Here is a 251,921-nt window from a genome sequence, read left to right on the forward strand (position 1 = left end):
ATATAAGGGGCTTACTACAGGGGGCACTGCATAGGGGGGATAACTGGGGGCTGCATAAGGGGGGCAACTACTAGGGGCACTGTATAAGGGGCACTACTGGGGGCCTGCATAAGGGGGGATCACTCCTGGGGGCACTGTATAAAGGGCACTGCATATGGGGGATCACTACTGGGGGCCTGCATATGGGGGATCATTACTGGGGGCACTGTATAAGGGGAACTAATGGCGGGCTGCATAAGGGGGACTACTACAGGGGGAACTGTAAGGGGCACTGCATATGGGGGATCACTACTGGGGGCACTGTAAAAGGGGCACTACTGGGGGCCTGCATAAGGGGGATCACTCCTGGGGGCACTGTATAAGGGGCACTGCATATGGGGGATCACTACTGGGGGCCTGCATATGGGGGATCACTACTGGGGGCACTGTATAAGGGGAAGTAATGGGGGGCTGCATAAGGGGGACCACTACAGGGGGCACTGTGTAAGGGGCACTGCATATGGGGGACCACTACTGGGGGCCTATATAAGGGGAACTAATCAGGGGCTGCATAAGGGGGACCACTACTGGGGGTACTGTCTAAGGGGCACTACTGGGGCCTGCATAAGAGGGACCACTACTGGGGGCATTGTATACTGGGGTACTATATAAGGGGTACTACTGGGGGCCTGCATAAGGGGGACCACTACTAGGGGCACTGCATAGGGACCACTACTAGGGGAACTGAATAAGGTGCACTGCATTAAGGTGCAAATAGAAAGAAATGTTCCCAGTGACAAGAAAGGGGTGTGTGTCATGTTGACACACCCCATTTTTCAGTGGCCATGCCCCTTGTGACCAAGCCCCTTGTGACCACGCGTGCCCTGGGTTCGAAATACCCTAGTTACGCCACTGACATAACCCCCTATGTTCCTCTAGCATAAAGTTTAGTGCCATCATTCATTCCATACCAGTATCACCCACATAGATCATGTGGAAGAGTTCACTCTACTTTCTCTATACAATAAATATGCCAGCAATATAGCCAGCACTATATAAGTACTGCCACAATATAAGGGTTTACATACAGTTTCAGGATCCACCTGTATACACCAGATCCACCATTGGTCGCTCTAAGCATGTTTCTTGTTAATTGGGGATTTAGGAGGCCCCAAGAACTGATTAATGTGATCAAGCTAAAGCAGAAGCAGCACAATAAATACAGACAAAAGGATATATTTAAAGATTAATTTGCTCCAAGACCATGGGAGAGTTGCCATGCAAAGAGTTTCTGCATAATTAATCAGCCAGGCTAATATGGGTTCAAATCGTTAAATGGTATACAACTATGGTATAGTAGTGATATGCGCAGTTTTCTAAGTAGGAGTTTTCACTTTTTTCTAGAAAAATGCTAAACATTGTTTCCATTTTTGTCCTCTATCGGTTTTAAATTAGTTTCAATAATAACACTCTGGAATAATCCTGGAAGGGGCAATCATGTGGGAGGTATGAAGGTTACTGAGTTCCACCATTGTGGTCCCATCCGCTGCAGTACACAGCTGCAAATTGCGGAATTCTATAGTTGGGAGCTGGGTCATGCTGATGTGAATACACAAATTTTGTAATCAGTGATGGACCGTCCACTTCACCAGGGAAGCGGAAATATCTGGGAAGATGGACTATTCTCGGGAGGCCAAGAGAGATCCCAGAAATCCATGAGTCTCCAAGATATTCAGGGAGACCAGACAGTTATACAAGTATGTTATTACCTGTGGCAGATATTGAACATAACCTGAAGGTGAGTACACAATCGTGCAGATTTCAAGGGATACCCTGGACATAGCATGATTGCCAGTACACATTGCGGCGATTAATGAAGGATGGAATGTTCACTCATTCAGTCCTTTATTAACATGCATGGTGCCGCATGCAATATTGGTGTGATAAATGGGGAAAGGGGAAAGAAAATCACTGCACTGATCTGAAATAGAAGTAAGTCTATAAACAGGTAAGGTAAAGTGACAATAATCAAGTACAACAATTCATGTTACAGTAATCATGTGTCAATACTGGTAGTAATGTATCGGAAGTTGTGGTGCTACCTAGAGTCAAGTACATCTAGAAAACAAAATGTTTGGATGTAGAGCAACCAAACGAAAGTACTCTAGAGTACTTTTGTTTGGTTGCTCTACAACCAAACATTTTGTTTGCCACATGCAATATCGTCAGGTGTGGTGTGCAGCACATCAAACCTGACGATGTTGCAGGTGACCGTGAAAGCGTGCTTATTGCGCATACAGACTGCTCGATACGCATGATTTGTCATTCCAATTTGGCCAAATTGATTTACATTACTCCAGTGTGTACCCAGCATAAATCTATATAAAGTGGACAGATATTGGCCAAGTGACACAAGTTTGGTCTCATGTCAGAGTGTTGTCTCCTCCATTTTTCAGTTGGTTTAGGACTTACTACAATATGAATAATCAATTCTAAAAGACCGTTCCTCATGAGCATAACCATGACTAATCATTGTCCATTTACACAGTGGATATAATAGTCCTTACAAGCAAAATATCAATATCACATATACGGTTCAGTAAATTGTACATAAAATTTAAATGTACTCTACCTTTATTTCACATGAGACTTGCTCTGCAATTTATATATTTATCCAGTGGAAATTCGACTCAAAACAGGACTACTTTATTTACGAAGATTGCTCTTAAATCTATTGATGACAGCACCTCCAACTGTGATGTGTTCTGGGCAGATCTAAAGGGTTCTGATTTTTACATTTCAAATGTATGGATGTATACTTAATGGATTCTGACCGGCGTCAGTATCCTGGCACTGGTAAGGTAAGCGTCGGCATACTCTTAATAGCAACACTAATCCAAAAATGTGAGTTTCCTTATACAAAACATGTTTTAATAACGCAAAAAAATCCCAATACCTGGGATGAACTTGCAATATTTCATGGTTTTATTTTAGCATTAGCTGTAGAGCTGAGTGCAAGCTATTGTATTATGTTATCAGCCAATTTCTGAAAAATGCCACTCAAATCAGCTGTTAGTGTTGACCATGTGTAGGAAAATATGTCCTATACAATCCCATTTATGGGCTCATACAGTGTTGGACATAATAAAAGGATGTTTCTGTACAGTACATGCAAGATACTCAATAATAATGATGACCATCAGCAGCACAGATAGCCGCTTATGATTTTCATATTCACTCCTGCAGCTGATGATCCTTAAATCAATAGCATTGAGGCTGTATCATATGAAGTTGTGCCCATCTATTCACATTACTTCATTAACAATCCATTTGCCTATAGACGGAAATAAGTGTCTTATTTTGTTTTTAAAAGGGTAAATAATATGTGGAGGTGTTTGTATTTAATTAACATAGAAACATAGAATTTGACGGCAGATAAGAACCACTTGGCCCATCTAGTCTGCCCATTTTTAAACATATTGTTACCTCAACCCTTATTGATTCTTACTTCTTCTACATTTATATGGAAAATGGGCCTTTTATATTTGTTAATAGCAGTCAATACACTATTCTGTCATGTATAGTATATGACATGTCATTACAATATTATAGTGCATACAAATAGGGTAATGAAAATATAGCATATAGTATACTACTAGCACAGTCAAGTTATAGCAATGGCGCTATCTTAGCAGGTAAGTTAATGATCGGCAACCTGATACACTGTGAAGGCCACATTAGGTGGCCCACTAACCTTCACTAATATCATTGGTCAATTAAATGAATACATTTAATCAATGAAAGAAGCACCTATCTGTAATAACATATCAGCAGGCCTTTTACACAAGGATTACAAGCTACAGTACAACAACCAAACATGAGAACAAGCAGGAAGGAAGGGAGGAAGTGAGTCACTACCTAAAAACCTGGTGGACCAAATGAAAATTTACTATGGGGTTCCCAAAATTCTAGTAATGTTCCTGAGTACTACTAAACCCTGCTTTCATTAAAATAATGTAAATTATACTTTTTCTCATTTTTTATTGTGAACCGACAAATTATATTTGCACATCATATTCACACACAGAATTCTGCAGAATCTGCGGCCGCTTTTCTGTATGGCCACAGTAGCCTGCTTAATAACTTCAGACAATGAAAAGGTCCACCCATCTATACCGAATATCTGTCCGTCTTCATGTGGAAGGCCACACCCCCCCAGCTCAGCCGTCATTGTTATTATCAGTACTTTCACCCACCTCATGCTGGATGCAAAAGATCCATCTGACACAGATGTTCCATCACCATCCACATGCCAGAAATGAGTATGAACATTTGCCTACACGCCCATGACACTCCCACGAGATAGGTCAGCTCCATGATCGAATGGTAGCTTTTATATATTGGAACAGAAAGACAGGAACAGTATTTTGTGGCAATGTTGCTGAGGAGAAACAAGTACCAGTCCTATTAAGTGCTATGGGGGGAAAAACCTATGGTCTGCTCCGCAGTTCAATAACCCCTGAGAAACCTGCTGCAAAGCCTTTTACAGATATTAAGATTTTACAAGAGCATCTGTCCCTTAAGCCTCTCCTGATAGCAGAACAGTTCAGATTCCATAAACAAAACCAGGAAGAGGGAGAGTCAGTGGCTGCGTATGTGGCAGAACTAAAAAGACTGTTGGAGCACTGTCCGCTTGGAGACGGCCTGAACGATGCTCTGAGAGATCGCCTGGTGTGTGGGATTTCTAGCGAGAGTGTGCAAAAACATTTATTAACAGAGACAGATCTTATGTTTAAACGTGCTATACAGGTGGCACTGTCTATAGAAGCTCCAGCTAAAGATGTTATAGAATTGCAGATAAGAGGCAAGTCAGCATCTCAAGTTCACAAAATGGTGGTGACAACACCACCTTTGCACGCACATGGCGCCCCGTTAGATGTATGCTACCGCTGTGGTGCAGGTACACACAGGGGCAGAACTATGGGAGACAATGGAGGTGCCTGCCGCCGGGCTTCAGCACTGAAGGGGTACCTCCTCCATTGCCCACAATATATTCACCCCACTTAGGGCTGTAGTGTACCATTATGGCCGCTCTTCCCGGCACCTGAGAAGCCACCATACACTAGTGGAGAGCTCCGTGTCAGACCACCAACTGCTGCTTCCGTCTAGCTATAGACTGTCCCTACTCATTGGTTATGCTGCTCCTCAGCAGCTTCTTTGTCAGTATAACATGTCCGGCACCCACCTCACCCACAACTCTCTGTATCACTCCTCCATACAGTGTCAGTGGCTGTGACGGAGGGGCACCAAATAAAAACATGCCTCCGGCCATCTGGGAAGAACTTATATCACTGGGTACACATTCACCCAGAGACTGTAGGTTTAAACACGAACTGTGTAGGAAATGCAACAAAAAAGGGCATATTAAATGGGTTTGCCAGTCACAGGCATATCACCCTGAGGCCACTGTTGGGAGACCAAATCGTACTAAAGTATGAAATACATATGCTTTGGAAGACTACAAGGTGGACAATGTTCTGGACAGTTTAGAAGTGTTGCGGTAAAAGGTGGTGACAAACAAGCAATTTGGGTCACTCCTCGAGTAAATGGCCAACCTATTAAAGTGGAACTGGACACAGGATCAGCTGTCTCTGTAATGTCACAGCAAGAGTACCAATGTCATTTTAAAAATGTCAGATTAAACAAATCTTCAATGCTGCTTAAATCATATACTGGGGAGAAGGTCATTCTATGCGGGGTGTTGCCTGTACTCGTACAATATAATGGCCAGCAGGAGACTTTGGAGTTATACATCATACAAAAGGACGGCCCAGCATTGGCTGCGAAAAATTCAGTTAGACTGGTCGGCCATCAAAAGCCTAAGCGTCACATATGCTCCACCTTTGTCCCTTAAGACAGTCCTTAACCAAGCTACAGTTGTTTTCCAACCTGGCATTGGGACTCTGCAACACATAAAAGGGAAGCTAGTACTAACAGTTGGAGCTGTTCCTCGGTTTCATAAGGCTCACCCGGTACCTTACGCTATTCGGCAGAAAGTGGAGCTGGAGTTGGACAGGCTGGAAAGTGAGAAAATCTTATCCAAGGTGGACTGAAGTCCTTGGGCAACTCCTGTTGTCCCAATAGTAAAGAAAAATGGCACGGTACGGGTATGCAGGGATTTTAAGGTCACCATAAATCCAGTACTGCAGACAGATCACTACCTGTTACCAAGAATAGAAGATATCTTTGCGAATCTGGCAGGACGGCAAAAGTTTAGTAAGATTGATCTAGCTGATGCGTACCTACCAATGGAGATAGAGGACGATTCGAAGGTGTTCCTTACCATTAACACACATAAAGGACTTGACAGGTACAATTGTTTGATGTTCGGCATTGCTTCTGAATCTGCCGTTTGGCAATGAGCCATGGACAAAGTGTTACAAGGTGTTCCTGGTACCCAATGCTATCTAGATTACATTATCATGACAGGATCATCTGATGCAGAACACCTTCAAAACCTGAAGCTGGTGTTGCAGCAGCTTGAACAATATGGGCTCAGAGCCAGAAGAGACAATTGTGAGTTGTTCATGGCCTTTGTTACATACTGTGGGCACACTATTGATGGCCTCTGTTACATACTGTGGGCACACTATTGATGGCCTCTGTTACATACTGTGGGCACACTATTCATGGCCTCTGTTACATACTGTGGGCACACTATTCATGGCCTCTGTTACATACTGTGGGCACACTATTGATGGCCTCTGTTACATACTGTGGGCACACTATTGATGGCCTCTGTTACATACTGTGGGCACACTATTCATGACCTCTGTTACATACTGTGGGCACACTATTCATGGCCTCTGTTACATACTGTGGGCACACTATTCATGGCTTCTGTTACATACTGTGGGCACACTATTCATGGCCTCTGTTACATACTGTGGGCACACTATTGATGCCAATGGACTGTAAAATGTCAGGAAAAAGTGGAAGCTGTGTTAAAGGCTCCCCCACCAAAAGACGTGTCTCAGCTTCGCTCTTCCTGGTGTTCATTAACTATTACCACAGATTCTTGCCTAACTTAGCAACAGTTCTGCATCCATTACATCAGTTGCTCCAGCAGGGTCAAAAATGGCGATGGTCAAAATACTGTGAAAGTGCTTTTACACAGGCAAAAGACTTGATTATGTCAGACACAGTATTAACCCACTACGACCTATCGCTTCCTGTTAGAGTGGCCTGTGATACCTCAGCTTATGGCATTGGAGCTGTTATGTCACATACTATGCCGGATGGCAAGGAGCGCCCAATCACCTTCGCCTCTTGGACATTATCCAAGGGTGAACAGAACTATGCACAGATTGACAAGGAAGCCTTAAGCCTGGTTTGGGGTATAAAACAGCTCAATCAGTATTTGTATGGAAAGAAATTCATGCTAATAACTGACCACCAACCGCTTTTGTCTATCTTTAACCCTCGGAAGGGTATTCCTGTCACTGCGGCTGCAAGGATGCAGCGCTAGGCCCTGTTCTTAGGTGGACATTGCTATACTATAGAATTTAAGCGGACTGCACAACATGCTAATGCAGATGGTTTGTGACAATTGCCTTTACAGACTGCCCCATTGACACAGTCGGTTAAACTGCAAACAAGAGTCTAGGAGGAAATACATGTGGGCCACATAGGTGTAGTCAAAATGAAGGCACTGGCCAGGAGTTTTGTATGGTGGCCAAGGTTGGATCAGCAAATGGAGAATCTGGTCAGAGAGTGTTCCGGGTGTCAATATGTCCAAAATATGCACCACCAGCACCGTTGCACCCTTGGGAGTGGCCATCCATCCGAGACAGCGGATTCATGTGGACTTTGCGGGGCCTAAAGTTTTACAGTCACTTCTACTACAGCTGCACACACGGTGAAAGTGTTAAGAAGTCTTTTTGCCAGAACAGGGGTATCGGAGCAGTTGGTCAGTGATAACGGGCCTCAGCTTACCGCTGAAGAGTTTTAGATCTTCATGAAGAAAAATGGAATTCGGCACATTACCTCCGTCCCGTGTCACCCGGCTACGAATGGATTTGCTGAACGTTTCATACAAACTTTAAAGCAAGCATGCCGGGCCGTGCACACAGACAAGGAAACATTGGAAAGCACAAGCTTTCCAATTTCTTGTTGCATACAGGAATGCTGCTCATGCCACAACCAACCAAACCCCAGCTATGTTGTTCCTGGGTAGGAACCTCAGGTCCAGACTGGATTTGATCAAACCAGATTTTCGCAGACTGATTCGTGACTGACAACTGAAGCAGTCTCAAGTTACTTGTGGCAACACAATTCGGGCTTTGTCGGTAGGACAAACTGTTTGGGCACGTAACTACCGTGGAGAGTAGAAGTGGGTAATCGCAAATGTTATGCAATGTAGGGGGCCATTGTCATACATAGTGGAAATTGAGCACAGTGTACCCAGCTACGGGATCATAATGGATTACCTGCGCTTGATGGAGTAAAATCTACTACAGAAACTTTGGTGTCAGCGCCTGCACCAGTAGATACAGAGGATTGTGCGGATAACTTGTATGGGTAGTGCAATTGTTTCAACTCCATGATACTGTCGGAGTGAACACCGATCCGGAGGAGTCCGCAGACAACATAAGTTCTCATGCTCCAAGTTCACAGGTCCTCCATGAGGACCAATATTACCCTCCTAGGGTAAGACATGCACCACAAAGACTGGACTTGTAAATAGGAGGGAGAGTACATGGGGAGGGAATTGTAATATATTGGAATCTGGCTCTGCCAGATTAATTGTTGTTTAAAGCCTGCAGTACCATGTCTTACCACTGTGTTATATTCAGTGCATTGTTTGACAGCACTGCTGCAAAACGTTGTAGGTGCATACACACGTAAAGATTTTCTGTCTAACCATCCACCTAGTTGATTGGTTGGAATGAAAATCTGGTAAGGTATGAAAGCAAATGACAATCAGCAATTTGCTCCCAAACGCCAGAAAATGGACAAAAACTGTTGTTTGAACAAATTGTTTAGATCAAACATTTAACAAACTTGTCTGAACGACCATTTTCATCTGTTTTCTGGCATTTAGGAGCAAATTGTTGATCATCAGTTACTCCCATACGTTACCAGATTTTCATTCCAACCAATCAACAAGTTGGATGGTTGGACAGAAAATCTTTACGTGTGTACCCAGCCTTAAAGTATGTTTTGTCCCCAGTTCAGTAAAGGTGTTGAAAGCATGCTGACTACAGCTCCTGATCTCCTTGTATGTCTGTATGACTGAGCACATACACAGACACTACAGTAGCCTTCCAGAAATGCCCATTTCTTTCAATCTCTGTCCATGTGCATATATATGGTACGGAGTATGCGCAGTCTGCAATTGCTTTTTACGGCGCATGTTTTTACATACAGATATGTCCACACCACATACATCTAGCCTCCTTGCGCGTTTAACAGCCCTTCAAGTCGCGCCATGCCATTTGCTGAGCGTATTTTCGAGTATTTTTTCCATTAATTCATCTTATTCACACAGTGATGCAAATAGGATGCTCAAGCAGTTTCTGCTGATTAAAATGATATGCAGCATGCCTATGTTCTGTGTGCGACTACGGTTGTATCGGCATGCGAAATGCTACGTTACAGTCGCACAACGCTGACATTGTAACGTAGCATTTCACGTGCAGATGCATTCACACACAGAAAAAGTAGCACGAAAAGACGCTCTGCGCTACCGAGTCACACGGCACTCACTTGATATGTGTAATGTGACTTGTAGTGCACGGAGAATAGATGTATGTGGACACATCTGTATTAACAAGAAAACAAAAACATAACAGATGTCGTGATCTTCACCCTGTATAGGAGAAAAGAACAGTACAATATAACCAAATACTAAATACACTAAACTCTGGTTTATCAACTAGAAAAACATCCAATATGTGGATTGCACAATGTAAATGTCTAAACAATGCCTCATTGGTGCCTAGTGACTCATGAAGGCTGCTATTAGTTTCATGCTGCTTTTCTATTTATCAGTTGACTTAAAAAGGTGCATTAATAGCCTGACATACTGTGTCCTTCTTAAACATGGAGCAGGTGGTAGCAAGAAAATGAAGGAAAAAATAGTAAAGTAATTAGTTTAGTCTAAATATATATTCCAAAAGCAAAGCTGTCTTAAGGCTGTTATAAAAATGTTCAATGTTTGAAAGCTTAATGTTTCCAGTGAAACTGGCAGTCAATGTACATAGAAAATGATGAGGTAGTAAACATAAAGCATAATAAATTATTATATTACACAAGTGGTGCTAACATATATATTCTCCGTTAAATAATACTTGTATAAACAGAGAGTAATGATGTTTTTGCTTATTATAGATACTATGTCATTATATATTAGGAAAATGTTTGTACTGTATTATAAGGTCAACTATTATGAATATTAGAAATCATCCGAACCTTTTGTGACTTCTATAACAGCTTTGTGCTTTTATATAGTCGCATACCGTATATACTCGAGTATAAGTCGACCCGAATATAAGCCGAGGTACCTACTTTTACCCCAAAAAACTGGGAAAACTTACTGACTCGAGTATAAGCCTAGTGTGGGAAATGGCAGCAGCTGGTAGTGCCCCTAGTAGTAATTCCCCCTGGTTGTGCCCCCAGTAGTAATCCCTCCTGGTAGTGCACCCAGTGGTAATCCCCCCTTTCAGTGCCTCCAGTAGTAATCCACCCCTGGTAGTACCCCCAGTAGTAATCCCCCCTTTTAGTGCCCCCTGTAGTAATCCCCCACTGGTAGTGCCCCCTGTAGTAATCCTCCCCTGGTAGTTCCCCCAGTGGTAATCCCCCCTTTTAGTGCCCCCTGTAGTAATCCCCCCCTGTAGTAATCCCCCCCTGGTAGTGCCCCCTGTAGTAATCCCCCCCTTGTAGTTCCCCCAGTGGTAATCCCCCCTTTTAGTGCCCCCTGTAGTAATCGCCCCCTGATAATGCCCCTTGGTAGTGCCCAATGTAGTAATCGCCCCCTGGTAGTGCCCCCTGATAATGCCCCCTGGTAGTGCCCCCTGTAGTCATCGCCCCCTGGTAGTGCCCCCTGTAGTCCCCCCCCTAGTAGAGAGAGACGTGAAAAGAAAAAAAAAAGAATCACTTACCTGAAACTCCCACTCCTGGTCCCGCCGCTGTCCGCTCCTCCGGCCGCTTTGCATGGGAGAGACGTCGTCATGACGACGTGTCTCCCATCACCCACTGCGGGAGCCAGAAGATGGCTCCCGCAGTGGGAGCAGCAGCAGCCGCTGAGAGTCTGACAGACTCTCAGCGGCTGCTGATTACACCAAACACGCAGCTGCCGGCTCCGGCGGCTGTCTGTTTGGCAGTGTGTAGCGCTGACCGAACTCCGTCCGGTCAGCGCTACACTTGACTTGAGTATAAGCCGAGGGGGTACTTTTTCAGCACATTTTTTGTGCTGAAAAACTCGGCTTATACTCGAGTATATACGGTATCTCCATTGTGGCTTCTCATATTAATGCAATATACAGAATTATGGTATAACATACCTTTGATAATTATTTTTCTTCGAGGTCCATAGGGTCCACAGGAATTACCTTGGGTATGTAGTTGAATAGCATCCAATGCACCAAACAGCAAAGCTTTGGAGCTCCCAGCATGCACTGGTCCGTCCTCCCTATATACCCCACCCCCAGCCACAGGCATTCAGTTCATAAACAAGCCTTGCAGCAAGAGATGGAGAGTGGAGAAGGAAGTGTCATGTACAAAGGAAACACTCAACAAGCGAAGGGGAAATCTGTGACAAAAACGCTTAGGAAAAGTTCCCATCTGAGGCCAGGTGCATCAGGGTGGGCGCCCTGTGGACCCTATGGACCTCGAAGAAAAATAATTATCAAAGGTATGTTATACCATAAGTCTGTATTTCTTCTTTGGGTTCCATAGAGTCCACAGGATTTACCTTGGGACGTCCTAAAGCAGTTCCCAAGGTGGGAGAATGCGCACCCGCTCAAAGTTGAGAATCCGTGCCCAAAGGAAGCATCCTGGGAGGCATACATATCAAAAGCATAAATTTGATAACATAGTAACGGAAGACCAAGTGGCTGCCTTGCGGAGCCGTTCAGCAGAGGCGCCCCGTCTTATCGCCCACAATGGTCCCATGGGCAGAGTGGAATGTGCTGTCCCCTTGTTAAGAGCAAGGGGATCAGCCTGTGTATAGGCCTGAGAAATGGCCCTACAGAGCCAGTGTGCCAAGTCTGTTTGTTCGCTGGCCAACCTCTTTTGTGAAAACCATATAACACAAATAGAGAATCCGATTCCCTGATGGAGCTGGTCTGCTCCCAGTAGATGCAAAGAGCTCGAACCACATCCAGGGAAGCTTTACCTGTAGACAGGTCTGAAGACTTAAAGGCCGGGAGTACAATTTCCTCATTTATATGAAAACAGGAAACAACCTTTGGGAGGTAGCCCGCCTTAGTATGGAGGACAACTCTATTTTGATGAAACACCAAATATGGAGAACGACATGACAGTGCTGCCAAGTCAGACACTCTGCGAGCTGAAGAGATGGCCAGGATAAAAAAACATCTTCGTTGTCAGCCATCTCAAGTCCACCTTCTCCAAGGGTTCAAAGGGATGCGACTGCAGTGCCCTGAGAACCAAAGATAAATCCCACAGTGTCACCGATGGGAGAAATGGAGGTTGCAGTTGCAGAACCCCCTGTAATGTTCTAACATCTGGCAGAGGAGCATCTTGCACTGAAACCAAAACAGTCAAAGCCAAAATTTTTACTCTGAAGGTCTCAAGGTAGCCAGGCGAAGACCTAAGTCTAATTCAGCCTGGAAAAAAGTGCCCTTGATACCTTGAATATCTTAGTGTCATATTTCCGATGGGAACACCAAAGAAAAAATGACTGCCAAACCCTGTGATAGATGCGATCAGGAGCAGGCTTCCATGCTCTCAGCATCTGTACCACTGAAGGAGAAAACCCCTTGGCCTTTAAGTTGGAAGACTCAAGAGCCATGCCATCAAAGCCAGCCGAGGTAAACTCTAGTATAGGCAGGGACCCTGTATTAACAGATCCTGCCATAGAGGCAGTGGAGATGGATTGTCTATGGATAGACAAGTCAGATCTGAGAACAAATGCCTCCAACCCAGGCAGCGGCTATTGGTATGATCCTGCCGCACTCCTGCTTGAATTTTCTGATGACTCTTGAGAGGAGGGAGATTGAAGGAAACAGGTATGCCAACCTGAAGTTCCATCTCACCGCCAGAGCATCCATGAAGGCGGCTGAGAGGTCCCTTGTCCTGGACCCATACCTGGGGACCTTGTGGTTGTGACGTGATGCCAAGAGGTCTACATCTGTTATCCCCCACCTGTCCACCAGGAATTGAAACACCTCTGGATGAAGAGCCAATTCTCTGGTGTGTATGTCCTGGCGACCTAGGAAGTCCGCTTCCCAGTTGAGAACCCCTGGGAAGAATATTGCATAGACCGCTGGAAGATGGTATTCTGCCCACAGCAGAATCCTTGCCACTTCATCCATCACTGCCGGACTTCGTGTGCCTTTTTGATAATTTATGTAGGCCACTGCTGTCACACTGTTGGACTGAATCTGGACAGGCCTGCCCTGTAGAAGGTCCTGTGCCAGTATGAGTGCCTTGAGCACTGCCCGAAGCTCCAATATATTTATTGGCAGGTGACTTTCCCGTATCGTCCCCCTTCCTTGAAAGGTGCGATGACTTGTCACTGCTCCCCATACTCGCAGCCTTGCATCCGTGGTGAAGAGTATCCACTCCGGGATCCATAGTGGACGACCCTTGTTCAATTGAGTCATCTCCAGGCTAGGGAAAGGCGAACCTCTGGTGAGATGCAACCCATCTGGGATTTGCAGGGGCCTGGAGTGGAACTGGGCATAAGCCACCATGTCGAATGTGGCTACCATAGAGCCCAGCAACTGCATAGCCAAGTGAACTGACACTGTTTGCCTGCAAAGTAGATTGTGCACACAAGTCTGTAGTGCTACAATCTTGTCCTCTGGTAGATGTTCCTCTGTCCCAGAGAGTCCAGAAGTGCCCCCAAGTGCACCCTCTGTTGAGTTGGAAAAAGTGACAACTTCTTTCCCAATTGGTTACCCAGCTGTGCTCCTGTAAGCAGACAATAGCCATCCGTAGATGACATAGTAACAACTCCTGAGATTGTGCCAATATCAAGAGGTCGTCTAGATATGGCAGTATCCCATCTCCTCTGAGATGAGCCGTCACTCCATTATCTAGGTAAACACCTGAAGGACTGTGCTAGGCCACAGGGTAGAGCCTGAAATTGGTAATGTACAGTAGCTGATCTGCTGCCAACCTGAGAAAGGCTTGGTGGGATCTTGCAATCAGGAGATGCCGATATGCATCCTATATGTCCAATGAGACAATGAAGTCCCCAGGCTCCACTGCCAGCATAACTGACCGCCGTGTTTCCTTACGGAACTTGGGCATCTTGATGAATCTGTTGACTTTAGAGTCAGCATAGGGCGGTGTGACCCATTAGGTTTTTTTATTCAAAACCAAAAACTAATAATAACCCCTTCCCTGTTGCGTCACAGGAACTATAACCCCTGATCCCAGGAGGGCCCCATACCAGGCCTGAGTGAACTGCAAAAGTCGGCCTCCATTCCGTCCAGGAGGAGGTCCGCCACTACTGATTTAACTGCCTGCGGAGAGGCTGTAGACAGCGGAATACTCGGACTAGAGTGAGCAGTAGAATAAACCCAACAGGAATTCATGGGGGGCATCTACATAGAAGGGCACCAATGCTGTGAACACCTAATAGTGCGCAGCACTGCAGCCGGAGCCTGTGCTTCTGCGGTTTTTGTCCACTAAGTGTGACAAAATCTGAGACCAAGCGGCCACACAGGTGGCTCTAGTGCTTATGCAGGTGTACCGGAGACATAAAGTAGCTGTACTACACAATCCATCCTAGTTAACAACCTGCTCAGACAAGCCTGCAACACAAGACTTACACCCTATCAGACAGTAGCTTATCATCTGGCTTGAAAGCAGGGTGCTTAGATGACCAAGATTTCTAGGGCTGCGTCAGAGCCCTTTCTAAACCTCGCATCCACCTGCCAGATCCTTTAGCCATAGTGGTCTATGGTCTGCCCTGAGCTTGCCAGGACCCTAGAAGCCAGAAAACCAGCATTAATAACCACTTCCCTCATATACACAGTTACTCTCTCATCCACTGAGAGAAAACTGCTACTCTCTGGTTACTCCTAGAGACTTTGTCCAATCACCCATAGCTCTGGCCACCGAGGCTGCAGCCACAGCTGGTTTAGTAGTAGCTCTAGCTAATGAAAACCCTTAAGTCTTCTACCTGTAACCTCTTATAAAGAGGATACTGCAGGAATGGATAGTATAGTCCTCCTGAACAATCTCGTTACATGAGCATCTTTGGGGAACTCTCATTTATTACACTTTTCTGGTGAAACAACCATTATTTAAAAAATGCTTCAGACCTGAGATTTGTCAGCACCCAAACTGAGAACAATAATTCTTAATCACCTTCCGACATCTAAAGATTGCCTCCCTAGATGTTAAAGAAACCTCCTGTTCCTCTATACTGAGGACAGTCTCCTCTCTCTCAGAAAGGGGACATCCACTAGGAACTAATGGTCTTCTTTCACCGAGACAGACCCATTACTCCCCATACCAGAGTCTGACGAGGAAGCCAAGTCAGACGCTAAAGGCCATGGGTGATGAACCCTATGCCCCTGCTCCCCCGCTACTGATCTAATTGCCTGCGGAGAGGCTGTAGATAGGAGAATACTCTGACTAGAGTGAGCAGTAGAATAAACCCAACGAGAATTCATGTGGGGCATATACATAGAAGCAGTGGCAGAACTCCCGAAGACAATGGAGTCATTTGCCACTGGGCGCCAGCCCTGGAGGGGGCACCTGGCTCCATTGTCACCTGGCGGATTTTCCGGGCACTGCTGAGGAGCTGCTTGGAGAAGGAGCGCCTCCGTCGCCAGCTGGAGGACGGAGCTCACTCCTGAGCTCCGGCTACCAGGTCCTGCAGTGCACTATGGGAGTGATGTCATGACATTTCTCCCATAGTTCCGAGGTGCAGGCACCAGGGACGAACGGTAGCAAGCACTGGAGTGGGATTTAAGGTAAGTGTTGTATTGTGTGTGTGCGTGAGGGGGCACTACAGGGGGCATTACAGGGGCCTTACTACCCGGGGGCATCCTATGGGGGCACTACAGCAGCCTTACTACTGGGGGCATCATATGGGAGCACTACAGGGGCCTTACTACTGGGGGCACTTCAAGGGGCATTACTATTGGGACACTGCAGGGAGCATTACTACTAGGGGCACTACAAGGGCATTACAACTGGGGGCACTACAGGGGGCATTACTTTTAGGGGCATTATTACCAGGGGCCTTACTACAAGGGGCATTAGTACTACTGGGGCCACTGTATAGGGGGACTACTACTGGTAGCACTGCATAGGGGGACCACTATTGGGGGCACTGTATAAGGGGCACTACTGAAGGCACTGCATAGGGGGACCTCTACTGGGGGCACTGCATAGTGGGACCACTACTGGGGGCACTGCATTTGGGGACCACTACTGGAGGTACTGCATAGGGGGACCACTACTGCAGGCACTGCATAGGGGGACCATTACTGGGGGGCACTACATAGGCAGGCACTGCATAGGGGGACCTCTACTGAGGGCACTGCATAGGGTGGCCACCACTGGGGGCACTGTATAAAAGGAACTGCATAGGGGGGCGGCGAGAGTTGGGGTTGGCACAGGTGCTGGGGGGGTGGACAATTTTAATTTGGGGGGTGGGGGGGGCACCAACATTTATCTTGCCTCTGGGCACCTGAAGTTATGCCACTGCATAGAAGGCCACCAATGCTGTGAACACCTCGTAGCATGAGGAACTGCATCTGCAGCCCATGCTTCTGCGGCTTTTGTCCACTAAGTGCGACAAAATCTGAGACCAAGCGGCCACACAGGTGGCTCTAGTGCTGGTGCAGGTGTACCGGAGACATAAAGTAGCTGTTACAACAGTATTACACAATCCATCCTAGTTAATAACCTGCTCAGACAAGCCTGCAGCAAAGGACTTACATGCTCCTTCTTACTTGTACCTTTAGACATGACAAATGTATAAATGGTATAAAGTATACAGTATAAATGCAATGCGACTTTCATGAAACACCCCACACACCTTCAAAGTGATGAGGAGAAACACAGTGATACTATACCTGACAGTTTTGGCAAACAGGCAGTGTACACACAGCAGCTAGCATTTATAGTCACATACAATGCATAAATACGCACATTTGCTAAAGCAATATGGACTCTGAATAAACTTACCATGCCAAACTTGAGGGAGAGGTATACAGGGAGACAGACCAAACCTCTGAGACCACTGTCGTAGTGCACGGACAAATGCTGAACTGCGAGCGTCTCACACACGAGGTGGTCAATAGTAAACCAGATGCAGGGACTCCACTCGGAAGTTTGTGACTGGCGGGGAGGGGCCGGTGAGGGAGCATCTTATCTCCTCTAAGCTGCGATTTTGACGGCCGGGTACGCTGAACTACAAGGTAGCAAGACATTGACTAGTGCAGTCCTGGGCCTGGAGAGAGCAGGGGCCCGGGAGACAACAGTGCAGAATATATGAATCGACAGCCGGGGAGACACAGTGCCGCCAGTGGTATTTGAAATATGGTGCCGGCCACAAGACATTACAGCTCGCGGACTGGCAGCCAATCAGGAGCAGCCATTGCGGCCGCTGCTGATTGACTGCCCGTCCGCGAGCTGTGATTGGCTCGCGAGTAGCGTCATATTTTAAATACTGCCAGTGGTGCTGCATCTCCCTGGCTGTCGATTCATATATTCTGCACTGCTGTTTCCCGGACCTGCTGAAGAAACAAGGTAGGAGTCCCTGCCCTGTGCCCCTCCACCTAGAGCAACAAGCCTTCCCTGCCATGTCTCCCTCCGCAGTCCAGCCTTCCCTGCCCTGTGCCTCCCCCCCTCTAGTCCAGCCAGCTTTCCCTGCCCTGTGCCCACCAATTTAGGTCCAGCCTTCACTGCCTTGTGCACCCCTAGTCCAGCCTTCTCAGCCCTGTGTCCCCCATGCCCATCCTGCCTTCCCCACCCCAAACTTTGAGAATTTTTAAACTGGGTTATGCACAATTGACGTCCAACCCCCCCTGTGTAGCTCCTCCCATATTATACATAGCTCCACCCATCTCTGCACCATCCCTTGGGGGGCCCGGCTTTCTTTGTCAGTACTGGGCCCCACGATTTCTGATGGCAGCCCTGCCTGTTGGTAGCCAACATTACAACCGACCACAAGTCCTGGGATAAGCAAATAATCTCCTTGATTGGCCGTATTAATGAATGAATTACTGAGGCTTCTTTATTTGACCCAAACTCTTCACATCAGGATGCAGCAACCTGCTTGATAAAGTGTCCTGGAGATTCCAGACATTAGGTAATACAAGTCAGCAGCGCAAATTGCACAATGTGTACAATTTCGCTAAGGTGTGACCCTGTACTGGAATAGAGAATACCACACCACCAGACCTTCCTTCTCTTCTCTGAACCCCAAAGAGGAGAGGTCTCATTCTATTAACTCTCTATCCTTTATTGGGACCATCTTTTGAAGTGCTAAATTCTAACCCTCGACCCACATTGTCAGCCTCACTCTGTAAAAAAAAAAACTTTCCATTCGTTCGAGTGGTGTAGTTGTTTCGTCCGTGGCTAGCAGGTGGTGTGAGATTTTAAAAAATTTGGGACATACACATAGTTCACCCCTTTCCTGAGATACAAAATAAATGTAACATTCCATCTAAATGTCTACCAATACTTTCAGATCAGAAGTTCTCATCAGTCAGCAGAGGATAATCTGGGTAACAGGCCCACTTAATATTTGAATTCCGTAATTTATGTTGCGCTAACTGGATACCAAATCTCAACATAGGTTCCTCAGGAGCTGAAGTAGAAGGCCGACTTAGCTAAATCTCTAAATGAAAAGGTGTCAGTGGATATTATGGATAACACAGCCAGCAATTTGAGAAGTGTTAAAATAAAAGAGAATGCATACAAGCTGTTGTGAAAATTACATTCTATTAGGGTACCACCAGGTTCCATAAACTGACGTTTTGGATGATGTACTATCATCCAAATTGATGTCCTTCATTCTTTCAGAAATTTTCTCATCTCAATTCCTGACACATAGGAGCTCATGTAGCGATGCATCACATGTTCAGCTCAAATTGTGCCCAGCAGTACAGGATGCCAGCATCCTGACTGCTGGTCAATCGAACATCAATATACCGACGCCGTAATCCCGATGCCCGTCAGAATGACGCCACCACTATCACGAAGAGATCAAGATACCGACGCCGGCATCCCGATGGTAAGTATGCAGGTTATGGTTAGCCAAGGGATGGGGGGTTAGAAGTAGAGACCTCCCAGGGTGGGTTAGGTTTAGGCAACAACCGGGGAGTGTTAGGGTTCATAAGCAAATGCAGGGGGGGTTTCCGTCTGCCTGGAAACCCCCCTCCCCAGCACACACCATGACCACAACAGAAATAGTAATATAATAGAATGTTACTAGTGCTGCATGTTCTTCTCAGTATCACAAATGAAATGATTAGCAACACCTGTGGATCTTTTAAAATGTGTCTGCCAGTAATAGGAGATGCACCAACTAGGATATGTGAAATACATGCACTGTTAGGGGTGCACTGCTATAGACCATCAATAAGGTTAATTATTAATACTATAATAATACACTATCCAGTACATAAGGAGACCAATATGTACATATATGTCCAGGGCAGTACTAGGTTCTTCTGCTGCTCCTCCAGACTCCCGGACCTGCTCCAATGCTCTGGAATGGTGCCCACATCTGAAAAAAAAAACATTCTGCTCAGGCAGAATGAACCTACTGCCGCATCTAATGGCATACTGTGATTGCTGGTCCTGTATATGCTGGAATTAAGACACACAATATACTTTGTATGACGCATATTAAAGCTGGATAAGTGGTAATTCTACCCTCTTCATGGACTGGCCCCAATTACTCTAAAATCAAGTATTTGGAACCCCCCCTCTAGAAATTCTGCATTTGCCACTGGGGTTAGGCTGCGGGGAGGGGGGGTTAGGCACCTCCGGGGGAGGTTAGGGTTAGGCACCACCGGGGGGTAGGGTTAGGCACCACCAGGGGTGAGGGTAAGGTTAGGCACTACTGGGGGAGGGTTAGGGGGAGAGAGGGAGAGGGTTAGGCTACTTACTGGCCCCTGTCGGGATCCTGACAGGGGCCAGTAAGTACATGTGTACATTTCATGTAGTCATATGTTAGTATCATGTTATTCTGTCATTTGTTTACTTCATATTACTCGTTTTTAGTATATAGTGGTCCCGTTATAAAGTCTCCACAGCTTAGTACATCTCCCCCATATTGTAATTTATCTCTCAACAATACAAAAAGTTTTTTATGTTTCAAAAGTGTCATTTCCCTCTGTGGTCTGATTAGATAGACCAGACTTGTAATTCATTTGTGGAAATCTGCCCCCAAAGAAGAGTAAAACTGTTGCTGTTGCAAGCGCTAACATCTCTTTATTAATACAAAGAAAAGTGTTTATTACGGTCCCACTCCCTGTATTATTTTTAATTGGAATTTCAATATTTTATAAAACACAATAAGCATAACCTTAGTTAATAAATGATTGTAAAGTACAAAGCACTGCTATTATTGCTGTTTTGTCTTGGCTACATTAGATAAATGTAGTTATTTTGCACATGGCTTCATTATAAAAGATTAAAAACACCTTAGTTCTCTTTGAAGTATTTAATTTTAAATATAAGACATGGGTTCCAAATTCTATGGAAATTGTGAGTAATTATTCATTAGCACATGCAGTGGGTCTCTACATCCCTGGTAAAGCAGTCACTGCTCTTTGAAGAGAAGCACACTTTACTTGCAAACGAAAAGCTGTCATTAAAATGCAATGAATTATCTTAAAGTTGCAATGTATCAAGCCCCTACTGCAATTTATTACATTATTTTAAGCATTAACAGAAACACATTTGATTGAACATACCCATAGGCACTCTGGAGATAAAATAGTATTTTACAATGAGTTATCTCTAGTGGGTTTCAGCAAAACTAGCTTTGAGAAAGAGATAATTTATTCAGCCCTCTGGGCACATTGCTCTATTGAGATGATGCCTCTGCTTGAAACAGTATTTAATAAACAATTAAAACTTTTATTTTAAATGTGATTGCAAACAGGATGGCAGTACTATGTATAATGTAGTGGGTTCCTGGTATTATATTGTTCATGTAAGCACTAAGCAAGGAACAGTCACAATCGCAACAAACCTCTGCGAGTAGATATGACTGGTTTGGTTCTGATTTCAGATTGTGTGCCAGTTGACTTTATTGAAAGTATCTATAAGCTTATTTAAGTTTAGTAATATGCTGAACAAGAATTTTTTGACTGGCTGATTTTGAATTTTGGTCCATACTAGGGGTGAGCGGGTTCGGATTTCTGAAATCCGAACCCCCCCCGAGCCCCCCCGATCCGAGGCAGATCCGAGTCAGGCTCGACTTTTCCCGCCTGACTCGGATCTGAAATCGAGGCAAAACGTCATCATCCCGCCTTCCGGGTCTCGCGGGTTTTGGATCCTATATAAGGTACCCGCGTCGGCGCCATTTTCTCACTCGGCTGTGGACAGTGAAGAGGGAGGGTGGGAGTTAGGGCTGGCTGGGCTGTGTAGTGTAGTGTAGTGCAGAGTAGTGTTGTGCTGTGCTGTGCTGCGCTGTGCTGCTGTTGTCCATAGGGGCTGTGTCCACTACTTCAAAGTCCATAGGGGCTGGCTGTGTTGTGCTGTGCTGCTGTTGTTAATAGGGGCAGTGTCCACTACTTCAAAGTCCATAGGGGCTGGCTGGACTGTGTTGTGCAGTCAGTTCTCCATAGGGGCTGTGTCCACTCCAAAGTCCTGTGCAGTGTCCCAGTCCTAAAGGGGTGCTGTAGTGTTGTCCAGGGGGTGCTCTGTCCATCAGGGGTGCTCCCCCCAAGTGCTAAAAAAATAATATTTTTTGTGTGTTTGTGAATTGTGTGCGCAGTAGCCGCACGTGCATCAACAAAGTAGTGCCAAGCGTGCGCCTGTGTCATAAGTAAAGGGCCGGCTGGCTTGACCGTTAAAGGGTGCTGTAACCCCCAAAGTACACTACAGTCCAAACCAAAAAAATATATATTTTCTGTGTTTGTGAATTGTGTGCGCAGTAGCCGCACGTGCATCAACAAAGTAGTGCCAAGCGTGCGCCTGTGTCATAAGTAAAGGGCCGGCTGGCTTGACCGTTAAAGGGTGCTGTAACCCCCAAAGTACACTCCAGTCCAAACCAAAAAAAAAATTATTTTCTGTGTTTGTGAATTGTGTGCGCAGTAGCCGCAGGTGCATCAACAAAGTAGTGCCAAGCGTGCGCCTGTGTCATAAGTAAAGGGCCGGCTGGCTTGACCGTTAAAGGGTGCTGTAACCCCCAAAGTACACTCCAAACCAAATAACAAAATATTTTCTGTGTTTGTGAATTGTGTGCGCAGTAGCCGCACGTGCATCAACAAAGTAGTGCCAAGCGTGCGCCTGTGTCATAAGTAAAGGGCCGGCTGGCTTGACCGTTAAAGGGTGCTGTAACCCCCAAAGTACACTCCAAACCAAATAACAAAATATTTTTTCTGTGTTTGTGAATTGTGTGCGCAGTAGCCGCACGTGCATCAACAAAGTAGTGCCAAGCGTGCACCTGTGTCATAAGTAAAGGGCCGGCTGGCTTGACCGTTAAAGGGTGCTGTAACCCCCAAAGTACACTCCAAACCAAATAACAAAATATTTTCTGTGTTTGTGAATTGTGTGCGCAGTAGCCGCACGTGCATCAACAAAGGAGCAGCGCCAAGCGTGCGCCTGTGTCCCATAAGTAAAGAGCAGGCTGGCTCATTTCTTAAAGGGTAGTGTAACCCACAAAGTGCACTCCTCTCCAGCAAAAATAAAAAAATATTTTCTGTGTTTAGCCGCACGTATATATCAAATCGATATAACATAAATGGAGGACCAAACTTTCTCCGATAAAAATAAAATAGAGAAAGATCAAGAACCACTTCCTCCTAGTGCTGTAGCTGCTGCCACTAGTCATGACATAGACGATAACATGCCATCAACGTCGTCTGCCAAGGCCGATGCCCAATGTCATAGTAGAGGGCACATACAATCCCAAATGACAAAGTTCAGGAAAATGACCTTGAAAAAAACATTTAAATCATCTGAAGAGAAACGTAAACTTGCCAATATGCCATTTACGACACGGAGTGGCAAGGAACGGCTAAGGTCGATCCCTATGTTCATGACTAGTGGTTCAGCTTCACATGACGATGGAAGCCCTCCTCCCACTAAAAAAAACAAAAGAGTTAAGTTGGCAAAAGCACAGCGAAGAACTGTGCTTTCTAAGAAGATATCACAAATCCCCAAGGAGAGTCCAAGTGTGGTGGTGGTTGCGATGCCTGACCTTCCCAGCACTGGACGGGAAGAGGTGGCTCTTTACACCATTTGCACGCCCCCTGCAAGTGCTGAAAGGAGCACCCACAGTCCACTTGCTGATATGCAAATTGAAGATGTCACTGTTGAAGTACAACAGGATGAGGATACTGGTGTAGCTGGCGCTGAGGAGGAAGTTGGCGAGGAGGATTCTGATGGTGATGTGGTTTGTTTAAATGAGGCTCCGGGGGAGACAGTTGTTGTCCGTGGGATGAAAAAGCCCATCACGGTCATGCCTGGGCAGAAGACCAAACATTCCACCTCTTTGGTCTGGCAATATTTCTATCCAAATCCGGACAACAACTGTCTTGCCATATGTACCATATGTAAAGGTGGAATAAGTAGGGGTAGGGACGTTAACCACCTAGGAACATCCTCCCTTATACGGCACCTGCAGCATGTTCATAATAAGTTACTGTCAAGTTCAGAAACTTTGGCTAAGACCGTAAGCAGTCCAGGGACACCTAAATCCCGTTGTCCTGTTGTATCCAAGCGCCTGCAAACCACACCGTCAACTCCCTCCTCGTCAATTTCCTCCTTAGTCAGGATCGGAAGTAGTCCTGCAGGCCATGTCACTGGCATGACTGACTCTCCTATCCAGGATTCCTCCGGGGGATCCTGCATTGCTATGCCTCCTGCTGTTGCTGCTTCTGGGAGTCGTTCATCATCCCAGAGAGGAAGTAGGAACACCACTACTTTTACTAAAAAATTGACCCTCCAACAGTCCTTAGCGAGGAGGATGAAGTACGACAGCAGTCATCCTGAAGCAAAACGTATAACTGAGGCCTTGACTGCTATGTTGGTGTTAGACGTGCATCCGGTATCCGCCATTAGTGCAGTGGGATTTAGACAATTGCTGGAGGTAGTGTGTCCCCGGTTCCAAATCCTGTCTAGATTCCACTTCACTAGGCAGGCGATACCGAGACTGTACAGAAACGTCAGAAAAAGTGTCCTCAGTGTCCTGAAAAATGCCGTTGTACCCAATGTCCACTTAACCACGGACATGTGGACAAGTGGAACAGGGCAGACTAAGGACTATATGACTGTGACAGCCCACTGGGTAGATGTATCACCTTACGCAGCAACAGCAGCAGCGTCACCAGCAGCAGCATCTCAGAAACGCAAGCTCGTTCCAAGGCAGGCTACGCTGTGTATCACCGGTTTCAGTAAGAGGCACACCGCCGACAACCTCTTAGAGAAACTGAGGGAAATCATCACCCAGTGGCTTACCCCACTTAGACTCTCCTGGGGATTTGTGATATCTGACAACGCCACCAATATTGTGCGGGTATTACATCTGGGCAAATTCCAGCACGTCCCATGTTTTGCTCACACAATAAACTTGGTGGTGCAGAATTTTCTGAAAAGCGACAGGGGTGTGCAGGAGACGCTTTGGGTGTCCCGAAAAATTTCTGGCCACTTTCGCCATTCAGCAACTGCGTGCCGAAGACTGGAGCACCAGCAAACACTCTTGAACCTGCCCCGCCATCACCTGAAGCAAGAGGTTGTGACGCGGTGGAACTCAACCCTCTATATGCTTCAGAGGATGGAGGAGCAGCAAAAGGCCATACAAGCCTATACATCCACCTATGACATAGGCAAAGGAGGGGGTATGCACCTGACTCAAGCGCAGTGGAGAATGATTTCCGTGTTGTGCAAGGTTCTCCAAGCCCCTTCGAACTTGCCACACGTGAAGTCAGTTCAGACACTGCCAGCTTGAGTCAGGTCATTCCCCTCATCAGGCTTTTGCAGAAGCAGCTGGAGAAAGTGAAGGAGGAGCTAAGACGGAGCGATTCCGCTCGGCATGTGGGACTTGTGGATGAAGCCCTTCATTCGCTTTGCCAGGATTCCAGGGTGGTCAATCTGTTGAAATCAGACCACTACATTTTGGCCACCGCGCTCGATCCTAGGTTTAAAGCCTATGTGGTGTCTCTCTTTCTGGCTGACACAAGCCTGCAGAGGTGCAAAGACCTGCTGGTGAACACACTGTCAGCTGAAGCGGAACGTGACACGTCAACAGCTCCTTCTTCATTTTCTCCCGCAACTGGGGCTGCCAGGAAAAAACTTAGCTTTCCTAAGCAACCCGCTGGCGGTGATGCAGGGCAGGCAGGACCAAGTTTGGACATCTGGTCCGGACTGAAGGACCTGGCAACAATTTCTGACATGTCTACTGTCACTGCATATGATACTGTCACCATTGACAGAATGGTGGAGGATTACATCGGTGACAGCATCCAAGTAGGCATGTCAGACAGTCCATACCTGTACTGGCAGGAAAAAGAGGCAATTTGGAGGCCCCTGTACAAACTGCCTCTATTTTACCTGAGTTGCCCCCCTTCCAGTGTGTACTCCGAAAGAGTGTTTAGTGCAGCCGGGAACCTTGTCAGCGAAAGGCGTAGGAGGTTGCTTCCACAGAATGTGGAGAAGATGATGTTCATCAAAATGAATTATCAGCTCTTCCAGGGAGACCAGCCTCCAGAACGTACAGAGGGACCTGTGGTGGTGGATTCCAGTGGGGACGAGTTAATACTCTGTGAGGATGAGGATGTACACAACACTGAAGAGGGTGAGGAATCGGTGGATGAGGAGGATGAGGATGACATCTTGCCTCCGTAGAGCCAGTTTGTGCAGGGACAGATTAATTGCCAGCTTGTTTTGCGGGGGCCCAAACGAACCAATCATTTCAGCCACAGTCGTGTGGCAGACCCTGGCGCTGAAATGATTGGTTTGTTAAAGTGTGCATGTCCTGTTTATACAACATAAGGGTGGGTGGGAGGGCCCAAGGACAATTCCATCTTGCGCCTCGTTTTTTTCTTTGCATTATGTACAGTTTGGGGCCTAGTTTTTCAAACTGCCATCCTGTCTGCCACTGCAGTATCACGCCTAGATGGGTCACGTGTTTGTGCCGCCCACTCGTGTCGCTTAGCATAGTCATCCAGCTACCTCAGTGCAACCTTTTGGACATAAAAACACTGTTGTGAGGTGTGAGGTGTTCAGAATAGACTGGAAATGAGTGGAAATTAAGGTTATTGAGGTTAATAATAGCATAGGAGCAGAAAAACCTACAAATTCTGTGATTTTAGCTGTTTTTATGCTTTTTTTCAAAAAAATACAGATCCAAAACACAAAACCCAGAACCCAAAACACGGAAGGGTGGTTTTGGCAAAACCAATCCAGATCCAAAACACGAAGAAAGATCCAGATCCAAAACACAAAAAGTGGCCGATGCACACCCCTAGTCCATACCAAATAAAATCTTGTTTTCGAGGAGATTCTTAACCATCTCTTAGTTGTTTGATTTTGATGCTTTTTTATTTTGGTACAGGAACAGTGTTCATACTCATTTTATGTACCAACAAAATTAACCTTGTCGGTCTTCTACTGGTGCTTACCGCTAATTTTTCTTTTTATCACCTTTATGTATCTATAACTTTAGTGACATCATTTCCAGTCATTTTCAGTAAATTTGGACCACCTCACAGTGTGTTTCCCCCACAAAGCTCAACAAGCAGCGGGCTTTTTTGAGCGGGTCCTGGTTGTGAAAATATGAGGAATAAAAGTAGCAGTCCCACATATTTTCACCTTTCTCTGGTCTACTCACAGCCTATTACACACAACATATGTAAATGTCATATTATATTGCACTTGACCCTTCCTAAAGTACTCATGTCATTTATTTTTACTACTGTTTTCTGGCTACTGATTTGGAACGTCCCCTCTCCATAGGATGGGGATCCTCAAATAATTCAGATGGGACAATGTTTTACTCCCAAACCAGTTAATGTTAAAAAATTTTTACTTGTATTACATGTTTGTTTGTTCATGATTGCAGTCTCAAATGTATCATGGGATGGGAGATCGGAGGAGTCGCAGATTTTTTCTTCTACTGTAAAGTACTTTTCAACCTGTGGTGGCCCTCTGGTTGTCGTTCTTCCTAGCTCGATCGGGGTACCTCTCTTGCTACTTATTTAAAATGGAAGCAAATCATAACGATATAGCTTATCCTGCAGTTCAGGCCCATATATCTTTGTTCTCATAGAACGTGGGGCGTTTAAACTCCCCAATTAAAAAAAAAATTAACATATATTTGCAGAAAACAGCCAGCGATAACTTTTCTGCAAGAAACACACTGGAGATTAGAGCATAATTTTACCCTCCGCACACCTTGGATAGCAGAATGCCTGTCAGCCTTGTATACTTGGAAGTCTGGGGGTGGCAATCCTTTTTCATAGAAACTTGATATATGTCATTTTACATTTCGTTATAGACCCTAAAGGCTGGTATATTATTGTGGATGCAGATATTGAGGGTACCAAATATACATTGGTGAACCTCTACGTCCCAATTTTGCTACAGGGAAGGTTCTTCATTCTCTTTTGCAGATATTGTCTGGCAGATCTTCATATCCTCTCTGGTGGTGGGTGGGGATTAAAATATGGCGGGTGACCCCATGCTTGACAAGACACCCTCTGCCTCTAGATTATCTTCTCTTATGCTGAAATCACATGTAGGAATTTAGGGAGGTTCTACAACTAAGTGATTCATGGTGCCTCCTGAATCGGACTGATTGCTTTTTCACTCATTTATCTAGAGCTCATGGTTCCATGTCCAGAATCGATCTCTTATTGACTAACTCTCTGCTTACTCAAATTGAAATGGTGAGTCTAGAGGATACAATTATTTTGAATCATGCTCTGGTGATGATGTAATTATACTGTTATTCTCTACACAAAACTGACCACTTTTGGTGATTCCCAGACTTTCTTTCAAAGTCTGAAGATTTTTTAATTTTATTTGTCATATTCCTGGTCCAGTTTTCTGGACGACAATATTGAACATTGGGATAACCCAGCTCTGTTCTGGGAGACATCAAAAGCAGTAATGAGAGGACATATCCTTAGTTATACTGCTAAGTTGCGGCAAGAGAACATTGCTAAATATAAATCTTTCCATCCAAAAGTTTTGATCACTATAAAGAGTCGCCATCTAAATCCACCCTAGACGCATATCTCAGATACGAAAAATTGTTAGACTAATTTCTCACGACTCAGGCACAGCAACGCTTGGACCAAGCATTTCTTTTACAAATGGGTAATTGGACAGGTAAGTGCCTGACTGTGACGTCTAGGCCTTGGAAGAGTGCTCATTTGTGGCAGCATTGAGAAACGCATCCTTGGGCAAAACCTACACTCAAACCAATCTTAGCTCATTTTCATAAGTTTTATTCTACTCTCTATAGTCCTATCCCTTCACAGGAGGCTTTACACACACATCTCCTGAATGAGGCTGCATTACATAAATAAACTCCAGCTCAAAGGGATATTTTGGAGAGGGAAATCATTAAATAGTAGTTGCATGGCGGTATTGGCAATTTATTACCACACAAGGCTCCAGAACTAGACAGCTTCACTGGAGTTTATTTTAGGTTGCTCAAATGTGAGATTGTGTCCACTCTTTTAGATTTATTTAATACGATTTACCGGTCTAAAACTGAGTATCCATCTTTTACAAAAGCGTTTATTACAATTATTTTGAAACCAGGGAGAGACCCCTTATCACCAGACTCCTATAGACTGATCACACGGGATGGGTATGAAATACTGGCGGCTCAGTAGCCGCCGGTTCAAATCCCGACAGTGGCAGCCCGAACAATCAGAATTTCCGAAGGTGGCTGTAAGTATTCTATCCTTCCCCCTCCCCCCCCTAACCCCCCCCTCCCCATAGCCTGACCCTAACCCTCCCCGTGGGGTGCCTAAGCCTAAGTCCCTCCGGTGATGGCTAAACCTAACCCTCTCCCCCCCCCCTCATGCGTGGGAATTCTGACTCTGGTATCCTGATCCCTAAGGGGGTCGGCATTTTGCAGGGCGATGGGATTCCGGCATCGGTATATCGACGGCCGACATCCTGTCCGCCGGCAATATAACTACATCCCGATCACACTATTAAAAGCTGGGATTTGTTCAGGGAAGTCATTCGTACTTCTGTTGCTGCTAAAATAGCCTCTGCTCAAAATAAGGGAACTAGACATATCCTTCTCAGTCTTGATACCCAAAAGGCCTTTGACGCCGTGGCCTGGCCCCATTTATTAGTGTTGGAGTGTAGAGAGTTTGAGGAGAATTTTATTAAACTTATCCATTATTTCTATTCGACGCTAACCAAATCTCTTCTAGTTAATGGCTTGAGAGTAAGCTGATAGTAATGCAATGTGGCACAAGACAAGGATGCCCGCTCTCCTCGCTCTTTTTTAATTTTTAAATCGATTGTTTATTTCAAATTCTAATGTGTTTAATGGTATACGGATTGGAAACGTAGAGAACAGGCTCTCTGTATTTGCAGATGACTACTTGTTATACAGTATATTAGTAACCCCAGATTCTCTCTCCCCAAGATCCTAGACCTACAGTACTACGTGTGTTTGGGAGTGTGTCAGGATTTTAATTGAACCTAACCAGATCGGTGGGTATGTACCTAGTCCTGGGGGTAACTAAACTGGCGTGGAGTTGATGCTGACATGGGCAAAATCCCACATTGTTTATTTAGGCATTAAACGTACAAAATATCCCTTGGCATTATACAGATTAAACATAGGGGAAGCAATCACAGCCATCTTGTCTGAACTGGAGGGTTGGAATCATTTGTTGCTCTCCTACCTTGGTAGAGCCAATTTAGTTAAAATGTCCACCTTCCCCCAGCTTCTATATTTAATGCAGTCCCTACCTTTGTTGATTAGACAAGCTGGCGGGGCCAAAATTAACACTATATTTTGTTGCTTCATATGGAAAGGAAAAAGGCAGCGTATAGCAGCAACTCAAGTTAAACAGGGGCATTCATTTCCCCGCAGATCCAATTCTATAATTATGCAGCCTTATTGAGATATTTGTGTGATTGGCTCTCCAACAGTGAAATATATGCAAATACTACATTGAAATAACAGTTTTTTTTCAAGGGCAATTTGATTATTCTCCTCCATAAATTTGAAACTGAGATAAGCCAGGAGATTAAGGATAACCCTTTGCTACAGTATGTTCGGTGTATAAACTGACATATATTGAGATGCACAGCAATCTAAATGCCCATAATTCCTTATTTTTTACATTTCTAGGCAATAGTGTGTTCCAGCTTGGGGAATTGGCCTTCACATTCGCTCAATTTGGCAGGAGGGGCTTAGAGATTTTAGCTGTGTGGTAGATCTTTCAGCTAGGAAATTGAAGACATTCAATCAGGCCAAGCTAATTTTTCCAATATTTCAGAGATACTCTTTGGCATATTTCCAAATGCAACATTATGCTAGCTCTGTAATTGTGAGGGTCTGAGAGCTGGATTGGTCAAATACTCTGGACAGTTTGTTGTGGTCTCCCCCTGCCACCAAAAAAGCAGTATCTGCACATTATTTCCTGTTAAGGTCACCAATGGACCATTCCATTTCTCAGTCAGGAGTGCAGCAGTGGCTAGCTGATTTTCCATCACTCAGTTGCCATATATTACTTAAAAACTTGATATCTTCATGCCATCTGCTACCCTCTGTACAAAATCAACAAATGTTATTGAACATATTTCAACGAGCATACTATGATTCATCTTATAGGTAATGTCTGACAGGTATGTCTGCTTCTCATGAGTGTCGATGCTGTTGTACACTTGAAGCTGATCTGTTTCACTGCTAGGCATGCCCTTTGATAAGACATTTCTGGTTACAAGTTTGGAATTATTCAATGGAACATCTAGTGAATTAATTACCATCCACTGTAGAATGAGCAATTCTTGGTATTGTCCCTGATAACCAGAGGGTCAGCAGAGGATTTAGGAAGTTATTGCTGGCAATCAGTGCGGCAGTCCGGAAATCTATTTTGCAGGCATGGATTCTTCAAAGGGAAATTACAACACTTTTTCAAATAGATTGGCTGGAGATGATTTTAGACAAAGCAAAGCTAGTCTCAACATTTTTTGAGTCCTGGAAGCGCTACATTGCTATTCTCCCAGTGGGTTTTCAGGGGCGGATTTTTGTTGTACATATTCTATGATGGAAATTAATACAAATTTTATATTGAAATACAGAATGGTATGAAACCAGATTGCTACTGGGAGATCCCCCCCATAGTGCTGGATAGTTAGAATTGATAAACCATGGCCTATTTTGAACTGAAGACTCCTCCTGTCTCCTATAATGGGGATACTGATATGTGGACCTGAACCCAATACTGTATTTGTGCAAACTGCAGTTTGCATGACTGTATTGGGCGAATGAGAACTGTTCATAATTACATTTTTGTATATTATTCGCAATTGTGGACATGGATGTTTCTTTTGTTCTTCTTGTAACCATTTGAAACACTGTAACTAATGTATGTCAATTGATGTGATTATTTAATAAAAAGTTATTTAAAAAAAAAGTATCTAAAAGCATTTTCAAAGAGAATTAACACATTTAGTTTGTATATTCTCCCTGTTCTTGCGTGGGGTTCCTCCGGTTAATTGGCTCCTAACAAAATTAACCCTAGTGGGTGTGTGTGTGTACATGTGATAGGGAATATAGAGAGTAAGCTCCACTGGGGCAGTGACTGATGTGAATGGGCAAATATTCTCTGTAAAGCGCTGCGGAATGTGTGTGCGCTATATAAATAACTGGTAATAAATAAATTTACAGTATATGGCACTAATGGCAGTTATAAGTCAGATACAGTAACGAAGCCGCAAGATGCACAAAGAAACCAATTGTTGGTATGTACTGTACTTTGTATCATCTAGAGCTGTAAAACATGTACAGTAGTAATGTGCCTATCAGCATAACATTGAACACATGAAGAAGGCATCACAATTGCATATGCATGAACAGGGCTGTAACTAGGATGGTGCAACCAGTGCCATGGCACAGGGCACCGCAGGGCAGGGGGCACTGTTTGGGCCTGTCAGTTTACTGTTTATTATCATTCTCACTTGTAGCTTCCTCTTATTTTATCCCCAGCATCTTCTGGCCTCCCCTATCTCTTCCCTTGCCCTTCCCCATGAGACCATGGCCATTTTTCGGGTCCTTTATGTACCTATTTGAAAAATAAGGGGGGGATCAATGCTCTTTCTGGCACAGGGCAAAAAAAGTCTAGTTACGTCTCTGTGCATGAATCATGGCAGACATAAACTAAACAGAGTCATTGTCAAGGCAAGAAAAAGGAAACCCTTGTGCATGTACATTCCTCAATGTAGGACTACAAAAGGCAATAATGGAACCCAAGTGTAAAGTGTAATTCATCCTGCAGGAAACACTTTTCTAACCTTCAGAACCCTTTTCACAATATTAAGTTTACACTAGAATACAGTTGGTAAACAGGTAAAGATAACGTTTATAGTGAACAATGATTCAGGGTCATAATGTATTAGCTGGTAAACAAATTAGTCTTGGGACCGTGAGTACAACCACAAAAACAAATAAAAACATGTTATTATATTTAAGACTTTTATATGATTTCACTTCCAGGTATACTGGAAGTGATTACCATACAGAAGGCCGACAAGTATAAAATATATGTTTATTGCCTTTGACAAATGTTTCATGTAGAGATATGTTTCTGAGTCGGTGTGTGTGTGTCTGTTGCCAGTATCGCTTTCTGCAAATATTACTACAAGCCCTTCCCTGGTGTACAGCCATGCATGTCCATGTGCAAGGACTGAGACCCCCATTTTGAGAGTCTTTAGACAGTCAAATAGTGCTTGGTGCATCTCTAGACACCATAATCAGTCGCACCTTTGAAACGTGCACCAGCCCCATGCTGGGTGCAAATTGTCCATCAGAGTATAGCCATCAATGTAAGCCATTACGCATCTGAGTTTACAACCACCTCAGGACCCTCCCATAACATGCCCATACAATGGTCCATCCACGTGTCTGCATAACCAGGTCCCCGCACCTCCCAGGAACTGCCCAATTCATTTTCAAGACATTCCGGACATCGTGCATCTCAATCGCAACTGCGACTTTGTGTGCGCGGACTCTAGACACATTTGCAGTGCGATTTACATGCATGTCCAGAAGAGAATAAATCACTCAACACCGTCCGGCATCGACATTATGTCCGACTCAGAATCAGACCCTTAATTGTGTCTCTATTGCAGATGGTTTGTCCACTATTGGGATCCTCTTCTCAGTAATACATGCCCTTCCCATAGAGCAAATAGTCAGTATCTCCCAGAAGCTGGGCGCCATATTACGCTGTTGTGGGGAAAACAAAAGTAGAATGACCATCTATAGCTCTTCAATAGAGAACTACAGAAGAGCTGTTATATACAGTAGCTCTAGGGAAGTGCTATGGAAAAACTAAGTCCTCCAGTATGATGACTGTAGTGTGATCCAGGTTATGGGAGTGGCCACCCTATTTACTACTGTATGCAGGGCGTCATCTTTTACTAACAGCACTTTTGGGCAGCTTTTTTTGTGTTGCTGACATTCTAATGCTTTGATCAGTTAAAGGCTGGTCTAGGTCTATACTATGACACCATGTTCTAACCCTGGCTATATCACAACTGTTCCTCATGTACTTTGCTAAGAAAATAATAAAACCGTCCCAGTGAAAGAGGCCTAAAAGCATGTAGTATTGTAGTCAATGTTGTTTAATTATATATTCGCAACATTTACTGTACTAAAGCTTTTCAGGTACATTTTCGAAGGGTGTAATGTATGCTCTCTTTTTTCAGAGCAATGTTTTTCCTTCTACAGCAGGAGGGGCTAGAACATACAGTCAATCAGAATATTAGATTAGTCACAATGATAGACCAATCATGTTGCAGATGCAGACATTAGACCTGATGCAGTGATGAACGCAAATGCTGCCACTGCTGAGTCTATGTACACAGCTGCTGTGCCAAAATATGCAAATGTCGCAGCTGCGGAATCCATATTGAGACGCCCACCGGCAGCTTTGCAAATCCAAACACCTGCATACAAAGCCGCAGCATCAGTTGCAGATCATTCAATTATCGCAGTTCTGAGTAAACCTATGGCTACTCAGTATGGTTGCAGGAACTAAGATGCTGGAGACATTTTAATTGCATATGGGATCACAGACGCAGGCTGACGCCCTGAAAACGTTCGCAACACACCTGCATTTTTTGCTGCCACTTCCCGGTACCCCCCCTAAATGTTCGCTGACTGTCAATTCGGGATGAGCGGGTTCGGATTTACGAAATTCGAACCCCCCCGATCCAAGCTGGGAACAGAGTCAGGCTCGGGATTTCCCGCCTGGCTCGGAACTGAAATCGAGGCAAAACGTCATCATCCTGCTGTCAGATTCTCGCGGGTTTTGGATTCTATAAAGGTCCCGCGATCGCCGCCAGTTTTCATTCTGGCTGTGGAGCGTGCGTGCAGAGGGAGGGAGCTGGGAGCTGTTGGCTAGTGTTGTGTGATACATAATATCATGGGCTGGCTGGCTACTGTGAAGGAGGGAGCTGTTGCAGACACTTGCTGGCTGGCTACTGTTGTCCATATACATAGGGGCTGGCTAGCTGTTGTCCTGTCCATAGGGGCTGGCTGGCTGGCTGTAGTGCTGTGTTCAGGGGGTGCTCGTCCTTCAGGGATGCTCTCTTCACCTACCACCAGTGTTAATAAAAAACAATATATATTTTCTGTGTGCGTGCCGTGTTAGCCAGCCACACCTGCCATCGGCGTAGGTAGGTGCGCAGGGGTGCTGTGCTCCTATCAAGGGGCTGCTGCCCAAGTATAACATTTTTTACAGGTACTGTCCTGTGTGGTGCAGGGCTATGCTGCTCAAAATACAAATAATTTTTACAATGGGCCGTCGTGTGTGGTGCAGGGCTACGCTGCCCAAAATACAAATCATTTTTACAGGGGCTGGCCTGTGTGGTGCAGGGCTACGCTGCCCAAAATACAAATAATCTTTACAGGGGCTGTACTGTGTGGTGTAGGGCTACGCTGCCCTTCAAAAAAAAAAACTTTTACAGGGGCTGCCCTTCTTCAATTTTGTACAGGTGTTGTCCTGTGTGGTGTAGGGGTACGCTGCCCTTCAAAAAAAAAAAAAACCTTACAGGGGCTGTTCTGTGTGGTGCAGGGGAAGATCAAGAACCACTTCCTCCTAGTGCTGAAGCTGCTGCCACTAGTAATGACATAGACTATGAAATGCCATCAACGTCGTCTGCCAAGGCCGATGCCCAATGTCATAGTAGAGGGCATGTAAAATCCAAAAAGCCAAAGTTCAGTAAAAATGACCCAAAAAAAGAAATGTTAATAGTCGGAGGAGAAACGTAAACTTGCCAATATGCCATCTACGACACAGAGTTGCAAGGAACGGCTAAGGTCCTTCCCTATGTTCATGACTAGTGGCTCGGCTTCACATGACGATGGAAGCTTTCTTCCTCCCGCTAGAGTTAAGCTGGCAAAAGCACAGCAAAGAACTGAGCATTCTAATTCTAAGAAGATATCACAAATTCTTAAGGAGAGTCCAAGTGTGGCGGTGGTTGCAATGCCTGACCTTTTCAACACTGGATGGGAAGTGGTGGCTCCTTCCACCATTTGCACGCCCTCTGCAAGTGCTGGAAGGAGCACCCACAGTCCAGTTGCTGATATTCAAATTGAAGATGTCACTGTTGAAGTACAACAGGATGAGGATATTGGTGTAGCTGGCGCTGAGGAGGAAGTTGACTAGGAGGATTCTGATGGTGATGTGGTTTGTTTAAATCAGGCACCAAGGGAAAGTTTTTGTATATGGGATGAAAAAGCCCATCACGGTCATGCCTGGGCAGAAGACCACACATTCCACCTCTTTGGTCTGGCAATATTTCTATCCAAATCTGGACAACAACTGTCTTGCCATATGTTGCGTATGTAAAGGTGTAATAAGTAGGGGTAAGGACGTTAACCACCTAGGGACATCCTCCCTTATACGTAAACTGCAGCGCGTTCATAAAAAGTCACTGTCAAGTTCAGAATCTGTGGCTAAGACCGTAAGCAGTCCAGGGACACCTAAATCCCTCTGTCCTGTTGTATCCAAGTGCCTGCAAACCACACCGCCAAATCCCTCCTCGTCAATTTTCCTCCTCAGTCAAGATCGGAAGTAGTCCTGCAGGCCATATCACTGGCATGACTGACTACTCTCCTATCCAGGATTCCTCCAGAGGATCCTGCATTGCTACGCCTACTGCTGCCGCTGCTGCTGTTGGGAGTCGTTCATCATCCCAGAGAGGAACACCACAACTTCTTTTACTAAGTAATTTACCCTCCAACAGTCCTTAGCGAGGAGGATGAAGGTCGACAGCAGTCATCCTGTTGCAAAGCGGATAACTGAAGCCTTGACAGCTATATTGGTGTTAGACGTGCATCCTGTATGCGCCATTAGTGCAGTGGGATTAAGACAATTGATGAAGGTACTGTGCCCCCGGTACCAAATCCTGTCTAGATTCCACTTCACTAGGCAGGCGATACAGAGAATTTACAGACGTCAGAAAAAGTGTCCTCAGTGTCCTAAAAAATGTGGTTGTACCCAATGTACACTTAACCATGGACATGTGGACAAGTGGAACAGGGCAGACTAAGGACAATATGACTGGGACAGCCCACTGGGTAGATGTATCGCCTTACGCAGTAACAACAGCAGCGTCACCAGTAGCAGCATCTCAGAAACGCCAGCTCATTCCAAGGCAGGCTACGCTGTGTATCACCGGTTACAGTAAGAGGCACATTGCCGACAACCTCTTAGAGAAACTGAGGTAAATCATCGCCCAATGGCTTACCCCACTTAGACTCTCCTAGGGATTTGTGATATCTGACAATGCCACTAATATTGTGTGGGCATTACATCTGGACAAATTCCAGCACGTCCCATGTTTTGCTCACACAATAAATTTGGTGGTGCAGAATTTTTTGAAAAATGACAGGGGCGTGCAGGAGATGCTTTGGGTGGCCCGAAAAATTTCTGGCCACTTTCGCCATTCAGCGACTGCGTAGGAAGAGTGGAGTGCCAGCAAACACTCTTGAACCTGCCCTGCCGTCAGTTGAAGTAAGAGGTTTTAACGCGGTGGAATTCAACCCTCTATATGCTTCAGAGGATGGAGGAGCAGCAAAAGGCCATTCAAGCCTATACATCCACCTATGACATAGGCAAAGGAGGGGGTATGTAGCTGGTGGAGAATGATTTCCGTGTTGTGCAAGGTTCTCCAGCCCTTCGAACTTGCCACACGTGAAGTCAGTTCAGACACTGCCAGCTTGAGTCAGGCCATTCCCCTCGTAAGACTTTTGCAGAAGCAGCTGGAGAAAGTCAAGGAGGAGCTAAGACGGAGCGATACCGCTCGGTATGTGGGACTTGTGGATGAAGCCCTTCATTCGCTTTCCCAGGATTCGAGGGTGTTCAATCTGTTGCAATCAGACCACTACATTTTGGCCAAAATCCTCGATCCTAGGTTTAAAGCCTATGTGGTGTCTCTCTTTCCGGTGGACCCAAGCCTGCAGATGTGCAAAGACCTGCTGCTGAAAACACTGTCAGCTGACGCAGAACTTGACACGGCAACAGCTCCTTCTTCATTTTCTCCCGCAACTGGGGCTGCCAGGAAACAACTTAGATATCCTAACCAACCCACTGGCGGTGATGCAGGGCAGGCAGGACCAAGTTTGGACTTCTGGTTCGGACTGAAGGACCTGCCAATAATTTCTGACATGTCTACTGTCACTGCATATGATACTGTCACCATTGACAGAATGGTGGAGGATAACATCGATGACAGCATCCAAGTGGGTATGTCAGACAGTCCGTAGCTGTACTGGCAGGTAAAAGAGGCTAATTCGGAGGCACCTGTACAAACTGGCTCTATTTTACCTAAGTTGCCCCCCCTCCAGTGTGTACTCCGAAAGAGTGTATACTGCAGCCGGGAACCTTGTCAGCGAAAGGCGTAGGAGGTTGCTTCCACAAAACGTGGAGAAGATGATGTTCATCAAAATGAATTATCAATTCTTTCGGGAAGACCAGCTTCCAGAAAGTACAGAGGGATCTGTGGTGGTGGATTCCAGCGGGGACAAATTAATACTCTGTGAGGATGAGGATGTACACAACACTGACGAGGGTGAGGAATTGGTGGATGAGGACTACATCTTGCCTCTGTAGAGCTAAGTTTGTGCAGGGACAGATTAATTGCCAGCTTGTTTTGTGGGGGCCCAAACGAACCAATAATTTCAGCCACAGTCGTGTGGCAGACCCTGTCACTGAAATTATTGGTTTGTTAAAGTGTGCTGTTTATTCAACATAAGGGTGAGTGGGAGGGCCCAAGGACAATTCCATCTTGCACCTCTTTTTGTTCTTTGCATTATGTACTCTTTGGGGCCTAGTTTTTCAAACTGCCATCCTGTCTGCCACTGCAGTGCCACTCCTAGATGGGCCACGTGTTTGTGCTGCCCACTTGTGTCGCTTAGCATGGTCATCCAGCTACCTCGGTGCTACCTTTTGGCCTAAAAACAATATTGTGAGGTGTGAGGTGTTCAGAATAGACTGGAAATGAATGGAAATTAATGTTATTGAGGTTGATAGCATAGGAACAAAAGAAAACAAATTCTGTGATTTTAGCTGTTTTTATGCTTTTTTCCAAAAAAACACAGATCCAAAACACAAAAGGGTGCACACCCCTACTGTCAATCACACTGCAAGTAAAAGTTTGCCACGAGCGACTACGGTAATGTACCCTGCCGCATGCGCAGAGCGACTTAGACACAGTTTACCAATAATCGCTCAGCTGCGTAAATATTGTGTACATCTCTGAATCAGGCCCTCTATGCAGTGGAAGGAGCTTAAAAAATTATATCTTCATAGCATTGTTCAATTTATAACCAAAACGCTAAGTTATATAGCTACAGAGTTGTACTAGAACACGATATTTTAGCATTTCCACGATAGGCACACAATTTCTTGCAATCCTTTTTTTTATTTGTTATGTTATTCAACAAAAGTTCTAGATGACCCAGACTGGAATTAGGACACAACAGACAGTTAACACCCATTACCAGGATAATGTTGTTCCAAGTGGCATGTATCATGTTGTATGCCAGTGTCAATTCCTATGCAACTAAGGGCCAGATTCAATTAGCCACAATAAAACGAAAACTTAGCGCCAGAGAAGTTTTCGCACTATTCGCCAGTTTTGGTGCAATATTTTCGCATCTATTGGCAATGCGCACTCCCATATTTCGCCCTATCCTATTACAAAAGACGTGTAAATGCATAAGAGCTAAAACTGTGCATGGCGAAACCAGTGAAAAGTACAGCACATTTTGGGGAAATCAGTCTGAACCCCATAAAAAACCTAACTGACATAGGAAGTCAATATAGAAGTGTATTAATAAAACGAATAAAAGTATTTTGGGTTCTTAAATTGTGTAACTGTGCAGGTAATTTTATACAATAATTTTGAGCCTTAAACAAAGTTTGTGTACATTGAACTATCAAAAAGCAAAGGTGTCACTATTTCATTCGCGCAAAAAAAATTCTGTAAATTGGAAACTTTGGATATTGGTATTGGAGACTCAACCTGTATATATTTGCATAAATGCTGAAAAATGATAAAAAGCAGTATGTTTTGGAGAAAATAATTGCTGCAGTTAATTTGGGAATACATTAAAATGGGTGCTAGTATATTTTGTGTCTAGAAAGTGCAGTTTTAATTTTTTTTTTTAAAATACACCTGCTGCAGCCACCTCCAATCTTGAAAACACCTGTCCCATCCATACAGCACCCCCCCCCCCCACCCCAAAATACCTGACCCACTAATTTAAACCAATTTTCCAACACTTTACATTTTTACCCCAAAAATGACATGTCATTATTAGGAGGAATTAAGCTAGCTATTTAAAAAATTATTTTAGCCTAATGTCCAAAGTCCTCAAATTTTTGGCCAAAAATAGGAATTTTGCACATTTTTCATCTGCTCTGAGATGGTGAAAACTTTTCGCCTGTTTTTGTCTATGGAATAACACTGGGAATAGGATAACACTGGGAATAGGATTGCACGATACGCATTTAGGTAAATAAAAACTTATTGCGAAATCGCAGCTTTTCGGATCTAATTGAATTCCCCCATAAGTACTCCGAGGGCTTTTTCCATCTCATAACTACCAGCTCCCAGTGCTCTGTTGCTGTTGGCATTTTATTAATTCTCTATGCCAGTGTTTCCCAAACATTTTTGAATCATGGCACCCTAAAGTATCAGAATTGTTTTCATGGCACCCCTAAGCCAAAAGTTTGTTATTGAGAAATTCAGAAAAAAAATGAAGTATATTGTGCTGGTCTGTCATCCTTCGGCTCAGTTATGTGGCGGTGGACAGATTTGCTCTTCTATTTGTCCACATATTTACATTACATTGACCATAAATAATTTGATTTGATGCTGGACCACCAACCTGAGGCACCCCTGCAAGTGTCCTGAGGCACCCCAGGGTGCCACGGCCACAGTTTGGGAACCACTGCTCTATGCAACGTTTGGATTCCTTGGTCCAAAATGCACATATTTACATATTATTCAACTGAGATAATCCAAAGAAGTGGTTAATACTGGTGTCTTGCAGCACAGAGGCCATGGGTTTGAAATACACCAGGGTCTAGTCTGCAGGGGATTTGTATGTTCTCCTACTGTCTGTGTGGGTTCCCTCCAGGTGCTCACACGGACCAGAAATATACAGTAGAGGTATCTTAAATGGCCTTTAGGTGAATTTGCCTTGTTTGCATTTGTAAGCCTGTGGAGGGGAAATTAGATTAGTGTAATATTCTGGTGCTACATAAATAGTAATAATATTAGTAAGTAAATGACAAGGAATATAGTAAATAACTTTAAATATTTATTTGAATTAATAACAAGTAAATATACAATCATTTTAAACATTTTAAAATATTATTTACTTTACACTATATTGATCTTTATCAGAAATAGTTTTCGAGTAACAGCACAATAGTAACATTTCATGTTATTTTAATCCCATCACAACACCAATTGTTATACAATAGCTTCATTAAGATGACCCCACGAAGGGCTAAGGTCCAGAGTGGAAAATGCTGTGCTAGTGCATGTATATTTGTTAAATACATAGGAGTCATTGACTAGCATGCAATAAATCCGAACCGGGTCCCGTTGCATGACAGGTCGGCTGGGTACACATCTTTAAGTGTGTACCCAGCCTTAGGTTTAGGCTGCGCTTACGGTAGGGTTATTACTTAAAGACTGTAAAACTGCTATACTGACATGCACAACATTGACATAATGTCCATGCCAACATTCAGACCATGTTGACATTCTGGTGCTTATATTTGTGGTGTAACCTCAGAAAAAGGACTTTTTCCAGGGGCTTGCAGAATTTTTTAAGTATTGGGGCCATTTGTTATCAGAGTATCATAGAGAATATCTGCTTGTATATCTCTGCAAAGATATTTGCTGTGGTCTGTCTGCTCTCTGTTGCAATAGCAGTCACTATAGCCGTCTATGGGGACTGAAATATGCAATTTACCAAGCTCAGTCCGGGGTGGGTAAATATCCCTGCTTCAGCCAAGGTGGATAAATCAAGTCGACTGAGGTAATAAATTAAGCCACCTGTGCTCATGCATGGATATCCTTAGTATAGAGGTTCCCAAACTCCGCCATTACAGTCGATGTTTTAAGTATATGCATGCTTGAGCACAGGTACTGACAATCAGCGCTCCCACGCGACATTCTCCGTCGGCCCTGAATGCAGGTCCGACGGGCGATATCTTTACCGGGGCCATGCTGCCGAATGCAGCATGGCCCCTGCCGTCATTGCTGGCATCGGCAAGTGTGTATGTTTTTGCCAATGCCGGCACCCCCGCCGGGTCCCGTCGCTGACTAGGTCGGGCGCACTAGACATTGTCTAGTGTGTACCAGCCTTTACTCTTCGCCAGGATGGGCTTTGCCCCAGTGAGAGACACTTGATTACTGGCAGGCTAAAATCATTTCTTATTACCTCGATATGTGGCAATAAGAAAGAAGTATCTATTACCCAATCTGGAAAAAATCTAATGCCAGACAGTCCCACAGGATGTTTCATTGTCATTGTGTGCAGACATTGTGCAACAGGAAACACTGAGCTTTGGTGATCTGTTTGTTGACCTGAACATTTAATGACCAAATGTGTCCAAATTCAAAACATATCTGGTGTTCAGAGGTTGTGCAGTAAGTATAGATCTCAGAGCCTGGGAGAAATATTACTGTATGATTCAGGATCACATCTGTAAAGTTATTTATTTATTTTTTTAAATAATTAGCAGCTTAATTTAGTTGTGATAGGTATTCTATTCTTTTATTAAATATTTTGTTTACACCTGCCAGGAAGGACGCATTTTAACACTTTTGCTTCTCTGGAGGCTTTTACTTCTTTGACGAGCTGAGGCTGAACGTTGATCTTGGTGCAAAGATGGTCTCTCGGAAATCTCTTTTTCCTGATTAGGAGATGTTAGGGAGTTTTTTCTTCCAAAGGCAAAAAGTTGAGAAGTAATATTAGATATCTCCTGTGCATGATCAACAGAAGGCTGTACTCGTCCATCTATGCTTTCTCCCTCCGATTTTGAAGACGGGTCATTGGAAGAATTTCTTTTTTGTTTTCTCTCCATCTTTAAACTTTTGATGATGTCTAAAGCCTGATTCAATTCTTGTTTTGATTTTTCGATTTCAAAAACAGATTGATCTCGTATTTCTCCACATTTTTTTAGTGAGTTGTCCAGAGAAATAAAAAATTCTTTGCCCAGTTTTGAAAAGGCCTCTTCGCCTGAATGAAATAAAAGAAAAATTACCTAACGGTTAGGAATCAGTAGAGGTAAAGTATCAGCTTCCATAATATTTAATGGTTCAGTATAAAGCAGATAAACCTTTAATGATGTTCCATCGCAAGTGGTGTAGTTTCAATGGCTAATGACAAAGATCCCAAACATATTATAAATGACATGAAAGTTCTGGAGTCAAGAATTTGATAAAAAAAAAAAATATAAGATCAATTTTTAATTTTCATATTAAAAACCATCTACCTCTAAAACCAAAACATTTATGCTGGGTACACACTAGACCATATGTCGTCCGTTCCAGCCGGATCGGACAACATATCAGGCACATAGTCTAGTGCAGTGGTCTCCAACCTTAATTTGGGTGGGAGCTACTAGAGAAAAATGAGACGTCTTGAAGAGCCACATTTTATTTTTGAAAACTAAAATCTGGCTATTAACCAAATTTTTCATTGAAAAACAATGCATTTATTAATACGGTGATAAATATCATTCAGTGCTCCCAACAAAAGCTGAGGATGTACTGAACAAAACAAGCTCCTCTCTGTATGCTGGGAAGAGGCATGGCTGTGGTCTAAGGATGTCCCAGCAGGCTCAGCAGTGCACTGCCACGCCTCCTCTCAGCGTTAGTGAGGATATTTGAATGTGTTATGTATCTCAAACGTGACGACCAGCTAAGTTATCACAAATAAAACAAATTCTTGTTATTGTTGTAAGAGGGTAGTTGTTAAAAAAGCAAAACTAAGTCGATTCTGTTAAGTAAAGCAGGCCTAGACTAGTTAGGTACTTCAAATGGAGAAAATAATTGAATTTTATAATTTTTCATTAATTTGAAAACTGGACCTGCGAGTACTCTCAAACCGATCTTAAATCCATGGCAAAAAAAAAGTTTTTGTTCCCCAGTGAATAGCAATACCATTCTGATATGAAATGGTTGAAGTCACTTTTGATAAAAGGACAACGATTCTTTACGATTTTCAAAAAGACTAGGCAAAAATTAAGGTAAGATGTTGTCACAATAGGTAACAAAGAAGAGTCAGAAATTATCTACCGAAGGCCATAAAAGATGTACCGAAGACGTTAAAAATATAAAAAAAACAGCCAAACACTAGAAAAATGCTACATTTAGGGAAAAAAGGAAAAGAAAACCTAATAAAAGGTTTGATATGTACAATGCTATTGGTTATTCAGAAACAATAAAAAAAAAAAAAAAAGAATTGTTACCTTCATGTTGCTGTGTAGTTGATGGAGTCAACGTGTCAACTGCATCCTGAATCTGTTCCACATTGTTCTTAAAAATTGTTAAGAAGCTCCTCAGAGATGTTTCCGAAGCTTCTGTTTTAAGGTCAGCATAGGAGGAAAGGACGTCTGTAAAAAAAAAATAATAAATAAAAATAAAAAATAGTCAAAACAAGTACATAAAAAAACAATACAATGAAATAGCCTTTTATTGTTCACCTGCCACTACCATAGAATTATTTTACAAAGCAGAAAGTCAATTATACTCATGTGAGATTAGTAATGCCAATAAATAAAACAGAACTTTTATTGACTTTAATTAGCTTCTGCATTTAAATCAATAATATATCAAGGCATAGCGGTTAGCAAATTATTAGACAAACATAAATCTGTGATACGTGAAAAAAAATTGTAAAGATAAAGTAAAGTGGTTTAAAAGACAGATCATCCTTTACTCATTACCACAGTGTTAATATTGTGTTAAATGCAATTTATAATATTACTGCCATCACTCTCCGTGTAATTAAAGGGCAGATGCATCAAACCTTCTAAAGAGTGGAGAAGTTGCCTATAGCACCCAATCAACTTCTAACTACCATTTTATAGAGTGTACTTGATACACAGGGCCGGATTAAGGGGGGGGGTCATCCCTGGGCCCCCACAGACAGAGGGGCCTCCACACAGGGTCTGTGTAACCCTGCCGAGAACAGGTTTCCAATGACACCTGTTCCAGGATTGAGGCTTACTGCTAAGCTCCGGTGTTACTATATGTAACAGCACAGTCGGTGCTGCTGCATACAGCGTAGAGCGGCCCCGTGTCCTCTCACCGTTGTCACGTGACACATTACGTCCGTGACGCTGATAAGAGGACTAGGAAGCAGCTCTGCCGGGAGGTCCCGCCCGCATGCTGTCACTGACTGAGGTAAGTCAGCGGCGCCGGCGGAGCAGTAGGCTTTGTGTGGTTTGGAGGCAGGGGGCTCAGGGTGGCTAGGGGTAGGGAGAAGGGGGGGGGCTCCGTGTGGCTTGAAGGGGGCCCCCATAATTTAGTTGTCCTGGGGCCCCCACAAGCCTTAATCCGGCCCTGTTGATACATGCTAGCTACAAGCTGATGGGCAACTTCTCCACTCTTTTAAATGTTTGATACTTTTACCCTAAGTATGTAATGTGATAATTAGTCCACAGGGCAAATTCCATTAGCTGTGAGCTGCTGTCGGCCTCTTGTGTTGCAGATTTCTCTGCGCATTACGGTAGGCAGATTGTTTGCAGCTCCTTAGGTTGCAAGGAGCATCTGTCTTCTGTAGTTAATGCGCACTAGCCACAGGGATCCATTCTGACAGCTTCTCTGCCTAATTGAATCTGCTCCCATATGTTTTGTTTTAAAATATGTACATTTTAATGTAATTATATTTGTCTCTAATTTTTATATGGATACACAGAATATCTTATAAATCAAGTAGCTTCCACTGAATATATGACAGATCTTTTTGATGACATTATATAATCATATATGTGTTTTGAGGTCTTCTTTCCCTAAGATAATAACTTAACTGATATTTCATTTTGTTGTAGCAACATTCTTAAATTAAATGTGCTGCACTGACCCTATATGCAGTTACTGTACTTCGTCCTGTTATATTGATGGTTGTATTGTGATTCAATAATTAGCTTCTTAGCATAATATACTCAATAAGAACTGCTTTACCCATTAATATAGGATACATAGCTAGTTCAGGTATTCCATTGGGGATGTGGGAACTATAGATAATACAACTAATCTAAGTTAGATTACGAACTGGTGCGACTCCTATTTGGCTTCTCTATCTTTAATGCCATAATCCGCTTTAGGATATCTTTTCCCATTTTTACCCACAATGATGAAGGCATTCCGCCCTCACTGTTGTGTGGTGTGTTCAGGCGGGGTACAAAGGGGACACTTGACCCGGCCCCCGAGATTCCTGAATGGCCCTGTTCATGTGTCCCCCCGCCCCTTGTTTTTGACGCTGGCCCGTTGATGTAAGCAGGGCACAGGCAGAAAGAGGAGAGGGAGGCCAGCAGCCCGGTGCAGCATGCGGGACGTCACGCCAAATCAGAGAGGAGCCAGGACCGTGCCAACCTCTAGGGAATAGGATCAGCACAGAAGGCAGCAGGTAAGTGTTGGCTGGGCTAGAAAGACATGGTCGGGCGGTGGGGGGCTGCAAATGAAGTGGGGGGGGTATGGAGCTGAAGACACAGAGGCTGGCGAATGAGACTGGGGAGTCGCACGGGCTTGGGAGACACAGAGAGGCTGGGGGATAATTAAGATGAGAGACAGAGGGGTTTGGGGATGATTAAGCAGAGGGGAGATTAGTGGATACCTGGAATAAATTCTATAACCTATTTTTGACAGTCCTCATTAACAACACCGCATAATGATGTGACTTACAGGAACAGATTATTAATGTGTTACAGTTATTCATATTTTATTAGAAGTCAAAATGAACAAAGTAAAACACAAAAAGGTGAAAAAGTGCAGCCTAAATATAAAGTTGACAAATTTTTTACTGAAACGCAAATATCTACATTATATCTAACCATACATAAGGTTACTTACACTCTATATGTGTAATAAAACGTGAAATTGTTAGCAACATTTCTAAATATTTATATTACTACAACATTTGCACGGCTCAAATTGCTGTTTTCCTACAGCTTTCAGACAGGACACTGTGCTGTTGTCACTGAATTATTACAAGATCACAATGTGCTTTCTAAAGGGTAAAACTATTAACAGCACAGACCATGTTATCTTGACGAAGTAAATGATTTTTCTGTCTCACTAACCTTTAAGTGGAGAACAAACAACTGCAACAACATTTTCTTGAAAATTATGATAGGCCTGCTTTATCCCTTGGAAAAGAGCTTGTGTGTACTGGACTTGTAAGTTGTAAAGACCCCTGTGGAAATCAAGTTCAGCTTCCAGGGCATGGATCTAAAAAAAAAAAAAAAAACCAGAAAGTTACAAAATCTTACTTTCATAGCACAAAAATACACCCATCACCCCCACATAGTTAGGGCAGAAGTGTTTGTAAACAGATTAGTAAGAAAGCCTGGCCACATTATGAAGTGGGGTGGCCACATTCCATCCCAGGGGCATGTATAACGCTGACAAGCAGTAGGCTGCTCCTCACTTGACTTCAGTCCCAAAACTATCACCCCTAACTTCCATGCAAAGCAGTAATAAACGATCTTACCTCCCAACGTCGTGTCATTTGGAACAATGCAGTCTCAATCAGGGGCGTAACTAGAACTAGGGGGCATAGCAAAATTTTCACAGGCCCCCCCCAAGGTCCCCGCCCTCCCCTCTGCACTTTCCCCTCCCCATCCTCGACTGAACAAGCTTCTAATGTAAGTTACTGTGTATGGATACAAGAGCTAACATCCATCCCCAGTACAGATACCCTTCCTTGTAAGCGTCCTGTGACCCCTAGTCTACTGTATATAGACCCAAGAGCTAACACTCCATCTCATTACACAAGATACCTTCCCCAGTAAGATACCTGTGGCTACTAGAGCTGCTGTGTATGGGCCCAAGAGCTGACACGCTTCCCCTAGTACACATATCTTCCACAGTAATCTATGGCCCCTAAGCTGCTGAAGAACCACAACTGCCAGCAGGACCATCACGGAGTGGCAGGCACACTGGGACTTTTAGTCCAATGGCTCCAACGGCTCAGGCTCCCCAGCTTATGGACCCACCTCGCCTACATACCCTACGCAGGCATAGCTCCAGCACCACGTACACGAAGTCGGCACGATCTTCCCGGTGAACAATACCCTGCTGCTCAGGTGCGTGATCTCATAGCACTTGGTGAAGCATCCCTTGCAGAGGAAGCAGGTGGTTAGGTAGCGGCGCCGGGTGAGTGTGTCTACCAGGATCTCCCTCGCCGTGGTGGAGCCGGAGACCCCAGGCAGCTTGGCGGGGAAGGCTCCTGTCTACCTGGGCCATGGCTGCGGCGGCGGAGGGGTGATGGGCCGAAAGGCTGCGGATACAGCGCGGGAGGAGCAGGACGCATCAGGAACCCTGGCGGCGGTGGTTTGGTGCAACCATGGCTGGCATGGCAGCGTAGGTGCAAGGGGAGGGCCGGGCCCTGGAGGTGGGCCGGGCCCCATAGCAGCCGCACCCCCTGCACCTACGTAGTTACGCCAGTGGTCTCAATCGTGACAGCAGAACAGTGCCCTCAAACCAGAACAGGATGGTTGGGAGGTATGCCATGCGGGTCTGGATTGATAGATAGATAGTATCAAGATCAGGGGTGGGGAACATTTTTGCGGCTGAGGGCCATTTTGATATATATAACATTATTCAAAACCTGGTGGAGGTCAGGTCTCTTCCCTGATCTAGATAGACACTACATAGTAGATAGGTTGAGAATGTTAACAGGTCGACATGGATTTAGGTTGATTGGGTCAAAAGATCGTCCTAGTCAAAAGGTCGACTTGTAAATAGTCTACACAGAAAAGGCCAGCACATTTTTTTTTGTTTTAGCCCTAATCCTACCCCCCTCCAGTGCTTATCCCCCCCAGGTGCCTATCCATAATCCTCCCCTTAGTGCCTAGGCCTAACCGTCCCCTTCTTCACCCTAACCCTAATCCTCCCCCAAGTGCTTAACCCTAAAAATCATGAAAAACCACATGTCTAACTTTTTTGTGTAGACCATTTGCATGTCAACTTTTGACAATGTCAACCTTCTAACCCTGTCGACTTTACGCACTGACGACAATGTACCTTTTAACCATGTTGACATACTCACGGTCTACCTACTGATGTCTATCTATTGACTGTCTATGTACCATCTGGATACCATGTCATGCAGCCTATGAATTCACAAGTAACAAAGTAACCTGAATATTGTTCAAAATACTCCTTAGTGATGCCACTGGTTCTATGTAAAATAACAGACTAATGGTCCAACCCATACTTACCTACTCTCCCGAAATGGTCAGGAGCCTCCCGAAGATCGGGTGGTGCTCCCGACCACCCGGAAGACTAGGTAAGTTTCTGAAACCGGTCGCCACAGGCCCGTACCCCCCCCTTTCCCGCAATCCCGTGACCGCCCACTTACTGTGCAAAAGTGGGCAGTCCGGGGGGCAGATGACACTATTTGCGCTGAATCACACCATGGTAGCCTCCTCCCACTTTACAGTGCCTGTATTATCGGCTCTGTACAGCAATGGGCAGGGCTACAATAATGCGATTGAGCCACCACGCCCCCGCACCGTCCACCTGCTGTGAATAGAGAGTCGACCTGGAGGGGGTAGTCTAAAAGACGGCAAGTATGGTCCAACCCCCAGAATAGCGGCCTGAACTATGAATATGTATCAAGTGTTCCTTGATGAGAAAGGAGGAACCTGGATCCCTGCCTTGCCATAAACACTTCCTTATACTGCTGCTCTTACACCTCACTTACTGTAAGAATTTGTTGTATTCATTATACAATTGACTGTGTTATCACTAATAAGTTTATACTGTGAATTGACCAAGGTCGTCTTTGACTGAGTAATATACTTTAGCGAGAGAGAAGCAAGAAAAAGGCTGTTATGTGGCAGCAAAAACGATCTCTACAGCCAGGAATAAAATATCAATAAAACCTTTTAGAAGCAATAAAACGGACACTTTCATAGACACGTTAAGAAATGTCGTGATTGATGGTGTTGAAAGCTTTTACCTGAATTGAATATTGTTGCTAATATTGCAAATGCTATATACACATAAACATATTTGTATTCTTTTAAGCACCAAGTATAAAATACGTAAAAAGGATCAACAATGTAAAAATCCACATAATTTTTTTATAGTGTCTTAAAAGAAGACGAGATACGCACACACAGAATTTCACCAGCAAGTTTTTACATTTTGCAAAACAAAGGTGTTTTCAACCATGGCAGTGTGACAGTATTTATTTTCAAAAAGATTCATAAGCACAGCTGGGTTCTGCTTTCCTGTTGTCAGTAAAAATAGATGTGGAATGATTCCAACATGCTGTATGCAGTCTTTCTCCTGCAACACCTGCAGAGTGGAGGGGAAAATTAAAATTTTTTCCACATACTCTGTAAACATTTGTCACTTTTTCATTTTATTGACAGATAACACAGTAAGGTGCACGTCTGAAATATTTACTAGGATACATCACTGGACAAAGTCATTATACAAATGTTTGTTGTGGGGAAAATTACATAAACTAAATTACATAAACTTGTAATAATATAGAGAAAAATGTTAAAGGGGCGGGATTTATAGATAATAAAAGTATAATAATAAGTAGTTTAGGAGTAATATATATACACACATATACAAACATACATATATTTTTTTATATATTATATAGGAAATTTTGATATACATTTTTACACATTGGCAGTGGTGCAGAGAGAGGGGGTGAGGATAAAAATTACCACTCAATGTATGGTTTTAAGAGCAGGCATAGCTACGCGCACTCTATTACCAGGACCCAGAATGTGTCTCTATGGGTCGGCACATTGGCAGGCATTTATAACATGTGCTGGTGTTGGTCTTTAAAGTGCAATAATAACCATAAATAATTCTCTAGTATAATTTATAAAATTAAACATTGCTATAGGTTGCAGCCCTACAGTATGTATTTTAGGGCACTTTCCTGTATACCAGATATCATAAGTGCCCAGTGTCTCAAAGCCTTTTTTTTTCCCTTAAAAGGATCCCGTAAAAGTTGTTGTACTGTACATGAAAACAAAATGTAACATATATTTTTATCAGATAACTCTCTAAAACATTTACATACTGTATGAATATACATGTATTGCTGTGTTAAGTAGGTATTAGGTAGGAAACTTGTATTTTAGGTTTAAATATGACTGAATGCATAAACACAGTACTTGACATAAAATTATCTCTTGCTCTCTCTCTATATAAAATATAAAGTCCCCGGTTTAGGGGTCTGCCTGTTCGTTTGGGCTAATCTCTTGAACCACTGGACGGATTTTGATGGGGTTTTCACTATTCTGTAGAGCATTGGTCAAGGAAGGTATAGGTGTATGAACCATTCAAAAGAAAGCCGAGCAGTGACGATTTTAGTGAAGCAAAGTCACAGAAAGAATTTTGCACCAATCTGCTGTGTAGGAGCTGGCCAGTGTGCTGAAACAGCAATAGACAGTGAAAGCAATATGCCCTGTTGCTTAACAGCAGCCTAGAGAGGGAAGGGAGTCAGGGACTGAGCAGGGTCACTTCTTAAGCAGATAGAGTGAGAGACAGCCCTGATACAGACACAGTAGCCAGGAAGAAGCCAGGGGAGCAATAAAAAAAAAAAACATCTGTACACCATCAAATGATTTCCATTTGATGGTGGCAAACATCGGACCGCCACCATCAAATAGTAAAAACACTACTGTCGGAATAATATGAGATATGGTAAGAACTTACCTTTGTTATCTCTAATTCTACGAAGTCCATAGGGTTCCACAGGATACCTTGGGGTATAGGTGATGACGTCAGGCATCGGGCACCATAGAGTTAAGTATTCAGCCTCCCAGGATGCACCAGGGTCTCTCTCCTATACCCCGCCCCCGAGCCAAGGTATCTCAGTTACGTAACAAGCCATAGGCCGGAGGAGGAGAAGAAAGAGAGAGAAAGAAGATCTGGGAACACACAAGTATCACATTCTCACCAGAAGGAGATGGAAACACCGGTGACCAGAAGAAAGCCCATTTGCAGTACAGATGCGTCAGGGCAGGAGTCCAGTGGAACCCTATGGACTTCATAGAAATAGAGATAACAAAGGTAAGTTCTTACCATATCTCATATTTTCTACATCAGGGTCCATAGGGTATCCACAGGATACCTTGGGGATGTCCCAAAGCAGTATCCTTTAAGGGTGGGGACGCTCTAGTGCTGAAAGGAGAATCTGCCGCCGAAGGAAGCATCCTGAGAGGCAAAGGTGTCAAAAGCGTAATACCTTACAAAGGTATGGACAGACGACCACGTGGCAGCCTTGCAAATTTGGACAGCAGAGGCACCACGTCGAGCTGCCCAAGAAGCACCTACAGACCTAGTGGAATGAGCCCTCACAGAGGATGGAGCCGGAAGGCCTTCATGAAGATAAGCTTCCGAAATTGCCATACGAAACCATCCTGCTAAAGTTTGCTTTGAAGCAGGCCAACCCTTTTTCCGGAAGCCATAGAGGACAAACAAGGCGTCCGATTTCCGAAATGAGGAGGTGCTGTCAACATAAATTCTTAAAGCCCGCACAACATCCAGGGTGGCCTCACCCGCTGAAAGATCAGGGGAATTAAATGCCGCCACAACGATTTCTTCGTTGATGTGGAAACTTGATACCACTTTAGGATAGATTGCAGGACGAGTGCGAAGCACCGCCCTGTTCCTATGAAAAATTAGAAAAAGGGGGTCGACATGAGAGCCCCTAAATCCGAGACACGTCTGGCCGAGGCAATGGCCAGAAGGAAAATAGTTTTAGCTGTAATCCATTTGAGGTCCACTTAGCCCAGTGGTTCAAACGACGGTCCTTGAAGAGCTTTCATGACCACAGCCAAATCCCAAGGAGCCACTGGTGGAATAAAAGGTGGCTGAATGCGAAGAACTCCCTGCATAAAGGTGCGGACATCAGGGAGCGCAGCAATCCTACGATGAAACCAAACTAACAGGACAGACACCTGCACCTTCAGTGAAGCAAGGTGAACACCGTAATATAAGCCAGCCTGTAGGAAAGCCAACACCCCATCCCCGGAGACTGGCGTCCGTTGTCAAAAGGACCCAGTTCACCACCCAAAATGGGCGACCCTTGTTGAGATGGGTCGTCTGCAACCACCAGGTTAGAGACAGGCGAACCTCCGGAGTGAGTACCATTGTCTGAGACCTTAAGCTCTGAGGCAAGCCATTCCATTTGGACAGGATCAATTGTTGCAGAGGTCTGGAGTGAAACTGGGCATATTCCACCATGTCGAATACTGACACCATGGAGCCCAGTAGCCTCACTGCCGAGTGCACAGACACTCGCCGACTCTGCAGACAACTGCGCACCCTCAACTGTAAGATCTTTTACTCCGTCACAAAAGATCCGCTGCTGCTGAGAGTCCAACAAGGCCCCGAGGTGTAGAATCCTCTGAGATGGGATAAGGATGGACTTTGTCCAGTTTATCAACCAGCCGTGATTCTGCAGGACCGAAATAGTCAGTTCCAGATGGCGTAGGAGGATCTCCGGGGACTAGGCCAACAACAGTAGGTCGTCCAGATACGGCAACAAAACGGACTCACTGCGTTCGCAGGTGAGCCGCCATGACCTTGGTGAAAACACATGGTGCTGTCGCTAGGCCAAAAGGCAGCGCCCGGAACTGAAAATGGTTGTTGCGGATTGCACCGGAGGAATTGCTGATGACACAAAAGAATAGGTAAGCGTCCTGGATGTCCAACGACACCATGTAATCCCCAGGTTCCAGAGCCAGAATAATGGACTGTAGGGTCCCCATCCGAAACCGAGGTACCCTGAAAGACTTATTGACGGTCTTGAAGTTGAGAATTGGACGATAAGACCCATTGGGTTTCTGCACTAAAAATAGATTGGAATAGAAACCCTGGCCCCTCTGGGATAACAGAGCAGGTACTATAACTCCAGCCTGGAGCATAGTGTGCAATACCTTACGCAGCGCCAACGCCCTGTGCTGGTCTAATGGAAGGCCGGTGGTGAAAAACCGGGAGGGAGGCCTGAGCCGGAAGGAGAGGGCATACCCCTGAGAAACCACCTCGTGAACCCAAGTGTCCCGCGTTGTTGTCAACCAACACTGGGCGAACTGAAGCAGGCGGCCTCCCACACTGGGATCCCCCAAAGAGAGGCCCGGACCGTCAGGCCGCAGGCTTGTCATCCGACTTGGGAGCCGGACGTCTGGTACTCCAGGCCTGTTTCCTGGGATTGGCAGATTTTTTTGGGGGGGCCAGCCTGTCATGGAAAAGACTGTGCTTTGGGCCTACCCTGGGCCCTGTAAGGCCGACGTACCAGAACCTACCGTTGCAGACGGGAGACATGCAGACTTGGCTGCTGACAGCGTAGCTACTATATTGTCCAGATCAGGACCAAAGAGGACTTCTCCATTAAAAGGCAAACATTCTAAGCCTTATTTGGAATCTGCGTCCGCTTTCCAGGAACACAACCATAAGGTATGACGAGCGGCAACAGCTGCAAAGGAAATCCTGGAGGTGAGGAGACTGATATCCAGGGCCACCTCATTAATATAAGTGGCTGAGTCCCTAAGATTGCCCACTAACTCAGCCTGTTCCGCCGAACAGTCCGAGTCTAAGGACGCCTCCAGGCTATCAGCCCAGCGCTCCATAGCTCTGGCTACCCAACACACAGCCATAGCCGGTCTGGACGCCCCTCCAGCAAGGGAAGATATGGACTTAAAGCATATCTCAACCTTGCGGTCCGTAGCATCCTTCAGGGAGGACATGGAGGGTATGGGCAAAGTAGCACTTCTGACAAGACGTGTCACATGAGAATCCACCTGCGGAGGGGATTCCCACTTAGAAAAATAATTATCTGCAAATGGATAAGCCACCACCAATCGGCTCTGAGGCTGAAACCGTTTACCAGGATTTTTCCACGCCTCCTCTAAATGATCTACCAGCTGACCAGAAAGAGGAAACACTGTGGCATCCCCCTTAATATCCTTGAAGAAGGCATATTTGGATTTGGCCACCGGAGGATCGTCATCCTCAATGACTAAAGCAGCACGGACTGCCCGTATAAGGCCAGGAATATATACCTTGGACCTAGCGTCCGACTCTTTAGTACGGAGAGGAGAGGCTCCTGATCAGATAGGTCCAGAATCTCCCCATCATCGGTCGTCACGTCGTCATCATAATGAGCAGGCCACTTATGTGGCCGCAACACAGACTCTCCCTGTAAAACATCCGACAAATGCTCTACCATATTTGTCAATGAATTAACCCAAGCAGGCTCTTGTGCAACCTGAGATGGGGAAACAGGGAGACTGTGGGGTACCATCAGCTGTCTCGGGAACCCTTGCATGGATGACTACACCATTGCTGGGATAATCCCATTTGAGTGAACGCAGGAGGCGGAGCTAACTGGCCCACCAGGGTTGTAAGCGCCTTAGCGAAACAAGCAAACAAGCCCAGGGAGGTTCCTGCACTGGAGCAGTGACAGTAATTGGGCGTGCCAATAAGACTGTCGACATAACCCCTCCGCGTTACCATCTCCCTCCGCTATTAGTACACTACATGTAGTACACAGAAGCTGGCGAGGAAAGTCACTCTCAGACATGATGGTAAAGTATGTGACCCTCTCACTGATACTTATTAGTATAGTGGGAGAACACCCTGCAACACCGCACTGCAAGGGCTTTAGCAGAGTAAGAGCAGGGACAGTAAAATGGCTGACAGTAGAAAGTGAAAGTACAGGCAGCAGCGCTAGCAATAAGTCACATACAATGCAGAAGAATCAATTCACTGCACTATCAGCGCTGATTTCAACTACACAGACACAGAGTCTGGTAGGACACAGCACTGCATACACTGACCTGTGATCGGAGAAGAGGTATGCAGGGGGACCCAGACCACAATGCCTCCGACACTCAGCTTCCAGCAGCGTTCACCACACTAGAAGAAGATGGCCACCGAGGAGCAGAGAGGAGGCCGGCCTGGGGGAGGAGCGCTGCCACAGGACCAATCGGCAGGTGCAGAGAGGACTGTGTGCAGCAGGGGAGGCGCTGGCTGAGAACAGGGAAGGCGCGCTCCCCTAGCATGCAATTAACCCCCGGTACGCCGTAGCTCTTGCCGCTCAGCCGCGGTCCGCTGTCCCTGGGGTATAGTGGAAGCGCAGGTTGTTTGCCTGGCTCCACGCTGCAGCTAGTCCCCAGGGAGCCCCCTGCCTGGGGACTCTAGACCGTGTGTTCAGCGGGGATCCACCGCGGGACCACGTCGCTTTCCTGTCCCCCTTGGATCCGGCCACAGTCTGCAGCATCTGGGGTCACCGTTAGCCATGACCCCAGATACTTTCCAGCATCCCTGGATCAGTACCGGTGTTCTGGTACCGGCGGGGTGAAGGGGAGACCGCATGGACGTCACTACTGACTGTCCATGCTGTACTCCCAGATGTGCAGCCGCAGCTGCCATTGAAGAAAACTTCAGGAGCTAATTTTAGCCCCCCTCTAAACATGTGCTCCGACTCTGAGCCGAAGAGGGACCCTGGTGCATCCTGGGAGGCTGAAAACTTAACTCTATGGTGCCAGATGCCTGACGTCATCACCTATACCCCAAGGTATCCTGTGGATACCCTATGGACCCTGATGTAGAAAAAAAACAATTATCAGATTCAGATCAGATTCAGCTTTATTGGCCAAGTATACATACATATACAAGGATTAATTTCCAATTTAGCACCCACATGAAAAACAACAATACTGAAAAGCCATACCACAATACCAGTCAACCAGGACACATCGTTACCAAAACAAAATAAAAAAAACACACACCCCCTGTTAACACAATAACAGCTTGTGGAAAATAAATTGTTCAAAAGTTTTTTGCACGTTGTTATCTATAACGCCTACCAGAGGGAAGCAATTTAAACAGATGACAACCTGGATGTGTTTGATCTGTGTTTGATCTGCAACAATATTACTAGCCCGCCTACTGACCCCAGATGTCAATTCCCTAACTACCTTTTCAGTCTACTCTTCTCCTGTTTTGTAATAGAACCAAACAATAATTGATGTACAGAGAACAGACTGAATTATTGCTGAATAAAAAAAAAGAGTTAACAATTCTTGTGGCAGAATAAACTTCCTGGAGCCGCATACACATTAGACGATGTGTGTATGCGGCGATATTGTCTGCGTCAGGACCCAGCGGGAGTGCCGACATTGGTAAGTGTATAAACACTTACCAATGTCTGCCACGATGAACGACGGCAGGGGGGGGCATGCTGCATTCAACAGCATGGCATAGTTAATGATATCCCCAGATTGAGCTGCATGTTCAGCCGACTGGGGATATCGTTAACGACCCGCGGGGGCGCGCATCATTGGTCGTTCAGTGTATGCACTGCATATCATTATTGTTCATAGAAATCATCTAGTGTGTATGCCCCATAAGCTGCTGCAAGAAGTACAGTCTCTGCTGGACCTTTTTCTCAATGGCATTTATGTTAGACCCCCCACTTCAGGTCTCGGGAAATCACAGAACCCAAAAACCTGGAGGACACCACAGTCTCACTGATAATAACAGGAGACATCACAGGTGCATGCTGCCTCCAGAGATCCACTATCATTTCTACCGCTTTTTTGTGGATTTAACTCCAAATTATTCCAACTACACCAGAGGGCCAGCCATTCAACCTCCCTTCTATAAGCGGACTCCTCACCATCCTTGATGAGGCCTATAATTGTAGCATTGTTCCAAAATTTCAGGAGTTTCACAGATGGCTCACTAGAGGTGCAGTATTTGAATATATATATATATATATATATATATATATATATAAAAAAATAAAAAAAAAGCGGTGAAAGAATACATAAGATGTGGGATGGGGAAGAGGGACTTGAGAATCACCGCACAGATCCACAAATGTCTGTTGGAATGTATAAGAGGTATATATAATAAGCTATATCCACCTAAACTGCATTCTGTGGTAATGAAATACCACTGTGGCTGGTGGTGGTGCTACTCAGAGTAAATGCAAGTAGACAAGAAGGGGAGGGTATATCAGTTCTGTGAGAACTTCAACCCAAAGACTCTATAGGAGTGCACTCTCATAGCTAAATGTCAATCAAAATATCTTAAAACATAACCTTTATTCATTTTTGCACGGAAAAAAGATTAAAATGGACTTACACAGATCGTTATCTCGGTAGTGGTTACCCAGATGAGGGAAAGGCGAGATATGAAAATCTAACAATAAACAATACAACATTAAACATGTATGATAATCATAAAAACACCAGGTCAGAATGTTGCTGAGTATATTCAATAGATACGTGGAGTGACAACCTACAGTATCAACACCCAGCAAGATAAGGTTAAGACAGTGACTAATGAAGAGAGGAGTAAGGGGATGTAAGATACTGCAGCTAGGCTCTGCTGCTCCCTATCACACAAAGGAGTGGAGGAGAGGGAATGAGAGATCTGCTAGTGCTGTAACCCCTGGAAGTAGCAGTCAACAGTAGTCAACGTCGTCAAACCTAACTTCTACTATCGGTTGCCTTGCTAAACTACATCGGACAAACAATGAGAAAATAATAGGTTGCTATGAAAAACCACTGGGAATGTAAAGAAATACCGACGCTGGGGGAGGGGGGGCTAGGATTAGGGAGTCTAGCAGGATTAGGGTTAGGTTTGGGGGGTTAGGCACCCCTAGGGGGAAGGGTTAGGCACCCCCAGGGAGAGGTTAGGGTCAGACACCTCCCGGGTGGGTTAGGTTTAGGGAGCGGTAAGGGGGGAAATTAGGGTTAGGCACCACTAAGGGAGGCTTAGGGTGGGACAGGGGAGGTTAGGGTACTTACCTGCCCCTGTCGGGCATCTGCTGTCGGGATTTGAACCGCCGGCATTTCAATCCCATTCCGATGTAAACATCTCCAGCCTCACCTGCTGCTTCCTATTCTCCAGAAACGTAATGATCCGGTAACAAGTAGCAACTAGAACCCCAAACAAATAAGTTTAGGGTAAAGTTTTACTGGAACAATTGTGTTGTGAGCAAACAGGACCCTTGCATATCTACCAGCGAACAGGACCCTTGCATATGTACAGGGCGAGATGCTGTAGGATGTAATGCAGCCACAAATTGACTGCATCCTCCACTGACCTATTCGCTCGGTAAGCGAACTGCATAGGGTCCAAAAGGGGGCCAGCAGTGTCCTTCAGATGAGCCAACAACAATCGTTCGAATGTTTTCGTAACCACAGACGTCAAGCGACTGGTCTGTAATCATTTAAACCCTTGATAGAGGATTTCTTAGGCACTGGGATAATTGTAGCACTCTTAAAACAGGATGGAACTTCACACAATTCCAAAGATCTATTACAAATCATTGAGAAAACGGGGGGCCAACTATTCAGCACAGATCATCAGGCTAGCTGGTGACACACCATCCAGGCCAGGTGCTTTCCTGGACCTCAGCCTTCAGAACTGTTTGGTCACCTCAATCTCCTCCACCTTTAGTACAGGTGAAACATCTGTACCACATGGTGGGGAGGATACCAGAAGTTTCCGATAATTGACCACCATGATCAGAAGTAGTAAGGGACTCCAAATAAAAAGTGTTCAATTCGTCTGCCAATTTCTGGCTCATAACAGAGTGGGTAGATGTCTTCCTGTAGTTGGTAATATCCTGCACACTTCTCCACACCGACATAGGATCATTAGCTGAAAATTTAACTCTTAGCTTGTCAGCAACACACATTTTTGCTGCCCTGATCTCTCTAGTCAAAGTGTTCCTGGCCTATTTGTACAGGATTCTATCCCCACCTCTGTAGGCCTCCTCCTTGGCACAATTTATTTATTTTATTTATTAACAGTTTCTTATATAGCGCAGCATATTCCGTTGCGCTTTACAATTGGAAACATTGATAGAACAAAACAGGGTAATAACAGACAGACATAGAGGTAAGAGGGCCCTGCTTGCAAGCTTACAATCTATAGGGAAACAGGCATTGATACACAAGGATAGGTGCTATATATATTGCAATTTGGTCTGGCCAGAATGCAGAGTTTCTTGGTGGGCTGCATGATCCAGTCACATAGGAATGTCGGCAAAATGTCAGGAGTATGTGAAAGAAAGACAATATGTGAGGTTATGTATGGACTGTGAGAGGGGATGTGATAAGACATGGAAGCTATGAAGGTTATGTGGTCGGTTCTGGAATCTGATAAGCTTGTCTGAAGAGGTGAGTTTTCAGGGAACGCTTGAAGGATTGAAGAGTAGAGGTAAGTCTTATTGTGTGTGGTAAGGCATTCCATAGAGTGGGTGCAGCCCGAAGAAAGTCCTGTAACCGTAAATGGGAGCAAGTAATGCGTGGGGATGAGAGACGCAGTTCTTGTGCTGAGCGGAGAGGTCGGGTTGGGAGATATTTTGAGATGAGTGAAGAGATGTATGTTGGTGTAATTCGGTTAATGGCCTTATGTGTAAGTAACAGTATTTTGTATTGAATACGGTAGAAAACTGGCAACCAATGGAGGGACTGACAGAGCGGGGCAGCAGATGATGAACGTTTGGCAAGGAAGATAAGCCTCGCAGCTGCATTCATAATGGATTGTAATGGCGATAGCCTGTTTTTGGGAAGACCAGTAAGGAGACTATTGCAATAGTCAATGCGGGAAATAATGAGTGCATGGATTAGAGTTTTTGCAGTGTCTTGTGTGAGATATGGTCGAATTTTGTATATGTTTTTTAGATGTATGTAACATGATTTTGAGACAGATTGAATGTGGGGAACAAAGGACAATTCAGAATCAAGGATGACACCAAGGCAGCGAGCTTGTGGGGTGGGGTGGATTGTTGAGTTATCAACAGTGATAAAGAGATCAGATTGGTAACTGTTATTGGCCGGTGGAAATATAATTAATTCTGTTTTAGAAATATTAAGTTTCAGGTAGCGAGATGACATCCAAGATGAAATGGCAGAAATACATTCAGTGACACGGACCAATACAGATGGTGATAAATCTGGAGAGGATAGGTAGATTTGAGTATCATCCGCATACAGATGGTACTGAAATCCAAAAGAGCGGATTAGTTTGCCAAGAGAGGTGGTATAGATTGAGAATAGCAAAGGACCTAAGACAGAGCCTTGCGGTACTCCAACTGATAGAGGTAGCGAAGAGGAGGCAGAATCAGAAAAACGAACAGAAAAAGAGCGATCAGATAGGTAGGAAGAGAACCAAGAAAGGGCTGTGTCCTTAAGACCTAGGGATTGTAATGTTTGTACGAGAAGAGAGTGGTCAACAGTGTCAAAAGCAGCAGAGAGATCTAGAAGAATTAGAAGTGAGTAATGGCCTTTAGCCTTGGCAGTGACCAAATCATTTACTACCTTAGTCAGTGCTGTCTCTGTGGAGTGCTGGGAACGGAAGCCAGACTGAAGTGGGTCCAATAAGTTGTGGGTGTTAAGAAAGTGTGTGAGGCGGGTGTAGACAAGTCTCTCCAGTAGCTTGGAGGGGCATGGGAGCTGGGAGATAGGACGGTAATTAGAGAGAGTGTTAGGGTCAGAATTTTGTTTTTTCAGAATGGGAGTAATCACTGCATGCTTGAACAGTGATGGAAAGATGCCAGTAGAAAGAGAGAGATTACAGATTTTAGTTAGGGTTGGGATGAGCACAGGAGACAGAGCTTTACTAATTTGTGAGGGTATAGAATCTAGAGGAGAGGTAATAGAGTAGGAGGATGAGAAGAGTGTAGATACTTCATCTTCATTTGTGGGGTCAAATGAAGAGAATGTGCCAGAGGGTTCAGGTAGGGAATTGAGTAGGTCACTAGCTGAGGAAGAGAATAACATTTCATTTCGGATATTATCAATCTTGTCCTTGAAATAGGAAGCAAGCTTTACTGCCTAAGCTTTGCAGTAAACCACGGTTAGTAACCATCGTATTCTGAAGTGCATCCCTACACTGAACCTGCAGACAGACTCTGGCCAACACTCCTCCACCATGAAGTTCTCCCTCTCTAGCGTGATGTTCCTGCCCAGCCACACACCCTCGGCAACCGTGGAGGGGAGCACATGGAAGCTGCGGAAATATGCACAGGTGCCCCAGCCTCGGATACATACTGCTCAGAATGCTTATGGTATCTGCAACACAAATCTCTCATCCGTAATCCTCCAACCCTTTCCAGCACATCACAGTGGCTGGGCCCCAGCCAACTGCAGGGCAGCAACAGTGGGAGGGGTGAAGGTTTCTGGTGATGCTGGTGAAATGCAGGGGGCAGGAGTGAAAGCAGAGGATTGTGGTGAGATGCAGGGGGCTGTGGTATGAAGCAGAAGTGATTAGCAGGGGCTTGTGGTGAGATACAAGGGGCTGTGGTGAAATATAGGATGCTGTGGTAAAATGCAGTGGGTAGTAATGAGAAGCAGGAGGATGTTATGAGATGCAGGGGACGGTGGTGAGATGCAGGGGACTGTGGTGGCATGGCACAGGTTGTGGTGAGATGCAGGGGGCTGTGGCGAGATGAAATTGCTCCCGTATGAAGCCGGGGCGGGTTGCTAGTATTATAGGTAACAGTAGAAACCGGCATTCAGAATAAACAAGGTAATTCCCAGGTGCCGTGCAGTAGGCAGCACTCACAGGACTCGTGCATAAAATAAACGCACTGCAGACTTCGCAGGTTATTCTGACGTTTCAGGTACTTTTTCTTTTATCAATGACTTTCAAGGTCATTGATTAAATGTAAAGTATCTAAAATGTAGGAATATACCTGCAGAGGCTGCACTGTTTATTTCATGTACAAGTCCTGAGAATATGTTGACTGCACAGTATATATATCTGTCTATACAAAAATTGCTCTTAGATTGCGCTAAATACAAAGCTATAATAATATCAAATCGACAGTAACATACACATATGTAGAGGCAGCACTTCCCAATGGACACCCCGTTAGTAAGATGTCAGAGAAAGTAGTGTAAAACAAAGATAAAGAGAGCGCTCCAAGATGTTGTTTAGGTATAAATTCAAAGTGGACAATGCCGCAATTACCCAAATTGGTTACTGAAACAACAGTGAATTTTTTGAGAATAAATAATAAGTCCTTTTTTTAAATAAAGATAAATACAAAGTCATCTTTATGATGAAACAGATTCAGATGGTCATCCAATAGGCGTTGTATTTCTTTTTTACGTAATTCCTTTCTTGAAATAATGGTGAATGCTCACCCACAAGGGTCACATGGTTGGTTGAATTATCTGTAAATCTTGTGGGTGAGCATTCACCATAAGGTTAAAAAGGAAAAATTAGATGTAAGCTAACGTCTTATGTTTTAAGACATATGTGTACAAATAAATATTTTTACATTTCTACTAATGTTAGCCTTTGGGCCCCTTTTTTTGTCTGGGTGATTTCTTGATGTGAGGGTGTGTTATAGTACAACCTAAAGAAAGGAACAAACCCTTGAAAAATTGTTCTACCGGTATCCTTTATATTGAGGAGTCCTGGTTATTTCACGAAAGGAATTACGTAAAAAACACGGGGTATTGAAATGAGGACTCCAGACAGGCAGGTACTTGGTAAAGCAGTGTCTTTTTAATGGTAGCAGACACTGCACCTTAGCATATGTGAGCATAGGCCTAGATACACCCAGGCACATAACAGAAAATAAGCAAACATAAAAGTAAATGTCTCAGCTCTCATTGTGCTAATCAGTCAGCAGTGGCTTGCAGCCACAATTTGGGCATGCTCTCCCAGCATAGCCCGTGGACCCTGGCACTACAACACTGTGTCCTTACTTCCTAGCTGCTAATCAGCATCAGGCGTGTGAGACTTTTAAACCCTTCCTGTGCTGCTGTGATTATTCCAGCCGGGTCTGTGTAAATGTGAAAACTTGGAATTCCACACCTCCACTGCTAATACAGAACACACAGGTTTCACTCCAGCCTCCCTCAGAGAGAGCGGATTCCACCAGAATGTGGGTAATTCAGGTGAGAGACAATCCCTCTCACCACACCCCTTTCGCTTTTCCAAGCTTGGGGAAGCGCACATCTTGTTTTGCAGCAGCCGACTCCACTCAGCTTTCTCAAACTTCCGAGACAATGCATCCGCATTTCTATGTTGAGCTCCTGGCCGATGCTGTACGACAAACTTGTACTGCTGGATGGTTAAGAACCAGTGCATCACTCTGGGGTTAACTTCTTTGTTGAGGTGCATCCACCTCAGAGGTACGTGATCCGTGACCAAGACAAATTCTCTTCCCAGAAGAGAATACTTTAGGGCTTCTACTGCCCACTTTATCGCCAAGCATTCTAGCTCAACTATGGCGTATCTTGTTTCTCGTGGTAACAGCTTTCTACTTAAGTAGAGGATCGGCTTTTCTTTGCAAGCAATGGACTTTAACAAAACAGCTCCTAAGCCTGTTGTAGAGGCGTCAGTTTGCAAGACAAAGGTTTTTTTGAAATCCGGTGCCTCCAGAACTGGTTTAGAACACAGAGCCATCCTAATATCTTCCCAGGCTGCTTCAATTGTTTTGGTCGAGAATCTTTTCCAGTTGAGCTTTCTTAAGGGTACAGTCAGGAGTAAAGCTTTGGACGCAAAATTTGGAATGAAACGGCGGTAATAGCTTAGTAGCCCAAGGAAAGTTCTCATTATTTTCATGGTGGAAGGTCTTGGCCAGGACTGAATCGCCTCCACTTTCCGCAGTTGGGGTTTCAGTTGCCCATTGCTAATCACATACATGAGGTAATTGGCCTCTGAAAGACCAATGGGTACACTTGGCTTGATTAGCCGTAAACCCGTGCTGTCGTATACTGTTTAGCACTTCTTGGACATTGGGCAAGTGTTCTTCCCAATTTTCTGTATAGATGACAATGTTGTCTAGATAGGCTATAGCAGACCCCTGGTGTGGCCTCAGCAGGCAATCCATGGCACACTGAAATGTCACTGGTGCCCCATGAAGACCAAAATGGAGCATTTTATACTGAAACAGGTAATCAGGGGTCGAGAAGGCAGTCTTCTCCTTGGCGGTCTCACTTAGGGGAATTTGCCAATATCCCTTTGTGAGGTCCAGGGTCGTAAGATACCGGCTACTTGCCAAATTGTTTTCGAATTCATTCACCTGTGGTAGCGGGTATGCGTCAAACCTGGTTCAGCCGCCTAAAGTCTTTGCAAAAACGTATGTCTCCTTATGGCTTGGGGACCAACACAATATGGATTTGTCCAGTTACTGCTGGACTCCTCAATGACCCCAAGTTGGAGCATCTCTTTCACATCTTCCTTGATTGCTTGCTGCTGCACCTCAGGGATGCGATACGGTCGCTACTTTATAACCACTCCTTCAGGCGTATTTATCTTGTGCTCTACTAAGGCAGTGCACCCTGGCAGGGAAGAAAACATATCCTGATTATTTCGAACTAAGGCTTCCACTTCTTTTCGCTGTTTTGCTGACAAGGTGTCCGCCAGAGGAACTTCTGGAGGGCAAAGCGACCTAGAGCGGCCCCCAGAAACCTGAGGGGTGGCAGTTTCCAGCACATCCAAGGCAACATCTGTATTGGGTATGACATCTCTGCCAATATTTTTGTCTGGCCGTAACGGGGCAAAGTGTTGTGGATTTCTCTCCTCAGACATTAATTGCGCAGAGGTCCCCTCTCCAAAGTGGACTGGCTGTACATTTCCACTTTTCTCCCTTTTCGGAGGTAGGGTCTTGGAGACTTTACATTGGCAGGTCTCTGTGGTTCCTTTAAGAGATCAACAAATCCTGGGAAATTGCATCCCAATATGATAGGATAGGGGAGCTTAGGACCAACCACGGTGACCACCTCATAAGCGCCCTCCTTTATGGTGAGGCTCACTCGCACTCTGGAAAAGTTTTCTGTGGATCCATGAACGCAGAGTACTTCAACTAACCCTGGCACTCTTTCATCTGGCCTTTGCAGAACAGCCTCTGAGATCAGGGTTAGCTCACTCCCTGAGTCTATAATAGCTGGGAGTTTTTGGCCATTCCGTAACACAGTTTCCCACATTAACGGGGGTCTGGAATCCAGGGGTACCATTGTGCAAAAAGCAGGGTACGTAGGTACATACTAGCAACCCCCACACTCCATAGGCTGTTTTTCTGGGACAGTCCCGCCTTATATGACCTGGCTCTCTGCACTCATAACAAATGACCCTGGCATCTCCAGCAGTGTTTCCTGGAGAGGTGACAGTTGGGGTCACAGGCCAATTGGGTGCCATCTTAACAGGTTGCTCATTCCCTGGTTTCTTTTCTGCCATTTTTGTAATATTTCCTGTGGTCTCATACTGCTTCAACACTGGTCCTGATTCAGAGCCGGATGCTCTGACAGAGCGCTCGCTGTGAATCAGAGCCATCCCTCTTACTTTAGAGCGGCCTCCTGGCTGCTCGCATAGCTGTGGGTAACCACCCACAGCTATAGCGAGCGGCCAAAACGATGGTCGCGATGGTCAAGACCATCGGGCTTGCGACGAGACCCTTGTGGTAGGGTCTCGTCTGCCGCAAGCCCTGGAGTGCTTTTGGCTCTATCAGAGCCAAAAGCACTCCCATTGACATCACTAGTGATGTCAGTGGGGCCGGCCCCAGACGGTAGGCGTTCCCATGGGAACGTCTACGTCTGGGCAGCCATGCCCCCGGCACGCCCACCAAAGGGGGCGTGCTGTCAATCACCATCGACAGCATGCCCCCTTTGGTGCGAGACCCATAATGACGGCTTGGCCGTCGTTATTCGGGTCTCGCGCATGCGCACGACGGAGCCGCCTCGGGCATGCGCACTTGGGCAACATCGACCCGCTTGCGAGAGCTCAGCGCTCGTGAGCGGGTCTGAATCAGGCCCACTGTACTTAATTCATCTAGATTTTGAGGATCAGCGTGTATAACTCAACGCTGCATATTCTGCCCTAGAGTTCTTATACACTGGTCAACAACCGTCTCTACAATCTGAGCAGCAGTGTGGTCTTCTGGCTGGAGCCAACTCCGCCCCTGTCTAGCAAGTTCTGCCACCTGCTTCCGAATAGGGACCCCTGGTAGTAGGGCCCATTCGTGGAAGCACTACATTTCCCAGAAGGAGTGAGACCTGACTGAGCTAGAATGGCACTTTTGACTAGGTCATATTTCTCAGCATCAGCACAGGATAAATCAGCATAAGCATTCTGAGCCTCACTAGTGAGATAGGTGTCTGCTGTCCACTTTAAATGCTGTGCCACCCTCTCAAATATCAGCAAATACGCCTCTGGGTCATCTGAGGCAGACATTTTCTTCAGTTGCCTAGCACCTGTTGTGCCCAATGACTGGGTCACTAACTGTAACACTTGTTTCTCTGTCTTTTGGTGAGAGGCCAAGAAATTTACTATAGTGTGAAAAACTGCCTCCATTTTTTATAGTGGGAGGAGTATGTACAAGTGTAGGTGCATTTAGATAACAAGCCAGTTTACACAAATAGATATATCTCTTTCTTTCAGCAAAGCAATTGTAATTCACGTTTAACACAGAAAAAGAAAACACTGTTTGTTTTTTCTCCAGCGATACACAGGATTAAACAGAACACAGGAAAAAAAACCTGCCTTTTTCTCTTCCAGCACTGCAGTGCTTAATTAGACCTTTATAATATGTGTGTCTTGCTCTTGTTCAGTCAACTGGTGAACTTAATTAGACAGCACACTAGCTGGTGAAGATACTAATCAGCATTTGTTAGATCTCACGCAAATGCAAAAGTAACTTTTTTTTCTTAGTACACATAAACAGCTTTTGCACAATAGGTTACACAATGTCCTTAATACAACTGTGGTTTTTCTTGTTCACCAACCATACTCACGTATTCCGAACTTTCTACCTTTTCAATTCCTTTGCCCCACTGGAAGCGACAAAGCAGTGCAGAGGTCCCCGTATGGGCCACCATATGTAACACGGGGTATAGAAATGAGGACTCCAGACAAACAGGTACAGTACTTGGTAAAGCAACGTCTTTTTAATGGTAGCAGACACTTTACCTTAGCATACGTGAGCATAGGCCTGGACACACCCAGGCACATAACAGAAAATAAGCAAACATAACAGTAAATGTCTCAGCACTCCTTGTGCTAATCAGTCAGCAGTGGCTTGCAGCCACAATTTGGGCATGCTCTCCCAGCATAGCCCTTGGACTCAGGCACTACAACACTTTGTCCCTACTTCCTGGCTGCTAATCAGCATCAGGACAATGAGCATCAGGTGTGTGAGACTTTTAAACCCATCCTGTGCTCCAGTGATTATTCCAGCTGGGTCTGTGTAAATGTGAAAACCTGGAACTCCACACCTCTACTGCTAAAGCAGATCGCACAGGTTTCACTCGAGCCTCCCTTGGAGGGAGCTGATTCCACCAGAATGTGGGTAAATCAGGTGAGAGACAATCCCTCTCACCACTATATACTGTATATATGTATATATATCTTTATTGTGCCTTATTCCATTATCTTTGAAAAAACAGTTCTTTAAGTTGCATCAATTGTATTGGTCCATTCAACATATCAGTTAAAAAAGCTAGCATGGAAAGAGAAAGCTGGAGTAGGAGGGGGAAGGAAAAAAAAACTCTGTGCCATGTTTTTTTTTTTGAACAGTACTTTTAAAATAAGGTATATCAACATATAAAATGTACATTGTGTTCTGTAACACCTCAATCTGTTCAGAAGCACCAAAATATACAATTAGCCAACTGCATTAAAGTTGCATGAAACAATGGCACAACTTCATCCCCTGCAGTTCACCAATAGCACTATTACAGTACATTATTTATATTATCAGCACAGGTATTTTTCTGTCTGAAAGTGTCAACCTGGGTCAAAATTGGCGGGTCTCCGACCCTGGTCGGGGATGAAATGGCCGGGTCTCCGACCCTGGTTTGTCCAGAAATTTGCTTTTCTGTCTGAAAGGGGTATTACTGCCAGTCAGTTTAACTGAATTTCTCACCTATTGTTTTTTCCCCCCTTATAATACTTTTTGAACCCATTTTATATTGTATAGCCGATGTGTGTCATTAAGCAACACAGATGGTGTAATGGTTAGCATTACTGCCTCACAGCACTGAGGTCGTGGGTTTGATTCCCACCAAGGGCCTACGTGTATGGAGATTCTCCCTGTGCTTGCGTGGGTTTCCTCCAGGTACTCCTTTTTCCTCCCACACTCCAAAAATACACTGGCAGGCTAATTGGCTCACAACAAAAATGAACCCTAGTGTGTATGTGTGCGTACATGTGATAAGGAACATAGATTGTAAGCTCCACTAGGGCAGGGACTAATGTGAATGGACAAAAATTCTTGTAAAGTGCTATGGAATATGTGTGCACTATGTAAACAACTGGTAATAAATATATAAGTGCACACATATAATCCGCAGCGCTTTACAGGTAATATTTTTGTCATTCACACCAGTCCCTGACCCAGTGGAGCTGTATAGTCCCTACAAAATGTACAAACATGTGGTGGGGAATATATAGTAACAAGATCAGATCTGATTTATAAATGTTTTACTTTTAATTACAGAGTAATTCCATGTCATGTGGACCAGTGCTTCCCACCTGACCATCTCCAATTTGTATAAAATGTTACAGAGAGGTTGGCATATATGTCAAACTACCTTTGGGAAAGTTTTAGTTCACAATATGCAATAGTAGTAAGACTATGGTCCTACTGGGAATAGGTAAAAATGTCACTGACTCTGCAGTGCACAATCAGCAATGTTTAGGTTACTGCTGAGGCGGATCTAGAGGAGTAATAGTTGTGTCAGATAACATGTCTGTACAACTTTTGGCGCTGATTTCCAAAATCAAAGCCCCAGGTCTTATATCATTTTAATTTTTTCACAGGATGAAGCCAAAGTAGGAAAAAAAAATCTGTCATGTAAAATTTTATTTTTGAATTTTAGATCTCCAGAAGAAAACATTTTATTAGTATGATATCAATACTGCTAACTCCGTAGGTGGACACCATCACACTGCTAAAATATCAGACTCCAAGCTCCTTCAGTGCCTGTCATAACATTACCTAAAATTGCTCTCACAAATCTCACAATTAAATTTTGCCTATTTTTGAAGTCCAACATAAAAAAAAAATCATCAATCAATATTTTTAAAACCACCCTCATTTAAAAGAGCGAATTTCGCACTACAACATACCTTTTTTCTGGATGGGCGTTTGCCACTGAAGGGAGAAAACAAGCTTTAAAGTAAAGTCATTTTCAGCTTGTGGCAACAATATTATGAAAAAAGGCATTTTTCAATGACTGTTATTATAGAGCAACAAGAGCTAGAACCCTGTGTTTACGTGTTTATGTATAACTTTATGTGGTGATTTCAGAAATTAGTATTTGGATTAATCTGGATTGCTACCAATATTTGTTTTGCAAATTAAGCTGAAAGTTGTCAAAAACTCTGTCACGCCAAGTCTGACAGCATTTTTTCGACCTACAAAAAATAACATTCTTATTCTTCACTCAGCTGAGGTAAGCTATTAAAACAAATATGAAATCTGGGTATCAATATTACAGTTTCAAATACACATGTAAATAATATTACACAAGCATACAAACAACAAACTATTAAAATATTTTATAGATATATATCAAGATAAAAGATATGCAGCATAGTATGCAATAGTGTATGATCCAACTAAACAAAACCAGAAACTTATACAAGATCTCATGTTAAGTGAATATTTTGTTGTAAGTTAGAAAAGTCTAAATCTGCTGTCAGACTTGGCGTGACAGACTTTTTTTTTGACAGATTTCAGCTTCATTTGCAAAACAAATATTGGTAGCAATCCAGATACAAATTTCTGAAATCACCACCAAAAGTTTTACAAAGACACCTAAATACAGGGTTCTGGCTCTTGTAGCTCTATAATAACAGCCACAGAAACATTTCTTTTTTCATAATATTGTTGCCGCATGCTGAAAATGACTTTACTTTAAAGCTTGATTTCTCCTTCAGTGGAAAACCGCCTATCCAGAAAAAAGGTATGTTATAGTTAGAAATTTGTTATTCTTAACCACTTGCCTGGTGTGGCGAGACTGAGCTTTCCCTGACATTGTCGCATCTGATGTGACCAGTCAGAAACGCCCAGTAGGCTGCGGGAAGCTAATGTTCCAGCAGCCGCCTACATCAGAGGGACCTGCTGGTTCCCCTGCACCCGTGGCTGCTCCTCCAGTGTGTCTCAATCACTGCTGGCCACAGTGATCAGGCACCCAGCAGCATCCCCCTCCTGGCGCGGTTGCAGCCAGCCGTGATTTCAGAAGAAGCTGCAGCTGCGGCTCCTGGTAGCCACGGCTGCTGCTGTGTCCCGATTACTGTGGCCAGCAGTGATCGGACAGGCTGCGTGACCCTCCTCACGGCAGTAGTTGTTAGCGGTAGCAGCGGCTCCTGGTAACTGCGGCTGCTGCTGTTCCCGCCAGGCAGCAGGCGCCGCATCATATCCTCCCGGCGCGGCTGCCTGCTTCCATATAGCTTAGAGAAAATCCATAGTAAACAGTGAGATGCAGTTAAAAAAAGTTTTTTAGATAGACTTCCACATGTAATGGCTCATAAATACATCTAAACTACACATATAAATGCAACACAGTATAAATATACAGTATGTTTCACTTGCATTAAAAATGCCCCGAAAACATTGGTCCTGCACCAAACAGACAAAGAAACCAAGCTGTACCACTCTTTATGTGCAATACCTTTAAAGGATTTATGATTCATTGAAACATTAATACAATAAAAAACATGGGAAATGGTAAATGTGAAGTGAATCAATAAAATCAGCCAATAGAAAACAGCAAAGGAAGCTGCACCTTACTTCACAAATGGAAACTTTTAATGGAGAACAACGTGAGAAGACCCTTCAGCCTTTTTAAGATGAAACAGCCGAAAAACACTAAGGGAATCATTCAAATCACCTGGACTAACCTGTTATTGATATGTATATATGAAAGAAGGAAGCTAGCAAGAGAATTTCTTAAGGAGGTGGCTGTTTCATCTTAAAAAGGCTGAAGGGTCTTCTCACCTTTTTCTCCTACAAGTGTAACTCACATAAGGGTGCATGTGTACTTAAATGAACTATACTATATACTTTTTATATTACTTTACATGTCTTATGAAAATATTAGATGGACAGAAGAACACATGTAATTAGAGAAAACACCAAAGCAGAACACCATAAATATATCATACACAAATTACAAGATAAGACATACGCTTTATATACATGCATATAGACTGTAAAGCTCTCACGAACGGAGCTCTTAACCCTCTTGTTACACTGTACAACAAATAAATACTTTTAATTTGTTTCCTTTCTAAGAATAGTCATACATTACTAATTTGAGGTCAAGAAAAACTAAAATGATTTCAGAATGTTTTTACTAGCTCTATTTTTTTAGGCTACACTACTTGCACTATACTGTATGTACATTAGTAATATAGTCAGAGTGAAAAGCTATTTTAAAATAATCTGATATTTTCTTGATTGAAAATAAATAACAGTTGCTTTAATTCAATCGATCACAAATAAGAACACAAAACGAAAAACATACAGCATACGAAAGTACTATCTAATATAGTGGCCTATTCATGGGCGTGCTTTCTTTTTGCTTGTCGCTTGTACTCCTCTTCTGGGGCATCTCTTGTCACTGTCCAACAGTAGTGATTCACCTACCCTGATATCTTTGTTCCATTGTCTTGGTGGAATCGCTCACTATGCTTGTCACTCAGTGCACCACAGTTATCTTGTGTGGGTAATCCCGTGAAACGCATATATTTGAATAGGGGAGGGGACAAATAACTAATTCATTTAATTGGGTCATTAGGCCCCGCCCCCTCTGCGTGGAACGCAGATTGCTGGTAAGATTCTCTCCATTCTGCCCACTTCACTAGGAATACCCCTACATCATCATAAATGGACTATATCTCGGAACTCAGAGCTAACTGAGAGTTTTAAATGTCATATTCATTCTTTGCATTCTGAAATCAATTAGAAGTAACTATTTTCACATCGGAAACATTTTCATTGTTGTGCTGTGTTGTCAGCATGCACTGTCCCTCTCTGCAGTGCACTCTCAACTGAGTATAGTGTAGTTCAGTTATCTTAATAGGAACAAGCATTGTTGTATACACTGGTTCTTATATTATGCAGCTGATGTGATTCATTGATTTTAAATGTTTAAATTTGTTTTATTTTCATATATCGTGATTAAATATTAAATTAATTTATTACTATGATATAAGTTGTGCATCCTATTTTACTAAATATTTGATTAAAGCATTGCTATATTTTATGCTATATATTTTTGCTGTTTGTGGAGGTGACTAATGTACGGTACTCCTGTTATTTAGTAGCTGCTTTAGAACAACATCCCTAACTAGCGCCCGATTATTACCTTATTGGTTATTTAATATCTCCACTGGGGCAGGGATTGATGTGAATGGACAAATATTCTCTGTAAAGCGTTTCAGAATGTGTGTGCACTATATAAACAACTGGTAATAAATAAATTATAAATAAAAAGCGCATACATATAATTCTGCAGCGCTTTACAGAGAATATTTTTGTCATTCACACCAGTCCCACCTGACCATCTCCAATTTTTATAAAATTTTTACAGTGTTTGGTTTATTTGTCAAGCTCAACACAAAACAAACGGGCACTAGGTTATGGAAGGGATGGAAAATGGTGTTCCTATGCAGCTCTCTAAGGGGTGGCTAACCCCTATAAGGGAAGAAACAAAAAATATTGTGGGAAAGCGCAATGGGATGACCAATTGATATTGTTTAACATAAAAGTAGAACAGTCTATTGACAATAAATATCTAAACATAAAGTACACAAATGAAACCGTGAATCATATGAGGGGTAACCCAAATAATAATGATTTACACTGCATCTGTAAATAAATTGCATAATGCATATCAAGGGTACCACATGGTCTGGTAAAAAATCCAGAAAGAAAAAAGACCTTATTAGATACTATAGTGCAAAAAGTGAAAATAAAAAATAAAAAATGAATGGAAAATAAAATATAAAATTGATAAATAATCGTCTCAATCATACTCCAATGTACATATGATATTCATCCATGCACTAATGTGCAGTATTGTACATATGATGAAAAGGTCCCGAATGGTTGATGCAAAAATGATGCCAATTAATCCAACACAATCAATAGTTCAAAGCACTCATATTAAAACATGCTTTATGTTTAGATATTGTCAATAGACTGTTTTACTTTTATATTAAACAATATCAATTGGTCATCCCTTTGCGCTTTCCCACAATATTTTTTATATATCAAGCTACCTTTTGGAAAATTTTAGTTCACAATATCCAATAATGGTAAGACTACGGCCCTCAGAATGGGGGTAGGTAAAAATGTCACTGACTCTGCGACGCACAATCAGCAATGTTTAGGCTGCTGCTGTGGCGGATCTAGAGGAGTAAAAGTTGTGTAAGGTGACATGCCTGTACAACTTTTGGCACTGATTTCCAAAATCGAAGCCCCAGGACTTAATTTGTTTGACTTTTTTCACAGGATGAAGCCAAAGTAGGAAGAAAAATCTATCGTGTAAAATGTATTTTTGAATTTTAGATAGCCAAAGGAAAACATTATTTTAGTATATCAATACTGCTAACTCCTTAGGTGGTCACCATCACACTGCTAAAATATCAGACTCCAAACTCCTTTAGTTCCTATGATAATATTACCTAAAGTTGCTCTCATAAATCTTGCAATTAAATTTTGTCTGTTTTTGAAGTCCAATAGAAAAATAATATAAGAGTTATGGTAGACTTTCCATTGATAACTCTTTTTCTTCGTGGTCCACAGGGATACTATGGAGATAATGTGGTTGGAGTGATCCAGGCACCAAACAGTTAAAGCTCTCAGCTCCCAAGATGCCTCGGTCCTCCTCCACATATACCCCGCCCCTGGCCACAGACATTCAATTTTGTAAACAAGCCCAAGGCAGGAGAGGGAAAGAGGAGAAGGAAGAACAAGCGTACACCAGAAACGCTCTCATACAAGATGAGGGAATCCATGACCAAAAGAAAAATTACCCAATGCAGCCAGGTGCGTCAGGGTGGGTGCCCTGTGGACCTTGAAGAAAGAGAGTTATCAATGGTAAGTCTACCATAACTTTTATTTTTCTCTTGTATTCTGATTCATTGATGCCTGAGGTAGGCTGTCATAACCACCATTATTTTGGTAAGGGTAGTGCCTGAAATTGGTAATGTTGTTACAGGACAGCAAACTGTAGAAATTGCTGGTGGAATGATGTAATAGGCACATGCAGATACTGATCCTGAATGTTCAGGGAAACCATAAAATCCCCAGGCTCCATTGCCAAAAGAATTGACCGAAGAGTTTACATACGGAACTTGGGTACAAGGATCAGCTTGTTGAGGGTTTTAAGATTTAGAATAGTGCGATGAGACCCATTCGGTTTCTGAACCAAAAATAGATTTGAATAATAACCCCTTCCTTGCTGAAACACAGGAACCGGGATAATCACCCCTGCCTGCAGCAGGGAGTAAATGGCCTCTTGAAGAGCCAAGGCCTTGATCACATCTGATGGGGGATTTGTACAAAAATACTTCTATGGAGGATGCCTCCAAAAGGTGGGGGCATACCCCTGGCAGAACACTGTATCAGCTTTCTAGGACCTTAACCAAAGGACCCTATGAGCCACCACTGATGCTGTTGATGCTTTAGAAGCTAAGAGTCCCACATCTATTGCAGCTCCTCCCAAATAGGAGGCTGCTTCCCGTATGTGGGAGATATGTGTGAGATGTGTTCTGGTAGAATCTGATATAGAATCCTCCAATGCCCCCCGTCCTTTCTTCAAACGCTTTGGCTACCCAAGCCCCAGCCATAGCTGGACGAGTAACAGCTCCAGATGATGAAAATATTGCCTTAAGACATGCTTCAATTTTCCTATCTGTAGGATCCTTAAGAGAAGATGCTGACAGAATAGGCAGCTTAGCATTCCTGACTAAGTGTGTCACATGAGCATCCACAGTAGGAAGGATTTCCCACTTAGTACTGTACATCCAGTAGCTGGTAAAGGATACAACAATGCTAATCTTTTAATAATATAAACCATTTATCCGGGCTACCCCATGCCTCTTCCATAAGTTCAGTGAGCTGCTCGGATCCAGGAAACTCAGCTTTTACTACCTTCTGGTGTTTAAACACTGAAGCCTTCGTACTAGGAGCTGGTTCATCATCCTGTATATCTAGGTTTGATTTCACCGCCCTCACCAAAGGAGTAACATTCACTGTAGAAGGATGGTCCTCCTCTGCCGAGCTAGACCCCAAAGAAGAACCCTGCGCATCATCTGATTCCTCCGATGATGCGTCTCAATCCATATGCTGAACACACCATTAAAAAGATAACTTCCGTTTAGGCGCCTTAGTGACTACTGGTCTGCTCGCAACAGCTGACTTGACTTGAGTGGGCATAAGCATCCATCCAGGAAGGATGTATAGGAGGTGCAAACATAGCTAGCATGCTGTGGGTACCCCATACAAGGAGGCAGCGTGGGAGTAGCCATATGATCCACAAACTGTTTCATTACCTGAGACAAGGAGAACACCCAAGATGACTCCTGTACAGGGACTGGTATACTGGACTGGAGAGGTGGCTCTTTATAACAAACAGCACACAAACCATCCTTTATAAAATCCTTAGAGGACAAGCCCGCTAAACAGGATTTACATGAAAGTAGCACAGGGGCCTCCCCCTCCTGAATCCCTTTACTTTTTGACATATCAATTATAAAGGTAACAATGCAAAGAAATGTAATGTGACAGCCTTCACAAATAACAAGTAAATGTGAAGTATAAAGAATAAAAAACATACACCTGCACAAAGGGATGAGGAAAAAAACAGTGATAGTTATAACTGACAGTCAGAAATAAAAGGCAGTATCAAAACAGTAGCTAGCAAACAGTCACATACAATGCATATGCAATTTAGTTGCAATGGGCTCTGAATCAACTACTCAAAACATGATGCTTGGTAGGATATCGAGCACTACACACCTGACCCATGGGAGAGTGTACAGGGAGACTGACCCAAAACCTCCTGAGACCAACAGCTACAGCAGCACACCGATAGTGGACTGTGAGCATCTCATATACTCAAGGCGGGTAGGAGGAACGACCCAGACGCGCAAAAACCTTTCAAGGAACTGCGTCTGGGTCAGGGGAGGAGCTGCCGGGGGAGAGCCTACCTCCCCTAAACTGCATCAACTAGCCAGGTATTCCGGCCTCATGGCAGCAGAAGCATCTGCTGCTGATCCCCGGCGTCAGACGATAAGGCCCCGGTGGTCTAGTGAGGACGCGGATGCTCTGGGCCCTCACTGCAGCGGCTTCAGGTGCGTCTCCGGCGCCGGAAGCAAGGACTGCCACACACGATTCCCCGTAAGCGAGGAATCGCCTTAACTGACATCTCTGTGTGTCCGGTTGCAGTCCGGGCCCCAGCATTGCTGCTAGCAAGCTCTGCCGTGACCCGCCGAAATCACCAGAGATGTTACTGTTGTTGCGGCCCGGCGGAGGTAGATGGAGTAGCAGTGCATGCTTCTTAATTCAGACGATCAGCACTGCTAACTCAAAAACATAGAAAATAAAATAAAACATAAAATAAAAGCCTGAGCAGTCCCCTGTTACAACAGTGTGTCTGAAACCTGCCACACCAAACGAACAACTGAATGCCTGTGGCCATGGGCGGGGTATATGTGAAGGAGGACCAGAGGCATCCTGGGAGCTGAAAACTTTAAATGTTTGGTGCCTGGATCACTCCAACCACATTATCCCCATGGTATCCCTGTGGATCTCTATGAAAGAAAAGATCATAGTCAATTTTTTTTTTAAACCACCCTTTTTTGACAACTTTAAGCTTAATTTGCAAAACAAATATTGATCGCAATCCAGATACAAAACAACCCGGTACGCAAAAGTCAGGAAAAATCCGGGTTTTTGCCATTTTCTGTCTAAAAGTGGTATGAGAGTGTTGAGGGGTTTATTCAAGATGATAAAACATAGTAGAGTGCAGCGTATGTTTATTGTACAGTTATGACTATGGTAAAACATCACGCTAGTGGGTTTAGGGCTAAAGAGCCGACTTATTATTGGCCATGTGTGCAGGCTTTTTTTGTGACCTTTACATATTTATTTTACTGTGACAACGGCATATGGTTTGCAAAACGTAAATACTTGGTTCAAAGCACAGCCTCCTATCACATATGTACTTCTCCCCCATTATCAAGCTGTTAAATAACTAATTTACATTTGGTCATAAGTAAATTTTATGACATGCCTCTAAGCACCTTGAACACCCTGAGTATAGATGATGCTTCTGAATAGGTTTTTAAAAAAGTAGGCAAGTATGACTTAACTTCCAGAGACATAACCATGTTGAATGAAGTTATTGAATTAAAATATTGCATTATTAATGTGTAACTGACAGTTCAGAAAACCATTTGGTGAAATAAACCATCATTTATGAGAATGTAGCCTATCATCTTACTGTTCTAGGGACTTGTGACATTACTAGGGTACGAGGCACTAAATTGTCAGTGAATTTGCAATTTCCATGTGAATGTGTGTGTTGTATTCTTATCAGTGATGTTTAGGTGATGGATACACTTTAAAGAAATGTTTACAGTTCCAAAATCTTATTGTTCTAAGAAAATATTCAAGTGATGAGTTGTAAGACGAAGACAGAACATAATCAAAAATTACTTTTTCTGTAGAAAAAAAACAAACTTCCAAATCCTGATATGAATGTAAGTGCCATGAAAAGTGTTAAACAAATCTGGCAGTCCTTTTGAAAATGTTTCACTGGTTTGGGTCTGGCTTTTGGAAAATCACGTGTCTCTATTCATGTGATAAAACGTAATCAAGCAGCTGTTTCCTGGTGCTGGCTGGGAAAAACTTGACTCTGTGAAAGCTCCTAAGAATTCAGAGCAGCTGTTTATAATAATAGTTTTACTTCACACATAACGGCAGGCAGATCAATCAGGGAGCACTATACAACGTATAGATGATTGAATCATGCACTGAAGTAACATTCAAGGTACCTGTTGCATTGCCATTAGCCTGGAATAATTGGCGGCTTTCACTAATGCTTCTGCCGCTCTCTTCGCCCGCTGCTGGGGTGCACCTTTGGGAAACGCTGGCAGTGCTGCAAGTACATTCTCCACTGTAAATTCCTGGCTCACAGAACACTCAATTTTTGCCTGTAATACAAACATAATAAAGTCAAATGGTGGAAACCAAGAAAGCATCTTCTCTGATGGTTACAGATGCTTCTCCAATAAAACACAGGTGGAAACAAGCTGAATAAACAGATAATATATGAGGAATTACTAAGTCATAAACATAAATGGAAAGGAAAAGCGCTGAGCATTTTATTAGCTAAAGGTTTACAGCTTGTCTTATGACTGCATCATACTGTATCAATTCCAACATTAAGCTTAGCACATTAAAGGTGAAGCAACCAGAATGTTACATATGTATGTGCACCTCTGTCATAATAACATAACTCTCTCCAGATAGGTTTTTGTATATGTACTTATGGCTGTTGCTGAACTACATACCGCTCTTCAAACAGTGGGCACAATGGCGATGCCCCGTTTAGAAACCAAAAAATTAAATAAATTATTTGGAGCGCGTGCTGAGGAGGGGGCGCTGTGTGCCCCTCAGCCAGGGGCAGATTCAGGGATCCCAACTCCCCGCATGCACAGGGAGAGGCAACTGCTGCTGATGCTCAACGGCAGCAGCCTCCCTGGCCCAACTGCAGCGTGTGCTGTGCTGGAGACAAAAGCTGCTGAGAGGTAACATTGAGGGGGAGCGGTGGAAGGACTGGACCCCCGCCGGGCCCCTCTAACAAACCCTGGCAATTAGTACCTGCTCCCCCTCCTTTCGGCGCCCCTGACAATGGCCACTAGCTAGAATGTTTGTGCAGAAAACACCCATCATGGATTAAGGCAGTAGTTCCCAGTCACGGGCCCTATAGTATCAGCATTTTATTTCATGGCACCCCTAGGCCAAAAATGTCTTATTGAGAAATGCCAAGGAACCCAGTCTGGGAACCACTTGATTAAGGTAAAGAACTAATATTTGTGCATTTTTGTACAGGCTAAATTTGTAAGCCAATAGCACATAATTGGTATAGCACAACTTCACTTAAAACTTATATTCTACTATTGAATGGAGTAAGTTGAGTTAACATTAAACCCAGTCTATTAATTCCCTGTGACAATTTGTTTAATTCGCTGGGTTCTTAAAGTTTCCAATGGACCCACAGTGGTCGTCTTTGAACAGGAGGATTGTTGGAAGCTTTAGGGGAAGCCATCAGATCAGGTGAATGGATAAATACATGTAAGTAAGGAGTTAAGGGCTGGCACAGAATTGAACGCAGGTCAGTTTTGCAGATGGATCTTGTATGGTTTCATTCTGCACATACCCCGGAGCTACGCATACACAACTCTGGGCAATTCAGAGATGTACACAACTCAGCCGCATCTCCACTTGCAGTTACAGGGACGTAACTGGGCAGATACTAGTGTGCACTGATCATGTGATTATGTTGAAGGAGATCAAACCAAGAATATGGTTAGAGACATTGCAGTCACACAGGTGTGTACAACTCCACATAATGGCCAATATCTACAATTTTCCCTGTGCACACAATGCAGATGTTAATGCGACCGACTTGCGTTTAACTTTATATTGGCCCCTTAATGTGATCATAGTAATTTTTAAGTAATATAGATTAAAACATTTTGGTGGATTTCTTCTTGAATATATGACAGTGTATGGGGGAGGTCATAAAAGTAAAATAATGTAAATTATAAAAATGTAATACACACAGCTAGAGCAAATCAAGAGCTATGTGTTCCTAGATATTACCCTAGCAGATATGTTGTATCTTTGTGTACGAATCAGCTTAAGAGTGACAACCTCGCATTACTGACCACCTGTATTTCTAGTCTAAATAAATCAGGAGAATTAAGGCTAATGTGAGAGTGTAATCAAGCCCAGAGTATGGCTAGATGTATTTAGGAAAAAGTGCTGGATGAACAGTGGTCAGTTGTTAATCCAACTGGTTAGGCTTTATGTGAATCATATGGGAATCTAGTAAACATCGATTTTGTTCTTCGTTTGAAAACCCATCAAAATCACCATAATTCCCCATAATAAAATCATGAGTAGATTGATCTAAATTCTCTAATTTGACTAAAAGTTATTTTACTGATAAATGAAGCTAACTGCGGCGATCCTGATTTATTTTTTTTAAATATTTTCATTTGGCAGGTTGGCATGTGGTAGCTACGTTTTTACGGACTGAGGAATGTTGAGGGCTGCGACAATATATAACTTGGCCAACCACAGCACAAACTACAATTGTGTTTCTAATTTCTAATAAAATTAGGCTGAATCGGTTTGGATATTGAGAAAAGATGTTTGTCCTTGGGGAATAAGTCATTATGCAGATTGGTTAAAAACTGTTGTTAAAAGTAAATATTATTAAAAACAACAAAGTATCAACTTTAAAAAAAATATGTGATAGACATTTCTGTGGTCAAGTAGTTTATTTTAAGCATTTTTTCTGTGTGCACCACAAGTATCTAGGTCAAAAAGAGTATAGAATAAAATATAAAACAAGATCCAGAAAAAAATCATTAAAGCGTTACAGAAATAAATATTACATCCCTTGGAATAGATGAAAAAAAACTCTCTAAATGTTTAAAGAAGATAACTTTTACAAAAGCCCAAAGACTGTAGTGGCATAAAACAACCTAAATCATTGTGAAGGGTCTATAGCAGTCAGTTGCAGGAGCAGAAGCTGGAAAACAGGACCTGATTAAGGTTTCATCTGCCCCATGCCATAGCATACCATCACAACCAATTTATACATTTGGAGTCACATCAGTGGCAGACATTAAGGGCCCGATATACAAAACAAAGAGCAACCCAGAGAATGATATAAAATACAAAGAACATCCCAGAGACCAATAAACAATACAGGGAGCACCCCAGAGACTAATATACATTACAAAGCAATTACAGTCTGTCATACAATACAGAGAGCATTTCAGACACTGACATATTATAGACAGCATTCCAGAAACAGCCACCCAACACAGAGAGCATTCCAAAGTATGTCATACAATACAGAGATCACTCCAGTACCCAGCATATAATACAGAGAGAATTCTACAGACCGCCATTTAATACAAAGAGCATCTTAGTTACTACCATACAATACACAGTGCATGCTAGTGACAAATATACAATACAAAGCGCATCCTAGTGACCATCATACAATACAGAGACCACCCTATTGTCTGCCATATAACACAGGTAGCCCTTTCCTGCCCACTGGGTCTTTCCCCCCCCCCCGCCCCCCAAAAAATATTTTTTTGTAATCTAAATTTATAGTTTCTTTTTTTTATAAATCATTTAGCAGCAGTCAGTTTGTATTATAAAACATGTACTTGTTAAAAAGAAATCTATCATAAAGATCTAATATTTCATATAGTGTATAAAACAAAATGTAATTGTCCCTTGCATTTTCCTGTATAAGGAATAAATTATATTTTCAAACTCTACATTGGTGTATTATAGTGTTCTCTATACAATAATGCAGTTATAGAGAACTTTTTAATTGGCTAACATACACACGGTCAGATTTTTCTTCAGATCTGAACGTTAACGATTTAAAAAAATAGTTCAATCGTTCATATCTGAAGGAAAATCTGACATGTCTGAACGATGCATGTTCCCGATGGTCGGATAACGATATCTGACGTGCTTGTAGTCAGATTTGGACGATTCCATTCATTTTAATGCAGTCAAAAATCGTTCATAGTTCAAATCGTTCAATCGTTGGTCAAATCGTTCAATCGTTCATCTGACACATCTGACATATCTGACCGTGTGTATGCTCCATTAGATTTGGCCATCTCCCCTGGATTATTCTGCACCAACTAGGTCAGCCATTGCCACTTATGAATTGTGACTTTCTGTGTAAATAAATAGTGGCTGTCCTGTAGCCAGAAGTTTTTCCAAGCACAGCGTCAGAAAGTTCATAATTTTGCAGCAATTTGTATAGGGAATTTGTCCTGGTACAATTATTTCTTTTAGTATATCTGTGTAAGTCTGTAAATGAAGCCCAATGAAACCTGGAGTAGTAAAAACAGCGGCAGCTGCATCTAAGCACTTTGTATATAGATTCTGATCAAATTAATTAGTGCAGAACCCTGGTGTGTCCTAGTCGCATCGTATAAAAATTCTCTTTATTCGTGTGCAGCCTGTAAAGCCGACATTTCGGTCCTAGCTTGGACCTTAGTCATAGCACACATCAATCTATCACCAAACAGCATATGACCAGCCTTCACCATGTCTGCTATATATAGGGCTCAAATCACTTATCAATCAAAACACCTGAAATCACAGGTGCTGACCCTTAAGATCACCTTTGTATGTAACATCCCTTAAAGTATCTTGTTTTGTTATACATGAAGATAAAAGTTTACCTCAGCAACCACATTGCACCATACGTTCCCTGTTACTGTATTCCAGCCATACAGAGGTTTTTATTGCTACAAGACTGCTGAGTGCCCTGCTCTATCTATATATGTGGACATTTGGCAGTGGATGGAAGTGATCCTTTTCTAGCTTCTACAGAAGCACCCCAGGAGTTATAACCTTGTGACTGTGAGTGCTGAGAAACACTGTTTCTCCCCTGTATCTGGAGAGGAAGTCATGCCCCCCCCTTCACCTCTCCCCTTGACCCTATCCTTTCCCTTCTCCTCTGCTAGCTCTCTATTTCTGCCTGTTCCCATCTTGCCCACCTCCTCAATCTCTCCCTCTCACCTGGCACTATCCCTTCTGCATTCAAGCATGCCCTTGTCTCCCCCATTCTAAAAACAGCTACCCTAGATCCTAACACTCTCTCCAACTACTGACCCATCTCTTTCTCCTCCTTTTAGTCTTCAAACTCCTTGAGCAGATTGTTTATAATCGTCTTTCCGCCTATCTTTCCTTCCACTCCCTCCTTGACCCATTTCAGTCTGGATTCCGTTCTTTCCACTCCACTGAAACTGCCCTCACGAAAGTCAGCAATGACCCACTTGCTGCCAAAATCCAAGGGTCATTACTCTCATTTTCCTTTACCTCACTACTACTTTTGACACCATGGACCACACACTCCTCCTGCAAATCCTTAACTCCCTTGGTCTACATGACACTGCCCCTCTCCTGGCTGTCTTTCTACCTCTCTGATCGTTCCTTCTCTGTCTCCTCTCATGACTCATCTTCCTCCCCACTTCCACTAACAGTAGGTGTTCCCCAAGGTTCTGTTCTTGGACCTCTACTATTCTCCCTCTATACGTCCTCTCTAGGTGAACTCATCAGCTCATTTAACCTCCAATATCATATCTATGCTAATAGTCAGATCTACCTTTCCTCCCCTGACCTCTCCCCCTCTCTCCTCACTTTCTTAAACTTAATATGTCTAAGACTGAGCTGATCATCTTTCCACCCTCCCGAATAACCTCACAATTTCTTTATCAATTGACAGCACAACTATCTCCTCTAGCCCCAAAGTGCGCTGTCTTGGAGTTATCCTGGACTCCTCCCTCTCCTTTAAACCACACATTCAGCACCTCTCGCAGTCCTGCCGTTTCCATCTCAAAAATATTTCCAAGATCAGACCCTTTCTCTCCCAGATTGGACTACTGTAACCTCCTGACTCCCACCTCTCTCCACTCCAATCTGTCCTCAATGCTGCTGCCCAGGTCATCTTCCTCTCAATACGTTCTACATCTGCCTTCCCTCTCCTACAAGCCCTCCACTGGCTCCCCTTCAGAGCCCAATTTAAGGTTCTTACACTCACAAAGCCCTCACCCATTCCTCTCCCATTTACATCTCTGACCTCATCTCCCCTCACACTCCCGTCCGCCCTCTTCGCTCAAATGCACGCCGTCTCTCCTGCCAACTGATTACTTCCTCCCACTCCCACCTGTAAGATGCTCTCTACCTTGTAAACTCTCTCCTTCTCCCCATCAGACTCTCCACAACTCCTCAAACTGGTTCTCAAGACTCACTACTTCATCAATGCCTCCCATCTCTCATCCCAACCCGCTGCTACATGCTCCTTCCTCTCTGTCTACCCCATCTGTGACATGCCTGTTTGTCTGCCCCTCCTCATTAGAATGTAAGCTCCCATGAGCAGGGCCCTCTACCCTCCTGTGTTTCTCCTTATAGTTTAATCTACTCCTTACTCCCCAACTAGAGCACCTAACACTTAAGCCCTGTTGCTTTAAGTGTTATGATGAATGATGCAGCAATGTGTATAAACCTTGTCCTGCATTGTATTTTACTATAAGTCACTTATTTGTTTATGTAGTAAGCAAGGCGCTGCGGAACACTTGTGGTGCCATATAAATAAAGGATAATAAATAAAAAAAATATATATACACACACATACTTACATACATACACAAATTTGAGGTCGTTTCAAGCTCTTTTACATCAAAGCAAATTGTATTTTCAGTTTAGTGGCCTTTTAAAGTTGTAGGTTATACAGTGCCTGTTGTTATTATAGGGGGCATTTCAGAGTTAGCAGGATAACCAATGGTCTAACAGAAACTGTACCCATTTAGCTTGATTACTGAGAAAGCGTATAAGTGTACAGGTTGAGTCTCCCATATCCAAATTTTCTGAAATACAGAATTATTTTGGTTTGACTGAGAAAATTAAACCTTTGGATGGTTCAATGTACACAATCTTTGTCTAAGGCACAAATTATAAAAAATCTTGTATAAAATTACCTTCAGGCTGTGTGTATAGGATGTATATGAAGCATAAATGAATTTCATGTATGTACACAAACTTAGTTTGCGCCACAAAATTATTGAAAATATTCTATAAAATTACCTGAAGGCTGTGTGTATAAGGTGTATATAACACATAAATGCATTCTGTGTGTATATTTCGGCACTATTCCCAAGATATTTCATTATGATATGCAAATATTCCAAAATACGGAATATTCTGTTATTCCAAAATATCCCTGGTCCCAAGCATTTTGAATATCGGAGACTCAACCTGTATAAATGAAAAAACATTTGAAAGCTACTACTCTGCAGAGGTTGTTAAATTGCTTAAAACAGAAATGATTCCAATAGTAGAGGCAATGTTTAATCCCCTATAAATGAATAAATTGTAATGAACAGAGATATGAATACAACTGGTGCAGTGTAAAAAGAAAATCAAGTGCCTCTGTACAGATCTGAGAAACTGTACGTAAAGTCAAAGTACATTTCAAGTGTTTGGGGATTTCTTTTGATTCTTTCAAGCAATAATAGGTTTTATGAGATGATGATGTGCAGCAAACAAGAATTGATAGGCATCTACTCACCCAAGGTGCAGATGGTACAATAAGTGTCATAGTGAGCAAATCTCTGCAACATTCCTCCAAAGACTCATTGCATCTTGTCAAATGATTTATTAACCTGGAATACATAACAGTCGGTAGTATATGATGAGCCGACTCTGGAGACTCTGTTCCTGGGGCTAAAATAAGGCTCAGTGTTTGTCTTGTTGCATGCAGGTGTCTGAACAATGTGCTAAGTTTTCCTTCAAGAGCACTCTGGTGGGAAACAAGAAAAGTTTGAAGGGTGAAATAATATCAAACATCTTCACTTCAACACAAAGACTTTGTAGAATATTTCCATAGAATATGAATAAGAGACACGTGAAGTGTCACCTTCAATCTGACAGAGTCCTCTAATAGCTTGATTCCACTTGTCATCTTAGTAAGTTTTACTGCAGAAAAGTGGGAACATGTAATAGTCATTGAAAAATTGGGATCACCAATACCTGTCTCGCTTCGGCATGTGTGTGTTCAGTTTTTGCTGAGAGGCGAATGTCTAACTGCCACACACACATACAAACAAAAAGCAGCTGGATCAAACAAAGGCATATATACTGCTAGCATACAATGCATACTCCTATTTGCCTGTTTATGAGCTTACACAATTAGAAATATTCTGTGACTTTAAAACCTCCCGGAATAAAACACATACAGTAGCTATTGTGGAAACTGGTACTAGCAGTGCATTGCTATGTTGCAAAATTTTAAGTGACCGAAGTTCTTTATATACCAAGATTTGCTGACATTGTGTGCGCAAACGCTGCAGAATATGTGAGCACTGAATAAATAGTTGTTAATAAAATAAATAAATAGTTTATATAGCTCTCCAATGACGGTCCACTATGCACACTAAACTGTAAGAAAGGGAAGGAGACAGAAAAGATCAGCTAAGGTAAACACAAACAAAAACTTAAAAATGGCAAGGCTTAGAATGTGACTCAGGGATGGTGGAATAGGTGTAGGAAATAAAGGACCTCGTGACTCTCCAACCTTGGAATATGCCTGGTCAAAGTACAATTTGCAGGAAGGGGAAAAAATGTAAAGAAGCATACTGTGCAGAAGTGTATCGCCACACCAAGTGTTGAAATATGGACTGCTCTACTGTGCTACCTATATGATGCTCCTTTAGGGATGCATCTGCCTTTACCAAGATGGCCACCGTTTGGTCTTTTGCACGTGTGCGGCACCATTTTTTCACTATGTAAGAGTGCCACAGTGGGATACAGACTTTCCACTTACCTCCTGAGAGACCATGCAATATCCCCAGATGTATGTGGGTTGCGGTGCATATACATATGCACCGCTACCCACATACATCACCGGCTGGTGTCTTGTATGTTCTGCTCAAACTACGCACCATCTAGAAATCGTAGAGCTTTTGCAGACAATCCTTTGTGCCTAAGTAGTTCCTGGTCAACTTCCACACCATCAAAGATTTTGAAGATTCAGATAGCACAACAGACCCTGATGCAACAGCCCTGGTGTGATCAGCAAAGTCCATGGATCTTTTACCACCATTCTCACTACCATACATTCTTCTTCACCAGTAAGGAAGGACTATTATTACTTCTACTCGTTTTTCTCTGATCTTTTTTAGTATACGAGGAATCATTGGAAATGGTTCGAACACATATCCCAGTTTGAAATTCCATGGTAGGGAAAAAGTGTCCACTACGCTTGTTCGTGGCAGATGGTATTTGGAAAAAAAAAAGAGTGATACCTTAGTATTCTGTTGATGACCAGACATTATCACTATATAAAACTTGCGCATCCAACTCCCACTCTCCTGGTAGTACTTTGTGTCTGTGGAGGAAATCTACAATAACATTGTCCTTCCCTGGCACATGAAGAGCCGACAAGAACTGGACGGTGGTCTTCTTCCCATTCCAGAATTCTTGACAATTCTTCAATTAGAACTCGACTCATGGTTCCACCTTGACGATTCATACAAGCCGCTACTGCTACATTGTCTGAAAATACATTTAGATGTTTTCCTTTAAATTGATCTTGGAAACCATTTATTGCATTCCAAACATCCCTCATTTCTCACTGATTCGAGGAAATCATCTTCTCCTGGACAATCCAGAATCCTTGTTGTGCTCCCCACTGGGTTTCTGACAATGATGTGGTTTTGAAGTTTAATTCTGTACTTATCCACCAGAAAAGAGAGTCTCCCATATCTTGATGTAGGCTTATCTGGTAAGTACCTGTTGTGCCAAAGTAGGTTCCACTGTAACATCCTCATTCTCCACCTTGCCCAAGGCATTATATTTATGGTAGATTACATTATTCCAATAGACATGACCCTAGATGTAATGGTATTTGTCACACACCTGAAATAAGGAAGCCAGACTTTGAATCTTTGCACATCTTTCTTCTGACAGTGTGATAGTGTATTTTCGAGTGTCTACCTGCACTCTCAGGAATTGTATTTGCTGTACTGGAGTTAACTGACTATTTTCACAGTTTATTCCCCAAACGTGACACTGAAGGAATTCTATTGTTCTGTCTACAGCCTCTCTTACCATTTCTCTTGAGCTTCTGGCAGCTAGCAGATCGTCTAGATATGGCCAGACTGCTATTCCGTGTTTTCTGAAATAAGATATTCTTTGCATACCGGAACGTGGAAATAGGCATCCTTTAGATCTATTGATGCCAGAAGTCTTGTCTTATGCCTGTCAGAATGGATTTCAGGGTTTCCATATGAAATTTATTTACCTTCACAAATTGGTTCAATTGTCTGAGGTCCAGGAATTGTTCAAAATCCCCCTATAGATTTTTCTACCAGAAATATTGGAAAATTTAAACCTTTCCTTTCTTCTGGCGGCGGGACAATTTCTACGGCTTTTGAGCTGATCTATTTCTCCAGGCTGTTTTCTAGAGCTCAGACTTCCAAAGTTACCACTAGAATTCTTGACTCCACAAAAGAGGGTTTCTAAAAATTCTATCCTGTACCGTTGAGACACCCCTTCCAGAACCCAATTGTCTTGAATAGACTCTTTCCATTGTCTGGCAAATTCCAGAAGTCTGCCCCCTACTGGTACTTGTGCAGGGATCCTGTAGTTGTTATTGTCTCCAATTGCCCCCCCTGTAGGATTGGCGAAAGGACTCTCTTGTCGTTCCTGAGGAGTATCTGCCAATGTATTGCCGCTCAGCTTTAGAACTTCTGGCTTCTTTATACTATTGTTTAGAAGATGACATAGGGTACCTGTTTCGTCTATCCTGAGGCAATTTTACAGATTTACCTCCTGTCATTTTGAGATATAATTGCTTCCGATTTATGACCAAAGAACAGGGAACCTTTAAATGGCAAAGAGACTAACCTATTTTTTGAATGCATATCAGCTGTCCAGAAACGCAGCCATAGAGCTCTTCTTGACACTACTTCTATAGTCATAGATTTTGCAGACAACTCTAGCCCATAAAGCGAGGCTTTCCACAGATATTCTATAACTTTATTCATAATAGAGAGACTTCTCTGAAAATAATTTCTTGACATTTTCTCTTCCAAGTCTGTGTGCATAACAAACGCCCAGAGCCTCAAAGTTCTGGGTACTGAAGCTATAGCCACACCAGATTTCAAAGAAACAGCTGCAGAGCTATCCAACTTCTTTAAGGAATTTTCAATCCTTTTATCCATACTATCTCTTAATACAGCTCCATCATCAAGAAGGATGGTAGTTTTAGAAACAACTTCTGCAACTGCTGCATCAACTTTAGGGATAGTACACCAAGTTAAGAACTGTTCATCATTAACAGGATACATAGACCAATTGTCTTGATAGTACCTAGACATTTATCAACATTTTGCCATTCTTTATACATAATTGCTTTCATTGCTTTATGCACTGAAAAATACTGGCTTTTTTTAGACCTGTCTTCAAATAGTAAATACTGATCATCACCAGTTTCCACAGTTTCACTATAATTCATGGATTAATAAATATTCTTTAGTAGACTACCCACAAGATCCAAATTAAACATTCTATTATCGTCTTGAACTTCACCAGATTCCTCATTAGACATATATTCCACATCATGTTCAAGAGCAAATTCTGGTGTAACTAATTCACCATCAAATCCCAAACTAGTTTGAGAATTAAATATTTTAGATCCCTGCAACTCCAAAAAAGTTTCCATCGTAACAAAGGATTTCTTCATCCAATCCATTAACTCTTGCAGCTGTCTAGACTGACTATCAACACGTGTAGTTTCTTTCTGATAGTCATTACAAAACTTTGCATCCTGATTCCAAGAAAAGGGCTTATCACATGCAGTACATTTGGAAAAGTGTTTTTTTCTACAAATTCTCTTCTTAACTTTCAGAGCTGGAGACACACTGTAGAATAGAAATAGATAACTATAACAACCTAACACTTACATTTAAATAAAAGTGCCCTCTATGAGGATTTACCTCTTTTGGGCACATAGAAGATTTTGAGAAGGCTCTAGTAACAGCCAAGTCCTTGCAGTATGTGAAGGGCAAAGCAGCTCTATAACATGCGGTGTTAGGATCCATCTTTAAATGTCTCTGACATCTGACTCTGGGGCAGGTGCATGCAGAGAACGTCCCGCACAGAACCATGATGGGTCGTCCGCATCACTGGCACTACCGCCTGCTTTCAGCGCTCCCAGCCTTCTGCCTGCCATCTCTGGCAGTACCACCCGCTGTTCCCCAGTGGAGGGGGGGGAGGGAGCAGAGCAGCTGTCAGGACACTGAGAACAGCATTTGCTCCCCCCCGAGCCAGCAAACAGCACACATACCGGGAATAGAAGTGGGCACTTACTCACTGGGCCCATGAAATTTGGTGCTCACCAGCCTCTATGCAGGGAGCCACCCCATCCAGATGTGCAGTCGCTAAGAGGGAAAAAACTTCCTGTCTAGTACTAGGGGAATGGGATCTAAGTATTCAGAGTAATGGCTGCCACGAAGTAGGAAGAAGAAAATATGCTAATAGTTGAAAAGCTTACCCAGGCATAGGGATACCCACTGCTGCCTTCTCATCTGCGTCCTATGTTGCGTACCTACATAAACATCTGTAACGTCAACGCAGATCGGACAGCCATGGCGGCAGGTCTGACCTGTCTCAAATACTGCAGCTCTCCTCGCACGCAGGGAGGTCTCATGCTGCGAAAAGCAATCGCAATGGCTAAATTATGCATGACCATGGAATGACATTTAAACGGTCAGACACGCCTGCATTCACTTAACCACTCCCCTGTTACCTACCCCAAACGCTGTCCATGACATTCACTTTGCGAAAGATTCCTACGTGCATACGTAATCGTAAAGCGATCATGACATGTGCGCAGTGCGACTTATACACATGTACAATGGCAAATACCTGTTGTGCAACGTAAAATGCACAATTGCGTCCGATGCTGAATCAGGCCTCATGTCATTACCAGTTTCCAAATCACTTACATATCCTTGTCTGTCTAAGACCATAGCTGACATTCCAAAACTTACTGGTAAACGGATTTGGCACATGCTAAACACAACACAATTTGAGACTTCTTTAATTTATAATAAAATCTTATGCGGCCACCCCTTACCTAGATAAAGGAAGACATTTGGCAAATATACCAAAAATAAAACATGGAGCATACTGATTATCAAGCATTTATAAATAACGAAGTTCATTTTGCAGCCATTTGATCGCCTTGGCCGACACATCTAATTAATTTTCCCTGTTATCACTTAAATTGTGACGCGAAAAGGACTTATTCCTTAGAACTGCTTCTCACCACTAAACTCTTGTATTCTGAAATTATGATTGTACACTTTGGGCCGTATTCAATTAGAGGCGAAAAGTCTGATTCCACGGAAAAGTATAGCGGATGACGTAATTTCGCCAGGCAGAAAGTTTCCGCCGTATTCAATTCCAAAGACTGTAATCAGCAGAAAAGTTTCGCTTATGAATAGCAAATGGAAAAAAGTGCAGAATTGCGGTTTTGGGGTGCAAACTTCGAGATAATCCCCCAAAGATAAACTGTGTCAAAAAAATAAAAAAAATACTTTAGAACACCCCAAAAAAAGTAGTTTCATTTTGGGGGCAAAAAAAAAATTAAAAGTTGGGGGACAAACTTAAAAACTAGCAAAATAGACTTCTGGGAGGTCCCCAAGTATGGGACAGGTGTTTTTTTTATTGCAGGTGCTTGCGGAAGGTGGATTTTTTATGTGATCTAAAACTTCAGGACTTTTCGCATGTTTCAGTTTTGCCGGGGGTCATTTTCGCGTCCTTTCTAATTGAATACGGTGAATAGCGGAAGAGCGCCCAATACTTTTCCGCATGCAAAACACGCAATGTAGGCGAAAAGTCCAGTATGTGAAAAAGTATCACGGGTGCAAAACTAATTGAATACGGCCCATGGTCTATTGATATGCAACCTTGTGCATTGGTGTCAACTTCGAGATGTTGGATTGCATTGCATCTTTCTCCCTACCTCCCTTTTCCTTCCTCCTGTAACCTTTTCCCTTTCTTCACAAAAACGTTGTTAAACAAGACCTTTATTTAAAAAAAAATAAAAAGTAAAGTGTGTACAAAAGTAGGGAGAAAAGACTGAAATATACAAGGTTGTATAGAAAGAGTTATGTAGCAGGAAGTCCTACATAATAAGTTATGCTGTCCCTTTATAGATGACTGGTAAGGCCTCTCCTTGACTACTCACAATTCTGGAGGTTCTCTCTCTAAAACGACAGAAGGGCTACACATATAGTACATGAGTTAGAAAACAAAACATATCAGGAAAGAAAGCGTAACATACACTTTATAGGAAAGAAGGAACACAGGTGATATAGTAGTTAAGTTACAGGTATTGACTGAAGGGTTGGGTATGAGATACCGGCGCTCGGGATCCCGGAGGTTAGAATCCAGATGCCAGCATGCCGACAGGGTTATGATACCGATACCTGTCGTAAGTATCCCAACTCTACCCCTCCCCCCTAGTTCCTAAACTTAATCCTCCTCCCCCCCTAGTGCCTAACCCTCCCCCTAACCCCACTACTTACCGTCAGGATGCCAGTGGTCAGGATGCCAGCACCGGGATTCCGACTGGTGTTGGGATTCCAGCGCCAGGATCCCAACAGCCGGGATTAAAACTACATCCCTGACAGACTCCAGAAAGGAAGCATATATAAAGGCAAGGGGATTTCTAGAACAAGAGGTCATAGTAGTCTGAAACTGGAAGGAGGAAGACTGAAAGGTAACATAAGGAAGCATTACTTTATAGGAGGATAGATGCATGGGACAACTTCATAGCAGAGGTGGTGGGCTATCATACTATTAAATAATAATAATAGAAAAGTATAAAGCTAATGTTAGCATTTGCAACTACAGTAAACTTCTCAAACTCCCACCTCACTAAATAAATAAATAAAATTCAAAACAGAAAACCAAGAAATGTAAAAAAATAAATTACATATTGTAGGCAGGCTGGGTGAACAAATAGGAGGCGATTCAATTGTTTTTTAGATGCGGTAGTTAATAGGCACCCAATGTAGGGTTTCAATTGTTTGTGGCTCCCATTAATTGTCAAGGCCAACAAGACCAGCTAAGTCCTTCTATAAAGTCCTGCTTAGGGTGTGCAAACAGCAGTTAGAATGCCCAAACCATGGACTTATCGCACATTTCTGCTCGCCACCAGGGTGCAAGCAAAAAATACAGAACCACCCCCCCCCCAGCCATAATGTTTTCCCCACCAAATCCTATGTTTTCTGCACAGAGAAAGCGAGAAATGAAGTGACCAGGTGGAAAAGAGTTATTCTAATTAGCATTCTGTTTAAATTGTACGAGATAAGATAGGACGTTAGTTACTCCTGTTACATTTATTTAAGTGCTTTAGGCTGTTCTTTTAAAAACAATCTTAGCCAAATCTTTGAAATATGTTTTTACAGTGATATCAATGGCATTTGGAATTACAATACACTGATGCCAGGGGGCCAAATCTTCAGGACAGTTAGGTTTTCGCAGGACCTTTCTGGTGGCTGGTATTTGTTAAAAAAGGGGCACAAAGTAACCGCAATTTACAGACATATGTAATAAATAGACCCCTATGTCTGACACTCACTGAACAGTAGCATTACATTATTACATGTTAATTACAGATGTGTCCTCACACATCGAGCCTTAATACGCCACGTGATGTAGATGCCTAACAGGTGAGCCTACAGGTTCCAGGCAACTCTGCTAGCGCCGTGCGCCTTTTTTGCATCGTTTTTTTTAATTAGTATTAGTCGCAATGCATTGTACTAGTACTCACTAGGAGACTGTACTGATTAAATTGATAAATGCGAAACTTGTATATCTGTGTGTGACTGAGTCTGTATACGAAGTACAACAGAACTTGGCATGGAAAAGAGTCACGGCCGCTGCATCGTCGCACTTCGTACATAGATTTAGAGACTCGGTCGCACACAGATGTACACGGTGACTAAGATGCATTTTGGCAAAAAAGATGTTTTGCGCTAGCAAAATAGCACGGAACCTGGAGCGCCGAGAGGTGGATGTTTGGCACAACTGCAGCAATGATGTATGAGGACACATCTGTAGATACAACAAGCACTGCTTAATAAACAAAGATCAACATAAATATCTATACAAGGGCTGGCCAGAAGGTGAAATTTCTCGTTTAACAAGTATTCATAGAAACTTTTACATTTTATATGGTATTTTTCTAAACAAGGACTAACAGTCAAGTTAAAGAAAAATAATCCTTGTAATATATGCAAAATAAAAAAACATATTTTAAGCATGTAACGAGAAATATAAAGTGTGATTATGAAAGGCAGACTCTAGGACACCTGCACAGGCTGTCACCTGGCTGCTGACCTGCTTGGAGCAATCACAGAATCCCTCACACTCCAGGCGCTCACAAGATCCTCTTTCAAAACCATCTGTAGGTAACGTGAAAAGGGCATAATCTAACGAAGTATTAAAAACCACCCAAATGGGACTTTTAGCCTTTGATATCAATGTGCAAACATATTTCAAAGATTTGGCTAAGATTGATTGTTTTTAAAAGAACGGCCTAAAGCACAAAAATAAATGTGAACATTGGAAACAAGAGGACATTGATACACTAACAAAGACATCCCATTGTTTTTGTCTGATGCTTATTTTCTTAACACCGACTGGGACAGTCATGAATTGGACAAAAGGTCACAAATCTGACATATCTAAAACATATATAATATCAATATTTTTTTAAGCTGCCAATAGCAAATACACACAAATGGTGTAAAGTTATGTAACACATGTACTGATCCCAACAAACTTTCTTTTTTTTTTTTTTTTTTTAGTAAACTCTTTTTATTGAGCAAATCCCAGAGAAAACAGTACATTCCAATAATCAAAAATAAGGATTAACACATAACATACTTTTATAATGGGAACTGTACTATTTCAGAATAATAATATGATATAATAGAAGATTTTCTCATTATAAGAAAAGAAGGAATATAGAAGCAAGAGAAAAATCTTGCAGCAACGGTGTGGCAATCCGTTTAAAAAATAGAGAAAAAATAAAGAGGAAAAAGGAAAAGAAAGACTTTAGGAAAGACAAAGGAGAATAAAAGTAGAAAAGAATGGGTGGACTCCATATAGGATCACTTTCTTTCAAACTAAACATAATAGAGAAAAAATATACAAGGAAAAATTAATTGTTAAATGGAGAGGAAACATTTTGGTATGTCAGCCAAGGGGACCATATTTTATCAAAGGTTTTGGATGTATTACATAATAAAGCTGTCATATATTCCATCTTGTATATATACCAGATACGTGATAATATTGCCTGCATCGGAGAGGGATGAAGGTTTTTCCAATCCGCTGCAATTTGGCAGGTCATAGCAGACACTATATGTCGGAATAACCTATTCTGAAATAGGTGCGAGAGGAGAGCGAGAACCTCCTGCCATATACTAGTTAGTTTGGGACAAGTCCACCAGATATGCAAAAAACTGCCCTCTCCACCGCAACCTCTATCTGAAGCATCGGGAAACATTACTTGTAGCCGCGATGGTACATAATACCATCGGTATAGCAATTTATCAACATTTTCCTTAATTTTAACGCAAATAGAGCTGGTGGCAGCATTGTCCCATATCTCCGTCCAATCCTCAGCATCTATAGAGTGTCCCAAATCTCGTTCCCACGCTAACTCATGAGGGTCTCGATTGGAGCTTACTTCTTCCCCTAGTAAGGAATAAATAGTAGAAATAAGAACCCTAGTGGAGGATCTTCTCCAACATAAAGACTCAAAAGAAGTCAAAGGTCTGCTAATCAGAATCGAGCTAATTTTGGAGTGGAAATGTCTAATTTGTAGGAACCGGAAAAAATCTTTGGATGGAACTGCCACTCTATCCCGGAAGTCAGAAAATTGTGGGAAATTAGTATCTATAGTGATATCATTTACATAATAGATATTGCTCAATGACCAGGAAGTAAAAGATGACTTGCATAAACCAGGGGGAAAAGATGGATTATGAAGTAGTGGTATCAAAGGGGACGGGGCTGGAGCCAACTTAAAACATCTATTGTTTAAATCCCAAATTGCTAAAGAACGGGAAATTACAGGGTGAGAAGAAACTGTCCGGGGACGATGAATCTTAGGTATCCACAAGAGGGAGGATACAGTAGCCAGTCCCAGCTCCACGGCCTCGATAGCCACCCAGACCTTCCCCGCACCGAAGTTACACCACTGAGCACAATGAGAGAGCTGCGCAGCATAATAATATTTTTTAAAATCAGGAATACCCAAACCCCCACCCCTGGAAGGCCGCTGAAGCAACTTTAGTCTGATCCGCGGGCGTTTCTGGTTCCATATGAAATATGAGGTTTGGTACTGAAGGAATTTGAACACGTATGGAGGAATGTAGATCGGAAGGATCTGAAATAGATACAAGAGCCGAGGGAGAACGCTCATCTTAACTGAATGTATTCTACCTATCCAAGAAATAAAATAATTGGACCAGTCACACAAATCAGACTTAATACAATCTAGAAGGCGGGGAAAATTTGCCTGAAACAGCTGATGATGATGATGAGTTAAGAAAACACCAAGATATTTAATCTTTTTTTTATGCCAGGTACAAGGGAGCATGGCCTCTAGTGTTTGCTTTAGGGTAGCAGGGATATAGAGATCAAGAACTTCAGTCTTGGTAACATTAATTTTATAACCCGAGTGTTGGGAATATGAATTTATTTCCTCTAAAAGTGAATTTAGGGATCGAGCTGGGTCAGTGAGAGAGACTAAAATATCATCGGCATATAATGCGATTTTATATTCCGAGGGGCCAGTGGATACTCCCGAGATAGCTCTATTAGAACGGATCTTTGCCGCCAGGGGTTCCATAATAAGAGCAAATATTAAGGGAGAGAGGGGACAACCCTGCCGAGTACCGTTAGTTATCCCAAAACTAGAGGAGTAGACACCATTAACCGAAACTCGTGCTGTGGGGGAACGGTAAAGTGCCACAATGCCATCTAAAAATTTGCCTGAAAATCCCATTTTGTCTAGAAAAGCGAATATGAAGGGCCAGGAAATGCATTCGAAGGCCTTCACCGCGTTTAGAGCTAAAATCAGAGAAGGAAGTTTCCTTTTATGAATAGAATGTATCAGATCAATGGCCCGTCTGGTGTTGTCCGATGCCTGACGTCCAGATATAAACCCGACCTGATCCGGATGTATCAAATAAGAAAGCAAAGGAGCTAACTGAGTCGCTAAGATTTTAGCATAAATTTTCAGGTCGACGTTTAATAATGAAATCGGTCTATAGTTAATACAATGAGTAGGATCACGATCAGGTTTAGGGATCACTACAATGTCGGCCCGAGTTGTATCAGGAGCAAAAGAAGCGCCCTCCAAAATATCATTAAATAGAGATGTAAGATGTGGGGCAAGTTCCTTTGTAAACAGTTTATAATATTAGGCTGTAAACCCATCAGGGCCTGGGGCGGCAGAGGAACGCATTGATCTAATAGCAGCTATTGTCTCTTCATCTGAAATACGGTCATTGAGAGTAGATACTTGGGATTCTGAGAGCATGGGAAGGAAAGTAGAGGACAAATATGAGCGCACCCCCTCGGCTCCAGCAGAAGTGGGATAAGAAGAATCTGATAAGTTATAAAGGGAACTATAAAAGGTCCGAAATTGCTCAGCCATAACCTCAGGATCATAGGTTAGAGAACCAGAAGACGGAGAGTGTAATTTGTTTATCGCACCTAATGCTTGTCTGCGACGCAGTTTATTGGCTAATAAAGAATCAATTTTGTCAGATTTATCATAAAAGCGTTGACAAAGTTTTTGCAAGATAAGCGCAGCGCGATGAGACAGAAGGGCATTAAGCTGACCTCGTAGTTTCTCAATTTGGGTTAGCACGGAGGCGCTAGGGGATGTTTTATGTTGAATCAATAGTACTGAAATTTGTGACTCAAGGGAATGAATTTCTTGTGCAGCCGCTTTCCAAACCGCTGAGGTTTTAGAAATAAGAAAACCCCGTATAGTAGCCTTATGGGCTTCCCAGAGGATACTAGAGGAAATATCAGGAGAGGTATTCTCCTCAAAATAGCGGGTCATCGCCAATTTTATTTCTAGCAGAGCGGGGGGATGTTGTAAAAGGGAGTCATCAAGACGCCAGTTACGCTTCCTACGAGGAGAGCGATGTACATCTAAAAGAATATAGACACCTGCATGGTCTGTCCATGTAAAGGGGGAAATACCAGCTGTGAGGATGTTTAAGACGCCAGGTATCACTAAGGCCATAATGTTTAAGGGAAGCCAGGAGAGTACGAGAAGCTCTAGGAAGAGACATCCCCGAGGAGTTTGAAGGTGGGTTCGATCTGTCTAACAGGGGGTCAATAATGGTATTAAAATCCCCACACAGAATAATATGGCCCTGCGCAACTCTGCTAATACGCCTGAACAGAGAATCAAAGAATTGGGGCTGGTCTTGATTAGGAGCGTACACTGACACCAGAGTGAAAATCTCAGTACTGAGAGTACTGATCACTATAAGAAATCTACCCTCTGGGTCTGTCACAGTTTTAATGTGGACAAAAGGGATATTACGCCTAATTAAAATGGCTACCCCACGTTTTTTACAATTCGCTGAAGCAAAGAAGGTCTGGGCAAACCACCTACCTCGGAGCTGAGAATGCGGGCCCGTAAGATGCGTCTCTTGTAGAAATGCAACATCGGCTTTCTCCCTCCTACAAGCCCCCAAGAGAACAGTACGTTTCTTAGGAGAATTAAGACCATTTACATTAATTGATAGAAATTTAAGAGACATGGAAAATATATTAAGAGGTGCTACAGACATAACACACAGATATAAGTCAAAAATTTGGCCCAAATAGAGCCACCCTTAGGGACAGAAAGAAAAAAAAAGGGGAAAAAAAAACAGAAGAGAGCCACAGAGAAAGAAAGGCACACAAAAAAAAAAAGAGAGAAACAGAGAACCCATTTGGGTAACAACCCTGGTAAATTGGGTCCCAATCAAGGACCGCAATACTATCAATCAACATAACATTAATCAAAAATATTAAAGGGAGCATGGGGGGTAGTGAAAGGACCGTCCAATAGAATCACTACTGCCTGGACCCTTAAATATAAGATCGGCTAAAACCAAATCAAACAAAAATCCCTGTAATACAGGGATCATAAACCTGTGTCAATATATAGAAACAAAACAAAACAAAACAAAAAAAAAGGGGGGGGGGAGGGGGGGGAAGGAAAATGGGAAAGACAAGGGGAAAAGAGAAAAATTATCTAAACATCGTGATATTCATAAAAATAATAACTATGTATGTCGCAGAGAACCAAGAGGGGAGGACTGTTCCTCCTAGCAAAATTCAAAAAGAACATTGTAGGGAGCTTAAACCCTATTATAAAGAGATTATACACCAGGGAGTGACCGAACAGTTCAAGTGGGGTCACAGTCCTTAGCACGGTGACGGGAGACCCTGGTCCAGTCCGGTGAAGGAGCTTGGGAGCGTTGAGGTTTGGGAAAGGCTGCAGCAGTCACCGGATCAGAAGTCGGCGTCGGAAGAAGATTAAGCTTGGCTAATAAATCTTGACCTTGAGTGAGGGTCTTGACACTATGCACAGTGTTGTTTGCTGAAACCTGAAGCATAAAGGGGAATCCCCAGCGATATCGGATTTGATGCTGCCGTACAATCTTAGTGACTGGCTGAAGATCCCGCCGTTTCTGAATAGTAGAGGAAGCCAGGTCCTGGAAGATTTGTAACTGCATATCTTGGAAAGGAATCACTGGAGAGTCTCGAGTAGCTAACAAGATCCGTTCCTTTGAACGAAAATAGCGCAGGCGAACTATGACGTCTCTAGGAGGTTGAGTAGGAGAGGGCTTCGATCGGAGTGCTCTATGGGCTCTATCACATAAACAATCTTCATTTGTAAGGGCTGGAACTAAGTGTTGAAAAAAGTCTTTTAGAAATGACGGTAAGGAGGGACCAAGGACTGATTCTGCTATATTACTGATACGTAGGTTGTTGCGACGAGAACGATTCTCTTGGTCCTCTTGTCTTTCTTTGAGTGTCTCCACCTCATCATGAAGTCTAGAGAGTTCTTTATCAAGACGATTTTGGGAGCGGCATAAGTCGTCCGATTTAGATTCCAGCGCGTCCGTTCTGTTGCCAAGAGATGTCAATTCTGATTTAAATTCTGTTATAGCTTTTGACAGTTCTTGCTTGAATGCGTATTGAACTCCCTCCAAAAAACCAGTCATAACCGCTTGAATTTGAGGATCAATACCAGCTTCGGATGAGCAAGGGGAGGAGGGGGATTCGGGGGGTAATGACGAACTCTGTGAACCCTTGGATTTAGATCCGAAGAAATTTGCAGAGGATGGTGGAGGTTTCTTACCTCTCTGCGACATAGTGAAATAATACAAATTAAAAAAAAAACGAAAAAAAAAACTACGGTATAAAAAGTGAGACACAGGGCTCTACAATAATAATCCAGGCAAGTTTGGTGATAATATTAAGCGAACATCTTTAACTCCAGAGAAGCACCATCCAGGAGAATTTTAGCCTCAGAAAAAAAAGAGTCTGAGAGGCTGGCAGAAAATATAATAGCACATGGAGGTTCGCTAATTGTGGCTGCAATTAGTACTTGATGTAATTATCACAGAAGACCACAAGAGGGAGCCAGCGTAGAGTAAATGGCAAATATCCACCAGCACAAAAGTAAAAAATGTCAGGGCAAGAGCAAGCTAAGTAGCGGATATGGATTGAAACTGTTAGGCTAGTAAAAAATAAACTGGGTATGTGTAGGTGGTCATATAGGAGCTCCAGACATAGAGAGAAGGGCCAACAGGTCACGTGACAATGGAGCAGGTGAAGCAGTAGTACAATATAATCTCCCCTCAGGAACTCACCACCCTCCCCTTACTCCAGGGAGTCACAGGCAGCATATATTCCTGTCAGCAAGCGGGGTTGCACTGCTAGTATCCCAGCAGCAATAACCAGCAGCAGCAGCGTGAGAGGAAATCAAAGATGGCCGCCGGAGGCTTCAGGACGCTGGGGCTTCCTCCCAGAGATGTCTCCCGGGAGTCCCCAGAAGCAGGAACACCAGCCCTGACACAGCAGCGGGGCAGCCGAGGCCAGAGGGCCGGAGAGGGGTCACGCGATGTGCGGCAGGGAGGACTCCGTCGGGCGCTCACCACAGAGATGACGCCGCCGTAAGTCCACAGCCGCCAGTCTGTGCGCTCCAGTTGGAAAAAAATTATCTTTATGCTTCATATTGTAACAGAGAGCTATAGGTATGTCTACCATTCCACTAGAACAAATTACTCCATAATGTGAGACCTCAGGCAATACTAGAAAATAAATACAGTAATAAATAGATTTCCTTTTAACCCTGAACCGTATAATAGACCTGCAGGGGTTCCCTAGCTCTGTCCCTCTGGCAATGGGCCTGTGTGAGGTTTTCAGACTGAAGCAAAATGCAACCTGTGAGACCTCCATGATTGAACGACTTGAGACAATGGGTGTAAAAAGCTACATGGGAGTTCACCTTTAAACCTATAAAAAAGGTGCTATACAGAAACCTATAAGACAAGCCACAGCCCACAGATCTTTTACTTGGAGAATGTAAAAATACGATAGCTCCTGGGATACAATTTTTTTAGAGGGGAAAAAAAACCCAATAAAAATAACATTGAACGACATAAGTTTTTTCATCTTTGACCCAGAATAAATTGTTTACATAAAAACAAAGTATATATAAGGATATATAACATAACTTAGTAAAAACACAAACACTGAAAGAACAGCAGAAAACATTAAAGAATACAGAAACTTGTTGTGATCCCACATAAAACACACAATGACCCTTTTGTTCTCCCCATGGTTGCACGGGTTTCCTTCGAGTAGTATGCTTTCTTCACACAGTACAGAATCATGCTGGTAGGTTATTTCACTTTTGGCAAAAAAAATAAAAAATTCTACGCAATGTGAAAATCCCTGGGGAGGAGTTCCCGAAGCTATTAAATTGACTGTGCGGTTAAACCCGGCTAGAGGATTTCTAGTCGGACTTAACAGGGTGCGAGCAGAAATCCGATTTAAGTGTCAGCCACGAACCTGTTTTCAGCTAAGTGTGACGCTAACAGCATCGCAGCCGGTACTTTAGTCAGATAATTCCTGTTACCACCTTCTAACTGGTAACTGGCATCTTGCAACTGAGTTGATAAAGCTGTGAGTTATACACAGCGAAACGCGTCAGTAAATCGGCTGTTACAATCTGTGACATTCTTCTGGTCCAACGGTATGCTCAATATCATCCATTGCTGTGCATATCTATGAGGAGTGCTATACCTATCCACCATTGGACCTGTGCCCTGGGGACATTATTGTGCGAATTGCTACATCGCTAATTGGACCCCTAATATTTGGACACCGGATCTGTCCCATCAAGTCCTATATACGTCTGCGCTTTGAGGAACCGCATCTGCTCATACATCAATTTTCTTCAAGCGGACCTCTAACTGTGTGGCGTTTGGACTGGGTAATTATTTGGCTGGACATTGATTCATCTTTACGATAATTCAGCATAAGGACATTCAGTAAGTTGTGACCAGAAGTTGCGGACTGAGATATACACAGATTTGTGCAATTATTCTTTTTTTTTTTTAATATATATATTTTTTATTACTGTTGTTATTCACTGTGTGTTTCGGGCTATGACCCGGTACTATCATTAAATTAGTGATTACTTTTAATATAGAGCGCTGTTTATTTCTACTTGTTTCCATTTGTACTATTGAGGACTGACCATCCTCTTATTTACAGCTGCTCTTTTTTATACTATACACCCACTATTAGCGCTCTGTCAGTAGTAATACTGCTTCTACCCATCTTGCAACTGAGTGCAGGGCGTAATGGGGACAATTAAATAGCTCGGGGAACTCATTCCCGGCACTATTCACACTATGTTGAATTGAATCGCCCACATAGACTGTAATCTCCAATGGGGCAGGGACTGATGTGAATGGTTACATATTCACTTTACAGCAGTGTGTAATATGATTGGCACTATATATATATATATATATATATATATATATATATATATATTAATATATATATATATATATATATATAAAGAAATATTGATATCCGCACTCAATGCAAATGTAAGTCAGCAGTATGGTGCTCCTCAAAGATCCAATACGAATCCAAAACATAAGAGTTTAACGGAGAAGGAGGGCACTCACCAAGTAAGGTAGTAGAATAAAATCACATCTTTATTACTTATCTTGATTAAAACATTAGAGTCGACGTTTCAATCCGCCTAGGGACCGTCATCAGGACACAAACATACAGGTCTCTCCACAGCTACTGATGTCAAGGGGATGAAGTCATAGGATGACACGCGTTGGGTGTGACTGTTACATGCCTCATGAACTTTGAAGAAAACTAACTTTTCCATATACTCAGATAAACTGCTATTATTTACAACTTGCTCATTCCTCTTTTAATTATATATACTGTATCCTGATTTATTTTTATGATGATTCATATGTTGGTTAGGGATTCTGCCTAACAATGGGTGTTTTTTATTCTTTGTTTTAGTAAATAAATTTTCTTTTATATTTATTCCATTGCACTGGCACTTTCTGTTCCTAGTGACTTAGTTTACAGGACTATATTATCCATTTCACAGGACGTCAATTGTTTACATATTTATATACATATATTGGTAATGCACAGGCACTTATTCATTTTACATAACACAATTTTATTGTGTATCTGGTAAGTTATTTATTTCAGGTTATTAATTTACTGTGATTGCACAAGACACTTTGTATTCACTTGCTGATCTATGTATTATTTACATGATAGTAATATTTATTTAACATAGTATACCTGTCGCTTAAGGGTCAATTCAAATTCTGCCTATTTGTCTTTTAAATACTTGCACTAGAACTTTCTTATTTACCCAGAGCTGACGCCTAAAATATTTATAGGTTGAGGTGCTATCTAATTTCAAGTTGTCCATTTTATATCATAAATTTACAAACATTGGCGCTGTACCCATCTATTTTTCTATATATATATATATATATATATATATATATATATATATGAATGTAAAACTTCTGTGGCAACTAATACCAAAGACACAAATAAGACTTGTATTTTGTAAGCTAGTACAGTATGTGCACCAGGTGCGCCTAGTGGCCACTTGCACTGTGGTTTTACCTCTCTAAGCCTGGAATGATTGCCATCAGAAGTTTAAGAGAAGTCCATGAGATGTTTGCCAAGGGCAGACAAGCTCTGAAGAGTCAATTGTGTTGTTATTTCAGGCACTTTTATATATATAGAGGCATATTTAACTGCCTGCACTTACTGAATCAAATTGGAATATAACACCTCATCATTTCACAAATTATTCTTCTTATATCTGTAAAGTGTAAGCCCATGTCTACATTATTTTCTTTACAGCAAACATGTCTACAAAATAAATGTATTTATACCACTTTCACACAGAAATGTACCCAAAATCAGGCTTTTACCTGGCATTTGAGTGCCAGCTCGTTTTGGCGGTCCCAGCCTGAACCCCCTTTCAGACAGAAAAGCAAAAGACTGGGTCAAGCATTTCTACCTGGTAATTTGCTGATCAACACAGGTATTTCTTCTGTGTGAAAGGGTTAACCCAGGTCAAAATTGCCGGGTCTCCGACCCTGGTAAAAACCAGGGTCGAAGTCCCGGGAATTTTGACCGGGACTTACCCTTTCAGACAGAACAAGGACCCGTGCTTTACCCAGGAATTTGCTTTTCTGTCTGAAAGGGGTATTAGAAAAGATTATGTCGTTTTCATAATTTCTAACTCTCATTACATTGAACGTGTAGTGAATTAATAGTCTAATCAATAGTAGCTTAGCACACAAACAGTCTGCCTCCAATGTAAGCAGGTTAAATGCTATTCTACCGAATATACAGTATTTGCTACTACTATGCCATATAGTATATTTTGTTTGCATGTGTGTGATACTGTACTTCCCCTTTAAAGAAAATAAAAGAAGCTGACATGCTTTGGTATCAGCACAGGCAATAGTAAGCAGAAAACAAATATATAATGCCAAGATGGGGAAGAGACTCCATCTTTACCCTCGACAGTGATGGAAGACCTGTATATGCAGCCAAGACCCTTAAGGGACTCGCCGGTCTCATAAACTGTGACAATACAGATTATTTCTCTGAAATTTTCTCTGGAAATAATGACACTGCAGAGGAACTGTGATAAAACTGACAATAAAATGGTTATGATTAATATAATAATTTAGTGCTAGAATAACTGCAAAAAAGTGGGTCTTAAAAAGAAACAACCATCTCTAAATAATACATGTATTAGTTATATTATATAGTATTTGTTTAATTTCCTATCCTCATTAATGTGGAGATCTGAAACACCCTTTCTATACTGATTAAAGGGGAAAGATTTTTTTATTTACAGGAATCTTTGTAGATCATTTCTACAACTTCACAATGTACATATTATCATTAAACAGTAAATTGTTTAATGTGTAAAAATAGTTTACATGATTTTGGGACTAGGCAGTGAAATAATACGATAGCATATTATGTACTAGTACTGCTTGCAGAGTCCATCTTTCGGTAAAGCTTCCCTTATTTGCCTTCTTATTCCATTAATGTATTCATGTACACCCAGAGATCTCCAACCAGTTTTATACAGGTGTGATAATTTTTTTACATTGCGATAAGCTGGGAGCGAAGTCTAATGGCAAGAGACATGTGTCACATCATTGGGACTGGGCTATAAAGTCACAGGGGGCGGAACCAGGTCTGGGAAGTACTAAAAGTATAACAGAGCCTGACATACACCTCCCTAAGTTTGATCGTAGACAGTATATTGGGATAACATAAAATCATATCTAGCATATACCTGCCAAAGTGTTAGGCACAGTTAAGTAACAAAAATGTTATAGATCACATTGCCTTCAACATTCCAATAGAGCGTTTTTAGATTTAAGAGGAAAGCCTTTAATTTGTATAATTAAAATATCATTTTGGTAAAATTACTGGGCAGGTTTCAATAAGATAAAAAACTTAAGACAGCAAATTTAATTTGGTGAAATGAGACACCTTCACGGGCTGCAGGAGGGGTACATTTAAAATGTCTGTAGCAACCAACACCCTCTAATTGCTTTAAATTAAGTAGAGGGGTTGTGGGATCCGATTCTAGAGAAATTAGTGCACACACCTAAGTGATATAGTAACAACAATGCACCTTGCAAACAACGGTGCCTAGAGGAACCATTATATTGTAATAAGATACGCAGAGAGACAGATTTCTCTCCATTCATACAATTATTCCAAATCACCAGTACTATAAAATCCTATCCTTCAGCAGCTCTAGTACTGCTTGCTCTGCACTAGCTCCTTGACGCAGGCTTAACTCATTCCAAACTGCTCTATTTTCTGTCCCTCATATCTTCTGCTTGGCTCCTCAAGTTAATAGGGGAGATTTATCAAATCTTGGAGAGAGATAAAGTACCAACCGATCAGAAACTGTAATTTTCCAAACACATCGGTGAAAACGACTTTTTTTGCCATCTCCGAAATCGGTTGAAAAAAAGTTGAAAATTATAGAAAGCTATTTTCTTTTCCAGGAAATTACTGTTCCACGTAAATTGGGGGTACGTTAAAATGGGTGCAAGTATATTTTCGTGTCAATTTTAAAAACTGTTAAAAAACCGCCTGCTGCAACTGCATGCGATATTTATAAACACTTGACGCATCCATACTGGCCCCCAAAAAATCAGACCCAATACGTTAAAACCATTTTCAACGGGTTTTTTTTTTTCACCTGAAATTGGCGCTGCCGTTTTTCGCCAAAGCACACAACTTACAACATTTTTTGGGGGTAATTTATCATTTGGGGGGTGTCCAAAAGTTTCTGAAAGAAATTCCTACATTTTTAGAGAAAAATAGGGAGTTTCATTTTTTTTTTCTTCTGGTCTGGGATGGAGAAAACCTTTCTCCAGTTTATTTTTCTCCATTTTCGCCTGTTTGCCGTTTTCGCCTGTTTTTTGGTGAAAATCAAACCGATTTCACCATTGTCAAAAAAAGTCAGTTTTCGCCACTAATTGAATACAGCCCATAGCCTGTAAAATGATAGTTAGAAGTTGCTTGGTTGGTACTTTATATTTCACCACTTTAGCTCTCAAAGATTTGAGAAATCTCCCCCAAAGTGAGATGCTTTGCCACACCATGTACCTCGCTGCTGTCTGTTATGCAATTTGTATGGTTTCGGTATATTTTGTTGACAATCACAATGTCGACAGTTATTATATAGACCCCATAATGTGGGCACGTACCATGGGGTCAATTCAGTTAGAAGCGACTTACTTGCAGCCACGAGTAAATGCAGCTATATGGAGTTTACAGTACCGCCAGACTCGCAGATTTTTGTTCACAGCCCCATTGGGCTTCATACAAAAATCCATGAGTCCAGGGCGAATTCGGGCCAATGTCAATTCGCCCCTCTCGAGTCTAATTTACCCCAATATGTCAACATGTTCAGAATGTTGACAACCACAATGTAAACTTGCAAAATGTCAACCAGTACCTATTTTCAACATCCAATTTTAAGCCAAACCCTACATTTTCTATTGTCTACATTTTGACTGTGTCAGCATTTCAAATGGTGACATTTCATATATACACATTTTGCAGGTTAACTGTTGACATTTTAACCATGTTGACATCACTGTGTTGACCTTTTGACTGTCAACATTGTGAATGCCGACAATATAGCTACATCCGGTTTGTTTTAATTTACTGTTTTACTGTATGTACTTTATCCAACACTTTGGCCCTTTGTCAACTTGAAATAAATTATAATAATAATCCAAAGAGAAAAAAAAACATGACTTTGTATAAATATTCATAAAGAAAAGTTCAAAACACAGAAGCAGTTACTCTTAGTGACTTATATAATATATTAAATAATATAATGTTGCAGAAAAGAGAATTATAACAGGTTAACATTAATGACCAAGTCACTATGTGGAAATCTATCAAGCAAACAAACATGTGTTAAGCAGGTAACTGCAGACAGTTCCCTGGCCTACAGGAACTGTCCCGAATTATTTATGTCAGGGGATCTCCAGCAGATATCAAAGATGGGAACTATTAGTATAGGGATAGAATGGGCAGAGTAATAAACAGACTACTTCAGACCACCTTCTCAAAGGGATGTGACAATAGACTGAAAAAGTATCATACAGAGCACTATATTGAATTGCATATTATTGCTAATATTCAATACATATATATATTAAGCCATAAGTTAACTTTGAATAACTATCTCTCTGTGTGATTTCTCACAAAGCACCAATAAAATAGTATTATCATAATTTAATTATATGGCGCCACAAGAGTTCCACAGCGCCTTACAAAGTACATAAACAAATAGGTTGGCCAGTGACTTACAGTACAATACAATACAGGACGAGGACAAGGATAATATACATTGCTACATTAGCGACCATAACACCCAGATAAGCAACAGAGTGTTAGGTGCCCTAGTGGGGAGTAAGAAGTAGATTAGTAACATAAGGGGAAGCACAAGAGGGTAGAGGGCCCTGCTCGTAAGAGCTTACATTCTAAAGGGAAGGGACAGACATATAGGAATGACAAAGATGGGGTGGGCAGGGAGGAAGGAGTATGTCGCAGTAAGTTAAGATGAGATCTGGAAGGCTTTGATGAAGCAGTAGGTCTTGAGAGCCTGTATGAAGGATTATAGAGAGGTGGAGAGTCTGATGGGCAGAGGGAGAGAGTTCCAAAGGTGAGGAGCAGCGCGGGCAAAATCTTGGAGGCGGGAGTAATCAATTGGCATGAGAGGAGGTGTGCATTTGTTGAACGAAGAGGGCGGACAGGAGAATGAAGGGAGATGAGGTTGGATATGTAAATGGGAGAGGAATGGGTGAGGGCTTTGTAAGTGAGTGTAAGAACCTTGAATTGTGTTCTGAAAGGGAATGGGAGCCAGTATGTTTCTAAAATGTTATTTCAGATCTGTAAACATTGTAAGATGAAGCAAATCATAGCAAGCATCCAGAAAGAAAAGTTAATTGCTTAATTCATACTCTGCTCATTGTGTTTACTTGTCCAAATAGCTGTGGAGGAATATATTTAATATAAAACATAACACTGATGAACAGGCCAACACGATTCTGCAGGCTTATACAAACACAGTAACCACTACCACCCGTGAGCATTTTTTAAACAAATATTGAATTTGTGAAATAACGAAGTACTGCATCATGCAATCTTTAATGAGATCTGAGTAACTATTTCAATAATGTTTAGTGCAAATGTACTGTGATTAGATCTAAAATTAGTAAAAATTTTGAGGAAAAGAAAGAGTAACAAATGTGTTTAATTTTATCGAAACGTGTTCTGTACATAGTTACTAACTGTAAAGGAGTTGTCCAGATCATATAAATCATTTTCCCTTCCTGCTCTGTAGTATACACTCGGAGCACTGCACTGTGTGTAATTCCATTCCATGCACTGCATTTTCTAATGGCTATGATTGGGGATGGGGCATAAGAGGAGTAAGGGCGGGCCAGATGAGGAATGGAGTGGGCCGGAGGAGAAGTGAGGCCGGTGGGCAGGACAAGCAGCTAGGACTCATCAATGCTACACACTGCAGCTGCAACACCATACAGGGCTGGCCCCAGCTGCACACGTCCCTGCACAGGAACTAACAGCAGCTGTTTATCCCACAGTTAATCTGTCATGGACACAGGACCAATCATTAGAAACTGGAAGACTAGCAGCAGCCAATGAGATCGGGTCGGCATTTTGGACTTGATCTTATTGGCCAGGGGCTCATCTGCAGGATCTGGTGATTGGCTACTGCCCTGGAACTGTGGCTGCTGTGATTGGCCTAAGTAGCTTTGTCACGTAAATTAAAAGTACAGGACATTTGAAATCAGTCTGAGTATAGACAGGAGGGGAAGGGGGGGGGGGGGGTGACAGGAGAGGAGAAAGCATTACCTAGGAGGGGGGAATGCCAGAACGAACAGAGGGAGAAAATGAGGGAGAGATGGGAGAGAACAGAAAGATAAAGGAAAAAGCAGGACATAAAGCTTAAGGATGGAGGAGAAAGCCCATGGAACAAAGGAGAGTTGGGGGAATATTGTTGTTTGGATGTGGAGGTGTCAAAGTCCTGGATGGAGAAACGTGCAGCTGCTAGTGAAATGGTACAAAGAACGGCAGGACAGGACCTCCAGACCAAGTTCAGCAGAAGAAGGAATTGGATCAAGTGACAGCGCCGTGCAGCCAACAGTCTTTAAGTTAGTGTTTTTTGTGTGAATGTATAGTTAGTTTAATTTTTTATTTGATCATTCATTGTACGTGTCTTATGTACCTTGGGCCCCCTAAATGCTTAATCCGACTCTGGTCTGTTCCACAGATGTGTAGACGGAATTGCAGGCAATTCAGAGTTGATCGTGCGCATGGAATCAGGCTGATCTCAGGCATTTCTAGAATCAAAGATACGGCTGATAGGGATATCTGCTACTTTCACAAACAGATTTATAAGGGTGCAGGTCAAAATGCATTTGACTTTGAATCAGAACCAATATTGTTAACATTCATATCTACTGAAGAAAAAGTAAATTAAAAATCTACGTGTGTTTCAAAGAATACAGGCCGCCTTTCAGTGTAGTCTTTCACTGCGGTGTCCCTCCTCATATCCCTGGCACATCCACTACAGCAGATCTTGGCAGTAAGTCACAAAATCTGAGCAGTTACATGTAGAAGTTAACAAGGTCACCATATATGCAGGAAGGAAAGCTGGTTTATGTGTGGCTTTTCAACCACAAGACTGAAGATGCATTTAAAATGCTTATTTAATCGAGATGATCTGTTTGATCAATGTGTTCTCATACAAGTGCATTTAAATATGATTAATGTATGTGTCCCCGTTGACGTCTGTGCATTTGAAATTGGTCTAAAGCTGGGAATAAATATTCAGTAGCTTCACCATTCTTACATGTTGTCCTCTACAAGGTCTCAGAGGAGAATGGGTGAAAGTGCAACCAGCTGTTCTGTTGTGGATTTGGGGCCTGATTCAGGTTGGATTGCAACTGGATTACGCTCACTATCGGCCAATTGTTGCGTTCTGCGCATGCGCAGACCCATCGCAGAGTTATTGACAGGAAGTACAGTTTGTGGGCGGTTACAGGGGGGGTGGTCGGCGAAACGCAAGCGTGCCAGTGCGTATGCAGGGGCGTGCATAAATTATACACTGTGATGGCATACGCAGTTTGAGCTCTCACTGCGTTCCGGAAGGTTAGCGATTTCTGAGTAAGGTTTGACCTTGTGCAAGTGTGCGTGAGGCCCCGATTGTACTGGATGTTAGCGATGTTTTCACAGCCTTGCAAAGTATTACGGATGTGTGTAAGGAAAGGTGGGTGTCCTTATGATGTGCTGTGACGGCATAGTAATCGCAGCGGACTAGCATACATTTGCAGTTAGACTGTGTGCGTACAGATGTGCCCACATACATCTATCCTCCGTGAGCTACAAGTCGCGCCACACAACGCGGGAGTTCAGTGTGACTCGATAGCGCCGAGTGTATTTTTGTGCATCTTTTTTCACCTTCAAATGCGTCTTATTCGCACAACAATGCTAGCACAAGCCGATTCTGCTGATTAAAATGATATGCAGCATGCCTATGTTCTCTGAGTGAGTGCGGATATATCTGCATGCAAAATGCTATGTTACAGTGTCAGCAGCTGTAACACTAACGTAGTGTTTAGCATACAGATACACCCACAGTCACGCTGCATATCATTTTAATCAGCAGAAGCTGCGTGTGCTAGCTATTCGCATGATTCTGTGAATAAGACGAATTTGAATGTAAAAAGACTCACGAAAAGACGCTCTGCGCTACTGAGTCACGCCACAGCATGGCGTGACTAGAAGGGCTGTTTAACGCGCCAGGAGGCTAGATGTATGTGAACCCTTCTGTAAATGCAGCCGCGATCCAACCTGAATCAGGCCCTTAGTGCATTCCTATATGAGGACTTCCCCCGCTTAAGTGACCTTAACCAAGTGAACTTTAATATACAGAATACACAAAGTCTGCTGCACATGGGCAGATAAAATAATTTAACCTGCGTACCAAACAAAAGGCTCTATGATCAATGTGGCTACCACTGGATATTTTATTATGTACTCTACCTAGTAAAGAGTAGCTTCATCATTTGCCCTTAAAACAGCCTGAAGTAGTTAGGCAATTGACTGAAAAAGGTGTCACATGGCTAGATTGGCCAAGGATGATACCGTACTAATGTGTTTCATAATTGTTGAGAATTAGCTGGTGGTGGTTCTCTATTCTGAACAGTTTGGTCCATCTCACCCAACACACCTTTTCAAAGGGTATGAGTAAATTTACCCTCATTTCTTTTTCCAACCTAACCATATTACTGGTAATGTCAGATAATGCACACAATGACATCACAGTTTGCTCCCTATAGCAAGGCCACAACCCCCTTAATGGGTAAATACATGAATAAAGTTACCAGGAGGCAACTATAACTGGATCTACAAGAAGTGTTAGTGACAACATTACTGAAACTAAGTAAATCCCTAAAACAGCAATAGTATAAATTTGTTTTTTCATCTTTCAACAAAATAGATAAATTGGAATATGACTAAAACGTTATTGTGCTTAGGGTCAATTATGTTGTCATTGTTTTAACTTCTGAAAATAAAAAAACTAAAAAGTTTCAGAAGCTTCCAAATGATTTTTCATTAGAACAATTAAATTAAACGTTATATTGTGTTTGCTTTTATACAATTAAATGACTATAATGTTATTAGCAATGTGACCCTTTACCCTCCTGCTTACTATTCAAAATCTCTTGTTGAAATGCAAATGTTACGGCTTTGTTACTACTAATCTAATGTACTATAACATTGTGTAAGCAAAATGGTTTTAGTTCTCAAAGACTTAATTGTAAGGCACGCTGCACATATTTCAATAAGCAATGTAAAATCCTGCCAGCAGGTGCACTATATGAAGTAGTGGTGGTTATGAATTATTCAACAAGGAAAGCACTTCTGCTGAGACGGAATTTGCAATAATGTTTTTTCAAGCGAGATCAGTGGCTATCACAGGCTGTCAATGCCAATTTGCTTCAGTTCAAACAGAAAAGGTCACACCCATAAAACAAACAATGGGAGTATGTAATGCTTATTTTTTTTGCTTTCTCTGTATAGACTAGGTCGTTTTTTTTTACCATGCCCTTTACCCTTACAATGACAGAAATTGTGCAGTGGCAATCACCTTCCAGATTTATTATTAAATTGATTTTGACAATACCACTATACATCAATACAATTGAATTTAAGTAGCTCAAAAAGCAGAAAAAATGTGTATGCAAAATAACATTTATAAGTACAACTAATGAACACTATGATTTTGTAAATACCTTCATAAAAAAAATATATACTGTACAGGTTAATGCACTCCCTATACACTAGAACACAGGGAAATTGGGTGGGAGGGGGAAAGAGGTTGCCTGAATAATATTAATCGGTTAATGCGAAAATATAAAGTAACTGCTGTATTATATTTGCATGTTAATTAGGTGAAAATTATTCGTCACTCTGCAGAGCCAAATCAGAAAAACGCATAGTACATAGGGGTGTGTGTCAGAACACATGCAGTCTAGCGCGGGCTACTATACAGTAGGGGGGCAGTGTGGCATATGTGAACTGGGGTTTCTGTGTTTTTGTTTGTCTTTTTCCCTTAAAATGCATCTTATTCACAAAGTGATGCAAATAGGACGCACAATCAGCTTATGCTGATTAAAATGATATGCACCATGCATGCGAAATGCTATGTTACAGTGTCAGCGGCTGTGACACTAAAGTAAAGTTGAGTATGCAGATACAGCCACAGTTGTACACAGAATATAGGCATGCCGCACATCATTCGATTCAGCATAAGCATGTGTCCTATTCGCATAATTTTGAGCAAAAGACGCATTTTAAGAGAAAAAGTTGCATCAAAAGATGCTCTGTGTAACTAAGTCACGCTACGGCATGGAGCAACTAGAAGGGCTGATTAATGTGCAAGGAGGCCAGATGTATGTGGACAAATCTGTAGGTTGCCATTTACAATGTCGACACCATAATGTCAACAGTAATGTAGACATAATCAGAATGGGTTAGGCTGGGGCTAGGGTTAGACTGCTGGGGGACTTTAAAGTTAGGCAGCGGTGGAGGAGTTAGGGATAGGCACTAGAGGGAGAGGTAGAGGTAGGGATAGCAGAAAAGTACTTAACAAACGCTGGAGGATCACAGGTCTTAACTAGAGGTGACGTCACATGACCACTGAGACCTGGAAGCCATGCTGGAGCTGCTGCAGCCTCCAGGAGCAGGTAAGTGACCCCTGGACGACCACTAGGAACGATATGTCGACATTCTAACATGTTGACATTCCAGCCAGTGTCTACATTAGGAATGTTGACACATTATACCACACCCATGTGAACTGGGGCCAATACAATATTTTAATACATTTGTGGTCCTGGGAGTATTTACAGAGTATAATTAAAAAAATATATATATGTATTGAAGCATGTCTAAAGATAAAGGTACACAATGACATAAAAATTAGAACATGACGGATACAAAAAACAAAATAACAGTGCAATAGTCACAAGGAGAAAAACATTTGAATTTAACATAGACATGGAGCAGAAAAGCAAAAGTCACTCATAGCATGGAGTTATAACCATAGAATGTAAAGAAACAATACAGATAATATAAAACACGATAATACATGAGGCACGGCGAGGACATCACTACACATCAGAAGGGAAGGACAATGTAAGACCTTAAAAACCAGGAGAATTGGAGGTTCATCCATGCACAAAATGTGTCTCATACCAAGTAGTGGCATGGAAGCATCTCCAATTCCGTTGCTGTATAGGTTCTGAGAGAATATGTATAAAACTCTCCCACGTTTCAAATAATTTTTAAGTGCGGCTCTCCTTCTGAAGGGAGGCTTCTACCCAATCCATGCGAAAAACATAAAACAACTAATCACGAAACAAGGTCACTGAGAGTGGAGCAACCTGTATCCACGTCTGGATTATAGTCTTTCTTGCAAAAGCAGAGACTGCACAGAGAAGCTTACGGCCACTCATTGAAACCCTGATTCCCTGTGGAAGTACAGTATTCCTGATATAGCCCATTCCCCTGTCAGGGGAAAATAGTTAACCAAGGAATAATTTGTGAATTGCCAAATGTCAACCCAAAATCTCTTAACAGGTGGACAATCTCAAAAACAATTAAAACAATTAAATAAGTCCACCCTAGTAAAGTCACATCTTATATATAAAATTCATTGGTATGTTTGTTTGCTTGTCTGTCTGTCTGGTAATGCATTCGGACATCCCTGCACTGATTGGGTTGAAATGAACGCGAATTGGATCCTGGCCAGGTTGTAGAGGGGTTAGGGTCCCAGTCGAACCTCCCGTTGGTGTACGCTGGGCAGAACTCTGCCTCGGGGAGCCTGTTCTGAACATAACACTGGATGGATTCGGACGAAAACTTCACAGAGTGGTAACATTGGATCCCAGAAGGCATACAAGGGGGTTGACGTCCCAGTCGGACCTCCCATTGGTGTACACTGGGCAGAACTTTGACCAGGGGATGCTGGGCAGAACTTCGACCCAGTGAGCCTGTTGTGGGCCTCCCACTGGATGGTTTTGTATGAAAACTTCACAGAGGTGGCAATTGGTCTAGGATGCCTAATGGAGTGGTTGGGGTCTCTGTCAGACCTCACAGCGGAGAGCGCAGGGCAGAACTTTGACCTAGGGAGCTTATTCTGGGCCTTACACTGGATGCATCTGGATATAACTTCACAGAGTGGTAACATTGGATCCGAGAAGATACAGTCAGGTGCATAAATATTGGGATATTGACAGAATTTTCATATTTTGGCCTCTATTCACCACCACAATGGCTTTGAAATGAACAAGCAAGATGTGCTTCAACTGCAGACTTTCAGATTTAATTTGAGGGTAATTACATCCAAATCAGGTGAACGGTGTAGGAATTACAACGGTTTCCATATGTGCCTCCCACTTTTTAAGGGGCCAAAAGTAATGGGACTATCAACTCAAAAGCTATTTCATGGATAGGTGTGGGCTATTCCCTCATTATTTCATTATCAATTAAGCAGGCAAAAGGTCTGAAGTGGATTCTAGGTGTGACATTTGCATTTGGAATCAGTTGCTGTCGACTCTCAATATGAGATCCAAAGAGCTGTCACTATCAGTGAAGCAAGCCACCATTAGGCTGAAAAATCAAAACAAACCCATCAGAGAGTTGGCAAAAACATTAGGTGTTGCCAAATCAACTGTTTGGAACATTCTTAAAAAGAAAGAATGCACCGGAGAGTTCAACAACACCAAAAGACCCGGAAGACCACAGAAAACAACTGTGGTGGATGACAGAAGAATTATTTCCCTGGTGAAGAAAAACCCCTTCACAACAGTTGGCCAAATCAAGAACACTCTCCAGGAGGTAGGTGTATATGTGTCAAAGTCAACAATCAAGAGAAGACTTCACAGGAGTGAATATAGAGGGTTCACCACAAGATGTAAACCATTGGTGAGCCACAAAAACAGGAAGACAGGAAGACCAGATTAGAGTTTGCCAAACAACATCTAAAAAAGCCATTACAGTTCTGGAACAACATCCTATGGACAGATGAGACAAAGATCAACTTGTACCAGAGTGATGGGAAGAGAAGAGTATGGAGAAGGAAAGGAACTGCTCATGATCCAAAAAATACCACCTCATCAGTGAAGCATGGTGGTGGTAGTGTCATGGCTTGGGCATGTATGGCTGCCAATGGAACTGGTTTCCTTGTATTTATTGATGATGTGACTGCTGACAAAAGCAGCAGAATGAATTCTGAAGTGTTTCGGGCAATATTATATGCTCATATTCAGTCAAATGCTTCAGAACTCATTGGACGGCGCTTCACAGTGCAGATGGACAATGACCCGAAGCATACTGCAAAAGCAACCAAAGAGTTTTTTAAGGCTAAAAAGTGGAATGTTATGCAATGGCCAAGTCAATCCCCTGACCTGAATCCGATTGAGCATGTATTTCACTCGATGAAGACAAAACGGAAGGGAAAATGCCCCCAGAACAAGCAGGAACTGAAGACATTTGCAGTAGAGGCCTGGCAGAGCACCACCAGGGATGAAACCCAGCGTCTGGTGATGTCTATGCGTTCCAGACTTCAGGCTGTAATTGCCTGCAAAGGATTTGCAACATAGTATTAAAAAGTGAAAGTTACATTTAGGATTGTTTAGATTGTCCCATTACTTTTGGCCCCTTTAAAAGTGGGAGGCACATATAGAAACAGTTGTAATTCCTACACCGTTCACCTGATTTGGATGTAATTAACCTCAAATTAAATCTGAAAGTCTGCAGTTAAAGCACATCTTGTTTGTTTCATTTCAAAGCCATTGTGGTGGTGAATAGAGGCCAAAATATGAAAATTATGTCAATATCCCAATTATTTATGCACCTGACTGTATGGTGTACGCTGGGCAGAATTTTGACCTTAGGACACTGTGAACTTTGAACCGGGAAGCCCATTCTGGGCCTTCCACTGGATGGATTTGGAAGAAAACTTTACAGAGGGGTGGCAATTGGTTTGCGTTGGTTGGGGTCCCGGTCGGACCTCAAGGCGGAGTGCGGAGCCAACTTCGACACAGGGATAAAATATACAAGAAGTACCAAGCGCAAAATCCTCTAGGGTATTTATATGTAAATACGTGTCCACAATTATCACATCACACTGTCCATATGTATCCAACTTCTTCAATCCAATGACAATGTATATCTTCCACTTTTTCTTCCAAAAGAAAAGGAGAGAATCAACCAATCAGTGGGTCTGGTTCATAAAAGTGGAAATATGATATTCTTACTCACATGTAGACTTGAAATATATGTTTCTACTCGAAATTCCCAATCAAATAAATTCTCCTAGATCAAGATTCTTGATCAGTCCTAATCAGCTTTGGGCAGTATCCGTATCAAAGCATCTAGACACAGTTGGATTGCAGAACGTCAGCACAGTTCCTATACCAGATCTGTCAGTGTCCCGGGCGGGGGTAGCTGATATATATGTATGCCGCCACTTTATCGGAAACGGTCTCTCCAGTTGCTCGTCTCTTCTACCATCTCACACGTGCATACAGTACATTACGAGCAACTGGAGAGACCATTCCTTAGAGGATTTTGCGCTTGGTACTACTTGTATATTTTATGTTTGTATTATTGTGGTGGGGACCACATCTGTGACTTAGCAGCATTTTCCAGAGTTTGGAGCGCAGTTTTTTAATATTTAGTTTCATATATCTATTCAACACAGGGAGCCTGTTCTGGGCCTTCCACTCAATGGATTTGGATGACATCACATAATAAAACTTAATAACTTGAAGATTTAAACATGGGCAATGTTGAGTACTTCAGCTACTTTTTCATAAGCATGGGAGGAGGAGAGGCCCATCTCGAAACACTGTGACAATGGTAAATATGTCCTATGGAATATTTTTAGAAACATTTCTACATAAGTAGTAGCAGAGAGTAGTTTAGATGAGTTAGTAAGATCACTAAGTAAAGAATCTGTGGAGAGGTGTGGAAAATGGTCTCACCACTTGCTTAGTCCAGTATGTATAAGATCTTAACTAAGTGAGGCAAGTAGAAAGGCATAATGAGAGGATATGGCCTTATGGAACAGGGGTTGAAGAAAAAGCAGTGAATATAGAGAGTATCACCAATTAGACCAATCAGTAAAAGCAAGAGCTACTATGCTAGCATAGTGTGGGGCCAAAAGAAATGAGCGTTACCCCCGAGGAAGACCTTATACACTTGATTATAAGTCATTGGCTTTCTAAATTGCTTATGCAAGAGCTGTCTAACAGTACAAAGGTCTCTCTCCAAAAGGTAAAGGGAATGGTGGCATAGCCATCTTAAAAACAAGGTTTACCGACAGGGTAAATGCACAGACAGATATTGATTAAGCTAATATGTCTGACGTAGAATGTGCCATAATTTTCCTGTGGCCATCAGGAGGGGATTAGAAATAATAGTTGGTGGGACATCATGCTCCTGTAAATGTAGGAAAACAGGGAGACCGATACCAGAAAGGAAGTGGCATTCCAGAGAGGTGTGATCATACATATCTGGATTATGTAATCAATCTCAAAGGTATAATTAATTGAGCCTGATTTTAAAGTTCTACATTGGGTAAATTAATGTTGTCACTATACGAGACCTCTTTCTGTTCTAAATGAAGCTACGGAACAGGGTATTAATGTTACAGATATCCTTACAAGTTAATAAAACAGGAAGGTATTGTAGTAGATAAAGGAGTCTCAGGAGAGGGAGTCAACCCCAACTTTCAACCTCCATACAAAAGAGTGACAATTGCCTTGGTGACATTAAAACTATATTGCGCACCTAAGTATGGGATAAATCTAGATGCCCATTTAACAGACACATCCCTAGCCCAGCTGGCCTCAAATATCTTAGTTTAAAATAAAGAGCCATTACCGTGAATCCAGAGACCCTGCCAAACTCCTCAGGCTGATGCATGAGTGGTTGAAGGGAGGCCCTAGTATTTAAGATATACAATAGGGGATCATCAGCAAATTTGGAAAATTTTATTTCACGAAGTCCCACTTTAATGCCCTGTAAATCAGTCCTAGGATTGCAAAACCCGAAGAATGGGGTCCAGTACCAAATTAAAGAGTAAAGGGGAGAGGGGACACCCTTTATGCATACTGTACCTCTTGTCAAAATCACTTTATCGCTACTTATACCATTTATTAGCAGGGAAGTAGTTGTAGAAATATAAAGAAAACATGGAAATCCTGAAAAGTCCCTACCAAAACCTTTCAGTCTGAGAACCTCATAAAAATAAGACCAAGATACCGTATCAAAAGTTTTATTGGCATCCAGGCTAAGCAACAGAAGACAAAAAATGAGGAGCTGAATAGGCTATAGCCTCAATTGACATGCGCATACCCTTAACTGAATGTCTAATATGATTTTTACAATGAGGCAGTTTAGTCAAATCAGCTACAAGTTTGCCCACACAATTACCCCATCTATGAAACAGATTCCTAGAATAGTCCAGTTGGAGTTTGGCATGAGACAGCAAAAAATTTTCTTGGGAGCTCCCTAGCTTGTCTATAGGCTTTAAAAAGCTCATCTGACTAAGTAGAGACATAAACATTGACAAAGGGTGCATTCGATTGTAGTGAATCATATATAAATGTTTTAGCATGGTTGGAGACGTACGACATAATATGGCCATGTGGACTACCTTAGAGGTCTCGCAAAATAGTATGGGAGTAACCCAATGTTTCAAATTGTCATCCTAAAACTCAAACCTCCAAAAGCCAGACCCCTGGCCAAGGCTGGGCAGACCAAGTGTAACAGAAATGAGGCCATGGTCCGACATGAGAATGTCAGTGACAGCAACGTCAACAACATCGGTGACCAACCTGTAAGATATAATTAATATAGGAATGATTTGTGGACAAATCAATAAAACATAAAAAATTACTCAGTGGGATTAAACAATCTCCAAGGGTCAACCAAACCATGAGCGGCTCTTAATCAGATTGAGGCGTGGTAGAGACTGGGGTCTTGTCAAGGGCAAAATCATCAACCTGGTTAAAATCTTCCAGAACAAAATTTGGAGTATCCCTTTTTAAAATTAGTTGAAGAATTAAAAAAAAAAAAAAAAGTTTTGTGCAGAATTAAGTGCATAGACATTGAGTAGAGTATTTGTAATATTGTGAATTTGTACTGATAGTGATAGAAACCTGCCCTTGGGGTCAATGAGACGTTCCAGAATAGTGTATAGCAAATGTTCAGCCAAAACTATAGCTACCTCCCTAGCATTAGTGTGATAAGGATCAGAGATACAGTCCCCCACTCATGTAGCTCTAAGAGTAGAATCGCATCCCTCTTTCCAATGTGTTTCCTGCATAAACTCTATCTAATTTGGAGAATTTTAAGTGATCAACAACCTTCTTCCATTTAACTGTGGCATTCAGTCCCCCTACGTTTCAAGAGGTGAGGATAAACAGAGGAGTGAGTGGAGGAAGTAGGGATTAAGATATAGAAAATAAAAAACGAAAAGAATCCTATGAGAGGGAGGGGCGGCGCCGCAGGGAGGCTCTAAGCCGGAAGCCCGCAGAGACATTATTACCAGCGGGCGCCAGGCTCCTTCCCTGCAGCGATGCGTTAGCCGGAGGATGGAGTCCAGCTTCCGGCTCTCCCCATGCGCACTATGGGAGAGAAGTCATGACGTCTCTCCCATAGTTCCGAGGAGCAGCCGGGCGGACAGGATGGTGTCAGATGCAAGAGCGGGGATTAAGGTAAGTGTTTTTTTTCTTTTTTTCTTGTACAAGCGGCACTACAGGAGCATAACTATGGGGGCACTGCTACAGGGGCATAACTATGGTGGCACTGCAACAGGGGCATAACTATGAGGGCACTGCTACAGGGGCATAACTATGGGGGCACTGCTACAGGGGCATAACTATGGGGGCACTGCTACAGGGGCATAACTATGAGGGCACTGCTACAGGGGCATAACTATGGGGGCACTGCTACAGGGGCATAACTATGGGGGCACTGCTACAGGGGCATAACTATGAGGGCACTGCTACAGGGGCATAACTATGGGGGCACTGCTACAGGGGCATAACTATGGGGGCACTGCTACAGGGGCATAACTATGGGGGCACTGCTACAGGGGCATAACTATGGGGGCACTACTCCAGGGGCATAACTATGAGGGCACTACTACAGGGGTATTATATGGGGGCACTACTATAGGAATTCCTTCCTTTCAAATCAAGGGGGTAACGTCGGAGTATCTAAATATATTTTGGGGTAAAAGGTAAAAAGTTTCCTGACCCCTGATATATATGGTAATAAGGAATAGATGATAGAAAAACCCTCAATAGAGTGGATATTAATCTAGATAATACAAGATGAACTCAATAATCTGGGGCTCATGATCCCGAGCAGACGCGTGGTGAAGTTGAGGGGAACATAGCGGAGTGGAAATGGGCACAGGCTGCTTTAGGTTTGAAAATTAAAGCCTGACAATTTTCCATCACATGCAATATAGCAGAGTACAAAACAACAAACCTTTTACCATTATCCATTAAATATTTCCATATACAGTAGGTTGAAATTCTGTGGGTTTCTGTGTGACAGTGAGAGAATAATCCTGAAAGATTAGGATCATAGGCAAATGCACGGGGGGGGTTTCCATCTGCCTGTAAACCCCCTTCCCCATCCCACACCATGACCACAATAGAAATAGTAATATAATAGATTGTTACTAGTGCTGCATGTTTTTCTCAGTATCACAAATGAAATAATTAGCACCATCTGTGGATCTTTTAACATGTATCAGTCAGTAATAAATAACCTGTGCACCGACTAGAAGATCTGGAAAACATGCACTGTTAGAGATTCACTGCTATAGAGCCCAATATGTACATATATGTCCAGGGTAGTGCTAGGTTCTTCTGCTGCTCCTCCAGCCTCCTAGACTTGCTCCCATGCCCTGGAATGGTGCCCACATCTAAAATAAATACATTCACCTCAGGCAGGAAGGCCCTACTGACACATCTAATGGCTTACTGTGATCTCTGGTCCTGTATATGCTGGAATTATTACACACAATACACTTTGTATGATGCTTAATAAAGCTGGTTAAGTACTAATTCTGCCCTCTTCATTGACAGGCCACACTCGCTCTAAAATTAAGCATTTGGAAACCCCCCTCTGGAAATCCTGCATTTGCCACGGAGGATGGGAGTACCATTTACAAACAATTGAGAACATTTTCTATAGGACATCCCAAAATGTTTATTTTATTCTAAAATCCATAACATTTATTGTCACTGAGCGCGGTCTACCAGGGGCCTCTTCTCTCTCTCAGGGCCTATGCGCTGGGCTCGGTCAATTTGTAGTTTACCAGTTTAATTTTGAAGGTTCAGGGCTTCAATAAGATTAGTAGAAAGGTAATGAGAACAAGCAGAGCCCTGAACAAATGAGGGAACACCTATAAACCGCAAGTTATTCAGGCTGTGACACTGTAACATAGCATGCAGATACAGCCACAGTCACACACAGAATATAGGCATGCCACATATCATTTTAATCAGCAGAAGCTGCTTGTGTGTTCTATTTGCATCACTTTGCGAATGAGACATTTGAAGGTAAAAAGTCACACAAAAATACGCTCTGCACTACAGTCTCTCTCCACGGTTGTTTTAACACGCAAGGAAGTAAGATGCATGTGGACACATCTCTATATGGTATGGTGGCTCTTCTCTGTACCACTGCCTTCATAATCATTTATTATGTCTTATCTGTGTGAGAAGATGGTAGGGTACAAAGCTGAGCACCAACATCTCTATCTGCCATCTGCATGCCAGCCTATGCTCTATAAATATTTTTTTTTTTTACAAGAGTACAGAAAACATATATTTTTGTTGTTGTTACTGTAGCTGCTATGTAATTAATATCACTCTAGAAAACCTAACTTAATCCTCACCTCTTTTCCAGCTGCTACTGGATGCTCATTTTAAATCCAGCAACATCTGTGACATGATCATACCCAATATATCTCCCTACATGGTGCATTCCTATCCCTGTTAATTATTCATTCAGTTGTCTCTCTTTCCCCTATGGCTTAGTTGAGAAGTAAAGGACTGAGACTCCATCAGATCTTTAAATGAAAAGCTTTGATGATTTCTACGTGATGATTTCCAGCTCTCCACTTGACAGTGGTTTTTTTTGCTCAAATCAGATCTTTTGAAATAGTTTTTTTGTATGTGGAGATTTCACACAAGTATACGATATCGCTCACATTTAAAGTAAATACTTCAGCTACACCCTAACAATTCCTGTCAGAAATACCAGTTAATATATACAGTATACAGAAAATATTCATTCCACATGTTCTATACTTGGAATAATGTTATCTGCAATAACTTGAAATTACAATTCTTTTCATTTAAAGTATATTTCTCAGTGATATAATAAGATATAGAAAAGAAATATACAATAACATAACAGGTATATAGAAGGAGACACAGGGTGAGGGCACACAATCTTAGGGTGGTTGGTGATGTGACATGGGAGCTCTCCAACATTGTGTTATGCTAGGACGATGATTTCTTATGTTGGCCATACACGCTGCAATTATCAGGACGATCCGCCCGATATCGGCGGATCGCCGCGATAATTGTAGCGTGGGGGGGGGGGGCGACCGAGGGTTAAATATTGCTCGGTCGGGCATGCAGGATTGTCCAGCATGCCCGTCCGATGCGATATTTACCCGGTAACTGTCGGCCGCATCGGGCAGTGTATGCCCAGCGCGGCCGACAGACAGACATTTCCTGTGTTCCTTCCTACGGAAGGAATAGGGAAATGTCTCCTCCCCCGGGGGTGGAGCGCAGATGTCGGGCTATACACTGTGAGATTTCTCTCACAGTGTATGCCGCGGACATCTGTGGCTGGCAGCCGGTCAGATAAAATGTCTGTCGGTCTGACAGACATTTTATCTTGCCGTGTATGCCCAGCATTAGTTACGCGATCATCTGTTTACGCATGCGTCTGAGTCGCACTATGCATACGTCTAAGTACATCGCCGCATTTGCTCGCAGCAAATATTTATTGGCAGTGTGATTGACAGTCAGAGAGCATATGGGGGAGGTAATGGGGAGTGTTGGAAAAAAAGGCAGGCGTGTCGCGACCAATTCAGGGGCTTGTCACATCTGCGATTGCGAGCCCGTACACAAGGAATATGGCTCCGGTGTCTCAGTCCCACCGTCATTCTGCAGGACCACTGACTCACTCAGGACTGCACCAATTGAATGATCTGCGATTGATGCTGCGTCTTTGTACACAGATGCTTAGATTTGCAAAGCCGCAGGTGGCGTCTCAATGCATCTCCCGGTGTCTATGACATTTGCATATTTTCGCATAGCAGCACCTGTGTACAGAGACCCAGCAGCGGCTGCGGCATTAGCGTACAACTCTCAACCAGGCCCGTCTTTTTTTGTGTGTGTGTTTTTTTAAAGGGATACTTGAATGATTTTCCTGCAGGATGGGCATCCTAACTCACCAGCGTGGTGAATATTACCTTCAAAATATTTTTATAATTTAGTATTATATAAATAATATTTATATTGTCCACATTTTAAAATTGCTGTTAAATATGCAGTACATGTGCCTTAATGGCACTTGTAGTTTACGTTCCACTTTAAGGGGTTTTTTCATTTTAATATATTTATATTTTTAATTGCCCTGCAGTCACCGGAATAGTGTGTCCCTGCTCTTGCATGTAGAAGATTAGACAAAATTTATATTTTAGATGACTATTGCAAACAAGGCATGATTATTCACATAATTATTCTCATGATTAGTCACAGGATTATTCACATGATTAACACTTACCACATACAGAAGGTTAAGATTGTCAACCTTTCCGAAGCAGAGATCCAACAAAGTCACTTCATTTTTTGTTGCTGGTCTTCCTGACATTATCCACGGTAGAGCAAGATTTTCTACACTTGTTGCCTATGAGCAAATAAAATTGTATTTTTTTTTTAAATTTGTGCCATACAGTAGTAATAACATGAAAATTAAAAGAACAACGTAGCTTGAAAGACAATATTACATAGCATACTGTCGCTATGTTGGATTGACATATTTCAAATAAACAAGTATATGAACCGACAAAGATCTCCTTGTATTATTACTACTACATGAAATAACAACAAACCTGTGCTATATTAGAAGCTGACAAACATCCTATTACTTAGAAAAATAGCATCATAATTACGTCAGGCTTACACGGACGTGGGACTGTTGCCTCCCCAGGCATGTTTTTAGTTGTCTGTATACACTTAAACAGGATTAGATTCCTTATTCTAAAAGGGTGAAATCAAAATGATTTATAATAGGAAAAAAACCCACAAGAATATGTCTTTCTATATTAACATAAAACATTATAAACAAAAACATTTCAGATTTAGGAAACTTCCATTGCTGAAATGGGTTAAACTGTCAAACTCCTAACTGTGTTAGCACATGAAATTATTTTTCAATAATTGCGGGACCTGTTTGGGAACGGCAGGTTTAGGAAAAGAACAGAGATCTGTGTTTGTACTTTCAGGATGTTCTGCCAGTGTGGGATGAAGCATAAATAGTGCGAGATGCCAACTAAAGACATGATGAAAATCCTTCTTTATAGTTAAGTAAAACACATTTGCTGCTTACTTCGTTGGTGTGTTAGACCTCTATACTACAGTTTAAAAAAAAAAAACCCAGTAGATGTGTTTGTAACCCTGGCTTTTGTCCAGTGTTTCCTTGTAACTGTAAAGTTCCATGGTTTTCCAATGGCCCAACACTACACTGTCCAGGAAAATTAGCTTTCCTTCCAAGTTTTCCCCTCTCCAGCTACATTCTGAAGACGTAGTAGTCGCCATCATTTGGTGGGTGTATGTGATCGCCAGATGATGATCTTTCCAGCATCCTCTTTGTTTATTTACAGTATGTAAGAGCCTACTGCAGAACCTGCATGAGCCTGTACCATATACACGTACAGTATTCATCATAAGCAGTTGTTGCAGTTAAAATTCAAGTAAAGAAAAAAGCAACAGTTTCTGGTGACTAGGAGTGATATGCAACACGAGAATGATAAATCTGATTGCCTAAAGTCTACTCCTGGAACTGCTCAGTTACCTGATGGACAGTGTTCACATTTATTTCTGTAAATGTTGTATATTTAGGTGTAACTCACTAACATAAACAAAGAGAAGGGACCTTATTGGCATCTGGCCCATCCAGGAGCATCTCTAGTTTACATAGCAGAGGCCTGATTGCATCTTTTCAACTTAACCCTACTCCTTCTGTACATGTTAATTGTCCATCTTTCACCCAAGTCTCTGTAGTCCTCTTTCCTTTCAAATTGACAATCATTGGTTACAGAGCTTAGATCTGTATGAATACATAAATACACTTCCTTTGCTTCCCAAAAATGTATTTATTTTTTTTAATTTCAAAGAGTTTCCGAGACACACGCAATAAGGAGCTCATTCATACCTTTGCGCTAGATGCGAACACTCGCTCGATATTCGGCTAAGTGATGTCAAGGCATTAGCACGTCCACTATGTCTTGGCGTGCGATCACTATGTGTATACAGACGCCCACCAGCCATTCAAAAGACGCCCACTTGCGCATATCATATCCTAAAAGTGCATGAAAACATTGGTACATCGAGCACCATCTGATACGATCGCAGCGCTTGAGGTTGACTATACCCTTCCGCAACTAATGCGATCACTTCAGGGTGAAATCCCACCAAGTGACGTGTACTATGACACTGCCTGTTAATTATGCACGCCTCTGAAACGGCGTTGCAACACTCTGGCACACCTGCATTCGCACCTCCTCTCCCCCGTTAGCAGTGGCCAGCACCTGTCACCACTTACAAACGGCCTCTCCCGTCACCCATTCTGCTGGGCTGTCTATGCAAGGCGAGCGAATGCTTCCCGGTCTTTTGCACTGGTTTGCGCGCGCGCATTGCGATGCATACGCATGTGCACAATGTGAACCATCGGCAGCTACAAGCGAACGCATCCTTGCGAGAGGCTCTGAATGAGCTCCAAACTGCAAAATCCCCCACAAAACAAATGGAAAGTCTCCCTCCTTGGGCCACTTTAAATGTTGGGTAGTGTTAGCCAGTATAGTAATTAAATACTACAGGGTTTAAACCAGGGGTGGCCAAAACGTCGATCGTAATCGACCGCGGACACACAAATGGTCGATCGCAGTGGACGTCCTGGAGCAGCCAATAAGAGTCAGGCAGATTGTTATTGGCTGCTGCACCCAGGGCCAGCGCAATGCACTTAGCCGACCCTGGCTGGAGAGGCGCCGCTGTTGCCTACTCCATTTGCTGGGCGCCCGCTGAGATTTTGTTACCAGTGGGCGCCTGGCAGCTCCTTACTGCAGCGGCAGCCAGAGGCTGGAGCTCACTTCTGAGCTCCGCCTTCTGGCTCCCGCAGTGGGTGAAGGGAGAGACATGATGACGTCTCTCCCATAGTGCTCAGCGCGAGGAGCAGTTGGATGGCGGCAGGTGCAGGAACGGGCATTCAGATAAGCATAGTGTTGTGTGTCTGTGTCTTTATGTGTAAGGGGCACTACTACAGGAGGTACTGCATAAGGGGCACCACAAATGGGGGCACTACTACTGGGGGCATTGCATAAGGGGCACCACAACTGGGGGCACTACTACTGGGGGCATTGCATAAGGGGCACTACTACTGTGGGCATTGCATAAGGGGCACTACTACAGTGGACATTGTATAAAGGGTATCACTACTGTGGGCATTATGTACTGAAGGAGCACTACTGTGTGTCGTAACATAAATAAGAGACACTACTATGGTGTGTAATGTGAACCAGTGGCACTATGTGCGGTGTAATTTGAATTGGGGATACTGTGTGTGATTTCAGCAGGACAGACCCCATGCCCCTTGCTGCGAGGTCACGCCCCCTTTTACATGGCACGTTCAGGCTCAGTAGATCACAAAAGGTTTTAATCTTTAGAAGTAGTTCACCGATTCCAAAAGTCTGGCCACCCCTGGTTTAAATTACATAACTCCAGAAAAGGAAAGCAGTGAAGATCCTGGCGGTCTTGCTTGAAAGACAAGTATATTCATCTACTTGATTGAAGTATGCCAAATGCAGAAAGGCACGAACCACGAGCTAATTAATTGCAGTTCCTGCTCCTTTTAGCTGTGTTGTAAAGACAAAAGACACAATCTCATCATAGAGACATAAATATACATTATGCCATTCACATCTCCCAGTGTTGCCAGTCTTCAGAATTATACCTGTTCATACCAGCATATCCACCTAACCATGTCAACACATAGGCTACCTCGCCTTCCCGACTCCTCCATCTCATCCATTCTCACTTCCTGCCCTCAGCTCCCCTGGCTCTGTCTCTCTCCATGTGTCTTCTATTTGTCTTACACTGACGCAGCCGCTCCCACAACACGCCCATGAGAGGGGCCATTTTTGAGCGCATTAATAGCCATCTCCCAGTCACCAACCAGGATCGCCCAAAACATTTCTGATACTGTATCAATCGCAACTGCGCCTTTGTGCGTTCACACTGTGTAATGCGTGAGCTGCATTCGTTTTCCGGGATTTTCATGCAGTAGCAAAAAAACTCAGGACCTCGTTCAGAGTCGGTCGTTGCGGCCGCACGGTCGTACGCCACCGATGTTCGCTATACTGCGCATGCGTAAAGTTCGCAATGCGCGTGCGCAAACTAGCCGCTACGATCAGAAATTTCTCTCTCCTTGAACACAGCCAGGTCGGTAGTTTGAGTGACAGATTGAGGCGTTTGTGGGTGGTAACAGGGGAAGGTGCTTGAAAACGGGGGAGTGGAGATCCGAACGCAGGCGTGCCTCATTATGCGAACGGCGTTTTATAGGAGTGCATACGGATTATGGGAGTGCATAATTAACAAAGTAGCGTCATGGCACATGTGACATGGGAGGTTTTTACACTGACATGATCGTAGAGCTTAAGAGAGGGTATGGTCAACCTTAAACTTTACGACCAGTTCCGATGGTCTCGATTAATCCTTATATGCCCGGAGATGACGTGCAATGCGTACGAGAAGGGGGCGTATTTTTTTGTCTTCCGACCCCTTCCTCCCCTTGGTCGGCCAACTACCGATCCGAACTTAGGGACGCAACTTGCGAGGGAATCATTTGCATATACGGCCCCTTTTTCCGTACGACCGTGCGGCCGCTTCGACCGACTCTGAATGAGGTCCTCAGACTCGGGCCCAATATCTTACATGCACCTGAGTGATAATACTGAAGTTATTGAGCAGCTACCAACATGTATTTCAGGCCCAATATCGCATGAGAGATTGCAATCACCTTGCAAAATCAAACAATACAAGATTATTCAAGGGAAAAAAATAAGGTAACATGACTGTGTCCCTCTGTGTGAAAGGAGTAAATAACTTTGGAAGCCAAGTGATCCTGTGCTGAAACTCAGATCTGTTAGCGACAGGTTTCTAAATACTGTAGTCTGTTTGCATACTGACGGCACATAGAAGAGATGGATGATTATGAAATGTTGAGTGGTGTTATTCATTCCACCATGACAGATTGCTGGTTGGCAATGCTAAAAACTGACATACACCAGGGGAACGTCAGAAAAAGCAGAAACCGTGGCTTCAGTCCATTGCAAAGCTGGAGAACTGAAGGTTCTTGTGTGCCATGCCAGTGACCCATCAACACTGACGATTAATAATTCTAAAAACGTAGATAATAATATGTCCAATATGTCGTGACCATAGAACATAATTATATATCGTAAGACGCAAGCAAACTGTTATGGACCTGGCTGGTTCAAACCCAGTAGTAAGCCAGAGTTTTTTACTATTGCAACCTCCATTAAAAACCAGATATATAGTTAAACATCAGGGTCCCGTGGCTACATACCATGCACATGCTCCGTGTATGATGATCACCAAATCAAGGCTAGCTAGCCACCTATTAGCCCAGCTACCCTGACACTTTTTCTTTTTCACCATGTAAGCATTTACAAAATAATTTTTAAGACTGATCCTAAAATAAGAGCCCATATCAATTTCTCTCCTCAAATACAGAAGCATTTAAACTAAAATGGTTCAAGCACAAAATCTCCTTGCCCCTTCGGATGCAGCTTAATTCCATCAGATGTTACAGATGTGTCCACATACATCTATACTCCATGCACTACAAGTCGCACTACACATAACGTGGGAGCTCTGTGTAACCCGGTAGTGCCGAGCGTCTTTTCATGCAACTTCTTACCTTCAAATGCGCCTTATTTGCATAGCACAAGCAGCTCCTGCTGGTTAAAATGATATGCAGCATGTCTATATTCTGTGTGCGAATGCGGGTGTATCTGCATGCGGAACGCTACGTTACAATGTTACAGCCGCTGACAATGTAACGTAGCATTTCACATGCTGATACACCCGCACTCGCTCAGAGAACAGAGGCATGCTGCATATCATTTTACTCAGCATAAGCTGCTTGTGCTATCTATTCGCATCACTGTGCAAATAAGACGAATTTGAAAGTAAAAAGTCACACAAAAAGACTCTCAGCGCTACTGAGTCACGCCACGGCATGGCGCGACAAGAAGGGCTGTTTAGCGCGCAAGGAGGCTAGATGTATGAGGATACACCTGTAAGTAAGATGATTGTGGACCGAAGAATGCGAGTGTAGTCAACTGGTAGCTCACACGGTGCGATAAAGCAACCGATCTGACGGATTGGTTCGATTTGGCTGCTATATCGCACCATGTATGGGCCTGTCGTCGGTTCGAGCGGGCACCCGTGGGGTCGTACATCGGACCCCCTGATCTTAATGCAGGATCAGTCGAACAGGGGATGTGATGTGCGATCCCATGCAGCGCTATGCGGGTGAGGGAGGGGGGAGCCGGCACATCGGGCGGGCGGCCACCCGATCGCACCATGTGTGGGGACCGCCCGACATGTTCGACGTCGTATCCCCCGTCGTCTCGCACGGTGCCGTTGCACCGTGTATGGCCCGCTAAAGTCTTTTCTTTTTATAGCTTCCAGAGACCCGCCATAGATTTCTGAATAAAAGAAATTGAATAGCAGTGTATTCAAGTGGTATAAATGCTGGCTCCAAATGCAAAATAGCTTACGGGCATTCTGAATTTGGTATCTTTAGCAACCTACGTCATCACACTCACTTTGGTCAGCTAGCTTTTTTTGAAAATTAAAAAAGAAGATGCTGAAAGACCCACGTTGTGTTCTAATTATTAACTTTTAGCGATTGTGGACTGACGCCAACACCAGTGAACACCAGTGTTACATAATTATCTACTGGGATGAAACCATCTTGCATGTAAATGTAAGTCCATTAACCTTTTAAACTATATTTATAGCACTGGTAAGGAACCATCAAACAAAAAATGTCCTGTTTGTCTACATCACTCTGTCCAGTCTAGTTTCATTGCTGCTATTTATAATTTCTAAAACCACAGCAAGTGAACATTAAGGACTAGCCATTTCTGACTATGCAAGACTGATATGGAAAATCTTTACACTATGAATCACTAACATATGGCAGAGGGAAAAAAAGAAGTTCAACAGCTCAGTCAATAAAGAACACACTGTGAAATTAACTAGGTTTCTAACTCATGTAGAAAAGCGGAAACATGTCACATTTTATGGGGGACTGAAAGCAGCCAATAAGTGCAGCTGTGGAAAACATCTATATTTGGATATGACATGATTTTAGACATATATTAAGTGCTCTAAAAAATTGCCATGTCATTAATATGATTTCTGGAAATTGTTATTTAATCTTCAAATTCCTGCATATTCTTCATTTATGACTGGGAGTGTCCTAATATAAACATTCCACAACAAATAATGAAATGGACACCACACCAAATTGCTGCACATGCTGAACATAAAATAATACTTTGCTCCTGAATGGCAGAGTTCTGTTGTCAATTACTGAAACAGACGTAAATTAACCACAATTTATCAAAATTGATGTTTTTCGGCAATTTTTGCAACAGGATTTATAGGGGCAATTTTATTAAAGGCAACACTAGGGTTCTGCATTTAATACTGTTTCTTGAAATCTTCAGCAAAATTTATTTATTTATTTTTTTTTTTAAAAGTGATTTTAACAAACGGTGTAAATTTTGCTGCAGCGGGGAAATCCATATGGCTTCTGTAGCTTTATTGGGTGGACAATACAAAAGGGATATATATGGAGGGATTTGCATGTCTCTACGCTACATCCTTCAGTAAAGAATAATAACCCTGTTGCGGAATCGGTATCGGATCAAATACAGACAGCAGAACCCCGACGGACCTAATTCCCAACCGGGCTGGTAAGTAACCTTAATGAATATTAAGTAACCTAACCCTCCCTTAGTGGTGCCTAACCCTAACCACCCCCCGATAGTGCCCAAACCTAACCCCCCCCTCCCCGCACCTTAAACCTAACCCTCCCGGGGGGGGTGCCTAACCCTATCCCCCCTAGTGGTACCTAACCCCCCCTTTCCCTACTCTAACCCTCCCGGGGGGTGCCTAACCTTAAGCCCCCCTGGGGGTCCCCAAACCTAACCCACCCACCCCCACGGCTAGACGCTAAGACACCCGGCTTACCTTCGTTCGGTATGCCGGGTGTCTGTATTTTGTAGTGGGGATAATGATATCTTTAGTCCCCTGTTGGGCTGTCAGTGTCGGGATATCGGCGGGCGGGATAGCGCACACCGGTAACCTGACTGCATCCCCATTGCGGCTGCTTTTTGAGACAATGTTAAACTTGTAGCAAACGTATGTGGCTAGTTTGTGATCTCAAAATACTTCAACTGTATTTTACTTACAGTGGAGTGGTATATACTATAGCTCTTTTTATCTTAATTCACAGCAAATTTAATGTTCATTCCTTTACTCAAAAATACTGTTAACCTTAATTCTTATATAAAGTCTTATACGTCACACACAGAAAATCAACCAGAATCCAGTGTTGTTATTTAACTATTTGCCTGGCATGGTCGCATAGTTTGTGACCACGCCAGGCTGTGCGTTCCCTGGCATGGTCGCAAACAATGCGAACAGTCAGAAATGCCCACTGGGCGGCTGCCGGAAGATAGTCTTACAGCAGCCGCCAATCGCAGAAGGACCTCCAGGTCCCTCTGCATGCTTGCCTACTCCCCGTGTCTGCCGTGCAGCCGATCACTGCTGACTCGGCAGCCATCAGCACCCCCCACCAGGTGGTTGCAGAGAGGAGCAGCCACCAGGGAAATGTAAATGAAGCAGCCCTCAGCCACCCTGTGTATACCTGGCGACTGCTCAGAGGATCAGCCGCCGGGAAATTACAAAGTTGAGATGTTCTGATCATCAATGGCTTCATATATCAATGTTAGATATTAAAATTAATGTTATGTGGTTTTTTTTTTTAAAAAGTTATTTTTTTATTATTAAATCGTGTTGGATAAATTATAAATAGATGTTCTTGACCTAATCCAATCATAAAAAAATGGACAATTTCTGAGAGTTTTTCGGAAGCAAAATTAGCCAGTTAAGTGGTTAAGGGCATTTATACATGCACCAATTAGCTACCAAATTAAGGGGCTTATTCTGAGTTGGGAGCAAAGCAAAAAAGAAAGTAACTGATTTTGCATGTAGCCAACAAATGTTGGACAGCTTTATTTTTATGCTGCAATTTAGATTTCCGTTTGGACAAGCCCGTCTCTAATCTAATGAAGAGGCATTTAGGGACTAAACCTGGTCATATTTGCCTTTTGATTACATTAACAATACAAAAACTGAATTGTAGAAGTTAAAATCAGCAAGAGAAGAATTTAAGCTGGAAAAAAGCACAGAACCTAAATGGCAATTTTAAAAACATATTTTAAATATATATTGCTGCAAGTACATAGTATGGAAAAATAAATTCTAGACACAAAAAATGCAGTTAAATAGTAAAGTAATGTGGGGAAAAATGACAAATTATGTGAATTGCTAAAACTAGAAGGGACTGAAAATCAATTATGGAAATAAAATGAATGGAGCAAAATATGTGAAAAGGAAATCAGTTTAGCAAATACTGAAAAAAAACAGATTGCAAAAAATAGATAGCAAAGCCAAATACAGTATTATGTAAAACAAACTTTGGGTGACTAAATTGCATTTTTTTTATCTTCATTAACAAAGGAGGAAAAGAGTATAAAAGCTGCATAGCAATATTCTATGCACAACATCCACACACTTGTGTGGAAGATTCTAAGGGCCTAACTCAAAGTTGTACGCTATGCCGATGATTTAGCAGTCACACTACGCATGCGTCAAAGTCCATTACCATAACTGCAAACAGCGATTCTTTATTCACAGAGTGACTGACAGTTAAGGGCCGTTTGGGTGAAGTAAGGGTACGCCGCCAAAAACTCAGGCGTGTTGCGACAGTTTCGGGGCGTATCGCTGCCTGCATCTGCAATCCCATGCGCACAATACATGGCACCGGCATCTCAGTTGGGGTAACCATCCTGCATAACCAGAGTCACTCCGGAGGCCAATTATGGAAGGAGCTGTGTAATCGCCTGCGTATTAGTACGAAGCTGCTTAGATTTGCGAGGACATCTCAATACAAATCCCCGAGTCTGTGACATTAGCATATTTCGCATCTCCCCTGCATACACACATGCAGCTGCAGCAATGGAGTACAACTCTGAATCGGGCCCCACTGCGATCGGGACTGCGATCACAGTGACTACGCAGACCCATCGCAGAGTGATTGACTGGAAGAACCGTTTGGACGTGTGACAAGGGGGTGGTCAGCAAAATGCAGGCGTGCCTGTGCATTTGAACGCCGTTACAGGGGAATGCATAAAATAGCCACTGCGATGCCATACGCAGCTCGGGCTTTCACTGTGTGCGATGAGGTTAGCAATTCCTGAGTAAGGTCAGACTTTGTGCGATTGTACTCGATTTTACAGATCGCTTTGCAGTCTTGCTAAGTATTAAGGATGTGTGTAAGGTAAAGATGGTGTCCTTATGTTAGGCTGCGATGGCATTGCGATTGCAATCATTAGCATATCTTCGCAGTGAGACTGCGTGCGTAAACGTTAGTGCGATCACAATAGCGACCCTAACTGAATCAGGCCCCAAGTTCGGTAGCTGATGTTTATAGACCCCTCCTTCATAACTGGGCCAGGGAACAAGATTTGTTGAAAGCAATGGAGGAACCAATTTAAGAAAAGGAGATAAATCCAAACTGTAAATAATACAGCTCTATAAGCCTGAGTTTATTTACAAACATTCTGGTAATATATTATGCTGAAATCCCATCAAGTCTACCAAAGCGGATTCGTTTTTATGAAGAGTTTAGTTTCAAAGTGGATCTTGATGGTACAATAAATGAGACCTATTTAGATTTTGTGGAAGCTTTCTATACTGCTCCACATGACTGTGAGTATAGAGCCTAGGGGAAAGACGTATGGAGCCTAGGGGAAAGACGTAAGGAGCCTAGGGAAAAGACGTATGTATGGAGCCTAGGGAAAAGACGTATGTATGGAGCCTAGGGGAAAGATGTATGGAGCCTAGGGGAAAGACGTATGTATGGAGCCTAGGGGAAAGACGTATGTATGGAGCCTAGGGGAAAGACGTATGTATGGAGCCTAGGGGAAAGACGTATGTATGGAGCCTAGGGGAAAGACGTATGTATGGAGCCTAGGGGAAAGACGTATGTATGGAGCCTAGGGGAAAGACGTATGTATGGAGCCTAGGGGAAAGACGTATGTATGGAGCCTAGGGGAAAGACGTATGTATGGAGCCTAGGGGAAAGACGTATGTATGGAGCCTAGGGGAAAGACGTATGTATGGAGCCTAGGGGAAAGACGTATGTATGGAGCCTAGGGGAAAGACGTATGTATGGAGCCTAGGGGAAAGACGTATGTATGGAGCCTAGGGGAAAGACGTATGTATGGAGCCTAGGGGAAAGACGTATGTATGGAGCCTAGGGGAAAGACGTATGTATGGAGCCTAGGGGAAAGACGTATGTATGGAGCCTAGGGGAAAGACGTATGTATGGAGCCTAGGGGAAAGACGTATGTATGGAGCTTAGGGGAAAGACGTATGTATGGAGCCTAGGGGAAAGACTGATTTAAGGAAAGAATACAAAGGGCTTGATTCTGAGTTGGACGCAGCAGAGTGATTTTTTTTCTTCTGTGCATGGGTCTAAGTCGCACTGCGCATGCGTCCAGATTCCGTACGCACAGAGACGGAGCTGCGATTGAGGCGCACAGGAGACACATGGTCTCAGAAATGTATTGAAAATGTAGTGAGCGTTTCTGGACAGTGACAGGGAGGTGGCTCTGCGGAGGCACAAAGATGGTCCGATTTATGGGTGTGTTATGGGAGTGTTGGGGGCATGTTGCTGAAAGAGGTTGCATACAGAGCCGCACACATAGGAGACCATAGTCAAATGGATAACATGCGCCTGCCACAAGACAGGTGCTAGTTTCCATGGTGCAACCGATGATGCGTCTAAAGACGCACTAAGCAGTAATTCAGCGTAGACTGACGCTGACAGTGGGCATCTCAGTCGTCGCACATTAGGGCGCACTGCTGTACTCCAGGGCTTTAAGCAGCATTTGCATAAAGTAGCAGATGTGTGACCAGCAAAAGACATGGACTACTCAGAATCTCCCCAAAGTGTAAATGGAACATGTTCAAACTTGTCTAATTCTTCGTGCAATATTTAATTTATTAATTAAGAAGTCTGGTTCTGACAATATCCATTGGGACCTTTTAATTTCTAACTTCCCCTTCGTCACTGGGTACTGGTACAGATGTGTCCCTGCTCATCCAGCCTCAATACGCCATGCAGCACTATATGCCTGGTGTGAGTGACCGGTCAGGTCCTGTGCAGCTTTGTTAGCGCTGGGTGTCTTTTTTGCCGAAAATGCATCTAAATCACAATGCAATACGACTAGGACACACCAGACTGGGCTGATTAAATTGATATGTGACACTTGTATATCTGTGTGCGACTGAGGCTCAACAAATCCTGGGGGTCAGGTTGCCGCTGTCCATCCCGGTGTGCTGACTCCTTGCCTGTGGTGATTCCGGTCTGTCCCGTTTTACACTGACGCCTTCAGTCCGTCCCGGTTGTCTGTTGTCTCCTTACTCCAGCTGCACAGAGCTCCGGTAAGAAGGTCTATGCATGGCCGGCAGGGTATTTGTTTACCCGGGTTTTTTTGGCAGTCGAGGCTTGGTTTGCCTGGGCTACACCCTTAGTTGTGTAGCCATGAGGGTTGGTTGCCTGGGGGTATGGGATGGTGGAGTTAACTGCTCAGTAATAGGGCTGCAGGGGGAGTAGGGAGTGTTTGCCCGGAGGGTAGCTGCACAGCAATGTGGCTGCGGAAGGGTGGTTTGCCTGGGGGTATCCAGTTAGAGGTGTGGCTGTGGTGGTTGGTTGCCTGGGGGGGTAGGTGCTCCAACACTTTTACCCTGCTCCTAGATTTTAGAAACATTTGTCAAGCCCTGAATTAATCAGCACAGTCTCCTGGTGCGTCCTATTCGTATCACATTGTGACCTAGATGCATTTTTGACGAAAAAAGGATGTAAAAAGAAGCATTAGCAGAGTCTCACTGTACCAGGCGAGCTGAGAGAAGGACTGTTTGGCGCAACTGCAGCAAAGACGAGGACACATCTGTATATTTTATATATATATATATATATATTATATATATATATTATATGGATGACAAGTTTATGCCACCGATTATGGAAAATTCAATGTAGAATAGGGTTACCCATTTTTTGATATGCTCGTGTTTAATAATATCCGATCTGGTCGCAATAATTCGACCGGTCAGATAAACAGTGGGTGGCTGCAGGAAGTGAATCTTCCCGCAGCTGTTGGTCTCAGAGGGACCATACGGTCCCTCTGCTTGCCTGCACCCTCCCCCCGTGTCTGCCGTGCTGCCAATCACTGCTGATCGGTCAGCACAGCAGGACCCTCCACCCAGTGGCTGCAGAGATTAGCAGCCACTGGGAAAAAGTAAATTTAACCCCCCTCAATCCCTAAAGTGTACATGGTGACTGTAGCCGCTGTGAAAATGAAAGTCGCGATGGTCCCGATGGTGGTGATCCGATATTTGAAAAAATGACACAAAAATTGCAAATATTAAAAAAAAAAAATAATAATATCAGGTGTCAGCATGGGGACTCTGATCGGTCTATTTGTGCTACAGTAGCTCTTCTGAGGGATTGGACCAGACGGGCTAGTCTTCACTCCCCATGTACATCAATGTGCCTTAGACACCCATGACCCTGTCACCCAGTTCAAGGGGTGTCCTTCCTTGCACCACTTTTGGTAGGTACTAACCACTGCATACCGGGAACACCCAACAAGACCTGCCGTTTTGGAGATGCTCTGACCCATTCCTCTAGCCATCACAATTTGCCAAAGTCGCTCAGATCCTTATGCTAGCCCATTTTTCCTGTTTTCAACACATCAACTTCAAGAGTGTACACTTGCTGCCTAATACATCTCACCCCTTGGCTGGTGCCATTGTAATGACATATTGAATGTTATTTACTTCACCTGTCAGTGGGGGATGCAGTCAGGAAGCCGACGGTCGAAGTGCCAACCGCTGGCTTCCCGACTGTCAAATCCCTGCAAGACACTAATGACAGGCGTCGAAATCCCAACGCCTGTCATTAAACTTACGCCGGGAGCCCGGCATACCGAACGAAGGTAAGCCGGGAGCGGACAGCCACGGAAGGGGGGGGGGCTTAGGTTTTAGGGCTCCCGGGGGGACTAAGGGCTAGGCACCCCCCGGGAGGGTTAGGTTTAGGCTAGGGGAAGGGGGGTTAGGGTTAGGCACCCACCCCCTGGGAGACTTAGGTTTAGGCTGCGGGGAAGGGCGGGGTTAGGTTTAGGCAGTAGGGAGGGAGGTTAGGGTTAGGCACCCCTAAAGGAGGATTAGGGTTAAGGGGGGGGGGGGTAGGGTTAGTAAATACTTACCTTTGGAGCTGCCGGGATGTTCACTGCTGCCGGTCTTCCGGCTTCGGGATTTAAACCGCTGGACATAGGTCCGGCGGCATTTCATACCGATCCCGTCACTGGTTTTGATGTTATGGCTGATCAGTGTATATTTAACAAAAAGCTGTCATTGTATTCCATTTATTTTGAATGTATACAATACCCTATGTAAAAATACTGTATAGCTAAATACGCAAAGTCTACATACAACAATAATGACATGCAAATGATGAAAATGCCACAAATCAAATATAGAACACCAAGTAATGGCTATTGCATCACAACACAATGTACATGCTTTCTGCTAAAGGGGAGCTCCATAATAAGAATAAATCTTTGCACATGTATTCTGATTATGTTTCATCTATCTAATTATACATGGCCTTTTTTAATTTGCATCTATGCCCCTCACTGCTGTTTGAATTTAAATTGTCTCCAGGGGAAGCATACATAGCTAATGCTCCATCACCCACTACCACTGCAAGAGATTAATGTATTAATCATAACAACCACAATGGGAGTGCCACCAAACAACACATTTAGACTGAAAACCAGAGAGCAAGGAATCAAATAGCAAAAGCTTCAGAAAAATCAGCTTATAAAAGGTAGAGAAAATGTAATTCCGACTAATTGTAAATTGTATTGTATTTCTTTGAAGAATGCAATTATATTTAGTTTGTTCAAGGTGGATTTTTGTTTTATGTTGAGACTTTTGCTGTTGTGTTCTCTCTTATATTTTTGCAGGAATACAGACACATTTTCAGGCAAAAAAGACTTGAAAAAGACGATCGGCACAAGCCGAGTCGCACTGGACCTGGCGCACCGAGAAGGGCTGTTTGGCGTGTCTGCAGCAATAGCGTATGAGGGCACATCTGTATGTCAGCATATTTAACATGTTGACTTGTTGACAGTGATGTCAACAATACTAAAAAAAAAGTGTCCTCGTACACTACTGCCACAGATGCGCCAAACAGCCCTCCTCAGCACGTCAGGTCCCGTGCGACTTTTTAGCTTAAATGTGCTTCTTAGTAGCAACATGATGTGACAAAACCGCTTCACAAGATTGGACTTATTAATTTGATATGCAACACTTGTATATGTGTGTGCGACTCAGTCTGAATCTGTATACGAAGTGCAATGATGCAACGGCTGCGCCTTTTATTCACGCCAATTTCCGATGTACAGATTCAGAATCTATTGCGCACAGATATACAAGTGTTGCATATCAAATTGATCAGTGCAATCTCGTAGAGCATCCAGCGAAAAAGACGTAGCTCACTCACACCAGGCGTGTCGTGTCGCATGGCGTATTGAGGCTAGGTGTATGTCATCCTAACTCTAACCCTAACAGTAACCGCAGCCTGTGACACTATGAACAAAGTTGTCACCATTCTGAATGTCGAGATTCAGAAACATTCGCCATTAGTGTTGACAGTCTGAATATAGACAATATGACTGCATACCATATGAAAGCTAAAGTGTCCCTGCAGTGAATTACATTTGTATTACCATACTCACAGAATGGCCCAATTTAGAAAGTAATGCATATTACCAGGGGCATATACATCATGGGTGGTGGGAGAGCACACAGGCCCCTGTGCAGAGGGGGGAACACGTTGCACTCCATGCACCCCAGGTCATGGTACAATCGGATTGAAATATCAAATTTTGAAAAAACCTTGCTAGAAAAATCGCGACAGCGCCGTGTGCCTGCAGAAATCGCCGGCCACGCCTGGGCAGTGTGCTTGCTACCTTCTTTGTATGCACCATATTACCGGTGGAAAGAGTCAACACAAAATCTTGCATACGGACCCCCTCATTTGTTAAACTGACACTGCATATTAGTTTTCCCTGCAGCCACCGTGACCTCTGTCTGGCTTCTTTACTGTAATTTGGTTTTGAAGATTTCTTTGTTTCTGCTGCTGAGAAGAGATTTACACAAAAATATGATTTTCAAGATATTTGTATTTGTGCCTCCAATGCGTTAAATTAAAAGTTATACTTCAGAAAATCCCTGATAGACTTTGTTTGAAGGGTTCTTTTTTTGAATAAGTCATATTTATTTGTTTTGTAAGCAGTTACATATTTTATTACTAAAACAAAGGAAAATTTCAGTAGGTTGTTACAAAACAAAATCAGTCCTGAAAATACCCCGTTATATAGATACATGGAGCCATCTAGTGGTGAGAAATGGACTAGCAGTACGTTCCAAGGGCTCTCTGTGCATAAAACACTGCTATTTCAATTTATTAATGTGACATGAAAACCAATTTTCGGTAGCATGACAAATGTGGAAATTCTCCAAAAAACAGTTATAAGAAATGACTTTGCAATTGAATGTAAAAAAAGAATGTATTGCTTGCTTAAATGAACTGCTGTCAGTCAAGGACTAAGATGAGAAGGAGAGTGGCATAGTAGATAAAACAAACATTACATAACATGCACATTGATAGAACAATTCTTTATTTTCATTTTTCATGACTTTCCTTGGCTCAAGGGCAGTGATCAGTGCTGGATTAATGGAGAGGCAGCCAGGTCCTTACCAGGAGTCATAGGCGTGGGCAGACGCCGGCACAGGAGGTGCGGCTTCGGCACTTCCCCCTCCGCCGGGTCATGGACAACCCTGTCCACACCTCCCAACAGGACATAGACTAATCACCTGGGCGGCCAGGTGATTAGTGTATGTCCCGGTGTATGCACCTGCACACGCCTATGCTAGGAGCCATCATGCTTTCGCCTGTGACCTGCAGGCAGCACACACATCATGAAGATGTTTCTAGAGGAAGCCTCACACACTGCACTACCAGGGATCTTTAAACGGTAGGTTCTTTGCAAAGTTGCTGCCCATCTGGTCCTTGACAGAATCATCATCAATGTCTAGCGCTGCTGTTAAAATAATGTGCAGTGTCACTCGGCAGTAGGTGGATCAAGTTTCTACACTACCTAGTGCCACTTTTGATCTTAATTTAGTACTGGCCGTGGTATAGATTTGTCATGAATGACCATATGGAAATATTTTGAGCCTTTAGGTAAAGCACCTCTGGTGAAGTAACAGTAGTTGCAAAGACATGAGTGTGACACGTTTCACAACTGCTGCAGTTTCTAATCAGACTTGGTAGGGTAGATTATAAAAGGTTTCCCTTAAAACAAGAGCTACCTGCAGTTTTGCTTACCTGATAATTACGATGTAGTTTGTCCTGCATTGCTTGGCATATTTCAATCATCCTTATTAAATCTACTCTGGTGATTTGTACTTCTGGTGTACGGTTTTCATTGGTAAGTAAACATCTGATTGGAAAAGACATACACGGTTGTTTATTTTGACAGATGTCAGGTTTGTGATACCTTCTATTAGCTTCAACATAACATATTATAATTTTACATGTTTTTAAGCATTGAAGAACCTATACTGTTCTACAAATACATTCGGAAATATCCACTGATTCAGAAGCATTTTTACTGCAATAAGGCAAAACAACTTTTATCCAAGAATTAATTTTTTATACCCAGGAAACGGTTTGTAAACGAGGGCATTTACACTAAAGCTAGGAACAATCCTAGGTGAAAGTCATCTGGCCTATGTTAGTGCATACATGTATTTACATGACATAATTTTCTTGTCATACTTCATATCATTACTTACTGGAGCCTATCCAGAACAGCTTGCAGTGCATTGCCAAGTTCCAGTGACACAGATGCTCTGGAGCTTAGACCTTCTGTCAGCAGCATCACCTTGCAGAGAAGGAAAACACAAAGCAAATGTACGTTTACTGCAATGTCATACATCCAGCATTGCATAATTCCAGAATTTATTTTTATTTTTTACAATTAATTTTCTTTTCAAAATATGTCCATTGTTATAAAAGTAGAGAAAAATAAATATATACAACAAACTAACATTTTAAGTAATAATTCATAACTTCCATCCATTTATTAAACAGTTTATGGACAATGCACAGCTTCAAATGACTTCTCTGGGGTTAACTTTCTTATGTGACACATCAGACCAGGGTTTATTCATCTATGGTTCGGGACCCAAAACATCTAATTGCATTGTATATTTATATTTACAGCCTTTCTCCTTGCTGAGCATTGAATGTTTCCCCACCTCCACTCATGTTCCTATATTTGAAGTACATACTATTTGGACCCTTTCTCTCTGTAAATTGCTGTGATCTATCGTTCCCATGTATCACCCCATCAATTCACTCCGCCATTTATTATTCTCTGACAATCCCATCATTATCTTTGTTGACTTCAACATCCTGATTGATGATCCACATTATCTCTCCGTCTCAAAAGCTGCTCTCTAACTCCCTCTTGTGGCCTCTCCCGAAGGGTAGACTCTTCTACCATTATGATAATCAATGCCCTGATCAGGTTTTCTCCTGATTTCAGTTTCTGATTTCATTAACACTCCTTTCCCCCTCTCAGACCAATAACTGATATCTCTTCTGCACCACAGAACACTGTAACTCAACCAAATCTCCTCATGCCCACAGATACTTCAGTACTAATAATGTTCAACAACTTTTCACCTCTCTGCAACGACTTCCCTTCCTAATTTCCACTCCTGTCCTGATCTGTCAGTACCATGTCTTAGTGACATTTGAGCAAAAGGGCTCGATCAGTTGGCTCAGGGCCTAATTCATTACGGCTTGCAACTGCGATTACGCACACGTAATCGGCCGATTGTAGTAATCTGCGCATGCATCGCAGTGCGCGAACTAGCCACTGCGATCGCAGTGACTACGCAGACATATCGCAGGGTGATTGACAGGAAGTGCCGGTTGTGGGTGGTGACGGAGGGTGGTTGGCAAAACGCAGGCGTGCCAGTGCGTTTCAACGCCATTGCAGGGGTGTGCATAAATTATCCACTGCAATGCTCTACGCAGCCTGAGGTCTCATAGCGTGCGCTGAAGTTAGCATCTCTGAGTAAGCTTGTGCAAGTGTGGTGAGGCTGCAATGGTACCGATAGTTTTTCAGTCTTGCTAAACATTATGGATGTGTGTAAGGTAAGGTGGGCTTCCCTATGTAGTGCTGCAACGGCATAGCGATCTCAATGGATTAGCATACTATCACAGTTGAACTGCGTGTGTAATCGCTATTGCAATCGCAGTTGCGATCCGTAGTGAATGAGGCCCTCAGTCAGCTTTCTTTCCAATGTCGACCCCATTAATGGTACAAAGAGGAAACACATGGATCTCAAAATCTCTCCCACAAAGTAGGTTGTCTTTGTGTAATGAATGTACTTTGATTAATTTATCACTGCCCAAGATCTCGCCTCCAATTTTAAGTACCAATATGAAATGGTATCCTCTTCACAGAGCAACAACTTGCTGTATTTGTGTAATGAATCCATTTACACCTTCTCTTCACGAGTCTCCACCTTCTTTCTCTCTCCAATTGTACATTACTCATTTACTCAACGCTATCTCCTCACAATTTAGTAGTCTGCTGTTTCCTATGTTAAACTCTCTCCTTTTCCACTGGTATTTTTCCATCTTATTCCTATGCCGAAGCATATTCTGTCTCAGATTACCATCCCGTCTCACAGCTCCTCCAGCTTTTTGAGAAACTTGCCAACATTTACCTCAGACACTAACTTTCCTAACACAACCAATTGGACCCTCTTTAGTCAGACTTCCCAATACTCCCAAGATACTGCACTGACTGAGGTAACCAAAGATTTAGGGGCAGTAGTGATTCATTTTTAAGTAAAGTCTCTGGGCTATGTACTAAATCTAACTCGCAAGGTCAGCTGTTGCGAGAACGGATGCCCCTGCGAGTTACATCTCAGGTACATCGGAGGAGTCTTTCACATTTTCGAAAGACTCCTCTTGAGAATCTGACACTGCGTATGCACACAGTGAGTTTCCGGAGCTGGACGGAAGATCCCTCTCTTGAGAGAATGCTTCCATAGGCATAAAGCAGTTTCCGACATCTGAGGATAGAGTAAACCAACGGCTCAAAACTCAAATACACTACTCTTATTGGAGTTTGGTACATACAGATGTGTTCTCACTCATCATTGCTGCAGTTGCACCAAACAGCTCCTCTCGGCACGCTAGGTCCCATGCTTTTCTGCTAGTGCCGGGAGTGTTTTTTGCCAAAAATGCAATGTGACGATGATACACCAGGAGACTGTGCTGATTAATTTGATATGCAACACTTGCATATCTGTGTGCGATGGAGTCTCTGAATCTGTATACGAAGTACAAATGTGCTACAATGGCTTTTTCAATGCCAAGTTCTATTGTGCTTTGTATACAATATACAAGTGTCGCATTGGCAAATTAATCAGTAAAGTCTCCTGGTGCATCCAAGTCGCATCACGTTGTGACTAAGACACATTTTTAGGACAAAAAAGAAGCAAAAATTACGACAGACGCTAGAAAAGTTGCACAGGCTCATTGCGCAAGGCATCTCGCACCGCATGGCGTATTGAGGCTAGATGTGTGAGGACACATCTGTAGTGGTCAGGCCATAGTCCACACTGATAGCAGGCTTCAGGCTGTAGAGCTAATTAGCATTTTACAGGAAATTTTTGTGAAATCTCCTGCATTAAGCTATTAGTACATAGCAACTAGGCATAATATTATGCAGAAACTGCATTTTCTACATAATTTTATGAAAAAAAAGCTTGCTGATCAGGACCCTGAATCACTACTGCAGCCTAATGGTCATTGCTCTCTTATGGGGTGCTTGAAATGTTTTCGCCAGTGGCTGTCAGTGCCTGGCTCCCGACGTAGCAATTCAATTGTTGCTCCGTTCAGGTGCAGACTTGCACCGGCATATCTACTTGCCCCCTCCTGAGGAGGCGAGCAGAAATGAGTGAAGAGTCCGTAGTTTGGGCGCCCTTTCCTGAACTTTAGAAGGATGTAGTCGTTTATGCAGCTAAACCCAGTCTAATTGTGCACTACAAGCGTGATTATTAATGGACGCCCACAAACAATTGAATTGCCACTTTGGGCGCCCATTAATTACAGCGACTTATAAAATAATTGAATTGCCCCCTTTAAGTTCTCTGACATCTCTGCTGCATTTGACACTGTCAATCACTCACTTTTCTTACATGGCTTAGGTTTTCACAACGCTGTCCAATCTTGGTTCTTACTACACTTACCAAACTGCTACACGCGTGTTTATTTCTCTGGATACACTTCTATTAGCTGGCACACCATATGCTCCTCTGCTCTGCAATTTTTCCTGAAAAGCTAATAAACTCTTTGAGTTTTAGTATCACCTATAGGCAGATTAAGCCCAAACTTTTCTATCTTCTCCAAATCCTTTACCATCAGTGTTTGGTATTACTAAATGTCTTTCTGTCATCTTATCTTAGGATCACATCTTAATTTCTATTGACAACATGACAATAAACCCTAAAGCTTGGTGCCTAGCTGTTATCCTTAATTCAGGATGGTCCATAGTTCCCATATTCATATCCAGAGTATGTACACATCTCACGCAAGGCACTGCAAAAACTCTGATTCCAGCACTCAATCTCCCACACTGACCAATTACACTCTTCCCAGATCTAGATTTTCACCTTGTTTTGAACACAGCAGCTAGACTCATTTTCCTCCCCAAAAGCTTTCCAATGTACAGTAGCTGCGCTCTGCTAATATTTACATTGCTTGCTTGCAGTTTATGGAATCCAATATAAAATACTTGTAGTAATTTATATCCATTCACAAAACTGCACCAACATGTCTTTTTGTTACCAATAAAATCAATTCATTGAAGTCCATCTGGGGGATACCATTACCTGTGGCTTATACCTTAGGTGGGTTGGAGGCGTGCACTAACTAGTTAAAACTGACTCCCACCCCCTATATAACCCCTCCCCATAACCCGGATCCTCAGTCTAATGTTTAACCAAGCCTGGAGAAAAACCTCACAAAAGAACTGAGAATAACAGAAATTAGTCTGAAGTCAACAAACAAGGGAGGAATCCCAGCATCCCCCAGATGCACTTCAAGGAATTGATGTTACTGGTGAGTAATAATCCTGTCTCCTTTATCGTCCATCTGGGGGATGCCATTACCTGTGGGATCATACCCAAGCAAGCGAAATTAAAGGGGGGGGGGGGGGGGGAGGAGGAGACGACTGCTCTCAAAATTTTCCATCCTGCACTGGCATCATTATTGCCGGATGTATGGAAACTGTAAAACTTTGTAAATGTATGTACGGAAGACCAGGTGGCTGCTCTACACAAATGTTCTACCGCGGCTCCATGCCTAATAAGCTAGGACCTAGCAAGGGCCTTCTTCAAGGCACTAAAAACAAGACTGAGGATCCGGGTTATAGGTAGGGGTTATATAAGGGGAGGGAGTCAGTTTTAACTAGTTAGTGCACGCCTCCAACCCACGTAAGGCATAACCCACAGGTAATGGGATCTCCAGATGGACGATAAAGGAATATTGTCAATATGGACCTAACTCCTCTGCTCAAGATCAGCACACTCATTACTTTCTCCCATTCCCAGTTTCTGGAGTATTCGGCTTGCAGCCATTCTGTGGAAATCCCTCTTTTGTACAATAAAATGTTCCTATAACCTTGAAACCGACAAGCACTTGTACAGGTTATTGTACTGGATTATCGGCATTGCCCCTCTACACGGTTCATGCAATACATCCATGTATTCTTTTTCTGTACTCAAACAGCATATTGACCCCAAAACAAAATGCTACTGTATGTTACTGGATAAATTAACCTCACTAAGCACTAACAAGCCCACGTCAATTTGCTTGGACATACATGGAGCACTTAACATGACTTCAGCTTTTCCCTGTAATTGTAAGCAGGGCCCTTTACCTCTTTCTCTATTTGGCAATAAACGGTTGTTGATTACTATGGGTTAGATGTACTAAGCCTTGGAGAAAGTACCAACCAATCAGCTCCTAACTGTCACTTGGCTGTGTTTGAGAAATTACAGTTAAGGTGTGTAAACACTTGGCGATTTCGATGAGCGATTGCACGATTATGATATCGTAATCGTGCAATCGCTCAGTAATCGTGCACAAATCGTGCACTACAATGTTGGAAACGACCAGCGATGTGCGCTCCCGCTGGTAGTTTCAGACATCTATCATCGCCTGAACATGTGGGCCAATCTGCCGATAACGACATATTGGCCATGTTCAGAAATTATGGAGGGTGCCTACACTGAACGACATATCGCACTACAGGGGATAAGGAACGTGTCACGCTGGGAGGCGGGTCTTTGAAAGCTGAGGCCTGAGGCTGCGGGAGGAAACGAAGGCGAGGGGCCTGGATGTACGATCTCCGCATCCACGGGTCTTGGTCGTTGGCGAGACCTAGTCAAAGGTGCGGAATCTAACCCACTAGGTGGTGTTCGCCAGTGACCCCTCCAATCGGGATGTGGGTTTGAGCTGCACCCCGTGAGCAGGTCACGGTCCTTTGACTAGGTGACCAAAGCCCACGGGAAAAGGAGAGACGAACACTCGTGGCCCAATGGGTGGGTGCCAGTAACAGGCACGTAAGGACTGGGGTGGAACCCCGAGTTCGGGATACTGTTCTTGAGGTACAAGAGTGTGCACTGCGGGCACACTCTACCGGGTTGCTGGTCAGAAGGAGTGCACCACGGTGTAATACTGTAAAACGTAGGTAGGAACCACGGAGTCCAGTAACGAGGTGGGTAGTGGTATTGGGCCCAGCCAGAGATGATAACACTGGAGAGGTGGATACATTTAAGTATACTCAGGTGATGGTAAAGCACTGGTGAAATGAACGATATAGCTGCACACAGGCTGAGGTGGAAACGCACTGGTGAGATGGATGATATAGCTGCAGACAGGATGAGGTGGTAGAGCACTGATGAGATGAACGATATAGCTGCACACAGGCTGAGATGGAAACGCACTAGTGAGATGGACGATATAGCTGCACACACTGGGATAGCTCACTGAAAGCAAGGGAACCTGGACCGAGAGACCACTAGTAACACTAGCAGCAACAATGGTTGTTCAGGCAACTACCTGATACACAGGAGCCGGATGTATACCCCTGGAAGCCCGCTGATTTGTCCACAGCGTCAGCTGACCGGCCAGACTGTCAGGGAAGGAAGGCAAGTCAGAGGAGGAAGTTTCATGGCGGCGCCCATGACGGAGACTCCGATCCTCGCGCATCAGGCCGCCTGACACACCAGCATCAGGGAGAATGCTCAGCACCTCCCACATTGCCGCACCAGCCGCCCGACTGCCCGGGAAGTCAGAGGAAGCCGCCAGGACGGTAAGGGACGGCCGATCCCCGGCTGAACTCTGACAGAACGACTGTATGATTACGATGTCGTAATCGTACTGTCTTTCCTAATCGCCTAGTGTGTACGCGACTTTAGGAGCTGAATGGTTGGTACTTTATCTCCATCTACAGCTTAGTACATCGACCCCTATGTTTAATCCAAGATGCAAAGAACTGTAGAGTATGCTGGTGGTGTTTAACTGTTATAAATAGCGTTAATACCTGCCTCTACATGCTGTGTAATTCGAAATTCTGTACCATGCTAATATCTATGTACCAGTCATTTAGATAAGATAGCAAGAATACACACTGCTCCTTCATTCATGTAACAGCACAGATTTTACCTTGTATGTATTACCTGTCTTTCCAACTGTAACACCTGGGACTTCAAAAGATTGACACGCCGTTCATCTAGGCATTCATTCTTACCCTCATCTATCAGCTGTTTATACTGAAATCTAAGCAAGAAACAAGTACCCTCATAATCATTTCATACAAACATTTCATTTGCGCTGCTAATTTATAATATGTAAATACACGTACAATTATCTTTTGAGCATCGAGCAAATGTTTATTTAGAAGTAATTTGGCTTTGTTGTGTCAAAACAGATTACAGATATAAGATAAACCACCTGTAAAAGGATTGCGAAAAATAAGGTCATATTAAATAATGTTCAATCTTTGGATTTAATTTACAAATGACAAAGTTAATTTTTGCTACACTAGACAGCATTAGGTTCACATTAATGTCATTTGCCCTTTTGCACAGTAGTTTATTGTCTACCCATTTTTATACAGGACTGGAAAAAAGTGTGCAGAAATGTTTTCTCATCATTTTTGAGATAATTCACAAGATGTTTTGGGTCAGGTAGCTGGTGAAAGCGCATATAAATCCTGTCTGCATGTTCAGATATATATACATAATATAATAGCAAAAAAAGAAGGTTCCAATACTTTGTCTCCAGCAAGTATTGTACCTTGTACCCACAGAATGTCCAACAAAGGAAATCAAAGAGAAAAATTGAGCTGTGTAAATGAATCCTAACAGCCAACAAACTACATCTACAAGAGGAAGGAGGCAGCATTACTTTCAAGCAAGACAGCTTGAATATGCACACAAATTGTAGAAGGCCAGTCTTGAGACCTTTGTACTGGATGCAAGTCCCAACTTCCCAACATGCAGAAGAAATGTCAGGTCTTGGTGAATTTCTTTTTTGAATTATTATGTTGCTGGGTTAGTTTTGGGTTGGAACATCGGTATTATAATTCTGGATGTACTGAGGGGCATCATAGATTATTCTCCCTGTGTTGTTGGAAGACATGGTGTATGTGCTTCTAAGATTTTACAAACCGTTATTAATACTCATAACGGTGTATATCATAGCTCTATTTCATGTAATAAGCTATAGCAATTTATAATAAGGCTCCAAGGCTAATTACTAGTTTATAGGGCTCACTTTCTCCAACCAAAGTTGAATTGAAATGGTCATACTCTGGGCATTACATGTTGGGAAACTACCTCCCAAGAATAATAATTGCAAAAAAGTATACTAATTTATGACAACAGTCTCATCCAAATACAATTTCCTTGTAGTTAGTTACAATATTACCTTTACATAGCACACCATTACTTCTGCTCACTGGGACAACAAGGCAAACATTATCATGCTCAGAAACTGTTAGAGGAAGCAAGACACCAATGCTATGGTCCTGAAACCTGATAAATCACATTTTAGTCCAGACTATGATGCATGCATTTTGGACTAATGAACATTCAGATATATCTTTCCTTACTATTGCCTCCCAAACTCCTTGAGCCTTACCACCTTTCTTTCTCTCCCATTCCCTCTTTCACCCTTTTCAATCCGGCTTCCACTGAAATTGTCCTCACGAAAGTCAGCAATGACCTTCTTGCTGCCAAATCCAAGGGCCACTACTCTCTACTCATTCTCCTTGACCTCTGCTGCTTTTGACACTGTGAACCACCCTCTCCTCCTGCAAATCCTTCATTCCCTTGATGTACGTGACACTACCCACTCCTGGCTGTCCTCCTACCTCTCTGATCATTCCTTCTCTCCTCTCATGACTCCTCTTGGGGGAAGAGGGGGGCACTTTCACTTACAGTCGGTGTTCCCCAAGGTTCTGTTCTTGGACCTCTACTATTCTCCCTCTATACATCCTCTCTAGGTGAACGCATCAGCTCGTTTGACCTCCAATATCCTGATGATACTCAGATCTACCTTCTCTCCCCTGATGTTTCCCCCTCTCTCCTCACTCGTATCTCCAACTGTCTCTCTGCTATCTCTTCCTGGATGTCCCAGTGCTTTCTTAAACTTACTATGTCTAAGACTGAGCTGATCATCTTCCCACCCTCCCGCATAACCTCACTTCCCACAATTTCATTATCAATTGACGGCACAACTATCTCCTCTAGCCCCAAAATGCTCTGTCTTGGAGTTATCCTGGACTCTTTCCTCTCCTTCAAACCACACATTCAGCACCTCTCGCAGTTTTGCGGTTTCCATCTAAAAAATATTTCTAAAATCAGACCCTTTCCCACCCAGGATGCTACTAAAACCCTTATCCACTCACTGGTCATCTCCAGATTGGACTTCTGTAACTTCCTCCTATCTGGCCTATATGGGACGTATGGTTATTTATGAATTTTTTATTACATTTACATTAATTCTTTGCATATTGACTATACACCTATTACCAGTTCCCAAAAAGAAGGGGAGCTAATTGATATTACCTATCCCTTTCCATTTTGGCCTACAGATATGCCTAGCTACATCCATGCGTGGCGCGAGACGGACTCCTTTGATCGGAGATGCGCACTTGCGTCTCCATAGGATTTTATGGGAGACACACTCCCACGATCGGGGAGGCGCATTCACGTCTCCATATGATTGAATGGAGACGCACTCCCGCGATCAGACCAGATCAGACCAATACTCTATGGTATTGTGCGCCACAATACCATAGAGTATTGTGGCGCATAGCACGTTTGTGGCGCGATCAGCCACAATGAACCTGGGCGCAGTTCTCTACCTGCTTCCCACCTCTCTCCAATCCAATCTGTCCTCAATGCTGCTGCTCGGCTCCATCTTCCTCTTCAAACGTTCTACATCTGCCTTCCCTCTCCTACAAGCCCTCCACTGGCTCCCTTCCCCTTCAGAGCCCAATTCAAGGTTCTTACACTCACTTTCAAAGCCCTCACCCATTCCTCTCCCATTTACATATCTGACCTAATTTCCCCTAACTCTCCCGTCCACCTTCTTCGTTCAACAAATGCATGTCGCCTCTCCTGCCAACTGATTACGTCCTCCCACTCACGCCTCCAAGATTTTGCCTGTGCTGCTCCCTACCTCTGGAAATCTCTCCTTCTTCCTATTAGACTCTCCACCTCTCTACAAATCTTCAAAAGGGCTCTCAAGACCCACTACTTCATCAAATCCTTCCAGCTCTCATCCTAATACGCTGCTACTTGCTCCTTTCTCCATGTCTACTCCATCTGTGCCACACCTGTGTGTCTGCCCCGCCCCTTTAGAATGTAAGCTCTCACGAGCAGGGCCCTCTACCTTTGTGTGCTACTCCTTATACTGTCATCTACTCACCACTAGGGCACCTAACACCTGGATGCATATGCCCTGTTGCTTATTTGTGTGTTATGATCACTAATGCAGCAATGTATATAAACCTTGTCCTGCATTGTATTGTACTGTAAGTCACTTGTTGCTTGTTCACTTATTCGTCTATGTACTTTGTGAGGCACTGCAGAACACTTGTGGAGCCATATAAATAAAGGATAATAATAACAATATAGAGGGGAAGATGCTGTGACTCTACATATCAATCTTCTTGAAAGCCATCTATACCATGTAAGTGCTATGTATAAACAGTGATAACACAGTGCATTCATTTAGTCTCCTATTAAGCAAATTGAAACAAGGCCCATTTATACTATAACTAGTTAAAAAAAAACAATGATTGAGAATTCAACAAAAAATATAAAACATCAATTCCAAGAAAAATAGTATTTTTTTTCTTTTCTTTTTAACTTACTTCATTGTGGCAGACTATAAGAATAATGTTGGTATTTGCCATGTCACCTTGTTTATCACTCTTCATATTGCTATGAATGATTTAGAATTCTGAATTACCAATGCATCCTCAGTCACATGGCACTTGAAGTAGTGAGCGGGAAGGCTTGGAATGTACCGCTGAGCTCTGTCTGCACCATAACACCTTCCTTACCCCCCTCTGTCATCACATGACATACTGAAAGCTTGTATAGACTGACTGTATATGGCAGCCACTGTTGTTTGCCCTCCAGACAGATTTCAAAAAGGACATCATGATTTGTAGAACCGCTAAGAAAAAGGATGCTTAAAAGGTACCGTAACTTGAAACAAAAAACTTTTATGTGGGATTGCTGCTTTAATAATGTTCACTTTATGGTAGAGTATCATAGGCTCAAAGCCAAGCCCTGTCCTGCATGTATCTTTCCCATGAAGTTTTAGAATTCTTAACTGCCTCCTGCTGCTGATTAGAAATTGTGACCACAAGAGTATAATTAAGTTTTGAGTTGACTGCATTGATGGTTCATCCAAGTCTATTCCAAAGACAAACTGTTCTTCCCATAAAATAAAATGTCAATGACCCAGTAAAAAAAGGCCTAAAATAGAATCACAAGCTAGCTAACAGTGCTCCCATTCTCCACCTATATAACAAGGATTAGGTTCTAGCTAGGTTTAGAAGAAGTCAAATAAAAGGACTACCATATCCTGTTAATGAACATATCACCTTGCCGAATGCGCTAACTTTTCAGAATTTTCTTCACCAGTTACCCAACCCCAATTTTCTTCTTGTTGTCAGCTAAACATCATACAATTCTCCTTTCATTCTCTAATTACAGCTACTTCTCAGTACGATATGTTCAGCAGAAATATAAACAAAGTGGGTTTTGGGTGGGAAGAAAGTTGCACAGATTATAGAAAACACAGAAAAGAGCTGATACAAGATTGTTTCTCTCAGCCTTGTGATAACACTGCCTGATTCATGAGCCTCCTCATAGGAGGCTACAGCTTCTAGAACTCGGAGATGCAGGTTTATTTTTATTGTTTTGCTGTGTTGTCAACACTGTGTTTTTATCACTCCTTGCAAAGTTCTCTTATTATTCTTTGCTGATACATAGGTGTCCACACACATATTTGCCGTGGCAAGTTGCATGTACGTCTTGTTCGCTCCCGCAATCCATAGTACTGCATGGTGTGAATGCTGCCGCAGCCCGGGATACTGTGGCGTACGCGGTAAATCACATGCCGCAATGCTTGCACACGTTTGCCGCATCAGCTGCAAAGATGAACATGGACACATCTGTATGGGCAAGAAAATATCTTGTTTTCCATTTACACTGCTTGGTTTCTATAAAGTGTGTGTATTAATGTTGTCAAATTGTGTCCAACAAAATGCTATTTAAAGATGAAAATAATAATAAAATATAACAAAGTAGAGGAAGCATATACACCTGTCACTAGCCGATTCTGATGTGTGTGGGCTGCTGCAAATACACGCTGATGATGATGATGGTCACCAGCATGAATTATGCACTTCTGATTGGCTGACTGGAACATCGCCTCTAATGGTGATAGGTGATTCCTTAATTGATCAAGCATATACTATGATTTTGTGGGCGCATTTAATTTTTTATTTTGCTCCTTCATTTTCATGCAATAAAGAATATTATATATGCTGAATTATAAAGTGTTTTTTTTATTTAAATCAAACCGAACAACGAATGTGGGTTTTGCTATCAAGACAAATGTTACAAGGGGTTGGCTATGGATTCCCAGTGGTCGGGATGCCGCCGGTCAGAATACAGACAGCGGCATCCTGACACCCGTAGGTAAGTATATAATCACTAAACCCTACCATAACCCTCCCTCACCGATGCCTAAACCTAACCTCCCCTTCCTTGCGCCCTAAACCTCCCTCCCAGATGCCTAAACCAGAATCGGTATGAATTACCGCCGGACACAAATCCCGACAGCGGCTAGCCGACATGGCTGAAAATCCCGATCGTCCCAAGGTAAGTATTTACTAACCTAACCTCCCCCCCTAACCCTCCTTTGGGGTGCCTAACCCTAATCCCCCCTCTAAGTGCCTAAAAATAACCCCCACTTCCCCGGTGCCTAAACCTAAGTCCCCCCAGGGGTGCCTAACCCTAACCCTTCCTTCCCCTAGCCTAACCCTAAACTCCTGGGGTTGTCTAACCCTAAGTCCGCCCCAGGAGCCCTAAACCTAACCCCCCCCCCGCGGCTGTCCGCAGCGGCGCCTGGCATCACTTTGATCAGGATGCCAGGCGCAGGCCTCCCGGCATCGGTAAAATGACAAGCGTCTAGATTTAGATGCCTGTCATTTAACCCTCGCCGGGATAAAGCAGTCGGGAAGCCGGCTGTCGGGATTACGTCCGCTGGCTTCCCGACTGCATACCGCCTAAACCTAACCTCCCCCCTAGTGCCTAAACTTTACTTCCCATTCCCCGCTCCCTAAACCTAACCGTCCCTCCCTTAGTACCTAACCTTAACCCTTCCGCTAGTACTTAAACCCTAACCTAACCCCCCGACACTTACCTTCGGGATGCCGGCGGTCAGGATACTGGAGCCAGGAGGTATCCAGTCTTTAGATCAATAAAAAGGTAGACAATGTTTAGGTAGACACCACAAGTTAGACAGGCAATAGGTCGACAGGGATACAAGGTCGACAGGGTCAATAGGTCGACATGTAAGAATGTCGACAGTTACAAATGGTCGACATGGTCAATGTCGATGCACAAATGGTCGACACTTTTTTTTAGAGTCAGGTACCCCGACGGTTAGGGTTAGGCACCAGGAGGGAGGGTTAGGCACTAGAAGGGACGGTTAGGGTCAGGCACGTACCCTGACGGTTAGGGTTAGGCACCAAGGGGAGGGTTAGGCACTTACCAGAGGGTTAGGTATCTACCCTGACGGTTAGGGTTAGGCACCAAGGGGAGGGTTAGGGTGAAGATTAGGGCTGGAAAAAAAATAAATGTGTCGATCTTTTGACCCTTGATCATTTGTACCTGTCGACCTTTAGTGTGTCGACCTATTGACCCTGTCAACTTATTGCCTGTCTAACTTGTGGTGTCTACCTTGTTACTGTAGACCTTTGATCCACACCTGAGCCAGGATCTCGACGCTGTCGGGATTCAGGCACCAGTATTTAGACCGTCGGCATCCTGCACACCGGGATGCTGAATACATCCCGTTACAAGACTCTTCTTGTGCCTATGAATACGTATTTTAGAGGTCCACTGCTGTACACATATTTGGCCAATTACAATGTGTACAAATTGGGTCTACAATTATCCTGTATAGCCATCCTTACTATTTTAACCTGTCCCTAGCACCCTCTCTCTACTGCAGTTCTACCTCTGCAGTCTCCAGGAGTCCTGTGGCTTACCTGTGCTCCCCGACTATTGTGCTGCAGGCTGCTGAAGATCTCCATCTGCACCCTCTCCTGGTCGTGGGCGCCATCTTGGATCCGGCCCCAGCGTCTCCTGTGACTCCTGGACCCGGCGTTCATTGCAGCTGGCTCCCGATTGGCCTCCTGGACAGATGCGCAGCTGGAGGACCCTGTCCAGGCCATTTTGCAGTCCTCTGGGGGGTTCCAGTGTACCCGCGATTTTTGCGGCCGCCATTTTTTATTTCGGCCACAGATTTTGCTGAGGCTTCTGGCTCCAGGGCTGAAGATTTCTGCCTGCAGGTCGCTTCCTTGAGTGGCTGTGGGTGAATACCCTTCTCCACAAGGTGCTGGGGATTATTGCGACCCCTGTGGGACCTGACTTCCGGATCCGGCCACCATTTTGGGAGTGCTGCCCTGCATCAAAGGGGGCTTGAAGGCAACTTGTGACTGCTCCCTGCTCCTTTGTGTATTCCAAAGTACAGGCTGTGGTGCTGCTGAGCCTGCTGTCGTGCCTGACCCCACTGCCTACAGTCACATATTGCTGCTGTTCTCCCTCCCTGCACAGCCCTCCCCCTTCTGTTTCTAATTGCTGGCTGCCGCCCTGCACTTTCAGATTCCCCTCTGCCTGCTGGATTCTGAGCCGTGGAAGTGGGGGTTTTCATATTCCCGATTCCTGCCCTACACATTTATATTTGTGCCTCTTTCCTGTGAACTGCTCTAGTTTGTGACTTTTGATTTGATGGGGAAGACTTCCCAGCAGGCGGCCGCTGCGCGGCTGGAACGTTTATCCCGAACAGGACCTGGGGGTGCAACGGGATCCAGCACTTCTGATACTTCAACTCGCTCCCCTCAACCCCCCTCTCCACCTGCTCTTGCTGACCCTCCTTTGGAGCTTGAGATCACTATGCAAAACTTAATGCAGACAATCACCTCTTCAGAGAAAACGCTGTCTGGCAAGATTTCTGAGGTCCATGTGGAACTTTCACTTATACATCATGATATGCAGACAATGCAAGAGCGCATTGGTGAGGCAGAGACCCACATCTCTACTTTGGAAGATGTCACTGCTCCGGTTGTGGGACGACTTCTGGCACTGGAGTCCCAGATGGTGGCCTGTCCCACTAAAATCTCTGATATTGAGGGCCGACTTCGCAGAAACAACGTCCGATTTGTTGGTTTGCCCGAGAAGGCGGAGGGTTCCCATCCGGAGACGTTTCTGGAAAAATGGCTGGTGGACACCTTTGGCAGAGAGGATTTCACTGCCCAATTTGCAGTGGAAAGGATGCACCATATTCCTGCCAGGGCTCTTCCTCCTGGTGCTCCCCCACGCACTTTTATCGCCAAGATCCTGAATTTCAAAGACAGAGATGCGATTCTTCGTCTGGCGAGATTACGTGGTCCTTTGGAATACAATGGAAATCGGGTGGCTATGTTCCCAGACTTTTCTATGGATGTCCAAAAATCTAGATCTCAAATTTGTCCAGATTGATCTAGGCCTTTCCTATGCCATGTTGTTTCCTGCTCATCTGCATGTGGTGGCTGATGGTCAATCCCATTTCTTTGATTCCCCCTGTGAGGCTGCGGTGTGGCTGAAGCTCAGGGGACGTGGCGGTGATGCTCCTCCAGACTGACCTGGACTTGCTGTCTCATGGGATGTGCTAGATTTTTTTTTTTGAGTGCTGTCTTTTTTCATTGGACGCTACTGTAATACTATGTTCTTGGATATTACTAGTCTGTTTATTTGTTCTACTGCACTCTCTAAATTGCTATTATATTGAGGTACTTATGTTTTATTGCGACCTTTCGAGTCTGTTATTTTGGGTGCTGGGGTGGGTAATTTTGCCTTGGGTCTGGACAACACTTTATTTTTCGGCCAAGGTAAGACTTGCTCTCCCTCTTTTACCCCTAAAATTAACTAGGGTTTGTTAGTTGTTTTTTTTTGTTTTTTTTTAGAAATTAGGTTCAGGGGTTTTCAGTTGGTAGGTTAGGGTTTTAGGTATACCAGGTTGGGATAGGTATACAGGGTGGGGTTCATTGTATGGGATTTTATTTTATGTTTAAATTTTTTGCCAATATTTGGGGTTATTGTTTGGGATTTTATTTTTTGGTTCTATTTTATGCCATTGTTGTGTTTTATTCAATACTGTTATGTTTTTATTTTCTATATTTTCAGTTTCTACTGTGCCTTTTTTCTGCTGTGCCTGCCATGTCTCGCCAGGTGCCTCCATCTGTGCTGTTTCAGGTGTCTGCATCTCCTCCTCCCACTGGTGTGTGGCTGCCCCATGATGTCTTCTAGCTTGGGTCCCCCTCTCCAAAATCTCTCCTGGAATGTCCGGAGCCTCAATGATCGGGTCAAGAGCTCTTTAGTTTTGAATCAGATGAAAAAGGCTCAGGCAGATATTATAAGTTTAATGGAAACCCACTTGGTGTGTGGGAAAGTCTTAGCTTTGCATAAACCTTGGATAGACTGGGCCTATCTCTCCACAGATTACACGTATTCTAGAGAAGTGTCAGTACTTGTCTGTAGATCCCTCGGTTTTGTGCTTGATGATGTTAGGATTGACCCCTTGGGTAGATATGTCTTTATTCGGGCATCTATTCACTCCTCTCCACTACATATTCTTGCTGTTTATATTCCCCCTCCTTACACTAGTGAATTCCTGAAAAAGTCTGCCGAATTTGTTTCTTTGTCCCCTGATACCCCGGTTAATTGTATAGGGGATTTTAATAATGTGTTACACCCTACTCTGGATAGGTGGCGTGAGAGTTCGGTTGTGTCTGGTCCCTCCCCTCATTCTTTTGCCAATTTAGTTGAGGAACTTGGTTTGGTGGATATTTGGCGGGTTCGGCATCCTCGCCTGGCTCGGTACTCTTGCTTTTCAGCCTCTCATCATTCCTTTTCTAGGATTGATCTTGCTCTGATATCCGAGAGGCTAGTCCCGCAGGCTGGTGGAGTACCGGTCTCGTGGTGTGTCGGATCATGCCCCTTTAGTGCTGGCTATTGATATTGCTGCTCCAAAAGGTCACTCTTTTTGGAAGTTCAATCCTTCCTGGCTCACATTGATGGGTGCTAGTTCGGAATTGGAATCCCAATGGTGTGATTTTTCTCTCTGCGAATACCAGTTCCATTTCCTTTGATATTTTGTTGGATGCCTTTAAGTCTGTCCTACGTGGTCCGTTAATTGGGAGGATGATAAGTATCAAAACTTTTCATAGGAGAAAAGAAGGGGAACTTGAAAATCGTTGTAAACTGCATGAACAGCAATATCTGTCCTCTGGCTCTACAATTGCTAGATCCTGCTATATGGAGACAGCTAAACTATTTTCTGATTTTCTTTTAGGTAAGTCCAGAAGACGTCTGCTATTTGTTAAGCATAGTCATTATTCAGATTCGGATAAATCTGGAGCTTTCTTGGTTTATTTTTCCAGGGAGGTTCGGCCTGTTACAGTTATAGCTCCAATTAGGTACTCTTTAGGTAATTTGCATTCCTCTACCCCTGCTATTGCGAATGTGTTTTTTGAGTATTTTGCTAGTCTTTATTGTTCCCTGGCTCACTATACTTTGGAATAGTTACTTGAATACTTGGGACATATATCCCTCCCTTCCATTTCCATGGACAGTAAGGCATTCCTTGATTCTCCATTTACTATAGAGGAAATTGAGGTGGCCGTTTCTTCTTTTCCAGGGGGTAAGGCCCCAGGGGTGGACATGATTCCTACTGAGCTCTATAAGAAGCATGCCCTTTTCTTTTTCCCTAGATTTCTTGACCTTTTTAATGAACTGTGTGACCTAGGTTCTCTTCACCATTCTATGTCAGAGGCCATTATTGTTATGATCTCTAAATCTGGCAAAGACCCTCTTGATCCTGGCTCTTATCGCCCAATCTCTCTCCTTTCCACAGATATTAAAATATTGGCTAAGATGCTTGCAGTTAGGCTTAATAGGGTGATTGGTGAGCTGATACATCCCGATCAGACAGGTTTTATGCTGGGGAAGTCTACCTCACAGAATCTTAGGAGATTGTATTCGATTTTGCAGCTGGCAGACTCAATTGATGACGGGGCAGTGGTGGTGTCCTTGGACGCCACCAAGGCCTTTGATACTGTGGAGTGGAAATATCTTTGGGAGTTTCTGCTCCATTTTGGGATGGGACCAAGATTTATAGCCCGTGTTAAATTATTATACTCTTCCCCTTTAGGGCGGGTCAGCATTAATGGGTATGTTTCTCCTTATTTTCGCCTCTCTAGAGGTACGACAGGGCTGTCCTCTTTCACTAACCCTTTTTGCCCTGGCCCTTGAACCTTTAGCATGTCTTATTAGAAGTCACCCCGGCATACGGGGTATTTGGAAACAGCAGAGGGTCGACACGGTGGCTCTTTATGCAGATGACATGCTGTTATTCTTGTCTGATGCATCTGAGTCATTGGTCACCCTCCTCTCCGTGGTAGATTCTTTTGAACAGTTTTCTGGGCTGCACATTAACTGAAGTAAATCTTGCATTCTTCCTGTTCATGGTCCTTCCTCTCCTGTTGGGGCTGCGAATACTCCCTTGGAATGGACCTCCAGGTTTAAATATTTGGGAATTTGGATTACGTCGTCTATGTCAGACTTTATCCCACTAAATGTCCAGCCACAAGTTGATTTCCTGAAATCTAAGTTGCATGTTTGGAACAAACTTCCCTTGACTGTTACAGGTCGGGTGAATTTGGTTAAAATAGTAATCCTCCCAAAATTTTTATATGTTTTTCAGCAGGCCCCTGTTTATATTTGTCATCATATTTTTCGACTGATAGATAGTTGCTTGTCTTCTTTAGTATGGGCAAATAAACTATCTTGAATTAAACTGAAGACTCTATGTAGACCCAGAGGGTTGGGTGGCTTGGCACTGCCATATTTCTGCCTTTATTATTTGGCTTCTCAGTTAGTCCATTTGTGGGGATGGGTTTTGGGTGAGGAGAGCCAGGATCCACCTATTTTATTGGTGCATACTGTTTCTAGAGGATGCTCCTGTTTGCAGCTCTTACTTGATGGAAGTTGTCCTAGGGTCACACTGGTCACACAGGCTCATACATAGTGGAAACAGGCCCGTACTTTAGTGGGGGCGGAGGGTATTGACCCTGAATTGTTCTTATGGCATTCTTCCGCTCTTGGAGAACTAGCACTTTTTGATGGCAGCTCTTTGTGGTCCAGGAGGGGGGTCTTCTCCCTTGGACATTTGTATAGTGATGGAGTTTTTAAAACCTTTGATACTCTTAAGACTGAATTTGGGGTCTCGAATTCTATGATTTTCCGCTAATTTACAGCTTAGACATGCCCTATCCATCCAGTTTTCTTCTGGCCCTCCACAATTTGTGCCTGATCCTGTTAAGGCCTTGTTGTAAGTAACTAGTGGTAAGAGATTGATTTCCAGAATTTACTCCTACCTCCTTACTGTAAACTCAGATGATGCCCTAGCACCGCTTAGACTTTAATGGGTCCATTAGAGGATGAAGAGTGGTCTTTAATGTTGAATAGCCCTCTGTCTGCCACCTCTGAAGTGCGATTTCAACAGATTTAGTTTTTCTTATTACACAGGGTGTATACTTATTGAGTAGCATTGGGTCTGGTGCCTCTGACAGTTGTCCTAAATGTTCTACTCCACAGTGCTCATTCTGGCATCTCCTCTGGGAATGCTCTGCTGTCCAAGTGTTTTGATCCCGAGTTACCAATTGTCTCACTAGAACAGGAGGAGGAATTCCCCTTTTATTCCCTAATATGTGTATTTTTGGTTTGGGTCTCTTGGATAGGGTTAATCACTTAACGGGCCAATACATAATTAATGCATTGACCCTGGCAAAGGTTTGTATTGCCCGCACTTGGATGGCATCTAGGGGCCCTACTTTTGCTGAGTGGTCTGGGCTGATGAATGAAGTTGTGGGGCATGAAAGATTTTTGTATACTAAGCGAAATTGTATTCACAAATATGATCATATTTGGGGCCCATGGATTGCTTCTTCCGTTTATGTTGTTGGAGGGAGTGGAACTTCGGACGCTGATGGATTGACACGATAATGTTTTGGTATTCTAAACCTTTATATGTAATTTTACTACTGTTTTTGATGGTTGAGAATTATTGCGCAGATATATTAATTATGATTCTATTTTCATGGGTTTATATGACAATGGCTGTATATTATAAATGTTTGGGTTTTTTTTTTGTTGTTTATTGGGGGTGGGGGGATTTTGATTATTGTATTGGTTTTGTTTTTTTTATTATAGAAACAAAAATTTTCATAAATAAACTCAATTTAAAAAACAAACACATTGGGTCTACTTTTTCAGCTGATTTGCATTGGCATAGTGACAGTGGGGTTTTATGAGTGGAAGGGACCCGTATGCAATCTCCGTGGGGCTCCCTGGAAGAGTTTTATGTTGGCACACCTGCTGGAGACTCTAGCACAGTGTCAAAGTAAGAATGGAGTCACCCAAGACGGCAGCCGCTGTCAGCGGATGGAGATCCTGGCCTCTCTACTACACAAAGGTGACGACACAACTCCGTTGCTCGCTCCCCACCCAGAAATTGCAGCAGACTATCAATCACTAACAGTCTGCTGCCGGACTGCATGCGTAGTACGGGTAAGACGCATGCGCAGATTCCCAATAATCGGGAATCTGCATGATCCCCGTCACTGCATCCGCAGCTGAATCACCCCCTGAAATCACTCTGCAGACCAACATTGAAGAACATATTTAGCAGGGCTGCCATCAGTGGGAGAAATACCGGGACTGGAGTCCCGTTCCCGGAAAGAAGGGGTCCCTCCCACATGGTGGCACTGTGTGGTTGCGATCAATCTTCCTTGCGGTTTGTAATCTCCATATGCTAAGCTTTGCAAAGATCAAAGATTGTGGAATGATTATGCTGTCTGCCACAGTTTGAATGTATCAAGTTACGATGGTTGCTCCTTTGGTCAGGCTGCAGGAGCTGAAGCTTCCCGCAGCCTGGCCAGTGCCTGGTCACGCAAAAGGTCAGGAATCTGCGTCCACTGACACAGACCACAGACCCTGGCCAGCAAACTCTCACACTTTTTAAACTCGGTCAATGTAATAAGAGTCCGAGAACATGCAAACTCGCATGCTTTTACACTCAAAATGTTTTTAAACACTCACATTGGTCGAGTTTTATCTTCAAAATTGGAAAACATCTGAATGAGAGTTTAAATGGATTAATGGATCCATTGATGACAACACTATTTTTATATATACTCGCCCTCTCCTTCTGAGAAAGCGGAGGGTGGATACTTCAGCAAAATGCATTAAGCCTACCTCAAATCTGATTCAAATTGGATTTTATGCCATCATTTATCCGGACCAGTGCAGGATTTCCAACTTTATTCTCAGTAAAAGGACACCAACGGCCACCAATTACTGTGAGGACTTTTTGCTAAAAGACTGTTTGGATTCACCATCTCCGCTTACTATTAATATACAAATAAACTGCTATACTACATATCCGATTGGATGTACACATCCAGTATACCATTATTCAATGTATGCCCATTTCTTTACGGCAGGTCTATCAGTGTTTGGGTCATCTCAATTTCATGGTCTCTTAGAAATTAAATTTTGGTCAGTCATATTGTCGTCAGGTTGCTCATTCTTATACATTTTCATGAATTATATTTTGTATGTACTGACTGCTATTGGAGACACATATTTCTATGTTTTAATATGCTTGATTAAACCTAATTTTATCATCAAGCCGCACAATATTTGAGTTATATAATCCTATTGCAATCTAGTGCATCTTTAACTGAGGCTAGGGGGCAAAAACCTTCCCTTGTACAGCTGCTCTGACTTCTCTGCGGGCAGTGCCTGGGTCACATAATTTTTAGGTTGTAAATAATCGCCCCCTCCCCCTTCACCCTTCCTTCCCATTGCCCTATTTTTTCATCAGTGGTTGTTTATCGACTGCTGACCAATATATCAAGCAGTAATGTTTTTATCTCCTCACACAAGGTTTTTTTTATTAATATATTAAAGGGTTGATCTTACATAGTGTTTTCCTATGGAAATATATTTGCACAAATATATCCATATTTGCGGGAATCCTCCATGTTCTCTTATTCCTGGTCTTTGTTCCCACCCAAAAAAATTTGTGACCGTGCCTAGACACTTTGTTTTACCGTATTGTTGGATTCTGACTGTATGTTATATTTCTCTGCCTTCTGAAATACTAATCAACAGGGGAAAAAAAGGCTGATATCTGCTGACCAGGTTACACTTTAAAGGTCGTGGATCGCTTAGTGTCAGAGGCCAGTATATGTTTATTTATGCGACCAAGCCAACCATTACTTGTATTCTCTGGCTAAAAACAAGATTTTGGTTCTTACCAATCTGTCTCTCTGTGACAATGGGGGACACTGGGGAAATCATTAGTATAGCTGGTGATGGAGGGCACTAAAAAGTTAACCATGAGACAGCTCAGGCTCCTCCCCTGTAGCCTGCCCAAGGTAGGCAGTTTACTAGCAAATGCTCAAAAGACAGTAGAGGAGAGAGGAGGGGGGGACAAAACACACACACAAACATGAGGGTTAGCTGAACTCCACAAACCAAAACACAATCCCCAAGCAAAGATGAGAGCGTACAGGAGTGTCCAGTGTCCCCCATGGCCTCAGAAACAGATTTATCAGCTAAGAACCAAAATTTTGTTTTTTCTATCAGCCATGGGGGAAACATGGGGATGTTCCAAAGCTGTCCACTAAGGGCGGGAACGATGCTGAGCTGTGCATACAACCCTTCATCTAAAACCAGAGTCCCTGGGGGCAAAGGTTTCAAAGCGAGAACATTTATGAAGGTGTATATTGAGAATCAGGTGGCAACCTTGCAAAGTTGCTCTGCTGAAGCACCAGGCCCAGATGCCCAGAAGGTCCCCACCGACCTGGTCAAGTGGGCCCTAACAGAGTCTGGAACTGGAAGGTTAACTGAAGGGTAAGCTTGACAAATTACCTCCTTGAAAGAGTGTGTGACGAATTGCCTGATACCTGTCAACATAAATGAGTAGAGCCCGTACTACATCCAAAGATTGTAAGAGTCCATTTGATCTTCTACAAAAAAGCATGGGACCACAATCTCCTGATTAATATGAAAATGAGAAACTACTATCTGAAGAAAGACCAGTCAGGGTGAAAAATCAGGAACAGAAACCTGTGAGCAAAAGCACTTAACTTAGAGAACCATCAGGCCAAGGATATAATCAGAAGGAAAAGCATCTAAGATTCACTGAGTCTAGGTGGGCTGTTAAAGAGCCCTGAGGACCAATACCAAATCCTAGGTATGCAACCGGTGGAACAAAGAGGGGATGGATGAGAAGTACCCCTTGCAGAAAAGTATGTACAGCCGGCAGGACCGCTATACGTTTCTGAAAAAAATAAACAAAGTGTCAAAACGGAGACCCATATCCAACCCAGCTTGAAGAAAAGATGTTTCTGAAGAGCACACCAGGAGAGGTAGGCCTTCCACACTCTGTGGTACGCCTTGGCCAAAACTGGCTTCCAGACAAAGAGCATAGTCTGGAAAACAGCATCTGAGAACTCTCTAGCTTTCAAGAGGGCTGTCTCAACAGCCACCACATCAAAGCCAGTCAAGGAAGATCCTGATCCCCGTGCAGGAAAGGGCCTTGTGAGACAATAATTGGTTTGAGATTCAGACTATAAGGGGGAGCCACCTACATGTGCTTGAGGTTGGCATACCGCGCCCTGTGTGGCCAATCTGGAGCAACCAGCATGGCTGTTCCGCCTTCTTGCTTTAGCTTGCAGATAATCTGAACCAGAAGAGGCATCGGGGGGAAAAGATACAGTAGGGGTAGATTCAAGGGACTGACAAAACATCTACTAAATCCTGAGTCCTGGAGCAATAACAAACAAGCTTGTGGTTCAGACAGGATGTCATCAGATCTATTGATGTATGGTCCCAGCCGTCCATTAACTGTTGAAAGACCTCCGGGTGGAGAGACCATTCTTCAGGATGAATATCCTGACAGCGTAGCCAGAGCTGGTAGGAGCCATTCAGCCTACCAGAGAATCCTTCGCACCTAGCACATGGCATGGAGACTCACTGCGCTGCCTTGATGATTGATGTAGGCGACAGCCTTGGCATTGTCAGAGCAACCTTCATTGTACGAATTTGGAGAGGGTGTCTTACCTGACACAAGGCTCTGTAAATATCTCAAAGTTCCAAGATGTTGATGGGGAGCCAGAACTCCTTTGTCATTCAGTGGCCCTGGAAGATTGTTGTAAGAGTGACCACACCACAACCCCTGAGGCATCTGTTGTAAGGAAAGTCTACTCCTAAATGAGGAAAGGACAATCCTTTTCCAAGTGACAGGTGTGAAGCCACCGCAGGAGGAAGAGACGGGTCTCTGGGGAAAATCTTAGAAACTGGGACTTTATTTGATTGTGAGCTCCTTTCCACCTGGCCATCTGGAAAACTCTGGAATTGAACTGTGCAAACTCAACCATGTTGAAGGTGGAAACCATTTTGCCATCGACACTCGTAATTAGGGGTCTGGAGGGAAACAATGTTGTCCCAAGAGAGAAAAAAACCTCTGGGCCAGAGAGTCAAAGAGGGTCCCCAAGTCTTTCATTCACTGTGACGGCATGAGTCTGAACTTGCGCCAATTGAGAAGCCACCCATGGGACTGAAGGGTTTGAATAATTAGTTTCAGATGTTCCTGTAGAATGTTTGCTGACTGGGCTGCAATAAGAAAATCGCCCAGATAAGGCATTACCTGGGTCCCCCTAAGCCGCAAAGCGTAGAAAACTCTGATGCCCTCCCAGATCGGAATGTGTAAGTAACATCCAGTAACACCAGAAAATGCCCAGGTTCCAGAGAGTACATAATGGACCTGAGTGACTCCATTTTTAACTTGGGAACCTTGAGATGAACATTCAGGTATATTAGGTATGGTATGGGATGGAAGGACCCATCTGACTTTCCTAGGAGGAAGAGTTTGTACTCTTGAACTGGTTCCTCTTTGATGTAGAGGCACAGGGGAAATTACTCCAAAGTCAGTAAGGCCCGAGTTTTGGAAGGGTATGAGGTAGACCTGTGGTGAAAAACTGTTTGGGAGGAAACTCCCGGACGGTCAGGACGTATCCCCTTTTAACAATACCTCGAACACAAGAGTCCACTATCGTCTTCCACCACTCTTCACAAAACAACTGAAGACTGCCTCCCATCGTAGAAGTCCCCAGGTGCAAGTTCAGCCAGATGTGCAGACTTATTTTCGCAGGTTTGGGAGTAGCCTTGTGACCTGTTCAGAATGGTCTAACCTTGGTGTCACGACCGGCTGTATGGAATCCCCTGCTGAGGGGTGCAAGCTGAGGTTCAGGGCTAAGAGGAAGTCTGATACATGGGGCCTGTACACAAGCTCTCCTCATCCACGAGTACCAGACGTTGGCGAGACCTGACCAAAGGTGCAGAGTCTAACCAGCTGGGAGGTGTTCTCCAGTGAAACCTCCAAGCGGGATATGGGTTTAGCTGCACCCAGCTGGCAGGTCGCGGTCTTTTGATCAGGTGAACAGAAGAGAATCCTGATACGGTGGCCCTAGTGGATGTTTCTTGCAGAAATATGCTATACCTCTGTATAGCTTCCAATGTTTACACAAGGAAGCACAATGGAACTGAGGATTGAATGCTGTAGTGACAGTGGTACTGAGGCTGGAAGTTGTAGTGACCGGTACTGAGGCTGGATGCTGTAGTGACAGCAGTACAGAGACTGGACACTGTGGTGACAGTGGTACTGCGGCTGGATGCTGTAGTAACAGCGGTACTGAGGCTGGATGCTGTAGTGACAGCAGAACTGAGGTTGGACACTGTAGTGACAGTGGTACTGTAGCTAGATGCTGTAGTGACAGCGGTACGGTGGCTGGACGCTGTAGTGACAGCAGAACTGAGGCTGGACACTAGTGACAGTGGTACTGTGGCTGGATACTGTAGTGACAGCAAATTTAACAATTGCTCTGAACACGCTTTAGCACAATGCTTGGGAAATTGCTGCAACACAGGAGAGATTCTGAACACACTGGAGCACAATAATTTGGTAATTGCTGCAACACAGATATTCTGAACACACTGTAGCAAAATGATTTGGTAATTGCTGCAACACAGAAGAGATATTCTGAACACACTGGAGCACAATGATTCGGTAATTGTTGCAAGCACAGGAGAGATATTCTGAACACAGTGGAGCACAAGAGTCAGCACAGGTAATAACAGGAGTAACACAAGGACAGACCTGGAACAAAGTAGTATCAGCAGACATTACAAAACGACAACATTGCTCAGGCAACTTCCTGTGGTCCGCAGTCTGGCTTTATCCCCTGAAGTAGCAGATCATTGGTGGACAGCTTCAGCTGACCACCGTCATGCTACCATTGTGTATGGAGTCGTCAGGTGATGCAAACTGTCATGACCACATCCATGACGGCAACCGCAGAAACCAGGCACGAACCAGTCCAAGGCAGTTCACATGGCACCAGGTAGAATACTCAGCACGTACCCTGCGCTGCACCTGATGTCTGACCCCACGGGAGATCAGGGGAAGCTGGCGCAAAGGTGAGTAACGGTCGATCCTAGGCCGCAACCTGACACTTGGCAATTTCACCACAGGAGGAACAGTCTTGTCCTCAGAAGTAGGGCTGGAACCTGGGCCATCCTTGAGAACAAAAGGACCGAAGCATGTGAAGCTTCGGCTTAGGAACCATGGATGGCAAGAAAACAGACAGAGGCTGCCGCTGAAGCAAAAAATTTTGTCCAGTTCAGGCCCAAAAAGTACCCCACCATTGAAATGTAGAGATTCAAGGGCCTTTCTGGATTCCATATCGGCCTGCCATGTGCGGAGTCAGAGTGCCGCCTAGCAGCCAGTGCCGAAGCAAAGACTGGCCGAAGAAGGCTAGAATTTAAAGATGGGTTCACACCTGAAAGATGTATCTGCAGATCGACTGAAAGATATATCTGCAGATGATGGTTGTTCATTTACACTGAACAACCATCACTGACATCTGGCCAAATTGATTTGATTTGAGCAGCTTCCATTTTATGTTTATCATCTGGCTGGAGGTCCTGCTGGTTGTGGGTCTTGCTCCCCTCCCCAGTAGCCTGTGCAGCAAGTGTATGGGTGGCAGTCTAACTGGAATGACCTTCCCCCTGAAGGGATGATATCTGTAACTCTGAGTCCTGCTAAAAATCATCCTGAGCTAGTGAGTCAAATGCGTACTCAGAGTGAAGCAAAGTAGACAGGAAACGTTGAGCAAGACGTTGAAAGCCGTAGGTCCAGCATGTGTTGTAAAGACTGACAAAATTTGAACCAAGACCTGAATGGAGTGAGACCCAGGGAGGCTTAACAACAAGCCGAATGGAAGTATTGGAAATCCTGCTGCCCTGGGATCTGATGGGTACGTTCTAAAAAGAGTTACAGTGTAATTGCTTGGCTAGTTCCAACAGTGCCCGGGACAGGGTGAAAGCCCACACTAGTTCTGGCATAGTGTCTGCAACCTGGGGTCTCGACTGCTGCATAGAAGCGGAACAGGAAACACAGAGCATGTCCTTGCCCAGAGAACCAACTATTTTGGCTTGACAGTTTTTGCAAGAAAGGGACTTTTGGGCAGTAGCAGCATCTGGACAGCTCTGGGAGGAATTTCCTATAGCAGATATCATTCTCTTATCTTTAATATGAAAAGATAACACACACAGGTTACCTGATTGGCTAGTGAGGGAGGCTGTGCAGATAAATGTGAATGGCAAAAATAAAACGCAGTGTAAGCTAACAGTATTATTAACACTAACACATGAAAAAATTGGCAGCGTTTTTTTGTAAATCAATAGTTATTTTACACCAACACAGAAATGCAGTCTAACTTAAGACTTGGCTGACAGTTAATTAAACTGACAAACGATACCAGGCAGAATTGATAACAATAATAATGTACTAATAGAGACTTATAGAAGTACAACTATAATCTTTGGGCACTAGAAATACCTGTGTGTCCTGGGCTTGGGGCAGAGCATAGAGGAGGAGGAGCTTGAGCTGTCTTAAAGTTAAATTTTTAGTGTCCAGGCTCCTCCTCCAGCACCAGCTATATCCATGGTTTCTCCAGTGTCCCCCATGGCTGAAGCATAACTTAATCAGGTGATAACCTCCTGTAAATCCTCCACCCTCCATCTTTCAAACTTCTTATGGGGGGCATCCACTAGACGATTTTATCCCTGTCCAACCTCTTAACGATTTTCCCTTGAAGTTTCCTCTGAAATTTGTTCTTCCACTCTGAACAATGTGCAAAAGATTTGCAAAAGATTTGCAAACGATTTGCAAAAGATCTAACGATAAACTATGTTGTTTGAATCTGTGATTGAGAGCTTTCAGCTATAGTGGGCAGATAGTGGTTCATCGTTTGATCGTTCAGCGTGAATGATGTGTAAACGATGTGTAAACGATTTGTAAGCAATCAAGTGAAATTGACCTGCATGTTCAGTCGATGGAGGAGACGATCAAACGACCAGCGGGAGCGCGCATCGTACATCGTTAGAAACAATTACTGCACGATGTTCAAACGATGTTTAAAATATTATCGAACAATTTTATCATTATCGTTCAACTTTATCGTCTAGTGGATGCCCCCCATTAGCAAATCACTGACAAAAACATCAAATGTCTCTTACTGTAAACAGCATCAGCACCCTATTTAAAGTAACTTCTACAGTTTTGACATATTAAGTAGACAAACATAAATTAAACATTTAACAGAAACAAGGATGAGAAAGCATATTACATAAATTATAATTGTTAGCTAAAGTGGGGTTACCTTTATAGATGCAAACAGTGAAAAAAAAGGAATCAGGGTAAATCCAGTTGTCACAGCATTTGTACACACAATTAGCCACACATGCCCCCTGCATTGCTCTGGGCTACATGTGCTGTTCCACTTACTAAAGGCAATTTGGGCCAACACAAAAATAGGGAACACTGACCACTACTGCAAACTAGGTGTCAGTAAACATTAATACATTTACCATATAAAAAGGAAGCAGGTGGTGGCAAATCCCTATAATGCTGTACATTTCTTTTTTTAAGTTGACATCACTTTACAAAAATACAGACTTCACATACCTCAAATCTTCAAGTTCTTGTTTAAGCTTGTAATTTTCTTCCTGGAGCTTCTAAAATACAGTTATAAGAAGTGATCAATGAAATCACTAAAGAGCTAGAGATGATATAATCATTAAAATTAATAACATACACAGTATATCATCTTATTTCTCTCACTACTTAGGAGTCTCAGAACTCGCTCCAGAGTACTCTAATGATGAGAGGTTTGGACACCAGGTACTTCAGTGGATGCGCTTGCCATTTATTGAAGAAATAATGGTTAGTTACACATTTTGTCACCAGGTGGCAATACAAGTCACTTGAATAGCGCTACACACACACACACACACACACACACACACTCACACACACACACACACACACACACTCGGTGGCCACTTTATTAGGTACACCTGCTGGATAATGCAAATATCTACTCAGCCAATAAAGTGTCGGCATGCATAAAAACACCCAATACCAGAACAGAGAAGAATTGTGATCCAAGTGACTAGCGAGGAATGATAGTTGCTGCAAGGCGTTAGTGTACTTTAGAAACTGATGATTTCCTAGGATTTTCTCATACAATAAATGTGGATGAAACTACCTTCTGAGCGACAGATCAGAGGAGAATGGCCAGGTTAGTTTCGAGCTGACAGGAAGGTAGTAGCTCAAATAACCATGCGTTATGGCAGCAGTATGCTGAAGGGCATCTTTGTACACACAGAAAGTCGAACCTTATAGCGGATGGCAAATGTTCATTAAAACTTGACAGCTGAAGTTTGGAAAAATGTTCCCTGGTTTGACAAATCTCAACTGCTGCTGCATCATACTGTTGGACGGATTACAATTTAGGGCCCCATTTAATAATGAGTGATATGCTTGTTATCACTTGTTACTAATCTTAAATGGTGCTCCAACCAATCAGCTCCTAACTGTGATTTTACAGGCTGTGTTTGAAAAATGACAGTTAGGAGCTGATTGGTTGGAGCACCATTTAAGATTGTAACCATGAATCCATCCTGCCTTGTGGATTGTGCATCATCCCTTTATGACCACAGTCCAAGCATCTTCTAATGACTAGATCCAGTAGGATAATGTGCCATATCATGAAGCACAGGTAATCTAAGCTGGTTCCATGAATGTGACAAGTTAAGTGTACTCCAATGGCCCCGGTGTCACCAAATCTCAATCCAATATAGCACCTTTGGGACTTGGTGGATGGGAGATTTGCAGCATGAATGGGCAGCCAACAAATCTGTAACAACAACTGTATGCTGCTCTCTCATTAATATGGATAAGAATCTCTAAGGAATTACTGAGAACGAGTTTTGAACAGAAACATCCACTAAACATAATTAATCACATGTAATATTCTGGCAAATGTATTTATAAGATACTCCCATGAAAATCATATAGGTAATAGTGTTTACTACTGATAACAATGCTGTACAGGTATTGTCAAACAGGTTTTGCCCCTGGATAATGTTTCCATGAAAAGAAACACGTTAGCTAGCCCATAGTTTATCCTGACTGGCTCCAAACTCTGCCTACCTAATTTTTTCCACCCCTAGTTAAAACAAACCTAAAATGTGCATTAGATATATAATTATTTTAAATAGTGCCCCTTTTAGCACAGTGGATTTCTTTCGGTCTGAATTACACTTTTTGCTATTAGTTTATTATCTTTGGGAAACATACAGGAACACATTGGGAAACTCACCGCCAGTTTATGCTCATTTCCTGAAGACCTCCTACTTGAACCATGTGACTGGAGCTCATTCAGGCTATCTCCTTTTAATAACATCTTTCCATGATTCCCTGGGCCAATGGAAAGGTGTGTGCCTGCTGTGGACCTAGGTAGAGGCTTTCCAGCCTGGTAAAAAAACAAACACGTGCATGACTGTAAAAACAAGAGACTAGAAACAAGAACAACTGCCAATATTTCAGAGCAAGTCTGTCAAAATATAATCTCCTATGAAAAGACGATCAAGTAAGCCCAGATCTTATGTATCTTACATGCTCTACATGAGAAACACCAAAGGCATTGAAAAAGCAACATTTGTTATTGTGAGACAGAAGAGGTAACTTTATAATATGATGTTTTCAGAGCCTTATTAGAATCTACAAAATCAACAATTGAAAAATAATGCTGATTACCCACTGGAAATGCATCAAGCACCAATGATACCGCACATCAAATACAATCACGTTTGGCATACGGTGGTTAATGAGTATTAGCACTTGCAGTTGGAATGTCACTCAATTGACCCTATAGTCGTTAATTTACCATAGCGGTAAAATAGCAACAGAAAGCGGCAGAGGAAAAATGGCGCTACAACAGGAGGACAAATGGTTGTTTTGAGTGGGTTAAGTCTATAGGGTATATTTACTAAATTGCGTGGTTTTTAGAAGTGGAGATATTGCCCATAGCAACCAATCAGATTCTAGCTATTATGTTCTATAAGGTGCTAGATAAATGTTAAGTAGAATCTGATTGGTTGCTATGGGCAACATCTCTGCTTCTAAAAATCCACTTTAGCAAATATACCCCATATCTCACCAAGCTGATGTTATAATAGACACCATCAGAGACAGCAAATCCTGTTCTTTTAGTCTCTCTTTCGTGTGTGTGTGTGTGTGTGTGTGTGTGTGTAATATATATATGTATATAATAGCAGGTCTGCGGCACTCCGAGCATCTTGTAATAAATCACAAAGGTGTATATTTGTTTAACGACGATTCGGAACTCTATTTCACGTTCTTTCATCAGGTTACGTAAAAAAATAAATAAAAAAGATTAAATGTTTTTAAACAAATGTACGGCTTTGTGATTTATTACAAGACGTGCCACCATGCTGCTATTGTAGTGTTTCCTTCTCAGATATGGTTAAGGTAATAGGAGGGCACTGGGTGCAAAGTTTTCAGCAAGCATAGGGAGTACCGGCAAAAGGACTGTTTTATATAGAGTATATATAACATCACTCTCTTTAACAATAACCTGGCATCGATGATTGAATATTTTTTACTTTAGCTGTTAGCATCCAGTGAATAATGGCAGTGCACTGGTAGTCATGCGTCAGCTTTCCCTAATTGGATAGTGACAGCACGTTACTGTTCCAAATTTAATGAATGCTCGAATACGAACTTTGTGTAAAGCCGCCAGATGTTTCATAACAGTGTGACATGCGTTATTTCTCCAGAAATATCAACTATAAATTTAAAAAAATTGCAAATATATTTACTTCAGCTACTCTCACAAATAAGCTTATCGAATAACTTTTTGCTGTGTACAAAAATGTGCTTTAACACATGGTAACTGAACAGAGTTTTGTTTTTTCGGCACATTTATATTTCGTCCGGGAATAAGGGTAACTCTGTATTAATGTGCTGGGTGGTTTACTTAATCAACCAAACTGTAAGTGGTCAGAAAGTGGGACAGACTTTCCCCAGAAAAATGTCAGCACACAGTAAGTAATATATATATATATATACACACACACACACACACACATATATATATATATATATATACACACACACACACATATATACACACACTGTATATATTTTTTAAATAATATTTAATATTTATTTGAATGTTAGTTTTATTTTATTAGTTATTGAAAATGTGATGTGCTTTGGATCATAAAAAATGATAGACCAATGTATGTCTTATCTTCTAATACAGATAAAATACGTAATTCCTTTGCTCAAAAAGCATTTATAATTAATGGAGAACAATGTTTATTAATGTGCTATGTGGTCAAATCCATACTGATAACAAATTAGATATAATTTATTTATTTTTTTATTATTATTATAGAGATTTTTAGTGGTTTATGCGGTGTCCAAGCAATGGTTATTCACTGACACTCATGCCCATTGTACAATTATAATAAGGGAACTTGAATAGAAGTGATCGCAGTAGGAAAGCTTGCCAGCACGACACGTTCAGTGCCAAGTGCCGCACTCTAATTAGTGAGCAGTTCCGGTCTGACAAGAAGGCCTTAACCTTCTTTAGGAATAATGAGCCAGGCAATGTTTGAAGCTTAAAAATACGCTACAGAGAACAAGAAGGGTGCTGAGAACTATTTTAAAATGTGCTAAACCAACAGATACAGGTGACCGAACACTGAACTGTACACTTGGCAAAGGCAAGTACAGCGCTAGGGGTAGAAGAGGGTCGCTGGGGCTTTGTTGGTTCTTTTGTTTATGAAACAAGAGGCACAATCTGACAGATCATAGCACTTGGTAGTTAGTTATGTGCAACAAATTAGAGTCCAAACAAAACTGGATTGTCTTTATTAAAAATGAAAGGAAGGGGAAAAAAATGGTATTCAAATGGAAGGAATCAAAGAGGAATGAAATCTGCAAACTGCATCTGGGCATTATTTAAATGAAATCCAAATATATTTAACAGGGTGGATTATGCAAGGACCTAGGCCGTATGCAGCAGGATCATCTGTTAGAAGCCATTAAATTGGAGTCAAATTACAAAACAACAATATATGAAATCACAAGTGTTCAGTCACATGTGGATGGATATACAATGAATATGAAACCTGAAAAAATAATTTTCAATTGTAAAAGGACTGAAGATTTACTTTTCATCTGCAAATTCCTCGGTTCCCTTATTAATATTATAATTACCTTTTCTTTTTAAGAAACTACAGTGCTATATAGGGAATATACAAAGTAACAGTATAACAACATATCATAGGTACAGTAAAAACACGACACTGAGCAATAAACAGATAAACTAGGTAGGACGTGGACAAGGGTGAGGGTTGGATAACTTACTGCATCTTGATGGGCAAACAAATGTGAGTCACAAGCAGGGGAAGGCAGTTGAGCATGCAATGAGCCTGTACACAACGAAGGGCAAGCACACAGAGTAAGGAATCACTGAATGGGACTAGATGATACAAGGAACACTGGCGTGAAGATAGTGCTAGGGCTGAACGTGAGGAAAGAAGGCTCTGCCTGTGACAGCTTACATACTAATCTATGGCTATAAAGGAGGTGTGCTCAATACCAACATATTTAAATATTTTCAATAAGGTATGGCTACAATTTGTAGCACCGATTTGTTAGAGTCCACTTGTGAGCTGTTTATTTTAGCAGGTTTTGAAATAAACAATGAGAGTTATGGTACTAGGGTATGACTCGAGCCCGAAGGTCCTTCCTAAGGTTGTTTCTAGTTTCCATATTAATCAGGAATTTATAGTACCGGCCTTTCTATCACCAGAGCTCTCGGCATGTGAGGCCTCCTTGGATGTGGTCCGCGCCCTCAGGATTTATGTGGACCGTACCAGTTCTCTTCGGAAATCAGACTCCTTGTTTGTGCTCTATGGATTTCACAAGAAGGGATGGCCAGCCTAATAAACAAACATTGGCTAGATGGCTTCCTATGACTATCTCAGAGACTGACACGCAGGCAGGCCGGCCTGTTCCAACTTCTGTTAAGGCTCATTCTACTCGGTCTGTGGGTCGTTCGTTGGCAGCTCGCCGTGGTCTTCTGTCCTGACCTTCTTAAGGTTCTATGCGTTTGATACCTTCGCCTCTCAGGATGCTTCCTTTGGGCACCGGATTCTCCTCTCAGCGCAGGAGCGTCCCCACCCTTAAAAGGGCTGCTTTGGGACATCCCCAAGGTCTCCTATGGACCCTAAAGAAGAAAATGAGAGTTATGGTAAGAACTTACCTTTGTTAACTCTCTTTCTTCGAAGTCCATAGGGTCCATACGGGCTATCGTACTGGTCACTGGTTTCCCATCTCCTTCTCTGTGAGTGTGATTCTTGAGTGTACAAGTCTTCCTTCTCTCTTATCCTCCTCCAGCTTTTTACCAACTGAGGTGCCTCTTTTACCAACTGGGGGTGGGGTATAGGGAGGGTGGACGTAATGCATTCTGGGAGCTGAAAGCTTTAACTGTGTGGTGCCCGGATTGGTTCCCATCACCTACACCCCAAGGTCTCCCTGTGGAGCCTATGGACCCTGAAGAAGAAATAAGTTGATTTCCACAGCTACGTATATTAACAGCGCAAACACACTTGTAGTTTCTGTGATTGTCACCAAAACATCCAGCAGGCCCCAGTACAGGAGGCAACTGGAGAGGGAGTAGCTACACCCAGGAGATGACTATGGGCCTGATTCAGAGATGGATGGTTTTACAGAGCCGCACACAAGAGGTTGTGCAAATCCGTCCATCTCAAATGCAAATGCAGGAGAAGGTGTCAGACACCTCCTTGCTGCATTTGCGATCCCAGCACTGCAACCGACATCGCAGGCTGTGATCACCATTGCAACCTTTGCGGCCGGTTGCTCCTTTGGTCTAGCTGCATGAGCTGAAGCTTCCAGCAGCCTGGCCGGTGTCTGGTCACACAAGAGGCCAGGGACCTGCGTCCACCAACACAGACCCTGGCCTCGTCCCTCCTAGAAAACGGAGGTGACACGGCAACCAGGCAACATCAATCATACTGTGGCTTTGGGGGTCTGCGAGCGAGATTGCAGGACCCGTTCTGCACATGCGCAGACTGAAGCGATGTGCGGTCATCCTCTGATATATATACCTGTGCTTTCTACTTTAATAACCCACTCTAACTTTCTACCTTCCACCAATATCCAACATATTAACACAAGCCGACACAGGTCTCTACCATAACATCAGCACATTAATCCCCTTCTATCCGTGTTCCTGTGAAGCACCTGCACACAGCTCTTCAGAGGCGAATGTTGTGTCAGTCTCAGAGCATACAGGACACCTGCACTCAGCTCCTCATTGGAAATTTTGTGACAGTGTCTGACCTTACAGGACAAGTGGTTGGAGCACCTGCACTCAGCTTCTCAGCGGTAGATGATGTGTCCATGTCGGACCATGCAGTACAAGTGGTTGGAGCACCTGCACTCAGCTCCTCAGTGGTAGATGATGTGTCAGTGTCTGACCATACAGGACAAGTGGTTGGAGCACCTGCACTCAGCTCCTCAGTGGTAGATGATGTGTCAGTGTCGGACCATGCAGGACAAGTAGTTGGAGCACCTGCACTCAGCTCCTTAATGGTAGATGATGTGTCAGTGTTGGACCATGCAGTACAAGTGGTTGGAGCACCTGCACTCAGCTCCTCAGTGATAGATGATGTCCTGCATGGTCCGACACTGCCACATCATCTATCACTGAGGAGCTGAGTACAGGTGCTCCAACCACTTGTCCTGCATGGTCAGACACTGACACATCATCTACCACTGAGGAGCTGAGTGCAGGTGCTCCAACCACTTGTCCTGCATGGTCCGACACTGATACAAGTGGTTGGAGCACCTGCATGCCGCTCCTCAGCAGTAGATGATGTGTCAGTGTACAGATATGTCAACATACATCTATCCTCTGTGCGTCACACATAACGTGGGAGGTCAGTGTGACTCGGTAGCGCTGAGTGTCTTTTCGTGCGACTTTTTACCTTCAAATGTGCGCAACTGCGGGTGTATCTGCATGCAAAATGCTACGTTACAGTGTTACAGCCTATGACTCTTTAATGTAGTGTTTCACATGCAGTTACACCGGCAGTCGCTCACAGAACATAGACACAGTGCATATAATTTTAATCAGTAGACGCTGATTGTGCTAACTATTCACATCGCAATGCAAATAAGACGCATTGGAAGGTAAAGACGCTCAGCACTGAGTCACGACACGGCATGGCACGACTAGAAGGGATGTTTAAAGCATAAGGAGGATAGATGTATGTGGACACATCTGTAGGACCCTACAGGACAAGTGGTTGGAGCACCTGCACTCAGCTCCTCAGAGGTAAATGATGTGCTAAGAGTCAGACCATTCAAGTAGTGATATTCCACTTGGAGAACCCTGGGCCTAAATAGTTATTTATGTTAACAACTCAGCTGAGGCTGTAGCAGCTAAAAATGTAATTATCAGGAAAGGCAGAACCCACACGTGATAATGTGTCATGGTAGCATACATGGTGTTATTTTGCACAATTTTTTAATATAGACATTAAACTTAATTATATAATTTGACTTAGTGAAAAAAGTATCAAGAGCGTAGAAGTTACCCATAGCAGCCAATCAGCTTCTACCTATCAATTTATAGAAAGTAATAGATAAATGCAAGCTTGTGGTTGCTATGGGCAACTTCTCCACTTGTCCCAGCTTTTTAAGGTTTAATACATTCCTCCTTAAAGCCCACAATGAAAATGTACAAATGGTATCACAAAATGACAACGGAGACGTGCACATCATGTTCTAGAACACATGCGGCAGTAACAGTGGCATTAGAAAGCTGCCAAGGTAGACACTGAAAACAAAGGAACGTGTTTTAAAGCAGATTTGGCCACTTGTTGATATCTGCCCTACACTTTGCTCTTTTGGCTATTATAGTTCAGTGAAGAAAATGAACAATGCTATAAGCTAATGATGGAGCCAGCAGCAGACAGATTCACCCTTGAAATAGGGAGGAAGTAGGAGAGATCCGTACAGCATTCAAGGGGTGTGGTATATTCTGTCAACATTCAGAACGTAGACAGGTTAACAATGTCCTCATGTCAACATTCACAATGATGACACTGACATAATATCGACATAGTAAATGTTAGCAATTGGCATGTTGACAGTGGGATTTACCATTACAGTTCACTGAAAACCTTCCCTAGCCTTTACTCTAACCACAGCCTAACCCCAGTGTAACAATAATGTTAACCCTAATTGCAAACTAACCCTAAATTCATATGTCGATATCCTGACAATGTCGACATTAAGTCAATGTCGACATTCTGAGCACATATTCATTTAGATTTGACATGAGGGGTGGCGCCAAGCTTTACACATTTCACTATAGTTATACAGCACTCCTAGTGTTCCTAATACAGCCATTATACTTAACCAGAAATCTAGTTATTCTGTTGTTTTCATTAGAAAGTTATTCCTGTGCATACATTCAAGACTCCAACAGCAATGCTTTACAAACCTACTCTTATAAACTAACTACACGACTGCAAGTACTATGGGGCTGATTCAGGGATGCACGCAAACCCAATGGTTAGCGCACATCTCTGATGGCCAGTGCTGTGCACAGGCGCATAACTCGTACTGTGCATGTGCAGTACAGGTCTGCGACTGCGCACGCAGTGCGGCAGCAGACTATCAGTGATTGACTGAGCAGGGAGGGGGCCACGACAGGGAGGGGGAGAGAAGAGGCCAGGAACTGTCAGCTGACGTAGATTTAATGGTCTCTTTTGTATCTGCGGCGGTCGGCTTGAGTGACCCCATGGTCATTCAGCCAGCCAAGGGTGTCACAGATGATCCAATGCTGCGTACATGCAGCTCAGATCAGTAATGCATGCAGGAGGCGTGATGTCTCCTGCTGCATTACCATAATAGTGCTATCGCAGCTGCTACCATGTTAGCAGCTGCGATAGCAATACCGTCTGAGGGATCGGTATGATTTATGGCCGGCGGTTCAAATCTCGGCAGCGGAAGCCCGGCAGAGATGAAGATCCCGACTACGCTAAAGGTAAGTATAAATTAACTTAACCCCCCCCAACACTAACCCTCCCTTAGGGGTGCCTAACCCTAACCTCCCCCCAGGTGCCTAACCCTAACACCCCTCTAAGTGTCTAAACCTAACCCCCCCTTCCCCACTGCCTAAACCAACCCTCCCCCCCGCGCCTGTCAGCGCCCAGCTTACCTTTGATCGGGATGCCGGGCGTAAATTTTAGGTAAAATTACATTTAACTCTTGCCTGGATTAGACAGACGGGAAGCCGGTGGTCGGGAATCCGTCCGTCGACTTCCCGACTGCTTCCCCCGTCTTAATCACCACCTAAGTTTCTCCATGTAATAAATTCAATACAAGTACCTTCCACTATCACTCTCACAAAGCAGTTGTAGCTAGCAGCAATGGAATAGGAAGCCAATCATTAGGAGCTTGTAGCTGCAAACAAGTCAATCAGATCATACATTGTGAAAATGATACCAATGGCCACTGCACTTCTGCTGGATCTGCTGAATGTCTACCCGCTACACTAACATATTGATGTGGAAGACCAGTCGTCACATCTTAGCAGTTTTGCAGAATATTCAACAAACTCCTATGCCACTTAATACAGATAAGTGCAAAGAGAGGCCCGGCCCAGGTAAGTTGTATCCGATCCCCCCGCCCCGATCCTATTCCAGTTGCACTTTAACAGTTAAGTACATTTCTACACGTACTTCAAGCACACAGTGCCACATGTGCAAAAGCCAGTCTAACCACGATTAATCCATAAGGGTCTAATGTAAAGAATGATGTGGTTCAAAATAATATCCAGTCACCTGGTCATGGTCAACATTCATAATGTGGACATCCTCAATATGTTCAACATGTGAAATGGTGAGATTCTCAGAATGCCGACGTTTAGGGTTAGGCACCACCGGTAGGGTTAGGCTACGGGGGGAGAAGGTTAGGGATTAGGGTAAGGGGAACAATACTGGAAGATCAGTGGTCTGTGGTGGAAGTGATGGAACTGCCGGAAGCTGCGCTGGAGCCATTGCAACCGTTAGGAGCAGGTAAGTTACCACTGGGCCACCAGAGACATTAGGTCAACTTTCTATCATGTCGATATGTCATCAGTGTAGACATGATGAATGTTGATACTGCGACCACATTGACATTCTCATGTTGACCTAACATACCACACCCATACAAATGATTAGGAAGTGTCATTTTTAGTGCAACATTTACACTTCTGCTCAGTGAGATTTCCTAGGGCTAATTTGGGACTTTTGATTAAAGCTGGGTACACACCGACCCGCCAACCAATCTGACGATTAGTAAGTGTATAGACACTTACCAATTCGTCTGTCCGGTGTGCCGGGCTTGACAGTTCAAATGGGCAGGTATTTAAATCGCCCGCCCAGTTGAGTTGTCAATCACCGCCGGGTCCCGCAGCATGTGTACACACCAGCAAATGGCGACATATCTTTGAAATACATCGGCCATCTGCTGTACTGCACAGCAGGTCGAATATGTCCATGAACGACGTCGTTCACAGACATATATCCGCTGTACACACCCGGCTAAGCACTATAGATATATCGCACGTTTAAACGACCGGCGACATATCTATCAGTGTGTGCCCAGCTTGAGTCTACACAGTAAAGGATCAACATTGCCATTTACAATAAGATATATAATTATGACAAACTGATTGATATGCAGCCATTTTTATAAAGTCGGTCAGTTATGCGCCATCCTGTTCTGCACACCTGCCTGGTATTGATGCACTAACACAAATACTTTTTTCAGGATCTTATAAAAACTCGCGTCTGAACCTGCATGCATTATACATATATAAATGAGATTTCATCCACTAGTTAAACATATCGGTGAACCAGAAAAAACATAGTTGTTTACATACTGCAGAACCTGAATATGTCTCGTTTACACTGTGCCCAGAACCATAAAAAAATTATCAAATAAAGTCTGAAGCTTCCTCTGCACCTCCCATACATTTACACAAAAGACAACATCTCTAAGACACATCATACATTTTAAATGATTCAGAAATTAAAAAAATATTTAGTTAGAGCATTGGCATTAAAAGTAAAATGTGCACGGTTACCAATATTTAATGTAGTGTATACTGCAATGCAAATAAAATGGTTTAAAATGGTTTAGAATAAAATGGTTTAGAATAAATAAAATGGCTTCCAGGCAGTAAATGATGCATAAACTACTAAATGTATCTATAATAACAAGCAGCCAGCTATATCAGGTGCCTCTACATTCTCAAACCATTGTGATGGGACAATAACTATTTACAACTGCACATGAATTCTACAGCCAGCTTGTATGAAGTGGCGAACGGGATACAGTCAAAATGCCAACGGCCGGGAGGCTGTCTGTCTAAATCCCAGCGTTGAAATCTAGACTGACGGCTTCCTGAACGAAGGTAATCCGAGCAGTGTTAGCGCTCAGCCGCGGGGAGGGGGGGTTATTTAGGGACCCCCGCGGGAATTAGGGTTAGGGTGCAGGTAGTAACGGAATCCAAGGCTAACTACTTTACACTGACAGACTGAGATTGTTATATAGTAAAGTTATTCACTGTAAGATTTCCACTCAGTTGTCTATGATGCTAAATGTGTGAACTTGAAAATAGTTTATAGCATCCACTTGTTTGTGCAGCAAATGATTCCTGGAAATGAGAAGGCAAATGTGTTTTTTTTATTACTATATTTTTCCTTCTTCCAGGAATCCATTTCAGTGAACTACATAATTGCTATCCAAATGAAGAAAAAACGTCAAACGTCATTATGCCATTTAGTCAAAGAGTTTTCAGAAACTTTGTAAATGAAATGAAGTATAGAGGTTAGGGTGGATTTGAAATTGCCTAATAAAACTAAGTATTACGTGAAGTGCATTATATGAAGAAACACATAGCGGGTATAACTTATTGGTCACATTGCCTACATATTATATAATTGTCCTAATTATAAAGCTTTTACTGCTAAGGATTTTTTTGCACACAGCTCAGGCATGTGTTACAGAACTGCCCACCCTGGACCTCATTCAGAGTTGGACGCAAATATAAATTGCAGATATTTTTTTACTGTAACTAGCTGGGGTGGGTTTTTTGTTTGCATGCAACTTGTACTTTCCAGGTAACTTGTACTTGTGACTCCCTAAAACAGAGGTCCGGGTCAGAGATTGGAGGGGGTGTGCAGAGGCCAAAATACAGCATACCTGACTACTCTCCCAGAAGCTGTGAGATGCTCACGATTTTTTAAGCATTCACCTGCACCCCCGGAGGAGTGGCCACAACTCCAGCATCCCGCCCACTTCCTAGTGTAATGGGCAAGATGGAGAAATAACACCACAGGGAATTGTGGTCTGTATGGAGGGGGAGGGTCTAAAGCCTGCCTTCTCCCTACAGACCCGCAAATGTCAGGGGTGTGGCCTAATGAAGTAGCCGGCTACATTTCCTCTCCAGGCTTCTCCCTGAGAAAAGATAAAAGTAGGAGAGTATGAAGTACAGGAATGGCGTGCTGACGTGAATTGCAGCTAAGATGGCCACCTAAACATGCATTTCAGTCTATTTGTAGGGACTGAACTTGCAGGTATTCAAATCTTGGTGAAAGCTGTGAGCTGATGATGATTGCAGATAGCTGCATCGGATTTTTTGAATGTGTCTAGAGCTGAAACACCTAAACACCTAAAGACTAGTTGGCTGGCTGGAACAAAAATCTGGTCATTTATCGGACCATGGACCATTTGCTCCCAAACACTGAAAAACGGATTCAATCAGTTGTTCAGACAAATTGTTTAAATTCATTGCAGTTAACCAACTTGTCTGAACAACCGTTCTTGTCCTTTTCCCGATGCTTAGGAGCAGATGGTAGATTGGCATTTGCTCTTGTGAATTACCAGATTTTCGTTCTAAGTTAGAAAGATAATCTTCAGGTGTATGGCCAGCTTATGTCCCAACCATTAACGCAAATGAAGTTAAAGAGCTGCAACTGTAATTTAAATACAAGATTACATTGTACAGAATAATAATTTTATACATTTCAGTAAGAAAAAGAACTCCGATTAGGAAGGTTAAAGTAGTTCACATGTGAATTAGTGCTATATGTAATTAAAAATACAGGTTGAGTCTCCCATGTCCAACATGCTTGGGACCAGAAGTATTCTGGAAATTGGATTTTTACGTATTTTGGAATATTTGCATACCATAATGAGGTATCTTGGGAATGGGGCCCAGGTCTAAGCACAGAATGCATTTATGTTTCATATACACCTTGTATACACAGCAGGTAATTTTATACAATATTTTTAATAATTTTGTGCAGCAAAGTTTGCGTACATACATACACTAAATTAATGTTTCATATCCAGCCTGAAGATAAGTTTATACAATATTTTTTAATAAGTTTGTGCATTAAAACAAAGTTTGGGTACATTGAACCATCAGAAAGCAAAGGTGTCACTATCTCAGTCATGCTAAAAAAATTCTGTATTTCGGAATACTTGTATATGGGAGACTGAACCTGTAATAGTTTACATTTGTGCCTTGTTCTCGTTTTCCCGCAAGGCTGTTTTAACGGGGCGCCGCGCCTGCCCGCTTTCAAAAGGGTAAAATGCACCCTGCCCTTTTAGCAGCACCCCGCTAAAACTGGCTGCCCTGAGCCTTCCCCACCCACAGGCCGCAGTGGACAGGAGTGGGAAAAGTTGCGGTGAACGATCACTGTCGGGTGAATAGATTCATCTAAATCATAGCATCTATTCACCATGAAGGGAGAGCTTGGGGGAAGCCCAGCACCTCCGTAATTACTTTGCATGCCCCCAAGTGTGACAAACTGGAGGCATGTCACAAGGACATGCCCCCTCCCCGGCCGACGATGTCCCCTTTTTCGGGAGCGCAGAGGCTCCCTGCCAAGCCCGCAGTCTAGCGGGAACGCTATTGTTCTATTAGCATCTCACATGCTTCAAGCCACACCTCCTGACATATTTCTGACGCATCTGGTCCTGTTACTTGCATGGGGAGGGAGGCGCATTTGCTATCTATGCAGAGTTGGTTGCATTTCATGTCTGCAGCATACTCATAATAGACAGCAAAATATTACATTTACGTTTGTGTACAATTCTGTCTTCTATGTTTTGGTGAAATTTACCCATGCAAATGAATTGGGGTTTTCAGGTTTATATTTTTTTGTCTTTGTTGTCTATGATTTATTAATAATTCACCCTTTACTAACAGCTGTTTTTCTTCTCAAATGTTTAAAGAGATAGTCTCAGTGTTCATTCTAGCACCCTGCACCTGTCACAACCCGTGCAGTTCCTCTTTCCTTCCTGAGGTGGCGCTCTCTGCTCTGTTGCTTCTAGCACACTCAGCTGATGCAACAAACTGCTGAAATACAGACCAGAGTATGCTAGAAGCACCAGAGCAGAGAGCGACACCCAAGGCAGGAAAGAGGTACAAGTACGGGTTGTGACAGGTGCAGGGTGCTAGGTTGAACACTATCTCATCCCTATAGATCTTTAAATATGTATTTGCAGTGACGCGATTTCATCTATTATTTATAAAAGTAAATGTACAGTACAGGCTTCGTTGCTCAGTGGGTTGTTTTGTTTTTTCTTTGACATAGTAACTGGGAAGCTGACAATTAGATTGTACTGTGCAGTATGAGTTAAACTATATACCAGGACACTTGTACAGTCCTCCCGCTATATACCACCATCTGAAAACATTGACCAGTGCTCAGGGGCGTCTTAAGAGAGGAGGGGGCCCGTGTGCACTCCCCGTGCGGGGCTCCCTCCTCTCTCACCGGTGGCCGACAGCCGACTGACGCGGCTGGCCAGCCACTGGAGCATTAGTAGACTCCGGGCACACTCTTGTGCCCGGAGTCTGCTGCGCATGAGCAGAATACTGGAAAACTGGCCGCGGCGGCCATTTCCCAGTGTTCTGAGCAGAGCTGACACCCTGTGCGGGACCACGGACAGTAAGTTTAAACCAATATGGGTGCAGGGTGTGCGGTGCGGGGCCCCCCTGGACCCGGGGGGCCGCGTGCCCCGCACACACTGCACCCATTATAGGTCCGCCACTACCGGTGCTGGCATTGTAAAGGGGGTGGCAACTAATAACATTTTAGTGCACTTTCAAGTAGAAATATACATGACATTATTCTGACTGAGGGCCTGATACAGGTTGGTTTCCAAGGCTGCGTTCGCACGCACCCTGCTCGCTGCGAAAATCTGCTAATTAAAGTAATCGCACGGCAACCGCAGCACTATCCCAAGACGCCTACCACTGTATAAAGCCGCCCACTTCTGATGACATGCATCCGTAAGTCAGCAAAAACATCGGTAACATCGGCACCATCCGCACAGTTGTGGTTGACCTGACCCTATCGCAGAAACTGCTAAAACTTCCTGTCGCCATCTAGACTTCTGCCAGTGTACGCTATCGCAGGGGGCTTAATTATGCACGCCCCTGTAACGGTGTTTAAATGCCCAGGCACGCCTGCGTTTCTCTGACCACCCCCCGTCACCACCCTCAAACGGTCACTTCCTGTAAATCACTGGGTGAGGACTCTGCTTGCTCACTGCGATCGCTTCCCGATCGCTGTGGCCGGTTCGCGCACACGCACTGCGTCTTATACGCATGCGCAGAATGCAAACATCAGCTGGCTGCGTGCGAACGCAGCCTTGCGACCCAACCTGAATCAGGCCCTGAATCCACAGCCAATGTAACTCAAACCAAAGTATTGATAGCTTTCTACAATAAAAAAAAAACACAAACTAAAATATCAGCAATTAAAATAGGAAACTCCAAATAATAAATGTAAGTGTAGAAAAAAGTACTATAATACAATATAAAATTGGACCATCGGGTGGAATATGATATAAACAAAACCACTTTAGAAATTAAAATTCTTAATATTAATTAATATAAATAATAATTAGAATAAACTCTTAAAAATGGCACATTAAATAGGAGACTCAAGGCCTGATTCTGCAAGGATAGTAATTGCAAAGCTGCACGCAGGCTATAGATATATGATGTATGCACACAGATAGCTTTGCAATTGCGATCCTTGCAGATATGGTAATGTAGCAGGAGGCATCACGCCTCCTGTGCATTACTTAACCGAGCTGCGTTGTTCAATGCAGCATCGGTTAATCTGCGTACCATTAGCCGGCTGCGGTGACCCATGGCGTCCCGCAGCCTGCCGCTGCAGTTTAGGGGAAAAGGCCAGGAAATCTCCCTCAGCTGACGGAGATCCTGGTTTCTTCCCTCCCCAGCAACGGAGGTGACTCGCCTCCTTTCAGGAAACGGAGGGCATCGCCGCCCCCTCCCAGCCCACAAACGGCAGCAGACTTCCAATCACTGACAGTCTGCTGACAGTTTGCGGCGGCCTCGCAGACCCGTTCTCCACATGTGCAAAACGGGTCTGGCGCCGGCACAGATTCCCAAACATCGGGAATCTGTGTTTAGCAGTGCCCTCAGTACTCCATGCTCTGCTGTAACTTTGATAATTTTATTGAGTATATCACACCTGCCACTAGAACATTGGGCCTGATTCAGAGCCGCTCGTAAGCGGCCGCTCGTTCGTTCCGAGCGATGTTTGCCCAACTGCGCATGCGTACGGATCGTAATACGCATGCGCGAACCAGTCAGTGCGGCCGAAAATCGTTTGTTCGCTAAATAGCGAATGCCTGCTATTTTGAGTGACAGGAGGAGGCGTATGTGGGTGGTAACAGGGGAAGGTGCTTGAAAACGGGGAGTGGAGATCCGAACGCAGGCGTGCTTAAAAGTCAAAACGGGCGTTTTATGGGTGTGCATAATTAATACAGCAGCGTTATTGACCACGTCACTGGGTTATTTTATAGTCAGAACTGCTCGTAAGATTGCAGTAGGAAAAACCAACCACAAGAATAGCGAGCAGTTCATACGCTGGTCGATGTACTCGATTAATCTAATAAATAGTGGACATGACGTAGGATGCGAGCGGCCAGGGGGCGTAGTTTCAAAAAAAACGACCGCAAGTTTTGTTCGCTCGTTCAGACCTAGAGGCGTGAACAGGCCGCAAAGAGCGAACGGTTCATTTGAATAGCCACCCCTTTTTTCAGAACGAACGACCGCAAATAGCGTCCGGCTCTGAATCAGGGCCATTGTCCCTGTTTTAATAGAAATTTTGACAGTGGCACAAAAGGTTATTTTATGTAAATGGACACAGAAGACGTCTCCTTTTCAGGAATTGGGTCAAAACAGACTTGCTCAAAGTGTTATACGTCAAGAGGAGAATCACTCTTACAAATATCGAAAACAGGGTGGAAAAACGTTACACAAAGTGGGTTACTTATGGGTATATTTACTAAAGTGCAGGTTTTTAGAAGTGGAGATGTTGCCCAAAGCAACCAATCAGATTCTACTTAACATTTATCTAGCACCTTCTATAAGATAATAGCTAGAATCTGATCGGTTGCTATGGGCAACAACACCACTTCTAAAAACCCACACCTTAGTAAATATACCCCCTAGTCTACACAGAGTCCCTGGTGGCAGGGGTGCAGACAGCTATTTTGAAAATATTCAAATCTACTGAGGGATTTCCCTATAATAAGGCAATCCTATTATTGGATCTCTGGGTTATTAGGGGCCTTCGATGGTCATGCACGCTTTCTTACATGCCCTAACGCTGCCAGGGAAAGGTTACAATATATTGTACATGCTTCTGCTACACCCATCCCCACTGATCAGTATAATAAGTGCAAAAAGGTCTTTTGCGGATGGCGGTAAGGGGCACAATGAGAGATACCGCAAAGAATGAATGATTTTTTCTGCAGTAAGATATGAGAAGCTGAGAGAAGCAATTTGGTTGTCATTTTCCCCAGGGAAAGGGATTATCTCAGCTTCATAAAGAGACTCCTCAACCATGAGCCATTAATGACACTTCATGGTAGCAATGCATGTATTCTCTCAAGTGTACTCTAAAATAATTACAGGTTCCATTACCACACAAGTGAAAAAGAGATTTATGGTTTTACCAGATTAAATCATTTTCTTCGGAATCCATAGTATAGGCTGGAGAAGGAGGAGTCCTGGCACCAACTAGTTAAACTTTTTCTCCCAGCAGCCCCAGCTCCTCCACCCCTACACCCCACCCCCAGACAGGCCAGTTTAGTTAGCAAGCACAAGGTAGGAGTGAGAAAGAAGAGAAGGAAGACCAACATACACACACAGGTCCCAACACCCAGAAACGCCAAAAGGACGACTGGAAGCAGAGTAAAAAGCCAGCCAGCCCGGAGCATCAGGGTGGGCGCCCTGTGTCCCCTGTGAATTCCGGGAGGTGTCAAATAAATAGAATCTTAGGAATGTAAGGGCGAACAACCACGGGACCGCCCCATGGAGTTGCTCAGCCGAAACACTCTGGCGAGCTGCCCGATTAGTACCCACTAATCAGGTGGAATGAGCAATCACTACAGATGGAACAGGAAGGTCCGTCACAGTAAGCGTGATGGATAGTCAAATGGAGCCAACTGGCCAAAGTTCGCCTTGACAGCAGCCAGCCCCGTCTGTGAAAGTCGTAGAGGACAAAATAGAAACCCGTCCTACGGAGTTCCCGTGTTCTATGGACCAAGGACCGGAGGGCACACACAACGTCCAAAGAGGCCTCCTCTGTAAATCATTCAGGTGCCCGAAAAACAGGGACCCCGATTTCCAGAGTGATAGGAAACTTAGAGACTACCCTAGGAATGTAGCCTAAGCGACTTTGAAAAATTACCCGGTCCAAGTGAAAAAACAGAAATGGGGAGCGACAGGATTGCGTGCCCAAGACTGACACCCGCCGGTTTGACGTAATAGCTGGTAGGAAGACATATTTCCATGTAAACTAACAAATGTCTACCGAGGGCAAAGGCTCAAAGGACGATGACTGAAGAGCCCTAGGCCTAAAAGACTAGTGCCAAGCTGCCATTGGAGGAACAAACGGGGGCTGTAAAAGTAGAACTCCTTGAATAAAAGTCCGTACATCAGGCAACAGAACAATCTGACTCTGAAAGAAAAATGGAAGTGCGATTCCACACCTGCAAAGAAAAAAGGAGGAGGCCCCAATCCAGACCCGCCTAGAGCGAATCCGAGAGAGGAAAGAACACTCTGGGGTTAAATTTCCTGTCAGAATACAAAGCGAAAAAAGTACGCCAATGCTGTGAATAAATCTTGCAGAGGAAGGGATACAGGCATTCAGCACAGTACAACTGACTGTACTTGAAAAGATCGCAAGACGGATGTCTCAAGAACCACCCCGTTGAAGTGAGGCGGTTCAGAACCAGATGGAAGCGTGGGCCTGAGGCAGAAAAACCTACCTTCGAGGAAGACACAGCGGAGAGTCAACGGAGAGACCGAGGAGGTCTGCGTACCAATACGCCGTGGCCAATCAGGGGCTACCAGAAATACTGTGCCACCCTCCAATGTCAACTTGTGGAGGACCCAGGGAGTCAGTGAGATCGGGGGAAAGACGTACAGTAGAATTCACTTTCACCAGCATGTTAAGGCGTATAACCGAAAGGCTCTTGGATCATGGTGCAAACGCAGAATCTCAGCAGCCTATGGTGCTGGTAAGACGAAGTCCGGCAAGTCCTACTGAAGTACCAGGAGCTGAAAGACATCTGGGTGAAATGTCCCGAAATTAGCTTGAATCCTAGCGACTGAGGAAGTTTGCTTCCCAATTCCGAACCCCAGGAAAAAAAAACACTGACAGAGCCAGAAGAAAGCAACTCGCCTCCTCAAAGGTGTTTCGACTGTGATTGCTGCTCTGATAGTTAATATAGTTGACGGCTGTCGCGTTATTATAATGCACCTGGACAGGACGATGCTGGAAAAGCGTCAGGGCCAGGCAAAGAGCCCTGAAGACCGCAAGTCGCTCCAGAACCTCTATCAGCAACCGACTCTCCAGAGCCGTCCACCGACCCTGAAAGATCTGCTGACAGGTTACCATCCCCCACCCGCGCAGACTTGCGTCGGTGGTGAGGAGAACCCATTCTAGAAGCCAAAAGGGGCGACCCTTGTCTAAGTGGAAACCCTGGAGAGACCAGTTCCACCAGGACAGAACTCCCATTAGAAGAGGCCAGGAGTAAAACTGAGCATCAACCCTGTTGAAGGCAAAGACCACAGAGCCCAGGATATGCATGCAAGAGTTTTGACCCTCGACGATGACACAAGAATCCTGGCCTGCAGGCCCCGAGCTTTTCTAGCGGGAAGAAGACCCGCTGAATCCTGGAATCCAGCAAGGCCCCCAGAGGGTACATTTCCTGACCGAGATAAGGGGGAATTCCCAACTTTCTGATCCCTCCAAGGGACTGGGGGAGATCCACTGTGAGACAGGTATGTTCCCTGAGAACTTCCGGTGACCGGGCAAGAATCAGAAGGTCATCTAAATAAAGCAGAATCCTGATACCTCTGCGGCGCAAAATAGCTGCCATGACTTTCATTAAGACCTAGGGGCCGTGGAAAGACCAAATGGCAAAGGAAATATTCCTCCTGGACTGCCCACCTGAGGTGACTGAGCCGGATAAGAACATGCAAATAGGCCTCCTGGGTGTCCAAGGAGCCTATGAAAACCCCCAGCTACAGAGCTAGAAAGATGGAATGCAGAATCTTAAAGCCCTGTGTGAGGCTTTCAGATTATGAGACTGACGCGCTCCTTAATGCGCTAACAAGGCACCCTTAATACGGAATTTGGAAACCACAAGAACCTGTTGAGGGCCTTCAGGTTGAGAATCGGCCGGAAGGAACTGATCGGCTACTAAACCAAGAAGAGTCTGGCCGAAAGCTACTGCCCCTTTGAGACGGGGAAACTGGAACAATTACTTTGGATGCCAGCCAGGGAGTGAAAACACTCCCGCAGGATCACTGCTTTGCCTGAATCCCTGGAAAACTCGTGGAACAAAACTGATTGGCAGGTCACTTCCGAAAGGCTAGGGCGTAGCCACAGGAGACAACCCTCGCACCCAGGTCGCTAACAAGGTCTCAGAGAACAGCAGAAGTCAGTAGACTTGGTGGTAGGGCGTCCGGTAGACCAGGGCTGTTTAGCTTGAACCTGGGACCCCTGGCTGAGTAACTCTGGAACCTCGAGCAAGGCTGGCCCATGACTTTTCCCTGCAGAAAAAAAGTAGCGAAAATTAGAAGTTCACAATCTAGGGGCTGCGCAGAAGGAAGAAAGGCCATCCTGGACGCTGCTAGAATAGTCACATGTCCTGAAAAAGGAAGAGACTCTAAGGCCTACTTAGAGCCTTAACCAGCGCACCAGAAACTAAACCAGAGGGACACTCTAGCAGCAGAGGATGCTGACACCTTGGAGGTTAGGACATCAGTATCTACTGCTGCCTCTACAAGATAAGAGGTTGCCTCACTGAAATGCTTCACTAACCACCAACTCGTTCCTATAGGTACCAGATCTGATGCCCTAGCTGCGTAGACAATAATAACTCTGCCAAATCTTCTTATTAGAATGGCAGCAGTGGGATCTCAACCCACACCTCCGAAGAGACTGAAGCCTAAACCCAGCGCCTTAGACAGATCGGCCATGCTACCACTGGCTGTGCAGAAGGGAGAACTCTGGAAATAAGAGGTCTCAGCCCCTGAAGCAATGGACATATTGTCCTCATTAGCTGAGGAAATTCTACGCCCCTGTCCAAATCATAACCGGACAGGGGCATAGAATTATCTAGCCTGGAGGGTTTGCGTCTGGAAAGATGCATAGAACTGTGCTAAACCCTGCACATATAAAAAGGTACAACCGGGTGCAGCTGGGCCCCTGTAAGGATACAAGCCCTGGGGTAGCCAGTCTATTAGTCCTCTGCAACATTACTAGCGGGAAGGACTGCATCCATGGCGGTTCCCGAGAGAGGTAGTCCAAGCCGATTCCTGGTTTGAAGATGTGGTCGACTGAACTTTCTGGCTGAACTTCCCTCTCCCCTCCCCTTTTAAATTAAATAAAAGAAAAGTAAAAGCATAGACTGCTTAAAAGCACTCTCTAACACAGTGCTTACTCCTGCGAGGCACCAAACTAAAAACTGTCCTGCCTGGGGCTGGGATATAGGGGAGGAGGAGTCGGGGCTGCTGGGAGAAAAAGTTTAACTAGCTGGTGCTCAGGCTCCTCCTGCTCCAGCCTATACCATGATAATGACTGTGGGCCTGATTCAGAGCTGAAAGAGCGCTCGCTCTGAATCAGGGTGTTTTTTTTTTGGTGCGGCCACCCACAGCTATTGCGAGCGGCCAGGTGATGGTCGCGATGGTCTCGACCATCGGTGCTTGCGACGAGACCCGTGCAGTAAGGTCTCGTTCCCGCAAGCCCCAGTGAGCTTCTGGCTCTTAATAGAGCCGGAAGCTCACCACTGACATCACTCGTGATGTCAGTGGGGCCGCCCCCAAACGGCAGCCGTTCCGTCGGGAACACCTCAGTTTGTCCAGCCACCCCCCCTGCCCGCCTCCAGAACGGTGCGAGCTGTCAATCAAAATCAGCTGCCCCCTTTTGGTGCAAGACCCGGAGCGACGGAGCCCCCATTGCTAGCCGGGTCTCGCACATGTCGGCGCCGGCTCCGGCGTGCGCATGCGCAGTGGCCAAACATCGACCCGCTCGCGAGTGCATAGCTCTTGCGAGCGGGTCTGAATCAGGCCCTGTGTCCCCCAAGGCATGAAGAAGAAATTAGAATATAGGGCCTGATTCAGAGCCGGACGCAATTAGCGCTCGCTCGTCCAGAAAATAGGGGTGGCTATTCAAATGAACCGTTCGCTGTTTGCGGTCTGTTCACGCCTCTAGGTCTGAACGAGCGTACAAAACTTGCGGTCGTTTTTTAGGAAACTACGCCCCCTGGCCGCTCGCATCCTACGTCATGTCCGCTATTTATTAGATTAATCGAGTACATCGAACAGGGTATGAACTGCTCGCTATTCTTGTGGTTGGTTTTTGCTACCACAATTTTGCGAGCAGTTCTGGCTATAAAATAACCCAGTGACGTGGTCAATGACGCTGCTGTTTTAAATATGCACACCCATAAAACGCCCGTTTTGACCTTTAAGCACGCCTGCGATCGGATCTCCACTCCCCGTTTTCAAGCACCTTCCCCTGTTACCACCCACATACGCCTTTCTGTCACTCAAATTAGCAGGCATTCGCTATTTTGCGAGCACATGAATTTCGGCCGCACTGACTGGTTCGCGCATGCGTATAACGATCCGTACGCATGCGCAGTTGGGCAAACATCGCTCAGAGCGAACGAGCTGCCGCTTACGAGTGGCTCTGAATCAGGCCCATAGTCAGTGTACAGACCATGGAAAAATCATTTTCTAAAGACATTCACAGAAACAAAGCTACCTGAAGACTTTCCCCTGAAGAGAAGTGTGTGGAGGACATGTTCTTTTCTTTAATCAGGCTGGGAATGTTGTGAGCATAGGGATCCTGGAAATAAATGTACCGAATTGTATAGCTGTGGATGATAGGAATTGAAAGTAAAATAGATGATCTTGTTTTATAACAAACACTTTATATGATTGCACATAGGCTTTTGGTTTACAATTATCCAAAGCCTATTTGAAAAGAGTAAACACATTTTTATAAAGTTAATTTTAACTTATATATATATACTGCACCAAAAACGTAGGCGGCACTCAGAGACTGGTAGAAAATGTCACCCCCACGGCGGAGGGACTTTAATGGGTCGACGTTTCGGGGTCTTCCGCCCCTTCCTCAGGACAACAGAATGAGGAAGGGGCGGAAGACCCCGAAACGTCGACACATTAAAGTCCCTCCGCCGTGGGGGTGACATTTTCTACCAGTCTCTGAGTGCCGCCTACGTTTTTGGTGCAGTGTGCATTGGGGGTGCTGTCCTCCTAAGGAGGGCACCGGAGCAAGTAGTGACCTTGTGTCTGGAGACACAGTGTGGAGGAGTGCCGGAGGTGTGTTTTCTTTATTTATTTATATATATATATATATATATAAATATAAATATATATATATATATAAATATATATATATACAGTGCAATGGGTTTTCTGCACATAGAACCTTCACTCTATTCATCTTCACATCTATTATTATATCAGTGTGGTGCAGTACCTGCCCGGCTATTTGCATGGCTAAGTTAAACAAGTAATAAACACGTATAGTAATGCAAGTTTATATACAAATGTGCAATATATTATCATGCAAGAAGACATTTCTCCACTACACGGCAGACTTCCTATTTGTAAACTGTGTCTATAAATCTTTTGAAGAACACCTTATATACACACACACACACACACACACACACACACACACACGTATGGCACCTATTGGGCTAAATGTAATAGCTTGTGATCTGCAGCCGCTTCGGAGATTTATGAGCGTCTCCTGTATTTTTAAAGTGGCAATCATTTTAAAGGCTAAACCAGATTGGTTTAGCCCAGTGGTTCCCAAACTGTGTGCCGCGGCACCCTGGGGTGCCTCGGGACACTTGCAGGGGTGCCTCAGGTTGGTGGTCCAGCACCAAATTAAATTATTCATGGTCAATGTAAGTAAATATGCGGGTAAATAGAAGCGCAGACCTATCACCCACTACATAACTGAGCCTAAGGATGACAGGTTAGCACAATTTATTTCACTTTACTACTTCACTACATTTTTCTATGAATTTTTAAACAAACTTTTGGCTTAGGGGTTCCGTGAAAACAATTCTGATGCACTAGGGCGCCGTGATTCAAAAAAGTTTGGGAACCACTGGTTTAGCCTTTAAAATTAATGCCGCTTTAAAAATACGGGGAGACTCGCATAAGTCCACAACCTGAAGATCACAACCTATTACATTTAGCTATTATCTTAAAAAACTGAGACTTGGGGTTTTCTGCTGAAGGGATTTTCCATAATATGGAGCACCATACCTTACATCTACTGAAACACATTAATAACTCTGTATTGGCCTGCTCTCCTGGCATTCCCAACCTCATTAGAAAGTTTAGCAGAGCACCTCTAGGATAAAGGTGCTCACACACTAGACAATTATCTGCACGATTTCGATGCATCGTAACGATAAATCGTTCAAATTTGTGCAAATCATGCAGTTTCCATTGAGGGATAACGATCCCATGTGCAGTCCCACGGGTCGTTAATCGTATCTTCAGATCTTACCTACTGCAGGTAAGAACTGACAATCTCTTAAACGATGCACTGGAAATAGTTAAGGATGCACGATAGGTCGTTAGTAGATTGTTTGTCAAAATTAACACTTTATACATGATATAGTTTGTCCAGGACTGCCAGGGAGCTCAAAGGAAATCGTTAACGACATTGCATTGTTTGCGAGTCGTTTAGTGGGGTTGGGTATGAAATCCCAGCTGTCGGGATGCCGCTGTTCAGAATACTGAGCATTATCCTTTTGATTAGCGCATCACCATTTTTTGTTTTAATCTATTGCTGTTGATGAGCCCTCACAAGCTCTCTGGGTTTATTACTGCTTTAATAATTTAATTACTATTATTAGAGCCAGGTATTGGGGGATAGTGTTCAGAATACTGACAGCAGCAACCCAACAGCCAGAATCCCGACACCCATAGGAACTGCTGGTAAGTATTTTCCCTACCCCTACCCTAAACCTCCCCTGTGCCTAGCCTAACCAAACCTCCCCCTCCCCGCACCCTAATCCTAACACTCCCTCCCCAGTGCCTAACCCCGCTACCTAACGTTAACGTCGCCATACACCCCGATACTTACCTTTGTGATGCAGACGATCAGGATATTGGTGCCGGGATCCCGACCTGTCGGGATTTCGGCACCGGTATTTAGAACATTGGCATCCCGCACGCCGAGATGCCGACTACATCCCGTTTAGTGTGTGAGCACCTTAACAGGCTTCCAAATCTGTCAAGATTCCACCAACTTCTGTGCTGGCTCATGACGTGACACCGATGTCATCGCCTGTCTGACAGGGGTCTCAGCCGGGTTGCGCCCGGGATGGGCACATGAACATAATCTTGGGTGCGACACAGCAATTTAGTGGAAAAAGGGTATTAGACACTGAGGGGCACTAGTAGAGTTGGACACACACCTGAATTGTTTCTTGCATGCAAAATGCATTTTTATTTCATACCAATAATGTATGTATTGGTATATGGAATAAAAATGCATGTCCGTATCCAGCTCTTTGCACATCTTATGGTGCATATACACGGTCAGACTTGCTAGATCAACGTTGAACGATTTGACCAACGATCTCAACGATGAACGATTTCTGACACTATTGTCCAAATCTGACTGCAAACACAGTCGATTTCAGATATCGTTATCTGACATGCGGGCACGCGCATCATTCACCAATGCATGCCAACGATATAAACGAAGTAACGATTTTTACAATCGTTATCGTTCATATCTTCCAGAAAATCTGACCGTGGGTACCCTCCATTACACGTACAACTCTGGGGAATACATCCAACTAAGGGGTCAATCGAATTAAGTGCGAATTGCGAGGTACGAGTTGCTGTTTACTCTTCGAATTTGTAAAGCAAATTCATTTTGCAATTTGCACTGTACCAGTCAGAGTGAATTCGCACCTCCCTGAAGGTAAGAGATGGAAAGGAAAATCTTTATTTTAAAGTTAAAATGTCAGGACACCGTGCTGAACCCCTTGGACACCCCACCCCCTTATGACTAATTAGGCAATTAGTAGTTTCCAATTATCTTAATTAGTCCAATTACATGTTATTTTTGGAGTCAAAAAATAAATGGCCTCAATTTACCCCAAAATCAACTTTTTCGTTAGTTTAGGCACCCCAAATGTAATTACAGTATTTTTTAATTGAAAAATAATTGTTTATCATTTTTTTACAATTTTCCAAAGTGCCCTCAAAGTACCCCAAAATCACCTTTTTACCTACTTTTTTGCATTTTTCGTTTAATTAGTTTGAGATGAAACGAAAAAAGTTTGCTTTTTAATAATTTTTTCGCATTTGTTATAACAAAGCACAAATCAGCCATTTGACAACATTGAAAAAAACCTTCAGTACTTTCCAATGCTTTCTATACGGTCCTGCTAACTAAATTATCTATTTTGAGGGGTCCAAGAGGGTCTCCCCTCTTTTTCATGCACTTCTCTCACATCACATTTGGCAGTCATTTCGCAAACCTCCGCTGCAAGTAACGCAAATAGGTATTTTTAATTGGATTGGAGAGTTCTCGTGAGTGCACATTCGTGCGAAGTCATCGAGTTTCATGAAACAAAATCCCTACTCGCAATTCGCACCTAGGGCCGTATTCAATTAGAGGTGAGAAGCTGCGATCGGCAAAAATAGTTCGCCGATGCGATGTTTTCGCCACGTTCCAAAATATCGCCCTATTCAATCCCAGCACGTTTTCACATGTGAGAAAACTCCATAGGCAAAAAAGTTTATCCACCCAAAGGCAGGAGAAGAGGTGTGCAAAATCCCTTTTTTTGTCGAAAAATGTGGGGACTTGGTTCAGAACCCTTTGGACACCCCCTTCCCCTAATGACTAATTAGGGGAAGGGGGTGTATTTTTAAGAATTTTTTATACTGTACTTTATAGACACAAAAATATACTAGAACCCATTTAAATGAACCCCTAATTTAACTACATCAATTATTTTTCTTAAAAGAAATAGCTTTTTTTATCATTTATCCACATTTATGCAAATAACAGCCCTGTGACTCAACTTAAGAATCTAAAATACTTTTATTAGGTCTATTAATAAACTTCTATATTGATTTCCGGGGTCACTTAGGCTTTTTATGGGGTACAGACGGATTTCCCCAAAATAAGCAGTTCTTTACGCTAATTCCGCCATTCACTGCATTCGCACCTCTACGTTTTCACCTGTTTTGGAATTGAATAGGGCGACAGGCGGGAACGCGCATTGTGAAAGTATGCGATAACTTTGCGTCCAAACAGGCGAATGTTGCAAAAAGATTGCAGCGGAGATAACATTTCGGCGGCCGTGACTTTCCACCTCTAATTGGATTGACCCCTAACTCTTCTAGAGCGCCAGTTTTCAAAATGGCTCATTACCATACACAGAATACTGTACAGTTATAAAATGAAGGTATAATTGTGTCTTGCTGTTAGCAATGACCTGATAAGCTGCACTGCTCTCTGTGCCTAGGAGTAGGGACTTCTGTGACAGCCCTAGGAACTAGGGATGTTAGAGAGGAACACACTGTGGCTCTCCAGCTGGTATGGGGCTACCCTCCCACTTGGGGCTTTATCCTCCTGCGTTACTATAAGGTGTGATACATACAGGCTGTGCTCAGTAGTATGATACATACAGGGAGTGCTCAGTAGTATGATACATACAGGGTGTACTCAGTGCTGATACCGGCGGTGGTTGCTGCTGCCTCACTGTCTCTCTCTCTCTCTCTCTTCGTGCGCCCGCACACTTCAAACTTTTTAGTTTTCTCCTAGGCAGCCAGGGACTTGGAAGGACAATAAAACCAACAACACATCATCCACTTCTTCGCCAAATTATCTTTACCGTGAACCGCTCAGCATTTCCCGCATACGTATTATATCTGTTACTATTGTCACGGTATTAGTTCCAAACACTCTGATTATAGCAAATGCTCCGCTTTGAAGCCGGACTCACTATACAGCTGCCAGGACTCAGTGCGGGCCGGACGTGGCGCGGTGACGCAGAACGTACAGGTGGAACGCAAATGAGGGAGCTGCTGTGCGTTCCAGCCAGGCGGCAGCAGCATGGGGAAGCTGAACGTGGTGTTGCTCCGGTACCTCTCCAGGGATGACTTCCGAGTGCTCACCGCGGTGTGTATGGGACTGGGGCATTGTGAGGACGCGGGGAGGGGGTCGTGCTTATGCCTTAGGAGGCTGACCTCATGTTGTGGAACTACTAGTCCAAGCATGCACATTGTGCCACCGCAACTGGAGAACTACACTGTGAGAGGCTGTATGACGGGGGATGCTGCTATTTGTAGTTCCACAGGCTAGTGTATCCGTGCAGTCAGGACGATGGCATAGGGCAGAAGCAGTGACCTTTCTCGGGATACAGGCGGCCGAGTTGTCGGGGGGTCACTGGTAGTCCTGCTGCTGTAAGCCTAGGCCCTAGCACTTACACGTCCTTCCTTTACCCAGTGTCCTTGGGTAGCACACACGGGTTCCAATCAGTATGTCGAACATGTTTAGAATTTCAATATTCACGATGTCATCATATTCAAAATGTTGACATTGTGAATGCCGACAGTGACCCTGTTGACACATAGTTAGGGTGGGTTTTAGACAAAAATATTAGTGCTGACATTGTGACTGTCAACTTACACATTCTGCATGTCGCCATATCATACCACAGCCGCACACAGACTTATTAATTATTTTATTACTAGATATTTATATAGCTCACACATATTTCCCAGCACTTTATAGATAATATATTAGTCGTTCATACCAATCCTTGCTCCACTGACATATATTCACTGAGAAGCTTATGATGAAGGCGTTAGGCTAACACCGAAACGGCTACTGTCGGGCGTGCAATGCTATATGGGGATCTGTGACCATTCACATTATATGGATGAGTATACTGCATGGCCTTTCAAGTTTGGGTGAAATGTATTGCTCCCCTTGGTCACACTGCAATATTGATATCCCTATATGCCTTGACTTATTGCTGATATCCCTAATGGACTTCCTATGCTGTGAACCTTATACCTGTGCTACTTCTGGGTAAAGTATTTTGATATCTTTTGCAAACAGGATGTGCTGGCTTGTTTTTTTTCTTTTAATTACTGCAACAATTTATAAGCCATGCACTCTGCACCTTGTTCTACTTCAGTGTGTGCTGGTGGTTTCAAAAGGACCTTATTCACTGAGAAGACGATATGTTTTTAAAGTGTGGGAGGGAACCACAGCACCTGAAGGAAAGCCATGCAAACTCCACATACCGATAGTGCCCTGGACAGGAATTGAATTTATGGCCTCATGGCTGTGAGACAGTAATGCTACCCAATATATGGGATCGAAGTTATTCAATTCAACACGCTGTTAACCCAGACTAAGGATTTCTTCTCGCACCCCTCCCGGGGTGCATGCAGAAATCCAACATATTCTGGCGCGATGCTGTTTTCTGCCCTTAGCACCGCGGAAACAGCATCATGCCAAGCAGCACAGCTTAGTCGGCGAATGTCTGTTCTCGCGACTAAACATGTTTAAGGCGTGAGAACCGGCATTCTCCGCCAAAATGGCGCACTGAATTGAATAGCTCTGGGAGCTCCTTCGCAGCGCTATTCAATTGCGTTGCATTGAATCGAGCCCTATTTATTTTATTGTGTTCTTAGACACACGGGGCAATTCAGTTGTTTTTACTGTGGCTATTTCTTTTGGGCTCCCGACAGAGCAAATGAATTGTTGCTCCGCTCGGGTACGTATAGCACACATTTCTGCTCACAGCCTCTGAAATGTGTGATAAGTTGGCACTTTTGGCACCCAAAGCAGTACTTTAGATGAGTTTAGCTCCTTTGCCTGGCTTAACTTGGTGCTTCTGGGTGGGTACACACGCCACTCGCGCCCTAACCGCAGCTATTCGCACCCACATGGAGAAACAATTGAATTGCTCTGTCGGGCGCCCAAAATAAATAGTCGCGGTAAAAACAATTAAATCGCCCCCACAGTACTTCTCTGACCTTATTATACACCTATGCGAATACCACAATACACTGGGACATTTCACATTTTGCAACCAGAAACACACTTTTGAGTGAGAGTGCCTATTTGCAGATCAATACACTGAACCCAAACAGTGTAAAAGAGAAATAGTAATAGTTAGGATGGACAGTTTACATAGCCTTATATAGAATTTCTATAGGTAGGCATCTCTGGTACGTATGTGTCCAAATACTTTTATCCTAAATTGCCCCCTTTGGCACGGGAATCAGTCGGGAAGCCGACGGACGGAATCCCAACCGCCGGCTTCCCGACTGTCTAATCCTGGCAAGTGTCTAATGACAGGCGTCAAAATCCCGACGCCTGTCATTAGACCTAAGCTGGGAGCCCGACACCCGACTTACTGATCGAAGGTAAGCCGTGAGCAGACAGCCACGCGGGGAGGGGTAGAGGGTTAGGTTTAGGGCTCCCGGGGGGGATTTAGGGTTAGCCCCCCCCTGGGAGGTTAGGGTTAGGCTAGGCGGTAAATCATATAGATCCCCTTTGATGCACCATGGAAAATGCGACTAGGCATTTACTCCATTTGCATCTCTGTGGCACTGCTAATGTGACAATAGCACAAGGTACATGTAACCTATAAAACACTAGTGGATTTGCGTTCTACAGCAATGTGAAAAACACTGTAATCTGAGATGAAAGGCAAGAGACTGGGAAATGACTGAGGTGCACCATGCGCCCTGCAAATATACACTGCCAGAGAAAAGCGAAAGTCCCATGTCCCTGTACACTACAAGTCTGTTGGTGAGCGGCTTCGGTGCAGAAAAGGCGCTACAATCTGAAGGGCCAAAACGAGCCATTCGTGGTGTGTAAGCGTCACACATCTCGCGCAATATGGCACAAATATGCTAAGGGAATGAGGACACGTCAGTGACTATAAATTTGCAAACTTGGAAATACCTGACACTGTGGAGTGTGCCAAAACCATATTATATGTGTCATAAGAGACATCAACTATTTTGAAACATATTGTCCTGAAATCTGAATTTATAATATACTGAAATGTTACATGAGTCACTAACATAATTATTTCTTGTGTGGATTATGAAGAGATTTACTTGTTCTGAATTTTATTTAAAAAAAAAAAGTAGCAGAATATAGTTACATTGTTATCATGCTGTTGTTTTTTTGCATAGTTTATTCCACAAGGAACAATGAGAGCTTACACTACATGTTTTCCTTCAGGATAAGTTATTTCATAACTAAAAAAAATGGCGCTTGAGATATATATATATATATATATATATATATATATATATATATATATATATATATATATATATATATATATAAATTTCTGTCATTGAAACTTAGTAGCAGTACAATGAATACTGTGGACCGTACCATATGATGGTGTAAAATAGGGTCTTATTGATACTGATGTACCAGACGGATAACATTAAGATAAATGCGATGCATTGTCGTAATCAGCTAATCATTAGGCTGTATAATTATTTAATAACTTTTTCTGTCTTCTAGGTTGAAATGGGCATGAAGAACCATGAGATAGTGCCAGCCAGTTTAATTGCCTCCATAGCCAGTCTCAAACATGGGGGCTGCAACAAAGTTTTGCGAGAGCTGGTGAAGCACAAACTTATTGCATATGACCACACAAAGAGTGAGTACTTGTATGTACTGTGCTTATTGCCATTGGTGATATGATTGCCTGCTCCCTGCTTACCAGTTAAGGAGAAATCATCTATATTAGACATCTAGATCATTCTTCAAGTGGAATAAGCCTAACAAATTCATGTTTAACATATCAGCACATAAAAATACTTTGTGAATAAACTATTACAGTAGTTGTATCCATTAAAAGTCAACCAGTCACGTTTATATTCAGTAGGAAGGATATTCTACACTTTGAAATATATAGCATTGGAAACGGATTATGTTTTGTTACTAATGTATTTAGTGTTTAACAATCTACAGCGTGAATGTGAAAGACTTGTAACTTAATAACATTTGAATAATGTAAACATTTACAAAGTAAATTTAATTTAGTGATTTTGAAAGTGCACAAGTCCCCAACATAAGTATGCTGGAGACAGCAAATGTATGACCTGAGCAAATGAATGCACCTATTAATTCAGAGTTAGTGACATCACTGGGGTTTGAAATTGCAATTGCACTTTAAAACACTTTATGATTTTAATGACAAGTAGGGACTGCCATATGGATGAATGCTTCCTGTGATGCCGTAAAACAAAATGCATCTATGCTGACTGATTTATATGAGTCATTTTCTTGTTTTAGCTGTTCAGGGCTATCGGCTAATTTATGGTGGGTATGATTACCTGGCACTAAGAACTCTCTCTTCTCGGGACGTTGTCACTTCAGTTGGGAACCAGATGGGTGTTGGTAAAGAATCAGGTAAAAAAAGAAAAAATACACACACTCTCTCACTATTATTCATGAATATAAACTTAAGACTTGATCACCAGATGTAGCTAGAGCTAGAAGGTATAGGCACTGTCTAATGAAGTTGTGAAGAAAAGTGATTCAACATTTCACTCACCAGGGATCTTTATAAAGGACATAAAAGTGCAGAACAAACCGGAATCCAATAAGCAAATTAAATTCCTTGAATTATTTAGTAACACACTTAGGGGGGAATTAAATTAGCTGCAGTATTTTACTGCCGCTCTAATTGATCCCCCGGGCTAATTCAATGAAACCGACACTTATAGGGGGCGTGACCTAATTGTGGGAGTCTTGGCCATGACCCACTTAGAAAAAAAACTATTTGCTGCGGCGCTGAGGATGGGGGAGTTGTGAGCCCGTCAGCCGGGGCAAATCCATGGGGGGTCTGTTTAGTGTGATTGCCCCCCTCAGAGGCAGAGGAGAGGAGACTGCTGCCCGGCACACAGCAGCGTGTGCTGGGCTGCTGTCAGCTGCTTATCGGGCATTTCTTTTCAGGAGCTCAGCAGGCTCCGAAAAAAATCCCAATTAACTCTGTTTTTGGGCAGGCACCTGCGTTAACACATAGCATCTGTTAACTTATTACGAATCCTATGTGTGTTCGCCCGTAAGCGGATTTTTCGGGCGAAAAAAATAGGATCTAATTGAATTCCCGAAGGCAATTCAAGCGTTAAAATCCTGTTTTATTTAACTGAAAATGATAAGGTCTAATTGAATGCCCTCTTTATGATAAATTAATTATTTGCAAACCTGTAAGCAGGGACCTTAAATTATTGTGCGCTGGAATCATTTCAGAATAGTTTTTTTTCACCTGACTGTGGCAGCTTCTTGGTTCTTTGGGCGGAATTCAATTGTTTTCGCAGCCCGCATTTCCCGTCTAAAGTGACAGGAGTTCGCGGGCCGCTATGCAATTGTTCCAGAATTCGTGCTGACTGCGCCCATATAGGTCAGGTTTAGCCATGTAAAGCAGCTAAACCCGACCAAAGTGCTGGGCGCTATTGCGAAAAGTGATGTTTGGGCGCCCAAACATGTCACTTTTCGCACATTTCAGCTCTCACCCCTATGGGGCTGCGAGCTGAAGTGGAGCGCTAGCAGCTGATGGTGCCCGACAGGAGCAACAATTGAATAGGTCCGTCGGGCGCGAAGGGGGGTAGAATCAATTGAATTCCGCCCTTTGTGTCAATAAATGTGACAGGAAAACAGTCTCCTATAGAAAGCTGTGCATCTGTATATTCTCTACTGAAAGTAATGCCCTTCCTGGTTGGTAAAACACAACCTTCTCACACATGTCTATGACACCCGGCATCTCTAAGTGAAAGATGTAATAGCTTGTGAAACAGATGATTATTACAGAGAGTGAGTGTGCACAAAGATTTGCTATCAATTTTAATACTTAATGCTAGTTTTTTTTAATAATTCTCATTTCCTATTGTTTTGATCCTATTGAAGACTATATTAAATATGCACCGTAATCTAACTCTTGTGCTATTGCTGCATATAGATATCTACATTGTTGCCAATGGAGAAGATAATCAGTTTGCCTTAAAACTTCACCGACTCGGAAGAACTTCTTTTCGTAACCTTAAAAACAAGCGGGATTATCACAAGCATCGGCACAAGATGTCATGGCTCTATCTGTCTCGTCTGGCCGCCATGAAGGAGTTTGCATATATGAAGGTAATTCTTGAAGTAATTCAAAATTGCCAATTCTTCCAGAAAGGTCCAAGAAAGTCCAGTTTTTATGGGGGTTTGGGGCAGCCTATTCCAGCCACCAAGATCACGGTACCGCAAGCTTCCTGACCAGATTGGACGGCAAAGAGGTTGGATGACGCAATTTGCATTGAATTACATCATCCTAGCCCTTCTGTAAATTACGATGCATCGTGGTGCTGCATAAAAAGGAGAATCATGGCATTAAACAGCGTGGGAGGGGGTGCTGCCCACTCCCCCATCCATCAGATAGGTTTGTCAAATTTTGAAAGTTTTGGGAAAGTATGAAGTAATTACTAATTTGTGACTTACACGGGAAGGGAAGACTACATTACGTCACGTCACTGTTCAGCAGTACAGTACATATGGACAAGTTTGAAATGCTGCCTAGTAAATGCAGCAGTATAAAGGATATGAAATGAATGAGTTTGAGGGGACATCAGTACTGTCACTTATTGTGTCACTTTTCTGTATTTATACGTTTTTATTGCATTGAAAGTTTAGGCTCTGCCATCTATTTACTGTTTTTGTCCTTTTTGCAAGTAAACAAATATTTGCTTGGTGGTGCCAATCTGTAGTAAAGCTGTGACTGCCCTCAGATCTCCCCAGCATTGGTAGATGTGGTATAACTTGCTGCTACCAGCATCTGATATGTTAGTTGCTGTCTGATTCAGGTTACACAATTATCAGTGCTGACATTGACAATGTTTTCTTATACCTGGGACATACATTTATCCCGTACAGCGCTAAGGACACACATTAGATCTCCCCATAGCACTAAGGGCTTTTCTTCCTTTGGGTAAATCAGGGAGGCAGTCACTGCAGGTTTTCCTGGGATCAGTTGGGAAGCTCAGCCTTTCCCAGTGAGCTGTATATTGGGTCTGATTGGGAGATGATTGGTAATGCAGCCGCTCTCGCAGTTTCGTTTGTGGGAATATGCAAATTCTGATCTCAGCCTTCCCTTTGTGCTCCACCGTGTGATGGAGGGTACGAACGGAGAGACACCCACTTCAGCCTCCCTGGTCTGTGCAATTGTAATGGAGATTGTAAACACCTCAACATCGGTCGCACCATCGACCTTTGTGGTAGCCTAGGGTCTACTTTATCTACTTTCTTCAAGTACAACTAAACATGGCCTCTGAGGCTGTGGGTTTACGATTGGGAACACCCCAGCTTCCCTAGACACGCCTGTGACACTCCCATCGCACGCCCATGAAATGGCCCAATTTTGCATATACTTTGTTACCTCCCAGTCTCCACCCTGAAAAGCCCAGGGATTGCAAACCCCTTTTCAAGTGTTAGCGATGCCATACACAATTGCGAATGCCATCAGACACTTGGGTTTGCTTGCGCGCAGTAGAAAAAAATCGCTCAACTGCGGGAACATCGACACTGCGTCCACCCCTGAATCAGGCCCATAGTGCTTGGATAGGGATTATAAAGAGAGGGCTGCTATTCTGGAAAAATACCGGGTGGAGCTGTAGAAAACATTTTTGTGTGTGTGCAGGGCGCCGGAGCTAGAGAGGGTAACCTTGGGCGTGGTCATGAAAAGGGGGCGTGTCTATAAGATGTGTCCCCTTTTCGTCATACTTGGGGGCATGCCCGGCACTTACGGACACGCCGGGCAGCCCCCAAGCGCTGCAGAAAGGGAGAATAGATGCCGGGCGCATGCGCCCGGTGTCTATTCTCCGGCGGTGACCGGGTCACCGTACGTTTCTCCACCTGCGGGACACTGCATCCCGCGGGTGAGGACGGCACCCGCAGGCTGTGAGGGCAGGGACTTTTTGCCCTCCAAAAGGAGGGCAGGGCGCCGCGCCCCGCTAAAACAGCCTAGCGGGAACGCTATATATATATATATATATATATATATATATATATAACAGCAGAAAAAAAAAAAATATATATATATATATATATATATACACACAGCAGAAACAGCAAACAAACAGCGGCACTCAGAGACTTTCATGAAAAAGTAAGTGTATTAAATTTCCATAGCAGGCACCAACGTTTCGGGACCGCTGCGTCCCTTTGTGAAGGTAACAAAGGGACGCAGCGGTCCCGAAACGTTGGTGCCTGCTATGGAAATTTAATACACTTTTTCATGAAAGTCTCTGAGTGCCGCTGTAGATATATATATATATATCTATTTTTCTGTAATTTACCACTTGTTGCTTTTGCTTTTCATTTGATTTATTTTTATACTCTTTATTATTTTCCTTATGAGTTATGTGATCTTATATGTATGTTTTCGCTCTATGTGCAGCCTCATTGGATCACCATACTAGCCTGTCTTTTTCAAGCAATATCGACCAGCAGGTAGATTTGAATTGTATTTGGTGATTGATCCTGTTACTTTTTGCTATCCAGCAGCCGTCAGTTGATTTCCAGCTGCTGTAACGCATATTTCCTTAATAGTGTTGTCCTTGACACGCATGTGTCTCTTCCGGGTTTCCGGTTAGCGAGACACTGCGGATACAAGACAGCATGGAAGTGCAGCGACAGGTGAGTGCTGTGCTCTAATCAGGTTTGCACATTGAGCGGGCTTTTTGCCCTTTATATTTCGGTGATATTTGGGTCAATATCCTCAGTTGGTTTTGTGCCCTGTGACGAAGGTGCCGTTGAGCACCGAAACGGCCGTTGGGCTTCACCCACACTATCATGGCTCCGTGTGTCTCCATGCAGTCTGTAATTTATTGCTCTCATGCACTTATAACATTTTAATATGTGACTGAAGGTATTGAAACTCTGGAAGCCGTTATTTATATGCACAATACAATTTTTTCAAACTAAGGTGTGCTGGTTGTCCTGTTTTGGATATGCTGATATATATATATCTATCTAATATTATATAATTTCTAGAAAGAAAGCACAGGGAGAAGGGGGCGCCACATCGTACATCAAAATGTATAAACTTTATTTGCAATTCATACACAGTCTAAAGTAGCGTGCGGCTATCACCACTGCTAGTATAACCAGCATAAACAGTGGCAGTATTTGCCCTGCCGGTGTCCCGAACTTCTCAAGGAAATACTCCCTGGGTAACTTCTCAATAAATGATCGAGTCACAAAGCCACGGCCCTACGCGTTTCGTCATCAGACTTCGTCAGGAGGCTGTCTGGTGATTAGTAGAACTCATTTAAATAGGGTTGGTGGGCCAATAATTTAATCTATTCTCATTGCCGCACCTGCAGCTTTTTACTTATCATTTACATAGAAAACACAGTTTACATGAAAGAAGGTGCTTACCAATGCACTATGACATAATATAATTCAATAAATTACGTACAATGTGTCTATTGCTAGCAACACATACTGGTTTGCAACATTATACTGAAGACAGTAAAAAGAACCATATCCTTAAATAAAAAGATTTAAATAAGATTAGTAGGCCATTAATATCATCTGTGTAGGCCAGGGGTGGGGAACCTTTTTTCTGCCGAGGGCCATTTTGATACATATAACATTATTTGCAGGCCACGACCCTCCATGTGACATCACACGGGGGCAGGGCCACAACCGCCGGTGATTACAGTAATGCATGGAGCATCCTGAGGATGCTTCGGGGAGCTGTAAGGGCAGCGGTGTGACCATCTGAAGCATCCTAAGGACGCTCCAGGTGGCACTGCTGCATAGATTATAGCTGCAAGGTGCAATTGTAGGCACCCTGCTAGCCAGATGAGGCTAGCAGAAAAAGCTCAGAGGGCCAATACAAATGATTCCGGGGGCCTTATACAGCCCCCCTGGCCTGAGGTTCCCCATCCCTGGTGTAGGCCATTAACATATATAATTTAGAAAAGAAGACACGCAGTAGGGCCTTTAAAATGAGCCTTATTTTATGGAAAATACATTTTGGCCTAGGATATGACGTCATTGTTAAGTTCCTGTTTGTTTCTGCTGAAAAATAGCCCTGATTAACTGTAATCCTAAATGGTAGTAGTTGCTGTTTAGCCAGTGTATGTATAATACTCATTCATCATTTTGTTGTTTTGAGTAGAGATAAGAGAGAAAAAATTAAAACTTTTTTTGTATGTGTCCTATCAAAATAAGAAAAAAAAAAAAAATATATATATATATATATATATATATATATATATATAATTTATAAATTTCTTCTTCGTTATCTACCCAGGTGACTGTAAAGGTTATACAATATGCTGCTTTTGCAGCTTTTCAAATAGGTTGAGTGGGAAAAGTAGTGCTCAGTGCTGGGACAGTTACCGGCATAAGGCAGTGGAGGTTCTTGGGGCGATCATGTAGGACATTCGCCCAGGGCGCTGCGGCCGAAGTCACCCCACCGGTGCTGTCCTATCTGAAGGCACCAGTCTGCTCTTGTCCCACCAACATATTTACAAGTTGCGGCGGCCGTGGCACCATTTGTTCTCTCCCATAAGGAGCCCCAGCGACGTCGCACATTGCATTAGCATTCTGAGAGCAGCCACGGTTGAGGATGGAGGAGTAGCAGCAAGGTGGAGGGACCTGTCTGCCTTCGCAAGGTAAGAATTAGGCAAAAAGCCCCCCCCCCCCCCCCCCCCTTCCGGCAAATGGTGCTCCCACCACGCAGTACGCAGGGCTTAGTATTTTCTTTGCCTCCTTTTTTTGGGGGGGGGAGGCAGCTGATCAGGCCATGACCCCTGAGTTCAGGCCACCAAAGCTCTTCAAAGTCTAGAATACGCCCTGGCATCAGGGTACATCATTATACAAGGTGTAATTTTCTGTTTTTTATTTTGACAAGGGTTTTGTTTTGTTTTTTTTAAAATTTGTTTTAGAAGGTCTTAGCTCAGTAGTCTTAGTAAACTTAGTTGCAATGTGATTTTAATATACTGGAACAGCATCATCTGCTAACACCATGTCACTTATCAAGCATGGTACACTGATTTCCCTAAAACCAGCTTATTTATTCTTACTATCTGTTTTCTTTAAAGCACTATTTATTACTAACAACAACACTAACAATACATGAACATACAATAATAGAAGGTTGCAGTCTACAACAAGGTACGTTTTATAAATGTATAGGTGCAACATCATTGGTTCCTAAATATTTTATACCAGGGATTCCTAACCTGTGGGACCCAATAATTCAGATCCTATGCCAATTATTGTAGGGACGCTATGGGCCTTTTTATGCCTCGTCTTACAGATTGTGTTGGGGGATGGTGTACATTTAGGCAGCCTGAAGAATATGAAGAGACTAGTTTGGTATCAGTTTGTGCCTAGCTTTACACATATCCTGTAGAAAATACTTGCTGTTTTTATCCAAGTGCATATCAAATCCCCATTTACTCAGCACAGCGAGATATGTGAAAGTGAATTGTGGTTTCAAGGTTAACTTAGTTTCCGATTTGTCCCTTGGTTTGGTTTGGCTGTAGCTGCGAGCGAGTCACATTCATTATATTATTAGCAGACAAGTGGGTGTAGGTTTTAAAACAAATTCCAACTTGAACAAACATTTCATTTAAGTAAAAAATGAGCAATCTGCGCTACTGGGCATGGCTGTCCCGTATAAGAGGAACTCTGTTCTGTGCTCACATAGACTAATGTCTTTAGTTTCTTGTTGGTTATTTAAATATGGTGAACCAAAGTTTTTTTATTTAACACAGCCCAAAGTAAGCACCTAGTGCCTGAAATCAGCTGGTCAGCAACGTTCCCAGAGTGCAGCTTGTGTTTTTCAAGTGTCAACCACTAAGAATGCCAAGTATCTGTTTCACTAAGCCAGCACAGCGATAATATTTTCATTCTTGCCAGAAGCCAGCATTTTACCGTTACCGGCTTTTTGACTAATTGTTTGCAGAGTAATTAAACCTATTTAGTTTGCCACTTAATTTCTCATCTTGTTTTTATAGTATAGATTCACTATAGATTAGCTAGTGATGGGAAATCTAGGCAGGTCTGAATGTGGCCAGTGCATTTAGCCCCATTGCAACATGTCTATATAAGGTCACCAACCTAAAATACAAGCTATGGGAAATGTTAGATGTATATTTGAGAACTTCTAGTTTGCTTTTAGTCAGGAGTTTGAAAGATTTTCATAGCTGTTATTTTCCTAAAAGGCTCTTTTTCCTCCTTGAACATTTCAGCAATCTAACTGAAAGCGACACGTTTATCACTTGAGTTGTATGAAGGAAAATACTTATTTAAAATAGTTTTGTTTTCTTAAGAAAAATATTTAGACAAAAAGAGCCCTGAAGCACAAATTGCAGAATACAAAAGCACCAATTTCTCTAGCATTTCATCTGGGGGACACTGGATACCATGGGGTGGAGCGGGAGATGTTCCAGGAGCAGTCACTATGTGCAAACTAAACTTGTTAGTGGGTTGTCTGCTCCACTTCTACATCCAATCGGGCTAAGCACGTCCATTTCTCTATTTGTGCCCTTGGAGTGGGCAGCATCTTGTGGGTTGACATGTAAGTTTGTTTGTTTTTTTGTGTAGATTTTTATTAACTTGTATTTTAGATTTAAATTTTATTTACTTGTTCTACATCACAGCAGCAAAGTTCATGAGCTCTGCTGGTGGAGCAGGGTAAGAGCTCTATTATGCACCCTGTACTTTTGGGCTCCCAGAAAGCGGTCACCTGATGACAGATCAGTGGGTGACCATAGACCTCAAGGTGTCTAGCACTGAAATGGAATGGGTAGTCCTGTTTTGTTTCTTCTGCATCCATTTAATGCAGACCCTGTGTTGATAGCATTTAGAAGACCAGCGTGATGTGAATGTATCCGTGATAGCTGCTTTATGATGATGCCAGTGTAAATCTGGGAAGGGGAAGCATAGTCTTGTGCAGTCTTCTGCCCAGAATTTTTTCCAGCCGGGTGGCATCAAGAAGTAGCCGGGTGGGGGCCTTCGCAATAATAAAATGTTTTAAATCCTGACCTTCTAATGATTTAAACTTGAAATAATTTATATATAAATTGTTATCTTCTTCTTAGAGGCCCAGATACTGGCCCCACTTGCAGGCTCTCTTTAATCAGTTCAGGTGACTGGTCCCGCCAGAACTTTTATACAGAGGGAGGGATCTTTGCCCTCCAGCCTGACACCGCCCCTGCACTGTGATGGACAACTACTCCCTGCCCCAATGCCACATCCCCTGCTCGGCACTCTCTCCTGACCTAATGCCGTGTTCCCTGCCCGGCATCTCCTCCTTCCCCAATGCCACGTCCCCTGCCCGGCACCTGCTCCCTCCCCAATGTGCCGTGTCCCGTCACCTGGGACCTTCACTAACATGACCTTATGGCCGGCGGACACGGAACCTCCAATGTGAAGAGCGTGACGGAGGAACATCCGGCATCTGTGTCCGTGGCAACAAGGACACATTGAGGGTGACCGGGAATGTGGTGCATTGGGTTGGGGGGAAGTGCCGGGCGGTAGGTTGTTTCTGCCGGGCGATGCGCCCGCAGAAAACAGCCTGGGGAGAACACTGTTGTGTATCATGGATAATATTAGAGCCATCTCTTCATGTCTAGTGATTAATTTTGTCCTCTTTTACTGTATTTCATTTTCCTGTACACTTGTGTATTTCTGCCTGTAACCTATCTGAATGTATCTTGCATATCTCTGTTCTCTATACTGCTGCAATTAAATACAGTAGCTTTCAATGGTATAGTCCTAACTGCAAACTAGAATGGCCAGTTATACCAAGCTGAGTCCAGGTCAGTAAGGTGTGAGACAGGTGTGCCATACACATGAGCACTGAGGGCAGTGAAGGGAGACTGCGGGATGAAGCACCAGCATACAAGCATCTAGTTGAGCATATATACACCATCCTACTCCCATGTATATGGTACTTGTGATCGTCATAGAGATCAATATTTCCTTTCCAGGCTCAGCTGGAGATGCTTTAGAAGCAGCTCGGCCAATTCACAGTGACTACGTGTCTAAATGAGCTTACAGAGAGCCGCTGTACACAGACTGCAATATTACATTTGGTTTCTAAAATATGAACTATGAGACCTATATTATATTCATGTTTTTTAACATTTGTTTTGTGCTTTGGGACCAGACCACCATGATTGTTAAATATTGTTGCAAGGATTGCTTATCAGGTAATAAATATGGATTCCCAATGCGACAAAATCACAAGGAACATATCTTGGGGCCTTTTAAACTTTCTCCAAATAAGATCTAAATTTTTCAGTAGCCTTGAGTGTGATGGTTTAATATCTGTAGTGACAAAGGGGCAGATTTATCAAAGCTTGGAGAGAAAGAGAAAGTACTAACCAATCAACTCTTGTCAGTTTCCAAAACATGACAGTTAGAAGCTGATTGGTTGATGCTTTATCTCTCTCCAAGCTTTTTTTTTTTAAATGTATTTTTCTTTTTTTTATTATTGGAGTTTTCACAAAACAAACACTCAATACAAACAGTAACAATAATAATTGCATATTTCAGTAAAAAACATATACATAATTGTATCAAATAAGGGTATATTTACACCATAAAGTGGTACAGAAATATTCAGTATTTTAAATAACCCTAACATGTCTTGAAATTTTAAACATCATCTCGACTTTATAAAAATGTTGCATATATTACAAACATATCCAATTGGTACCACTCAGTCCTAAACACAAAATCTCTCTCCAAGCTTTGATAAATCTCCCCCAAAGCAGTTTAGGAGATTTGGTATTTTCTCACTGTATTCTTCTCATTCCCTTTTTGGAAGCCTGAGATAAATGTAGCGAATGTCCTCCTGAAAGAGGTATATTAAATTGCCTCTTCTGTTCCCATCAAAGAATGTCATCCTTAAGCTTGAAATTCCACAATCTAATTGGTTTTTTGTATATCAGTCAACTAAATGCCGGCAGATCAGGGTCTGGCTTATTCTCGGCACAAGGGCCTTTTGTCTGTGTAGGTAGTCTGTATTATTCCAAATGGTAAATGATCACTTCATTGATTCATCATACTCATTTGAATCTGTCGTATTTAGCGTACTACTATTATTAATTATATTATTAACATGTCCTGTTTAATGTTTCATGTGATTAGGTTTATTTGCAGGTTATATTATGGCCCCATCTTCTGTATTTTTGGCACGTTTTCTAGCCTCTGTGTGTCTTTGCTATTATTTCTTCACATGCTGAGACTTCATTAATAACTGAAGCTTTCCATCACGGGTAGCCACGTGAATAGCGTTCTTCAAAGTGACAGCTCCTGCAGACACAACCTTGCACAATTATTAGGAATGAGCTAAGAGTGTTCCTAATGCTGTGCTCGATTTCAAACATGGGAGCAACATTTGAAAATAGAAAATATTGACAATAGAAGTAATGCCACCGAGCCACCCAGTTACTGTTCTAATCCACGCCATTTTTGTCAAGGAAAAAAGAGAAGTTTGAGTGAATGATGTTAGAGGACGCGTATCATGAAAATTCAGTAAATATATATTTTTTAAAAAATAGCTACATATGTATGATATATGTATGAATTCTGATCTGTAAACTGTATTTTATGATTTGCCATAATACAGGGATAGATGCAGTAAAAGTTATTGCAATTTAAATGATTAATGACTTTGAGATGGCAAACAAGTCCTCATTAATATAACTTTTTGCAGCTGACCTGATTTATGTTTAGCATATTGCTGATTGCTTACCTTTTATATGTTTTATATTCCTTTTATATGTTAAATGGGATTGCAACTTTCTCTCATTTCTAGGCATTATATGACACAGGATTTCCAGTCCCAAAGCCATATGATTACAACAGACATGCAGTAGTGATGGAGCTAATTAATGGGTATCCCTTGTAAGTTTTTCCATATCTTATCGTAATAGTTTTTATACTGCAATTTATCTGTACCAGTTTTTCTAATATGAAGGATATTTGTGCTAAAAAATAGTTTTCTGAACTGAATGTAATCTACAGTATGGCTGCTCAGTGTAAGTCATGAATAAGTGATTAACTCAGTGTGATGGTTTCCATACAGAGACTTTGTGCACTTTGTGCAATATGTGAATAATTCTACTTTTCCATACAGTGTGATGCTGGTGATGTTATTACATATCTTTGCCTAATCACTGACTGCGATGTTGGCAGACCATGAATCTTTCATATGGGCTGCAGATCACACAGAGACATCTCTTTCAAATGGAATCTACAGTTTGAATAGAAACAAAAAACACGATCATTCCACTATTTTATGGAAAGGGTGATAAGAAGTGAGCCATACATTACTTTGTTGCCTTTTTATATGTATATTGGAAATAATAAGGGATGACCATTAAAAGTATCCTTGCTTACAGGGTTGTGCTTAGTTTTTTTGATGAGCTCTACACGCAGACTTTATGGCCCCAAGATTCAGGAGAGATGCTATTCTTTATCGTCTCTTCCCCCTTCTGTCAACCTGATTTTAGTGTTTTATTTGAACCCTAAGGGGACCTTACATTTGATCTTCTAATCCTGGACAAGTAGCTGTTATTGTGTCCTTTAATTTCTGCTAAAAGTGTTTCAAAGTTGGCATTGCATTGCCAACTTTCTTTACCATCTTTCCCAATTACGAGTTCCTTCACACCATCCCTCGTTCCTTCTGAAATGGTTTTCTTGTGAGAACATTGTGCCCTGCTTCTGCTTTAAGATGACCACGGAAGGCTATACGCTGCATTATTTGGATGTTATGTGCCTTACATGCCACATTGTCAAGGAACAAAGTCTTCAAAGCCACTACTTGACCTTCCATTCACACCTTGCTTGACACGACTTTTAAAACAAAGGACCAGAAATGTATAGTGTTTGGAAGGTGTGACACCAAGAAAGCCAAAATATTTTAGAGTGTTTTCTTATTACTGATGAAACCTTTTCTACTTCAGGGTCCATAGGGGGTCCACAGGGTTGACCTTGGGGGTATAGGTTGGGAACCAAATCCGGGCACCACGCAGTTAAAGCTTTTAGCTCCCAGGATGCACTGGGTCCACTCTCCCTATAGCTCCGCCCCCAAGCCAGAGGCACCTCAGTTTAAGTTGGTGCCCGGCCGGAGTCGGGTCACCGTTATCGCAGGGGGGCTGATTAGCAGCCCCTAAGCTTTATTTAATTTTTTTTTAGGTCAAAGTTTTTTATTTTTACTTTGGACTTTTCTGAGCGGCAGCGTTGGACTGCCCATAGGACGTCCAAGCTGCCGCTTTGTCACCCCACCGGCGCTGAGACGCCAGTACAGATATGGGGATCTCAGCGGGACCCCCTGCGGCGCCGGCGGGTAATATGCAGTCCGAGGTCTCTGGGGACAGACCGGAGGCACTGGCAGAGGCGGCGGGCTTCCCCTCCATGGAGGCATACCCCGCGTGTCCACTAGCCCATCGGGGACTTAACGATAGGCGCTGGGAGCCTTCCCTGCTGTATTATAGTCTGACGTCGCTGAGCTGCTTCCTCTGAGGTCTCCAGGCGGCCATTTTCTCTGTGGTGCAGCAGCAGATCTCCGGAGATGGCAGTTGGTCCAGTCCCCCTGCGTACCTCACCATCAGGTCAGTGTACAATGCGCTATAGCCTTCCCAGACACTGAATCTGGGCAGTTGAATGTAGTGACATTTTGCAGTATATTATGTCATGCTTATGTATGTATGTATGTATATATATATATGTGTATATATATATATATATATATTTCTGCATTGTATGTGACTTATGCTAGTGCTGACTGTCTGTGCTTTTTCTCTCACCTGTCAGTATATATCTATACCTTATCTTTACTATCTGCCCTAATACAGCTAAAGTACTTAGGGTGGTTCTGAGACCTCACATATATATATATATATACTTGTCAATATTTGTGAGGTTTGTCACATACTGTTGCGTGTTGCCATAATTTAGGTGGAACTGTGTGTTGCATATGCTGATAATGGGTCCCTGCAGCTATTCTTAGCGTCAGTCAGCACCAGTATAGCGCTGCTTAATATTTCCGCGATAGTCAGATATGTCTGACCAGGAGATAGAGCGTGATGCTGCCCCCATTTTTGCTATCCTGCAAGTCTTGGACTGCAGGTATTAGTGTGGAGGATTTGACTCAGAAAGGGTTATGTATGTGGCGCCATCTGGTGCCAGGCCCCTTACACGATCCCCTTGGCGGTTTGTTTTTGTCAGGATCCTCTCCATTGCGGATCACTGGGCGGGTCCCTTTGTTGTAACTTGGGGTTACTTCACCATACTGCCCTTTTCATCTCAGGGTATCTCGCAGTTTCTTGCACTTTCCCCTGTGACACAGACAATCGCTCTCCGCCGGGGTTTTTCACAGTACATGAATTCCCTCTGGTACCACAACAGTCTGTCATTCCCCTTGCAGGGATTACCACAATAGTCACACTAGGTGAATGTCGTTTTCTACGAAGCATAAACTGGCGTGATATACGCCCTGTGGTTACTTCTCAGTTGGCTCTGCCGTGAACTGGATGATGTATCTGGCTCTTTCCCTCTCACACGGGGGGAGACGATTTCAAGTATTATTATTAACCCTGCTTTGGGGCTGGCGGTCAGGTCCATTCTGGTTATAGAGAATGTCAATCCTGCACCATACACCCTCAGTTTAACATTTGGGTCCCCGTTTCTGACCAACGGGTGGATCTCAGGGCGAGGGTCATGCTGTCGCCAGATACGAGGTATCACAAAAGCAATTTGGCCTCCTGTTTCCCATTCCCTGAGGGTCATCACAAGTAATAGAAATCACCTCCTGGGTTGGATTTGCATGTTACTCGTCTGATTACAGGCATTACTACGCCTCCCATTCCTGCATGGACGGATTCTATGGATCCGTAGGTGGTAACTTTGCCTGAAATCAATATACTCGCTTTCAGGGGCGGTTGCCTGTCCTACCATGGCTATCGCATGGTTGGTTAATGCTATTGCATTCTGGGCTGATGCATTTGTAACGTTTTTTTTACCCTCCAACACGTCTGGGGTTCAAATGTCTTTTGTCGCTCACATAAGATATGCACTTGTCATATATGGCAATACCTACATTTGATACCAGTCTCCTAACCTTCAGGATTTCGGCTGTGACTGTATCCGCCGCTATACCCTAGGGATGCGCTCTGAGAAAGCAGAGGTGCAGGTACCATCTATGGGGAAGATCTTGTTTGGTCCTCACCTAGACAAGTTTGTTCAAACATTGGCAGTATCACTAATACAGGATTACCGCCTTCAGCTACTCCCACTACAATGAGACTAAATCTGTTAAGTCTTTTTGTCCTCAGGGTCAGCCTAAGGGCATGTTTTTTCTAGGTTGTCGACCTCCACAAGGGCTACCATACCTGGTACCGAGGAGACCTGGACTTCCAGACGACCCTGCTTCTAAACCTGACGGGACAGGTCTACATCTGTGGAATTCCAGTGTGAGATACCGACTTTCTCAGTTCACCCAGTGCTGGTGTCTAGTCACCACGGAGCTTGGGTAGGAGTTGTAGTCTCTCACGGGTGCGGCCTCTCATTGCTCAGGCGGCCTCCTCACATGTGTTGTTAGACGGGCCCTTCTTCAGACCCGATCAGTGCCTTACAAATCCAGAAAGCTATACAGTCTTTGCTGTAAGCAGAGCTATTTAGGCCAGCCTCACTATCTCAGCGAGGGACTAATTGTTCTACTTTCTTTCTGGGGCAGTGGCCAACTGGTCCTCATTTGCCTATCCTCTGTCTCAAATCCCTGAACCAGTTTCTAAAGGCGCCTGGACTCAGGAGGAGTCCCCTATGCTCCATCATCCGATGTTTGGAACCTGGGGACTTTATGGTATCTCTGAATATTCAGGACACATAGCTACGGGTACGTATAGAGCCCTCTCATCAGCATTGGCTCAGGTTTGCAGTGCCACAGCAACACTTACAATTTGCGGGCTCTGCCCTTTGGACTGTCCACAACCCCATACTTACCAAATTTATGGATTTTCTTACAGTTCACCTGTTCAGTGTATCCGACTGCTCCAGTATCTGGACGGCCTCCTGCTCTTAGCAGGATCACCGAGGTACTTTGCAGCCATGTCAGGTTAACCGTTGCTTCTTCACAGGCACAAATGGTTAATCAACAGGGCAAAAGTCCTCCCTGCATCCCTCACAGGGTATACTTCATTATTATTATCATTTATTTATATGGCACCACAAGTGTTCCGCAGTGCCTTACAAAGTACATAAACAAGTTGTAGATAAGTGACTTACAGAACAATACAATACAGGACATGGATAATATATATTGCTACATTAGCGTACACTCTGGCCTAACACATACTTCACGGTAAACCTGAAAAGGTTCAGTCCGACAGTGTCACAACAGTGGCTTCTGTTACCGTGTGTCCCAATTGCAACAGCACCTTTGTGCATACACTGTGTGACACAGGCACTGCAGGAGTTTTTATAAATTTTCGCATATGCACTATAGCAAACATTCGTTCAACTATGTGAATATTGACATTTGAGTGAGACCTGGGGGGGTTTATTCAATTGCCAGTGTGGTTTACCCTGCTGCGGTAACCTCCAGAGGCTGGATTTTTCTTTGCAGCCTTAAACCTCTACATTGAACACAGAAACCCATAGATTCCAGCACTTTGTGCGGAATCTATGCGTTAGCACGTGTTTACCCATGGCTATTCCACGCGGCCTGATTGAATTCCCCCCTCCTCTTAGTGTCCCTTATGTGTAGCACTTGGACCTTCCTCTGTGGCAGGAACTGGTAGAATGGAGCATCTGATTGGATGGTTGTGTAACCTGTCCAATAGAACCCCACATTTATTTATGCGTTCCTATCCATAGTAAATTGGGCTGCAACTCCCCAACCTCTATACCTGCAAGACTTGAGTGGCACAGTCCAGCTCTGTTTGACAGGACTATGGACTCGCTTCAGACTCGGGCGCAAGGTGCGAACGCTCGTTCCCAGCGTATGCAAAGTGATGGCATGGCAGGTGAACGTACGGCAAGGCATAAGCACGCCCACTATGTCTGGCCGTGTGATCGCTTTGTGTATGCAGACTCCCACAAGCCTGTCTTAAGATGCCTACTAGCGCACGTCATCTCCAGGAAGTGTATGCAACCTTCAGTACATTGGGTACCATCGGAAGCGAACGTAGCGCTTGAGGTAGACTATACCCTACCTCAAGCAAGCACTGTGATAACTTCATTGTGAAATACAACCAGGTGACGTGTACTATGACGCTGCCTGTTAATTATGCATGCCTCTGAAACTGCGTTATTTCGGTCAGGCACGCTTGCATTCACATCTACACTCCCCCTCCCCCGTTTCTAGTGGCCTGCCCCTGTTACCACCCACAAACGACTTCTCCTGTCACTCACTCTGGTGGGCTCTCTATGCTGGGCGAGCGTACGCTTCCCGATCTTTCCCTGCGGTTCGCGCATACACATGCGAACCATCGGCAGCTACGAGCGAACGCTTCTTAGCGTCCGGGTCTGAATCGGGCCCTTTTGTGTCAGGGGAACCATAAAGTACAGCAGGGGATCAGTCTCACAGTGGCTAATCTCTTCTATTCTACGTTCATAGCTTTATGTGATATGAAATATGCCAATATTTATGACTGTTTAACAAGTTGTCCTGCAGTCATGAATATGTGATCCAAATGCCACTGTCATGGGCAAGCTGTGCCTATCTTGTTCAGTGGCCAAATGCATATAGGTCACGTTCCATATGGAGCTGTTCTTAACTGATCATCTGCTAGGTCTGATATTGCTGTCCAATATCACTGCACAACATTGAAAATGTTTCCGATGTGAAAATAGTTAGTTCTAATTGATTTCAGCATGCAGAGACTGAATATGACATTTAAAACTCTGTTAGCTCTGAGTTCCAAGATATAGCCCATTTATGACGATGTAGGGGTATTCCTAGTGAAGTGGGCAGAATGGAGAGAATCTGCGTTCCGCGCAGAGGGGACGGGGCCTAATGACCCAATTAAATGAATCCGTTATTTGTCCCCTCCCCTATTCAAATATATGTGATTCACGGGATTACCCACACAAGATAACTGTGGTGCACTGAGTGACAAGCATAGTGAGCGATTCCACCAAGACATTTCAGCAATGGAACAAAGATATCAGGGTAGGGGAATCACTACTGTTGGACAGTGACAAGAGATGCCCCAGAAGAGGAGTACAAGCGACAAGCAAAGAGAAAGCGACCCCATGTATAGGCCACTATATTACATAGTACTTTCCTATGCTGTATGTTTGTTTCGTTTTGTAATCTTATTTGTGATTGATTGAATTAAAGCAACTGTTCTTTATTTTCTATCAAGAAAATATCAGATTATTATAAAATAGCTTTTCACTATGACTATATTACTAATGTACATGCAGTATAGTGCAAGTAGTGTAGCTCAAAAAATAGAGCTAGTAAAAACCATTCTGAAATCATTTTTAGCTTTTCTTGACCTCAAATTAGTAATGTATGACTATTTTTAGAAAGGAAACAAATTAAAAGTATTAATTTGTTGTACAGTGTATTTTATGGCTGTATGATTAGATGGAACACTTGTGTAGTTTAGAACTATTTCCCAGAACTCAACAGTATATAAAAAATGGATTACCCCCTGGTCCATAAACTTGGTGCCATTTGAAGGTAACCCATAAAAACCTGGCGTTAGTGTGAGGACACGTTGAAGCCATTGCATTAGCAACTGTGACGTAAGCAGACAATGAACCAGAATACTTAAACTACAGGTGAATCCATACGTATAATACACCTAAAATAACAAGTGCTTATGTAGAGCTGGGTCATTTAAATTAAGAAGACGATTTTGGGCATGTGCATCCTATGCAACAGATACAGATTTGAGAATTCATATACAGGGACATTGCCAGTGGTGTCACAGCAACAATACTTGACATACAGAGTTTCATTATTTGAGCATTTTGGCCAATATTGATGCACATTTTAAACGTCTTTGCGTTGAGCTGGCAACATCTGTTTGTGATTGAGATGGATCACAGATCAGAGTAAAATAAGGTGCAAAATTCAGTTATGTTATACTCTACACAGTATGGGGGGAATTCAATTGAACGCGCTATTGAATAGTGATGGGAGGGACTCCCGAAGCTATTCAATACACTGCGCTGTGTGGTCGGAGAATTGCCAGTTAACACGCCTATCGCGCCTTAACAAGAGTGTTAAGGCGCGTTAACCGGCATTCTCTGACCAAAGTGCCGGGCGTGTGGCTGTTAGCGTAGAGCTATGCAGAAAAACTGCTGCGCGCCCGGCACTTTGGTCGGATTTCTCCTCGCATCCCCAGGGGGGTGAGAGACGAAATCCTTAGCGCGACCTAACAGCGCAGTGTATTGAATATCTTCGGGAGTCCCTCCCGTCGCTATTCAATAGCGCATTCAATTGAATTCCCCCCTATGAGTCTGGATGAAGTAACTTGAATGAAAAATATGTAATATCATACACATATGGGACTTTTATAGTTAGATCGCCTTAAATGTTACAGCACTTGGTTTCTTATAAAGTGCTGCATTCTCTACATCTGCCACATGATGTCACTGCAACTTTATTTTCTAATTTCTGACCACCATAGTACAGACAAGTCCTATTGCTACATTCAATAGGAATGAATGTTTAAAAAGCATATCCGGGACTCATTTACACTTATGCACTGTAAAAAAAAAAAAAAAATCTGGTTTATTTACATGGCAAAAAGATTCTGCAGAGCCATATAGTAAGAAAATTTATAGAAGACCAACAGCACAAAACTAGCAAATACAAAATATAGGGCATTAAAGAAGCAGTAAGGCAAAACTAACATCTACTTAATCCTAATACTGTAAATAAGACATAGTGGTTAAAATATGTAACAAGCAAGTGTCATACATTGCATGCAGTAGGCATAATACAATGACACACAGGTGGATGAAGTTGGAGAGGAGAGAGGACCCAGCTCGTTAGAGATTACAGTCTAATGAGGAGTGGCATAGCTTAGATAAGAGAGAGGGGGAGGACAACACTTTGTGCAAGTGTGGGCACAGGCAAGCTTTTGATATGAGAATGGTTTGCTTTGATGACAGTTTGGTTTTTAAGTCTTGGAGGTGTGAATGGAATTTATCAGTAGAGAGTTGAGGTGCCATTATCTAAAATTGTATATGAATAGTCAAATTTTGCAACAATGGTGGGGAAGAAACCAATCATCTTTTATTTTGTTTGTTTATTTGTTTTCAATTTTAAAAATAAATTTTCAGGCATTAGCAAACTAACAGCCTCTGTCACTGAGCTATAGATCACTGACAAACTGGAAGGTTTAACGGTACATTAGAAGAGCTGTGTCTGTGCAAGGCTGTGATAGGCCACTCTGGCTACACCTTGATTAGTAGTTGCTGCTGCTATGCTCATGCTACATTGCCCAGTACTGTCTTATTAACATACATGTCAAAAAAATCACTGGTGCTGCGAACTACTTAAAAGTAAGAGGATATCTGGGTAAAATGTAACAACCTACATGAAGTTCTCTCCTCTCAGTATGGGTCTGGACTATTTTTTTTTTGTGTGTGTTTTCTTTTTGGTTTATTGAAAAGAAATATTACAGGAGAAATGTACGAACACATTCTTGCTATCTATGACAGTATTACCTCTGTCTGTCTCTTTCTGTATAGCCGTCCTTATCTTGTGTCAGAGTCCTCTTGTCTGTCTTATTCAGCTGTGATGATAATTTAGCGTTGTGACCTAGTGCCGAAGAATTGGCATCTCTGGGGTAGTGTCCAGGGCATGGAGCACTAAAGATATGAGGAGGGGTGTGCCACGAGGTGGCAAACACAACTCATAGCCGACACATAGGAGTATTATATACAGCTGATCAGCATTGTATGTGCTAGACACAATTTATACAATTTTTTGAGCTTACGGATCTTTATCAAATTAGACGGTATAGACAACAAAAATTATTAAATATGATATAATTAGGCTGAAGGTTTGAAGAAACCATGGGAACTTCCTAAACTCAGAATGACAATAAATTGCAAGCCTGTGCTAAAATGAGTAAATGTACAGATTTAGGGCAAAATATGACTGGATTTATTACAGCATCACCATATAATATTATAAGTAATTCTGACGGGTGGAGTACCGTTTTAACTGATAGAGGATACGAATGGGACCAGGGTACAACGATAAGGCACTGAGTATTTGAAGGGTTATGTAGTGCACATAGCATGTCAGTTTAAAAAGTGTTTTTAGCACAGGTTTATAATTTAGATGGCATGTAAACTTTTTAGTATATTTAACACCACCATATGCTGGGATTATATGCTTTTTAGTGACTTTTCCTTATAATGTGTTGTACTATTATGATTCACTTAGAATTTGCTTTATACTCTCACCATTAGGTGCCAGGTGCGTCACATTGAAGATCCAGCATCTTTATACAATGAATTAATGGAGCTGATTATCAAGCTGGCAAATCATGGTCTGATCCACGGAGACTTCAATGAGTTTAATTTAATGTTGGACGATGAGGACCACGTCACCATGATTGATTTTCCACAAATGGTCTCTACGTCACATTCGAATGCTGAATGGTGCGTGTTAACCCTTGCAACAACTTAATATCTATGCTATCCTGTAGAGCTCACCGGGAGAGAGTTCCTATACACAGTGCAAGAGAGATGTCCTTGAGTTGATTAATACATAATTTTAAGTAATGCTTGGCACAGGCACTAATGTACATCATTCTACATTATTCATTCAGTCTTTCATACATACATGCATGCATCAACTACCTACTAATAGCATCGTTTTTCTCTGTCTACCGATAACTTGACAAACCATGGATTGACCCAGTGCTGCCAAGAACATGTTCAAGTGATTTATTGTCTCAGATTTGAAGTGCAGTAAACTATTCTAATGTCTGGTATACCAGTGTGATCTCTATACAGATAAGGAAGTGAGATTTGAGCAGCCCCTAACAAAGGAGCTGGAATACATTTATAAGATGTCTACAAGCCCAGAAAACCGCAGTGTTATGTTTTTTTATATTATCTTATTTTCCTCCCACTTAGGTATTTTGACAGAGATGTGAAATGTATTCGAGAATTTTTCCTGAGACGTTTTAACTATGAAAGCGAACTTTTCCCAACCTTCGCTGACATTCAGTAAGTAAAGGAAAGGAGCTTTATGCTTGTGATTGTGTATATATAAACAGAACCTGTGTATATTGTGTGAAGTGACAAAAAGTGCCTATATAAAAAGTGCCTATATAAAAAGTGCCGGCCCATGTTTACCAAAATGAGCATAAAACGATACTTACCTGAAAATGATCAAAATTGTAGGAGGCAAAGTGCTATGGGGAACAGGTGTCTGTACGAGGTTGTGTCTTTATTACTGTGACTTTGCATGTCCCTGCCTCTGTCTGTCTGTGTCATGTTAAGTCTGTATGCATGTTTGGAAATGTGTGTTCTACATGCCCCCAAGAGTGATGAAAAGGAGGCAAACCTTAGACGCCCCCCTTTTCCTTGTGACCCTGCCCCCTTTTTGTGCGCTCACCTTCAACGCACGCTAGAGTGCCCTTTCTATGGTTCGGCGCCCCCCCTTCCCCGTGCAGGACCTAGAATGTACACTAATATCTATATGTTTACTATGTAGCTAAAGATGATTTTTTTTTTTTCATGTCAGTATTATAAGGAATCCATTATTTTAAATGAACACTATTCGATGCCACCTCCTCATACCATGGGGTAGATGTATCAAATTTTGCAGATAAAGTGGAAAGAGATGAAGTGCCAACCAATCAGCTTCTGTCATTTTTCAAATACAGCCTGTAAAGTGACAGGAGCTTATTGGTTAGTACTTTATCTCTCTCCACTTTATCCATATCCAAGCTTTGAAACATCTCCCCCCCCCTCTCCTCCCTTCATGTCTTGCATAAAGGCGCTCAGCCTGCAGCATTGTTTCTTTTGTATGGTGGCAGAACGCCTCTGTGACTTCTTATGTTTTCATTTATAGTTTATAATAGAGGGTACATTACTTTTTCTGTTATAAAATAGGAATGATGTACCGATACTACTGTAAAGGGGAAGCAGTCGGAAAGCCGACGGATGGAATCCCGACCATCGGCTTCCCGACTGTCTAAGGGGTTGAAATCCTGATGCCTGTCATTTTACCTACGCCGGGAGCCCGACACCCGGCTTACCATTCGAAGGTAAGCTGCGCGCGGACGGGGAGGGTTAGATTTAGGGTTCCCGGGGGGGGACTGAGGGTTAGGAACCCCCACGGGAGTTTAGGGTTAGGCTAGGGGAAGGGAGGGTTAGGGTTAGGCACCCCGGGGGGAGGTCAAGGTTAGGCACCCCCCGGGGGACTTGGGTTTAGGCAGTGGGTAAGGGGGGGTTAGGTTTAGGCACTTAGAGGAGGAATTAGGGTTAGGCACCTAGGGGGGAAGTTTGGGTTAGGCACCCCTAAGGGAGGGTTAGGGGGTAGAATAGGGTAGGACATACTTACCTTGGGACAATCGGGATTTTCACTGCTGCCGGGATGCCACTGTCGGGATTTGCGGCCGGTGGTCAATCGTACTGAATCCCTGTAAAGCTATAAGGAAATTAGAAGTAACCAAAGAATAAAAAGGACAGGCTAAATGCTCTTATAAGGTCACAGAACTCCCAGTGACTATTGTTCTAAACACAACTTTCTATCTTTTATAGTTCTAAGTAGATTTTATGAGGTTATCCTTCTATCTAGGTGTGCTGAGGAGCTGGCGTGGGGCTGTCTCTCCCCTCTTCGCCTGACAGATATAAACTCCCTCATTGAACAGTTTCACAATTAGTCATCGCTATTACTGCCAAATGTAATACTCGCCAAATACAAGAATATATTTTTATGGGATTTCTGTTGAAGTCACTTATAAAGTTGCAGAGGGCATTGAGGAAAATGATGAAAGGAAAGTAAACATAAGAGTGAGGGGGGCTGAATGATTAAATCCAGGCAAGTGAGAGGATGATGGGGCAAAAATACTTACACTGGACGTGCAACTGACTAATAGCCTAGGTCAGGTTCCAGTCCCCTCTAACTCAGTAACACCCCCGAGTGCTGTGCCTCAGTCTGACAGTCAGGAAACTCAGATTCAGTGTTTTGGGAGAACATTTGAAATACATTTTAGAGGCATTCTGGTTTCTGTGCTTTTATTCCATTGGGATGCTTTCATTGTAGATTGGGTTATGGGAACTTCAGCAATAAGTGAGCTTTCTGTGCCAGGGAAGTATCTGTTTTCATGTGAATAGCTTGCTCTTCACTTCCTATTTAGCTTCAGTGGAAAATTCTGTTTAGAATAAACCAATTTCAGGCATAGACTGTTCATTTACTTGCTACGTTTTCCAAAACCAGCATTCCTTAAAGAACATCTCTATTTTTACATTAGCAGGTGACCCTTTCCCATTGCTTTGTACAAAGTGACTCCTACTGTAACTGGCAGTACTGTGTGATATAGCATCTTGTCTTTGCCAGTTTCAATGTCATTCAAACAACACATTAAACCTGTATTTAACGCTAGTTTGGTTTGGATGATTTACTTGACAAATGTTAGTAAATTTGGTTTTAAGTATAAAGCAAATACAAATGATTGTAAAACAAAATACTTGGAATGTGACGTCCCCTAACAGTAGAATAAGACTGTTAATAAAAGTACATCAGGAGGGATCTAATGCTGGCCATACACCTGCACGATTTCAGGCCGATTGCCCGATTTTCAACGAGTCTTGCGATGAATCATGTATTTTTGGAGTAGGATACGTTCCGATTCGCACTCCCGTAGCTCCTAAAACGGATCGTATGATCAGATTTCTGCAGCCCATATTATCCATCGTATCGTGTGCAGATCATACTGTGTATTTAGTGCATGCGATGCATCATGCGTCCATTCCATATCATTTCAATTACTTTTCCCTGTTGAGCGCGTGAGGCACACGATCGATCGTACGACAGATCGCGTGCAATGGAAAACAAATCGTGCTGCCGGGACTGCCAGGGAGCTCCGGGAATCGAATGTAAATCTCATCATAGCTGGTAGTGCAGGTGTATGGCCAGCATAAGGCGTAACTGCATCAGGTCATCAAATGTTTAGTCTTAGTACAGACAACCAAATATTTATTATTTTGTAATATTTATTGATTTGTTGGGGTCTTTTTGTATTTCTTTTATTAAGGAAAGAGTGCTGTCTTGATGTGGAGATTGCAGCTAGCGGCTATACCAAAGAGTTGCAAGAGGATGATGAGCTCTTACAGCCAGCCGGCCCTGACGACGTGGAGGTAGGAGATGAAATAGTCTGCAAGACACCCTCAGGAGACTCTCAGATGAGAGCCGAAAGCAGCAGGAATGGTGACAACTTGTCAGAGGCCGTACTAGACACATTACACGAAGACTCAGGACCCATTTCTGAAGCAGAAGTCAATCATAACAGCTGTGTGCCAAGCCTAGACATGGCAGAGTACAATAGTGCTGTAGCAGAACTGGAGGGGACCCATGGCAAAGATTGTACAGACACATCTATAACTGCTAGTGACGTGAGCGACAGACTGGGAAATGTAAAGTCAAGTTCAGATGAGGATGTTGGAAGCCAGGAAAGTGATGAGCAGGAGAATTATGACGACGAATGTCCTGATCTAGTGGATCTTTCTGGAGTCAACAAAGAATACAGACCATTCAGGTAGAGTATGACTAAAGTCTCATGATACATTATGATGACAGTTTGCCTTGTACATACAACAGCACTCTCTAGGCACATACATATGCTATTGTACTGGCCTTGTGCTCTTGTCCTGTATTTCTATTAGTAGCAGTATGGGGAATAAACCGCTTACCATACAGATCATTTTCATATTTATCCTAAAAGACTGCACAAAGTATGTGCTTCACATTAGACATAGCTCAACCTTCTCACTGTAGTAGGCTAGGGCTCAATGTTGGCTCTTCTGTCCTGCAGGAGGCAGCTCTGTATGGGTGTCTGAAGCCCTAATAATGACCATTATAGGAGTTTCCCTACTTGATTGAGAGACTCTGCTTCTTGGCACCCCTATGGTTTAATCATATATATTAACATGCTCTAACATTGGCTTTAGATGCCTCTGAGATTCAAGTTCATATAATACATGCTATTGTAATACAATCAGTAAGAAGTATACACTTCATGTTATATAGGGCTGAGTTTTACGCCACAATGTACCTGACAGAAACCTCACAACAAATCTTTGATGTTGGGAACCTTGCTCCTTCCTCTCCTCACATATATTCTGCCCTCACCAACTTAATAGCATTAATCAGTGGTTCTCAAACTTGGTCCCCAGGACCCCACACAGGTCACATTTTTCAGGTCACCTAACAGGTGCACAGGTGTAGTCATTACTCTCATTTGAAAAGATCCACAGGTGGAGCTAATTATTTCACTTGTGAATCTATGAGGAGACCTGGAAAACATGCACTGTTTTGGGGTCCTGAGGACCGACTTTGAGAACCTGTGGTATAAATGGACCATCCATTGCTTCCCACATGATCAGCGCAGTCCTATCCTGAAATACTCTGTGTTGCTATAAACATTCTGTTGTTTGTTCTTTCCCTCTCACTTTAAAACTGGGCAGGTAATGGACGAGCAGGAGGGATAGATTTACAAATTCACATTCTACCTGCAGCAGATTTAACATCACCAATATGTTGTGCTCCTGTATAATCTTTAATATCTTTACTTTCTCAGAAGTGAGAAAATCCTCTGTAATCATTAAAAAAAAAAAAAAACACTTATTCTCGGTCTGTCATGTATTGCCCTCTTTAACACCGTGATCTGATAAACCACATAATTGCATGACTTCATTTTTTTAATTATTGAAGTGCTTGGTTAATATGCAGTATTTGTGTGTGTTGTTGTAGAGATGAACACCGAACAAGAACTACGAGTGTGACATCAGTGGGTACGGCCGGGAGCTGTTCTACCATCCCACCAGTAAGTTGTTGCAGTTTTATAGATTGTATCTATGCAAATCTAGGATATTTATTTATTATGCTGTTGCTATTCTTTTTTTTGTCCTCCCAAACTTTTTGATTTGTTTATCTAATCATCCCAACACAGGCAGTTCCAAATAATATAAAATGAAGAATTAAGTATTATCCAGCCCATAAGTAAAATACTTTGTAGTAATAAAACAAAATGCACTAGGTCATATCGTATTCATCCGTAACCTATAGATTTATGTTTTTAATGAGAACCCTCCTACATTGTGCATATTCCTGAAATAATATCTAAACTGAGTGATTCCAGGAGTTGTCCATGGAACATAAATCATATTAATTGCAAAACAAAGTTTTTATGAGACTGTTCTGGCTTGGAAGGAAAAAGAGAGGTTATGTGTGTTTCCCAGTTGTGCTCAGGTATAGACTAATATTGCCCAAAGACTAGGTAAATTGTATACATGTATGCATGGCATTATAGCTTTGTTTTTACAGTGCATTTTAACTGTTGCTCGTGTCTTTTGAATGAATTATCTTTGTCTTGATGAAGGCAAAATACGTAGTAGAGGTTGAGTCTCCCATATCCAAATATTCCGAAATACGGAATATTCTGAAATACAGAATTTTTTTGGCTTGACTGAGATAATGAAACCTTTGATTTTTGATGGTTCAATGTACACAAACTTTGTCTAAGGCACAAATTATTAAAAATATTGTATAAAATTACCTTCAGGCTTTGTGTATAAGGTGTATATGAAACATAACTGAATTTCATGTATGTACACAAACTTTGTTTGAGCCACATAATTATTGAAAATGTTGTATAAAATGACCTGCAGGCTGTGTGTATAAGGTGTATATAACACATAAATGCATTCTGTGTGTATATTTGGGTCCCATTCCCAATATCTCTCATTATGCATTGCAATTATTCCAAAATATGGAATATTCCGTTATCCAAAATACCCCTGGTCCCAAGGATTTTGGATATCGGAGACTCAACCTGTATTGGATTTGTAATTACCTGAATAGCTATTGCCAGAAAAGCACCACAGCACCTGTATTTGAAGATCTGAAAGCAGTGATTAGTGTATGTGTGTGAGCACGAGGTAGGAAATATAGATTGTAAGCTCCACTGGGGCAGGGACTGATGTGAATTGCCAAATATTCTCTGTAAAGCGCTGCATTCGTTATATAAATAACTGGTGATAAATAGTGGGAAAAGGTAACTGCAGTGACAGGCTGATGCTGATTCTGTCTCATCAGTGTGTGCGATGTGAGACTTTGCATCACACACAGAAGGACAATCCACACAATTTATAATAGTAACATTTTTATTCAGTGTATTTGGCAGTACACAAAAACAAAAGCCTAATCTCATTTTTAATGAAATCCCTTTTTTTTATTTTTGAAATCCACTCCATTAGCAATAACATGTTTTGAAATCAACTCTTTATATTAACACATGTGTTTTGTCTCCAGGAGAATCCAGATTATCCCTTTTTAGTAGTTTTGAATTATTCATTTCAGCAGAGCTTGGCAGGCTGCCGGAATAGTTTGGTTAGGAGCCGTTGGTTTTGCAGTGCTACAGAGATACTGATTACTTTACATGTATTTTTCTAGACAAAGGCAGTGCAATTATGACGGCAAATAAATACACAATATAGAAAGTAATGGACATATCATTAGCCTTAGACACTCTGTGCATTTGTTGCATCCTCATCACCCTCCTCACCTACCCCCTTATAGATGGGAGGCACATGAGGTCTTTTCTCACTTCTTTAGCTAGCTGGAGCATTGCAGTTCACCAAGTGTCTCATAATGGAAAATTTGCCGAGTTTACGCCAGGTGTCAGTCTTGGTGGCACACGCAGCAAGCATCCAGTTCTAGTGCAATCGCTTCCTCTCTTTTCATTTTTATAGTAATCTGCAAAGCTGATGTGCAACAAAACTCTATTAAGGTAATGGAATTATCCCATCTGGTGTACTCCTATGTATCTGCTACTTGTGGGATGGTTTAACTAAGGTGCTGGATGTTCCCTTATTTCAGTGGTTCCCAAACTGCGTGTCACGGCACCCTGGGGTGCCTCAGGACACTTGCAGGGGTGCCTCAGGACACTTGCAGGGGTGCCTCAGGTTGGTGGTCCAGCACCAAATCAAATTATTTATGGTCAATGTAATGTAAACATGTGGACAAACAGAAGCGCAAACCTGTCACCACCACATAACTGACCCTAAAGATGACAGGTCAGCACAATTTACTTCACTTTACTACTTCACTACATTTTTTTCTGAATTTCTCAATAACAAATTTTAGCTTAGGGGTGCCGTGAAAACAATGCTGATACTCAAGGGCGCCGTGATTCAAAAAAGTTTGGGAACCACTGCCTTAGGTAGTTCTGGCGATGATCACAGCAAGAGTGAAGCTAAAAACTGAATCAGTTAATAATTTAAATTATATTCATTGTGTAAATGAGCAGTGGTGAATATGACTTTAGTACATAAGTGCATTGGTATGATACAGATGGGTAGCTTTCCTAAGGAGAACTAACCTGCTCTGTTAGCTAAAAAAACTTAATTCTTTGATCTCCTATATTTTTCTACTAACATATTTCTGAAAATGATGGCGCTAAGTAGTTTAAAGAAGTCATTAAATATTTTTGAAAAATAAATGAATCGCATTCTTAAAGACTAGAGATGGTTTTGGCTCTTATTTTATCAGTAAGGTCAGATTGTTTTCCTGTACCATTAAGTGATTACACAGAGCACTGAACAAACACCAAATAAGATAAATTGCTGTAAATAAGTGTTATTTTCAGTAAGCTAATTGGATACAATTGTAGGGATCCCATCCTTGTTTTCACTCCGGCCTTGTAAATGTGTGTGTAACAGGCGGCTGCCCTGACGGGAAGTAACATTCTTAGCAAAACGTAACACTTTCATATTTTAAAATAAATACTTAATGTTTTTGTCTCTGGTTTTTTTATATTAAAAATAAAGAACAAATGGTAATAAAATCTTTCAATAGCCTTTTTAGTTACAATCTATTTTTATATGTTTAGGGCTGTTCTCCTCTCAACTACTACGTGTCCCCTAGACCAGTGACCTGTGGGTGCTTTGAGCCTGCCTGTGTCCGCCTTGGGAATCTAGCTGTAAAACGTTGTAGTTACCTGCACACACAGTTCTCTTTGCTGGCTATTACAGCATGTAAAGATCCATCTTCTATGGGGCTAAAATAAAAGTGAGTGCACAACACAGATCCCTGCATTTATAGCAGATACAGAAAAGTATTCTGAAATGTAAATGATAAAGTTAAAATGCCAATGAAAATTAGAGTAAATTAGCTATACAGTCATATTTACTAAAACACATCTCCATGCAATGGTACTGCAAACCTTAACTATAGCATCTGTAAAACAATAAAGAGGAAAGGAGCTCAGAATATGTTTTGGCTGAATTGCAAAGCAATCACAATTATGTAAAGACCATCTTATATAAATTATTTATTTGTCACACACAATATTTAAAAACAAATTAATCTAACCTATTATTCTATTTCTGTGCACAAAGAAGGCACATTTCGTATTTACTATTTTTTCCCGATACTTATCAATGTTGATTCTATCCACAATATATCCACGTATTGCTTGTCTCTCCAATTGTAACCTTTGTAGTGGGCTCGTCACCTGTTTCATTCACGAGTGGGATTATCATTCCGTGGAAATTATGATTTTGTTGTGTATATTGTGTTTTGTATTTTTATATTCACCCGCTGTAACTACTGTAGGGCAATCAAGATGGCTGCCTCCTTTTATAATAGTGGTTTCTTACTAATGTAAAGCGCCTGGAGAAAAGCACTTTATAAATAAACATTATTGTTGTTATTAATAATATCTGTATGAAGATCGTCCTGTAAAGTAAGATGTGTGTGCAATAGGGTTCTGCTACTGTCACCTCTCATAGGTTTATTTATTGTGTGTGTGTGAGTGTGTGTGTATGTGTGTGTGTAATATATATATATATATATATATATATATATATCTAGGTTCTTTGTACTGTAATTGAAAATTGGAACTTTTCTGATTTTGGTGTACGTCCATAATGGGTGTACTGAACCACATTATATTTGCCATTAATTATTCAGTGTATGCTATACACTTTTAAATGAAGGCTGTGATTTGATTTGACAGGGCCACTTTTTAAAATACATTCAGATGGTTTCTGATGAGTGCTGTAGTCCATTTTTGTTGTTAACACTTTAAAATAAACCTAAAGCTGCTTATAGCAAACAAGCTACTTATTCCAAATAATATTCTGTTATAGCCAATTTCTGAAACCAACTCATATGCAAATGAGGGAGACTGATTCAGCAGTGTTCTAGTAGTTTAAAAAGACCACAATAGCAATAGTATATAATACAATTTAACTAGAGCTGAATGTTTTAAAGATTTCCTCACTATCACAAATGAAATAATTAGTACACTTGTGGACCTTTTAAAATTTGTCAGTAAGTATTGAATATACCTGTGCACAAACTAGAAGATCTGGAAAACATGTACTGTTAGTGGTGCACTGCTATAGACCATCTATAAGGCTAATTATTAATACTGTATAACATACTATCCAGTGAAAAAAGGAGACCAATGTGTACATATGTATCCAGGGCTGGTTCTAGGTTCCTGGACTCCTGGACTTGCTCCAGTTCTCTGGAATCGTGGACACATCTGAAATAAAAACATTCAACTCAGATAGGATGGCCCTACTGCCGCATTTAGTGGATTACCAGGATTGCTGGCCCCTCTGTTTGTCGGAATTATGACATAACTGCACTTTGTATATCGCATATTATAGCTGGTTAGCTGCTAATCATGCCCTCTTCATGGACTGTTCACACTCACTCTAAAATCAAGCATTTGGAAACCCCTCTTAAGAAATCCTGCATTTGCCCCTGTGCCAATATGTCGTCCTGACAAAGGATTGACTTTATATATTCTCCCACATGTATATTTAAAGCATTTTTTCAGTGTGGTTATAATTTATCTATGATGTCAGTGTGTCTAGTGTTAAAGCTCATACACACTAGACGATGTGTGTTGTGAGCTATATTGATGAAAGTTTTCCCTTGAACTTGCCGAAGTGCAGGACAAACAATATTGGGTGTACACACTAAACTATTTTGTTAACGATATTGTTCAGAGACGCCATCCTGCCATATCCCTGAACGGGCTCCTTCTGACGATCTCGTCAGATTGGCCTGCATGTTTGCACGACAGCAAACTTCGTTAACGGCCCGCGGGAGCACACATCATTGGTCGTTTGGTGCATACACACTGGACGATATGAACGATATATCGTTGAGCGATATAGTTATCGTTCATCTCATTCACTTTTATCGTCTAGTGCAGGCATGTCAAACTCAAAATACCAACCGGGCCGGATATTCAAGGTCTAAGAGTGTGTGGGGCGCAAGAAAAAAGTGTTATATGCCATTTTGAAAGGGTTATTATTAATAAAAACCAATACAGTGCCCTCTGTAGTAGTGCCCCTTATGCAATGCCCCTTGTATAAGAGCCCCTTATGCAATGCCCCTTGTATTAGAGCCCCTTACGCAGTGCCCCCAATTGTGTCCATTATGCAGTACCCACAGTAATGCCTTATGCAATGCCCCCTGTATTAGAGCCCATTATGCAGTGCCCCTTAAGCAATGCTCCCTGTATTAGAGCCCCTTACGCATTCCCCCTTATGCTGTGCCCCCTCCCAGTATACAACAGGCCCCACTCCCCTGTGCAGTACTTACCTCTCTCTTACTTCTCTTCATGCTGGCCACCGCTCCCGCTTAGACGCTGCTGCTGACTGGATCTAACTAGATCAGCAGGGCAGGCTCCTGGGAATGCTGGTCTCTGAAGCGATCAGAGGTTTCTTTAGTCTCTGATCGCTTCAGAGACCAGCGTTCAAAGTTTTAAATAGAGTAAACACAAATATTAAGTGGCCCAGTCACCCCTGCCGCAATCGGAGCTCAGGGGTGACTGGGCCGCATAATATATGTATTTGGGCCCACACTGTTGGGCCGCCTAAAATGTTTATTTGGGCCGCGAGTTTGACATGCCTGCTCGCTTTAGTGTGTATGCCCGACTAGTATATATATGTTTCACACCGCACTGTACAGGATTCTGTGTTTGTCAAGTGTTTTATCTTGGATGTACAGTTGTAGATGTCTAGAGGTACTGTGTGATTAGAGGCCTTAAACATGTATAATATGTGTAGCATATATGTCTGGGTCTTTTCATTCCTTTCTCTATATTGAGATCCTTGATCAGTTTGGAAAAAAACAATAAACATTCTGTGAGCAGTATATAAAACTGTGTGTGTGGCCGCCCCGTTTTATTCTGTCAGCATAAGAATAGTTGCCAGGATGCTCCTGCATCTGGCCTGCATGATGGAAGACATTATAATGCGCGTTCCATTGGGAATTCATAACCCGCTATGTTCTCAGAACATTATCAAGTGTAGGAGGTGAGACAGTGTTCCAGATCTCACTGTTTACTGCTCCACACAAATCTCTCCCAGTTTGCCAAGCAACAAGAGTAAAAGTATTTATTGAAAAATATGGTAAATTACAGACACTCAATGTACAAATCAGTTTTGGACTAACTGCTGAAAACTAGAGATGTGCGCCGACCCTCGTGTTTTGGTTTTGGATCTGGATCTCCCCTGGTTTTGGATCTGAATCTGGTTTTGGATTTTTTTCCTTGGTGTTTTGTTTTCGTGTTTTGGTTTTGCGTCTGGATTTTTTTCTTTAAAAAACCATAAAAATAGCTAAAATCACATAAAATGGGCCTGCTTTTGTGCCTACAGTATAATTAACCTGAATAACATTTATTTCCAGTAATTTCCAATCAATTTTGACCACCTCACAATATTATTTGCTTCATCTAGTTAAGGCCAAAAGGTTGCATCAAGCTAGCTGGCTGACTAAGCTAAGTGACACAGTGGGCGGCACTAACATGTGGCAGTTCAGCTTCTAATTTCCAACATGGATGTTGGATACACCAGTAGTGCACTTACTGTGACAGCAGTGTTGACAGAGCGGGGTTGCAGAGGGTGTTCTCAGTACATAGAATGGCAGTGTCCTCAGTGAAGGGTACTGGTGATGTCAGCAGTGTGGGGGTGCCAGCAGTGTCTTTAGTGCAGGTTTGCTGGCTGTGTCGGCAGTGCGGGGGTGCTGCCGTGTCTTAGTGCAGGTTTTCTGGCTGTGTCAGCAGTGCAGGGGTGTTCTCAATGCAGGGTGTCGGCAGAGCGGGGGTGCCAGCAGTGTCCTTAGTGCAGGTTTGCTGGCTGTGTCGGCAGTGCGGGGTTGCCAGCGGTGTCTTTAGTGCAGGTTTCTGGCTGTGTCTGCAGTGCGGGGGTGCCAGCGGTGTCTTTAGTGCAGGTTTTCTGGCTGTGTCAGCAGTGCAGGGGTCCAACTGTGTCCTCGTTGCAGGTTTGCTGACTGTGTCGGCAGTGCGGGGGTTGCTGCCGGTTGTCCTCAGTACATGGAATGGCAGTGTTCTCAGTGAAGGGTACCGGTGATGTCGACAGTGCGGGGGTGCCAGCGGTGTCTTTAGTGCAGGTTTGCTGGCTGTGTCGGCAGTGCGGGGGTGCTGCCGTGTCTTAGTGCAGGTTTTCTGGCTGTATCAGCAGTGCAGGGGTGTTCTCAATGCAGGGTGTCGGCAGAGCGGGGGTGCCAGCGGTGTCCTTAGTGCAGGTTTGCTGACTGTGACGGCAGTGTGGGGGTGTTTTCAATGCAGGGTGTCGGCGGTGTCCTCAGTGCAGGTTTGTTGACTGTGTCGGCAGTGCAGGGGTGCTGGTGGTGTCCTCAGTGTGGGAGTGTCAGCAGTGTGGGGGTTGCTAACTGTGTCCTCAGTACGTTGGGCAGCGCTGGTGTCGGCAGCAGGGGATGCGGCAGCGGGGGGATCGTCTCTGAGATCCAAACCCGCTCAACTCTACTAAAAACAAAGAGGTATTGGAGCATGTTTACAGTAACTAAATACCAATTCTAATCTAACTGCGATTAATTAGTAGGATTAAGTGTCTCAATTTCAGGATTCATGTTTAACATATAATAAAAAATACATATTTATGATGAGAGAGTTTATATTGTAGACATATTTGCTGCAGACTATTGAGCACTATTCTTGTATAGTATATGTTGCAATGTTGCCTTTTATGTATTTAAGTATCTAAGTAGTACATGTATTGCCCTTCCTCACCCCATCTAACAGAACTGAGTGTGTCTAGTGCCAGTGAGATCCCACCCTGTTACAGCTGCACCATATAATGTCCCCGCATTAACAATAGTGGAGAGCGGAGGTGCAGACAGTGCTGGGTAAATGTATTAGTCACATCTCCTTCCATTACAGACTAATACTGTACAGAGCTGCTTGGATTCCGGCTCCAGTTGTTGTTGGACAGAAGACCTGGTGCAGCGCTGTTCGGGATTACTTCCCCTGAAAGACCTGGTCCCTGGCATTGGACCCCCACCGTTCTGCCAGTTGGGGGTCAGAGAGTGTTGATTAAAATGTACTATTTGGCTGGAAATCTCTCTCTAAGCAACTTTTTTCTTTTACAAATCCAATAAGATGTGGAAACATTTCTTAACCAGTAAATTACATCATCGCAAAAAAAGTAATAAAGTGCAGAGTCCAATTTAATTTCTCTGAAATTAAAATATAGATTCGTTGTCAATACAGTAAGTCTCCTGCTGTGTTTCTTGTGTTTGACCACTATGCTGCTTTTTCTCTTTGGTCTTCAAGGAATTGGTGAAACAGAAGGTGAAGAGACAGCTGACGAAGCAGCAGAAAGCTTCTATCAGAAGACGACTGCAAAAGGGAGAAGCCAATGTGTGTACCAAGCAGCGCAGAGAAAATATGTTCAACATCAAGTGTAGCGTGGATGCGGCCAGTTTCTGGGGATAGCCGCGCACCGTTTACGTTTTAGAGTCTCAAAGCTATACAATTGCTCCGCTATGAAATATTGATTTTTTTTTTTTTAAACGCTTCTAAGTAAAACCTCTTATTTTTCTTGCATTTTTTTTATCCCATATAGTGTTTTTTTTTTTTTTTTTTTTTTTAATATATATATATATATTTTTTTTTTAAATAGTCAACCATAGTGCAATAAAATAAGGGTTGAAAAGAACTAATCCAATGAAAACTGCAAATGATTTTCAAGCTAAAGGTATGCATACACTTAACGAAATAGCATAGCCTACCCTGGAGGTAACCTGAGGCTTCCATGGTGGAATTATAAGTCCCAGCATCATCTGCAAGCTTCTGAGTAAACTGTATCTAGTGCAGCTCCTAAATCTAGCACCCTTGAGTTCCCCTGAAACTCTTGCCTGAATATAGTTCAGATACGTTAATTCATGGTTACCGGATTATGGCCAGAAAGCACTTCTAAGGGAAGGGTATATATTACCTGTTGATTGTATAGCTGTTTATTAGCAACAGCCTGTAACACGTATGGTGCTTGATTCTAGGCTAATATCCTTCATGTTGTCCAGAGGTCTTTACACCGGAATCGAAATACCGACAGTCAGGAGCCTGTCGGTCAGAATCCCGTCACCAGGATCCCGACAGGGTTAACATACCAACACCTGTTGGTCGGTATGCTAACTCTCCCCCTCTACCTACCCTAACTCTAACCCTCCCTCTTTGGTCCCTAACCCTCTCCCTCTAGTGCCTGAACCTAACCCTCCACTAGGTTTAGGGCCTAACACCTAACCCTCTCCCCAACCCTGTTACTTACCTTCGGCATCCCAGCTATTCAGGATGCTGGAGCCAGAATTCTGACCGGCGTCCGTATTCTAGCGCCGGTAATGTAAGTGTCGGCATCCCGACCGGCACATTGTCATATAGCCAGGCAATTAGTAGATCATCTACATGTGTCCTCATACGTCTACCCTGAATACGCCATGTGGCGCAAATGAGCTGCCCGGTCTGTGTGCTGCTGCTACGGTTTCCAATGTATTGAGATTACCACACTGGGCAAAGGCTTAAAGTGGGCTGGGTATTATTCACCATTACGCTTAACCAGGGACATTTTGGAATAGTGAAATAATGAAGAAATGATATGCCCATAGTCACAGAGCATAAGTTCAAAGATGAAAGAGAAACAATTTGAGGCTTCCAGTATTTATGCCTGCTTAGTAGCACTTCAATTGTACAAATCAAGATTTCTTTATTAGTGAAGTGGTACCACTGTCTGGCTATAATGCAATTTAAGGAGGAAGTGACTAAAAGCTTATGAACGGAATCATTGGTTGCCACTCAGGTGCCCTGTAGTTTCCCCTTCACGTTATACAGGGTGTTTAAATTACTATTCGCCCGAAAGTTTTTCTTGTAATTTTTAAAGTAACTGATGTAATAATTATTATTTTTTTTTTTAAATTTAGTATTATTAATTGAAGTTACAAAACTTAAGGTGCGTATCCACTTGTAGATCTTGGAAGGACCGAACGATTACAACATTGTAATCGTACAGTTGTTCCTCATAATGGGCAGTGCCTACACTGAACAATATGTTGTTCAGTGCAGGCACCCTCCCTCATCCCTGAACATGGCCAATCTGTCGTTATCGGCAGATCGACCGTCATGTTCAGGCGATGATTGATGTCAGAAAAGACCAACGGGAGCGCGCATCGCTGGTCGTTTTACGACATTATACTATGCGCTATTAATGAGCGATTGAACGATTATGATGTCGTAATCGTTCAGTCGGCAAGTGGATATGTGTCTTTACACCCAATATTAAATAAAATCTAAATAATTGAATTGAGGAAGATGTGGAAAACAAATATAGCAGACGATGCGTAGAAGCATATAGCAGTGTACATAAGAGTAGGATATGGTACCTAAATAACAGGATATATTGAGTACTCCTTAACATATAGATTGAAAGAAAAAAAAAAAAAGGATCCATTCAAGCACATAGATCCGGAGATAAAAAAAAGTACATAAAAGCAAACATAAGAACCAAAAATATTTAAATACAGGTATTCCACCACAACCAACCTAAATAGAAGGATCACGTAACAAAACAGAGAATATCAAAAATAAGAGTATCCACATCTATCCAAATATTAAAATGATGCATATACCCCTAAAATAAAATTAAAAAAATAACACAAACCTCCCCATGACTCCCCCACCCTGTATGGCCTAACCCCAACCCAGGCATACTTGGATCCTAAAAACCCTCCCCATCCCCCTAAACTACACTAAATTACCATAGAGGCAATATACTAATGACCCTAAGCTAGGTTAAACCACTCTCCCACCATATAAACAGAAAAATGGCATTCCTCTCAAATATTATACTTGATACCAAACTGACATAGAACTCAAGCAAATTTTTAGAGACAATGACCAAACATTAATGCAAAGCGACAGATTTCACAAAATATTAATATTGGTCAAACCTGGCCTCAGACACCTGTGAGAATGTATGAACAGTCCCATCCTGACTCCCCAAGGAAATAAAGAAGAATGCACATAAGACTTTAACAATAAATCCTGAAGACTCTCGACCATCCAAGGACACCTAGAATAGAACAAACCATTCTTGCATGAATCCTGTAGCTTCAACCCGTTTGGACTGATCTTCGAAGGAGTCGCAACAGAATTTTGGCACCCAGATGCTGAGAAGGTGGTATGTTCAGAAGTGAGCACCGCTAGTGAACAGGATAAATCCAGAGATTGCTCCATCATAGAAGCCGTGGATACAGCTGCTACAGAACACTAAGATACAGCCGTTAAGCCACCAAGCTTAATAAAAAGCCTCTGAGAGGCATTAATAGCCTGGAGGATTTGTAACAGAGAGTCAGCCATCTTTACTCTTTCCCAGCAGGAGTAGTAAAAGTATTACAGGTGCAATGTATGGAGTGTAGCATAAAGGCTACCAAACTTCAGCGGTCCAGCACAGCAGGGACAGTAAAATATTTAGCCGGAAGGTGACCAGCGGAAAGATGGCGACTGCTTCCACACCACCAGAGCTCACCCACAGATGAATAGTAGATAGCAGGCAGCAGTTGTAGAGAAGAGGCACCAGACAAGATGATCGCTGTATCAGAAGACGACGGAGCAGCACAGCCCCAGCACCAGTGGTGACAAGCAAACAGGGAGATTCTACATCACCGGACCAGGAGTACCAAATCAGCAGGAGGATCCGTACAGCAGCTGAGGAGAACTTCAACAAAATGTCGGCGGTCCACTACCAGGACTTCCAAAATGCTACAGCAGATGGACAGGATCCGATCCGAAGAGGAAGTGGACGGCAGGAGTCGGCAACAGGTTCTCAAAGGGTGCAGCCAGGATCTCATAAACGGCATCATATTGGCTATCGCGTGTTTTGGATAGCCAATTAGATAAATCCGAACTTGCGCTAATTTGGTGAATAAAACCAAACCCGCACATCTCTACCCGTAACTGACCTAATTTTGTGAAATTTCACAGACATACCTTGGGCTATGAGAAACATGAGTCATAGCAAGTGTTCGCCATTAGCATCCAGGCCAGCTGTTCAGCACCCTAGGCAGCAGCGTAGTTAAAATAGGGGAACCACACCAACTGCCAGTAAGGATATAACCTGTGAGGATGGCAGTTAGTGTGGTTCCCCTATTTGATTGGTTATGAATGGTCTTTCCCTACTAGACTGGACTATATATAACTGATCTACAAAATGGTCTCCAGAACTTTGGGCATGTGCAGCAGCCAAAACGTGCAATCTATAACAATATGATTTGTTGCTGGTGTTTTTTCATAATCTTATATATAAAATTCATTGGTCAATTTGTTTGGATCGGTTATGCATTCAGTCACCCCTGCGCCGATTGGGATGAAACCAGCACGAGGTGGTCCAGTTGGATCCTGGCCAGGATTTGAGGGGGTTAAGGTCCCAGTCAGACCTTCCATTGGTGTATGCAGGGCAGAACTTTGACCCGGGCAGATATGGGTTTGGACAAAAACTTTGCAGAGTGGTAACATTGGATTCCAGAAGACATACTAGGGGGTTGATGTCCATGTCCTTCCACGGGATGGATTTGGATGAAAACATCTCACGGATGGCAATTGGTCTGGGATGCCTAATGGAGTGGTTGGGGTCCCTGTCAGACCTCAGTGCGCCGGGCAGACCTTTGACCCAGGAAGGCTGGTCTGGGTCTTCCACTGGATGGATTTGGACGACCTCACATTATAAAACTTGAAGATTTAAACCCAGACAACGCCATGTACGTCAGCCAGTACTATATAAAATAATGTAGACTCTCCAATTCTTTTACTGCATTGTTAGGAGTAACATTAAGACATTGGTCTCCAACCCATCTGTTTTTTTGTTTTAAATTGAAAAATATATAATGTGTGCTGAATAGCCACAATACACCAAACAAACCATTCATACTTCATGGTACCATACAGGGCACAAGACATACTATGTGACATTATACACTATACATCATGTGCTGCACTATTCAGACAACAAACGTGTACTGGAGTAAATGGAGAAGGGCAAGGATGTCTCCACATACATCTTACCTCCGTGCTCTACAAGTCGTATTAAACAACGCGTGAGCGCTGTGCGACCCGGTAGTGCAGAGCGTATTTTCATGCAACTTTTTACCTTCAAATGAGTCTTATTCGCAAACCAATGCGAATAGGATGCGCAAGCAGCTTCTGCTCATTAAAGTGATATGCGCTATGCCTAAATTCTGTGTGCGACTGCAGGTGTGTCTGCATGCAAAATGCTACGCTACAGTGGCTGTGACAAAGTGCAAAGTGTTCTAAACTAAGGGCCTGATTCAGAGCCGGACGCTCTTTAAGAGCCCTCGCTTTGAATCAAGGAGTTTTGGGGTTTTTTGCGGCCTCCTGGCCGCTCTCTAAGCTGTGGGTGACCACCCACAGCTTTTGCGAGTGGCCAGGTGATGGTCGCGACCATCGGAGCTAGCGACGAGACCCTTGTGGTAGGGTCTCGTCCGTTGCAAGCCCCAGAGAGCTTCCTAACAGAGCAGGAAGCTCTCCACTGACATCACTGGTGATGTCAGTGGTGCCTCCCGCAATCGGCAGGTGTTCCTTCGGGAACGCCTCCGTTTGTGTAGCCACCCCCGCCTCCAAAACGGGGTGAGCTGCCCTTTTTGTAGTGAGCCCCGGAGCGAGAGAATTTCTCGCTTCGGGGCTTGCACATGCGCATGGCGCGCAGTACCCCACCATCGACCCGCTTGCGAACACCTGAATCAGGCCCTAAGTTCATAAGGCATCCAGGGGAAAATAATCACTGCAAATTGAACTATATTACATTCCCAGCTAACCCTTCTCCTTGTTCTCCTCCATGGCACACAATATATGATCCTCTGGCTTACTATGGTCCCCTCCAGGTCATCTTTCATGTCCCAGTTGCACATTTGGAGATCTTTCATAGCCTGCTGCTATCTTTACAGCCTTTTTAATTCACTTTCCCTTGCACACACCTCTTCTTTCCCTCTTACCTGAAAGAATATGCAAATTTTACCTTAACATCGCTGCAGTCACTCATACATTCTATGCCTATGTTCTGTGTGCGGTTGTAACTGCATGCGAAATGCTAGGTTAGTGTCAGCGGCTGTAACACTGTAGTGTAGTGTTTAGCATGCAGATACACCCGCAGACACACACAGAATGCAGGCGTGCCTCATATTGTAATCAGCAGAAGCTGCTTGTGCGTTCTATTCCCACCAATATGCGAATAAGACACATTTGAAGGTAAAAAGCTGCGCAAAAAGACGCTCGTCGCTACCAAGTCACGACAGCATGGCGTGCCTAGAATGGCTATTTAGCGTGCAAGTAGGCCAGATGTATGTGGACACATCTGTCGGTATCATTCAGCTCCTTTGCTCCATCACTTCTTCTCTTACCAGAATTGCACAGTTCTACTTCAAAGAGCCCATATCAATAGGACACCCTGAAAGTTATGGCCTTGTGGTCTGAGTGGAAGTAGGGAAACATGTCATGCTTATTTTGCTGCAGTACCCTAGATGGGGATCACATAGTCAATCCAGAAAGGTAATGACCTATCTGTACAGCTCCATGTATAATTTACAGATATGGATACCACTGTTGCCGCTAGGGTGCCTTGGTTACCATCTCCCTGAATAACTTGAATGTGACATCAAGTTTAGCAGGTTGGTGGAGTTGCAGCCGCCGTTATCAAAAGGACCATTTAAATCGCCTCCCATCACTATCGCCCTTGTCGCAAGCTGGCCCACATAGTTTGGATAAGCTCCACTTAATCTTCCCTGGACATGCATACACACTGATCAGCCTATAAATCCCACTTGCCCAATACCCCTTTATTGAAGTAATTTTCCACATATAGGGCTAAATGGAATAGCATGCGAACGTCTGACACTGCAGAGATTTATGCAAGTCTCCCTGTATTTTTAAAGTGGCAATCATTTTGAAGGCTAAATAGTTTAGCCTTTAAAATGATTGTCACTTTTAAAATACAGAGAGGCTCGCATAAATCCCTGCAGCGTTAGATGTTCGCAAACTATTACAATTAGTCCATAGTCTCCTGAACAGAATCAAGAGTAAAGAGACTTCAACTGAGAACAATGGTGACCTCCACAGACTCCATGGTCTCGTGGAGAGGCCGTAACACCACTGCCTGCTGACATGTTTTTTGGACCTAGAGAGATCACTTTCCTGCTTAAAATAAACCTCCCATTGTGAGAATTAAAAGAAGTAAAAATTGACTGTTGCCTAAAATGGTGCCTAATGCTCTTCACATTAATGGTGAACAAACAAAGAGACATGACGGGCGAGAAGTAATAGGACATTTGAAAATGTGCGAGTATAAAGCTATACTTGCACATTTTTAGAACTCACCCTATGTAATCGGTGCAAGAACGTGCAAACTTGCATGTTTCGCACATCAAGTCAAAACACGCATCCAAAATTTTTGATATAACTTAGGCAATGTAACAGAGTGCGAGTGTTTAACGCGCACACTATTACTGCCTTAAACTCTTAAAATAAACAGACCTGCTTCAGAATAGTGAGTCTAGCCTGAACAGGTCCAAGTTACACAGAAACATGCACAGATCCATGAGATCCGTGCATGCTTCTGTGTTTAAAAAAAAAAAAAATGATGTGTGGTAGCACATCCAGCACCAGGCTTTTTTGAGCCGGTCCTGGTTGTGAAAATAAAGGGAGGAAAAAAATGTAGGGTTCCCCTGTATTTTCAACAACCAGCACCAGGCTCGGTGAGACAGTACTGGTTCTGGAAATACAGGGAACAAAATGAGTAGGGGTCCCTTGTATTTTGCATAACCAGCACCAGACTCTTTTTAGCGGGGGTGTAGTGCCACAGCCGTGGTACCCTTTCATCGGGTCCACCAGCCAAAGCACTCATACCTGACCGCTAGTCAGGCCATGCCGGGGATCACTGGGAAGGTTAGAACCCCCCAATAAAGGGGTTTCCCCTCTCCAGGGCACTCCAGGTCTGTGGCACTCCTGGGCAGTGGGTGTCGGGTTGATTGTGTATAAAAAATTGATGAATAATAATCTCTTTTATAGTAGAACTAGAAGTCCCAGCAAGGCTCCCCCGCATGCTGGTACTTTGAGAACCACAACTACCAGCATGCGGGGTATTAAGGGCCCGCTGGTACCTCTAGTTCACCTGCAAAAGAGATATTAAAAAAACACAGGACACACACTGTGAAAGTATAATTTTATTAAAACATACCCACGTGGACTTAGCCACTGAGCGGCTACTCCACGTGGGTCCCAGCCGATGAGCAGCCGCTAATGTAAACTGCCGCTGATTGGCTGACTTCCTGGCAATAATGAGAGCTCAAGCCCTGAGTTCTCATTATTGTTACTGTATCAACATGCTGATGCGTGTTGATACAGAGTATCCAGGCCCCTCTGGATTACTGCGGAGAACATCGTGGGACAAAAGGTGTATATTGGAGCTTTTTTTTTTTTTTTACAAGTACTTCCATTGGATACTGCACGTTGACAAGGGGACATGAACATCTGGGACCAGGTGAGTATGTATGTATGTATGTAATAAAATGTTATTTTCATGGTGTGTGTTGTGTTTTTTTTTACACATTTCTTTACAGGTAAACTACACGTACCATTGAGCCCTTAATGCCCCGCATGCTGGTACTTGTGGTTCTCCAAGTACCAGCATGCGGGGGAGGCTTGCTGGGACCTGTAGTTCCACTCTATAGACAATGTGAAATATTCAAATTTTTACACAATACACAGACACCATCAACCCACCGCCCAGGGGTGGCAGGGATAGCCTAGGCCAGGGGTGCCCTGGAAAGGGTGACCCCTTTATTTGGGGGGGTCCCCAAATCCCCAGGGATCCCTGGCCTGGGCTGACTAACGGTCAGGGTTGATGCTGCGGCTGGGGGGCCCAGTGAAAGGACAACCCTGGCTGTGGCATCAGTCTCCCATTAGAAAGGGTCCAGGGCTGGTTTTAAATATGTGGGGGGAACCTCACGCCAATTTTTTTCTCTGTATATTTAAAGCCAGCTCTGTCCCTGCTGCCTGGTGCTGGTTCTTAAGTTACAGTGGAACCCTACACATTTTGTGCCCTGTAATTTTAAGAACCAGGACTGGCTGGCAAGTCTGGGGCTGGTTAGTCTTTTGGGGGGGGAACCTGACGTCATTTTTTTTTTTTTTTAAACATTTAACTTTTTTTTTTTTTTTTACAAGTCTTAACACAACAGCAGAAAGCACATATCTCACTGATATGTGCAGGATGCTAGCTCGGGAGAGATTTGCAGAGAGAAAACA

At 43.2% G+C, this 251,921-nt stretch overlaps 2 protein-coding genes and 1 pseudogene across 3 annotated transcripts; 1 reads left to right on the forward strand and 2 right to left on the reverse strand.

Moving 5' to 3' along the window:
- Positions 1-41,406: 41,406 nt before the first annotated feature.
- On the reverse strand, positions 41,407-203,060 carry LOC148508350 (uncharacterized). Of its 2 annotated transcripts, XM_088444659.1 has the most exons (13): positions 202,717-203,059; positions 197,749-197,860; positions 175,611-175,763; positions 173,912-173,961; positions 151,636-151,735; positions 144,658-144,746; positions 144,188-144,302; positions 126,845-126,967; positions 86,730-86,960; positions 79,378-79,536; positions 47,424-47,571; positions 44,589-44,732; positions 41,407-43,354 (listed from the first exon to the last, which is right to left on the reverse strand). In XM_088444659.1, exons 2-13 carry the CDS (start codon positions 197,785-197,787, stop codon positions 42,906-42,908), a joined length of 1,800 nt encoding a protein of 599 aa, XP_088300785.1. In that variant the 5' UTR covers positions 197,788-197,860; positions 202,717-203,059; the 3' UTR covers positions 41,407-42,905. The 2 variants fall into 2 exon arrangements, with proteins under 2 accessions (XP_088300785.1, XP_088300786.1); XM_088444660.1 differs by lacking the exon at positions 197,749-197,860 and having other exon boundaries at positions 202,717-203,060.
- On the reverse strand, positions 89,811-90,914 carry LOC148508351 (lamina-associated polypeptide 2-like; annotated as a pseudogene).
- RIOK2 (RIO kinase 2) lies at positions 203,054-243,258 on the forward strand. Its single transcript, XM_088444661.1, has 10 exons — positions 203,054-203,181; positions 206,569-206,707; positions 207,346-207,462; positions 209,012-209,187; positions 218,879-218,967; positions 228,508-228,699; positions 229,180-229,272; positions 232,311-232,811; positions 234,026-234,098; positions 242,895-243,258. The coding sequence occupies exons 1-10, from the start codon at positions 203,116-203,118 to the stop codon at positions 243,054-243,056; spliced, it is 1,608 nt and encodes a 535-aa protein (XP_088300787.1). The 5' UTR covers positions 203,054-203,115; the 3' UTR covers positions 243,057-243,258.
- Positions 243,259-251,921: the final 8,663 nt, after the last annotated feature.

The sequence above is a fragment of the Taudactylus pleione genome, unplaced genomic scaffold (genome assembly GCF_031769625.1).
Source record: "Taudactylus pleione unplaced genomic scaffold, aTauple2 ptg000370l, whole genome shotgun sequence".
Classification (NCBI taxonomy): Eukaryota; Metazoa; Chordata; class Amphibia; order Anura; family Myobatrachidae; genus Taudactylus; species Taudactylus pleione.

Bases quoted from the DNA above. Each gene is read 5' to 3' on its own strand.
- LOC148508350 (XM_088444659.1), bottom strand. From the start codon at position 197,787: ATGTCCTCCACACACTTCTCTTCAGGGGAAAGTCTTCAG. The intron at 144,303-144,657 runs GTAAGTAATGAT...TTTTCCAATCAG, and splicing joins GCTGTTCTGGATAGGCTCCA to ATGTTTACTTACCAATGAAA. The intron at 47,572-79,377 runs GTACCTTGAATG...TTTTTTTTTTAG, and splicing joins GGCTAATGGCAATGCAACAG to ATCCATGCCCTGGAAGCTGA.
- RIOK2 (XM_088444661.1), top strand. From the start codon at position 203,116: ATGGGGAAGCTGAACGTGGTGTTGCTCCGGTACCTCTCCAGGGATGAC. The intron at 228,700-229,179 runs GTGCGTGTTAAC...CCTCCCACTTAG, and splicing joins TCACATTCGAATGCTGAATG to GTATTTTGACAGAGATGTGA. The intron at 232,812-234,025 runs GTAGAGTATGAC...GTGTTGTTGTAG, and splicing joins AAAGAATACAGACCATTCAG to AGATGAACACCGAACAAGAA.